The 220,923-nt window shown below is 48.3% G+C and overlaps 5 protein-coding genes and 1 non-coding gene across 8 annotated transcripts; 4 read left to right on the top strand and 2 right to left on the bottom strand.

Annotated features, from left to right (window-relative positions):
• Positions 1–21,445: 21,445 nt before the first annotated feature.
• PGD (phosphogluconate dehydrogenase) lies at positions 21,446–38,768 on the top strand. Its single transcript, XM_032301555.1, has 13 exons — positions 21,446–21,579; positions 22,209–22,284; positions 23,073–23,252; positions 25,106–25,171; positions 26,294–26,412; positions 29,329–29,398; positions 31,600–31,734; positions 33,839–34,028; positions 37,232–37,362; positions 37,540–37,673; positions 37,835–37,934; positions 38,073–38,195; positions 38,280–38,768. The coding sequence occupies exons 1-13, from the start codon at positions 21,572–21,574 to the stop codon at positions 38,397–38,399; spliced, it is 1,452 nt and encodes a 483-aa protein (XP_032157446.1). The 5' UTR covers positions 21,446–21,571; the 3' UTR covers positions 38,400–38,768.
• A 6,656-nt stretch (positions 38,769–45,424) lies between these two features.
• CENPS (centromere protein S) lies at positions 45,425–55,311 on the top strand. Its single transcript, XM_032301556.1, has 5 exons — positions 45,425–45,709; positions 48,200–48,323; positions 49,037–49,070; positions 53,366–53,432; positions 55,059–55,311. The coding sequence occupies exons 1-5, from the start codon at positions 45,440–45,442 to the stop codon at positions 55,194–55,196; spliced, it is 633 nt and encodes a 210-aa protein (XP_032157447.1). The 5' UTR covers positions 45,425–45,439; the 3' UTR covers positions 55,197–55,311.
• Positions 55,312–59,783: 4,472 nt separating this feature from the next.
• On the top strand, positions 59,784–61,598 carry LOC116566903 (cortistatin-like). The gene is made up of 2 exons (XM_032301557.1): positions 59,784–60,284; positions 61,252–61,598. The coding sequence occupies exons 1-2, from the start codon at positions 60,186–60,188 to the stop codon at positions 61,465–61,467; spliced, it is 315 nt and encodes a 104-aa protein (XP_032157448.1). The 5' UTR covers positions 59,784–60,185; the 3' UTR covers positions 61,468–61,598.
• Positions 61,599–67,320: 5,722 nt separating this feature from the next.
• On the bottom strand, positions 67,321–74,991 carry DFFA (DNA fragmentation factor subunit alpha). Its single transcript, XM_032301790.1, has 6 exons — positions 74,773–74,991; positions 72,572–72,733; positions 71,156–71,298; positions 69,179–69,368; positions 68,812–68,963; positions 67,321–68,110 (listed from the first exon to the last, which is right to left on the bottom strand). The coding sequence occupies exons 1-6, from the start codon at positions 74,894–74,896 to the stop codon at positions 67,898–67,900; spliced, it is 984 nt and encodes a 327-aa protein (XP_032157681.1). The 5' UTR covers positions 74,897–74,991; the 3' UTR covers positions 67,321–67,897.
• A 1,874-nt stretch (positions 74,992–76,865) lies between these two features.
• Positions 76,866–215,958, top strand: PEX14 (peroxisomal biogenesis factor 14). 3 transcript variants are annotated; one of them, XM_032301787.1, is made up of 9 exons: positions 76,866–76,960; positions 92,247–92,294; positions 127,514–127,598; positions 188,129–188,257; positions 204,698–204,783; positions 207,923–208,025; positions 209,171–209,268; positions 212,960–213,051; positions 214,676–215,958. In XM_032301787.1, the coding sequence occupies exons 1-9, from the start codon at positions 76,925–76,927 to the stop codon at positions 215,121–215,123; spliced, it is 1,125 nt and encodes a 374-aa protein (XP_032157678.1). In that variant the 5' UTR covers positions 76,866–76,924; the 3' UTR covers positions 215,124–215,958. The 3 variants fall into 3 exon arrangements, with proteins under 3 accessions (XP_032157678.1, XP_032157680.1, XP_032157679.1); XM_032301789.1 differs by lacking the exon at positions 188,129–188,257; XM_032301788.1 differs by lacking the exons at positions 76,866–76,960; positions 92,247–92,294; positions 127,514–127,598 and adding an exon at positions 186,292–187,012.
• On the bottom strand, positions 87,858–87,964 carry LOC116568326. The gene has a single exon (XR_004276550.1). It is a non-coding gene; the product is annotated as a U6 spliceosomal RNA (small nuclear RNA).
• Positions 215,959–220,923: the final 4,965 nt, after the last annotated feature.

Below are 220,923 nucleotides of genomic sequence, written 5' to 3'. Positions count from 1 at the left end.
TGACTTGCAAAGATGTTACTGTGGTGTGACCTACGTGTTCTTTTCTGATCATTCAGAGTGGGGTTATTTTAAAGCCAGATGCTGTTTCTTTGAAAATGCTTTCCTCCCAAGTGCTGTCCAGGCTCTGCCGAAGCCGGTCCTACGTACCTACCCGGGGTTCCCCCGTGGGTGATGTGCTCTTTCTGGTGGAGAGGGGACTCACGCGCCATGTCTGCTGAGTGTCACAAAGTTCCCGCTGGGAGCAGAGCGTGAGCAGGGACCAGTGTCCTAGTGGTCGGGGGGTGCGGGGGGGAGGCAGGACAGAAGACGGGAGGGAGAAGCAGCATTCAAGGGCGGCCACGGGGTCAGTGCCCGTGAGCGGCCACCCCATGCCCGCGCCCGGGGTGCGATAACTCAGCAGCAAACAGAACGTGCCCCAGCTTCTTGTCCCTTTGAGGAAAGACCTTTGTGTCATGAATGCGGAATGTGTAACGTCGAGTGGTCAGTGACAGAGCGAATGGCCGCTGAGTGGAAGGTGAGAAGGGCCGGGAGGGAGGCGTCCTTCTGGAGCTTGTCGTCAGGAAGTCCTGTGTTGGCGGAGGGCTTTTGAGCGACCCTTGAACGAGGGAGCGGGTGTGCATGCCAAGCCTGGGCAAGGAGGTCTCCAGGCAGAGAAGCCAAGCCCTTGGGGCAGCAGTGTCCTCTGTAGGGCCCAAAGGTAGCAGGGAGGCCCGTCTGGGGAAGGGGCAGAGCGCTAGAGCCATGGCGACCCCAAGTAGCCAAAGACCAGGTGTTTAAGGCTTAGGTAGCTCCAATGCCCTTAGCGTGAAGTAGAAGTCAGTGAAGGGTTTGGCGACGGTGAGTCACATGGTCCTATCTGTTTCCAGAAGCCCGTTCTGACCGCCGAGGGGAAAACAGCCTGTGGGGGTGTGGGTGGGGGCTCGTGGAGGAAGGGAGACAAAATAGGAAATTGTTGCCTAGTGTCCCCAGGGGAGGGCGGCAGTTGGGACACAGGTAGGAGCAGTGAAGGCGGGAGGTGGCGTCCGACCAGCATATTCTGACGTCAGAGCCCGCAGACCGCCGCGGAGCCGGGGAGGAGGACCACGAGCGATGGGTGCCTGGGCTCACGGAGCGTGGCGCCGTCGCCCTAAGATGAAGATGGGGAGAGTGCGGGGGCGGGGTCGCTCAGTGAAGGATGGGTCTGGTCACGCTCACTTGGAAACCCCGACATTTGCTCCTGACTCTGCAGCCACCGAGGAAGCTGGACTCAAGGGGAGAGCTGGAGCGTTAGGGACTTGTCCGCGTGAGGGTGACAGAGCCAGGCGGAGGCCAGGAGGCCCGGGCATGAGTCGCCGCTGGGAACCGGCGCTCGAGTCCTGAACACCGCCACCGGGACAAGTCCGGAGCGGGAGGACAGGGGCGGCGGAGGGGCGGCGGAGAGAGGGACGCCGTGAGGACGGGGCGGTGAGAACTGTGTCCAGGGCGGCTGCGGCAGGTTAAGGTCGAACCGAGCAGGACCGGGTTTTGGCAACAGGGAGGTCCAGGACGTGTGAGGGAGCCAGAGCCGACCAAGAAATAATGAGGCTCGCGGCAGATCCGAATCATCTCCTTGATTACCACGAAAGGTTCTGTTAGAGAGCGTGAGGGTTAGCGCGCTGGTGCCCCGACCCCGGCGGTCTCCCTGAGCGGGGATTCCGGCCCGAGGCCCGCATGTCTTACCGGCTTCCCAGGGGGACGCCAGCGCTGCTGTCGCGGGCCTCGTCCGTGGTGCAGACGTGGAGAGGAACGGCAGACGGTGTCCTGGCGGGGGCGGGGGCAGGCGGCTCTTCTTGGAGGGGAGGAAGTGGCCGGGCTGTCCGTGCTTTCCAAACTCGCACTGGCCGCTTCTCTCCCGGGCTTCCTGGCGGGAGCAGGAAGGTTCCGGTAACGGAGCCCACTTCACGTGGGAGGAGACGGCAGGAGTGCGTCTGCCCTAGCAAGGTCATTGGTGAGCAGAGCAGCACTGTCCCGCGTGGCGCCAAAGCAAGCCCACGGGGTAGGTTCAAGGGAAAAGGGGAGGAGAGGAGGTCGCAATAGGACGACGGTCATTCTTCCGGACATTTGTACCGTAGCGGGGAGAAAGGACAAGGACACGGAGTTTTAAAGGAGAGAGCTCTACGTACAGACTTGTGTGTGTGTGTGCGCGCACGCGTGGGTGAGTGAGCAGGAAGGCTAACCTGGCCCGGGAAGAGAGCGGGCTGGAGAGCTTTGCTGGAGCCACACCCCGGAGGCTGGGGCGGTGGCGCGCTGGGTCTCAGCCCCCCAGGGGCTCCGGGAGGCCAGGCACGGCGGGAGCACATGCAGGGCCACTAGTGGTTGCCACAGTTTCTCTCCGTGGGCGGCCTCAGCCCTGGAAGCGGGGAGGGCCCCAGGGGTTATGCCTTCCCGAACCCCAGCGGACTGCGCCCTGGCTCCGACTTGCTCTCACAGAGTGCGGTGTCTCCTGCAACCTGGCCTCATCCTGGCTCATGGACACTTGGTCCCTCGCCAGGGTCGCTCTCTGGAGAGTCGCCATGTCTCTCACAAAGCTGACACACGGGACGTCAGGAGGTCCCCGGGACCGTGCACATCGAATGCGTTACTTTTCTACCTGGTGCTGCTTACTCCACTTGCGGTCGGGTTCCCTTCCGAACTGTTGGTCTCTGCACAGCCCCTTTTAACCCAGCTTTTTGAGTACTTTACCTGCTTGCTCCTCTGGCTTTTCAAGATACGGTCTCCTGGCTTTTTTCCACAATTGCTCCTTCTAAGTAGCAAGTGAACAAGTCCTTTGCGTTCAGATGCAGGAGTTAGAGCAAGTCAGTGGCAGAGCAGGGATTTTCAGATCTGCCCCAACTAGTATGTTTGTTAACTCGGACACCTTCTTACGTAAATCTAACAAAGGATTCTGCTCTGGGAGAGTTGCGTACAAGGACTGTTTCTGTAGAATTCATAGCCGTGCTTTGATCTGGGATTTGGGGATTTAGGGCAAGGTGAAAAGTTAAGGTAAATAATAATGTGAGTTGACTTTCTTAAGCATTGTAAGCCAAGCACTTGAGGATTTACTAAAAACTAAAGGTCAGCTTGCTCTGGCTCTAACAAGCCTTGGCTTTACTCTGTTGGTCTCTGGGAGAGACTTGCCTCTGTTGCCGCCCAGCCATTGTGTGCGGGTCTCAGCCTGTACAGCATGTTGTGGCTAAACCAGCCCTGTGGTTGAGGATTTTAACTGCAAGGTGCCCTTCAGCAAAAACAATCAGGAAACTGGGGAACAACAACAAAAAAGTTTATTATTTTTACAGGACCTGGAAATTGGCTGGCACTCCTGGGGCCACCCAGCAAGGTTACAGTTAGAGCGCCCAGGCCTGGGGTTCTGCTTTTATTAGGGGAGCAGGGGATCTAGGGTTTAGCTGGGTTCACTTTTTTTTTTTTTTTTTTAAGATTTTATTTATTTATTTGTCAGAGAGGGAGAGAGAGCACAAGCAGGGGGAAAGGGAGAAGCAGATTCCCCCCCTGAGCAGGGAGCCTGACACAGGGCTGAATCCCAGGACCCTGGGATCATGACCTGAGCCAAAAGCGGACACTTAACAGACTAACCCACCTGGGCATCCCTGGGCACACTCTTTATTGGTGAATTTAAAACAAAAGAAAGAATTTAAGATGAGGAGGAATAAACAAGTGGCCCAAATGGTCAGTTAATCAAGATCTCTAAAAAACAGAGGAGCCTGGGGAATTGGGGAGCAGGGGACGGGCTTTTTATCTAGTAGCCTGGCTGAGAGCCCCATCGAAGCTTAAGTGTCAGGTACTTAGAAAAAAAAGAAAATCCAGCTGTTACGGTACTGACACCTGTCCTCTCCTAAACCAGGTTGCAGCAAGTGGCCAACAGTCCTGGGAAACAGCATTTTTTGCCAGTGGTTAGCACCTTAGCCAAGAAGCGGACAGCTCTGCCGCATGTAACATTAGTAATATAAGGAAACAAACGGGGCTGTTGGATTCGATACTTAAACGTATTTGCCTAAAGCGAGGCCTGTTCAGTAATAACTCGGGTGTGTCCAGATGTTTAGTCACATTGACTCAGCACAATTTCTCTCGCTTGCCAAATCTCAGACGAGAGCAATCAACTTGTTCCTGCTGCCTAACCCGGTGGTCGGCCTTCCTTGCAGCCGAGCCCCACGGAAAGAGGGAATTCTGGCAGCAAAGCTGAGGGTGTGCGGGCCCCGAGGCCCTCCTGAAGGGAGCCGCCGTGTCAAGTCCCACCTGTACAATTTCCAGAAGGGCTGTTTGTTCTCTAAAACTAGTCACAGGAAGGCCATTTCGATTTAGCTTTCCTTTTTTTTTTTTTTTTTTTTTAAAGATTTTATTTATTTATTTGACAGAGAGAGAACACAAGTAGGCAGAGAGGCAGGCAGAGAGAGAGGAGGAAGCAGGCTCCCTGCTGAGCAGAGAGCCCGATGCGGGACTCGATCCCAGGACCCTGAGATCATGACCTGAGCCGAAGGCAGCGGCTTAACCCACTGAGCCACCCAGGCGCCCCTTAGCTTTCCTTTTAAAGTCCACTAAAGGTCACTAATATGCAGCTAAACCCAGTGTCGCTGGGGAGACGTGTCTCTGCGAGCCTCCTGACCACAAACGGCCTGCTGCTCCCATGAGGACGGAGTACGGGGCTCTGCCTCCACCAGCTTGGCCTAAGTTCTGTTCTGCCTCTAACTGGCTAAGGAAGTCAGCTTCCCTGTACAGAGTGCCCTTGTCATATTAGATAAAGGGGCATCTTGAGGGGCGCCTGGGTGGCTCAGTTGGTTAAGCGTCTGACTCTTGATTTCAGCTCAGATCATGATCTCAGGGTCAGGAGATCGAGCCCCAGGTTGGGTTCTGCTGTGCTCAGTGAGGAGTCTCCTTCTCCTTCTCCCTCTGCACCCCCCCCCCCATGCTTTCAAAAAACATAGCAATTTGAAGTTTGCAAGGAACTTTGCTATATATTAGCTGACTTTGCTCTGCCCGCCCTCGGAAGGAGGCAGGACAGACAGGAGGTGGTCCTGCAGTCAAGGACCCCACTAACTTCTTCTTTTTTTAAATAAACTCTGCCTGGCATGCAGTTTAAACTCTAAGAATCACATCGTCTGGGGCGCCTGGGTGGCTCAGTGGGTTAAAGCCTCTACCTTCGGCTCAGGTCATGATCTCAGGATCCTGGGATCGAGCCCCGCATCGGGCTCTGTGCTCCCCAGGGAGCCTGCTTCCCTTCCTCTCTCTCTGCCTGCCTCTCTGCCTGCTTGTGATCTCTGTCTGTCAAATAAATAAATAAAATCTTTAAAAAAAAAAAAAAAAGTCACATCATCTGCCAACTGAGCCGGCCAGGACCCACAAACTTTTGTTAGCCCCTGCGGAAAAACAAGAATTGGGGGAGGAGGTTCCTGATGCCTTCGAAGTCTTCAAAGCTTCTCCGTGCACGCTGTGCTTCTGGGTGGCTCTCGTCCTGGAGGCTGTGGTGCCGAAGGCGGCCTGTCAAAGACCAATGCCAGTGGAGGCAGCCCCGGCCCAGAGTCTCGTTCATTTTGCCCCCAGATCGGTGTCTGGAAACCCCCAGACCCTGACCACGCTCTGACGGACTCAAGGTGAAGGCCCTCACAGCCGACCAAAGAACAGTGCTGTGGAGGGACTGATTAAGAAAGTCAATTCGATCTTTATTTTTTTTTTTTTTAAAGATTTTATTTATTTATTTGACAGAGAGAAATCACAAGTAGATGGAGAGGCAGGCAGAGAGAGAGAGAGAGAGGGAAGCAGACTCCCTGCTGAGCAGAGAGCCCGATGCGGGGCTCGATCCCAGGACCCTGAGATCATGACCTGAGCCAAAGGCAGCGGCTTAACCCACTGAGCCACCCAGGCGCCCTCAATTCGATCTTTAAAATGTATTTGGCTGAACTTGTATTTCACAGGTTGGGCAGCAGCAGTGATACCTGAAGCAAACTTCCAGCAGCAAGCACTTGGGGACGGAGAGGAACTGGTGTGATCCCCGTGAACTGGCAGAGTTCACTGCCTTTCTCGCTGTTTGCGAGGGCTTTTGGTGAGTTCCTCCCGGATCTAAGCTCTGCCCTTTTTGTGTTCCGGCTCCTGATCAAATCAGCTCTGCATTACAGAGCCGGTCAGTTTGAGTGGCAGAGAGTGATGCCCAGAGCCAAGCCCCTGGCCTTTCAGATCACAGGGCCCCAGATGGAGAACCTCCGCAGGTGTCCCCGGGTAGCGGCGGTGCTGCCCACGGGGCCGTCTCACGGCTGATACTGTAACATCTCTTGGTCCTGCTAATGCGTTAAGATGCACGTTTGTTTGTCTGGTTTCATAGAGATAAAGGCTTACTAGCAGGGATCAAAAAGAGGCCAAAAAGCCACAAAAATTGGTGGGCCCAGGTTGAACATTTATTTTTCTTTATTTTCTATTTTTTTTTTAAGGATATTATTTATTTGACAGACAGAGATCACAAGTAGGCAGAGAGGCAGGCAGAGAGAGAGGAAGAAGAAGCAGGCTCCCCGCTGAGCAGAGAGCCCCATATAGGGCTCCATCCCAGGACCCTGGGATCACGACCTGAGCCGAAAGCAGAGGCTTTAACCCACTGAGCCACCAGGACGCCCCGCAGGTTGAACATTTAAAGACGGTCTGAGCACTTGCCGCCTCCAGAAGACTCCCGTGAGAGGATTACACTGATCACGGAACAGGTTAGACTGACCTTAGGTCACCCACCGACCTCAAGAAAACTTCGTGCAGTGAGGTACGCCGTCCAACACACACAGTCTCGGCCTCACCACACATCCCGTTACTTATCAGCTCGGCTCCAAGAAACCCAAAGTCTTAGCTAACAGGGTCCTCAAATTCTAAAGAGTCCCACGCTCGACCTTCCAGCAGCCCACCTGCTTACTTTATGTGTAAGAACAACAGAAGCTTTTCTTAGAAGTTGTAGAACGAGCAAAAACAGCAAAATCTCTCTAGGCTTCTTTTGTGTCCTGAGGAATTTGGTTCGAGAACCGTCGGTCCGGAGGCCCCAGAACAAGGCCAGACAGAAACATGTGTTGCCCGCCATGGGCGTGGCATACGGCTGTGCACAAGTCCGTTTGCAGCCAGGGTCCTACGGAGCTGCCGCAAACCCTCAGAATTACAGCCTAAAAAAAAAATCACGCCTGAGGGGAATATTCCAATTAGAAAAGCTCAGTTAGGAAGTACCCTTGGAAGCAAAGTTTCCCAAATTAAGCCAAATGGGATTCCTGTTTTAATCGGCAAGTACAAGCCTCTAAAAGCTTTCAAAACCCCAAAGTGGTTTCATTAAGATTCACTGCGAGAGGCTAATGAAAAATCGCAGAGGTGAGAGGAGCCTAAAACAAAGCCTAGAAGCCTGATAAACCCCGGTTCCCCTCTGTGCTCCCAGTGCTCGCTCTGCTAATCCTCTGAATGGTTTCTCCACTCTGAAAGGACTGCAGAAGTGTAGACAGAATCCACCAAGCGAATGGCCTTACCCACACACCCCATCTACCTTCAAAGAAGGGCGCCACACGGGCCCCTCCAGAGTTGATGGAAGGGAGGGGTTTTCTGGTAAACCGGCAAGGGGCAGCTCTGGGAGATCCCAGAGCCAGCAGCGGGGATCCTGGAAAAACTGGCAGAAACCAGCAAAGGGTGGGAATTCTTACCGGGATCTGCTCTTCGGAATCTCTCTGCTGTGTCCGGTTGCAAGGGGAAAATTTCACGTGGTCCCTTTCCCTCCAGACCCGCTGGTCGGAGATTCTCTGCGTCCCAGAGGCTGCCGCCTTGCCCCTCTCGCTCACGCAGCTGGCCTTGGCCTTCTGCCTGCTTGGGACTTCCGGTTGTGTTTCTTTCTTTTGGTTCTCATTGGGAGTAATCCTGGATCTTGGGAAGTTACTGTCCTTCGCACCCTCTTTGTGGGCCGTCTTACACCAAAGGGGGGATTATTCAGTACTGCCAGAAATATTTAAAATTAGAACTATGGACCCAGGGGTGCCAGGGTGGCTCAGTGGGTTAAACATGAGCCTTTGGCTTAGGTCCCCGGTCCCGGGATGGAGCCCTGCCTTGGGCTCCTTGCTCTCAGCGGGGAGTCTGCTTCCCCCTCTGCCCAACTCCCCCTTGCCCTCTGCCTCTCTCAAATAAATGAATAAAATCTTAAACAACAACAACAGCAACAAAAAACTGTGTACCCAGAGGGAAAAAAACAAATTGAGATAATGTAATGGGGACAGTAGATGACCCAGGATATCACTGAAGGTACAACCCAATTGTTTGAGGAACTGAAAGCAACTATCCTTATCGTTCAAATCTTTACAGAACTAGAAATGCAGCTCTAGAAGCAATTCAAAGTTCACCTGTTCCTTTCTCAATCCCCAAATTTCCCCTAATTATCTTAAACCACTTGTAAACTATTGGCTTTAAGAAACCAAGGTCCTTCTAGAGGAACGTGCATTCTTTCTGGTCCGCAAACTTAACACATCTTATCAGAACTTTGAAATGCAAACACAGTCCACAATCACCTGAGATTGAAGGGAAAAGAGGGGGGAAAGAGGCCTTTTAATAATATAAACCACTAGGGTTCTCATGCCTAAACTCTAGCACATCTTACTCACGATCAGTTCCAAGAACAAAGACAAGTCTTGAAAATCGCCTCCGCAAATATTAGAATGACAGTGTCCCTGCATCTGCCTGGGTGTTCTTAGGTACATATGGTACAAATGTGACATTTTTCTACCTCCGGTAGTATTGCTCAAATTAATTTGTCAAAGAGCTCTATTTAGTTGGACAAGTGCTTGTCACAATGGGGCATTCTAAAATTCTCAGACGCACGGAAGCTAATCCAAATGCTTTTTCAAGTTCACATGATCTGGGAAAATATTCAGTTCCTGGTTTAATTAAAATAGACTTGTCTCTGGAGTTATCAGCATTAAAATTAAAATTTTCATTCTGCCTGAGTTTACTGAAAGTCAAAAAGGTTGATATCAGGATCTCTTGCACAAAATGTTTTTTTTGTTTCCTTTTTAAGTAGCTCGGAAGAATGATGGACTTTGATGTCTCATGAAGTTTCTATGTACCCATAAAGATCTTGTAACCTAAAATCTTAAAGTTTTGCTGAGTTAGGTTAAATGATGAATTAAGTTAAATTCATTACATATGTAGATCAATAAAGATATAATACTAAAATATTAGTTACTGAACATAGGTTTATCTACTTTGGGCTGTCTACTTAACAGAGAAACTCAGATAAATTTGGGTCGTTAGTAAATGTGGGTGGGGTTTTTTATTTTTTTAAGTTTATTTATGGGGGGGGGGCCTGGGTGGCTCAGTTGGTTAAGCAGCCACTCCTTTTTTTTCTTTCTTTTTTTTTTTTTTTAAGATTTTACTTATTTATTTGACAGAGAGAGATCACAAGTAGGCAGAGAGGCAGGCAGAGACAGAGGGGGAAACAGGCTCCCCATTGAGCAGAGAGCCTGATGCAGGGCTCGATCCCAGGACCCTGAGATCATGACCTAAGCCGAAGGCAGAGGCTTAACCCACTGAGCCACCCAGGCGCCCCTGGAGCAGCCAACTCTTGATTTTGACTCAGGTCATGATCCCAGGGTCCTGGAATCGAGCCCCGCATGAGGCTCCCTGCTCAGTGAGGAGCCTTCTTCTATCCTCTCACTCTCCCCCTACTCTCTCTCTCTCAAATAAATAAAGATTTCTTGGGGGCGCCTGGGTGGTTCAGATGGTTGAGTGCTTGCCTTCGACTCAGGTCATGATCTCCAGGTCTGGGGACTGAGCCCCATGTCTCGCTCCCAGCTCAGTGGGGAGTCTGCTTCTCCCTCTCCCTCTGCCTCTGCCCCTGCTTGTGCTCTCTCTCTCCATCTCTGTCTCTATATCTCTCTCAAATGAGTAAATAAAATCTTTAAAATATATATATGTCTTGGGTTTGTTTGTTTTACTTTTAGTCTGCTTAAGTCTTTCTGAGCTGGAACATTCCAAAGGATTTGTCCAACTAATTGGCCTTATCTGCTACATTAAATTGCATTGTCAAACAAGAAGCAAAACTTAATTTTCTTTATGCTGTATTTGTACAATGGTGGCAGATGTGCATAATGTCCATTCTGCTTCTACAATAATGGCCCCTCGTTGCCAGACTTGCCATCCTGACGTCCTGGTAACATGGCGACAGTCTGTTCCTGAATCAGAGGAGGTAAGGGGGCTGACCCGTGTCTGTAAATTACCCAAACCGTCAGGACCTCAGGCAAACCAGGACAGCACTTGGTGCTTCCCAATTTCCCAGCAAACGCCATTTTTCTTTTTCTGCAATCCCCCACCTAATATAGGGCATTTTAAATAAGAGCACTCAAATTATGGACAGACATTGGTGGAGAAGCTTCTGTATTACAGAAACAGTCTACCTGTAATGTCTACTTGTCAGGTCCATAATCCCTAATCCATAATCGACTTCGAACACCTGCCGCTGGCCTTCGGTTTCCAGTTTCCACCTAGTACGAGTTACCGATATGCCCTAGTCATTATATACCTGTTTTCCAGGTGGATTAAGGCCTTTCCCTGCCTCGTGACTATTGCCCTCTCAGTGGCAAAGAAACTGTTAAAAAAAAAATGTGTTTTTCATTTGGGTACATCTTCTATGATCTCCAACGATCAAGGCACCCACTTCACTGGGCAAATCACACGAGCCTTAATGAAAACCTTGCGAATGTTGACATTCTATCGGTGTACGACCTTCTGTCAACTACCGTTAAGCCTCCAGTGTCTCCCATGCAAGGCTGTCACCAAAGTTCAAGGGGCCTTCCCAGACCCCAGTTCAGAGGATCCTGTGGGTCCCAGTCCAGAGCCTGATGAGTGGGTGTCCTGCAAACGTGAGCCGTGCTAGACAGTCGGAAGGGACCATGGCAAGGGCTGCTGAAGGTGTTACACCTCAGGTTCACGTCCCACAGCTGAAGCAGGTGCCACCTGCCACCTGGCCTGGCACAGACGCTAGGGACCTCCGAGTCCAAGTGGCAAGGAAGGAGAGGAGCTGGTGCCAAGGCAGCGTTTCCGCCCAAGCCAAGGCATCAAGGCTTCTTAGTCTAAACACAAGAACGCGTTCCTTCTTTTCCTTTCTTTGACTCTGGTGTTGTCCGGGACAGAGAACGCTCTCCTCGCTATGTCCCAAGCCACAGCTAAGGGGAGGGGTCGAACCTCAGGATTCGCAGTGACCTTTTATTTCAGGCTATGAGAAAATCAAACTGTGCTCCTGACTTTTCGCAAGCGAAATCAGACATCTCGTTGGTCAGCTCCCTTGCCAGGAGGCTTTTGTGATTCTGGACGCACTCCTTTCCCTTCCTTTCCTGGTTAGGGATGGATGTCGGTGAGGGATCTACCATCAGGAACGTCTCCTCGGCTCTGAAAATGACGGCAAAATCTGCAGCTGAAGTTCAGGAGCTCTCCGCCAGCAAACTTGGGACTTTCTGGCCTAGACAGTTCTTTTTTTTTTTTTTTTTTAATGATTTTATTTATTTATTTGACAGAGATCACAAGTAGGCAGAGAGGCAGGCAGAGAGGGGGAAGCAGGCTCCATGCCGAGCAGAGAGCCCAATGTGGGGTTCAATCCCAGGACCCTGAGATCATGACCTGAGCTGAAGGCAGAAGCCCGACAACAGAGTCACCCAGGCGCCCCCAAAGAGGAAATGGTTAAAAAGTAACCACAGGCCTGAAATGGAGGCCCCTGGGTTAAAGCCCCAAGTCAGTAAACAAACAATACCTAATCTAACTACAGTTTTGACCCCCGTGCAAACCCACCTCCAAATGTGTAACCTTTAACATGAGAATTTCCTGGCCAGCATTAGGAATTTTACTGAGAGACTCTTCTGTTCCCATTAGGAGGCCAACCTTGCCTAAAACAATGAACTCTTCTTCTTCTTCTTCTTCTTCTTCTTCTTCTTCTTTTTTAAGATTTTATTTATTTATTTGACAGAGAGATCACAAGTAGGCAGAGAGGCAGGCATAGAGAGAGAGGAGGAAGCAGGCTCCCTGCTGAGCAGAGAGCCCGATGCGATGCGCAGCTCAATCCCAGGACCCTGGGATCATGACCTGAGCTGAAGGCAGAGGCTTTAACCCACTGAGCCACCCAGGCGCCCCTAAGACAATGAACTCTTTGTGAACAATTTCTTTTTTTTCCACTCTCTTCTCTACCTTTAAAAGCCTTTCCTTTTCTGGGTGGGGGATAAGCTAGCCCCGGTGATTGGCATTACGGAGGGCACGTGTTGTAGTGAGCACTGGGTGTTCAACGCAAATAACGAATCATGGACACTACATCAAAAACTAATGGTGTACTGTATGGTGACTAACATAATTTAAAAAAAAAAAAAAAAGCCTTTCCTTTTCTGTAACTAGGAGCTCTGCTCTACTTGCTAGACAGGATGCTGCCGATTCACAAGTCGATAAAGTAAATTAAATCTTTAAAATGGACTTGGTTGGTAGCACCGGGAGAGCTCAGTCAGCAGAAGGTGTGACTTTTGTTCTTGGAGTTTTAAGTTCAAGCCCCACATTGGGTGGGGCTATCTATCTAAATAAATAGATAGATAAATAAATAAAATGTACTTGGTTGACTTTTTGTTACTTAACAGGTCCAAAGAGGAACGTTTTTTGGTCGTGAGGGATCCATACATCAGGAAGATAGAACCATTATAACTATTATCTACATCTAACATCAGGGCACGACATATGAGGCAAAGACAAGCGAAAAGAGAAGTGGGCAACTGAAAATTCATGATAAAAAGTTTCAGCAAATTAAAAATAATAGAAATTTCCCAACATAATGAAAGACATCTATGAAAAACCTAAACTATCCTGCTTAGTGGTGAAAACCTGATGCTTTCCCCCTAAGATTGGGAACAAGGCAAATATATCTCCTCTTACCACAGCAACACAACAGTGTACCCGAGGTGCTCTCCAGTGCAAAGAACAAGGAAAATAACAAACAAATTGGACAGGAAGAATTAAAACTGTGTGCATTCACAGATAACGTGATCACAGATGACAAGGCGTTGGGACACGACAACCAACAAACAACAATTAGTTGGGTTTCTATGTACCAATAATGAACAATCCAAAACTGGTCACAGGAAAGTCCCATTCACAATGACACCAAAAGGAGTATTTGGAATTCAGTTAACAAAAGTGCAAAGCCCCTGCACTCAAACTACAAACATTGCGGAAGCAAATGAAAGAGTATCTAAATATAAGGAAACATTGTAACATGTTCATGGCTTGGAAGACTCAATATCCTTGAGGTGGCCATTCTCCCCAAATTAATTGTAGATTCAGCGCACTCCCAATAAAATCCCAGGGTGCTTCTCTGTAGAAACTGAAAATCTCATCCTACACTTGATCTTAGCCAAAAGGCCGAGAAGTGATTGAGAATCTCATTCTGAAATTTATATGAAAATGGCAAAGGACCTAGTATAGCACCCCCCCAAAAATTGACAAGTGTTGCTTGAACAGTTGGATATCCATATGGAAAAAATATGAACTTAGACCCTTCCCTTACATGTCATACAAAAATGAACTCAACATGGATCGTGGCTCTACATGCAAGAGCTAAAATTATAAGAGTTCTGGATGAGAACATAGGAGAAAATCTTTGTGACCTTGGCTTAGGCCAAGATTTTTTGGATATGGCACCGAGAACATGATCAATTGAACTATATCAAAATTATAAATCTGTACTCTTTAGAAGACACCACTGAAAAAATGAAAAGACAAGGCTCAAACTGGGAGAAAATATCTGCAAATCACGTATCTAATAAAGAATTTGTATTTAGAATATACAAAGACCATTAGAACGCAATAAGACAAACACTCCTACTTTTTAAAAGAACAAACGGGTAGAAGTAGGCTGTACTTACGGAACGGCTTCCAAAGAATAGAACATGGAAAGGAGGAAAGAAATAACTTATAAGTTAAGAAATAACTTATTGGGCGCCTGGGTGGCTCAGTGGGTTAAAGCCTCTGCCTTCGGCTCAGGTCATGATCTCAGGGTCCTGGGATTGAGCCCTGCATCGGGCTCTCTGCTCAGTGGGGAGCCTGCTTCCTCCTCTCTCTCTGCCTGCCTCTCTGCCTACTCATGATCTCTCTCTCTCTGCGTTAAATCAATAAATAAAATCTTAAAAAAAAAAAAAAAGAATTAACTTACTAGTTGGAGAGGCTGGACAGACATCGCCTCGGCTGGTGGTGAGTGGTACCAGCCCTGGGGAAAGCATGTACCTCTGACGTGATGACAAGAGAATGGCACGTTACTTCTGTGGCATTCTTCCACAAAACCCACAACCCCAGTATAACCAAGAGAAAAAAACATGAAAAAAAATCCAAATCGAAGGGCATTCTATAAAATTCTTGATCAGCATTCCTCAAAATGAAGGTTATGAGGGGCAGTTGGCGAAGTCGCTGGAGCACGTGACTTGATCTTGGGTTTGTAAGTTTGAACCCCATGTTGGGAGTAGACATTACTTAAGAATAAAATCTTAAAAAAAAAAAATGAAGGTCATTAAAAACAAGAAAAGTCCAAGAAATTGTCATAGCCCAGAGGAAATAAGACAAGATAGCTAAATGAGTCTTGGTTAGCCCCAAACAGGAAAAGTGCCTTTGCAGAAAACACTGTTCTAATGAAGTCTGGAGTTCAGTGAACAGTATTATACCAACGTTGTGCTTTCTTAGTTGTGACAAATACGCTACGGTAACGTCAAGATGTTAACCACAGGGGAAACTAGGTGAAGACTGCAAGGTTCCTGTCTGAATTTCTGCGACTTTTTAAATAAATCTAAAATTTATTAAAAACAAACAGTGAGGGCCCCTGGGTGGCTCAGTCGTTAAGTGTCTGCCTTTGGCTCAGGTTGTGAACCCAGGGTCCTGGGATCAAGCCCCACATCAGGCTCTCTGCTCCGCAGGAAGCCTGCTTCCCCCTCTCCCACTACCCCTGCTTCTGCTTTCTCTGTCTCTCTCTCTGTCAAATAAATAAATAAAATCTTAAAAAAATTTTAAAAATAAGAATAAAAACAAACAGTGAAGGGGCACCTGGGTGGCTCAGACAGTTAAGCCTCTGACTCTTGGTTTTGGCATAGGTCATGATCTCAGGGTCATGAGATCGAGACCCTCATTGGGCTCAGCAGTGGGCATGGAGACAGCTTAAGGTTCCCTCTCTCCCTCTCCCTTCCTCCTTCCTTCTCTCTCTCTAAACAAACGAAGACAAAACAAAACAGCCAAAAACAAAAACACACAAAAACAAAACAGAACAAAAAAGCAAGGAAAAATTTGAATGGCTATTTCATCAGAGACAATACATGAATAGCAAATGAGCATTTGAAAAATATGCTCATCATCCTTAGACATTAGGGAGATGCCAACTGAAGCCACAAGGAGCTGCCCCCTCACACCCACTGGGATGGCTGGAATCACTCAGACAGCACCAAGCGCTGGCGAGGATGCGGAGAATCAGAAAGGCTCCCACACTGCCCGCAGGGGTGGGGAATGGTGCGGCCACTGCAGGGGTGGGGAATGGTGCGGCCACTGCGGAAACAGCTCAGCCCCTCCTCAGAAGTTAAACTCGCACCCCTGGGGCCGTTTCTGCGGAGTGTCTACCCAAGAGAAATGAAAACATGCCCACACCACGATTTTGTATGTGAACGTTCAAAATGTCTTCATTTATTTTTATTTCTTTATTACTGATTTTTTTATTACTTTTATTTATTTACTTACTTTTTAATTAATTAATTTATTTGCATTTCCAAACGTCCATCAACAGATAGACAAATTGCGTGGCTAGATTACGCACAGCGGACTACCACTGGGCGATAAGCAGCAACGTACCGTGCATCTGTGCAGCAGCACGAACAAAGCTCAGAAGCTTTGTCTGCTTCTGCTGCGTGGAGGAAGCCAGACACAAAACATCACACCCTCCAGTCCTACGAAGTTTCTAGGACGGGCAAAACCACAGAGACCAGAGGTTGCCTGAGGCTGGTGGGTGGGAGTCGAGGCTGACTACAGACAGGCACAAGGGAACATTTTGGGGGTGACGGGGGCTGGTGAATGTCACACTACTGTGTAAATTAACTGAAAGTCATCCAACCGTACACCTCCCATCTAGGGACGGTATGGCCCATAAACTACACTTCGAAACATCTTTTTTTCTTTTTCAGCTTTATTGAGGTATGGTAGGAAATTTCAAGTCTGTCTCCTGATGATTTGATACACACACACCGAGCAAGGCTGCATCCCATCTACCCAGCGCATCGATCTCCTTATTACTTGTGTATGTGCGGGTCTTTGGGAACACATGTCAGTTCTACTCTTTCAGCAAGGGTCAACCCCACAGTGCCGTGTTACCAGGTATTGGGTCCGTGTGAACATCACATCTCAGAACTTGCTCGTCTCCCGCCTGAAAGTCCGTGTCCCTTCACCAGCCCCTCCTTTCCCGCACTCCCCGATGCATCAATACATCTTTTTTTTTTTTAAAGGATTTTTTTTGAGATTTTTAATTTATTTATCTGACAGAGATCACAGGTAGGCAGGGAGGCAGGCAGAGAGAGGAGGAAGCAGGCTCCCCACTGAGCAGAGAGCCCGATGCGGGGCTTGATCCCAGGACCCTGAGATCATGACCCGAGCTGAAGGCAGAGGCTTTAACCCATTGAGCCACCCAGGTGCCCCTTAGATCTTTTTTTTTTTTTAAAGGATAGTTCTATGAAGAAGTTGTGACATATATATATATATTTTTTACGTAAGCTCTATACCTAACACGGGGCTTGAACTCATGACCCCGAGATCAAGAGTCACAGACTTCACTGATTGAGCCCACTGGTCACCCCAGCATACAATTTTAAGCCAGCGTGCCGATAGAGTTTATCATTCAAGCCAGAACAGTTTAGAGAGTGAGAAGGATTGCTACTAAAGCTATGCAGGAAAACAGGTGTGAATGAAGAGTGTTCCAGACATCTGCATGAACTGTACCCCTTTAATGATTTTTTTAAAATTTTTTATTTTTTATTTTTTATTTTTTTTAAAGATTTTATTTATTTATTTGACAGAGAGAGATCACAAGTAGACAGAGAGGCAGGCAGAGAGAGAGAGAGAGGAGGAAGCAGACTCCCTGCTGAGCAGAGAGCCCGATGCGGGACTCGATCCCAGGACCCTGAGATCATGACCTGAGCCGAAGGCAGCGGCTTAACCCACTGAGCCACCCAGGCGCCCAAAATTTTTATTTTTTAAAGATTTTATTTATTCATTTGACAGAGATCACAAGTAGGCAGAGAGGCAGGCAGAGAGAGAGGAAGGGAAGCAGGCTCCTCGCTGAGCAGAGAGCCTGACACGGGGCTCGATCCTAGGACCCCAGGACTACGAACCAAGCTGAAGGCAGAAGCCTCAACCCACTGAGCCACCCAGGCACCCCTGTACCCCTTTAAAAAACAAAACAAAATGGTATAAACCAGACATTTGACAGCAACAGTTAGTGAGTGGCCATCCGTTGCGTGTAAGGCACAGGAAGGTGACAGAAACACACAGGACCGAGATAGACATGGTGTCTCTGCTGCTGCCCCCTACCTGGGATCCCCTAAAGGGATGCAGGGCAGAGACAATGACTATGGGGAAGAGGATAGGCTGCTTGGAATGATACACATTTAGATGAGGAAGACAGATATTGTGCGATTCAACTTCAGGGGAAGTTTTGCCGTAGCAAAAAACTCAAAACAATGGAGCATTTTATCACCAGCTGAGTTAGAACTGCTCAGAAGCCTTGCAGGGAGCTGCAAAGTTGCTTTTGTGTGTCTGTCCCCAGAAGGCTGGGAGAAGCCTGGGAGAAATGCTGTGACTGAATCCTCTTTTCCACTACAGTTTGCATCTCTTCTGTGTCCATTCCATAAAAAAAGACAGAGGCTAGCACGTCCCTGTTGTGTCATTTCACCCTAGAGCTACCCTCTGAAGTTTTGTCCTTCCTGTTTTACACATGAAACTCTTGAGACTCGATAACTGGCCCCAAATTGCATAGCTGGAAAGAAGCGGAACCGGAGCGAGCTAAGGACAGTGTGGCAGCAAGACCCACTCTTCCCTTCTCTATCAGGCAGCTTCCGGATCATCTGAGCAGCCGTCCGACGGGACTTCTGCGTGCTGTCCTACCACTGAGTCTGTCTCCGGACCCCAGGGTCCACTGAGGGGGACCCTGGAGAGCATCTAATCTGTCCCCAGAGGGGCAGTTCTGGTGTACGTCTCCGATTAAGCCAGTCTCGGCTCTCTGAACCCCAATTTCCTCCTCTCTGAAACAGGAGTTGGGCTAGATCTGTGGTTCGCAAACCACTGCTCTCAGACCCTTTTATACTCTTAAAAAGGACTGATGATACAGAGAGCTTTTGTTTCTATTCTACGAATATTTACTATTTAAGAAATCAAAATGGAGAAACTTTTGAGTAACAATTTCCCAAAACAAAAGGAAACTCAGTCATTGTTTTACAGTTGTGAAACCTGATGTCTGGTTTACTACAGTTTAAGACAGCTGGATTCTCTTACTTGCTTCTGCATTTAATCTCTTCCATATCACCTGTCTCAGAGCCTCTAGAAAACTCCATCGGACACTTGTTAAGAGAACGAAGATGAAAAAGGCAAGTCACGTCTTGCTAGCCCTAGCGAAATAGCTTTGGGCCCACTTCTCCCTGAAGAGGGTACCGGGGACCTCCACGGTCACGGACCACCCTTCAAGAACTATTGCAAAAGGCAGTCCAGAGACCATCTGGAGTGAGAATCATGGGGGTGATAAAACGCACTTCCAGACCTACCCCAGATCTGTGAAATCGGAGTTCAGATTTATCAAGCTTCTTTGCACACTGGAGTGTGGACACACTTCACTGGGAGAACTCCAAGATTCCTGCCAGCCGGGTCCACCCAAAACGACAAGGTCGCCGAAGCTGGGGTGAAGACCCAGGTCTCTCGGCCTCAGCGGTGACCCGTGGCCAGTGACGGCAGCGGCTCTGCCCTCCCTGGTTTTGCTCCGTCAGCTCCCTGTCCCTGTCCTTCCCCCTTCAGGGAGGTGTTAAAGGCAGCCAGACATCTCGCCTGTAGCTTTAAAATACATTCTGGGGCATCTGGGTGGCTCAGTCCATTAAGCGTCTGCCTTCGGCTCAGGTCATGATCTCAGGGTCCTGAGATCGAGTCCCGCATCGGGTTCTCTGCTCCGCGGGGAGCCTGCTTCCTCCTCTCTCTCTGCCTGCCTCTCTGCCTACTTGTGATCTCTCTGTGTCAAATGAATAAATAAAATCTTAAAAATAAAATAAAATAAAATAAAATACACCCTGGGCTTTATTGGTGAAAATCAAAACCAAACAACAACAGGTGTCGGCACAGGAGGTGGAGGAAAAGGAAACCTCTTGCACTGTTGGTGGGAATGCAAGCTGGTGCAGGCACTCTGGAAGACAGCATGGAGGTTCCGCAAAAAGTTAAAAATAGAGCTATCCTGTGATCCAATAATTCCACTACTGGCTATTTACCCAGAGAATAAGAAAGCACGAATTCAAGGGGCGCCTGGGTGGCTCAGTCGGTTAAGCATCCGACTCTTGATCTCAGCTCAGGTTTTGATCTCAGAGTTGTGAGTTCAAGCCCTGAGTTGGGCTCTATGCTGGGTGTGGCACCTACTTGAAAAAAAAAATGCACTAATTTGAAAAGATGTATGCACCCTTATGTTTATAGCAGCAGTATTTCCAGTAACCAAACTATGGAAGCATCCCACCGTCCGTCGATGGATGAATGGATAAAGACGATGCGGTAAATATATATAAAAGATTTCTATCGGAATCTTACTCAGCCTCAGAAAGAACGAAATCTTGCCTTTTGCAACACGGATGGAGCTAGAGAGTATCATGCTCAGTGAAGTCAGTCAGTCAGAGAAAGACAAATACCAAATGATTTCACTCACATGTGGAACTTAAGAAACAAAACAAACGAAAAACAGACAAACCAAAAACCAGACTCTTAACTGTAGAGAATAAACTAATGGTCACCAGAGGGGAGGGGGTAAGGAGATGCGTGAAACAGGTGGAAGGGATTAAGAGTAGTTATTGTGGGGTGCCTGGTGGGCTTAGCTCGTAGAGCGTGTGACTCTTCAAGCCCCTCACTGGGGGTAAAGATTACTTTAAAAAAAAAGGGTACACTTATTGCGATCAGCACTATGTAATGTATAGAATTCTTGAGTCACTACGCTGCATACCTGAGACATATTAAAATACTGCATGTTAACTATACTGGAATTTTAAAAAAATGACTAATGCTGAACCAATACGTAATTAAAATAAATTCTGGGCTTGCTTCCAAGCCCGTATTTCTGTGACCAGGAAAAGCAAGAAGGAATCAAGGAAAGGGCCTCAAGGGACAGGGACTTTTTCTTCCTCAGAAGGAAGTTCTGTTCTAATCTTGGCCCCACCTGGACATTGTACAGTGGGTCAACCACAGAGTTCATGAACACCACCCTCCACGCAGGAGAGGAGAGAAAGGAAAATTCGAACTTCAGGACGGGAAGTCCTGGCTGGTACAACTCAAGGGAAACTCAAGGAAAAGAACAAATTAACAGAATGCCTTTAGTGCAAAAAATAATACAGGAAATTTCTACATCCAAGACAGATCCTGAGATTTTAACTATTCAGAGTGAGATTCCATTGGCATTCAAAATACTGTTAACTGTGATTTAGTCTGACCTAACTTCCAACAGGAAAAAACACGATAGTGGGACACAGCTTACAGGTAAGTTATTACACTGTATCTCTTAAAACCTGTGTTACAAAGTAGCTTGTGCGGTTGCTGGGACGGAACTAGCTTTGGCCTTGAACGGGTCACAACTGGGCCACTAACTAGGCATTAACCAGCTGCGTGACTTTGGTTTCTGGTGAGCACTTACTACGTGCAAGGGTGCAAGGTACATGTTAGATGATACGAAGCGTTCACAGAAGAAAAAAATCATCAAATGTACTGGAGGCGCCAACCCGAGTGTCCTCTGCTCCGGGGTCCGGGAGGAGCCGCCCGCCGTCCCTCCGCCGGTGACCGCGAGCCGCCGGGCCCCCAGTGCCCGTCCCGGGAGCCCCCACCGCGCCCCCTGCGTCAGTCCCGGGAGTCCTCTGCTCCCGACCCGGCCCCCTCACTTGTCCCGGCGCCCCCGCTCCCTCCAGCGGTCCTCGCGCCCCGCCCACGCCCCCGTGTCCGTCCCCGGGGCCGCGCGGCCTCCTCCACCTGTCCCGCCTCCTCCGCCAGTCCCAGGCTCCCCCGCCCTGCCTGACTCCGCGTTGCCATCGATGTGCTCGGCGCTCTCCTGAGCCGGCCCCCCGGGAGTGGGCGGGTCCGTTTGCCTCAGGTGGTCTAACAGGCGCCGGGGAGGGCCAATGGCGTAGCTACAAAGCCCCGCCCCTTCCTTCCGATTGGTCGGCGCCGGAAGGCCGCGGTCAAGGCCCTGGGGGCCAGAGCAGGAGCGCGACTCAGCCTCGGTCGCGTCGCCGCGCGCTCTATCCGCTCTCCGGCTCCGTCCGCTCCTGCCGAGTCTGCCGCCGCCGCCGCCGCCGCCGCCGCCATGGCCCAGTGAGTGACGACCTGCGGGCCGCGGGGGAACTTTCCGGGGGCCGGCGTGGAGGGCGGAGCCACCCCTGACGTCGCCTTGACCGCGGGGGTCGCGGGAGCCCGGCCTCGTGGCGCGCGGAGTCCCGGACCTTCAGGGTCCCAGCCCCGTCGGGCCCAGGCCCTCTGCCTCTCGCGGCGGCGCCGGGCGGATCCCGTGTCCAGAAAGGGTCCGGCGGGGAGGGGGCCGGCATGGCCGAGGGAAGCCGGGGCCGGAGCCGGAGGGGAAGTGCCTGGACGGTCGGCGGCTGTGCCTGCGGGGCTTCTTCCCGGCGCGGGGGCGCGGGGGCGTGGGGGCCGGGGACGGCCGCAGTGAGTCATCAGCGGGTGGCCTGGGCAGAGCAGAGGTTGCACGCCCTCCTGCAGGATTAGTGGATCTCAAGAGAACTCGCCGTCCGGTGAAGTGGGGAGCGCAGGGTGGCCCGTCTGCAGTGGCCTGGGCGGTGCACGCCTGGTTCTCCAGGGTGAAGGGGGGCAGGGGAAGAGGGAAGGCAGATTGTTCATAGGAAAAGCTAGGACACTCTGGGTCTCTGCGTTGGAATGGATTAAGTGGAACTGACACGTTTTCTTTGTTCCCTTTCCTGGTCTTTTAGAGCCGACATTGCACTGATTGGACTGGCTGTCATGGGCCAGAACTTAATTTTGAACATGAATGACCACGGCTTTGTGGTAAGTCCGGAGAACACACACTTGTCTTGTGGGTTCTTGGTGTGTCTTGGTGCGCTGCTGCTGATTTCCAAGATCCTATGCAGCTGCCACTTCTGACAGATCCCCTGTTGCTGCTCAGGAGGTTTTGCCAAGGAAGGACAAGCACCAGTTCCGCTTGTGGGCGGTGGGGGGGTGGGGTCAGCTTCACCTTCTCTGAAGGAGAGTCTTGCTAAATGCATCTGTAAGGTTGCAGCCGGAATAAACCTACCCAGATCTTTCTTTTTTTTTTTTAAGATTTTATTTATTTGAGAGAGCGGGAGAGAGAAAGTACGAGGCAGGGGTGAGGGGCAGAGGGAGAGGGAGAAGCAGACTCCCTGTGGGCAGGGCTCCATCCCAGGACCCCAGGATCATGACCTGAGGGAAGGCAGACGCTTAAGTGACTGAGCCACCCAGGCGCCCCATCTTGCCCATAGCTGGAGGAGGAGAAATCCGCACTGGGTTGGTAGAGCTCTAACATCTTTGTCTAGTGAGAACTGGGGTGAGTGAAAATTTAAACAGTACAAACACTAAGCTTGTTCTGATACAAGGAGTATTGGTGACAAAAGATAACAGTTTGCAGCATCGAGTCCCTTGATTTGAATCTGAGTCCCAATCAGCTGGTGACAGACTCCTGCCTGGTTTGCCTCGGGCAGCTGACCTTTGCTTCTGTTCCTTTCTCTGCGGTAGAAGTTTCACTGCCACTTAATCTAGGGGTCTGAAGGTCTTCTGTGTCCCTGATCTCCTGAGCAGACCTTTTTTTGTCCTTCTAGGTTTGTGCTTTCAATAGGACAGTCTCCAAAGTTGATGATTTCTTGGCCAATGAGGCAAAGGGAACTAAAGTGGTCGGTGCTCACTCCTTGGAGGAGATGGTCGCAAAGCTGAAGAAGCCGAGGCGGGTCATACTGCTGGTGAAGGCTGGCCAAGCAGTGGACGATTTCATCGACAAACTGGTGAGGCCAGCTCTGCTCCCAGCTGCTGCTGGCGGGACAGCTTTTCTCCTGCAGTCCGTCAGCTGTGTCGCCACTTTTTACTTAAGAGATTTTTTTTTTTGCCTCTTTGGTGTCTGGATGTGAGCTGCTTAGTTCAGACAAAACAGTGCTTCGATGTCTCAGTGTTGGTTAACCTGATCGGCACGGATTAAGTCACCGCGTATCCTCAGGTGGTAATCATTCCATATATATGAAATTCTAGGACACCAATGGACATTTCAATTAGAATTCACTAACAGTAGGAGTAGAAGTAGTAGGGAGCTTGGTCTGTCTCTATCATCGATGGTCAAAAAATTTACTGTTTTGGTTATGGATTATACGTGCTTAGAACTGTTCACCAATAAACCGTGGTGTCCAAATTTAGAAGTAGATTTCACTTTTTTCAGCATTTGTATAAAATAACAATATGTAAATTGTTCTATAATTTAATATAAATGATGAAATCTCCTTAGGGAATCCTAGGGATATCTACATGCTGGGTACTTATTTCTGAATGATTTGGAAGAAAAAAACCTATGTGTATGGGCTGCAATGGCCTTGGGAGGACAGGAGGGTGACCCTCGGGCAGGTGCCCAAGAGAGGGCCTCTGTTGCACTTCGGCCCTGAGCCTCAGCTGTAGGGGCGCTGCTTTGTAGGGCTCATTCTGTTTCTGTAACACATCGTAGGCTGACGGGTCCTGTAGGCCCCAGGGCTAGGGGGTGGTGGGTTTCCCTGCGTGCTTCACCAGGCTGTGCCCTCGCCAAAGGGCCAATGGCCACGCATCCACTGGGATGGCAGTGGAGGGGAGGAGCCAGTGGCGACAACAGGTTCTTCCCCAGGGAATGTCCCCAACAGCGTTTGGTTAACGTACGAAGATAACTCAAATTCTCAGTGACAGCTCTGGAAAAACCGAGGCATTAGCTGTGAGAGCGTAGGGATAGACAAGGGCAAGGGATGAACCATTCCTTTCCTGCGGGAGCCCTGTTAACAGTGGGGGGGTCTCCGCAGGGAGCAGAATTTGTAACCAGTGTGTTACCACTTTAAAAAAGAATGACCTAGAAAGGAAGAATGCTGTGATAAGGAAAGGACACACCAAGCTTTTCATGTAGCAAGATGCTAAGCTGATCATGATTAGCTATACACAGAATGGACTGGAAGGCCGTAGCTTATTCTCCAGCATAAGAAAGTACAAAGTCAAGTTCACTGGATCCTTGTGCGGGGAGACGGAAGAATAACTTGTAAAGCCAGCCTCGTCGTGTCCTGTAGGAAGATGTGCTTGTCCGAGGCCTGGTCTCCTCCTGCCACCTCTAGACTGGGCTGGTCATGGAGTCACGCACCAGACCCGCTGCTTACCGGGCCCCTCCACTGCTGAGGGCAGATTCTGTAGGAAATGATGGGATCCTTTAGAACGAGTCCCTTTGCTGGGATTTGGGACTGTAAGACAGCCAGTGGCACCCAGTGGAAACACAAAATTTTTCAAGCAGGTTTTGGTTGTTGTAAAATTTTAAATCTCGTTTTTTTTCTTTTTTAATATTTTATTCATTTATTTGACACAGAGAGAGATCACAAGTAGGCAGAGCAGCAGGCAGAGAGAGAGGGGGAAGCAGGCTCCCTGCTAAGCAGGGAGCCCAATGTGGGGCTTGATCCCAGGACCCTGAGATCATGACCTGAGCCGAAGGTAGAGGCTTAACCCACTGAGACACCCAGGCGCCCCAACATGTGCTTTTAGATTGGATTTATCTGGGATAAATTCTTGTTTGTTTTAATTGGTTAAGGTACATTCTATTTTGTCTTCCATTTCTTTGGCCCACCGTAATGCTTGCGTCTGGTTACAGGTACCATTGTTGGACACTGGTGACATCATCATTGATGGAGGAAATTCTGAATACAGGGACACCACAGTAAGTATTCTTCAGTCTGAGTTCTTTCTGGTTCTGAGAACATTCTAGAAAAAGTATCAGCATTGCACACGTGCTGAAAGAGTGGACCGTCCTTCTGCAGTGCTGATCCTGGGGCTTGGTGCCGATGCTGCTGTCCTCAGCCTCGGTTTCTGCTAGGACGTACTTGAGGTCACCTCAGGCATACGTGTAACTCAGAAGGAGGGCTTCCGCGTGGATGCAGGAGGCGGACGGTTCGTGCTTAGCTCTTCCCTTCTCCGCCAGCAGCCCATGGTTGAGAACCACGGCTTTACTGGCCTCGTGTGCTGGGAGAAGACCCTGTATTGTCCTAAGTGCCAAGTGACAGGAAGTCATACTTGTATGAAGCCAACTCTTAAAAACCAAACCCGCGCCCCCCAAAGCCCACCAGCTCTTAATGGAGTCTGACGGTACTAGACCTTCCAGGAAAATGAGATTTATTTATTATTTCCCTTTGAGGGAAAGGTAGCTATTTTAAACTTCCATGGATTTTTTTTTTAATATTTTGCTTATTTATTTATTTGTCAGAGTGAGAGCACAACCAGAGGGAGTGGGAGGCAGAGGGAGAAGCAGGCCCCTTGCCGAGCAAGGAGCCTGATGTGGGACTCGATCCCAGGACCCTGGGATCATGACCTGAGCCAAAGGCAGCGCTTAACCAACTGAGCCACCCAAGTGCGCCAGATTTTTTTTTTAATTAAGTAATTTCTACACCCTCAAACTCAAAACACTGAGATCAAGAGTCACACACTTTACTGACTGAGCCAGCCAGGCTCCCTGGATTTTTTTTTTTTTTTTGTCCTGACTCCCAAACTGAGGGTATTAAATCTCTTTTTAAAATTATTTCTTTTTATTATTTGTTTATTTTTTTAAGTAGGCTCCACACCCAACATGGGGCTGGAACTCACAACCCTGAGATCAAAAGCTACATGCTCTACCACTGAGCCAGCCAGGTGCCCCAGGATAAAATTTCTGGAATGATCAGGTTATTCTTGGCTCCTGGGGTCATTTCATGTCCTGGGTGGGCTCTCCATTCCTGTGTCTACCTCCTCTCATCCACTGGGAGAAACTGTCTTATGGAAGCATAATGAAATTCTTTCTCTCATGTAGAGACGATGTCGTGCCCTCAAGGCCAAGGGAATCTTGTTTGTGGGGAGCGGAGTCAGTGGTGGAGAGGAGGGGGCCCGGTATGGCCCCTCACTTATGCCAGGAGGGGACAAGGAAGCCTGGTGAGTATCAAAGGTGCCATCCGTTTCAGCACAGGGAGCCTGAGCTGTGAGGGGAGTGAGCCGTGGGCACCTCTTGCCCCCCTGATCTCTGCGGGGCCTGAGTGGCGGAGATCCCAGGAAGAGTTCTTCCGTCTGTACATTTACTGCTTTGACTTCCTGTGTGCGAGGTTCTCTTCTGCCCTTTGATCTCTGCTGTTTCCTCCAAGACTGATACTAGAAGCTCTAAACAGGCTTACCAAGTTCAGGGGCTTTAAGGAAGCTGTTAGAATAATGTCCTGGGTACTGTGTGGACTGGGAAGTAAAGTCTGCCTCTCTAAGTGGTGCCCAGTCCTAAGATAACCACTCATTTAATAATCATGAGTGATGGAAAAATCTGATGAGGCCTGTTTTGTCCCTGGGAGAGTGAGGTGGAAGTTTTGTATCTGACTTGGGGACAAAACAAGTTTTACACTGTGCACTGTGCTGTCCGTAAGGGGAAGAGTTGGCCATGGCATCGGTGATGTAAGAGCAGGGGTGCACGAGGCGTGGGGGGTGGTGAGTGGGACAGAACCAAAATGAAAAGGTACAAGTACTAATCACACCTGACTCAGACGGAGGGAAACCTGCTGCTGATATTGCAGAGAGAGCAAGCCAGACGGAGGGAGGTGGGTGAGCAGAAGAGAAAGAAAAAAGGGATCCTTTTGAGGGAGACGTGGAAAGGTACCATTCTTTTCTGAATGAGTTTGATTTCCAGTGTGCTAGAATGATATTAGGGGTTAAAGTAAGGAGTGATCAAACCTAATTCCCAGAGGCAAAGGGTTTCCTGGGGAAGGTTATTCTTTAAATTAGCTCTCTGATGAGTTACTTGGGATTCTGTGCAGTATATGAGATCTAAAAATTTTATTTATTTATTTATTTGAGGGGGAGAGAGAGAGTGTGTCAGTGTGGGGAGAGGCAGAGGGAGGGAGAGAATCCCACGCAGACTCCCCACCCAGTGCGGAGCCCGAAGTGGGGCTCGATCCCAGGACCCTGAGATCATGACCTGAGCTGACATCAAGAGGATGCTTAACTGGGGCGCCTGGGTAGCTCAGTGGGTTAAAGCCTCTGCCTTCGGCTCAGGTCATGATCCCAGGGTCCTGGGATCGAGCCCCACATCGGGCTCTCTCCTCAGCAGGGGGCCTGCTTCTTCCTCTCTCTCTGCCTGCCTCTCTGCCTACTTGTGATCTCTGTCTCTCAAATAAATAAATAAAATCTTTTTTTTTTTTTTTAAAGATTTTATTTATTTATTTGTTAGAGAGATCACAAGCAGGCAGAGAGACAGGCAGAGAGCGAGAGGGGGAAGCAGGCCCCCTGCCGAGCAGAGAGCCCGATGCCGGACTCGATCCCAGGACTCTGGGATCATGACCTGAGCCAAAGGCAGTGGCTTAACCCACTGAGCCACCCAGGCACCCAATAAATAAAATCTTTTAAAAAAAAAAAAAAAAGAATGTTTAAGCCATTAAACCACTCAGGCGCCCCTGCAGCGTGTGAAATCTGGAAGTAGATAGCTTCCTGCTTCTCAGAAGTTTACAAACATTTTCTTTTTTTAAGATTTTATTTATTTATTTGACAGAAAGATCATAAGTAGGCAGAGAGACAGGCAGAGAGAGAGAGAGAGAGGAGGAAGCAGGCTCCCCGCTGAGCAGGGAGCCTGATGTGGGCTTCTATCCCAGGACCCTGGGATCATGACCTGAGCCGAAGGCAGAGGCTTTAACCCACTGAGCCACCCAGAAGTTTACAAACATTGATCTTGGGCTAGACATGCAGACGATACACATGAAGACACTTGCTAAGGCAGTGGTGCCTCACTCGTTCAGTGACTCCATCTCTCAGACCGTCGGGCAGTCGTAAGCATACGGAAGACTTGTTCACTGTTCGCTCAAAGTAGTAGGAACAATGGTTAATAAAGTATTTAAAAGGCGATTGTCAGGGTGCCTGGGTGGCTCAGTGGGTTGGGCCGCTGCCTTTGGCTCGGGTCGTGATCCCGGGGTCCTGGGATCGAGTCCCGCGTCGGGCTCTCTGCTCAGCGGGGAGCCTGCTTCCTTCTCTCTCTCTCTGCCTGCCTCTCTGCCTACTTGTGATCTATCTGTCAAATAAATAAATAAAATCTTTTTTAAAAAAAATAAATAAAAAATAAAAGGCGATTGTCTGGGTGGCTCAGTCAGTTGAGCATCCAACTCTGGATTTTGGCTCAGGTCACGGCCTCGGGGTGGTGAGATCGAGCCCCGGCAGAGGTAGGAGTGGCGCCGTTGCCCTAAACGCTCCGTATGAGTTCAGGGAGGTTCTAAAGCTTCACGCAAAGCTGTCGTAACTCTGATCCTGAGCATGAGCTTTGCAAGCCTGGCAGTCCTGTGTCTTTACCAGAAACTTTTTGGGAAGAAGCCTTCAGTGGTCGTAGTGAGGAGAGCATAAGCGGAAAGCCTCATGAGTTCGCGTCTCCTCTCCGGGGACAGTGGGAGGGAGGAGGAACAGCCGCTTTTTCTCTGGGTCATCACAAAGCTGCCCTGGGAATCCTTGCCCGGTTCTGCGGGTGCGGAGCCCCGCCGGGCCTGAGGCCGCGCGTCCAGACTGACGACAGGACGACAGGATGGCAGGATGACAGGCGTCTCCCCGGGAGCCTCCCTGTTGCTTGCTGTTTGAGTCCCAGCGCCCGAGAAATTTCTCCTGCTGCTCTGATGCTTCCGCTGGCCTTCCTGTCTTCCCTCACCAGCCAGTCTGCCGCCTCTGCGGGGCTTACCTCGTGGACTCGCTCATTCATTACTTTTTCCACAGTGGTGGGGGGGGGGCGCTTCCACCTCCCACCCGCAAGAAAACGATTGGGGTGGGGGGTCCTTGAGTATTTATCTGAGATCCCGGTCCCTCTTTTCAGCCCCTAAACTACACGGTTCCTTCCCACAGGCCCCACATCAAGACGATCTTCCAAGGCATCGCCGCAAAAGTAGGAACGGGGGAGCCCTGCTGTGACTGGGCAAGTTCTGGCTCCTCTTTCCAGCCGGCTGGTAACACGGGCACAGATGGGACAAAGCGCACAGAGCCAGGACCACCTGGGGGGCCACAGTTAGTTTGGGGACCAGCTTCACAGTCTTGAAGTCGCTAGCGCAGTGATGGCCGAGGACACGAGCCTCTTTTATGTGGCCTTGCCTCCTGAGTGTTTCAGAGCCTGAGGCTGGTGTTAAAAACAGCCCTGCGCCATTCATCTAGAAGTTGGATTCTTCAAGAAGGTACAGCAAGGACGAGGTGAAGCGAGACTCGTGTCATTAGCTGTGTGACTTCACGAAAATGAAGAAAGTGTCACAAAGCTGGGCTTTGCCCGCCTGCACGGAAGGAGGATTGAGGGGCTGGTGCGGGCCGCTCAGAGGTCCGGGCCACGGATGTGGAAAATCTTTCCCGTCGCCCGGGATCAGGTGTTCTGTGCTCGAACAGAGCCCGCAACGTCAGGCCTTCCGCCCGCACGAAACAGGAGGGAGGCCTGGGCTTGTTCCCATGCGCCGCCCTCCCTGCGTTTCGTGTTGCCGCCAAGATAGTTCTGTCCCAGCTGCAGACTCAGGCCGTGCCACGGGTGGGCGAAGCGCCAGGCTGAGAGACCTGACCTGTCACCCCGGCTCTCCGCCCACGGGGGGCCGTTAGCGAGTCAGGAAGGTACACGGGTCAGTGTTTTGCCCCTAAAATGTGAGGAGGGGGTGGTCTCCGAGGTCTCTAGCTCCTAGTCCGCTCTGTTTTACTTCGTGTGCGGGAGGTGAAAGGCAGAGATGGAGGAGGCCTGAGGCCGATGAGCAATGAGGGGGAGGCCCGACCGTGCCCGGGGACGGCCGCGGGAGCCCCCTGTCTGGTCTGTGCCTCTTAACCAGTGTCCCCGAGTCCGGCCCGGTCTGCTTAGGGTGGAGAGGGGCGGGGCTGGATCTGGAGGGTTGAGATGTTCTCATTAGTGTCAAGGACTAGGAAGGGAACATTCCAGCCTCGACAGTCAGTGACCGCAGTGAAAGGACAGCCGCAGTCCCTGCTTTGTAGACGCGCTTGGGACAGAATCATGACGAGAAGCCAGGACGGGCCCTGCTGGGTCTTGACCGAGTCGGGGGCTGACATTCCAGAGCCTCCAGGCTTACTCTCGGGCTGTTGGCAAAGCTGGTGCGGATTCTGAGAGCAGATGCTCCCTCGCTCACTACAGGAGCGACGGAGCGAGGGAAGACGGTGCTGGCCGCGGTCCTTGGCAGCCACAGGTGTCAGGAGCCAGAGGGGGCGGGTCAGCCGCGGAAACGCAGATGGCGGAAGTCTCCGACAGAGGGGTCAGTCGTTCGAGTCCCAGCGGGGACAGCAGAGAGCACGCGGGTCAAGCAGACCTCGGGCCACCGCACACGTGGATGCCTGTCGTGGAGATGGCTGCGCCCGACTCGGAGCTCGTCGCCACCGGATGCTTGACCCCGAAACTCCCTTTGTTCTAATGCCTGGCCCACCGTGCCTGGCCCACTGAGCGATTTTCAGATGCTTTGGTTCCCCACCCAGCTCATCTGTAGGGACAGAACGTGCCGCTGGGACTGAGACTTGTCACCACTAAAATCTGTAGTTACTTGAACTGAACTCACAGACTGGTGTTCCAACCGTATGGGTCCCGCCAGCTTTCTCATAAACCCGTATCTCGTCAGCTGAGACGCGCTGGCACGAACACATTTCGAGGCTTACCAGGTGGACGGCCAGACCGCGGATCCCGGGTCATTTTACCCCTAGGTAGCCCCGTAGCAGCAGCTACGACACAGTTACATGTTTTCTAACTTGCCGGTGGTTTAATCAGCCGACGGGCTGTAAGCCCTGGCGGTGGGAGAGTGGTAACTTCGGGAAGAGGGCATCTTTCACTCGTGGGCAGGGTGGGGAGCGAGGGCCCTGCTAGCAAGGGAGGGCGGGAGATGCAGGCTCGTGAACCGCACGTGCTTGCAGCGAGTTGGGAGGCTTGGAGAAAGCTCGAGAGAAACGAGTTCAGAGTGAGTTTGAGAACACTCGGCTGGCTGGGGCTTTTATTGGATTGTTACGTAGTGATGCTTAGTGTTAAAAACACTACAGATATTTGCTTCCAAACTGTTATTTTTTGTATGGGGAGGGAGCCTCGCCAAAGAATGTGCCGTGGGCTTTCCCGGGGTCCTGCCTCTGAAGGCCGCCTGGTGCCTGTCGCCCCGACAGGTGGGAGACGAAGGAGCCGGCCACTTCGTCAAGATGGTGCACAACGGGATCGAGTACGGGGACATGCAGCTCATCTGTGAGGCCTACCACCTGATGAGGGACGTGCTGGCCATGGAGCACGACGAGATGGCAAAGGTGAGTCCCGGGCCTGCGTCTGGGCTGCAGCGGCCCCTGCTGCTCGGGTGAGAGGGATTTGCCTGTGGAGTAAAGCCTTCCTCCGCCTCCTTCCAGGGGTCCTGCTGGTGGGAGGATGGAGTCAGCCCGGGGGCGCCTGGGAGGCTCCGTCGGTGAAGCGTCGCCTTCAGCTCAGGTCGTGATCGTAGGGTCCTGGGATCGAGCCCCGCATCGGGCTTGGGGGGAGCCTCCTGCTCCCTCTCCTCCCCGAGCATGCACTCTCTCCTACTTTCACTCTTGCAAGTAAATAAAAATGTTAAAAATCTTTTAAAAAAAAAGATGGACTCAGTCCATTTGAAGGGAAGCTGTACGATAGGATAGCGAGCCACGGAGCCAGAACTCCCCCGAGAATCTTGGCATTGATCACTAGCACCATTTAGTGGCCCTTCCTGTGTCGGGCCTGTGTGCTTTCATGGTCGTTACCTCATTTGGTCTCGCATCATCCCACGGGGGAGGTGGAATGGAAGCTTGCTTTCCTGGTCAGGCTGGGAATGGCTATTGGGCAGTTAATCAGAAATTAGTCAAAGTTGGGGAAACATAAACATCCCCCACCCCGCGGGGCGCCTGTGTGGCTCAGTGGGTTTAAAGCCTCTGCCTTCAGCTCAGGTCATGATCCCGGGGTCCTGGGATCGAGTCCTGCATCAGGCTCTCTGCTTGGCAGCGACCCTGCTCCCCCCCATCTCTCTGCCTGCTCTGCCTACTTGTGATCTGCCAAATAAATAAAATCTTTAAACCCCCCCCCCCAGCATTTTATTAGGAACCAGCTATTCAAACACACAGCAAAGTTGAAAGAATTCGGTCGTGAATATTTGTGTGCTCACCACCCACATTGTCCTTCTGCATTTTTCTTGCTTTGTCAAATGTCTGTCCCTCTTTTATCAGTTTGATCTTTTAAAAAAACATTTCAAGGGGCACCTCATTGGCTCAGTGGGTTAAGCCTCTGCCTTCGGCTCAGGTCATGATCTCAGCGTCCTGGGATCGAGCCCCGCATTGGGCTCTCTGCTCAGCAGGGAGCCTGCTTCCTCCTCTCTCTCTGCCTGCCTCTCTGCCTACTTGCGATCTCTGTTTGTCAAATAAATAAATAAAATCTTCTTTAAAAATAAAGAAAATTTAAAAATAAAAATATATTTCAAGGTTAGCACCAGTACTCTTTTCTCTGAAGACTTCAGCAGTGTCACTAGGTAAACATTTACTTTAACTGGAAATCGAGGAAGACACGTTCCTCCCGCATCCAGTCCTTTCCTCCAAGTGTGGCTCTGCTGGCCAGCGTCATAGTCCTCTTTCTCGTCGTCTAGGGTTTCCCCTTCCAGTGCCTTCGAGTGGAACATGATTTAGGGACACTTCCTTGCAAGGTGCACGCTGCAGAATCCTGCCAGAGTTTTTACAGTTTTTCCCCCTAATGTTTTTGTTTTAAAGTTTATTATTTTTTTAGTAATCTCTACACCCAAGATGGGGCTTGAACTCAGAACCCCGAGATCCAGAGCTGCAGCCTCCCCTGACTGAACCCCAGCCCGGCCGCCCCCCCTCCCAACTTTGAAACGTGTCATCCCTGCTCTGTTTTGCTGACCTGCCTTCACTCTTCTTTCTAAAACAATTTAACTTTATTTTCGTAGAAACAGGGCTTCTCTTCTTGTGTGTTCAGATGTAATGAATTTACTGAAAACAATGTATTTATGGATACGAGTGCTGTCCTATATGCCAGGAACCATTCTCGGTGTTGGGGACATAATAGCCAAACAACCAAAGCCCCTGCCCCCCGGCTGCACGGAGCTGGGACACACGACAGTCGCTCCGCGGCAGCGTGCAGCTGGCTGGCGGGAGCTTATGCAGGAGAGGAGGGGGCGTAAGGAGGTCCCGTGAGCCGGGATGGCCTCCGAGGAGGCGGCGGTGCGAGCAGACACAGCTGACTCGTGGGGAGCCGCAAACTCGACTCCGGGGAGCGGGGCTCAGCCCCGTACGCGGAGCGAGTCGTGAGCACCAGTCCTTGCAGACGAAAGCCGGGGGCCCCGGGGCTTCTGCGCGGGCCCGGTTTCTCTCACGCTGTTCCTCCCACGTCCCGCGCTAGGTGTTTGAGGAATGGAATAAGACAGAGCTCGACTCCTTCCTCATCGAGATCACGGCCAACATCCTCAAGTTCCGAGACAGCGACGGCAGACACCTGCTGCCGAAGATCAGGGACAGCGCGGGCCAGAAGGGCACGGGCAAGTGGACGGCCATCTCGGCCCTGGAGTACGGCGTTCCCGTCACCCTCATCGGTAACGTGCGCTCCCCGCCGAAGCCCCTCGTCTCTTTCGCTCTTGCTGTGCTTCTGGGATGCTGGTGTAGACCGGCCCCTAAGGACCGGCCCCCGGCCGCCTGTGTGCGGCGCTCAGCGGCGTTCAGTGCTTTCCGCTCCTCGGGCGCGAGCCTGTGCTCTAGCCTCTCCTCCTGCCAACCTTCTCTCGGTCACACGGGCTCTGAGGGGCATTTGGGAGTTCCTGGCTTTCTTATCCAGCTCGACCTTCTGGCTGGCTTTTGTCTTGGGAACTGAACTGTGGTCAGTGACCTCCATGACCTTTCTAATGGGGAAGGTCCCGGTAACGAAATTGTTCACGAATGACGTGAGATTCCGTCCTCAACATTTGTTAATATTTTGCTGTGGTTCCCCCTCCTCGACACTTTACTTATTATTTATTTATTTATTTAAAAAAGATTTTATTTATTTATTTGACAGACAGAGATCACAAGTAGAGAGTCAGGCAGAAGGAGAGGGAGAAGCAGGCTCCCCACTGAACAGAGAGCCCGATGGAGGGCTCGATCCCAGGACCCTGAGATCATGACCTGAGCCGAAGGCAGAGGCTTTAACCCACTGAGCCACCCAGGCACCCCTATTTTTTATTTTATTTAAAGGTTATTTATTTTTAAATTATCTCTACACCCAACATAGGGCCTGAACTCATCACCCCGAGGTGGAGAGTCACATGCTCTTCCTACTGAACCAGCCAGGCACCCTTCCCCCAGACATTTTAAAAATGAAATACAGCCTATACATTTCAGGTCCTTTAGGAACTCTCTTCCTTTGTTCCTTCCCCTTCGTTTGAAGAAAGGCACGATCCGGACCACTGGTGTGTGTCCTTTTCGTGGATGTTGTGTTTTAGAGCAGCGAGTTCAGACTCGAACGGGAAAATACGGGGCGACGGAAAGCAGAAACGGACAGATAGCAGATAGTAAGAGGACTCAAACAAATTGGTCCTTTAAGAATAAAACAGATACACTTCTGGCGAGATTGAAAACAGTAGAACAGGGTGCCTGGCGAGCTGAATGAAAGGCTCATCTCCGCTCCTGGCAGAATGGCTCCCCCTCTAAACACAGATTTTCCTCTCTGCTTGGCCGGTTAGAGGCTGCGTCCCCCATGGATTAGGGCTCCCCGCGGCCGGCTGTGAGCCACGCAAGAAGCAGGTCGCTTAGCCAGCTCGGTGCAGAGGGCAGCGGCCGCTCTTGAGCTAATGTGAGGGCTGCCCAGGGCAGGGGAGCGAGGGCACAGCCGCCAGGAACAGTTTCTTGGTCACCGGCACCGGTGGAAGGGCGAGGAAGGGTCAGAAACGATCCTGCTCTCGGGGGGGGGAGAGGCCCACTTCTCCCGGTCAGAGGCAGGCTAGGCTTCGTCTGTGGGTGGGCGCCCTTCGTGTTTGCTGGACCAGTGGGGAAGGAAGTCTTCGAGCTGACCCTTGGGTAACACAGGGTGTTGTGTCACCCTGGCCTCCTTGCGCCAGCCGTGTCCCACTGACACTTCCGTCCCCTGGTGCCGAGTCATCGTGTGTGTGCAAAACTGGCGAGGGCGAGCCCACCGGGCCGCCCCTTGACGCCGGCGTGTGTGCTCCGAGTTCGGGCAGTGCTGTTGGGTGTGTGGCCGGTCCCCTTCCCTCGAAAACAAAGCCCAGAGGTTTTACTTCATTTTACCTGCGGGGGACGGATTCGTATGTGTAATTGACTCTAATTGTGTAATGTGTCAGTTGAGCAAGTCGGCTTTTTGAAGGGCAAATTTTTGAGAAGTTTAAATATCTTGATATTGAAATGTTCATTCAAATGAAACAAAATTATGGTGATTGTGGATGTACTGGAAAAGAAATTTAAATAATTAAAAAATGGGGTTTTGGGAGCTCCTGGGTGGCTCAGATGGTGAAGCATCTGACTTCGTTTTAGATCATGATCCCGGGGTCCTGGGATCTAGTCCTGTGTCGGGCTCCCTGCTCGGTGCGGAGTCTGCTTCTCCCTCTGCTGCTCCCCCTGCTTGTGTGCTCTGTCTCTGTCAAAATAAATAAAATCTTAAAAAAAAAAAAAAAAGGAGTTTTTTGAGGGGCAAGTCTGCTGTTTCTCCGTGTACTGGCTGTTGCAGGCAACCCCCAGGTCAGGGTGACCCCACTGTAGTTGAGCACTGAGCGAAGTTCAAGGCTGTCTGCTGTGAACTAGTTTTTGAGGGGCAGTGAGTGCTCCTAAAGAAGAGAGTCTTTGGTGAACATTAAAAATTCCAAGCCCTCCCAAGTGAAATTGAAATTAAAAAAAAAAAATGTTTTTTAAAGATTTTATTTATCCATTTGTCAGAGAGAGAGAGAGAGGGGGAGAGAGCGAGCACAGGCAGACAGAATGGCAGGCAGAGGCAGAGGGAGAAGCAGGCTCCCTGCTGAGCAAGGAGCCTGATGTGGGACTCGATCCCAGGATGCTGGGATCATGACCTGAGCCGAAGGCAGCTGCTCAACCAACTGAGCCACCCAGGCGTCCCTGAAATTGAAATTTTACATATGGATCAGCAGAGTAATTCCGAACCAAAGTGCTTTTACTTCCTTGTTTTTTCTCTAGAACTCCTCCCGTTTACTTTTTTTAAGATTGTATCTTTAAGAAATCTCCATACCAACGTGGGACTCGAACTTATAACCCCAAGATCAAGAGTCGCAAGCTCCACCGGCTGAGCCTGCCGGGCGCTCAGAGCTCCCGTTGTGAATTGCACGTTGATCTTTGTGACTGTACTTGGGTTCATGCTGGAAGATTGATTTCTTTGGAGTTTTGATTATCAAATCAACTGTCTAGAGGTTTTTATAAGTTTAAAACTTTTTATAAGTTTGAAAATTCTTTTTTTTTTTTAATTTTGTTTATTTGACAGAGATCACAAGCAGGCGGGGGTGGGGGGAGCAGGCTCCCCGCTGAGCAGAGAGCCTGATGTGGGGCTCAATGCCAGGACCCTGAGATCATGACCTGAGCCGAAGGCAGAGGCCCAACCCACTGAGCCACCCAGGCACCCCAAGTTTGAAAATTCTTTCTGAGCCAGGTTCAATTTTGCAGCCTAAGGTTGAGACTTCAGCTCTTGGTGCGACTGGAAATCCGATCCTTGACTAATTTCCCTCCTCCTTTCTGGCGTCTGTGTCCTCTTTTCCTGCCGGCTTCACGAATGAGCTCCGGTCACGCTCTCCCCTCCGCTCTGCAGGAGAAGCGGTTTTTGCTCGATGCTTGTCATCTCTGAAGGACGAGAGGATTCAAGCCAGCAAAAAGCTGACAGGTCCCCAGAAGATCCAGTTTGAAGGTGATAAGAAAGCATTCCTGGAGGATATTCGGAAGGTGGGGCCCAGTCCCTGACCGTGGTGGCTGTGGGTGCCTTGGGCAGCAGTGGGGGCAGGAGGCCGCGGGAGGCCGCAGAGTCCAGCAGTGTCCTGTTGCCACCGTCCACGCCAGGCCCGGCCTGCTGGCGGGGAGCACGTGGCTAACTCTAGCTCACACGGGTCCATCGTCCCTTAGGCCCTCTACGCTTCCAAGATCATCTCGTACGCGCAAGGCTTCATGCTGCTGAGACAGGCGGCCACGGAATTCGGCTGGACCCTCAACTACGGCGGCATCGCCCTGATGTGGAGAGGGGGCTGCATCATCAGGAGGTGAGTGTGCGGCACAACCCGCCCCCCACCCGCCGTGCCCCAGGGCGGTGCTCTCGGCGCCCGAGCGGACAGTCTCCCCGCCGACTGCTTCCCCTGCTTCCTGCCGGGCGCTCAGTGCGCCCAGGTTAAGGCGGTGCTTTCTTCCCTCCTGCTCATTTCAGCGTCTTCCTGGGAAAGATAAAGGATGCATTTGACCGGAACCCACAACTTCAGAATCTCCTGCTCGATGACTTCTTTAAGTCAGCTGTCGAGAACTGCCAGGTAGGCCGCCCAGAGCTGGGTGCGGGGGTTTGGTTTTTCACTTCCCAGCCTCGGTGCCCGTGGAATTCTGCCACTTGGGAAGGAAGCAGGCGTCTTCCCTGTGGGCTGACCCCTCGTCTTTGGCTCATTTCTGCTCAGGGCGCGTGGCGGCGGGCAGTGAGCACCGGGGTCCAGGCGGGCATCCCGATGCCTTGCTTCACCACCGCCCTGTCCTTCTACGACGGGTACAGACACGACGTGCTGCCGGCCAACCTCATCCAGGTGAGCTGTCCCAGCCGGGGGGCGGCGCTAACTGGGCGGCGGCCCGACCCCGTTTCTCCAACCACCCGACTTCTTGTCTTCTAGGCTCAGCGGGATTACTTCGGGGCTCACACTTACGAACTCTTAGCCAAACCCGGACAGTTTATCCACACCAACTGGACGGGCCATGGGGGCAGCGTGTCGTCCTCTTCATACAATGCCTGATCAGACCAGTCGCCTGCCACGGTTCCCGGGACGGGGGGAGACATTCCAGGGGCCGCCCGACGCTGCTCACCTAGCCCTCCGCCCCACTCTCTGCTCAGACCTTTTCTAAGATAGTCTCCTAAGGGACTCCTGACAAGGTCACGTGAGTGTCCATGTGAAGTGGCCCTGGAGAAGCCCGGTGCCCTCTGCCCCGGCGTCCTGGGGCCGAGCAGGAGGCCAGCCTGTGCGCCCGTGTGCCCTAGCCCCATGCGGCCATGTCCCAGCTCGAGGCACGCGTGGGGCGGGGGGGGACGTCGCTCAGACTGGAACGTTTGCGTCACGTGGTAGGTTTCCCGCTTTTTTCCACACAATAAAAGGTAGATCTACGTGTGCCTGTTCTCCCGATCGGTGCTCTCCCCTCGGCCACTCGGAGCCGCCGGTTTCCTCCCACTGGAGCCCGTTTCCTTCCAGCCTCGTGCGCTTTCTCCTCTCCATTTTCTTTTCAACCCACTGAGCCCCCCCAGGCGCCGCATCTCCGTCTTCTTTTTAAAAAAGACTCCCAAACGATACAAGAAACACAGCAGAGTTTAGCGTCGTGGTTACCTGTGCGGGGAAGGACGAGGAGGCGACACGGGACACGAATGTTTTCTCGGGTTGGGTGCTGGTGTGTGGCTGTTCATGGAAAAGTCTTCGAGCCTTCTCTGTGTCACACTTCACGCTGAACGCGTCAGGAACTACATTTAAACGACGTGAGGGGCTCAGTGTGCCCCCCTCTTTCTGTTCGTCCCTCAGCCGGGCGCATGGGACCTGGGCATTTTTAGCGACCTGGGCCTAGTCTTCAAATTGGGCTGTTCGCTTTATCTTGTTTACTCAAGAGAAAGAACCCTGCTGGCATACTTCCTTACTGGTAGGGTTACGTGGCCTGGGGCCAGTGGAATTGCTTTATTCCAACAGCTTAACTTCAGAAGAGTTCTCTGGAACACTCTACAGCGTCCTGCGAGAAGCCTAGCATAGAGCAGAGTGCTTCCTTGTTTTGACAGCTGGCGTTACACCGGCCTCTGACCGCTTTCAGAAAAGCGCAGGGGCTCGCAGAGCTGAACCGAGAGCCCGTCCTTTTCATCAAATGCTCAGCTTTTAAAGTTCTCAGCCTGGATGTGAAGCCTTAGCTAGACATGCCCTGTCCCCCCGCCCCGCCCCCACCCTCAGATCTCAGAGGTGCTGAGTCACTGCCCATGACAGTGTTTTTTCTTTCTTAAAAGATTGTATTTATTTGTCAGCGAGAGCGCGCAGGCACATCGGAGAAGGAGCAGCAGGCAGAGGGAGAAGCAGGCTCCTTGTTCAGCAGAGAGCCCGATGCGGGGCTCGATCCCAGGACCCCAGGATCATGACCTGAGCTGAAAGCAGACGCTTACCTAAGCCTACCAGGTGCCCCGACAGGGCCTTTTTTTTTTTTTTTTTCATTTCAGCTGGCCACCGTCCGGCAAGTACGTCCTTCGTTTCTGACGTAGCGTTCAGTGATTCACTTGTCACATAGAACACCCAGTGCTCGTCACACTTGTGCCCTCGCCTCCTGACTTGGTTCTGTTTTAGGGGATGTGAACCCCTTGATGCAGCGTTCCTCACAGGTGACCTCTGACGGCCTGCGCTGAGGCAGGCAGGTGCCCCTCGGGTGGAGAGCGAGTCCTTCGAGAGAAACACTAGGGCGGGGCGGGAGGCCAAGCGTCAACAGCCTGTGACGTAGAGCTGGACCGTCCAGAAGGCTGAAATCCTACTACCGCGCGCAGCAGAACTGACCTGCTCAGCACCCAGAAGCTATGGAGCTTCAGATCCAGCCCCTCCCTGCCCCCCTGCCCCCCTTCTGCCGAACTCCGGATGCTCCCTGCCCTCAGTTTTCCCGTGTGTAAAACGGGATAATAGGGCCTGTCTGCTCACGGCTATTTTGAGGACTCGAGTAAGAAGAGGCCAGCACCTGCAGGTAGTAAGCCCCTCTGTGTGGCACTCCTATTCCCGCCTCGGGCTGCCCCGTCCCTGACGCAGCGGGGTTTCTGCCTGTTGGAAACCACATTTGCGTCCCAGCAGCCCGCGGCGAGTTCACTGCAGACCAGGCCTCGGGAGGCTCCTGGTGGGCTCTCCTGCATCTGCTGGTGGGGCGTGTAGGTCGAGACCGACATCTTCCAGGAGACCAGAGGAGGCCGGTGGTGCTTTTCCAGTTGTGGTCAACCCCCCAGCCCCGGGGGAGGGTCACGAGAAAAAGGGCAGATTCGGATTCAGCAGGATGGGGTGTGGCCCCACGCTGTGCGCGTCTGAGCTCCCTACTGCCGCCGCGGTGGCCCCGGACCCAAGAAGGGCCTGGGCGCACGGGGAGGGCGGCCAGGCCCCGGGGGTGTGTGCCCCAACTCTGCTGGCCAGGAGCGGCACCGGAGGCCTCCGACCGCCACTTCCTCATCTGCGAAGCGTGTTAAAAAACCACTTCCCCGTCTCCGGGGATGGTGATGCTGTGTGAAGTGGTTGGCACAGCACCTGGCACAGCAAGGCCATGGTGAAAGGCCGCTGCTCTCCCGGTGGGAGGCTACCGGCCTCGGCCCATGCCCTTGGTGGGGAGACTGTTCCCACCAGATCGGCTTTTGGGCTTCTTGAAGTTTATGTCCCATGACTGACTTGAAGAACAGATGGGTAAGAACTGTTAGCTCCGGTAAGCCCTACCCGGATGCCTCACTAGGGGCCCGGGCCCCCAGCCCAGCCCCGCCGCCAACTCACCACCGCGCCGCACGTTACTGACCCTCTGGGCCCGAGCGCTTTCTCAGCGGCACAGAGGCCACTGCGTAGGGTCCTGGCCCGCCGCCTTTTACCCGGCTCCTGCGGGGGGTGAGCTGGTCCGCAGTTCCCAAGCGGTGGCGGTGGCGGTGGCTGCACTGGGGTTCCGCCTTCCGCCGAGTCTGTGTCCTTCGGCCTGGCCATGCGGGGAAAAGCCGGTGGCTACTCCAGGAAAGGGCCTCTCTGGGGGCAGACATCCTAGGCCTATTTGTTTCGGGACACAGACAAGTTGGTTATAAAGAGCAACGGGTCAGACGGGAGCAGACGGGATTTCTCAGCAAAGAGACTTCAGGCAGGGGTGGGCGAGTCACACATTCCTGGAGGAAGATGTGGAGGCCCCCCCCCCTTTCAGAACAGGCAGAGAGGCCTTCGGGATAAAGGTACCATGTTAGTACACTCACATGTACGTTAGCGCGTCTGTGTTCGCTGCCTGGTAATCCTGTGTGCTGTCGCAGGTACCGGTGCGGGGTACATTACAAAGCACCCGAAGAGCAGGTAATAACCATTATCACCCTAATTCTGTGGGTCAGGAACTGGAAGGCACAGAGGGCATAGCTTGTCTTGGTCGATGGTCTCTGGGGCTCAGCACAAAGACCTGAAAGCTCGGGGCCACTCCATGGCCAGCGTCACTCCGAGGTGTCTATCCTCTTTGTTCATCTGGTGGCCGATGCTGGCTGCTGGCTGGGACCTCAGCGAGGCTGAGGAAGGTACGTGTGGCCCCACTGGGTGGCTTTGGGCTGCCTCATGGCCTGGCAGCCCCGGGCTGGACTAACGTCTTACCTGGGGGCTCGGCTCCAAAGCAGAGTGTTCCGGCGAACAAAGCGGACATGACCTCGCCTTTTTAAACCTAACGGTGGATGCCGTGTGGCATTGTTTCAGCCACATTGTGTCAGTTACAAGCAGGTCATAAGCACCCCAAATTCAACAGGTGGATGGCAGCGCGGCAAGGTTCCAGGGGAAGCATGTGGGTCGGGAGAGGGTAGCTCGATTTTTTGAGCCAGTAGCAGCCACATATGCTTCTCTGGAAAAAGGTGATTTGTTACATGGAGAAGCCAGGAGCTCTGGCCCTATTCGGGAGTTTTTCTGAGCATCTCACACCATATCGATGGCACATACAAGAATATAGTCAGAACTGTGGGCCAGGCGCTGTTTTAAGGGACTCATTTAGTACAACACCCCCCGAAGCAGGTACTGTCCCTACCCCAGTTTACAAAGGAGGCACTGGGATGTGGAGGAACTAGTCCGAGGTCACAGGCCCCTGAAGCCCTGTCGCCGGAACACGGCCGCCCCGCGCACCCCCCTCCTGCTCCTCGGGCACATTCACTCCTCCACGCAGCCCCCCACAGGCTTCCTGTCACCTCCACATGCCAGGCAGTGTCGGGGACCCCGCGTCCGTGCGGCGAGCAGACAGAAGGTCCTGAATCCTTATGACGGCCTACAGAGATCCAGTGTTCGGAATCAGCATTTACGGGGCAGTTTTGGAGGAAATAAGTGATGACTGTTAGTGAACTAAGTGTTCAGGGCACCCTGTTTAATGCAGCTGAAAAGGATCCAGGAAACCTGGAAAGGCCCGTCTGACGCAGGGCGAGGGCTCAGAAGCCAGGCGGCTGCTCGTCAGATCTGGGCTCCACCACTTCCTAGTGTGTCAGCCTCGAGCAAAGTCCTCTCACCTCTGTGACCCTGGCCCCTCACATATCAAACGGGGCCCCAGTACCCACCGTGAGGGCGCCTGGGACAGCGGAGGAGCCTGGTAAGCTCCAGAGAAGGGCAGGCTCACCCCGGCAGGACAGGCCTGCTGTCACAACATGGCACAAGGCTGACATCTAGTGGTCGTCGTCGTGGCTGGGTCTTCACCCCGCAAAATCGCTCCATCCGAATCGATCCATTTTCTGTGCCACAATGTCTCAGCACCACATCTTCTCTATCAGACTCCGAAGTGCGTGGGTCCCCCACAGACCCCGAGAATAATGTCCTTTTGCCGTGGGAAGCGACTGATTTGTTTATACATATAGATAGATGTGTGTGTGTGTGTGTGTGTTTGTGTGTGTGTGTATTTTGTAGAGAGGGCGGGGTGAGCAGAGCAGGAGGGAGAGAATCCCAAGCGGACTTCACACCTAGCGCGGAGCCGGATGCAGGTCTCAGTCTCATGATCTTAAGATCACAACCTGAGCTGAAATCAAGAAGAAGACGTCTAACCGACCGGGCCACCCAGGCGCCCGGGCAAGCAGCTGTTTTAAAATGGGGTAACATGCAAGGTACAAAGCACAGACACGGCCCAGGAAATAACCATGACTATTTCTTGAGCACTCAGGTGCAATTTGGGCCTCACAACCACTCTCTGACGTTAGTACTGGGGTCCCCACTTTATAAATGCAGGAACTGGGGCTTGGAGAGGTTCTGTGCTTCGCCCTGGGTCACAAAGCTTGCGACAGGGGCTGGACTCTGAACCTGAGGTCTGGGCCTAGGGCTGGAGCTCCCCACCTGCTCCCAGCCAACTCCACACCCCGGCCCCGGGGCCCCCTTCTTTCCTGCTGGAGACCAGAGAGTGGGAGCAGGGAGAGCAGGGTGGCTTCCGACGGGCAGAACTGGGCCTGCTAAGGCAGAGGCTGCATGTCAGGGACATCCCATGGTTGACCCTGCATGGCACTGGGGACCATCCCAGAAGACTGGACACTGGGATTCTCTCAGGGAGCAAGAGAGAAGAGGCCGGAGGCACCTGTCACCTCAGATTCAATGGAAATTGATCAGAAGGCCAATTCCTCCAAAAAGAGGTTCTCTGGTCTCAGCCATCTGCACGCTTGTAGGGCTTGGGGGGCACTTCTGTGGAAGAGGAAGACCAGGGGTGGCTGATGGGCTCACCTTTAATTGTAACACACACACACTCGTTGAGAAATGTGGAATACAGGAAAATATGAAGTGAAAATCTGAGTGCCTTTCTCTGCCTTCTCCTCAACTCACTGCTCAGAAGTCAGCTGTGTTTATCACGTGTCCTTCTGGCTCTTTTATTCCTTTCAAGTATCCCACATCTCCATACAGATGCATGTGATCTTTTTTAAAAAAAACAACAAAGTTTATTCGGGTTCATACCCGTCTGTCTGCAAGTTTTCTCTCCCTTAAGGTCATCATTCTATAAACTGACAATTAAAATACGTTAGAGCTTTGTGTTTCTAAGAACCCTTTGTAGATATTTTGAAGAATAAAATCTCTGGGTTCGGCGAATAACCGGCCCTCATAGCTGTGTGTGTCAGATCGCTGTGGGATTTGGCAGAGACGTGGACCGCTTGCAGGTGAGGAGTCAAAGGGAAATCCCTGTGGGATTCTGCCCCGCAACTTCTCCCCTGCCCCCGACTTTCTCCACACACATGGCAAGCGGGGAGGTAGCCCGTGTGTTCTCTCCATTGAGCACACCCCGAGCGCCCTGGTTTTCTTCCTTAGTTCCCGTATTTGTCGGGAAAGGCCGGCGATTTCCTCTGCACTGGGAAGGGGTTGGAAATACCCGCAGCGGCTCTCATCGCTCACGCCCCGCTGTAACCAGGAATGAACACAACCCTAAGCCTTAAGTGTGCGGAGGCCTAAGGACAGTGTCTGCTCCCTAATGACTGCAGCGACACCAGAAAAATATACAACCAGGTCAAAGGCCTTTTAAAAAACTGGGGGCCCTGGGGCGCCAGGTTGGCTCCGGAGGTGGAGCTCCGACTCCTGATTTCAGGGCACGATCTCAGATTCCACGTGGCTCTGTGTCTGCTTTCTCCCTCTCCTTCTGCCCATGTACACGCTCTCTCTCTCTCTCTCTTTAAAATAAATAAGTCATTAAAAAAAAAAAAGTTGGGGGCCCTGGAGCACCTGGCTGGCTCAGCTGGACCAGCATGAAGTCTCTGGGCGCCTAAGTTCGAGCCCTATGTTGAGCAAAGCTTACTTTTTTTCTTTTAAATTGGGGGCCCTAGGACTGCTGATGAGTGACTGAGCCTCTGCTGTGTCACCTACTCATTGACTGCGCTGCCGAACGGGACAGTCATCCAGCAGATATCTGCAGACTGACGTCCTAACGCGGCTGTTGGCGACACAGTTACGGACACGGGGTGGATTCTGCAAGGCCGGCGAAAGTTAGAGCCACACGCCTTTTACAGGGAAGGGTGCCGCCCGGCGACGCTGTCCCTGCACACACGCGTTCTTTCCGACGGCTCGACTAAGCCACCAGCCAGGGACCCAGCCGCGGGGAGCTGGTGGGGGGCGAGCGCGGCGGGGAGATGGCTTTGCGCCGCCGGGCCCCGCCCCCGGACCGCGAAGGAACGTTCCCGGAACGGCCGCCAGAGGGCGCGCGCGGCGCGACGACCTGGAGCTTCGCGCTTTGTCCCCCCGCGCGGCCCGTCGCCCGGCGCCGCGGCGGGAAATACGACGCGCTGCTCCCGGCCACCGCCTCCTTCTGCTCTCGCGCGCCTGCTGGGGTCTGCCCTGCTGTGATGGAGGAGGAGGAAGACGGAGCGGCCGAGGAGCAGCAGCGATTCTCCTACCAACAGGTACGGGAAAGTCGGGTCCCCGCCGGGCTGGGGGAGGACGGCGTCGAGCTTCCGGAGAGGGAAAGCCCCCGAAGCCTCCGCCGCGCGCTCCTGGGGGCGCGTTCCCGGGGGCGGAGAGCGCGCTCCGGCCGCCTGCGCTTGCGCCAGCTGGGCTGCCGCGGGGGTTGCTGGGAGGCGGTCTCCAGGGCAACGCGGGTTGGAGTCGGGCGGAGGGAAGCCGCCTTCTGGCTGGGACAGCCGGGTCGGCCTTCTCAAGACTCGGTGTGCGCCCCGAAAGGGGATCCCGGCGAAGCCCCCCGCGCGGGGCCCGGCTCGTCGCCGTCGGGACGTGCGCGCTCCGACCTGCAGACGCGGGGACGGCGTGCGAGCCCGATGGCCGGCCGGCTCCTTCCCGCGTGGGTCCCAGCCCCGGCCCCGCAGCCCGAGCGGCGCGCGGCTCTGCCCCCGCCCGGCCGAGCGACCGGAACCTCCTCCCAGGGCGGTTGCGGGCAGCGCCAGGAACCAGCGCCCGGCGCGGAGGCCCGAGACCGAACCGCAACGCCCTGAGGAGGTAAAAAGCAAGAACCAGGGCGGCCGCCCCGAAGAGGGTGAACTGAAGAGCCGGGAATGAGCTCAGTGCCCGGGAGCTGTTTGCGCACCGGCTGCCTTTCTCTCGGGAAGCGCACGGTTGCGGGAAAAGTTGCGGACTAGTGCACGCAGCAGCCGCGTGCCTCGAACCCGGAGTCACGCGTTGCTAGCGCTTGGCTGCATTTCCTCCTTGGCTCTTTTTTTCTGAGTCACTGGCGATTTCACTGCGGGTATCTTCACACTTTCCCGTTAAGTTTTAGTACCTTCGTACGCCTCGCCCAGTGACGGGGTGTGCATTTTCGTCCGTGACCTCCAGTACCACACTCAGGCAGTTCACTGTTGGGAAAATCCTCTTGCCCGACGTTCTGTCCGTTCGCACAGTTCCCCAGTTGTCCCGAAGCTGTTTCTCCTACTGGTCTTTTTTCTCTCATCCAGGATCCAGTCAAGGGGCATAACTTGAATTTAGTCATCCTGTCTCTGATCTTCCCTGGAACGGTTCTCCTCCACCTTCTTCGTCTTTTCCTGACGTGGACGGTTTTGAAGAGCCCACTGGTGGTAAAGGTGTCCCGGGAGATCAGCTCTGAGAGCTGGGCTGTCTTCTCCAGTTTTGTATTCTCAGACCCTAGTACAGAGCCTGGCCTCCCGTGGACAGTCGGTGCTCCCTGAAGAAATGAGTAAGGCTGCAGAGATGGGCCGAGCAGGCTGCCGCTCATTCCTCCGCTGTTCTTGGCGCTGGGTGGACAGGAGGGAACGAAACTGTCAGGGTCCTGCCCTTGAGCCATTCAGGATCTAGGGGTTCAGCCTTGAAGTGCAGTGTTGTCTGCATCACTGAAGAAGGCACTTGGCCCGGTCCAGGAACATGCAGAAGGAGGAGGGACAGAAAACTTCTGGAACATTCAGAAGGCTCCCTGTCCTGTTCCTGTAATGACACCCCCACCTGTACATAAAAAAGATGACCAGGGAGGCTTTTTATCCCTCCCAGGGTGATGGCCTCTTTGTCTTCTCCTACCATAGGCCTCAACTTACCTTTTGACATCTGAAACTAAGAAAGGTCATTGCCCTTGCTTATCTCTCTGGCCTTTCCCCGGGGGTCCTGGACCCGTGTTTCTGCAGTTCCTCCTCCTCCGGTCTCAGCTGTGAACACGTGCTAGTAGAATTTATGCTGTTGGGGTTCAACTGCCCCCCCCCCCCGGTCCAGTTCAGTTCTGTCTCTAGCATAGAGAAGGAGCACATCCAGGGGCACAGTAAGTTTGTTGACAGCAGACTGAGATCTTGGCCTGGCTTTGTTTTGCTTCTTTGCTCTTCTGCAAGGGAAAGCTCTGTTCTTGAGTATCTAAAAGGGTTGCTAAGGAACAGTGAGGGTCCTGGTAAGGAACAGGGAAGGCTAGCAAGCCAACAAATCAAAAGAAGGTAGGAGGTGTCCTCATAGGCCTTTCTCAGCATGGTCCTGAGTGTTTGTCCTTTGTCGCATGCGGGCCTGAGGCTGGCAGAGACGCAGCAGAGGGGTGGGATCCTTTCGCATTTCACTACAGTAACTCTTGTCTGGTTTTTCATTGTTTCCGAAACACCTAGCATATGCCTTTGCTCAGTAGGAAAGGGTGCGTGTTTGTGGAATATCTGGGTGAAGTCATGCAGATATTTTGCAAGTGCGAGTCTCACTTTTCTCCCCGCTGACCTGCCATTGTAATTCCTTATCTTTACTTGACCTAAATCATAACCATTAGCAAGGAAGTAATGTTTCTCCAAGTCACACTCCAGAGGGCCTCACTAATTTATTAGTACACTCGAAAAGTCACGCAGCCATTATGGAAAGTGCTGAAGGAATTAGGCTGAGCAGACCCTCTCCTCCGTCTTAATTTTCAGAGACGTGGAGAGCTCTTATCTGCAACCTCACCCATGAAGTATTTTGCTTTTTTGCTTCAGAGGCTGAAAGCAGCTGTCCACTACACTGTTGGTTGTCTCTGCGAGGAGGTCGCATCAGACAGAGAGATGCCTTTCAGCAGACAAACCATCGCAGCGATCTCGGAGCTGACCTTCCGCCAGTGCGGTATGAAGCCAGGGCCATCTTCTCTGTGGATAGAAATCCCCCAAGTAGCTTTGCCCGGGAAAAACGTGTGGCTGGTCCTACCAACAGGTGGAGAACATTACCGTTGGGTACTATTCATGAAACATTCCTTTTCTTGGCTGTAAGATTCAGATGTTTTATGAAAACATCTACTTCTGATACCTAACCACTGGGCATGAATCCTTTTATTTCTTCTGTTTTAAAGTACCTGGAACATTAGTGTAATAGACATGATATTGTAATAGACAATGTAATAGACATTACATTTTTATCTCATCGCTTTATAACATTTTTATATCGCCCATGCCATGTTCATAAGACAGCTGAGCTTATGACCTTGGTATCTGCCCAACATCCAGGGAAATGAATGTCCTCTCAAGCCTTAACTTGTAGCAAAATTTAAAGCTAAGGACTAGTTTCATGGAAGGAGAGGTGTGGCCACAATGACCACAATTATGACAAGGAGGTCATAATGAATAAAATACACAAACCAGGCTAAAGGCTCCCAAGATAGAAAAAGCCAAAACCAGTGAAAAGCTCCTGTCCAGGGATGGGGTGACCCAAAGTGCCTCCTCCCGCCGCGGAAGGGGCTCGATGCATTAGTCACTGTGTTGTGGGAGCTGAGGTTGCACTTTGCCACCTTCCGAAATAAGATTGACATGAAGATCGCTAAAGTACTTCTTTTTCTCTTTCAGAAACTTTTGCCAAAGACCTTGAAATGTTTGCAAGGTGGGTAGAGAGCTTGCGTGTCTGATGTCGTATGTGGTGACGTCCTATTCGCTCTCTCCATCTGCTGGTGCATTTCAGGAGAGCTTTCAGGTTTTGTGTGTGTGTGTGTGTGTGTGTGTGTGTGTGTGGATTTATTGGAAGCTCATCCCTCATCGTGATTCTGCAAGAATAGAACATCTGTTTTAATCACATTCATTCAGACTTGATTTGGCATTTTTGTTTTTAAAATCTCTTCTGAGTACTTTTTGTCAAAGAAGCAGAGTTGTTCAGTTCCTGGTTTAAAAGGAACAAAGAGGGGCACCGGGTGGCTCAGTGGGTTAAAGCCTCTGCCTTCGGCTCAAGTCATGATCCCAGGGTCCTGGGATCAGGCCCACATGGGGCTCTCTGCTTGGCAGGGAGCCTGCTTCCTCCTCTCTTTCTGCCTGCCTCTCCGCCTACTTGTGATCTCTGCCTGTCAAATAAATAAGTAAGTAAGTAAGTAAATAAATAAATAAATAAAAGGAACAAAGAACAGCTCGAGGGGTAGGAGCGCGCAGGGCGTGTGTGTCCCGCAGGGCGCCGTGTGCCCGGTGTGGCAGCGCCCAGCACCCAGCACCCAGCCGCCGGCACCAGCACCCACTGCGCTCAGCCTCAGGTTCGCGGCGTCTGTCACCAAAGAGACACACTCCTTGAGAAGTGGGTGACTTGCTTTTAGTGGGGAACCTTGAGCTTTTACATGTGATTTATGCTCCTCTCTTCAATTAGTATCTCAGGTAATTGAAAACAATCGCAACGAACTGCTTTTACGGAGCAGTTTGAGTGACGGGGCCGCGAAGGGCTAACGCTTTCCAATTTGCTCCCACCTCTGAGGCGGTGCCAGCCTCTCCCGCAGCCCAAGCTTTCACCTTGCTCCTCTCAGCACTTTGTTGCTGGGGTGAGTGTTTTGAATGAATTAAAGCAGTAGGGTCTCAGGGCAGGCTCTAAATCTTTCCTGTCCCTGTGTATAGGAATCCCTAAAAACCGCTCAGCATCGCCAACTTGGCCAAAAGGGGTGAGATAACATTACGGGATACTAAGAGCGCCTGCCATTTCTTCGTTGTAAATTCAGGTGGTGGCTCCTTACGCGACGCCCATTACCTCCCCCACCGTGTCCCCTGCGATTACAATGTGTCACCCCTCTTGCCACGTCTTTCCTTTTTTCGGAAAATACAAATTCTGTTTATTACGAAGGGTGGCACAGAAATGAAACATGTAAGCTCGTGATTATTTGGTTTGAATATAGAGTCGATCAGCACCAAGCTGGGTTTCTACATCTCAGCACCGCTGGCATTTTGGCCTGGCTCATTCCGGGTTGCGGTGGGGCCTGTCCTGCGCATTGGAGCGCGTTTCTGGGCCTCTCCGGCCTCTCCCTGGTAGATGCCAGCAGGAAGCCCCCAGTCACGACTTTACCTGCCTTTTCTGTGTTTGCTGTGGGAAAAGACAACAAGCGTTTTTAGATGCTTCGGTAAAAAATACTAGAAATAAGAATGGAATTGGAAATATTTAGCATTGTAATACATTGAGCTTTCAGGACTCGGTGTTTTATGATTGCATAAAGAGGTTGATTTTCTTTTGCTGGCTGCTTGGTGGGTGGGGGCAGAGGGGTGTGTGTCGCTTGGACTGTAAGCTAGGAAGGGCATCACCTAAGTCAGGGGATCTGTGTAAGGAGGCTGGCTGGTGCTGTTGCCGAAGTGGGAGAGGGAGAGGCTTACTAAGAGATGCCTCCCCTCTGTGTCCTCCAGAGCTGTTCCTGCTCCCCCTGCCCTCTGAACCCTGAGCCAACACAACTGTGGATTTTCTTTGAAGACTTGTCCTTTGTCTATTTTCATAATACTTCAGTTTGCTGTCATATAAAAAAAAAAATCCTGTTTTAAAGTTTATCACAAGGTGGGGGTAAGGGAGCTCCTGGTGGCCCAGTCCGTTAAGCATCTGCCTTTGGCTCAGGGCCTGATCCTGGGGTCCTGGGCTCAAGCCCCGCATCGGGCTCCCTGCTCAGTGGGCGCAGTCTGCTTCCCCTCTGCCTCTCCTCGCTGCTCATGCTCACTGTCTCGCTGGTTCTCTCTCAAATAAATAAATAAAATTTAAAAAAAAATTAAGTTTATCATGGAATAGAATTGATATTCCCAGAAGGTAAGCTTTGTTTATCCTGTGGCTTCGTGTTTTCCCCGAGGCCACTGTCTTCTAGAACTGTGAGTCCTGCAAGGAGTCTGAAGTGCTGTTTCAGGCAGCTGTGTATTAAAGGCTCTTTGTAAGCTGCCTGGGGAGCTAATGGGGATTTATAACATTGTTTCCATGAGGAAAGGGGTTTGAATTTGATACAGTTCACCTGTAAACTATGGAAAATCATTTCCCAATTTAAGTTGCGAATTTCCTTTACTTGGCTTTGAAATCTCCAGTCACCTGATACCGTTAACGGGTTAAAGATGTCACATTTTGAAGAAGATAGATACGAGACAGTAAATAGATTCTAGGAACATTTTGGGAATAGTCTTTAAAACCTGTGTTGCTAAAAGTGTTACATGAAAAACTGCTTTGTAATTTTCCCCCTGGGTAATTTTCTGGAGTCGGTGGTTTGATTTAGAGAGTGTCTGATGTGCGGGCCGCTCTGTTTAGGGAGGCGCTGGCATTAAAGCGGGGTGCAGAGCTGGCACATACCAAGCTGAGTAGCGGAGAGGCTCGGCCTTGTGGTTTCCCAAACACTTCCTTGCGAACAGATCAACGAACCTTACTCTGCAAACAGGTCACTCTGCTGCTTCCTCCTGCTTGTTCCTTTTGTGGCACTTTGCGAAGAGTATGAAAACCAGCAGAGTGGCCCGAGCGTGTGTCTGGGGACCACGCTGTGTCTGTGGCCCCTAACCGCCCCCTCCCCCTCCCGGTATGTCTGTGGCCTGGCCCCCTGCTCTGTGGCGGCTCTGATCTCCCCTCTGACTGTTCCCCTTCTCTGCTGGGCCTTGTGGATGGCTAATTAGAAGTTGTCTCCTGCAGTGGAATCTGTCACCACGGGCAGATGCTGTCAGTCGTGAGGCGAGGACACGGCCACCTGCACATTTAGCGGGATGTGATGGTTTAGTTGAGCCAAATTATGGAGTGTAATTTCTGTAGTTTTATCTTTAACGGAACAAATAGTCAGGAGGACTGTGTTGGCCAGTCTACCGGTCATCGAGGTTACGAAGATGCCTACTTATTCCTGTGCGCAGGTTCTACTTACTTTTGGCGGAAGTAAGAAATGGTGTAATTAGGGGCGCCTGCGTGGCTCAGGTCATGATCCTGGAGTCCTGGGATCGAGTCCCATGTCAGTGTCCCTGCTCGGCGGGGAGTCTGCTTCTCTCTCTCCCTCTGCCCCTTCCCCCTGCTCATGCTCTCTCATTCTCTCTCTCAAGTGAATAAATAAAAACCTTTGAAAAATGGTGTAATTAGAGCAATAAATTATTCACTAGAGCTTATTATCTGAAATTACCTTTTTTTTTTTTTAAAGATTTTATTTATTTTTCAGAGACAGAGGGAGAGAGCGTGAGCGAGCACAGGCAGACAGAGAGGCAGGCAGAGGCAGAGGGAGAAGCAGGCTCCCTGCTGAGCAAGGAGCCCGATGTGGGACTCGATCCCAGGACCCTGGGATCATGACCCGAGCCGAAGGCAGCTGCCTAACCAACTGAGCCACCCAGGCGTCCCTGAAATTACCTTTTAAAGCAAAGTTAAGAGGCCCGGAATGAGAATTCGAGTCCGAGTTGTGAGCAAGACACCGTCCTCAGTTGAAAGGACGTTCTTCGTTCTAGCTCGGCTGGGTCTTGCTGGGAGGTGTGGTGTGGGGGGACGTTTGCCTGAGTTGCTTCCTGTCATTCAGCCCTCGGAGAAGAGCTTCGGGGTCTTGGGATCTTTGTTCTTCTGCTTCACATCGGTTTAAGCAGAGGCGATCTTTGTGCCGTGAGGTGCGGTGCCACTTTCTCTTTCCGCTAAAGGCGTGCGCAGACGTGCCGCGTGCGCTTCCTGCGGTGTTCCGTGGGGCCGCTGTGCCCAAGCAAGTGCCCACTCGCGCCCCCGTGGCCTCGGGTGGAGGACGACGGATGGGCTGCTGCTTCCTTGGTCTCTTTATTTAATTAGTGTCTTGGCGAAGTCACTCTGCTCATTTTTATGTCATTGTTGCTTAATGAATTTAATCTAAAAAGATGAGCTACTTAGAGATCCTTGCTAGTTTGGAGTCTGACCATGAACTTTTGGGTTTCATCAAAACTCGAAGTGATACTAAACATTTGGGTGAATTGTTCCTGCCCTTTCTACAGACATGCGAAAAGAAGCACAATTAACACCGAAGATGTGAAGCTCTTAGCCAGGAGGAGTAATTCACTGGTGAGAGATGGATTTCTTTCCTCACTCCCCTTTCCCATCAGAATACATTATTCCCAATTAATCACTTCCAGCCATGAAGCGATTCCCCAGGGCACCTTGCATTAAAAACGAGAGACGGTTGAACCATTCAGACCCGCCCGCAATTTATAGTCTCTCTTTCATTATGATGGATCTTGCTAAGCCAATTTGAAATTTTCTAATCAGCACTCTCTAGATTTCATAATTTGCCTTTTTCGTAATATCTCAAAACTTTGGCCCTGTGTTTCATTCAGCGCACGGTGTCAGAGACAGGCCACAGGCTAGAGCGTGTGGGAGAGTTGTGCTGCGTCGCCCACAGCTCTGATGGCCGGGTATGGAGGAAGGGTCCGCACAGCCAGAATGGGCAGAAAACTGAGCAGGTTTCTATCTCTCCAGAGAAATCTAGACGTCGTCTTGGCCACACCCTCATTTTCCAGCTGATGCTGTGATCATCCCTGGCCAGTGGCCGCGACCCGGGCCAGACCCAGGGCAGCCGAGGTTTTCTGACTTTGTCTAATCCTGGCAGTGAGGATCCGTTCCCTTCCCCGTCATGAGAGCGCCGCCAGGGCAAACCTTTGTCTCTCCTCTGCTTCCATCTGCAGTGCCCAGAATAGGGCCTGGCATACAGCAGGAGCTCAATCAGTAGTTGCGTAACAGTTGACCAGGGGGCTTTTGTAGGTATTATTTTACATGTATTATTTAAACCTCATAACCACCCCCTGAGGACTTTTCATAACATAATTTATTAGCCCGATTTTGTGGAGTTCCAGAACCTTGCAGAGCTAAACCCGGAGCTCTCGGGTGGGTAGCCGAACCCAGACGGTCTAGCCCAGAATCTGGTGCTGCTTCCATTGGGCTCTTTTTTCTAATACCCTCTCTCCAAAGTAGAAGTCAAGGTTAAGGATGATGTGATTTCTAAGGAAAACAGCTAAGGTGGCAGGCGGTGCTGTGTGTCCTCAGGGAAGATACTTCACTCTCTCCAGCCGTTCTGTGCGGGTCACGGCTGGTAGCTGGCCAGCTTCGGTGAGCCGGGTCTGCCTTTTGCAAAGGAATGGGCAGTGCCAGTCATCTTAGAATATTAGCTGGGAAGTTACCTGTGTGTTGGACATATGTTTACTTCCAAATACTGTTTCTATTTTGGGCTTTTAATTTTTTTTTTCATGACAGAGTTGTGGAGTTGGTAAAATTTACACAGTTTCGTAAAATTCTCCCCGATGGCCGGGACTGGAGTATTTCCCTCCAGCTGCTCCGCGATGCTAGCTGGATGCGCTGAGGGCGTGTGGATGGTCCTGGGGCTTGGCAGTATACGTAGGCCAGGCATGCCTTCTGCTCGCCCCACATTTTAATTCTTCCGGGCACTCGAGGAGCTCCTGCCTGTTGGGTAGCAGCGTGGGCAGCTGTCGCTTAATGTCTGGAGTTGACTGCTGCTTCCAGAAACAAATTGGAAGTTCTGTTTCACTCTGAGGAATGTAACCCAGGGTTTTCCACCCGAATTCTTTGGATAGGGGTGGTTAGGAGGGGTGAGACTCCCTTCCCCTCTCCTAGGCTTATACAGTGGCTTCACAACCAGCCAAAATGTAATTCTTTAATTTTTTTTTTTTTTGGCAGCTAAAATACATCACAGAGAAAAACGAAGAGCTCACTCAGTTTAACACAGAACAAAAAACAAAGAAGAAGAAGAAGCTAGAGGATGACAACACAAAATCAGTGGGTGCGGCCGCAGCTGCCGGCAAGGACGATTCTTGACCCTGTGGCCACCGGCAGACACGGCCTCCAGCAGGGGGTGCAGCAGGGAGCAGCGCTGCCACAAAGGGATTTTCGAAGGGATCAGTAGAGATTAAAATAAAAGGCTAAGAGGCTTTCTGGGCTGGCTCTCTGAGTCATTGGCTGCAAAAGCTAGTGTCCAAGTGGGAGACGCTCGAGCGGAAGGCTCCGTGTGTCCCCCCCGTGCCAGCACAGGGGCCCAAGTGGTCACTGGCGTCGTCCATCAAGTGGTGGCCACAGTGCCATGTGCTCGACTTTTTCAAGCAAACATCTTCTTTATTCTTTATTCAAACTTATCCTTAAAGCTGTTTTGTTAGTTCCGTCGCTCGCCGGTGTGGTATTTAAGCCTGCATCACGTGTGACCAGGAGGTAAATGGGACTTTCACAGGTGCACGTTTGGAAAATGTCCATTTTTAAAGGTGATTTTTCTCCAGAAACAGCTTATGCCACTTTTCTCTGGCCATCTTGTAGTTTAACTGTGGTTCTATGGGGCGAAGACTTTGCTTGAGAGGAAAACCTCCATTCGCCAACACTTCTATGTGTGGCGCTCTGGTTCGGTCTGTGAGGGCCGGAGCTTGCAGTCTTGCTGTCTCCTCTGCGGGGTGTCAGGGGCGCCCAGGGCATGCCCGTGCCTGCTGGGGCAGGAGGGATAAGGAATGGGACTGCATTCGGGAGCCTTCTCTGGGCTAGGCTTCCCCGGGGCTCCGCATAGCACCTCCGTGCTCCCTCACAGCCTTACGGGGTGGGTCTGATTCTCCCCACTTTACTGATGTGCACACTGAGGCTTGAAGAGGTGGGCGCGCTGCCCAGGTCTGCTGACTGGTCGAGACAGTATTCACCCTGGGGGGTGCTCACGCCCAAGGAGGGGGCGAGAGAACAGGACAGGTGTTCTGGATAGAACAGATACAGATCAGCAAAAGACACCCCACAACAGTTGGCTCTCGAGGGGACACATAAGCTGTGGGCACAGGAGGGCCCCGAACACAATCTTCACAGTCACACTGTGTCAAGTGTCACACCGGGTGAGAGAAGGGAATCCTAAAGCTTCTGTCCTGAACGTCCTGCTCCCGCCGAGATCCGGATGGCGCAGCTTCCTTGCCGGGTTGGCTCTGTACGTCCGCATCAGGCGACGCGGGCAGCCTGACGCGGCCAGACACGGCAGACTTGCCGCAGGGCCACAGACAGGGATGGACCTCCGGGTCTCGCGACTCCAGTGGCGGTGTGACTCCCTGTAGCCCTGTCTTCTCATCCGCGAGATAGGGCGTGCGTGACAGAGGGAATGAGGAGGGCCGCTGTTGGGGGTCTCGTTTTGATGGCTTCCATAGCTCTCTGAACTCCGCATCCACGGGACTGGAAGTGGAGAACTCTGGGTGCCATGGGGGTCCCGTGTCTGGTTACAGGGCGGGGGGGAGCGGATGGCGGGGGGGACCCTGGCCCTGGCCTGGGTACGTCGGTGAAGTTTTCTAGCCAGGTCGGAAATTCGACTTGATGTTCATGTTATCTTTTGGTGTATTTGCACATTTATGTATGATGATGTTTTTGAAGATTTCATTTATTTGAGAGAGAGAGAGAGAGAGAGCGCGCGCGCACATAAGGGGAGGGGAGGGGAGGAGAGGGAGGGGCAAACTCCCCGAGGAGCTGGGAGCCCGATGTGGGGCTCGATCCCAGCACACCCCAGATCATGACCTGAGCTGAAGGGAGATGCTTCACCCACTGAGTCCCCCTCATGTCCTGTTTATACTTCAGATGAGAAGGCTTACAACGCGTTTTTCATGGCTTGTAGCACAGGAGGGGTCAGGCTCTGCGAGGAAGAGCCGACTCCCTTTCCTGGGTTCTCTGAAGCGGCCTCCCCCCTGCCCCCATATGCTCCACGTGGGGTTTCGCTCACTCTGGAATGTCCATAGTGATCATTCTGTGTGATTCCGTCTTTGGGGACAGATGGCAGAATGGACTTATGGAGGGCCCTGCCTCTGCGGGCTGGCTTCCTCAGAGTCCTAGAAGCTCCCCTAAACTTGAACCTATTAACCCTTTACCAGGCGATGAACCAGATAAGGAAGTGGGTGTCTTTGGAAGGAATGTGTCCTGGTCACATAGATGGGGGCAACTTCCGTTTATAATACTTGCTGTCTTCTTGTTAGACCAGTTTTCTTGAAGCACTTGAAATAAAGGGCCGCTGGTGACGTGTTATTACTGAAATTCAGCGGAGTCCGGGAACTGAAAGCCTCCCTTTCTGCACACAGCGGCAGCTGGAATGCGCCGGGAGAGGTCTGCGCGGGCTCAAGCACAGCCGAGGCTTTAAAACCTGTAAGGTCCAGGGGCTCCTGGGTGGCTCAGTGGTTTAAGCCTCTGCCTTCAGCTCAGATCATGATCCCAGGATCTTGGGATGGAGCCCCGCATCAGGATCTCTGCTCAGTGGGGAGCCTGCTTCCTCCTCTCTCTCTGCCTACTTGTGATCTGTCAAATAAATAAATAAAATCTTTAAATAAAAAATAATAAAACCTGTAAGGCACAGAAAACCTCCACTGGGACATGTTTCTTCCTTTACTGAACTGTGGAATTTCTTTTTTTTTTTTTTAATTTATTTATTTGACAGATAGAGATCACAAGTAGGCAGAGAGGCAGGCAGAGAGAGAGGAGGAAGCAGGCTCCCCGCTGAGCAGAGAGCCCGATGCGGGGCTCGATCCCAGGACTCTGGCATCATGACCTGAGCCGAAAGAAGAGGCTTTAACCCACTGAGCCACCCAGGCGCCCCTGAACTGTGGAATTTCTAAAGAGCCCCTCGGGGTCCTTTAGTCCAGGTTCCCCACCACCTGGGAACTCCGGCAACATTCTCCAGGGACAAGAGCCCTTCTGGTGACAGGACGCTCGCTCTTAGGTTTCTTCTGTACTTAAGAGAAAAATTCCACCCTCAAACTTTCTCGGTTCCATTTGGACCTTTAGAAGGAGCACTCTTGTTTAAAATAATTCAGGACTGAGCTCCTTCTAATCAGAAGTTCCCTTTTGACATCTTTCCAGGAACATGTTCTTGCCTAAAACCTTAGGTTATCAGCTTCCGGAGGGCAGGCTCTGGGCCGGAGAGGTGAGGTTGGGCGCCTTGTGCAGTGTGGGGCTCGCGGCAGGCACCCAGGATACCCGGACCCCGGCGTGTAAGATGTGCTGGTGGAGTAAGTGGGAGCGCTTGGGTTGCTCGGCTCTTGTCGGGGGGGGGGGACTCCCACGTGGAGAAGGATGGAGGATGTCGTCCTCTTAGCGCTGCCCGATGTCCGTGCCTCTTGTGGGCTCCGCGTGGGCTGGGGTCTTCACAGGCGGGACAGTTGTTGGTCCTCACAACAGCTCTCTGAGGAGGTAAGAAGGTACTGTCTTTTTGTAGCCCCATTTTACAGATAAGGCAACAGGCCACAGAGAGGCCAGGAGCCAAACCTTCAGCCCTCTCCTCGAAGGACCAAGACCGGTGGCCGCTGGCTTAAAGGCAGCCCGTAATGAGAGGGCACGTGGCCTTCCTCCCCCCGTGGCACCCACCCTCCCCGGCACACTCCCATCGCGCTGGAGCCGTGCTTCCGTTCGTGGGCTGTGGGTGCTACCCCCTGGCTAGGCTCTCCCGGCCCCTCTGGCGTGGGCGGCGTGGGTCCTGCGCAGTTCTGTGGATGCGTGCCAGGTGCTCAGAGTGTCCAAGAAGTCCGTCCAGTAAATTCGGCAAGAGGAAGCAGGCTGAGCTGCTGTGAATTTCTCATCTGTAAAATCTCTCCATCTGGGGGACACCCGGCAGCCTTAGTCAGTAGAGGAAGGGATCCTTGATCTCACGGTCATGAGTTCAAGTCCCATGCTGGGCATGGAATCTATTGAATTAAAAAAAATCTCAATTTTTAATACCATTTGTGGGAATTTTCTTAGGCAAAAAAACCACATTATTTTCGTATGGAAAGAAAGGACCAAGCAGCCTGTGGTGATGACCCACGACTCCTTGGGCCACGCCCATTTGGCCTAGAGTTGCCACAAGCCCCTGCAGAGCTGGGCTTGAAGATGGAAATTTCCCGGGGGGCAGGGGTGTGAACCAGGACTCTGGAAAACTGAGAGGGTCCGTCCGTCTTCACTTTTGGAGAGAGCCGTCCCCTCGGTGGCTTCACTCTTCCACTTGGAACCTGGCTGTGGCTGCTGGCCCGTGTGGCAGGTCTGTGGCCAGTGACTCAGTTTACCAGCTGTCTCAGTTGGATGAAGACAGTCTGTGCATTTGCCTGTGGAATTCTCAAACCGGGGCCAGGGAAGGGGAAGTCCCCGCAGGCGGCGCAGAGGAGGACTCCATGCTCTGGCCTTCCCGGGAGAGCCGGTCAAGTGCAGGGCATCGAGTCGGAAGTAGCAGGTCCCTCCGGGGCAGGCCCCCGCACTCCGGCACCTGCTGCCCTCGCGTCTGGGTTTGCAGCCTCCCTGCCTGCGGTTGGGGACAACCGCCGGGTGCTCCGAGCACCTCCCTGCACCCCCGCAGGCCCCCTCCTCTCGTCGGCCCACGGCGGATCCTGTCACACCTCACGTGGGCGGAATTTCGGCTCCTCGGCTCCTCAGCCGCGGCTGATTTTCTATTGTGTGAAATCACTTGGCTTTGTGCTCCCGCTTCCTGCCGCCGGCGCGCGTGGTCGCGAGGAAGCGGGGCCGCGGGGGGCCAGCGCACGTGTCCCGCCAAGTCAGCAGCTCCGCTCCCAACTGGCGCCACCGTCGGCGGCTTTAATGAAGGGGTTAACTCTGTTCCAAAAGTGCTTTTATGGACTGATGGCTTCGGCAGGTGCGTCACTGCCTGAGTGTGAGGGAAGCGGGGGCACAGGCTTTTGACAGGCACAGAGACCCGAAACACAGCTGCAGGTGGAGCTTAATTAAAATGCCCCCCCCCCCCGCACCCCACCCCTCCACGAGACCCAAGTGCACAAAACACCAACTTCAGGGCTGCCCAAGAGGAGCGGCCCCAGAGCTTCAGCCCTCAGAATGCCGCCACCTCTCTGCTTGCTGCTGCTGCTGCTGTCGGGGGCCACAGCCCCGGCGGCCCTGCCCCTGGTAGGTGGCCTCAAGGGACACGACGACCAGGTGAGAAGCGCGACGGGCAGGTGAGCCCGCTTTCTGGGCGGCTCGTTCCTTGGCCTCCTTGGATCGCCCCCGTCTCCAGGGCCGAGTGTGTGTAGGACAGTCAGCAGGCAGGGCTGACCCTTGCCGTGTGCCCTTCAGCTGTCCCCGGGGCCCGGGATGTCCCCTCTTAGACCACGGGTTCTCGTTTACCTTCGGAGGTCCCAGCAACCTGCAGAGAGCTCAGACACTCAAGGGGACCCTCCCTGCCGGGCCATCTCCGTCGCGTCATCTTTGAAACGGCCCGCATTATTCACACATGCTTCTAGAATCTTAATTTATAGGTATGGGACTCTTCTCACTGGCTCAGATTCATTGACATCATTACAGTTTCTGTTGTGAGAATTCGTGACTTTGTAAGGTGATTTATTTTTCTCTCTTTTTTCCCCCCCATTTTGAAAAAGTTCCAAGAAAGAGTACATAAAGTTGGCCATTAAAAATGGATTTTTCTCTAAAATTACCAGATGAGTTTCAGACAAGTCATTTATCATCAGGTTACTCCTAGAAGCTTTCTAAGGAATTTGAAAGAGGGGAATATCACGTCTCAATCTGATCTGTCTCAAAGAGTAATTTGTGGACATCCAGGAGTCAGACCGGGCTTGGTGGCGGTCTTGGCGGCGGGGAAAATGATAGATTTCCTGACCTCTTCTAATGAAGGACCTCGGCCAAGATTATGGGCCAAACAAGCCATTTGTTTTCTTTGAAAATTCTTAACTTTTCCTTCTCTAATTAGAACTATTTCATTAAAGTGTTCTCTTGAGTTCTTCATCCTTTATTTTTTAACTTTCTCATCCTTTAAATGGAAATGTGATTTATTCTTTTGAAACATCTTTTTTTTTTTTTAAAGGAAGGAATTATGGATCTTTTAATGCTGGCTGAACCAGATGGTTGATTATTTTTCTTTCCTTTGTTCTCTGCTTCTTTTTAAAAGCATCTGCTGGAAGGGATGGAAATGAAGAAAAACAGCCTCTTGACTTTCCTGTCTGGGTGGTACCAGTGGGTGTCCCAGGCGGGTGCAGCTCCCTTCACAGGAGGGGGAGTCGGGGAGGCGGCCAAGCGACAGGAGGTCCCACCCCCTCAGTGGTCACTGCGGGAGAAGACACCCTGCAAGGATTTCTTCTGGAAGACCTTCTCCTCCTGCAAATAAAACTCCACCCCCGATCGCTCACGCAAAGGAGTGTAACGAACCATCTGAATAAAATGTATTAACAGCTGTGATCTTTCTTCTACTTCCCGAGTAGTATGAAAAGTTTTATTTATTTATTTATATCTTAAAATATTTTATTTTTAGGGGCACCTGGGTGGCTCAGTGGGTTAAAACCTCTGCCTTCGGCTCAGGTCATGATCTCAGGGTCCTGGGATCGAGCCCCGCATCGGGCTCCCTGCTTGGCGGGGAGCCTGCTTTCCTCTCTCTCTCTGTGCCTGCCTCTCTGCCTACTTGTGATCTCTGTCAAAAAAATAAAAATCTTTAAAAAATGTATTTTATTTTTAGTAATTGCCACACCCAACGTTAGGCTTGAACTCAGAACTCCCAAGATCAAGAGTCCTGTGCTCCACTGACTGATCCAGGAGGGCGCTCCCCAAAGTGAACATTTTGATAAAGATTTTCATGTTTTCTGCTGTAGGGGACCCACTGGGCTTTCTTTCCACCTTCGTTATGTGCTTGGAAGGTCTTCCTTTTTCTCCCTTCCTTTGATTTAAAACAGCTAAAGGTGACATATTTAGGAATCCAGAATGACATCTTACTCAGTTTGTTTTCATAGAAATTGTCTAATTTTAAAAAATATTTCCCTCATATTACAGGCAAATTTTTAACATTGTGCTCCAAGGGCAAAATAATTACTTCTTGTGTTTCGGCAAAAACCAATTTAAAAACAAATGTCATGCTCTCAAGCATGATCTCCTGTTCACATACTTAGAAGAAGAGTTCCATTCAAACCTGCTCTGATAAAATACCCACACTGGTTTTCATTAGCAACTTAATTTTAATTTGTTACAGTTCTTTCATGGATCAGAGCTTCTACATTTGCGTCTTGAAGAATGAAGTCTGTTTGTTCCAAGGCCTTATTTCAAACCAAATACACAGCAGGGCTGCTGTCTGGCCTGATTGCCTCAACTTCTAATTCCAGACTATCAGGATCACAGGGTCCAGGCTTTGCTCCGTGACAGATGCATACATGTATTTTTTTTTTAATATATTTATTTATGTAAGACAGAGCGGACACACAAGCGGGAGGAGCGGCAGGCAGAGGGAGAAGCACAGAGCAGGGAGCTCGATGCGAGACTTGATCCCAGGACCCCGGGATCATGACCTGAGCCGAAGGCAGACGCTTCACCGACTGAGCCCCCCAGATTCATATATGTATTGATATCGTTACATGCATAATTGTGATATTTTCCCGATCCTCAGTAATTTCCACAGAAGGGACAATGAGTGATGGCTACACAGGAGGGGGGTTTCTTTTTCTGTGATATGAGGCCGAGCAGCTGTCAAACCGCACGCGGACTGGGATTTGGGGCTGGTCCAGTGAAATGATGGGTGAACAAGTCAGTTTCTAAACCCCCAATCAGGTCTTTATTCTCCCCATAGCCCCAACGTCCTTGCTTGATTCTGTGTATCGTTTATGGCTCTTGAATGACAGACTCTAACGGAAACTTCCAGGATGATGGTATTTAGATGCTAAACTTTGAAGCTACGTGGAGTTACGGGAAGTTTCTGGGGGTCTGACATGAGGAAGCTTGGCAAAGGCTGGCTGGAGGAGCATCGTCATCGTCTTTTCTCTGGACACCAGGGGAGCAGGCGTGGAGAAGGACTGCTGACCGTTCCGTTCTGTTTTCTGCGGCGCTGAGCTCGTGTTCATAATTAGGAGCTGAGTAAAGTATAATGTGTTCGAGGAGCCTTAATAGCACCCGCACTTCCAAACACAGCAGCTTTAAAAGACCGGTAATTGGGTCAGTGCCCTGGTGCAGGATGCCGGCCTGAAGGGCCAGCTAACCTTCAGAACTTGGTCTTTTAAGATTTTTCTAGAAGAAATAGCCTGCTCATTGTTTTTCAGTTTCAACTGGGGTCATACGTACAGAGTCCTTAGGATTGGGGACTTTTAACTTTGAACTAAGTAATATCTGAAGGATAATGAGGCTATGTTAATGAGACTGGCAGGACATCTGTCAAGTCTAAGCTTACCTTATTTGGTTCCGGGGCTTAATAAAACGTTAACTGGCCGCAACTGCATGGTAGGCTAGATTCATATGCTCGTGATGAATACATTAGGGTGAAGTGGGTATATTAGGGCAACTTTCTACCATCAGGTTTCGCGTAGACTTTTCTCGAAGTATACCTTTGTGTAGCTCCACACGGACAAGTATGTAGATGTGGTCGTCGGCACCTGGACAGCTTGTAATTCGTTCTTGCGTGCTTCTTTTTTTAAAAACTTGTTATTTGAGAGAGAGAAGGGGTTAAGGGCAGAGGGGGAGAGAGAGAATCTCAAGCAGACTCCATGCTGTGGGCAGAGCCCAATGCGGGGCTCGATCCCACGACCCTGAGATCATATCATGGGCTGAAATCAAGAGTCATACGTTCAACTGACGAAGCCACCCAGGCGCCCCTCTTGCATTTATTTCTAATATTTGGCACCAGAATGGATCCTTAACTGCTGAGAAAGAATTCAGTGTGACACGAACACTCGACAGAAATCCTTCCTAGTAGCCCTACTTCAGGACTGATGGCAAACCATGCTAGGCTTTAGGAAACTCAGACCAATAGGCTCATGGGAGACACTTAAAAAACTTGATGTAGTAGCACCTGCTGAAGGGATCACCCACACCCTAATACCAGCTTCTTCAGTAGCGCTATGGGTTCCATTTTTAAAAAGTTTATTTCAATAACCTCTACAGCTAGTGTGGGGCTCAAACTCTTGAGATCAAGAGTCGCACCTTCTGCCAACTGAGCCAGCCGGGAGCCTCTGGGTTCCATTTTGAACAAATCAGAAGAGGAAGAGTTAGGTAGGTTTTAAAAAGAAGGAAAATTTCAGTTTCTAGATGAGAAAGGAAGAGGCAACGGGCAGCTGGGCTACCATTTCTAGCTTGTCGTAACACTAATAAAAGTAACACTGATTTATCTTTTCCACTTATAATTAGTTAAGGGATCAAAAATACAGTGCTTGTCTTGTTAAAATAATGGTAAACTGGAGGAAAAGCTACATTTTGGTGATAGTTCTTAGACAACTGTTGGGAAATGCTGAGGAAAATCCACTATCTGTCCATTAACCTGTTGGTTCATTTCCTCGTAATTGCAAAGTGTGCTCTTTTTTTTTTTTTTTAAAGATTTTATTTATTTATTTGACACACACAGAGAGAGAAATCACAAGCAGACAGAGAGGCAGGCAGAGAGAGGGGGAAGAAGGCTCCCTGCCGAGCAGAGAGCCTGATATAGGACTCAATCCCAGGACCCTGAGATCATGACCTGAGCCGAAGGCAGAGACTTAACCCACCGAGCCACCCGGGCGCCCAAGTGTGCTCTTCTTAAAAAAAAGATTTTATTTTTGAGTAATCCCTACAACCTGCATGGGGCTTGAACTCACAACCCTGAGGTCCAGAGTAACATGTTCTATACTGACAGAGCCAGCTGGGCACCCCTACAAAGTGTGTTCTGATTTAGTTTGAGCAAACAGTGAACTCTGAGGTTCTGCAATCCGAAAATTCAGTGCATTTCCTGGGAATGAGTCTATCCCCGTCATTGGAAGCCTTCCAGTGGGACGGAGGACCCCACCGTCAGAGGACTCACGCAGTGGCTGGATGTTGAGAAATACCACTTATAAAGTCCTTAAAAACTTCACGTAATGCAAGACACAGCAAGTGGGCGCCTGGGTGACTCAGACCCTTAAGCATCTGCCTTCAGCTCAGGTCGTGATCCCAGAGTCCTGGGATCGAGTCCCATATCGGGTTTCCTGATCAGTGGGGAGCCTGCGTCTCCCTCTGCTCCTCCCCACACTCGCGCTTGCTCGCTCTCTCTCTCTCACACAAAAATAAATGGATAAAATCTTTAAAAAAAGAAAAAAAGAAAAAAAGACACAGCAAGATATTTTAAGGCAAAACCCTACAAATATAATAGAATGGAGGAAAAACCCTGAAGCGCCCCCCCCAAAAAAGAACAAAAGAAAAAATTGAGTGGATGGCTAAGAAATAAAAGAGCTAAACAATCTGGTTAGTAAAGGCACATTAATCATTTTTGTAATTAATGAAGGTTTTCTTTTCCCAGACTGCTATTATTTTATCCCTTTCTCTCTGGAAAATGAAAAACCCATTAGTTTTTTTTCCCTTTTGCTTTTCCCCAGAAATTAAAGGTTGGTAAGTGGTAATTAGCACAGCTCCTGTCAAAGCCAATTGCCTAATGGGGACCGACATTTGACTTGAGCTGAAAGAATGGAATACGGCTAATGCAGAGTTCAGTAGTCCCGGCTGCTTCCTCTGACGTTCTTTTCTCCCACCGTAGGAACAGGCTGCCCCGCTCGCTCTCTCCTATTTTTAGACATATTGCTGGCTGCTACGTTTCTATTTTAGAAGGCCTGGAGGCACAGCAGCGCAGGGAAGGTGAATGGCACTGTGGGCAGTAGAATGTGTTTGCGGCTGCAAGCTCTACGCATTTTGGGCCCGAGTTTGCAGACTAAGGTCTTTGCTGTATGGATCCATAGCTGGGGGCCCCCTCACGCAGCTCTGTCTTTGCTCCTGCCCCACCCCTGGGGGGAATAAGGGAACCTGCTCTCCAGCCTGAGCAAGGCACTGGGCTCCTCCTCAGACACTGCTTCATTTAACCCTTTCAACAGTGGGCTTGGTTCCCGCCAAGCCTACAGTACTTTCCCCATTATTCTACGCAGCCAAGAGGGTTGGTGGATTGGTTTCTAGCATAGCATACCAGCCCCGACACCCAGGCCAGCCAACGAGAGCTTTCCTGTGGATCGGACACACATCACTAAAGACAGTATTTTTTAACTCAGCGGGGCAAAGGTGGAGATGATGTTAGGACTGGTGAGTAGAGGTACCACTGTTCCTGGAATCCAGGCTCCCTTTACCGCTGGGCTCACTGTACAGTGCTCGCAGGGCTGTTTACTTGGCTTACACCATCAGCACTGTGCCCGCGATCAGAAATCTTTCGGCAGTTATGCTGTAGGCACAGGAGGACTTTTCCAGTTCGAGCTGACTCCCACTTCTTAGGTTGGTGTAACAAAACCAGTGATCTGGATGCAGAAGGAAGAGTGTGTGGACCCAAGAGAAAACACCTGAAAGTGGGAAGATCACTGGGAACCCGGTGGCTCAGTCATTATCAGTCATGATCCTGGGGTCCTGGGATCGAGCCCCGCATCGGGCTCCCTGATTGGCAGGGGGTCTGCTTCTCCCTCTGCCTCTGCTCTTCTCCCCAGTTTGTGCGTGTGCTTTCTCTAATAAATAAATAAAATCTTTAAAAAAAAAAAAAAAAAAGCGGGAAGAGTACTGGAATTCGAACGAGAATCCTGACCCTCCAATTAGCCTTCTGACATGGGGCCCGTCTCTGTGCTGCACTGAGCACAGCTTTGCTCATGGGTGTGAGACGGGGAGCCGCACCCTGGCAGCTCACTCAGTTTTGTGAGGCTCCAGGATGGTCAGTGCTGGCACACAGCAGACAGCAATGTACTAGAAGAATCCCCCACTGGCATTAGTGCCCCTCCAGGGGCATCCTGAAAGTGTGTGGGGATGTTTTCAGTTGTCTCGGGGCCTGCAGACTGCCACTGGCATTGAGCGGGCAGAGGGAGGCGGGCGATGCCAGTTCTGCCCGCCTGTGCAGGATGATTCTGGATAACGAAGAATCGGCCCATAGCATGCGTGAATTTGAATGTCATGCTGGACATTCATCTGGATGGAAATCTGTTCCAAGTCAGAGTACAAAACCCAAAGACCAAGTTTGTACAGAAACAGGAAGTACACAAACCAGAAGGCTCTGCTTTGCACCCAGAGAGACTCACAGTCGTATCACATGGAGATCGATTTAATGACCTTTCATCCCCCCTGCTGATGAAACATATCAGAAGACTGGAAACAGTCTCACAGTGGTAACAGATATAATTTCACAATTAGAAATGGCAAATTGCACTCACCATATGTCCCTGTGGTCTGCAAACTTAATACGTGTCTTTACACAAACCAAAAAACTCATTAACTTGAGACGCGAGTTTGTGGCCATACATCAACTCCGTTCTGTCACCTTCTCGACTATCATTTGTGTTTAGAATTCTGCAGTTCTGGCTTGAGAACAAGGACAGTGCGTCTGGAATTTCTTTTTACTGTCCTTGACAGTTTCTTTCAAACAGAAAACGTAAGAAGCTCTCATCAGAAGGGGCGGGGTTCTGTGGACACGGCCTCGTCATTAGAAGGTGGAAGGGCTCTTCGGGAAGGGAAGGCCGCCGGTCCTCCGGCCTGCTGCGGGAGAACACCCCGGAAGCGGGGGTGGGGGGGTGGGGCGGCCACCAGTAAGGCACCAGCTCGGGGAAACAGGCTGAAGGTATTTCTCGCGAATAAAAACAAGGTCGCAGGTTCTCCAGCGGCGGCTACGCGGGCTCTTGTTTAGCTCGCTTGGGCTCCGGCGGTTCTCCGGGCGGCGAGCTCTTCCTCGTGGACATGCTCCGGAGAGAACGCAGGCTCTGCACCTGCTGGAGCCGCCGGCTGAGCTCCTGGTGACAGGCCTGCTGCACCGTCTCCGTCTTCTTTACGTCCCAGCTCAAGGCAACGGCCAGCGCTCTGGGGTCTTCCTTGGTGACCAACTGCGGCAAGAACAAGAGCCACTGAGAACCATGACCTCTGCTCGCAGGCTCCCGGGAGCTTCTTTAGGGGAACAAGACCAGGCCACACCAGCCTGGGCTATGTCCTGGCGCGGAAATGGCAGCGTTTTCGTTTGCATTTGGCCTCCACAGGCCTTTTCTTACCCTCCAACACCGCCAGGAAAGGATCTCTGGAAAGGCAAGTCCTCCACTTACAGGAACTGTAGCCCAGCGCGAGTCAATAGGCTTCCTCCCTCCCAGCGACACTGGGGAGGTGCGTGGGACAGGGGCGAGGATGAAGGACGAGAAGTGGCATCGGCTTCCGGTTCCATGGCTGCGGAGCCAGCACAAGAGGACCCCCGCAGGTGTGCCTTTCACTACATCCCGCGTGCGCCTCACCGCCCACGGACTGTCCTCCGGGGCCGACAGAACCAGACACCTGAGCCCTGCCATTCCTCCCTGTCAACGTTTGCTCACTCCATAGCCCGCTGTGCCCCAGAGAATAATGTTTGACGATCTGAGGGAGTGCACCCCGTTTTGCTCAAGCCGTGTGATATAGATTAAATGAGATGCTTTGCAAACGGGCAGCTGTGAGTCAGGGTCTGCAGAGGTGGAAAGCGCCCTCGCACGCGCCTCTGCAGGGCAACACTGCACCCCCGGGGGGAGTGGCTCGGTGCAGCTCAGGGTCCCTGGTTCTCGCCCACCTCCAAATCCCGGCTAGACAGACTCAGCTCTGGGGCCGGCTTCTCCTTCAGCGCGGTAAGGACCTGGCCGGTAAGGGTGACTCCGGATGAGCTCTCACGGTTAGTGCCCGCATCGACTGCATCCATGTCATCACTGAAGCTGGCGCTGGACTCTGCAAAGCAGACGCGACGGAGACGGCACACGGTGTGAGTGCACCGCTGCACACCCAGCAATCAGGCAGGACGGAAGCAAGTCATTTCATTTCAGGACACCAGCAGCTGCGGCTGCTCGCCTGTCTGACCCTCTTATAAACCCCGGTTCTCTCCCCAGGAAAGGCTCTCTAGGCCTTCGGCCCTCAGGGGGACTCCCCTGGCCAGTGGTTCCTACCTTGTTGCTTTGACAAGATGCTGCCCTCCTTCTCCAAAGCCTGGAGGTAGAGCTCCAAGAGCTGCTTGGACTGACGGGCTTCCTCCCTCTGGTCAAGCACCTGCTGGAGGGTGTTCTGAAGCCCCTGCACCGTGATGCAACTTTGGCAGAGTTCCTGAGCCAGGTCTGAACACGGAACATCAATGAGCACCTAATGAGCAAAACAGACTTTAAGAAACCTACAAATAGGGGCACCTGGGTGGCTCAGTGGGTTAAGCCGCTGCCTTCGGCTCGGGTCATGATCTCAGGGTCCTGGGATCGAGTCCCACATCGGGCTCTCTGCTCAGCAGGGAGCCTGCTTCCCTCTCTCTCTCTGCCTGCCTCTCCATCTACTTGTGATTTCTCTCTGTCAAATAAATACATAAAATCTTAAAAAAAAAAAAAAGAGTAAATATGCTTCCACTTGTGTAATATAGGGGAGGAGAAAATATACTTGTATTTACTAGTATATAAAATAGCCCTAGAATGGGAATCTGAGAGATTGGTTATCTCTGGGAAGGGAAATGTAGTGGCTGGGGCAGGAGTAAGATTTTTCACGTACACCCCTCCCCCCCCAGCACCTCCTCCCACACCCCTCCCCCACCAGGCCAGGCAAACAGCTTTACTGAGATATAATTCACACACCTCACAATTCATCCACAGGACGGGCATACCTAGGTGGGTTTAGTACCCTCACAGAGCTGTGCAGTCATCGCCGCGATCCAGTTCAGAACATTTTCACCACCCCGAAAAGAACTGTACCTACTAGCAATTACTCGGTTTCTTCTCCAAGTTCCCCCAACCGCAGCCCCAGGCAGTCCACTCGCCTACCTTCTATCTCTATGGATTTGGCTATTGCGGCCCCTTCATAGAAATGCAACTATAAATCTGTAGTCTTACACATCTGGCTTCTCTCACTTAGCACAGTATTTTGAAGGCTTGTCCATGTCACAGCGCGTGTTAATCCGACATTCCTCTAAGGGCTGAATGACACGCCACTGTGCGGCTCGGCCACATTGGACTCAGCCGTTCATCAGTGCCTGGCATGTTTCGAATGCTTTCACTTCTGGGCTACCAGGATAGCTTTCCATACCCCTCGGATTTTGAGCCATGTGACTGTATTCATAGTATTTATTCAAATATATAAGCTTCTAAGTTTAAAAATTACCAAAGCCACTCCTTGAAGGGGCCTCCCCGACCTCCCCATCTAGACCGCTAGCCCTGCTGCTCTCGGCACACTGCCCCACCCGCTACCCCTCTAAGATGCTTCCCTCCATCAGAATTCTGGGTCTGGCTTGTTCACCACTGCACCCCTAGACAGGACCCTGCCAGGTACAGGGCAGGGGCTCAAGAAATATTTTTTGGAATTAACACATACTATTTTTATCCCAGTTTTACTGGACAGGAAATATAGGCAAAGAGGCTAAGTTACTGGCTCAAAGCCGTAGTGAAGGAGCTGAGATTTCACTTGGTTCCTCTCAACTCCATACTCTGGCGCTACGTCCTTAACTCCCCGCCCCGCTCCGTGAGCCTAAATAGGTCTAGTGGGGCCTGGACATCTGAATTTTCTTTTTTCTTTTTTAAGATTTTATTTATTTATTTTGAGAGAGATGGAGAGTGAGAGAGCAGGGGAGGGGCAGAGGGAGAGAGAATCTCAAGCAGATTTCGTGCTGAACACAGAGCCTGATGCGGGGCTCCATTTCACCACTGTGAGATCGTGACCTGAGCCAAAATCAAGAGTCGGACACTTAACTGACTGTACCCCCCCAGGCACCCCTGAGCTTCTGTATTTTCTACTCTAGGTGCGAGAATTAGAAAATGAAGAGTCTTGGTTGTCACCAAAGTAGCGTTTGAGAATTAAGAAATAATGAAATTATTCTGGCAAGATGCATGGAAACTAAGGGGCTGGGGGCAGCGGAGGCCGGGTGAGTGTGGCTGCGGGCTGTGGAGGGGGCTTACCTGGAGGTCTTCCTCGGACAGGAGGATGATGCTGGACAGGTCCTCCTTCAGCTGCCTGGCCACATGCTTCCACTTCAGCCCTGCCCCGCTGTCTGTTTCATCCACGTCAAAGGACTCTTGGGAAATCCATGCTGTGCCTCCATCTGACATGGGGGGAAGCCAGTCACAGAGAGACCCGAGGTGCTATGTTCACCTCCTCCTCCAACACACAGGCCTCGAGGATACTGTACGTGCTTCCCTGACCATTTAGGATAATTTCAGTGGTGAAGAAGAGCCTTTCCTCAGGGGTTCAGAGGAAAGCCAATCCTCATCTAGGACCTCTATTTTCCCTTCTTTCCCACCTTCAATTTTTTCCTGTTTGAAACTGCTCTGTATCCTTCTTACGGAAAGAAGCCACTTTAAACCTGATGCACGATCATGCACACCCAGGACCCTGCCACACTTCCCTTTAGGTGGGCTGTATTTCTGCGTGCACCCCGTTTCTGTACACAAAAACGTTCATTGTCCGCAGCACTTTCTCCTGTGCTTGGGGTTAGTCTCATCCTTGACCGGAGCAGCTGTAGCCACTGTCTGCTGTCCCTGGGGCTGAGTAAAAAGGCGACTGGCAGAGCCACTGCTGGAGGGTGACTTCCTCAATTTAGCGGCATGGTGGCTTTCTCCAATGGGGACATTTCTTAGCCTTTGATCCTTGCTCATCAATATTAGTCCCCTTTGTATCTCCAGTGATGATGATGGTGTAACACTTACTGAGAGCTTTCTGTGGGTCAGGCAAGATCTACAGGTTTTTTATCAGTGGTTCTCAACTGGGAGTGACTTTGCCTCCCCCCTGGGAAGACATTTGACAACGTCTGAAGGCATTTTTGGTTGTCACAAATGGGGTAAAGAGATACTGCTGGCATCTAGCCGGCAAAGGCCAAGGTTGCTGCTCATATCCTGCAATGGACAGAACAGTCCCCACAACAAAGAATTCTCCAGCACAAAATGTCAATAGTATTGTTGAGAAAGCCTGGTTTGGTATATACTATGTTCTATCAGCCCTACCACACCTAGGAGAGAGAGGTACTACAATTATTACCTCAGTAAGGTGCTAAGAAGTTAGGGAACTTGCTCAAGGTCACATGGCTAGCAAATAGTACTCTGGAGTGAATCTGGACTGCTTGACTCTGCCTGGATCTCCCTGCCATGCCGCATTTTAGTTACTGTTGGTCTTTAAGTTATTTGAGAACCGGGCCCACGTCTCATTCATCTTTACTCCAAGACTCTGCACCACGCCATGGCAGGCAGAAGGGGCTCAGTAAATGTTAGCTGCGTAAATGCTGAACCAGACAAGCGGCAACTAGGCGTCTGTGCAGTAGAATGAATCACGGTGGATGCTGTATTGCTTAGATGACTTCATATGTGGCCAGGGTTTCTTACCTGAATTGCTGTATGCCCACTTCTCATTATTGGCCAACGCTACAAACTTGGTATTGGAAGGTAAACACAGGAAGTAATCGTCATCATCCACGATGGTGCCGTCCTCTGCCAGAACCAGGGTGACTGGAGCCAGGGACTTATCAATGGCCAGAATGTCACAGGCTAAGAGGAATAAAAAATTTGGCAATTGACAAAGTATCCATAAGGAAATTATATCTGTCCCTGTACTCTCACTAATATATGCTCCCAGAGCATAGCAGAATTCCTGGTAGTTAACGTAACTACAACAACAACTAAAACTACTGGCAAATATACCACTTACTACATGCCTGGTACTAAGTGCTTCTCGTATACAGTATTCTCCTAAAAATCCTCTAAGTATGGATGATTGTTATTCCCATTTTACAGATGTCAAACCCAAGGCTCAGGGAGGTTAAGTAACTTGTCCAAAGTCACACAGTAAGTATCAGAGCTAAGATTTAAACCCCACAGACTGACTCTTGTAGCTTCTCTACCTTCACGTTAGAAGGCCCTCATACAACTTTACTTGAAAGGCAGTTTTGGTTTGAAAAACAAAGCAAAGTCTGATTTGATTCCATGGGAACGGGCAGTCTTTCATTCATTTACGTGGTGGTCATCTTAAATTCTCCTGTGTCAAAAGTCAAAAGAAAGAAAGAAAAGAGAGAAAGGAAAGAAAAGAAGGAAAAGGAAAGAAAAAAAGAAAAGAACAGAAAAAAAGGGGGTGCCTGGGTGGCTCAGTGGGTTAAGCCTCTGCCTTTGGCTCAGGTCATGATCCCAGGGTCCTGGGATCGAGCCCCGCATCGGGCTCTCTGCTCAGCAGGGAGCCTGCTTCCCCCTCTCTCTCTGCCTGCCTTTCTGCCTGCCTCTCTGCCTACTTGTGATCTCTCTGTCAAATAAATAAATAAAATCTTAAAAAAAAAAAAGAAAAAAGGAAATGCTTTGTGTCCTTTGAAGCATTGATCTCTGCATCCTTTCTAACCTACAGGAAGGCACAAGAGAAGCAGAAGTTTGTATCAGTAGCGTCTCATCTTTATTGTCACAGGGCAAGAGGCTTGTCCAGGGAAGTCTGCACCTCCCATTTGGTGATGACAAAGTCTAAAATGCGACTGGGATGAGAGTGAGAAGTAAAGTAGCCACGAGCGACATATATGGTTGGGCAGTGCTGTCCAGCACCCGAACAGAACCGCAAGTCTTGCAAAGGCTGAGCTCCAGAGAACACAAACACTTAACACAAGCTTCTGTGCCCAGCGCATCCAGCTAATGCACTCAAGGGGAACTAAAACGTAAGCACCCTAATGTCCGGAAAAATAAGTTCACGTTGGTATGGCAAAAGCCATCTCACTAAAGCATCTATAACGCTTTGGCTGCTCCTGGGTCTCTGAAAGATTCCTGTCTGGTATCTTTCGGGTCTTGGTGACTCTGAGAAAAAGCACTGAACACTGACATCCCCTTTGACTACATTCCTGGGGACCGCTCGGCTCACACCTTTAACCAGTACAACTTCTGTGGATAAACAATCCATTGCTACCGGCTCATAATACTTGTAAGTCATGTAAATGCATCATCTGCTTTGAGAGTCCCAAGGATCCTGTGAAGCAGGGCTGGAAATATTAGACCCATTTTGCGGATGAGAAAACTGAGGGTCGCGGGCTGCTTAAGTACAAGGTCAAGCGGCTAGTCAGTGTGGGGCCGGGACTCAGAACTCTGGTCATTCACAGCACCTGCCCCTTGCCTGGAACTCCAGAATGGTCTGCAGCATTTCCCTCTTGGCCACACAAGTGCCTGCCAGAACTGACGGTGCAAAGGCGCTCCCACCCTGCCCGGGGGCTCAGCTGGGGGCGCCAGGATCACCGCAGGGAGCCCGGGAGGCAGGAATACACCCCGGGCTGGGTCTGGTCCGAGATCTGAGTGATTTTAGGCAATGCACCCAAGTCCAGTCGGTCTTAATTTGCATATTGCTTCCCGTCTACCTTCCCACCATGAGGAGTCTCACACGAGATAATCGCTTTGAAATTTGTCAATCGCTGTGCCCACGTCGGTTATTTCCGTCCCAAGTCGCTCCAGCTGACCCGGCTTCGCCCCTGCCAGACATCCTCACCCGGGCCGGCTCCCCGCAGCCACAGCCCCCGCCCCGGCCTCGACCCCGGCCCCCACAGCCTCCGCCCGCGTCCCGCGCCCACCCTTGCTCCTCAGCTCCTCGAGACAGGAGGCCGCCACGCCATGCTGCTCTCGGCTGTGGTTGCGGCGCAGCAGACAAGGCTTCAGAGCCCGGGTCTCAGTCTCGGCTTCCCCGACCACCTCCATTCTCTTCAGGGTGGGACCTGACTGACTCGGGGAAGTCAGGGAGGTTCCGCGCGGCGCCCTCCTCCCTCCCGCGGCGTGCCGGGAGATGTAGTTCTCTTTGCGGCAAATCACGCGTACCACCAAGGCACGCCGGGAGATGTAGTTTTAGTTGCGGCTAATCACGTACGGCTTCGGGGGCGTGCCGGGAGCTGTAGTCTCTTGGTTCGAAGCCTACTTCGTTATGTGGCTCAGTTCGGCCCAGGGGAGTGTTTTTGTACTTTATATTTAGGATTTTCAGTACCGGGATCAAAATGAGGTCAACAGGGATTTATTTTGCATTATGAAAGACACGCATATATACTCCCTTGTGTTTTTAGAGCACTCTTGTTTACATATATAGATGCCTAATGTTAATATTTAAATGGAACAATCTGTCATTGTACTGTATTAGTTTGTTTTCCCTCTCCAAACTGAAAAGATCTGTAAGATGTCCCAACTTTCAGGATAATCTGAAGGAAGTCAGTTTAAAAATTGATGACTGTAGTTTTCAGTCCTGCTGAAAATGTAACAGAGAAGCATAAGATACATTTCCACCAGTTCGATTCCCTGCTTTAGCTGTGCAAATTGGGTTGAGATCCCGGAACAAAATGCTTACACAACTAGATTAAACATTAAGGTCTCAAAGAAAGCAGAGGGGATGGGACGCCTGGGTGGCTCAGTTGGTTGGACGACTGCCTTCGGCTCAGGTCATGATCCTGGAGTCCCGGGATCGAGTCCCGCATCGGACTCCCAGCTCCATGGGGAGTCTGCTTCTCCCTCTGACCTTCTCCTCGCTCATGCTCTCTCTCACTGTCTCTCTCTCAAGTAAATAAATAAAATCTTAAAAAAAAAAAAAAAAAAAAGAAAGCAGAGGGGAAAGGGAAAATGTAAACCACATCACAGTTTGAGATTGTCCAGATGCTGCTTGGCAATAAATTCATCTTCATTCTAATACTGCTACTTACCCACTCTGAAAAATTAAACATTAAAATAATAATAAAAAAATTAGGGGCATCTGGGAGGCTCAGTGGGTTAAGCCTCTGCCTTTGGCTCAGGTCATGATCTCAGGGTCCTGGGATGGAGCCCTGCAGGGGAGGGGGGGGGCTCTGCTCAGCAGGGAGCCTGCTCCCCCCCTTGCCTACTTGTGATCTCTCTCTCAGACAAATAAATAAATAAAATCTTAAAAAAAAAAGTTTCCTCCTTTAAAAGTGGGGGCATATTATGTAAACAAGAAATAACCCATATTCATTGAGTCTCTTTCATATTTTGTTTATAAGAAAATAAGATATCTCCTAAGAAAAGAGTAGGCATTTAAAACAGCTTTTGGTAGGGGGAATTGTTACTTGAGGCAACCGTTTTGAACACTCCATAATCAATCACAAAACACAACTGCAATACGAACTGAGTTCTAATACATGCAATCTTTTCGTGTAATTTTATAGTTAGCTTAAAACCTAACTACTATAAAGTAAGAATGTGGAAGCTTCTCTTTTCCAAAAAAGCTCCATTCAGCGTTCTCCTAATAGATCTGCAAACCTTTATCAGACCTATCTCCAAGATGCTGTAGTTGTGTGTGCAGGAGCTGAGTCTTGGATCTTTTTATTTCTAGCGGTTACCAAAGTGCCTGGCAAATAGTAGGCATTCAACAAACGGTACTGAACTGAGCCTAAATTAATTAATTTCCAAGTTTCTTCCCATTCATTCATTTATTAAAGACTTTGTGAGTCCCTACCTGTACCCAAGGCATCGTGGGGATGGGCAGAGATTTAATTCAATGAGAATAATACACATATAAAAATGCAAAAAGGACGGACTTAGGATCTTCCTGGCCAGCGGAGACCTAGTGGCAATAGCTTGAGGTGACCCAGCCGTGGGAGTTCACTCTCCTCCCTACGTGCCTGCCATCGACCAGCTCAGTTCCGGCTACTTCGGTCTGGGCGTGTGTGCGAGAGCGAGGGCGCTTGGGAGAAGCCTCGCCCAGCGGCGATAGATTAGTTAGGCCTCAGAAAGATGGCGTCCTCGGAGCAGGCAGAGCAGCCGAGCCAGGTAAGGGGAGTGGGACTGCCCTGCCGTAGTGGCGGGGACCCTGGCTGGAGGGGGCGCTCGGCGTGCGGCTGGCAGCCGAGTGGGGGCCCAGAGCCTCCGCAGCGAGTGGCCCCGACCTCTTGCCCCCTCCTGGGCCCCGCCCCTCCTCAGGTCCTAGCCGTCCGGCCCCTCCCCCGGTGACCCCTCTTAGACCACATTCCCGAGCCCGGGCTCGGGGGCACCGCGGGCCCCCACTTCCAGCCTGAGGGCCCCTCAGGCCCCACTTGCGCTTGGCCGGGACGGTGGCAGGACGCTTGAGAAGCCTCCAGCCCTGAGCCGTAAGGGCCCCTGCTTGAGAAGATAGGGGTGAGAGGCTCGATCGTTCTCGGTTGTCCGCTCCCAGGAGGGCCCAGACTCCGTCAGGGGTCCCACTTTCCCACAGCCTCAGCCTCGCTGAAGTGGCGCCACTGCCAGCCTCTCTGTCACCTTTGCGCGTTCCCTGCCAAATTGGAGGGTCGGAAATGTACTTGGACCCTCGCAGTGCGTTGGTAGGAAAGGGACTCACTTGTAAACAACAGACGCCACCAGGCTTTTGGTTGAGGATCCGTCCTTGCTTCCCAGAGTTTGGTTTTCTCCGCCAAAGGACTCCGTTCTAGCTTTTCAGACACCGATTCAGCTAACTCCCATTCCATTTAGGGGACCTTGAGGGCCGGTGCTCTTGCCTGTACGTCTGCTGTCGGAAAGCAGTGGATGATAAGGCCTAGGAAAGGATTTGAAATTCAGAGGTGGAGTGGGCTGGAGTAGACATGGATGGGGTAAGCGGTACCGAGCATTTACTGAGGGTGTGCTGTCATGCTGGGGACAAATTAACGTTTATGGTTGTTTAGTGCTCATTATGACCTTTATGAAAATCAGGCTGTTAACTGCCATTTCACAGAAGTGGATGCTTAAGGTCTGTAACATGCCCTAAATCATGTGTCTGATTGGCTCTGGATTTAAACCCAGATGTGTGACTCCACTAGTTACCACACATGCTTACATTTAGTTAGGATTAGACAGAGGAAGAAGAAAATGGTTCCAGTCTGGACTTCATCATTCACCTCCCACCTCCTTGAAGCCCCTGTAGACTTTTCATAGGTTACTGGTATTTTCCTTCCTTGGGAGAAGAACACTCCTTAAAGTTTCTTACTGTTATATTCTTCATGATAAGTCTATTACAGGAATAGCACTTAAGAGGAGCTGTGTGTTCCCCAGACCAGCTTCTGTTAGCAGAGTGCCTGATTCAGAAAGATGTCTGGATTGTAAATTATGGGAAATAACTAAGACTGATTCTGGCCTTCTCACTGTCAGAAATTCTGGAGTGTAGGAGTGTCTCAGAGGAGGGGGCCTTCTTTCTTGCCTTCTACCTCATTGCTTGCTCAAATGCTGAGGCTTCTCAGAATCTAGGCCTTTCTGAACTGTTCTATGTTAGGAATGTTCACAGGCTGAGATTAAAGGGGTCTTCAGTCCTGATTCTTCTAGGACTTTTAATTTGCCAGTGCTGTGAAGGCTACTAAAACGCTTGCCACTTGGAACCATTGTAGTGCCCAAGGATTCCTTTGGTTCTGGAAATTGTCCTCTCTGTATGTGTAGAAGGGATCTAAGGTCCTTTCAGAGGGTTTGGCCAGCACTTGTTTGGTTTTCAGCTCTGCTGCTCCTTTGCCCTCCTTTCCAAAGCTGGTAGAGATGGGATTGCATCAGAATACGCTGGCAGTCTCGGGAGAATTTGAGGTCCTCATGCCAAATTCTGTCACTGTCTAACAATAAGCTGCAAGTGCACACTTATGAAATGAACGAACTCTTTTCAGCAGTTGCTTGTCATTTTATTTTCAAGTCCTGATCTACTTGGCTTCCCATTCCTCCAGTCAAAGTGGAATGGAATTGAAGGGACTATTTGGATGATTCCCTGCAAACCTGGTCTGTAAGAAGGAACACATTTTGCCTTTGGGGCTGAGTCAGTATTTGTTTCATAGAAGGTCTGTGGGTGAGCTTTGTGGCCTCAGTCGCTCATTTTGAAAGCTACAGGGTGATAACCAACCCTTTCTTCCTTTGAGAGACAGTGTAGAGCAGTGGTGTGGGCTCCAAAGCCATCCCTATCGGCTTAGAATCCTAGCCCCACTACTTAACAGCTGTGTGATCTTGGGCAAGGTACTTCTTTGGCTTTAGTTTCTCCATCTGCACAATAGGAATAACACCAGTGCCTATCTCAAAGGATTTCTCTGAGAATAAATAAACTCACTTGATCAATTAATTAATTAATCAAAATATTTATTTATTTATTTATAAGATTTTATTTATTTATTTGACAGACAGAGATCACAAGTAGGCAGAGAGACAGGCAAAGGGAAGCAGGCTCCCCCCTGAGCAGAGAGCCTGACGCGGGGGCTCTATCCTAGGACCCCAGGATCATGACCTGAGCTGAAGGCAGAGGCTTTAGCCCTCTGAGCCACCCAGGAGCCCCTATTTAAAAAGATTTATTGATTTTTTAATTTTTATTTAAAAAAAAATTTTTTTTTTAAATTTATTTTTTAATTTATTTGACACACAGAGAGAGCACAAGTAGGCAGAGAGGCAGGCAGAGAGAGAGGGGGAAGCAGGCTCCCTGCCGAGCAGAGAGCCCGATGCAGTACTCGATCCCAGGACCCTGAGATCATGACCTGAGCTGAAGGCAGCGGTTTTACCCACTGAGCCACCCAGGCGCCCCAAAAGATTTATTTATTTGAAAGAGAGAATGCACACGTGTGCGTCAGCAGGTGAGGGGCAGAGGGAGAGGGAGACAGAGTCTCAAGTAGACTTCCCACTGAGTGTGGAGCCCGATGGGGATTTGATCCCACAACCCTGAGATCATGACCTGAGCTGAAACCAAGAGTTAGACACTTAACCAATTGAGCCACCTAGGTGCTTCTAAATTAACTTAATTTTAGAACAGTGCTTGACATAGTGTGTTATCTGTTATTATAGCATTCATTAAACTCTGGATTTTCACTTACAAATGAGAAATCTTTTTTCAAGTCTTATAATGTTTTTTTGGGGGCATGATTTTTCACAGATTGCCTGTCAGCCCACTGAAGTTCTTCTTTTATTTGTTTTGTAATTTCCTTCCAATTTAAAGGAATATCCTGAATGTTGGTGTTTATTCCAGTTGTCCTTTGTGACTTTTAGAAATCAGTAACATACTTGCTTTTTTTCATAATGGTGGTCTTTTTAGTTTTTCTTCAGGATGGTGTGTTGGAGTTGGAATTCAGGTTTATTGCTTCCTACCCTTGTTGTTTTCTTCACGTTACTCTGGTGTGCATGGTTGATCTTACAAGAGGCCCTTCTAGTCTGTATGTGGTGTGGCCCATAGGAACAGGAGCGGTTATCCTTGTTTCTGTACTTCCCCGCCAGTTGTCTTCAATGAAGAGCAGAAGCATGGTTCAGTTTGATTGTTTAGTGGGTTACTGACTATTGAGTCTATTACAGAGCATAGATTTCAAATCTGTCGAGATTCCCTGGATGTAGTATATTCGGGACTGAGAAAACCCAGAAGCAGGGAAGGGAGAAGAACACAGTGAGGACAGTAGGGAGTAGAAGAGCATGACTTTGTATCCTGACAGACTTTGAACTCGCACTCATGCGTATCTGACCTGCCACTCCACCTCTCTGACCCTGTTTTCCCCTTTGTAAAATAGCGATTACCCTGCAGGGTTGTTCTGAGGGTCAGCTGAAATCATGGACGTAAAGAGCATCTGCTTCAGTCAGTGTTCAGTCTGCTTTGGTTCCCTTCTCCGAGAATCTATGGGTAGTTTTAGAAATCTGCTGAACTCTTGAATCACAGGAGTTCAAACGAGATACTTTCCCCCTCACCTTTTTTCTATTTTGAAAAATTTCCAACCTCTAGAAATGTTGAAAAAATTATACAGAGAACTCTTGTAAAACTCCTATGAAAACTTCAAGATACACTGTTTACATTTTGCTGAATTTGCTTTATTTCTGTCTCTTTACATATTTTTTTTTGAAGATTTGAGGGTGAGTTACGGACATCATGGTATTCCATCCTAGAATACCTCACCTTGTCATAAGAGTGAGGTTATTCTCTTATATAACCGTGATACCATTATCACACAAGAAATTCAGTATTGAGGGGCGCCTGGGTGGCTCAGTGGGTTAAAGCCTCTGCCTTCGGCTCAGGTCGTGATCCCAGGGTCATGGGATCGAGCCCGGCATCGGGCTCTCTGCTCAGCGGGGAGCCTGCTTCCTCTTCTCTTTCTGCCTATCTCTCTGCCTACTTGTGATCTCGGTCAAATAAATAAATAAAATCTTAAAAAAGAAAAGAAACTTAATATTGATAAAATCTTATTTACTAATACAGTGCACATTCAGATTGTCCCAATTAAGAAAAATCCAAATCCAATCAAGAAATAGGGATTGCATTGATTTTTCTCTTTCATATGCTTTAATCTAGAATGATTCCTTAGTTTTTAAATTTTTTCTTTTTCTTTTCTTTTTTTAACATATACTCAGAAAGTGTACAAATTATGAGTCCGGCCTAGTGAATTCTAACAGTGAAAATACTTGTGTAACCAGTACTTACAGTAAGAAATCAAACATTACCAGGACTTCAGAAGCCCCTCTGGTGTCCCTCCTGTCCAACCCCCTAAAAGTTGCCCCCATCGTGACTTAAAATTCATACATTAATTTAATAGCTTATTAAGTGACAAAGTCCTTATGGCCAAAAACTTTACTGTGGTATTCTAAGAGGTGTCTTGTGGTCAGTTTAATGAGTTTTGACAAATGTATATACCTGTGTAACCACCACCATGGTCAAGAGCAAAATAATTCCAGTTTTCCTAAGTGTCCCCTTATGCTTTGTCCCAGTAAATCCTAGCCTTTGGCCTCAGGAAATCTGAACTACTTTCTGTCATATTGATTATATTTGTCTTTCCTAGAATTACATATGAATGAATTCATAGTGTATGTGTTCTTTTGTGTCTCACTTCTTTTGCTCAGAGTAATGTCTGTGAAGCCTACATTGTTGAATCAGTAATTCATTATTTTTTTTTTTAAAGATTTTATTTATTTGTCAGAGAGAGGGAGAGCGAGTGAGCACAGACAGACAGAATGGCAGGCAGAGGCAGAGGGAGAAGCAGGCTCCCTGCCGAGCAAGGAGCCCCATGTGGGACTTGATCCCAGGACACCGGGATCATGACCTGAGCCGAAGGCAGTGCTCAACCAACTGAGCCACCCAGGCACCCCAGTAATTCATTATTTTTTTATTAGTATGTAATATTCTCTTGTATAGACATACCACAATTTGTTGATCTGTTAGCCAGTTTATGGACATTTGGATTCTGTTAATTATCTATTTCTGCATAACAGCATTACAGCAAATTTATATAAATTACCAAAAAGAGCACACATTTTTTTTGTTTCATTTTTTGACACAGTTTAGCTGAGTCTGACAAGATAAGAAATCAAGGTGTCTGCTGGGGCTGTGATCTCATCTGGGTCTTGGCTGGGGAAGGATCTGCTTCCTAGCTCGTGTGGCTGTTGGCAGCATTTAGTTCCTTACGGCCTGTGGACTGAGGACCTCAGTGAGCCAGAGGCTACCAACATGTTTTTTGCCACAGGGGTCTTCCAAACATGGTCTCTTGGCTTCTTCAAAGCCAGAGGAAGAGAGTCTCTTAGCAAAATGGACATTATAGTCTTACATAGTGTAACCACATACATGTAATTATGTTCATCCTGTCATGTTTGCCATGTCCTGTTGGCCAAAAGCAAGTCACAGGTCCTGCCCGCTCTCAGTGGGACCACACAGGGGCAGAATACTAGGAAGTGGGGGTCCTGGGAATTACCTTTGAGTCTGTTCCCCCACATGATTGGTTCTAGTGGGGCTGCTCTGAATACTCATGTATTCTGAGGAGATATATTTTCATCTTTTTTGGTAAAAACTTAGGAGTAGAATTGCTGGGTCATGTGGTAAGTATATATTTAGTCTTATAATAAACTGCTCAAGTGATTTTACACAGTTGTACTTTTTATTCTCACCAGTAGTATAACAAACATTCTACTGTCCTACATCCATACCCACACTTGGTATTGTGTCTTTTTAATTTTAGCCATTCTACTGAGTATGTATTCAGTGGTATTTCCTTGTGGTTTTTTTGTGATGACTAATAACGTTAGGATCTTTTCATGTGCGTATTGGTAGAGACTGGGGTTCACCCCCCCCCATATGGATATAACTTATTCCAGTATCATTTCTTGAACAGGTTACCCTTCCTCCATTGAATTATCTTGCCACCTTTGTCAAAAATTAAAAAATTAGGGGCACCTGGGTGGCTCAGTCGGTTAGGTGTCTGCCTTCGGCTCATGTTGTGATCCTGGATCTAGTCCTGGGATTGAGCCCTACATCGGGCTTCCTGCTCAGCAGAGAGTCTGCCTCTCCCTCTGCCCCTCACCCCACTCGTGCTCTCTCTCTCAAATAAATAAATAAATAAATCTTTTTTAAAAATTTCAAAATTGTATATACGTAAGTCAGTTTCTGAGCTCTGTTTTGTTTATTTCTATGTCTCTCCTAATGCAAATGAAATGCTGTCTTGATTGCTGTAGATTTATAGTAGATCTTAAAATCAGGTAATGTAATGTCTTTTGACTGATTTTTCAGAATTGTGTTAGCTTTGGTCCATGGCATTTCCATACAAATTTTCATTTCATTTCTTATTATTTTTTAAGATTTTATTTATTCATTTGAGAGAAAGAAAGCATGAGCAGGGGGAGGGGCAGAAGAAGAGGGAGAAGCAAACCTCTGCTGAGCAGGGTGCCCGACACAGGGTTCAATCCCAGGACCCCAAGATCATGACCTGAGATGAAGACAGACGCTTAACTGACTGAGCCACCCAGGCACCCCTTCATACAAATTTAGAATCACTTTATCAATTCTTTTTTTTTTTAAGATTATATTTATTTATTTGATAGAGATCACAAGTAGGCAGAGAGGCAGGCAGTGAGAAAGGAGGAAGCAGACTTCCGGTGGTGCAGAAAGCCTGACTCGGGGCTCGATCCCAGGACTCTGGGATCATGACCCAAGCCGAAGGCAGAGGCTTTAACCCACTGAGCCACCCAGGTGCCCCCACTTTATCAATTCTTTCAGAAAAGCTTGTTGGAACTTTTGTTGGGATTGTGTAGAATCTATAGATCAGTTTGGGGGGAGAATTGACATCTTGGCCATATTGATCTTTTTTTTTTTTTTTTTAAAGATTTTATTTATTTATTTGACAGACAGATCACAAGTAGAGAAGCAGGCAAAGAGAGAGGAGGAAGCAGGCTCCCAACTGAGCAGAGAGCCCAATGTGGGGCTTGATCCCAGGACCCTGGGATCATGACCTGAGCCAAAGGCAGAGGCTTTAACCCACTGAGCCACCCAGTCACCCCGTCGATATTGATCTTTTAATTCATTAACATGATACAATACATGTCTCATTTAGGTTGTCTTTTATTTTTCTCAGTAGTGTTTTGTAGCTTTAAGTTTGTGGGTCATGTACACATTTTATTAAATTTCATATTTTGGCATGCTGTTTATGGTTGTCATGTTAAAATTTCATTTTTAATTGTTGAATGCTAGTATATAGAAATAAAATAAAATTGTATCATTATTTACAATAGTCATACTATGGAAACAGCCCAAATGTCCATTGATAGATACATGAATAAAGAAAGTGTGAGGGGCACCTGGGTGGCTCAGTGGGTTAAGCCTCTGCCTTCGGCCCAGGTCATAATCCCAGGGTCCTGGGATCGAGCCCCGCGTCAGGCTCTCTGCTCAGCGGGGAGCCTGCTTCCCTTCCTCTCTCTCTACCTGCCTCTCTGCCTACGTATGATTTCTGTCTGTCAAATAAATAGATAAAATCTTAAAAAAAAAAAAAGAAAGTGTGATATATATTTATTTATATGTACATATATGAATATATATAATGGAATTTTTTTTTAAGATTTTATTTATTTACTTGAGAGTGATAGAGCAAGCACTAGGGGCAGAGGGACAAGCAGACTCCTCGCTGAGCAGGGAGCTGGATGTGGGGCTCCATCCCAGGACCCTGGGACCGTGACCTGATCAAAGTGTTGAAGGCAGACACTTAACTGACTGAGCCACCCAGGTGCCCCTATATAATGGAATATTAATTCAACTATAAAAAAAGAATGAAATCTTGCCATTTGCAACAACGTAGGTTGAGCTAGAGAGTGAAATAAGTGAAATAAGTCAGAGAAAGACAAATATCATATAATTTCACTCATATGTGGAATTTAAGAAATAAACGAGCAGAGGGAAAAAAATAAGAGAGACAAACCGAGAAACAGACTCTTAGCTGTAGAGAACAGCCTGATGGTTGCCAGAGGGGAGATGGGTGGGGGGATGGGTGAAGTAGGTGATGGGGATTAAAGAGTGCGCTCATCATGATTAAAAAAATAATAATAAAATTGGGGCGCCTGGGTGACTCAGTGGGTTAAAGCCTCTGCCTTCGGCTCAGGTCATGATCTCAGGGTCCTGGGATCGAGCCCCGCATCGGGCTCTCTGCTCCACAGGGAGCCTGCTTCCTCCTCTCTCTCTCTGCCTGCCTCTCTGCCTGCTTGTGATCTCTGTCTGTCAAATAAATAAATAAAATCTTTAAAAAAAATAATAAAATAAATAAAATTGAGTTTGTATATTGGTCTCGTATCTGTAACCTTGTTACACTCACTTAAAATTCTAATAGCTTTTTTGGTAGATTGTGTGATTTCTCTGTAGATGATCCTCTCATCTGCAAATGAAGATAGCTTTACTTACTGCTTTCCAATTTATATGCTCTCTAGGACTTCTTATACAGTGTTAAGAGGAGTATTGAGAATAGATAGTCTTTTTTTTTTTTTTTAAGATTTTATTTATTTATTTATTTGCCAGAGAGAGAGGGAGAGATCACAAGTAGGCAGAGAGGCAGGCAGAGAGAGGGGGGAAGCAGGCTCCCCACTGACCAGAGAGCCCCATGCGGGGCTCTATTCCAGGACCCTGAGATCATAACCTGAGCCGAAGGCAGAGGCTTTAACCAACTGAGCCACCCAGGTGCCCCAAGAATAGATATTCTTGCATTATTCTTTATCTTAGAAAATTCAGTCTTTACATTTAAATATGACATTAGCTGTAAGTTTTTTTTAAGGTGCCCTTTATCAAATGGAGGAGATTTAATTTCTTTCAACTTTTTGATTTGTTGAGTGTTTTTGAAAAAACTATGTGTTTTGACTGTTGTCATGTGCTCTTTTGCTATCTGTTGTTCCTATTGTTTTCTTTATTAATATGATGCTTCATGTTGATCGGTTTTCAAATGTTAAACCAACTTACTGTTTGTGGAATAAATCCTACGTGGTTATGATTTGTTATCCATTTTATATATTGCTGGATTTGGTTTGTTCGTATTTTGTTAAGGGTTTCGTCATTTATTTATTTATTTATTTATTTATTTAAAGATTTTATTTATTTATTTGACAGAGAGAAATCACAAGTAGACGGAGAGGCAGGCAGAGAGAGAGAGAGGGAAGCAGGCTCCCTGCTGAGCAGAGAGCCCGATGCGGGACTCGATCCCAGGACCCTGAGATCATGACCTGAGCCGAAGGCAGCGGCTTGACCCACTGAGCCACCCAGGCGCCCCTTGTCATTTATGTTTAAGAGAGGTATTGATTTGTAGTTTTCTTTTGTGTGTGTGAAATCTTTGTCTAGTTTTGGTATTAAGGTAATGTTGCCCTCATAGAATGAATTGGGAAATTTTACTGTTTTTTTCTTTCTTTTTTCTAAAATAGTTTGTGTAAGGATGCCTGGGTGGCTCAGTTGGTTGGTTCACTGCCTTTGGCTCAGGTCATGATCCCAGGGTCCTGGGATCGAGTCCCACATTGGGCTCCTTGCTCAGCAGGGAGCCTGCTTCTCTCTCTGCCTCTGCCTGCGTTTGCTCTCTCTCTCTCTCTCTGACAAATAAATAAATAAATAAATCTTAAAAAAAAAAAAAAAGTTTGTATAAGATTGGTTGTATTTTTTCCTTAAATGTTTACTAGAATTCACCACTGAAGCCACCTGGACCTAGAATTTTTTTGTTAAGTTTCATTACATATTAATTTCTATTTTATTTTATTATTTTAAAAAATATTTTATTTATTTATTTGACAGAGAAAGAGAGAGATCACAAGTAGGCAGAGAGGCAGGCAGTGGTGGGGAGGGGGAAGCAGGCCCCCTGCTGAGCAGAGAGCCCAATGCAGGGCTCAGTCCCAGGATCCTGAGATCATGACCTGAGCCAAAGGCAGAGGCTTTGACCCACTGAGCCACCCATGAACCCCTATTTATTTATTTTTAATGATTTTATTTATTTTGAGAGCGAGAGAGCATGCAAATAGGGGGAGGGCAGAGGGAGAGGGAGAAAGAATTTCGGGCAGACCCTTTAAAAGTCATGATCCTGGAGTCCTGGAATCGAGTTCCGTATCAGGCTCTTTCCTCAGCAGGGTGTCTGCTTCTCCCTCTGACTTTTTCCCCCTCTCCTGATGGCTCCCTCTCATTCTCTCTCTCTCAAATAAATAAAATCTTAAAAAAAAAACCCTAGAAATCGATAATAGAAAAAAAAATCTGGAAAGATCCCAAATGTTTGGAAATTAAACAACAGATTTCTAAATTATGGGGGAAAGAAGAAATCATAGGGAAGTAAAATATTCTGAGCTGAACAAAAATGAAAACAATATAATTTAAATTTGTGGAATGCAACCAAAGCAGTGCTGGGAAGGAAATAACATTTTGAGTACCATACTAACTTTAGAAAATATGCTAGAGAAATAAGAGCAAATGAAACCCAAAATAGAAGGAAAGAAATAAATGAGAAGTTCTACACGTTGCAAAAAACATGGAATGCTTTCAGATTTGCATGTCATCTTTGTGCAGTGGCCATGCTAATCTTCTCTGTGTTGTTCCAATTTTAGTATATGTGCTGCTGAAGCAAGCACGTACTTTATTTTGTATTTATTTTTGAAATATATTTTCACTGGATATAGAATTCTAGGTTGACAGGTTTCCCCTCAGAGGCATTTTAAAGATACAGTGCTATTATATTTTTTATTTGGGTTGCATATCTTCTGATTAAAGTCTGAATTCATTCTTGGTCTTGATTAATATTTGTAGGTAATGGTTTTCTTTGTTTTCTGGCTGCTTGTAAGATTTCTCCCTTTTCATGGGTTTTTAGCAGTTTGATTGTATAGTGCTTTAGAATGCTATGTGTTTGCTTTGCTTAGGATTTGTTGAGCTTCTTGGATTTTGGAGTTTGTAGTTTTCATCAAACTTGAAGAATTTTCATCCATTATTTCTTCAAGTATTTTTTGTTCTTTTTCTTTTTTTCTCTGCCCTTCATTTTGGTCAGTTTCTGTTGCTGTGTCTTTAAGTTCACTTACCTTTTTTTCTGCAGTATCTAATCTGTCATTCCCATTTGGTGAAATTTTTATTTTAGATATTATATTTTCATCTCTTGAAGTTCTACTTTTGTTTTATGCAATGTATTTCTCTCCTTACTATGATCCTGTTTTCCTTTGAGTTTTCTTTTTATTGAGGCATAATTGACATATGTCATATTAGTTTCAGGCATGCAACATAATGATTCAGGTATGTATTTTTAGAATTGCATTAAGTTCTTGAATAAAGTTATGACACCTGTCTTAATGTTGTCTGTGAATGATTTCTTCTAATTTTTCTTATTATTATGGATCATACTTCCCTGACTTTTATCTTTGAGATTATTATTATTTTTTAAAGATTTTATTTATTCATTTGACAGAGATCGCAAGTAGGCAGAGAGATGGGTAGAGAGAGAGGAGGAAGCTGACTCCCTGCTGAGCAGAGAGCCTGATGTGGGGCTTGATCCCAGGACCCTGAGATCATGACTGGAGCCGAAGGCAGAGGCTTAACCCACTGAGCCACCTGGGCACCCCCATCTTTGAGATTATTGATTGGGTGCTGGATGCTGTGAATTTTTACATTGTTGAGGGTCTGGATTTTGTGGTCTTATCTTGAAGAGTGTTGAGATTTGTTCTGGTGGGTAGTTGGGTTACTTTTGGTTCATTTTGATCCCATAAAGTCCCGTTTTTAAGCTTTGTTAGGGTGGACCTAGGATGGCCTTTACCCTAGGGGTAGTCTGTCCTTCCCCTACCAGGCTGTGGTCCTTCCAGGTCTCTACTGAGTGCTCTGACCGAACGGTGAGGACACCCCGTTCTGGTGCTCATGGCTCACGAGGGCCTTTGAGGGCTCCTGGGGCCATTCACCTCACGGCTTCTTCATTGCTGTTTCTCAGCCTGTGGAGTTTCACTCTGTGCTTGCACACATGTTGCTGTGCACACATTTACTCAGGGAGCTTCTGTGAAGGTTTCTGGAGCTCTCTTTTGGCATAGCCCTCTCCTCTCTGCAGCTCTGTCTTACAACTCTGAGCTGCCTTAGCCTCCCTGAACCCTAATCTCTGTTTCCTCAACTCCGCAAGAGACTGCCGTGCTCTGCTGGGATTCCCCCCGCCCCGCCGACCCCATTCCCCTTCTTCGTCTGAAGCATGCCTCTTGGCAGAAAACCAGAGTGACCGTAGGGTCATATCATTTGTTTCTGTTCTGTCAGGACTCAGTACTATCCAGTGTCTACAAACAGTGGTGTCCTGTATTTTGTTTAGTTTTCTAATTGTTAACAGTGGGAGGTTAAATCTGGTCCCATACCCCATCACAGACAGAGCAGAAGTCTGTCGGTTGATTTTGAGCGGAGAAGCGAGAGCATATACCTTCTATCCGCTCATCTCGCCCTGAACGCGAGGTGCTGGTGTTTTTCCCATTATTCCCACAGGTGGGGAGACTGAGGTTCGGGGAGGTAGAGCAGTAGCCCCACCGTCACTCACTTACTGCCGCCAAAGTTCATGCACTTGCCTCTGTGCCAGCGCCTCTCAAGAAATAATTGTTGAATTGAACCTTATTCTTCTCTGCAAAGAACTATAGGCCAGACTGGCATAGGACGTACTCAGAGTTACCCAGCCTCAGGGCAGACCTGGGACAGGATGTTCAGCCAGGTGCTCTGACCTGAGCTGTGTGTGCCATCGGTCTTTGTCGTGCTTCAAGGTCAGCACTTGGGCACACCTTCTGGCTGGGGGAGGTTGGCGCCTGGGCATCAGGAGAGAGAGCACTTTTGTGCCTGTCAAACCGGGAGCATCTCTCTACCACTGGGTTTTTTTTTTGTCTGTTCGTTTTTTTAAAACAGTCTTACGCCGGGCGCCTGGGTGGCTCAGTGGGTTAAAGCCTCTGCCTTCGGCTCAGGTCATGATCCCAGGGTCCTGGGATCGAGCCCCGCATCGGGCTCTCTGCTCAGTGGGGAGCCTGCTTCCTCCTCTCTCTCCCTGCCTCTCTGCCTACTTGTGATCTCTGTCTGTCAAATAAATAAAATCTTAAAACAAAAACAAAAAAACCCAGTCTTATGCTTTTGCTCTTGTGGCCACACTGGGAGGGTTTTCTGTGTTAGAGCCGTTGTCGTAGTGGTTTGCTGGGGTGGGCGGGGGCGAGATCTGATTATTACCGTTTTGAAATTATAGTCTCTGTGCAATGTGGAAAATGAATTAGAAGAAGCCAGCCAACATGGATGTGGGTGAACGGTTGCGAAGGCTCTTGGCAACGGTCCAGGGAGGAGATTTTGGAAGCTTTGACCAAAGTGATGGCAGTAGAAGTGGTGAGAAGTGGACAGACTGATTGCATGGATATTTAGGAAGGAGTGTTGGCAGGACTTGATAATGTGTTAGCTCTGGTGAGTGGGAGAGGAAGAGCTGTCCAGAATGGTCCTTTGGCCCCGGGTTTGTGTATTTTGCTGGAAGACTGTGCCATTCTCGCAGACAGGGGACACTGGAAGAGGACGTGTGGCAGAGGGAGAGGATCAGGAACCTAAGGAGGAACTTGTTGAATCCAGAGGAGGCCGGAAGGCGGCTGAATGGAGAACTCGGAGGGGGTCAGGGCTAGAGGTCTAAATGCGGGGAGGTTATTCCTGACCACAGGGAGCCTTAGGAGGGAGCCAGCAGGGTGGGGGAGGGGAGGCAGGGAACAGGAGCTCAGATTCCCTGAGACTTTCCACTTGGTTTCATGCGGGCTGACCTCGTCCTGGGACTTGGGATGAGGGGAGAGAGTCCTTCTTCCAGCAGAGTCCTTGTCATTGTGCTACGTGCCAGCCATTCGGGGGCAGCGGGGAGCAAGGAGATCTTTGGGGACCTTCTGTGGACTGGACTCTTTCCTCTCCCACCTTCCCCCCCACCCCAGCAGGAGGCCTGGCACTTGCCATCTGAGTGAGGTGGGAGGAGTATGGAGGCCGGAGGCTGGCTCCGGAGACCCACAGATGAGCTGCACTTGTCTGGATATTATCTGTAGATAATTGGAAATTGGCTTGAACATCAGTAACAGTAAACTAATCAGAACTCCCTCAAACTGCTTGTTCTAGTCTTTTGGAGATTTGTGAGTTTCCTCTGAGTCTGTCTGTCTCTGTCTCTTCCTTTCTCTAAATTTGGCCAGATCGTCAGCCAAAGGTTGGAGGCAAATGGGAGATTGAGTGAGAGGAGAAGGTGGCAGACTGCGGCCGGTGAGTGGGCCGCATGCTCCCTGCCGGCCGGTTGGTCTTTAGGTCTGTCACTAGCTTATTTACCCAGCAGGTTCCAGCTTCCTTACTGCTGGGGGTTGGGGTCCTCAGTGATAGGTGATAGTAGGAGCCATCGTTCCTCGTTTCTTTGCTTCCTGACTCCAAGTAGATGCCCAGAGAAAATCCAGATTGTGGGTACCTGGGGCCCCCTTGTGGCTGAATCTTGTTCTCCACGTCGTCTCTGCTTTTCCTGGTCATTCGGTGGGAAGATGGCAAAAGGGAAGTTTCCCTCTCACATGAAGCCTTTCCCCTGGACTTTGCTTTTCCTATGGCTCTTGTGATGGTCCGCAGCCCTCGCTGCTCACCTGCTGATCTTGGGCCCTCCTAAGCCAAACCTAGCCTTCTCCTTGAGGCGCTGTGGCAGTGAACCCCGAAGAAGTCTCTTCACGTTCACCAGCACATTCAGACTCCGTGGGTGGGCCGCTTCTTACAGGCAGCCCACCATGGAGCCCTCTACAGTCTGAGAGCTGGTGAGAAGTAGGAGGAACAGGTGCTGGTGTGTGGCTTGAGAACGGCCTATCTTTTGCGTATCTTTGGTTTTTGGATGTCCATTGGGTGGCACTGTGATCTTATTTTTGTTTCTGTTTTTCTTTGCAGCCAAGCTCTACTCCAGGAAGTGAAAATGTGGTGCCTCGAGAGCCTCTGGTAAGTACCCAAGATGTATAGTATCGTTTCTAGTCATGAAAATACTGTGTGAGTGTGGAGAAACCCTAAGACCCGGTAGTTTTGCCTCCTCGTTGTCTCCTCAGAAGTAAGTGCTGTGTGGAGGCGAACTTAGTGACCTTTGACTTATGTCTTACTGTCTGGCATGTAGGGGTTAGTGGGCTGCCTCCTTGGGAAAGCCTGGTCTTTTCTGGAACGGAAAGCATCCACCGCAGGGCGTGGTGCACCACTTCGTTTGTTCCTGATCAGTAGTGATCAGTGGGATGCCCGAACCTTCTGGAGGTGGGGTTGGGACCAAGTTGCTACTTGATTGTCTGAAATAGCCATTTTGCCCTTCAGGGTGAGGGCACGGTGCGGTGGCCTTTGAGGAACAGGTAAGGCAGGGAGTTCTGTTTTTGCCTGGTGGGTCATTTGTGATGCTCGCTACCAACAGTAAATGCTTCTAGTACTGACAGGGCAGTGGCCTCCTGAGTACTGAATGAAGGTAACCCTTCTTCACGAAGTGCTTGTGCTTTGATGTTCTGAGCCCCAGTCCCTGCCAGCAACCCCCCCCCCCCCCCCCCCCCCCGCCATTTTCATCCTGGCTTGCATTTCAGGGCCCGCCGCAAATCCTGTTTGTTGGGTAGCAAGACCTGTTCTGCACTAACCAGATAAGTTTTATGGCGGGCCAGCTTTTAGAGCTTTGTCTTTGTTTGGATGGTGATAGCAAGCTCAGGGATGCACCGCCCAGCTTTGGTTTCCCAGGCCTGGTTTTCTTGCCTCTCCTCCAGCAGTAGTGGGAGGAGGTGATGTGAGGCCTTTAGCTGGCGTGAATAGGCCTGAATTCTAGCCTGCACTCAGGCTTTCCAAGGCAGAAGGGGAGTTGGATTTGGCGGAGGCTGAAAGACCAGGGTGACGCAAGCCCTGCTGGGGCTGTTTCAGGGAAGTGTGGTTGTCTTCTGTGACACCGGCTGTTACCAAGCGTTACCCAGTCCGGCTTCCTTCCCACCACACCCCACAGTGCCTTCGGTTCACTCTTGGTATTGCCTGGGTTTGTCCTGGTGATCAGGGAGGTGGGAAAGCCAAAGACTTCAGAAGGGCTTCCCCTTGCCAGGCCCTTAGCTAGGAAGCTGGAGTGTTCTCCTGGGGCCTGTCAGTGCCCCGCAGGCTGGAGTTGTGGTTGGTTTTGGATTAAAGTCCAAATTGAACGCTGTAGTCCTCTGCAGCCCTACCTCCTTGGTCTCCTTTTACATTTTTATCTACTGACCTGACTACTAACCCCCGGCAAAGCTGGCTGGTCCTTCTTTTGCAGCATGATTGGGTCAACACTTGGGGGTTCTTTCTAGCAGCGAGTGCTAAGCAGTGGCAGCCTTGCTGATTTCTGGGCATTTGGAGCCCTTCGCCCGGCTCGTGTTTCTGGATGCTGTTCTTTTTCCTGCTCTACTCTTCATCTGCTTGGTGTTTGGTTGGATTTTCATTTCTTTCTTTTCTGGGAGGCCCCGAGCAGTCTTCAAACCCTAGTAGCCTGTGATTGTCCAGAGTTCAGACTTATTCTCTCCAGGCCAACTCTACAATTACCTTATATTTAATTAATATTTTTTTCCCCTCTTTACGTACTTGCTGCATAATTGCTCAGAGGAAAGAAAACACATAGCAGCAATTTATATATATATAAAAAAACAATAATTAAAAAAAAAAAAAACCCGAAATAAACTCCCATCTCATTTGGGCTGATCCTATGAGTTGGGTAATTAGGGCCCTATTAGAAGGTAGACCCTTTCTCCTCCCCCCCCTTTTTTTTAATTAATTTTTTTATATTAAACTCCCACAGTCTCTCAGTCATGCCCTTATTGCTTTTGGCCAACCATTCGCAGCAGCCTGATTAAATGAGGGCACCAGCCGAGCTGTATGGTCTTGTGTGAGCTACTTCTGCCTCTCGAGAGCGGTGGTGGGAGGGTGCCAGGCAGTGGGGCCGGCCAAGGACTAGCGAGGACTCATGGCGCGTAGGGGTACAGGACTTTGAGCTGGCAGTAGGCTGGATGAGAGTCACAGGGTGCCGGCGAAGGGATGGGGTGCTATCCCCCACCCACAGAAAGCCCACAGCCCTCTGTCTGAGTCTGCCTTCCCTAGGGGAGGTTTCTCAGGTGTGTGCGTTACCCGTCTCTCGGATGCTCAGGAGGAACAGACAATTGAAGAATAAAATTAAGCCTTCTTCTTAAGTAATTTATGCACTTTATTGGGGAAGAAAAGGCATTTGTACACATGAAACAATTAGTAGACAGCACAAGACCATATATAATTTTAGCAAACAGTACAAAATCGCATATAATTTGGTGCGGAATTGCCTGGCTGGGAGTAGAAGAGCCCTCATTATTCGGGAAGGAAGAGTTCTGCCCGGGGTATACTTAGGGATGTTTTTTGGTGAAACTTGAAGTGAGGTCTTGAGGAGTAGGATTTTCCCGTGTTGGGGGAACACCCTGTTAAGTTGCTTTTGGTTTTGTTTTTAACTGAGAGCATATTTTCCATAAAATTCTTCCGTGGAAGCTGCCTGTTCCCTACACTGAAAGGGCTGAGCATGGGGTACTGAAGGCATCTCCTCTTACTCTTGGTCTCCAGAACTAGATGATGACTTTGGAGTAAATTTTCCCTTTATTGGGGAAGGGAGTTGTGACCGAAGAGGCTCCGAGGAGTGGTCAGTACAACGCAGATGGCAAGGACAGGTGATATTCTGGGGTTCACACTAGTTTTTTGCTTTAGCTGCTGGAGAAGGAGGGCCTGGTTTTCATTTCTGCCCTCTCCGGCCCTGTCCGACCAAGCTGTGATTGTGGTTGTGAGGAGTATTGCCTTGTAGTCTCTGAAGGACGCGCTGATGTTTTTCGCCACCCCCATGTCCGGGTGACACCCACACAGTGACTGCATGTTACCTTCCCGTGCCCCTCAGTCCTCCTCCCTGCCATGAAAAAACCACCCCAGCAACCCCGGCCCTATGAGTGAGATAGTTGCCCTATAATGTCGTAATGCCCTCGGGGGTGGAGACTGGTGAACAGACAGGTCTTGATAAATTCTGTAAACTCCCAGTTGAAATACCCTTACTATTGACGATAAAACTCTGCCCAAGTTAAAATGGCTGATCGCTGTTTCTTCTTCATACTTTCTTCCCTGAGCTTTGCCTCCTGGGGCAAGGAGCTTTGGCAGTCCTCCAGAGTATTGACTTCCAGCTCCCCCCACCCCACAGCCAGTTGTAAACCTTCCATAAATTCTCTCAGACCCAAGTTTTCTCGTCCCCTGTGGTGGGCATGTGCTTGGGCCTTGGGTCAGGTCCTGCACGGCTCTTGCAGGATCAAGCCCCACGTGGCTCACGGGTCTTTAAATCGGTGGACGGTTGTTGGCACGGAGTAATTGGGGTTCTGTCTTGCTGGGGTTCAGAAACCAGGTGACTTTTTTTTTTTTTTTTTAAAGATTTTATTTGTTTATTTGACAGAGAGAGAGAGAGAGTATGTGCAAGCTAGGGGAGTGGCAGGGAGAGGGAGAAGCAGGCTCCCCGTTGAGCAGAGAGCCCGACATGGAGCTCGATCTCAGCACGTTGTGGGATCATGACCTGAGCTGAAGGCAGATGCTTAACTTACTGAGCCACCTAAGCGCCCCAGAAACTAGGGTTAAGTAACCGTCTTTTAGTCATCTGAGTTTAGGTTATTATTTGAAGTGAGCAATCAATAAAGTTTCATGTGTACCCTGCTCACTGGTTTCAACACAAGCTCCTCAATACCCAGCGGTCCTGGAAGCCACCTGTTTTATACGATGCTTAAAAGAGCATTTTGGCTTTTTGCTCCTTGACACCAAGTTCTTCTAATGGATGTGTCTTCTGCCATTCTTTCTTCCTCTGACTTATGGGTATAGTTTTTTGGTTCTGTTTTGGTTTTTGTCCTTACCCTGCATCCCTCCACCCCAATACTCCCAAACTATGATGAATTTATTTTTATAAAATATGATGGTCATTTCTACTTTATCACCTTCCCTAGGCTTAATTCTTTTTAGTAGGGTGAATTATTATTGAAAATAAGGATGCCCTGTGCTCGCAGAGCCAGGCCATGTCTCAGCTTCGCCCTCTAAGTACAGAATATCCTGTAGCCTCTGGTTTCTCCTTGAGGCTGATGGAAACTTGCCCGGGGGTCCTACATCATGGATCCGATCTCAGTCCTTCTCGGGGAACTCATCTACCTTATGCCTGGGACTCCGGAGATTTTCTGTTTGGTTTTTGAAGTCAGTTAATCAGAGGCCAGTAATCAAAAGGCCATTAATCATTAATATCTTGCTGAATTAGGGAGTTTGTGAACTCTTCTTTAAGAATACCTATGGCTAGTTGCCTATCTCCTAGAGACCTTGAGAGTGTATTCCTGGCACTCACCCTGTATTTGTATCTTTTGTGGCTAGAGTACTTTGGTCGTACCTCCTTGTGGGCTCACCAGGGATAGGTGCTTCTCGTGTCTTGTTCCCACCAAAAATCTCTGAAGGATGACATCTACATGCTCAACACATTTCTTCGTGTACACTCATGTGCCCATGTGTGTATGTACGTGTGTGTATGTAGGACGTATAATGGATATATTTCATAAACGCCAAAGCAGTTGGCAGAGAAATAAAATGGATTTTTAAAAAATATATTTTATTTTTAAGTAATCTCTGTACCTGATGTGGGGCTTGAACTCAAAACCCCGAGATCAAGGGTAGCATGCTCTACCGACTGAGCCAGCCAGATGGCCCAAATTCATTTTAATACTGTGTTCATGAAGATATATTCATAAGCTCAGGGGTAATGAAACTGGCCCATTTAGAGATTTCAGAAAATTGCCATTTTCTTTAGGAAAAACAAATCAATATGGCAGATCTAAAGTATTAAGCATCATTATTGTGAGGATCCATCGTGGTTGAGTCCTGTGCTGAGTTACGTTTACTCAAGTGAGCTGTAATTTCCACTCAGGGTCATCTGTCTGGGTCCACGTGAGTGAGGCCGACATCATAGGGCTAATCCTAAATCCGCTCTACTTATTTCTTTTTGAAAAGTGAATCATCTACAGATGTTAGTACTTAAACCATTACTAGCAGCACATGGGGGGTGCGTGAGCCCCTCACAACTGCTGCTGAGAAACTTGGGACTGAAATCAGGAGCAGACAACTGAAGGGTGGGGATGGCAGGACACCCCTCTGACGACACGCCTTTGTCGTGGGAGCAGGCCTGAGGCCTGGTGCCTTTCAGATAGGGAAGGTGGTTGGCTCTCCTTTCCCACTCTTAATAGATGGTGGAAATCCTTCAGTGATGAAAATGCTTATTTTGACACTGACACCCTTTGTGGGGAGGGTGCCAGAGGGTTCCACAGGCCATGGGGAGAGGAAGCTGATGAGAGTCCTCGGTGTTGGACAAACTTGAGAAAAGCCTCATTCTGGCTCTGGGCGGATTGTCTGTAATCTCTAGGCCACTTACTGATTTTGAAATTACTGTCTCTCCCTACTTCATCCTTCCCGTTCTAGAGGAGGTTTATTGAATAGATTAGGTGGAGGCCCTTCAAGTTCTTTCCTCTTTCAGGTGAATGAAGAGGTGGTTTTCTTCAGTTTTAAGGTATCCTTGTACAAATCATTATTAGATGAATCGAAACTCTTAGGAGTAATAATTAGGGAAATGGAATTTGAAATAGTTACTCAGCTTTGTTTATACTTTGGGTTCCTGGCTTTCATGGAAGTACCTGCCGTTGTGAGAGTTCTGCAGTCAGAGGCCCTGTCTGGTGACCAACCCAGCCAGTGTCCTGGGGACTCAGGAGCCGAGCATCCCTGTGCCTTTTGCAGAGTCACACAGAGACTGGGCGAATTCAGCCCATAGTCTTGTCACCTGCATCACTGGTCCAGAAGGACAGGCTGCAGTCACCTGCTGTCTCCTGGAGATGGTCTCAGAGATCTTCAGATGTTCTTGGTCATTGCTGAAGAGGGGGTAAAGGAAGCTCTTACTTGGGCAGAGGGACAGTCAAAGGTTTTGCTTCTGCTGCAGATCGATCATTATCTTATTTGAAAGACTTTCCACTTAGAAGCATTTTTTTTTTTTAAGTGCCACCTAAAGGATGGGTGTTCCATACGCCAACTCCGTAAATCTCTCACGAGCCCCTGCTTTGAGGACCGCCGAATGTCATGTACTGAGGACTGCCAGGTGCCCTGGCTTTTCCAGGATAATTTCAGTTGAAATATCTTCACGCATCCTCCAACCATGCAGACCAATTTGGGTTTGAGAAATGCGGTCCTGTAGTTCAGAACCACTTCTGCGCTCTGAGAAGCCACGGGAAGATGAAGTAGTGCTTTGCAGGAGGGCGCGTTCGCCGCCCTGCCTTCTCCCCTGCCAGCTCTCCTTTCCTTTATGGTCTGTAGTTATCACCGAGATTTATGCTTGTTGCTCCACAAATCTTCTCCCTGCCATTATGAGTTTGTCTCAACAGCCTAGAGATGGGGCTGACACTGAGTGATTCTTGAGGTAAATCTACCCGGGGGCACTCTGTGACGCTCAGAGTCACCCAAGAGCTAACTCATAGCCCCCAGTGGGTCGGATAAATTGCCCTTGTCGGGAAAAAGACGTGCCGCCACCTTTGTGAGCTCTTGCCTTAGCAGTGTCCCTGGTGGCACGGGGGCCTGTTTGTGCTTACTGAGTGTGGGGGGTGGCGCGCTGGGTCCCAGTCACACCCTTCACCCAGCAGTGTCTGTCAACAGGCCTTTCTCTGTCTCTCTGCTTCTCTCCCCCTCCCTGTCTCTCTCTCTCTCTCTCTCAGTCCCCTGTGGCCGCAGTGGGCCGCAGCAACAGGATCTCTGGGGGGACAGGCCAGCTTTCGGCAGCCTGGTGGGGAGGAGCTGCTGACAGGAGTGGCGGGCACCCTGATGGTTTGTACAAATGGCTTAGTTTGTCCACATTTCTCTGCAGATGGATTTTGGTGGAAAAGGGGGAAAAGTAGACCGCACGTCTTAAACATCGTTTCTGCCCTTTCCTTATGCTTTGTCTTTGCAGCATCCTTTTGGCTTCTGTGTGCTTTCAAGACTTATTTCAAACCTCTTGTCATGTGAAGCTCCAGCTCAGTAAATATGTATTTTTTAAAGTATCAAGAGCTCACATGAGACAGCTCCTTGAGGCGATGGACCTGCTGTTTGGCACCAGGAGGCGCCGCTCCAGGAGGCCTGGGGGGCTCCGAACGGGCGGCTCCTGGCCGGTCCCATCTGCCCCTGCTCTGCAGACCACGAGGTCCTCAGCTCGCCCTGAACCTGTGCGTGCCCATCGTATTTGTTAGCGAATGAGGCAGTTTTGTTAAATATGCTGTAAAGACACGAAATACAGAAGTGCACAGAGGGAACTACAAATACGGGGTGTTTTGTAAACACGAACGTGAAAAGAAGGTTCTGGGGAAGCTAAGCCGAATGCTTTGGTCCATGTGAATTTACCAAAAGAGAATAACTTCTCAAGTGTGAGCAAGATGACAGTTAAACTGGGGGAAGATCATAAAAATCTAGAAGTATCCAGTACTTTGATTTGCCTTACTGGTGTCTTTAAGTTCTCACTTTGCTTTAGAAATTGCGAGGGGTGTGTCATGGGTGGGGTTAATGTAAGAAAGATGTCTGGGAACTTCAGTCTGTGGGCCCACACTCAAAGAAAAGGGCTTGGCTCCACATCAAAAGATTAGCAAATGACTGTACGTTTATAGGTTTTGAGTTAATGTAAAATGTTTAAGGTATGTGGAGTAGGCTCCATTTTTAATGATTCCCGGCTTTAACCGATTTTTCGATTAACTGACCAATTACCAGCTCTGATGCCCTAGGTCAGGAGGGGTCTCCTGTGCATTTTTGCTGGGCTTGGTGCTGGTCTCTTCATTTTTGTTAGTTTGCTTCACCCTAACAAGCAGGAGAGAACCGAACTACTCTTTTCCTCAGTTTACAGCGAGGAAACCAGCCCAGGGCAGTCCAGTTCCTACAGCTTGCAAGGGGCGGGACTGGGAATGACACCCCCCCCCCCCCCCCCCAGTGCAGGTGGGGACAGCCGGGCTCTCTCATCTGGGTCACAGGCAGGGACAGCGTGCTGACCTCGGTCTGCCTCCAGCCAGGGTGCGGGAGGGGCCTTGGCTCTGTTCAGGGGCTGCCTGGTGAGTCTGGGCCGCCTCTGAAGCTGCTGCCTTCATGCGTGTTCCCGGGTTGGAGTCTTCCTTTCGCATCTTTGCTGTTGAACAGGCACCTATTAATTTATCAGAGGTGATGTGGGCCTCCTCGTGCTGGAGGAGGCGTCTGTGCCCATGAACCTCACTAATGACAGGTTAAGGGATCGAGGCGAGATAATAGGGTCTTTGCAGCCTTGCCTCTCGAGCAAAGTGCTGTGTCCCTGCTAGCTTCTAGGGGGCAGCAGCTGCTCACTGTTTTACGTCCTGCGGGCGGAGGAAAGGTTCCACAATCGAGCCCTTTGCCTTCCACTCGAGCTCCGAGCTCCACAGTGGTGCCCGGGCTGTGCAGGTCTCTGGGAGTCGCCTGAACCCGCATGAGTAAAGAATTCGCTGGATCCAGGGCACTCCATCCCTGCTTTCTCTGCCCCCCTCAGGTGGATCCTTTATCTGCGTCCCCATCAACACCCATAAATCCCTCACTGTCACAGTGAACAGCAGAGTTCACTTGCTTTGAAGATAAGAGACGTAGAGACGTCGGTTAAGAGGGTAAAAATCTCTTTGTCAGATCTTACTTGTTGCCATTGATAACCCACTCTAGTAACGTGTAGATGTTTTGAAATTTTCCCCTGTGGGCACGTGTCTTTTCTCTGTTGGGAACAAGACTGTCACATGCTTGATTACCTGTTCTTCCTCTGGGCGCATCCCCGGCCTCCCTCCCCTTCTCTCCCCCACCCCAGCCGGGGTTTACAGAGGCGTGTGTGTTTTCGCTAAATGACTCACTTTCATGAGCACATCCAAGGGGAGACTTTGGATTTGCCGGTTTTTTGAGACGTTGGGGCCCAAGCGTGCACATGGCTAACTTGTGCCTTGGGTTGAAGTGAGTGACAAGCACCCGCCCTCCCGCTCGGGGCCCTGGCTCTCAGGGTCATCCAGGCCTGTGGCTCAGGCGAGAGGCGAGAGGGGGCCGGCTGGGTTGCAGGCAGAGCCAGATGCTTGCAGTACACACCGAGAAGCAAATTGGCCACGACATTTCGGCCCTGGGAGGTTTATTTAGGATTAGCTAAGAATTCTCAGCCCTGACTCCACTGTGGGAGGAGCTGGTGACTGACGGCCGCTTTCGGGGCTCTGCCTGCTTGCGGGGCTTTCATCTGAGGCCCCCAGAGCGCGGGGGAAGGGTGGGGGTTTCCATGCCGGCTCCCAGAGTGGCTTTCCTCAAAGACAAAGGCCTGCCTCTTCACCTCACCTCTCCAGCTCGCTCTGTTGTCTCTCTGAAAAATGGCAGTTAATAGAACCTGCTAATGAACAGAAGAAATAACTAGAAATAGTGGCAAGTCATTTGACAGTGAAGTGGTTTATAACTTCTGTTTATCAAATGATTATAATTATTATTATTGTTATCCCTATTGGATTTTTGAAGAACTCAGCCTGGTCTCCAGAGCCCCATTGATACCGCCTTTTCTTATTTTCTTCGTCATGTCTAGAAAATAACTTTATTCCAGTGAAATCCAGATCTGTAGTCCTCCCCACCCCTCGCCGCCCCCGCCCCAGGCCCCCACGCCCTGGCTCCGTCTCTCCCCTCTCTGCTTATCTTCTGTAGCCTCAGCGGGCTCCATCAGGTGGGGTATCCCCCACTGACCAGCCTGGCAGAGCTAATACTGGCTGCAGGAACACTGCGGTGTTTGTTTTTGCCGTTCCTGGATTTGGTTTAATGTACAATTGATTTTTTTAATGTATTTAATCATTTTTTTCTTACCTCATAAGGATTAACCTGCACAAACCTCATTTTATCCTAAGTGTGGCTTTGGGAGGAAGGGAGAAGAAAATTGAGTTTCTCTAGCTTATTTTTATTCTTTCACTTTTTATTTTCCGAATGGCTTTTCCTGCTGAAGCAGCTCCGTAAAATACAATGTATTTTAGTGGCCATTACTTACTCATTACTAACTGGTCTCTCCTGCTTCCCTTTGTCTGTGAACTAAATACAGGGGGCCTAAAGATAATTGGTAGCTCTATCACAGACTCGCCAATTATAGATCAACAGGGAAGACAGCCCCGTGATGGTTTGTGGTTGCCACTGGCTGCCCACCTAGCAAATGTGAGTTATCCCTTCGTATCTGCCACTGGGCGGGGCTTGACGGCAACAGGCCTTTCCTAATTTTGTACCTTGGCTTTCCTAATTGCTGCACATGGTTTCCCTGATTTACAGATGTCAGCTTCACTTCATTTCTCCCTGCGAGTGGTTCTCACGTCCGTCTTGGTCTTCTTATTAGTTCCTGCATCTTTGTTATGTCTGTGAAGTATTAACATAGGTTTTGTTTCTGTTTTTCTTTGCGGTTCCCTGTGGGCCTAGAATGGTGAGGCAGCAGGCTGCAGATAAAAGATGCTCTTGAAATTAGTGCTTTTCTGTAGTTTGGTCTGCTGAATCCAAGTAAAGGCAAGTCTTTGTGGGTGCCCAGTTTCGTCCCCTTTTCAAGTGTTTATCTGATTTGTATGAGAGGAGGCCCAGGAGGGGAGAAGAGTTGCACCTCACTGTTGGTTACCGAGCTCTGGTGGAAGGCCGTCAGGTACAGACATGGCATGGGGGTCCCCACGTCGCGCGGCCGAATTTCCAAGCAGAATGCATATTTCATTCGTTTGTCTCCTGGGTATTTGGCACCTAGGCATCATGCTGACGCCTCTGTGGGATGGGAAAACATCCTTATAGCTCTGCTCTGGGCAGGAAGTAGGTGCTCAGTACATTTCTGTGGAATGTGTGTGTGTGTGTGTGTGTGTTTGTGTGTACGTGTGCAAGTGTGCATAGACTCACTTCGGTTGGTGGTGATGCGCCCAGGAGCCAGAGAGCACAGCTGCTGCCTGGCTCCGATGGGATCTCAGGGTGCGAGGCTCCCACTGGTGCCTACATACGCGGGTGTGTAGTGTATCATTGCCACGTAAGCAACATAAAGCGGGCATTTTATGACAGGGAACATCAGAGGAAACATTAGAGCTGAGACCTTTATAGCCTTTCCATTATTATGGTTTAAATCTTGACAGTCTTTATTCGCAGTGACACTGGGACCAGCAAAGACTGTGCCTCACTCCTACCGCCCTGTCCTTTCTCCACATCCTGTTCCGTCGCTGTGATAGGCATCGCGAGTGTGCCGGCAGCAGGGCCGCTCTGCAGTTTGTCTAGAAACAGCCCCTTTTGACTCAGAAGTTGGAAACCAGATGACTCACCGATCTGTTTGTTTTATTGTAACTGTCATTTCGTAAAATGCCCTGAAAGCTTTAAACTGTAAATGCCAAAGTGGGCTTTTCGTCTTCTTTTTCGGTTTGTTTCCTCTTGGGTTATCTCTCATCTTTTCTCTCCTGCCTCTCCTTCCTCCTTCCCTTTCATACTTGGTTTCTCTTTCATTACTCTCTCTCTCTCTCCCCTCCTCCCTGCCTTCCCTCTCCGCCTTTTGAGGGCTGTCAAGGCCTCCGCAGTCGAGGCAGTCTGCTAACATCATGCTGCTCTCTCTCCCGCCACCTCTTTGAGAGTCTACACCCTCCAGTTTTTGTGCGGTGCTTAGACTTAGATACAAACATCTGCGCACGTCAAAGTTTATGACGTCCTCGTTGGTGGCGGCTCGAGAAGCTGAGTGTCATGTCAGATCATAACAGCTACTCACCTGTCGTGAATCTACGTTTTGCACAGTGGGTACATCCTGGCTCTGCCCACATACCCATCTCCGCCCTTCTGGGTGCCACAATCATGGTGAGAGCACAGGATTTCCTACGACTGACTGGAGGACCAGCTACCAGTCTCCCTCAGCAAAGTGCTGATTTCCGTGAGAGGCCTTGAGCGAGCATGCCAGCCGTTTTTGCTGCACGATGTCATTTAACTGGAATTCCTGAAGTCAAGGGCACCTGCTGAGTCCTATAGCTTAGGTGGGATGTTGGGATCTAAATTTTTAAGGACCTGAGCTCTCAAACCAGGACTTGCAGGATCTTTTTTCCAGCAGTTTCTGACACCGTGGCACTTGGCTGAGTCACCTGATTGATGACATGAACATCACTGGGTGTTAAACACCTGGCCAGGGAAACGGGGACCCTCAGTGGATTCCCCCAAAGGATGGCAGACAGATTGTGGAATTTTAATGAAGGTGGGGTGGGTCCCCGAGGTTCATCTGCTTTGGAGCATAGCAGAATCCCAGCATTAACTTCAGGATTGTTGGTTGGAGGCCTGCACTGGTGTCAGTGGTTCTGTTCTGTGTTGGTCAGATCCATAAATCCAACTGAGCTAATTTTAGAAGGAGCTAGTTAGAATGAAAAGGAGCAAAAACTTCAAATGTGCAGGAACTTCTCTTAATCGGATACTCCTTATTGTTTTTCTTCTTCTTTTAAAGGCTTTTGGTCTGTTTTGGCCTTCAGAGTAAGCCATCCTCTGAAGTCTGTTATAATTAAACTTCTTTCCTATATGTGTCCAAGGAAGGAGAGTATTTCCCAAGTTGTGAATCAGGGTGGGGGAAATGGGCCATCGTTATAATATTTAATAGATTGATGGCTGTGAATTTTAAAAATGAGTTCTGTGTATCTGTCTGCTGGGTGGCATTCAACATAGAGGCTCTGTTTCTCACCCACTTGGCTGGATGTCTGATTCCAACACGACCGCCATCTCTGCTGCTGGAAAACAGAAAACCACAGGCTGTTAACTTAATACTCTTCTCTTCTGGGGCTAAGGTGGGAGTAGGGGGTAGTGGGCGGTTAGGAATGGGGCGGGGGTGGGGGGCACGGGCTTCACATCAAGATACTCTCATTCTCCACTGGAGACAGATGTTCCCCTGTTGCAGCTGACCTTTGAGCAAGGATTCCAGAGTTTCTGGCCATTTTAATTAAACCTCAACGAGAGGTGCCTGGAAAGCCTGTGTATGACCCGGACATTTACTCCTCGGGACCAGGAGCAGCCTGCCAAGTGTCTGTTGCAGGCTCCCCCCACCTTCCCTGCATATGGATGATTTCTCCCTTCCTGGGCAGGGCCTGCTGGAGAAGCAGAAGGATCATTTAGTGCTCATGGCTTCTCTGCTGAGCTATCCAGCAGGGGTGCCAATTCTTCCATTTAGCTGACTATTATATAGCCCTTAAAAGGGAAGGGTTTATTTTAGCTGGCTGCTATATTGATTGCTACAGGGACGTTTCTATTTTCACTGGCTGCTATATTGACTGGGAAAGGGAAAGGGGCCGTATTGCCGGGAGCTGTCATATTGACTGTTACAGAAAAGATCTGTATTTAAGCAGTACCAGTGCACTGGGATCTCCCAGGCAGGATATTAATGCTAATTCATCCGCTCACCCCCTGCTGCGAGTGTTATTTGTTTAAATCTGTAGATTCCCACAGCGCGTTTATATCCTCACTAGAGTGAGCTCTGCTCCCTGTAATTATTTAACATTATATGCTGATATAAATTGTAACAGTTAAAGAATGGTAATGAGTAGCCAAAAAGAAAAGAAGAAAAAAGAAAAGACGGAAACCGGGAAAAAAAAGAAAGGGAGAAGATATATTAAAAACACATATGATGTATATGTATTAGAGGTGTGTACATGTACACGTATGACATTAGAAACAGAGTCAGGTCCTAAAACAGCAGCGTACAACTTGTGGCATCCTTTCTCCCACTTCAAGTTGACTTGTACAGGGCGGCAGAGTCCCTGCCTTGTGCATTGGTTATGTGTGTGCGTGCACACGTGTGCTCACATCCCCCATCAGAAAGAGACTGCACTGATGTGTGTTCTCTGCAGTTTGCACACATGTGTATTACCACACGCGGTGTGTATATGTACTCTGTGTAACGGCAGGAAATTTATCCATTAACAATTCAGTTTCTTTAAAGATTTTTATTTATTTTTTTGATAGAGATCACAAGTAGGAAGAGAGGCAGGCAGAGAGGAAAGGAAGCAGGCTCCTTGCTGAGCAGAGAGCTAGGGACCCTGGGATCATGACCTGAACCGAAGGCAGAGGCTTTAACCCACTGAGCCACCCAGGTGCTCCAGCAATTCAGTTTCTTGATGACTACCTGATATCTGAGTTTCTTTGGAGCTTCTGCGTTTGGGCAGGAACTCTGGACCTGAGACCCATCTCTGGGAGAGCCACAGGGAATGCTCAGTTGGGATTGAACCAACAGGCCATTGGGTGTCACTGTCGTTCTGTTGGCTGTAGTTGAAAGAGGGCTTTCCTGCTGGGGAAACTGGATCTCAAGCGAAGTTCTGCTCAAGTTGGAGGTGTTGTCTTTGAGTTGTTTGTCTGCCTTCTGAGACGCCCTCCCCACCCCCATTGTAGAAAGTTGTTTTTTTTGCTTGTTTTTGCTGTGTTAAGCCCTGACATTTATATTGTTCTTGAAAACTGTGTGCAGATGGCCAGTTTGGCTATCACCTGGAGCACGCAGGATGAGGACTTCCCCTGAATAGAAAACTTCCGCCTTCATAGAAAGAGCCCGCTCAACAGCATTCTGGAAACCCTTATTGAACGAGGAGAGGGGGTTTGGGTAAGAGCTTGAAAACAGAGGAAGAGAAATCTCCTAGCATCGTCTAAATTCGGTGAGTGCCTGTAGCTCCTCCGCTGCCTGTCCTGGCCTCGTGGAGGTGGGAAGTGTGCTGAGCGCCAGCCAAGCTGCCGCCTGGTCTCCGAGGAGCGGACGTGCTCCTCCAGCTGCTCCGGCAAGCGTGGAGCCGTGCCAGGCTTCACCACAATTCATACTGTGTCAGTTTAATAAATGCACTACTTAAATTATGAAATTACAAAAGAAAAAAGAGAATGCACTTATTCAGACTCTTAATACATTAAAAATAAGGCATTAAAACTCTTGACTTTTTTTTTTCTTCCAGAATCAATAATGAACAGGAAGGGTTGTAGACATTAACAGTCATGGACATTCAAACTCTTATACATAAATTATCTCAGAAAAATGCACATAAGACTTGAATAATGTAAATACATTAATGCATTTAATAATTTAAACATTAAAGCACAAGCAGGAATTTGAGGCAGAGGCTGTTCTGAGGTAAGGGATTGGTCCTAGAACGCGTGTGTCCTAGGATCGATGGGTGATTTCCCCTAGAGACATCCTGGGAAGAGAGTGCCTGGCTTGCTGGTGTGAGTTCCCATGCCAAGAATCCCTGGGCATTTCTGATCTCAGCTGCCTCCCAGCCCTGCATTTTCATATGTCCCGACCTTCATCCTCAATTCCGTGTTCTCACTAGTTCTGTGCTTCTAATTGTTTGTGTGAAAATCAAATGCTTCCACTTCAAAAACCAGTGAACTCTGAGAGTGTCTTGGTTGGAAAACCAAGCCAAATTAAAAAAAATCCTTCACCCAGCTCTGGCTGCTTGTGTCTGGGAATACAGAAGTGCTTGTTCTTATCATCTGGCGGCGCGCTCAGCCCGGACCTCCCCCGCAGCCCCGCAGTCAGTGGGGCCGGGTTGTAGTGCACTGATGGATTTGGAGACAAGATCTGATGGGAGTGCAGCAGTGATGGATGGTGTCGGCAGCTGGGTGTTGGGCATGAAGGCCACAGGTCGCCCTGCCAGGAAACAAGACAGGTGCCATGCTGTTAGACTCACTGGTTGGTGACTGCTTGTTCCTCACTTCGATTTGAGGGTTTAACCACCGGAGACACTGATGTTACTGTTTTGTTCCCCTGTCTTCCAAAATCATATTCACAACAGCAGAAACGCTGGAAAGTTAAAGCCCCCTTTTTCTGGCAGAATACACAATGACTGGATTCAGTCTTTGGCATCTGCACTGTAGAGTGCCCTAGGAAAAACTCGGAAGCCAAGTGTTCATTTGTTCGGCCCGCTGCTGTTTCCCGGTAGCTCCCCAGCATCGTTTGAGAGCCCGAATCACATGCGAAACTGGCAGAACCACAGCAAGTGCGTTCCCGGGCACAGAGTCTGAGAACTTTTTCTCCACCTGTGGAGGAGGTGTGTTTACTGGGTCAGTGACGCAGGTTTGCTCCCCTGGGTTTGCCTTGGGCCTGAGGGACCCTTGAGAAGTGGTTATCAGATGGTAGTGACCAGACAGAACCTGTTTTCGTGATTGCCAGATCCGTTAGGGATTCTAACCTGGATCTCCGATCGCCTACCTGAAACTTGACCTGGGGTCATCTTGATTTGACCTAGGCCTTGTCTGTTCTGGCATCTGTGGCTTTGTTTGCAACCATTTCCAGGCTCTCTTGCAGCCAAAGGCAGCCTGCTCTCCAGTGACCAGTGATCGTGGTTACAAGCCAGCTCGTAACCATTCTCAGGACCAGCAGTAGGCTGTCCTGGTGTGGGGACTGTACAAACAGTGTTGGGCTGTGCTGCCCAGACAGTCAGAAGGAAAACCAGTTTTGTTTTTTTTTTAAAAGAGTTTATTTATTTATTTGACAGAGATCACAAGTAGGCAGAGAAGCGGGCGGGGGCGCAGTGAAGCAGGCTCCCTGCTGAGCAGAGAGCCCAATGTGGACTCGGTCCCAGGACCCTGAGGTCATGACCTGAGCCTAAGGCAGAGACTTTAACCCACTGAGCCACCCAGGCGCCCCAGGAAAACCAGTTCTTTAAAAACTGGTAATCAGGTGTTGGTTTTGAAGGGAGAAGAGTCAGGAATGGGTGAGGAACGCCTGGGAAGACATCTTGAGGTCATTTTGTCACCCTTGTGACGTACACAGGTTCTTCTCCATACCTTGTGAACAGAGTCTTCAGGTCATGAGCCTTCCCCACCTGTTTTGCCTTAAAGAGGCATGGCCTTCCTGGCCAGCTGCTTCTCAGCTTCGGGATGAGATGTCGATCCCAGGTCTGTTTTGTTTATTTCTTTTCAGAGTTTTCAAATCCCAGGCCTGGTCCCTCTGTTGCTTGTGGACTGGAGACTGGACTCGTGAATAGTGGCTGCCTTTCCTGCCGGCACTCCCCTCTTCATCCTGGCGCAGGGAAGAAAGTGAAATCGGGGAGCGCTCGGATCAGGGGGAATCTAATTCTCTCTGGGTTAAATCTAATCTAATTCTCCCTGGTCACACCCAGGGAGGCTTCTTCTCTTCCCTTAAGTTCCAAGAAATGTTTTATGGCCTTAACCGCATAATATGCTTGTGCCAGATTGGGATGTGTAGCAGAGGTGATGGGGGGAGGGGAGGGGACACCACCTCACTCTCTTGTTGGAGGTGCATAGTGCTGGCTGCCGGCAGGCGGAGTGAGCAGATAGCGCTGATTGGGGGTCAGTTCACCCCTGTGATATATCCCTTATGCAGATTTCCTTTGAAGAGTGAGGAGTCAGGTTCATTAATTAAAGGAGCCTGGCTCGAGCGCCCTGTAATTATAGGTGCTAGAAATCTGAATTTTAAGAGGTCTGTGCAGCTGCATTTTGAAAAATGTTAGGGAGGCACCGAGAAGTACAGGCTGTGGGCAAGAATGTGGCTGAACCAGATTTGGGAGGTTCAGGTTTTGGCAGAATTCCCCTTTAAATTCATATTTACTCTGTCTTTTTTTTTTTTCTTTTATTTTAAATGGGAAGCTGAAGCTCTGATTTTTATTTATTTATTATTGTTACTGTGATTATTTTGGGGGATGAAATTTACACCCTGTGACAGGCTGGTATTGTCAGAGTATGGAGGCAAAAAGTATAAATTAGATGCTTTGTTTTTAAGGAAGCAAAGGGTATCTTTGGATTCTAGGGATGCAGTGTTTGAAAAAATTAAGTAACTTCTTTCTTGAAACGAGTGAGGGAGAAGGGAATAGGAAGTTATTTTGAATTCGATATAGGGAGAGCACTCCCAGGCATGTGTGGGACTCTAGAATCTCTGCGTCTCCTTCTCTTCCCCAGAACAGTGTCCCCTCTGCCGTAAATCACTTTTTGATGTGAACCCAGAGGTATAAACAGAAAACTTCAGACCTTTGTGGGAAGTCCTGACCTGTCCCTTTTCTTTCTCATTTCCTTAATTATTTGTAGGTTGACCTTTTGCTTTGGGTGGTTTCTCTCTCTCTCTCTCTCTCTCTCTCTCTCTCCTTTTTTTATTTTTTTATTTTTCTGTTTGATTTATAAGGTCTCTTCTTACTTCTTGTTAAAAGCCTTTATTTTGGACCGTGACTGTTTGCATCTCTATTAATTAACACAGCTAATTTGGAATATGGATAGGAGGGGGGAAATGAAGATATGTAGGGGTCCCTCACTCACTTCCCCCAAGAAGGAAAGAGGAGGCAGGCGGTGAGTGGGGTCTCACTAGACACCTGTGCGGCCAAACACACGGCTGAGACACACTAACCTGAGGCCTCTGTGAGCCTCCTTTGTCCTTATTGGCCGTCTTTTTGGGGGTCTTGCAAACGTTATCCCATTTCACAGTATGGACGCTCTGCCTCTCCTTTGGGAATTACAAGAGGCTGAGGAAATATTTTTAATGAATAAATACACACAGATATAAATAAATAAATAAATAATATATATATATATATATATATAAATATATAAATGTTAAAAGATAACCTTCTGTACTCTTTTCTTCCATTCGCTTATGTGCATATACTGGGAAATCTAGTGAACCCATAAACTGTGGAGTAGAACAAAAGTCTTGAAGGCTGTCATTTGCTGCATTTACAATATGCAGATTGCAATTCCAATTAGATTGAAACCTCTATTTAGCAGAGTGGTTTTGTGAAATAAATAACTTTTGAAGAAGGCCTACTACATATAATAAATACCTATTTTTCCTTCACTCGCTGGCATCGAGCTTCCTGCCTTCCACACACTTGCCCTGAAGTGCTGATTCAGAAGCAGGCGGCATCTTTGGGCTCTTTACAGAAGAAATGCTTCTCCCTTGCTTTCCTGGCACAGGGATTTCATCCTTGATTTACAGGGCTCAGCTTGTTAGCGCCGGCAAAGGGGAGATGGTGTGAAGGTCATTATGTCCGTTTTGTCCTCTCGGGGAGAGAATGAGGGTGTGTGTGTCTCCCTGTGTGCGTGCGGTGGTAGTGGTGGGGTTCCGGTGCCCCCCGTTCTGTCCAAATGAGCCAAAACACAGCCAAAACTCTTGTTTCTCTTTCCCATCCTCTCTACTACATGTCGTCCAACAGGGGGTGAGTGATTTTGAAAGCCTAATTCAGAATTTCAGGAAGAGTAGCGCACCACCTAGTAGAGAGCCTCCTCGTGGTGCCCCCCCCCCAATCCTCCTCCCCTTCTCAGCCCAGGCGTGACAAACTGGCGGGTAATGAACAGATCAGGTCCTCCTATTAGGCAAGTCCCAGGGCTGGAAGCTGCTCTCGCTCTGTGCGGGTCCTTTAGTAGCTCTGCGTTGTGGGTGGTGGTGCTCTAAGTGGCCCTAGTAGAGGGCAGTGAGTGCTTTGGGGAAAAGCGAACAGAACGCTCTTTGGAAGAGAGAGTGCTTAAAAGGGAGAGAGGGGGCAGTAGGTGCCCAGCTTGAAAGCACCTGGTGAAAATACTTGGACTTGCACGGTTGCGGTCCTGAACACCGCTGCCTGTCTCAGCACCGGTCCTCTGGGTTATAATAGGATGCCTGATTACAAAGAACATTTTGAAGGCCACTTAGTCCCAGATCGGGCTGTGCATTAGGCGGCTAATCCTTTGCCGTAACGCTGGACTAGAATCGCAAAATTGGAAGTAAGCCGTGTGTTGTGTTCCAGCTTTGGTGGTAAATGATTGTTACAGGTGCTGCCCTGTGTGGCTTTTTCTCAGCTCCCCAACTTCTCTTTCCCCAGTGGAAAGAAAAATTCGTTGTGAGAGTGTCTTCTTCTACCTACTAGTGACTTTTAAACATGACTTTTCTACTTACCTTATGTGGCTGCTTTTCTCATCTTTGTGATTTGAAATATTGACATGTAGATTAATATAGTAACGTGCAGGAGGCTACACATAGGCTCAGGTCCTCGGGCCTGGCATGTTGGAGCAGAAAGAAATACCTAATTGCATCAAAACCACTCTAAGTTCATATATGTGGAACCCATCAAGCTGAAAGCATCCAGACAGCATCTGCTGTTATCAAATCACTCGCGAATTCAGCTAATTAAAATAGAGCTTCATTTTTCTGAACCATTGTTTGGCAGGAATTCGAAACGGGTCTAACCCAATTTCTGCGTGTTTATGAGCCTTTATTATATCAGAGGTACTTTTCTGTAAATGTACAGGGCAGCGTTAAATGAATTGACCCGCGCTGTATTGCTGTAGACGCACTGTGGACTTGCTAATGATCTCTCCTCCAGCTTTCTGGTTTCCAGACAGACTCCGGAAAGCTTCATGCCCTCCTTTTATCCTCTGCTCCTCCTCCTCCTCTTCTTCTTCTTCTTTTTTTTTTTTTTTTTAAATTTTTAGTTTTTAGCTTTTACTTTTGAATGTCTTGCTTTTTTTTTTTTTTTTTTTTAAACAGGACTCACTTTTCCTATTTGCTCCCTCAATGTTTGCTTTTTCCATTTCTCCGGTTTTCTTTCTTCCTCCCTTCCTGTTCTTCCTGGGCTTCCAGGGGATGGGGTTTGCCCGCTCGTGATTTCTCGCTGTTCCCTATTCCTTCTTCCCCCTCCCTTGCCTCTCCTCCAGTCTCTTGCCTCTGACATTCTCTTCATCGCCTTTCCTGGAACCTTCTTTCTCCTTTTTCACCCCCTCCCATTTTTCGCAATAAAACGTTCTTACACCTTTGTCTCCACACGCAGATGCAGATTAGGGCAGTAAGTCGGTGCCTCTGGAGGTAGAGGCATTGGCTGGTGGGAGGTGACGTCAGCCTGTTTTGTTTCTCTGAATTTGCTTGCATGCTTTATTTTCGGTTTTTAAAAGATTTTTCAAACCACATCTACTCTAGTTTATAGTCTAATAATCTTACTTTGAAGATCAAAAGTGTGGTATAAATGCTAACTTATTTTTCCACGTGACACTTTGGCGCGTCTCTCGGCAGCCTTAGTTCCATTTTACAGATGAGGAAGTAGAAACAGGAAAGGTAAGCACCTCTTGGAAAGTTACCAAAGAAGTTGGTGACTGAGTTAGAATTAGAACCAGGTCAAGTTTGGCTCTGCTTCAATGACGATCCCTCCTTATCAGAGCTTACTCTTTGCCCTTTAAGAATCCTTTGTCAGAAAGGGCGAGAGGACGCTGCTCTGCCTTTTTGCCCTTCTCTTCGTGTGCTTCCTTTTAGCCTTATGAAGTTTTTTACATTTATAGTCTCTAGACGTTAAATGAATTTCTAGGTAATGCCTGGGAAAGGAGGAGGCCAAACCATTTACGGGCTGGTAAAAACCCGTCCCTTACAGCAGAGCGCTCACTTTTTGCTTCCAGCAGCTTCCCGTAAGTGGGTCCACGTCACGCGCGCTGGCCCCAGTGATCAGAGCATTGTAGGAAGCATTGCCGTATTTGATTGAATTTAGCCATTCGGGAGTGACGTGTATATGAAGTCGTCTCTTGCATTACTGTGGCCTTTATTATTGCTAATGCATTCTGACATTACAGGTGTAGCCTTGGCCCTCCCACAAAGGGCAAGGCTGCTCTTACCAGGCTTAAGAGCAGAATTCATGAAGCTGTTATACAGTGAAACTGGTGTTCACATTTAGTTAATAAGCAGAGTAAGGGAGATGCTTTTATGGAAAAGATAGCCAAGTGACAGAGGCCTTTCCTAATTTCTCATCCAGCATTGTTTCAAAAACTAGATCTGTTATTGTTTTCCTACAGAGAACTGGGGCCGAATGGATAGAAGGCTCAGGAAAGTAGATTTCAGCTCTGTTTAAGGAAGGACTCCTGAGGGGCACCTGGCCTTCGTAGTCAGGAGAGGATGGGACTGTTGGTCTCAGGGGTGTGAGTCTGAGCCCCGCATTGGATGTAGAGATTACTTAAAAAAAAAAAAAAGACTCCTGAAAATGAATTGACAGCCTCTTGAGAGTGTGTTCTCTTGTTTCTCTTATTTTATCTGTAAGCATTGAAGTGGAAGCCCATGATCATTTGTCTAGGTTGTTGAAGAGAGGGGAGTCTTAGGTCATATGAGGGACCAGATGGCCTAAGATCCCTTTTGACCCCTTTCCTTCTCCTGGATTGTAACAGCAAAAGCCTCATCTCCGCTTTGTTGTACCTGGTTTTGTAAGTGCCTGGTGTGCTGTGTGGAACCGGTGGGTGCTCACCACGAGTCATTATTTAGTCTTGGGCTTCCTGCTTCTTAATCCGACTTGAATAAAAACTGTTCTTGTTTAGTCCAGGAAAACCACCATCTCTTGCTCCCTCCTGGATGAGTCATTTTGGACAGGCACAGGGAGATGGCCATCTGGATCCAAACAAAACACTTTGAAACTTTGGGCTGGGAATGACATAAAATGGGTTATATACTTTCTTACTTTATTAGGCAGAGGATCTGGAATGTAATTTAGTCCTCATGACTCAGTATTGCCATTGTAGATATAAATGTTTATATTGTGTTACAAGTGTAGCTCTGCTTTCAAAAACTGTTAGACTGTGGACATGTTGTATGACTCCACCTATGCCGAATGACCCCCCAACTAATAAACTTTTTGAGTTTTTTATTTGCTTTCTATAGATGTTTCTCTCTTGACATTTGTTGCTAGGCTTCTTCCACGGTCTGGTCTTTGTCCCCTAAATATATCTCTGTTAGCTGGCTTGTTTCTCTTTTCTCATTTACAGTATTAAAACTGCAAATGGCTATCAGATAACTAAGCCTGTATGTAAATTAAGTTGTAAGTAAGTGGTGTGAGTAAAGCTTTGCTAGGTCCAAAATACGTGGAATCTGTCATTTCTTTTTTGACAGTGGCGATTTTCCCTCCTTTTCCTTCTCTCCTTCCTCTTCTCTGTTGGTTTTCTTGCCCCCCCCCCTTTTTTTTGATTTGGGTGAGATTAAAGAGCTGAGCTCCAGAAGGGTTGAGTCTTATCCTTGACCCTCCTTGACCGAGCCCGTATCCCAGGGTGAGGTATCACAACAGACCTGCCGCCTCTGGGAGTCAGCTGAGAAGTGATAGAGTGGATGGCAGAAGGGTCCAGAAGGTGTCTGCATAAGCTCTCGTTTTACGGAAATGAAGGAATGAATCTACGGCCGGAGTGGGACTTGAGGGGCCGGGTCTGTGGACATGTTAGTGTTAGGGCTGGACTCTGTGTGCAGGTGTCTTGAGACCCAGCCTGCTTTCTCTCCTGCCATCCTGCCAGGTTCCGTTCCTTACCAATTTTGAGCAGAATGTGGGTGAATGAGGAAATACAGGGTTTGTGCAAGGTAAAGTCATGGAGAAAACCTCTCTGCTGGCTAGGAGCAAGTTCAGATGAAAGTACATAAAACCAAAAATGGTTTCTGTTTGTTGCACTGTTTGGCTGTGTTTGCACTCAAGGCTGATATCGATATTGTAGGAGAAGCTTTAATCCTTTCATTCAAATTTACAAGAAATGCTGTTTCCTTTTAGTTAAAAAAAAAAAAAAAAAAAAGTCCAAGAGAGCATTTGATTTGAGGAACCAAAAGTCTAGAAAATGTATCCGGGAGTCCTCGTCAATTTGGGGCATAATGAAATATAAAAAATACTCAATAAAAGCTCCTTTATTACTTTAACTGTTTAAATGTGGAGTTTTTAGCCATCAGGTTAATGTTTTGGTATCATTTTTTTATTTGATTGTGAGCACTTTTCCAGGTAGCTCTGCCACTCGGGCGCTAATCAGATTCCCACAGATGAATGGTGCTAGCTGCAGCCTGACATCACCGCAGTTTTGCTTCGACATTATTTTATTTGGTTTTCCTGTAAAAGTTAATAACTCTGTGTCCATGTGTTTAAACAGACAGGAAGAGGGAGAGAAAGGACAATGAGCAGAGAACGGTGAGCGAGGTCTCAGGAAGCTTCTGCCAGACTGAGGAAATGTAGGGATTTTTGTGATTTCAGAGTATCTCACCCTCCTGGTGGGGCGTGGAGAATCAAAGAAGGTTGCAGAACAAGATGGTAATTCATAATCCTTCAGATAACAAAACGTGAACTTCTCTGTTTCCCAGACAGAGCTGGAAGGAATTGGAAAGGAGCTGCTGTTGATTGAGAGGGGGAGGAGCAAGGTGCTCAACAGAACTGATTTGCTTAATGGTGAAAATTGTTTAAATGTTGCGTTAATTGTAAGTAAATGAGGTACTCATTTTAGATGACCAAGATTGGTAAGAACATCAGATGTCGGGTGTAGAGAGCCTCCGTTTGATCTGTCCATCAGAGGTGGGAGGTCTCTAATGAGGGCCTCGTGGCCAAGGTGGCTCTGGTGTCTAGTAGGCTTCTCTTGAATCTTTTATCTTTAAAGGTATATATTTTTTTTATTGGTAGCATTGTTAATAATAGGAAGTTCACGATGTTTAGTGAAAGATAACAGAATGGTTCAAGGCCATGATAATTACCATTTGATTGTTCCTGTGAGCCATGGATTTCCTAGCTGAGCTAAAAGTTTTTAAATTGGGGCTTATCAGAGGAGGCAACTGGAGTGATAGTGTTTGATTCACTCTCTTTTCTGAGTGGCCTGTGGGTACAGATCTGACAGTGGGGGTAAGAAAGTTCCACAGCCCGTGTTTCAGTGCTTCGGGAAGACCTAAGAAGAGCGATGCCTCTTTCCCCATCTGTGTCCGAGGCATAGCTTGACTTGCTTCTCTATTCTGTACTTGTGGCATCGACAAGTTCCTCCTAAAGTCAGCTACAGCAGCGTGACCTACATCAGATATCCCTTTCTTAGAAGATAGAAGCTGGCCACCAAGTTTCTTATCTCTCATGGATGACAGATAGCCAGAGTCAGTTCAACCAATGTGGCCCATCTCTGTGGACGGCCTATTCCTGTCTGCTCTCTGGGGCTCGTGTGCTTGGGGAGGAGGGTGCTTTTCCTTTGAGAGGAGCTGATTTCATTTCACTCGTTTCTAGAAACTGTTTCTAATCCCTATCATCTTACTACAAATTTGAAGATTTTTGAGTCTGCCAGTATAAGGAATCGTACTTTTGGATCTCACACTTTTGTTTTTTTCCTCTTAGGCTATAAAAGAACCTAAACTAATGGCAGAAACTAGGACTTGGTCTTCTGTTAGTACAGATGTTAACTGTTTACTTACCTGGGCTCTCTAGCGGATGTAAGGGTGATTTAAAGGCTTTCTGCGTTTGTCATTCTATATTTATTTATTTATTGGTATGCAAAATATTTTACATTTAAAAAAAGATTTATTTGTTTATTAGAGAGAGAGCAAACATGAGCAGGAGGGGCAGGGGGAGAGGGAGGGAACTCTGAAGCAGACTCTGTGCTTGGGGTTCGATCTCATGACCCTGAGATCATAACCTGAGCCAAAAACCAAGAGTTAGAGGCTTAACTGACTGTACCACCTGGGCAGCCTGTATACAAGATATTTCAAATAACACACTATCCTGTTAAGTAATATCCAGTCTCAAGGCCAAGGCAATTGCACGTGAGTTAGAATGGAGGCCAGGCGGCCCAGCTGAAAATTCCTCTTTATTTTCTTTCTTTTTTCTTTTTTTGTTTTGGAGGAGTACAAATTAATTCAGTAGGTTAAGAAGGGAATGCTCCATGCAAAGAGGGCGGATCAAGTACAAAAGCAAAAAATTACAGCCTAATGTCACAGTGTGGAAAGAGCTAGACCTTGTCTCTCCTTTTGTGTGTGGCATTGCTCTAAAGAAGAGCTAGAGGCATACTTGCTTCTGTTACGAAAACAGTTTTCTCTCTTCTTTTACCGCTGTCCGTCGTCTCTCTGCTTATTTGCTCAGTCCCAATACACGTGTATAGTGGTACCAGGACTGTTGACTTGCACTCCCTGGGAAACAACTGTGTTAACCACACGTCCGTGCTTACGTATGGTTCCTTTAGTCCTCAGACTACGGTCTGCACTTGTTTCCTGAGGTACCTTCGTCATTTTCCCCGCATGCCCTTCAATGACCTTATGTCCTACACCTGAAACACAGATTCTTTTTTGTTTTTTATTTTGTTTAATTTTTAAAAAGATTCTATTTATTTATTTGACAGAGATCACAAGTAGGCAGAGAGGCAGGCAGAGAGAGAGGGGGAAGCAGGCTCCCTGCAGAGCAGAGAGCCTGATGCGGGGCTCGATCCCAGGACCCTGAGATCATGACCTGAGCCGAAGGCAGAGGCTTAACCCACTGAACCACCTACGTACCCCCCCAGATGCTTTTTTTAAAATAATTTTTTACCCCCTTCACCCGTTTCTTCTATCCTTCAGCCCCTGTCTCTGGCAACTGCTAATCTGTTCTCCCTATCTATGAGCTTGTGGTGGTGGTGGTGTTGCTGTTGTTTTAAAATTTTATTTATTTATTTGAGCAGTGGGAAGGGACAGAAGGAGAGGGTGAGGAAATCCCAAGCAGACTCCCTGCCGAGTGTGGAGCCCAACAGGGGGCTCCCTCCTGCCACCTTGAGACCCTGACCTAAGCTGAAACCGAAGCTTAACTGACTAAGCTACTTAGGCATCCCTTATTTGTTTGTTTGTTTGTTTTTATTCCACATATAACAGAGATTATATGGTATTTGTCTTTGTCTGACTTCAGTTGGCATAATACCCTTGAAGTTCTTCCAGGTTGTCACAGATGGCAAGATTTTGTTCTTTTCTTTTATGGCTGTATAATACTCCTCCATGCGTGTGTGCACTTGTGTGTGTGGGGGGGGGGCAGGGAGAGAGAAGGAGAAAGAGAGAAAGGGAGAACACACATAATAATTTCTTTATCCATTCACCCATTGGACACTTAGGTTGTCTCCATAGCTTGGCTATTGTAAATAATGCCATTTGTCATTTTAAACTCTTTTCTTGCTGTCTTTGCATTCAAACTGTTTCTAGGCTATGTCTGTTTCTATTGTATTCAAATCTATTTTTTAATATTATATCTTTCTAGTTTTTTAGTAGCATGCCTGGTAGGAGTATCTTTTAGGGATGCCTCGAAGGTTTTAGTGTTGTGCTGTATGTGGGGTGACTGTAGACAGAATTTCTTGGTCCAGAGCTTTTCTTCCACGGAATCCAGGAGCCCATCTCATTGCCCTCTGAGCCCAAGGTGCTAAGCCAACCTAAAGGGGCCCTGTCCTACACGGCCTGATGGTCATCCGTTCGGTGTCCAGCCTCTACCATCTCTGTCTATGCCATAACCTTTGTCCCCTTTCTAGTCGTCCCACATCTCGATAACGCATGACTGGAGAGAGCTTTGCCAATCTCCGTGTGGCCCCGACTTCAAAAGTAGGGGGACGTGAGGCACATCTGAGAAGTAGTGGCGTTGGGGAGCCATAACCTTCAGAAAGCAGAAAATTCAGCCTGCAGTGGAGAGGCACAGGGAAGCAGAAGCAGTGGTATCATTAGGAAGGTCCTGGGGACTGAGTGCTACATATTTTTAGTGTTGGAGTCACCGGCCACCGTCACTGAGTGAGCTCACAGTTCTCCTAGGGAGCATCTTGGACACTGAGTCATTACATTCCTTTGGAGTGATTCAACTCAACAGCTTGACACCTTCATTAATTTTACAACACGAAGCCTGGGTGCTCTCTGCTTCCTCTTTAGCAGTGCAGGAAATTAGAGGAACATAGAAAATGCAGAACCGAGGGAAACTGGCAGAAGGAGCAGTCAAGGAGCTGTTGAAAGACACCGTGTTAAGGAATTGAACTCCTTGCCTTTTCTTGGTATCTCTTGGGACCGAGCACCCAACTCTTGCCACACATCTCTGGCACATAAACCTTTTATTTCTGTTCCTGGCACGCCGGCTGGACCTCCGACTTGCAGCCAGCTCGTTGGCCTTCTGCGCTGAGGTCACTGCTACCGTGATCCGTGTATAATGGCATTTTCCTCCTCTTTTCAGTATGGAGGCTATTACAGTTTCTTCTCTAAGCAGGACTTCAAACAATTTGCTGCCAGTTGGATTTCAAAGCCAAGGAAAAGGCAAATGTCATCCTTTTTTCCTCCCCTCTTTGGGTAACTGCTTTGTTGGTCGCATCAAAAATTAGAGGGGCTGCTATCTAAATTCAGGTGGGGAATGCATGGGGACAAGGCATTTAAATTTGCTTTTCTTTCTCCCTGAAGGAGAAAATTCTTTTCCTTCTCAACCTTTCCTAAAAAGGAACTTTGATCTTCTCAACCCAGAAGCAAGGGTTTTCATTTCCTCCCGGGCAAGCGTGTGCACTCCGGCCCTGTGTGCGGCAGGCATGGTGACAGGCGAGCTGGCGGCACAGCTCCTGCCTCTCAGCTCTGCCGCCAGCTTCCCGTGGGCTGCAGGCTGGCACCGGAGTACCCTCCAGAGTCAACCTCGCGCCCTGAAATCACTGTCACTTGATAGTAAACCAGGCACGTTGGATTGAGATGCTTTTTATTTCCACACACATTTCTGGAAGAACTAGTTTAATCAAATAACAAAACAATGACATGGTGACAGGCAGTTCATGCAATATTTTTAACTCGGGCCAAGAAGAAAAATGTAAATGCAGAGGTATTTCACTTTGAAAGGTAGTTTTGGTGCACACAACGTTGCCACTTTTCATAAAGGCTTTTACTACATATATCAGTGTGTTTTAAGAGAGACTAGGGTCAATAATGCGTGCTTTGGAATTCCCTAAATACAGATTTACACAGCAGACCTTAAAAATATTATGTTCTATCATGTCAACTCTCATGCACTCCTACCAGATACATTTTATTTCCTTAATGTGAAAAACAAAGGGACAGAGGAAAGTAAAACAAAGGAAATTAGGGCCCACAAGCTTAATTAGTATAGGGTTGGAACCCAAATCAACAATGGGAAGGACACAGTGACAAAAACCAGGAAATTCCAAGTTGAAAGAGAAGCTCCTTCCTTTAACTCCTTGAGTGCTGGGGTGCTTGCTAGCGTACTCCTTGCCCAGGTGCAGGAGGCTGGCTCTAGTACAACGCACTGTCTTTAGCTTTGAACTTCCTGGCTTTTGTTGACTTCCCCCTCTCCTTTCCCCCCTTGATGTAAATGAAACATACCTCTGTGTGTGTGTGTGTGTGTGTGTGTGTGTGTGTGTTAACTGTAGATAAATGGGCTAGAAGTACCTCTTGATTTTGTAACCCTTAGAGAAGGAGAAAGAGTGAAAAAAAAAATTCCTGTCACTGTCATCTGTTCATTTTTAATGAGCAATTTTAAAAAATTGAAAATAAAAGAGGAAAATGAATAGGTGTTGAACCAGCCCGTGATATGTAAATGCCAACTAGTAATTACCTAAAACCTCAATTTTCATTCTGTTTCATCTTGCAAAACATTTCATTTTCCCTGAGTGAAAACACTTCACTGGGGCTGTGCGAGTCAGCGGGGCGGCTGCCCCTGGCCTGCGCGGCCGCCGGCTCCGGCTAGGGGGCACTTTGGCTCTGCGCTTGGGCTGCCCGAGCGGCGCGTCCACCTCAAGGTTATTCCCCTCTTGCCATTCCAGTGGTTTTGCTCCGTGCGTTCCGTGGCGCCCCTCCCCCCGCTCCCACTAGTCTGGTTTGGGGAGCCTTGTTCCTCCTTGTCCTTGCACAGACGGGATCGTATTGAATTTTGGCTGACCGAGCCTTCCTATGCATATTAACTTTCCCCTCACCTGCCTGCGAGCCCCTCGGCTTCCGAGGGGCACCTCACACTCTTCAGAGCGGCTTTCTGCCAGGCCCCCTTCCTCCCTGTGGGATTTCAAACGCAGCAGTCTCAGTTTTTATGTTTACTGCTGCTGCTTTTTCTTCTTTCTTTTCATTTGGGCGACTGGGGGGAGGATGGGGGGGGCCCCCCCGCCCCCGGTTCTGAGCTCATACTCATTTGCTCCCGTTTCGTACTTAGAACAAGGGTTCTGATGTTTCTTTTGCGGGCTCATAGATTTCCTTTCATTCTGGTCTAGGATCTGACCCCTGGTGGGTGTATTCGCGCAGCGTCTCGCTGTGTGGCTCATGGATGCCCCGGCTCCTAGGGCTGTTACCCTTCTCAGCCCCTTCCCTAGCTAGAAGGAGAGCAAGGAGGCTTGAAAGAGCCTGAGATGGGCGGCTGCAGATTAGAGAAGATTCTGGATGCCGAGAGCCAGAATTATGTTGTCCTAGGACCCTGGATCTCAGAGTGCTTTGCCTGGAATCTCAAGGAACACGGCCTCTTTAGTGAGATATATAGCTTCATAATTAGCCCGTTGCATTTTTTCACGAGTGCTAGCATCAGCGTTCTACGATGTGTTTCTCTGATTAACAGCTGCTTTGCAACTATTTCCTTGTGCCACCGATGACCATATTTGTCAAGGAACTCCTGACAGAGTACTGATTTCTTACTAAAATGCAGCATTTCTGTTTGAAGAGGGTGCTCTCATTCTCAGTACTACCCAGCTTTTAAAGTCAGTCCTTGTTAAAACTCCAGTTGGCTTTGGTCTAACGCTTGTTAACAGGATTCTGGGTATCTATCTACTTTAGAGCTCGAGCATAGGAACCTTTCACAGGCAATTTAATCTTCTGAGCAGCGCACGTGCGGCCGCGCAGCCTCGGGAGTGGGGTTTCCGGGCCACATATCGGTCATTTCTTTTGCCCTCTGGTTGTGATCTCTCTGGGTTAAAAAGGACTTGGCTTTGGTTGTTGATGTCATTAATTTTTGAATATTTTTAATATTTTAAAATGGCTAATGAAGGCTCACAGTTTAGGAGATAGATGTGTATGTAGCACACAGGAGTGCTGGAGTTGGTGGCATTCCAAATAAGTGTCACTGGAGACAATGCATCCGGTTTACATGTCAGGTGCAAAGTGCTCAGGCTTCCTCACACCCCAGGCTCGTTATTAGGCAAGCTCTGTTCTCCCGTCCCCTGGTACAGAAAATAAAGTGTGTGCATGAAGATCACAGTGTGCAGGTCTTTTGTAGGAGAGTGGGGAACACAGGGAAAGCACCTCTCCAGCGAGGACTTCCAGAACCTCGATTCTTCTCACCAGGGATTACTTACCCTACACAGTGCATTTAACAGCACATAGTTCATTGTAGATAGCCGCCGAGTATACCGTATTCCATTGATTTACAGTGACAAATCCTAGGCTCTCAAAGAAGGATCTCACTATTGGCCAATCATCTGGGGTCCATAGGGACCTTCAGCCCCAAGTCCCATCTTCCTCCTGGATGCAGCGATCCCTCTGGCACGCCCAATGTGGAGGTGGGCAGTCACTTTAGTGACAAACAGGGAAAATGACTAAATCTCACCAAGACTGAGGAGTTGGTGGTGCCAGGGTGGTTTTTATTTTGCTTTTTGGGGCAGGGAGGCAGAAGATAGGGTCACAGGAATAGGAGTGGCAAGAAACTTTGCTTCTGTTTTCTTCTGAGTTCATCACCTATATTTTTATGACTCCAGCTCCTGGTAATTCAAGGTGCATTCATTAGGAACTCTCGGTGCAAGAGGAGGGGAAAGGAACGCCGATTCCACGTTTCTCGTGGGCTCAACAGCAAGTGGCTTCCCACAGCGGCATCAGGTGCTTTGCACCAGAATTTTCCCTGGCTTGCTGTACTCCCACAACATGTGCAATAAAGTTCCTGTCTCCGTTTTACATCTTTGACATTGAGGCGGAAGATTTGGCCTGAATTTATGTAATTTAGTTGGGCACAAATATAACCCATGAATAGTCACATTCATCTTCTAATTAGAAAATCAAACGATAATACAGGACAGGCTGCAGGCACCCCATCACGGCGGCCAACAAAAGCATGCTGTGTGTGTGGGGCTCTGCAGAGGAAGAGTCAGTTGAGTTGCTTCATGAAGTTAATGAAAAGTGTCCAACAATGGGTGAATGAAAGATGCAGCGAGGGGTGCTGGCAGTTATTAGTGTGCTAAAATCTTTGCATTGTGGGTAAAGATTTGGGGGAAATCTTGGGCCATCTGTAGATGAATCAGCGGGCATATAAAATTCCAGATTGGACAGGCCTTTCCCCCCTTTTGTGGCGCCAGGGCCTCGGGCGGTGGGGTGGGGTCGGGGGACGGCAGGAGTAAAGAGTAGCCAAAGAGATAATTAGTGAAGGCGGAGCGAGGTTTTCCCGTGTTCACACTTACACGGAGCTGCTTCCCTGGGTATCTTTCTTATTCAGCACGTTATGTTGAGGCTGTTAGTTTGGATGCTTTATATTTTTGCATCTGGCATAGCGATACCGCCGCTGTTAAATATGTGATTTGCCTGTCGCCTGCATTTTCAGACAAAGATCAAGAGGAACATAAACAAGCCCCAAATATACTTTATGTAGGTGTTTGGCAGTATGATTTTATATGGCTTGAAATTAGTGAATGGAAACTTTAAAAGAAATTGTTCATATTTTTGCAAGTTTGAAGTGTGCCGGGACTTTGTCAAATTCCCGTTAAAATAAATACGTCAATTTCATCTCCCTTCCGAATTCATTTATCTTGCTTTTTTAAAAGGTGTTTTCTACTTTACCTGATGTTTAAATTGGATTCGCTCGTTTATGCTGTTCTTTGCTATATCCCCCACGTTTTTCTTAAATGAATTACTAATGACAGAGCACTCCATCATTCCCTCTCTACAGCCACTTTAAGGAAAGCATGGTGATCTAAACCTTTTAACCTATTAAAGATGATTTTTCCCAATTGAATCAGACCCACCACAGGTGTAATAACTAATCATTTAAACTACACCTGCTATTATGTATTTTTAAGCCATTATGCGTGTTGGATAGATGATAATTCATGTTTATTGCATTGTCCGATGGATCCGTTTTGCCTACACTAGGCTGATTAATGTATTTAAAGAAATAAGAGATGCAATTTTTAAAAAAAAATTGATGGAATGCGCCAAGCACTGCATTGAGTGCACCATTAAACCCATCAGAACTTTGCTCTCTGACCAGAAATGCATATACCAAGGACTATATTAAAAAAGCAAGGTGAAACCTGTGCATTTTAGTGGTGGGATTCTGTTTTCTTTCTCTGTCATGGAAAATTTTGGAAGGATGAAGGAAAGGTCGATGCTTCTATGGGTGAATGAGAGGAGCCGTGCCGTTCATATCTGCTGCTTGAGGCCCGCTCATCCTCGTCCCCCCGACAGCTGGTGCACACGCCAGCGCGCGCGCTCTCTGCCGCATGATACCGGTGCCGTGATTGTCTTGTGTGTCGAGGTGTGTTTTTCCTCCAGAGGAAGAACAGTCATCCCCGAGCCATGTGAACCAGGCCAATGGCCACTGACCCCGTGGGGCCTGTGACTGTGTAGCTGTCCACTCCTTCCTGGACGTGGGCGTGTCTTCCTCTTTCTCTCACCTTCCCCTTCCCCACGTCCTCTTCCCACTGCTCCTCTTCCCACTTCTGCCTCCCCGTCTGGTCCAGCTCCTCTGCTTTCTCCGCCTGTGCCATGGCCACCTTCTCCCCTGCCGCTCCGTCCCCCTCCCCTCTTCCGTTTTCCTCTTCTTTCTCTCCCTTCTCCCACCGATTCATTAAAATGCATCCATTTTGTTGATGTCTATCAGATTTTTCTTAGATTTGGTACCACCCGGGGGGGGTGCGTGCGGAGTTGGGTGTCTAGAATCTGGAGCGTCGGTTCCTCTCTGGTCCAGAGCTGGCTGGCTACCACCGCAGCTCATGATGGGCGCTAAGAGGTTCTCAGTGCTGGACGGATTATAGCCTGTCTCCAGGAACATGAATGTATCTTATCGCCGCCAGGCCTGCATCTGAAGGTCTGGGACACCTGAATTCATCCTTCAGGGTGAATGTCTCGGGCAGCCTCCAATAGAGGGATTACAGGGGAAGGTACATAAGGGAATTGACCTGGCTCCCCCCCCCCCCCCCCCCCCCCATTTATCCTCGTATCTTTTGTTACCAGAGAGGTCTGGCTGCTCTCAGGATTAAATTCATATAAAATATGAGGGGAATACTTGTGAGTTGTCGTCCTTTGATAGTCACAGTACTTTGTGTTGAGTCTCTGGATAGCTGCCACCCTGAGTCTGAAGGATCTTAGAAAAGTTCCTTATATTTGGTCCCTTACAAATGTTTTCTTTCAACAGCTTGGGAGTGCACGCCGCGGTCTGTTGACTCTACCTGTAACGCGAGACTGTATTATTCTTTTGGTGTTGATGAGATGAATAATGCCAGTCATTTAAAATGGCCCCTTTCCTCTGTGGGGCAGGTTGTCGTGTCCCACCCATTGCAGTAGTGCCTGGGATGGAGCGCACACAAGTGACGTGCAAAATACACGCATCCTGTGGGCCGGGTGGTGCGAAGGCTAATACCTTCAGTGGTTTTCCCTCCACCCCTTCCTTGGCTTATTTGCAGATATGAAGATTTCATTAAATAATATCATTACCAGAGATGGGGGAGCATCTGTCAGTCTGTCAGCTTTTAGTCATGAAACCCCAAACTTTGTCCTTTGAAGTCTCTTCAGTATAGAGCTCCGTTGCATAAGAGGGACCAGTGTGAATGGCCGTGTGCGTCGTCTCTTATGTAATCCTTCCCAGCTGGTCTGTGCTCAGCACTTTGCCAGGCTCTGTGGAGGCAGCTTGGTCTCTTCTCCTCCGATGCTTGCAGTGTAGTTGGGGAGGCAGCCTGAACATTAGAAGACAGTATAATTATGTCTTCAATTATATGGTACACACTACGAGCATTAAAGAATTCAAGAGAAGAGGGAGATCAGAGATGGCTTGCTTACTTAGGGAAGGCTTCGAGGAGTTAGCACAGGCTATAAAAGGGCCGTGCTGGTGTGCGTGCGTGTGTGCGTGCGTGTGTGTGTGTGTACATGTGTATGTGTGTGTGTGTGTGTGTGTGTGTGATGTTTAAACTGGTAGAGGCGAGAAGAGAGACCTTTCAGAACAAGGGCATAGCGCGAGCGCAAGGATCGTAACATGGCTGAGCATCTCCAAGAGAGGGCTACCTGCCGAGGAGCAGGAGCATTCAGCTTGAACAGGGAGAAAAGGAAAAGATTATGGCAGGTCTTAAAAGCTAGGCTGAGGGGATTAGGTTTGATAGAAACAGATACAGGAAGCCAGTGGGAACTGACATAGTCTCTTATTTAGGTAGATTTTAAATGTGAGAAACAACTGATTATATATTTGACCACAGAGGTGTGCTTATTTCTGTGGACTTAGGATAAACTGGTGGGATTTTTAATCTTGAAATTCAGACTATTGAAGTTTACTTTTCTCTCTCTTTTATCTCCCCACCAGATTGCCACAGCAGTGAAGTTTCTACAGAATTCCCGGGTCCGCCAGAGCCCACTTGCAACCAGGAGAGCATTCCTTAAGAAGAAAGGTACAGGTTCCCCATGGCCATGCAGCGTGGCCTGCAGAAAGGGACTGGGGACGGGACAGATGGAAGCCCTGGTGTTGCTGGAGGGACCTTCCGTCGCTGTCCCGTTGGTGTGGGGGTGAGGGGAGCCCCCTCAGTGGGAATGCAGGCTTTTCTCCTTAGAGAGGAGCAGAGAGGTGATACTGTCCGAATGACCCAGCACCAGATGTAAGGCCAACAGCTTAGCCCAGGACAGCCCGGCGTGGGCAGCAAGAAGAGGCCCACTGGATAAGACCGGAGGACTTCTGCTTCTGGTCCGTTCCTCTGCTAATACGACCCTGGCTACACAGTGACTAGCTTTAGGTTAGGAGGTCAGCTGCCTCAGTAAAGAATCAGGAAGAAAGAAATTGAAGGACGAGGGAAATGAGATGACTAAACAAGGTCAGGTTAAGGTCGAGCTTGGGGTCAGTCTGATTTACGGATTGAAGTGGTGAATTACTGGTTTCATGGTATTTCTGTAAGCAGGGATTAAATGGGTCTTGACAAATTCAATATTGTCCAAAGCAGAAAGAATCTCTTCTGGCTCTGTTGCAATTTAGGATTTTTTCTTGTTCTGTAAAATACAAAGCAAACCCCACAACAAACAAAAAAAGGAATGTGACTTTTTTACTCTTTGAACATCTGATTTTCTAGAAAGCTGGAAGGTTATGTAGAGGCGCTTATACACTATGGTGGGGGGAGCCTTTTCTTCCTCCTCCTCCTCCTCCTCCCCCTCCCCCTGCCCAGCCCCGGCAAACAAAACTCTTTTTCCTTCAGGGGCTGGAATGTCAGCTTCAGAATTCGAGGTTGTGAGCTTTAAGTCAGCTGTGGCTGGAATAGAAGATGGAGTGGTTTGGTGGCGTTTCCTTGGTCTGCCCCATGGCGTCCCACTGCAGAGATGCTCGCAGGACCATGTCCCAGGCCTGCACCCTTGGGGTCGGGGCAGAATGAGCCTGAAGCTCTCCACTTGCGGGCATCTGTTCGGAGGTAGCCTTAGGGCTGGCCTCTGCGACCCAGTTGGTGAGGGGCGCTGTGCATTTGCAGGCGGCATCGCTCTCGCCCCCCATCAGTGGGAGGTTATTACAATTTGGAGTGCGTTGGCCGGCCTCTCTACTCCGCAACCATCATGCCATAAAAGAGTTTTTCCTTGAAATATGTGTACCTATGGGGAGTAATTAATCATAAAAGCTTGGGGATTTCAGCTCTCTCATCAAAGCATCGAAGCCGGGGAAAGCTGAGCCTAAAAGCTGTGCTGATTACCCGGGGTAACCTGAGACAAAATCTATGGTTGCCGAGAGATCCTCTGCCCTAGTATATTGTGCGGTATTATAACTGCCTGATCTTCTCTCCCACTGACAATGACCAGTTATTCCTCATTTTCTCTCAAACGCAGCTGGGTTAGAATTTCATTTGCAGAAGGTATTTAGAGCAATTTAGAGACAAATGTCTCTGGTGTTTGCTCGGCACTTCCCCACCGCAGGCTTTGCTGAGCAGTTTTAGTATCGGGAGCTCCATCTAATCTGTTTAATTTTAATAAATCCCTGACTGGGAGAGGGAGAGGGAAAAAAGGAGAGAGAGAGAAACTCTGGACCAAATAATACTTCTTTTGAGTTAGTTGGCTGATAATTACTGTGGAGAGGAAACTGTTTTGTGCAATTATTATTTGTTGCTCCTTTAAAAATAACACAAAACGAAACTGATCGATTAGTTAACCCATTGAAGAGTGTTTGCCCTACACATGCCCCATTCTGGGCCCCGGGGACTCGGCAGAGAAGAGGGCAGACAGCAACCCTGCCCTTGCCGGGCTAACATTCTAAGGGGAAGGCAGACATTTAACCAATGAGAAAACGAGATCCATAGTATGTAGAGTGGCAGGTGCCACGGAGAAAGACAATGCTGGGCGCACAGGGCTGAGGAGCACCAGCACCCGGTGGTGGGGAGGGGGGAGCTTCGGCTTGCACACCTGGACACGGCCACCGAAGCACACCTCTCCGAGAGGAAGATGAGTACTGGCCAGTGTGCATGGGTGCAGTTCCTCCTCGACCCCTGATGTGGGTGAGAGCTTTTAGAATTTCAGGCAGCAGGAACCCGGAGAGGCCTCCTACCCTTCTTCCTCTAAAGAGAGCCACAGGAGTCTACCCTGCGCCTCCATCCAGAATCACTGGCCGTAATCACCCATCTCCATTATCCTGTAAAATGCTGCTTCAATCAGTAATTATCTGTTTCCGAGTTGAGTCCCAGTAGGGTTAGTTCTGGCAGGACCTTTTCTGGGCAGAGGATTCCAAGATTTGATTGGAGTCTGGGGAAGAAGCGCCCCTACGTGGATTTACACTTCACTTTTTAAATTTCCAACTCTTCGGTGGGTCAGGTGTGCATGGTCCGTGGCTGGTGCTGACGGGGTGAGGGAGGAGGGGCTTTTGGAGAGGAGCCAGCATCTCCCCTGTCCCTAACAGTGCTTGGGAAGGAAAGAGAACTGGCTGGCTGGTGTGTAGGGGCGGGGAGAGTGTCCTGAGGGGAGGGACCAAGGTTCTGGCATCCTCCCCACGGCTCCCCGCAGGGCTCGTTGCAGGGGTGGGTTTGGAGCACTGGCTTTGGGCGAGCTCACAGCTACTGTAGTCTTGGCTTTTCCTAGCAAATGTCACTTCAGGGAATTGCAGTGGAGCACTGCCTTGAATTATAATCTTGACTTTCTTTTTTTTAATAAACATCTCTTTCCTGAAAAGGCAAATCCAATTTTGTTTTTCTTTTAATATTATTTAATATTTAATATAGAAATTGAGGTCCCTGTAGTGCATGTCAGTTCAGTGGAAAATGAGGGTTACTTTAGGCACATCAGCTGAGTTTGTTTTAATGTGAAGCCTCAGCCCGGAGCAGGGCTGCCGCCTGCCCCTGTCACTGACAGGTTACATGTTGTGCTTTCTGATTCGGGGTGCTAGGGGCACCGGGGGCAGGCTAGTGGGGAGTGGATGGAATAGGCAGGCAAGAGCATTGGTTTGCAAAGGTCTTCTGTGTTTGTGGCTTTTTGGTTTTGTTTTGTTTTTGTGTTTTGAGTTCTCTCTTAGATGCTTTAAAGTCTGAATATGGAGTCATTAATGAGAAACATGAAGTTATTGGAATCATTTATCATTTTCCTTGAAGTTTGTACTGCCATTTTGTGTAATTTACAACATTTCTTTCTTTTATCGGGAATTTTTTGGATGGAAGAGAAAAGCAGCTGTTCACCTTCGGAGTATTAGAATAAACGTTTTTGTTTTCCTTCCAAGCACTGGATTTTGCAGGCGGCACCTCAGCCACACAGGCAGCCGTGCATGAGCGTCACAGGACTGTGCGTGGGGTTTATGCCCTCCTGGAGCTGGACCACGTACGGACGCTGTTCTCACCAGGCAGGCATCATGTCTGGGCTTTAAGTGGGCTGCAGTTCAGGAGGTTAGAGCAGCTTATAAACAGCCATAGAATCGGTCCAGAAAGTTGAAGGCTTGGACAGTGTTGTCAATAGGCTTACGTTGATTTGACACCCTGTCCGACCACAAAGTGTAGGAGGCAGGCTACACGTCAGCAGGCTGAGTGTAAGGTGGGTAACAGTGATGCCTGTTCGTTGTGGGGGGCACGAGGGGAATAGGTGGGGTGGGGGGGGAGGTAGTGCTGCCGTAGCTTACTCCTAATATATCTGTTGGCAGAGCAGGCTCCTAGAAAAACGAGCATCATTCACTTCTGTGTAATCCTTTATAATGGGGCCTGGGTGGTGTTGGGTGAGACTTGAGACTTGAGATACACTTTCTCAAGTGTGTAAGTAAAGGGCTGTGTTCTTGCTCATCTCATAAATAGTCCAGGGGGAAAGGAAAACTAAACAAAAGAGACACACCACCATCCTTTCTCATTCTAAAAGGTGAAACAAGATCTTATCTTTCTTCTGTTCCTGGAAGCGGAACCCCTAATAGCAAAGCCGCCTCCTTGCTGGAAATGAACTTGAGGAAGAAACCTGATGGTCTCAACCTTGGTAGTGGGGTAGAGGTGAAGGGCTGATCTCGATGGAGTATTTCAAGGGGGAGTAAATTCTTACACAGATTTCAATTTAACTCTCTTTTATTACTTTTCTTTTTTATCATTTACGTCCATTTCATGAGGTAGTTTGCATGTCCTTGAATGGAATCTCGTTACCATGAAAGCTTTTTTAGCATTGATTTCATAACAGTCTTAATTTAATAGCTCCGTCATTACTGAGAAGCTCTGGGAGTGGGGCCCTGGCTTTCCAGGTCACTGACCTTTTAATTACAAACCTTGTTCTGATGGCCAGGTTATCGACTGGACAGCTCCCAGCTTGTGCCCCCAGGATGAGAACGAAAATAACTGTTTCCTCCCCCATCTCCAGGAAAAAAAAAATTGTAACCTCATGTGTTTCTAAAATTAATTTTCTCCTTCAGCTTTACTTTGTAATTAATTCTTTAATGTGTCTTAGTGAAGCCAGAAGTATTTTTATAACGCTGTTTTTTCTAGAGCTTGGGTCCAGCAGAGAGCTTGAGGGGGCAGGGAAGGAGGACCCCCTGCTTGGCTGTGGCCCATTTCCTCACCCTCAGAAACTTCTGTGGCTGAGCTGGAAGGCAGGGTATTGGCTCTGTGAGGGATTTTCTGGCCCTTCTGATTCTTTCTTAATGAGATGTGGATTGTGGCATCGAGACTCAGATCCATTCCTACATTTGCTGGAGTAATTGTGTCTGTTCTGTCATGGACATTTTATTTTATTTCTCTGTTTTTTTTTTTTTTTTTTTAAGTAATCTCTACCCCCAATGTGGGGCTTGAACCCACGACCCCAAAGTCAAGAGTCATATGCTCCACCGACTGAGCCTGCTGGATGCCCCTAACATGGACATTTTAAAAAGATGCTCCCCTTCTGGGCAAAGACGGGGGATTAGGTGATTTTTCTCATTGTCTTACCTCTCTGTTAGTCAGAGATGACTGGAAGAAACAGAAGACCCGACCTCGAGAGCTCTGCTCAGTGATGAGGTTGAGCTGAATTAGATGATCCAGGTTCTCTCTCACTGATGATGAAGAGGGAAAGAAAGAGGAGAGGATGGTGGCTGGTGAGTAGGGTGGCCACTGGCTCTGGTTTGCCCCACACTGTCGTGGCTTTAACACTGGAACTCCTGTGTCCCGGAATTCCTGTGTTTCTTAGGCCTGGGCACACGGGTCACCCCACCCCGGCAGGGCAAACCTTACCCCAGAGCGTGAGTGACCCAGAGAGACAAACTGGGTGTGTTTTAGGAAGCTGGAGGAAGAAGCTCACCAGCAGTCAGTCTCCGAGAGTCCTGCCTGCAGTCCAGTGGCATTTCCTCAGACACTGCCTGCTGTCACTCCCCTGGAGCCCTGCTCGGTGTGGGTCCCGTGCAGAGAGCCTCTGGGGCTGGGGCCGTGCCCTGCAGGCGAGTGAGGAGCTGCCGGTGCCCGAGCAGACAGGGCTGTGTACGGCAGCCTCGGGCTTGTTCCTGAGGATGATTGAGCACCTCCATCCATCTGTTGTGAACGGACCGTCTTCCTTCCCTGCCAGTCTTGCATCTGCAAATCCGTCGCCTGCTGTTCTGGACCAGCCTATCCATCACACTGACTGGTGTTCCCCCCATCAATTTTCCTGCTCCCCTTGTTATCCAAACTTGTCTTAAACTCCAGAGATTTTTTTTCAGCATCCAGGATGAGAGCTGCAGCAGTTAGACCAGTGGAAGGCTGTAGAAATGGGGACGCCATGGCTTCCCCGTTCAGAGAGGGAGCTGGTAGCACTTGTTCCCCCAAGAGTCACGTGGTTCCTACACTTCAACCTACCACGGGGGACCACGGCCCAGAGGAGCTTTGGTAGCAGGGGGCAGTGGGCAAAGCGCTTTTGGATTTACCCAGTTGCTTTGAGGTTTTTCCTGAAAATGAAGAATTATTCCTCTTTTCTTAACCTTGTGTGCCTGCAACAAGACCACAAGGAAAAGCAAAGTGACGTTATCATGTATGGTAGCAGTGGTTTTGGAGTTTTGTTTTCTTTTGGAAAGGCAAGCTACGTACGTGGCTTCAGATATTAAAACCATAAGGAAAGATATGCAGTAAAAAGTTAGTCTTCCTTTTGTCTCTTTTTCCTGTCCCCCTCATTCTCTTTTCCAGAGGACGCTTCTGTTTATTCACAGTTTCTTCTGTATCATTCCCAAGGTCATCTATCCATATAAAAGCACGTTAATATTTATTACTCCTCTCAGAGAAGCACAAACACTTTAAATACAGTAGTAGCATATTTTGCACTTCACCTTTACACTTGACATTACATTTGGGCATTCATTCCACATCCGCACCTACGGATCGGACTCATTCTTCTCAGTGGCTGCGTAGTACTCCAGGATGAGTGTGTATCAGACGTTTTTCTAACCATTCCCAAATTAGTGGACATTTAGATTGGTTCCTGCCTTCTGCGAACGCCCCAGCGAATATTCTCGTGTTGACGTTGTTGACCCCGTGTCAGTTGGCACGATGCTAAAGTAGAAGCGCTTTGCATACGTGAGTAGGCCAGGGTATATTTTTCTTGCTTAAGGTTTTGTGAGACTTTGAATAGAAAGAATACAGAAAGAATATAAAACTGTTTTCTAATATAAATGGGACTATAGGTAGAAAGAATTTAATAAGAGAGAAAAGTCTGCGTAGCAAATTGTCGTTAACCCTTAGCACAGATTTGGATTCTGAGAGGACGTTCTGGTCATTGGTTACAGGAAAAAAGTTTTCTAAAAGAATCTTTTTTCAGCCCCTTTTTGAAGGGATGTGGGCTCAGAAATTTACTTTTTGATGCAAAAAGGCATTCAAATAAATGGAAAGCTTCAGAAACTTGGCTGCCACCTGTTCCAAATGGAACACACGGCTTAGTGTTCTTTTGTCGTTATTGGACGTTTTACGGGTCTTTGGCCATTGGTTAGGTCATTGGTCTTTATTCAGTACCTGTTGTGTGCAGAGTGTTACCAGGTTAGGCACTTCCTCAGAGAAGAATGAAGCACCTGTCTTTGACAGTGTAAGAGGCTCCTTAGAAGGAGGCGGGGACGGGGGTGGAGTGCCTCTGAACAGTGTCTACACGGAACCACAAAGGGCGCCAGAGTCTCAGTGAGAAGGCAGCCCTGTCTGACCAGGACAGACCGGCGTGTAAAGCTCGCTGGGCTGTGAGTCCCTCGAGGGCAGAGACTGTCTCACTCATCCCAGCTTCCTCCATTGCCAGCGGAGTCAGCCCCAGTGTGAGGCTAAGGCTAAGGAGGGAGGGCCTGGGCAAACTAGGCATAGAAGGTGCTTACCAGGACGAGTTGCAGAGGAGGTTCGTTTTTTCTTGACTTGACAGCTGCACACAACTGTTCGTCTCCGGCGCACACGTAAGGCGGTTTCAGGACTGCTAGCCTGTTCACCGTCACCAACTGGAGTATGGTGTTTGTATGCAGTTCTTTTTTTGTTTTTTTTTTTAAGATTTTATTTATTCATTTGACAGATCACAAGTAGGCAGAGAGAGGGGGGGAGGCAGGTTCCCTGCTGAGCAGAAAGCCCGATGCAGGGCTCGATCCCAGGACCCTGGGATCATGACCTGAGCCGAAGGCAGAGGCTTTTAACCCACTGAGCCACCCAGGTGCCCCCATATGCAGTTCTTTTTGTCTTTAGCCTTGTAGTGTCCAGTGAAAATGCTCTTTTCTAGTTACTTAGGTCAGCAGAGTTCCTTCTTAACTGTCTTAACATGGACAACCCAGGAGGCAGTGGGTGTAGATGGTCAAAAGAGTGGGGAAGGTTGTGTTAGGGAGCGAGGCTCATGCGGAGGCTTATGTGCTGTTAGCTGTTAGCTGGGTTGGCCCCTGAACTCGGCAGAGAAGAGAATTGAGGTTGGTGAGATGGGCAACAAGGTAGGAGCCAGCCTTAGGTCTCAATATTATAAATCACGGTTGACAGCAATATTTGAACCGGTTGAAACTCTGGCTTGGTGCTATCGAGGAAGTTAACTCTGGGCTCTGCATTTATGCTGAATAGGCCTGGCGATAGTAGAACCCAGGGAGAAGGCACTGCCACGTCTCTTGTCAAGTATGGAGGATCTGGATGGGGAAGGTGGCAGCAAAGATGGAAGAATGCCAGCACAGGGGCCCCCCCGGGGGGCTCAGTCAGTTAAGCCTCTGCCTTCGGCTCAGGTCATGATCTCAGGGTCCTGGGATCAAGCCCCGGCTTGGCCTCCCTGCTCAGTGGGGAGCCTGCTTCTCCCTCTGCTGCTACCCCCTGCCCCCGCTGTCTTCTTGTGCTCTCTCTCTCACTCTCAATGAAATACAATCTTTAAAAAAAAAAAAAAGCCAGCATATTTATGTAAAGAATTTTAAGGTTTACAAAACACAGATTAATTTCTTCTTCACTGTGGTCTTTTAGTCGGCAAGTTAGTAAACATTTGTTGAATGAATGAATACATGATTTAATGAGTCTCCCATTTTACAGATGAGGACACGGAGGCTCAGAAAGATTAGGTAGTGCAAATACGTGGCAGAAGTAGAGGTAGGACCAAGACTTCTGACTAGAATTCTTTGAACTCTGCCCCATTATTTCTGGGAAGAAAGGACAGAGCTACAGACATTATAGGAAAAAGAGTAAGCCATGCTCAGTAGTAGTAGTAGTAGTAAACCATCACTGTAGTCAAGATAGTGAACACCCTGGTCACAACCAGATGTTTCCTCCTGCCTTCCTTCTGCCACCCACCCCACCCCCCACTCTGGTTCCCACGTAAGCTCCGGTCTGCTTCCTTTCACATAGATTACTTCGCCTTTTCCAGAATTTTATATAAATGGGATTGTAACTGTGTATACGTTTTGGTCTGGCGCTTTTCACACAGCATAATTACTCTGAGGTTGACTAGGTTGTTATGTGTATTAGCAATTTGTTCCTTTTTATTGCTGAATAGTATTCCATTGCTTGGATAGAATACGACTTGTTTATCCATTCACCTGTTGATGATTATTTGCGTTTCTGGTTTTTAGCTAATAAAAATAAAGCTGCTTTGAATATTTGTGTATAAGTCTTTGTAGGGACATATGATTCTTTTTCTCTAGAGCAGGTACTCAGGGGTAGAGTGTCTGGATCCTATGGCAGGTGTATGTTTAACTCTTGAACAAATTTCCAAACGGTTTTCAAAAGTGGTTGTGCCATTGTTTTTCTCCCCAGTCGGGTATGAGTGTGTAGGTTTGGAGCCTGGAGAAGAGGAAGATGCAGGTGTCATATTTATAATGTCTTTTCAGTGGTAAAACCACGTGGCTTTGGAAGCATTGTTAAAAGAGACTAAATAATAGGTATGTTTGGAGTACTCCAGCGTGGGAGGTAAGAGTGCACAGACTGGGTTGAAATGCTAATGTCACCACTTTCTAGCTGTGTGGCCCTGGATAAAATACTTACCCTCACTGTGCTGTGGTTTGTCTGTCTGTAAAATGGGGTTAATGGTAGCATTTACTACAAAAGGTTCTTGTAAGGATTAAATGAAAATGAGGTGAAAAGCACTTAGCAGAGTGCCTGGTGCTGAAAATCAGGGCTTAGTTGACAATGACCATGATATGACAGAGTATATCCTGTTACAAGGCAAACTCTTAATGGGGTACCGTCAGTTTGCTGTCATGTTATGTTTTGTTTTTTTTTTTTAATTTGTTTATTTGACAGACAGAACTCACAATATGCAAAGAGTCAGGCAGTGTGGGGGAGGAAAGTGGGCTCGGCTCCCTGCTGAGCAGAGAGCCTGATGCGGGGCTCGATCCCAGAACCCTGGGATCATGACCTGAGCCAAAGGCAGATGCTTAACCCACTGAGCCATCCAGGCACCCCACTGTCATGTTATGTTAAAAAGACAACTGTGTTGGTATCATAAAAATCCACCTCATGAGAACCTCTAGGAATTTTGAGCAGAGAGGGATTTAATACAGGCAGTTAGAAGCTTGCTCCCTATAGAAAGGGCCGGAGAGTGGAATCAAAGCCAGGCCTCCAGGAATGACTTGCCGGGGGTGGGTGCCACTCCGCCCCCTGTTCCAGTCAGGAAAGTGGGGAATCGGGAGGCTGCCACCAGAACGTTCAAGTTCAAGAGCACACCCTTGTAGCTGTGACTCAGGGATCGGGAAGTTGCCGTTGCCACCACTGCAGTGTGTTCTACATCTGTAGAAACAGTGACAGGACATTAGGGTGTGAACTTGGCTTCTGCCTCTGTAAAATTGCCCCAACCCCCGTGAAGCGAGGGCTAGAGATTGGGCACTACGATAGGGAACCTAGGTATTTCCAGTATCTGACTTGCCGATTGGCCCATGTTCGCCATAGTCAGAAGCAGCAGGTATAGGTCTTTGACCTTGGTTCTACTTTTCAGATCACCTGCGAGTGCTCCTAACTCCTATCCAGAACCCTTGCTGCCAAGGAGTCTGGGGAGGGTAGCCTTTAGCATCCGGCGTCTCTAACAGAGAGGAAGGCACACTTGGAAGAAGTGGGAATGGACGCCGAGTGCCGTCGGAGGAGCCCGTAGAAAAAAAAGATTCACACATAAAACATATTTGCCCTCAAACAGCTTCTAAGCGCCTCTTGATCACAAGCCTCTTTCTTACTGAAGGCTTAACTGGGGATTTTCCAAGCCATTTAGATAAACGGTCCACAAAATGAGGGAGGCATTCGTTGGGCTCTGTGGCTCAGTGGGTTGAAGCCTCTGCCGTCGGCTCGGGTCATGATCCCAGGGGCCTGGGATCAAGCTCCGCATCAGGCTCTCTGCTCCGCGGGGAGCCTGCTTCCTCCTCTCTCTCTGCCTGCTTCTCTGCCTACTTGTGATCTCTGTCTGTCAAATAAAAAAAAAAAAAAAAGTTCCGCCGAGAGAGTTCACTGTTTCAGTCTTCAAGCAGGTGGCGGTGGTATAGTTGTCGATCTGAAGTACTTCATTCAACAAAGAGCAAGTTGTGTGTATGGAGGATTTTGTGTTTAGTCACCTGTTTTGAGAAGAGCTGGCCCGTTCGTTGTTGACAGAAGCCGTGTGGTGATGTGTCTTCGGTTTGTCTGAGAGATAAATATTGACGTGTTCTTTATCCCCCTGGCTTTCTTTTTTTTTTTTTTTTTATAATTTTTTATTTTATTTATTTGACAGAGAGAAACTAGGCAGAGAGGCAGACAGAGAGGAGGAAGCAGGCTCCCTGCGGAGCAGAGAGCCCGATGCGGGGCTCGATCCCAGGACCCTGGGATCACAACCTGAGCCAAAGGCAGAGGCTTTAACCCACTGAGCCACCCAGGCGCCCCTCCCCCTGGCTTTCTGAGCTGGTTGTAAGAGTACTTGTCAGTCCTTCCTGGCTCACTTAGGGATGGGGTTGTAATGAGATTCAGCTGCTAAGGGTGGGCAAGCGAGTTTTCACCAAAGGGACTCCATGGTACGTGGGTTTGTCCGGGAAATGTGGGACGTTTAACCTAAGGTCTGACATGAGGCAATCTCTGCTTTACAGTGTTTTATGTTGACTGGACTATAGTTAGAAAGATTTTCAACTAACTTTGAATAGTATTCATTCATGTACCAGTACATTATTATATTAACATTTGTGAGCCTCTCCTGCTGTGTATGTGTGCATGTGTTAAGAGTATCTGTGTTGGGGCGCCTGGGTGGCGCCAGTGGGTTAAAGCCTCTGCCTTCCGCTCGGGTCATGGTCCCAGGGTCCTGGGATCGAGCCCCACATCAGGCTCTCTGCTCAGCAGGGAGCCTACTTCCCTTCTCTCTCTCTGCCTGCTTCTCTGCCTACTTGTGATCTCTGTCAAATAAATAAATAAAATCTTAAAAAAAAAAGATTAAAAAAAAAGAGTATCTGTGTTTGCGAAGTATGAGTTCGAGTGTTTTTATTTATTTATTTATTTATAAAAAGATTTTATTTATTTATTTGACAGACAGAGATCACAAGTAGGCTGAGAGGCAGGCAGAGAGAGAGGGGGAAGCAGGCTTCCCACCGAGGCGAGAGCCTGACTAGGGCTGGATCCCAGGACCCTGGGGTCATGACCTGAGCCGAAAGCAGAGGCTTAAACCCACTGAGCCACCGAGGCACCCCTAGTGTGCTTTTATTTTAAATTTACTTTTCGTTGTAGACTTGCTAGGTTGGTCAGTCGACAACTCTATCTTCTTTCCATTTGGGATAGTGAGTAGAGGTCGCTTCTAACGGTCCCGAGGCAGCAGTGTGGTGGGGCAAGCAGGTTCCTGCTTCCATTGAACAATTCGACTACTTTTTCCCTTCCAACTTTCCACAGGCCTGCATCTGGTTTCGAAACCAGCCTGGTAGGCCCTAGTCTTCGCAGATGTCGCTGCTTTCATCAGACAGAAGACTTGTGAGCACTCCAGTCTCTTACTGTTAATTATTCTTTTTAGTTTGAAAGCCCTTTCGAGCAATCTTTCTGTAATTAGATTGTCGAGGAGATTGTAGTAAGACAGTGGTCTTTAAGTTTTGTGTAGATTTTCAGTTTGTTAAATGATTGCAAAGGCTTTCATTCATAAAGTTGAAGTTTACTTTATCATGGCATTTCAGGGGAAAAAATGATGACCGTCTGTGATAAATTAAATATCACAACCACACAAATGTCATCTTTTCAACAAAACCTAAAAGTGCAGAGGAACGGGGCTCTCGTCCACTCTGGTTTGGGCTTCAAGCTGGATCTATACTCTCAGCCGACAGGAAAAATATTTTACCACTGACAGGGGTAAACCTGTGAAGCTGAAGAACAAAGCCATACCCTCTTCTGCTTTGCGAGTCACAAACAGAATTGTCAATTAAATTATTCTAATTGCAAAATTTGGGGTCTTGGCCGAAAGAACACAGGTTGAGTTTGAAGAAGAGGCTGTTAGAAAAATCGGTTTAACTTACAAACGGAGCTAATTTGTATAGAATGTAATTGAAAGAGAATAAATATGGAGATTCATGATGACCTCTTTTGAGTCCATTTCTGATATTTACTTACAGTTTTTTTCAGTCAGAGCCTCTCCGTGAAGCAGTCCTGAAAAGAGCAGACTAAGTACTAAAATAGCACAGAAAATAGTGCCGTCGTGTGCAAGACCTGAATGTCTGATTTTGAAAGATTTTTACCCTTCATTCATGCATTCATCCGACAAGTATTTATTGAGCCTGTTTTTTTACAAGGCATTTTGCTGGCCCTAGGACCAAGAATATCAGGGTTGATAAAATGCAGTATTTTGGGGTGGAGACAGATGTGTGAAATGTGCAGAATTGTCACAGTGAAGCAAAGGTGCTCTCATAGAAGGTATTGGGAGGGTGGGGGCAGGAGTGTTTGCATCGGGAGGGTGGCTGAAACCGGGCTACAGAGAACGAGTGTGGGCCGAGCAACAGCCGTCTCAAAGACTCCAAGGCAGAAAAGGAGCCTGATGTGACCCAAGAACGCATAGTAGTCATCAGCAAAAAGAAGAGTGACATCTTACCAGCTTCCGTCTGGAGAAGCCATTGAAAAGAAAAGTTCCATTGGAGTTTCATATCCGTCAGTCTGTAATGTTTCGTATCACCAATGACCAAATTCAACCCTGTTCGCCAGGCATTCCTCGCGTGTGGTCTGCTGAGCACTGTGCTGAGTGCATGCAGTGGGGACACAAAAACCCGCGTCATTGTAGAACTTGGTGCTGAGTCCGTAGAAACTACTAGGGATGCAATTACAGTGACTTATAAGCAAGCCCGAGGTGATTTGATCCGGCCTGTATGATCACTGCTAGCCTATATAGATTGCTTTACATTTTAAAAAGTGTTCTCACATACGTTTACTCATTTAATCTTCATGCTAACCTGAATTAGTTCCTCAAAAAAAGTGCCCGTGAGTGTGAAGGCTTTGGGCAGCCCGCCGAAGCTGAGGAACAGGTGTCTGCTATCACTGAGCGGTTGAGTTTCAGTGCACCGTCTGCTCATGCGGACTGGGGCGCGCTCCTTGAAGAGTTCTGTTATTAGCAAGGAAAGCCGGAGTGACCACAGAGGTGGTTTATTTCCTGCGTGCCTTTTCACATACCTTTCTGTGATCAGGAATAGGAGTTGAATGTAATTTTAGTTTTATTTCGTGGGATTTTCTCGCTGCCTTCTGCGAGGGTTCTTGCCTAGAGAGCTTATTCTTGCGTTCGAGGAGAGGAAGGTTCGGGTTTGAGAGGATGGCTGCATTCAGAAATACTGTTGACTTTGTTGTTCTGTGTGGAGGCTTTTATCAGGACAGTAAAGGGTAAACAGGGTGATCTCTGCTCTAGCGGAGAGGTCGAATGGTTGCATCACACAATCTTCTAGAGCATCTTGCAGCAAATACATGGGTTATATTAAAAATTGCAATCATATCATTTTTTATAGTAAATTGCTGACCTTATGCAGTAGAATCAGCTTTATTGAATTTCGCCAAAAATGCGTTTATAATTCTGCCGTACACACATGATATTCATGTCCTTGCTGTCCATGTGGAAATGTCCCTCTTTATGATGTTAAACAAATTAAATCGACTTTCTCCTGAGCCGCTGTGCCTCACCTTTAAGATCCACTCTCAGGAGCTGAACCTCCACGGAGCAGAGCTCACCTCCGTCAGCACGGATGTCATCACGTTACCCGGAACACCGGAGTCTGGTGCCCTAGGAAGCCTGGCCCCAGTGACACAGACCTGGCTTTGAGATTATTTTGAGGTGGTTCCAGGGCCGTTAATGTGTATCGCGCGTACAGCTGAACGCTAACAAGGCCTTACCATAATTGCTCTGTTTGGTTTGAGGAAATGGTAGGTATTTGTTTAAAAGCATCTCATGATGAGCTGAGAGTAGTTCACACAGTCTGGTTGGTTCTCAGCTACTCGTTGGTGAATATTCATCGCAGAAGTTTAATCCTGGATCAGTTCTTTAATTCTCCGTAGCTCTGCTTCCTTTCCTGCCAGGGACGGGTCCAGGATGCAAACTAGTTTTCAGGTCAGTCTGACAACAAACATGGTCAGGAAGTTATAAAGCATTTTCAGGTCAAACAAGCATTTTTAAATTTTCTGGTTCTTAGAATCATAGCTCTGAGTTTGTTTCTCCTTTATATGGACTGTTAGGTAGGTATATGTCTATATATGTCTTTTTTACGAATTGCTGGTTCCCAGTTTCATACACAGAGACAGTATGATTCAGTAGGAAACCCATCCATCCATTCTCTAATTTAGTAAATACCCGTTTTCTCTGTGGCCAACATTTGTGCTAAGCGCCGAAAATATAAAAATAAGATTTAATATTCGTGGTCTACTGAGGTTCCATGATGTGTAAACACGCGTCGTATGCGTGGTAACAGATTACAGGGCTCTAATAGGTATATGTGGAGGGGCCCAGAGGAGGGGGTGACCAGTTCTTTGGTGGGGCAGGAGGATTAGAGTGGAAGGGTTAGAAAAGGCATCATTATAGGGGAAGTTAACCTTATAGGTCTCCCCAAGAGGATTAGTTGTCTTTAGGGTTTGGGGAGCAGTGGCTGACTTTAATCTCTGCAGGGATATCATTTTCTCTGACAGTAGGAATGGCCTGGAGATTCAGGAAACAGGCTGGAAAGTTGGAGAGGTAGAAAGGGGTCAGACCTTAGGTATAGTAACTTGGGGTTTGGATTTTATTACGTGGACGGTGGGGAAGCACTGAAGGTTTTATGTTGAGTAATGTTGTGCTGTTTGTGTTTGAGAAAGCTCTCTCTGGAGGCCGGGTAGGCAGTTGGGAGTTTGGTGCAGTAATTCAGGTGAGAAATGATGGATGGACAAGGGCGGTTGTTCTGCGGTTGGAGAGGATGGGTTGGGGACGGTAGGGAAGAAGAATCTGCAGGCATTGGTGGCCGAGTGATGGAAGGAGTGCAGGCGTGAGAGGCGTCTGCGCTCACTGTCAAGGTTTTGGCCTGGGGACCTGGGTGGAGGAGAACAGATAGAGGGGAGAGAGCACCGGTCCGGGAGTCAGACAGCATGAGGTCCAGAGAGGGTCCCCGTGTGATGAGTGCTTACACCGGTGGCTGCACTACAGTGTGTCACCGTCAACACCAGTGGCATGGTGTGGGTCTCCTGGCTTTCATATTACTTCCACGTGGTGACTGTCAGATGTTCTCTCTGTGCAGACGCTGATGAGTGGTCTCACTGACATTGGAAGCTCTCTGAAGCTAGAGAAGATGGCATTTGTGAAGCAAGTGGTATTTTATCTGGAAATGGCTTCTCTCTCTCTCTCTCTTTTTTTTTTAGATTTTTAAAATTTATTTGACAGACAGATCACAAGTAGGCAGAGAGGCAGGCAGAGAGAGAGGGGGAAGCAGGCTCCCCGCTGAGCAGAGAACCCAATGTGGGGCTCAATCCCAGGACCCTGAGAACATGACCCGAACCGGAGGCAGAGGCTTAACCCACTGAGCTGCCCCTGGGCTTAACCCACCTAGGCACTCCTGGAAATGGCTTCTCCATGAGAAGGCTGTCACTGCTTCCTGGTGAAGCCTGCCTCTCCTTTCCAAGAAGAGGGTCCCACTTCCAAGAAGAGGATCAGGATCATGGTGGGCTGCCACTGGAAACACTTCTTCCAGAAAGCTCCTCTCTCCCCCGCCATCTGTCCTGTTTGGCTGTTTATTTTATTTATTTATTTGATCCTTTTATATTTGTATGTATTTCCACTAACCTACTCATGATGGCCAGTAGGCTCTGCTGAGGTCTCCACGAGTGTCAAGGCCTCCCTGCACAGTGTACGACCTGATGGTGACAGCGACCTGACCCTGCATGTGCCGTGGTTTTCTGGTAGCAGACGGCCTTCTCGGTACCTTAACTCTTATGAATCTATGAGTCAGAGGGGTAGAAAGCATGTGGAGCTCAGACAGAAAGCCCGAGGCAGCAGCTCCAGCAGGAGTGAGAGCGAAAGAGACCCAGTTAGTGTTGTTAGAGGTGGATGACTCCCTGGGAGGTCGCCCAGCTCACTCAGTGCGGGTGCCCTGGAGGGGGAGTGGGGAAGAGCATTTTCCTTTCTCATCTCCTCTGGTGCTGGTCCAGCTCCACCCCAGGGGCAGACTCTCAGCCGCAGACTGCCCTGTGGCTCCCTTCCGACCCATGCCTCGGGCAGAGTACACTTGTTTTGGTGGTGGGTTATGATCTGCAGTTTTATTTATTTATTTATATTTAAAAAGAATTATTTATTTATATGTTTATTTGACACAGAGAGAGCACAAGTAGGCAGAGAGGCAGGCAGAGGGAGAGGGAGAAGCAGGTTCCCTGCTGAGCAGAGGGCCCGATATGGGGCTCGATCCCAGGAACCTGGGATCATGACCTGAGCCGACGGCAGCCACTTAACCAACTGAACCAGCTGTGATCTGCAGTTTTAGAAATCATGTAGGTTGCACACCTTTTTCAAAAAAACATACGTGAGAGCAAGTTTCTTCCCTGTAGAGATCTTGCTCAGTTGGCTTTTGTCCAGCCTTTTCATGGAAAACAGCCTCCATATTTGTATTGGGGCAGCTTTAAAGCTGGACGTCTCCAGAATTCACCCCTCTGGTCCCCGCATTAGAGTCATCTGCAGGACGGCTCCCTGTCCCCATGCGTTCCCCCTACCCCAGCCCGGTCAGGTCTCTCACTGACCATTTGTGTCTGGGATGGTCATTGTCGTAGTCTGCTTTGATGGCTTTTGCCTCTTCTGGTTTTTTTTAGATTAAGATTTTAAAACATTATATTGAAAAGAAATTGTTAGTGCATGGTTTGGATGTGTGGTATTGGCATCCTTTGCCCTCTGGTAACTTTTCAAGACATTGACCTAAAGAGCCTTTCTCCTTCCTCTTTCCCTGCGCACATGGTGGCGGGGCGGGGGGGTGGTGGGGAAAACTATGGAGAAAAACATGTTAAAGATGACTTCCAGTGTAAAACGAGAGGGAAAAATCAATGTTTAAGGAAACCCAAAAAAAGCACCTCTCATTATAGTAATTAAATGGCAGCATTTAACCTATCAGAATGTTCTGCATGTGTGAGAGACAAGCCGGGGAGCTGTGGGTTTGAAATTACAGCTCTAATCCTCAGGGAAGAGAATAGTTAAATAATTTGTTTTTGAGGTGCAAGAGCAGAGCCGGGGAGGTTGTGAGTGTGCGTGTGCGTGTGTGTGCGCGCGCATGTGCCCCTGTGAGGGTGAGGGGCCGCGCTGCCTGTGTTTACCGAGAATACCCTGGAGATCAGTATTTATCAGCACCTGTGTGCTGTCAAGAAGAACACAAGCTGCTGTTGCCCGTTCATTAGGTTTCCAGAAGAGTCCAGGTCTCACCTGTGGCCAGGCGTTGCATCATAACCGTAGGACTTGCTTCACGCCTGCCCTCTGGGACACACAGGAATAGATTGGAGAGGAGGCCGGGTGAGACAGAAAGAGAGACAGGAATTAGGGAAGGAAGGAAGCGGAATAATTTTAAAGAATGTGCATGGCACAGACTGTCAGGACAAAGCATTCCGACTGACAGGGCTGGCACTCGCAGGCCAGGCCGGACATTCAGTGAGCGCGGGGCCAGAGGGAGAGGGGCCGCCCTCTCCGTACGGCCTCCTCTGCCAGTGTTTCCGGCTGCTGGCAGGGCTTGTCCTACGCCGTGATGCAGCGCTGGGGTCTCTGTGCATGACGGGGATTAGCCGTGGGTCCGATCTGCCCTGTCAGTGGCGTGACCTTTGTCTCTCCGTGCCCCTGGCTGCACTTCGTGCTACTGTTAACGCTCTGGCCTCTGCAAGCTGCTCTGTTTCTCCTGGGTTAGTCCCCGAGATTGGCAGCTGCAGTCAGAATTCCACAGGATAGGCGGACACATAGCAAAGGGGAGCCGTGCACATCTGTCCCCGTGCCCCTCATTAGGGCATGAGCTCTTCGGTGACTTGGGGTGGGGGTGCCGAGATGCTGTGTTCCTTTTAGGCTCGCAGTCCCTGCCGGTCTCTATGAGAGTACGAAGGGTTTCTATTATACTAATAAGGAGCCCTGGGGACTCTGGTTACAGTGTGATAATCGTCCCCTTGGAGGGCCCGAGGCAGTCTGTGTGCGCTGACCTCATCCTGGGGGAGAGCTGATGAAACTCGGGCGGCCGCGCTGCCTGCGGTGGAGGAGGAGGGGACAGGGTTGCCGGGTTCTTCTTCTCCTGCTTCATTATTATCACTCTTGCTTGTCTTTGGGGCATTTCATCAAAACTTATTCAGTTTTGCATAAGAACTTTCAAGAGCTGATGAACCTAATGGAAAATTTTCTGTAGTAACTCAGTACAGCAACTCCCTTCACAAATACTAGCTAATTAATCCTCAGAGCACCCTGGGGACCGTGGAGGGATCATAAGGGCAGTGACATTTTTAAATTTCCATTTTATAGGCTGAGAGACTGAGGCACCTGGAAGAATCTGTGACTTGGGTCCAAGGTAGGGGGGTGTGCCACAGATCAAGAAGCTGAGCTTAGAGCTTCTCTGCCTTTTGGCTTCTGTTGGAACTGCTGGGTCCCACCTTAGAGGCACTGAGAAAACCACCTGGATTTTGCTTCTCCTCCCAGCCTTGCCCTGATCCCCACGTGACGCTGTGTCTGGGACCCAAGTTTGTGTTCACGACTACAGATCCCTGCCATTCGTTGTCATTGCTGCCTGGTATCTGCGGAGAGTCTGTGCCGTCGCTGGCTTTAGCCGGTCCCCTAGGTGGACATCTAGGTGATTTCTGCTTGTTGCCACTATAGCAACCCTTCTTTAATATCCTTGAGAAATAGGCATTTTCTTCCTTTTGTGATTACCTTTTTAGAGTAAAGACCTTAGAGTGGAACTCTGGGGTAGGGAGATGGGCTTGTCTCGTCTCCTTGCACATTGCTGGCCTGTGTTTTGACAGCCTGTGCTGGCTCCCATGTCGGCAGCTGCCCCTGGTGCGCGTGAGCCGCGCATGAGCTCCGTGAACTCAGCTGTGTCGTCATCACTGAGTCTTCTTCCGGGCAAGTGTAGAAGCCGCTGCCCAGGTACACACACACCTCAACAGCATAGAAATACTCACCTGTTTCTCTTCTTTTATGCATTTAGTTTTCTTGTATAGAATTTGATTTGTTGTTAGTAGAGCCATAGGAGAGAGAACTTTCTTCCTAGTGACCAACTCGATTGTTCCAGCACCATTTGCCCCCGCTCATGTCACATCACTGTTCTCATATAGGAAACTCTTAAGTATGCTGATGTGCGGTCAAGGATGATCTGTTCTTGTTCTCGGATATATGTATTGCTTGTTGTATCTTGATTGTTGTAGACTTGTTACTTTTTTTTTTTTTAGATTTTATTTATTTATTTGACAGAAATCACAAGTAGGCAGAGAGAGGGAGAAGCAGGCTCCCCGCTGAGCAGAGAGCCTGATGTGGGGCTCGATCCTAGGACCCTGAGATCATGACCTGAGCCGAAGGCAGAGGCTTAACCGGCTGAGCCACCCAGGCACCCCTTGTTACATTTTTTTATCCACGTAGTGTAAGTTGTACTCTCCCTTTGTACTTTGGAAGAATATTCCTGGCTTTTCTGGCCCTTGTGTACTACTTTTTTTTTTTTTTTAAGATTTTAAAAAATTTATTTGACACAGAGAGAGGGCACAAGCAGGGTAGGCGGTAGGTGAAGGGAGGGGGAGAAGCAGGCCCCCCGCCGAGCAAAGAGCCTGACGTGGGACTCAACCCCAGCACCCTGGGATCACGACCTGAGCTGAAGGCAGAGGCTTAACCGACTGAGTCCCCTAGGCGCCCCTTGGCCCTTGTGTACTTCTAAGCTCATGTTCAAGGCACTGCTTCAGGTTTCCTCCCCTCCTCCTTGATCCCACCCCTCCCCCTGCCAATCAAAAATAAAAATCCTTTTGGAATTTGGAATTACATCCAATGTAGAAATTGCTTTGGGGAGAATTGGCATCTTAGCGATACACAGTTTTCCACTCATGAAGGTGGTGTATCTTTCAAGTAAACTACGGTCCTTGCTGATGAAGTTTGACACTGTTCCTTTTTTTTTTTTTTAATAATTTTTAAAATTTGTTTTATAAACATATAATGTATTATTAGCCCCAGGGGTAGAGGTCTGTGAATCGCCAGGTTTACATACTTCCCAGCACTCACCATAGCACATACCCTCCCCAATGTCTATAACCCCCCCACCCTCCCCGCCCCGCCCCCCACCGCAACCCTCAGTTTGTTTTGTGAGATTAAAAGTCTTTTATGGTTTGTCTCCCTCCCGATCCCATCTTGTTTCATTTATTCTTTTCCTGCCCCCCAAACCCCCCACGTTGCATCTCCACTTCCTTATATCAGGGAGAAGTTTGACACTGTTCTTGCATTAACACTTACAGGGCCTTAATTTTTTTATATTTTCTAATCTTTGCCAATATTTAGGAAAGGTATGGATTTTTATGCTTTAAAAATGATCTTACTGTATTCTTTTTAGTAGTCCTAATTGTTCTTACTGGTTTTCTTAGTAACACATTATGTGGAAATAGCATTTTCTCTTTCCAGTGTTATATGACTTTGTTCTTATTTTGACTGGGCCCCCCAGAACAGGATTAACCAAATACATGTGCTCAGGGAAGTGAAATGTGTCTCTTCAAAGCATCAGTTTAGAAACGAAAGGCATAGGAATATGAAAGAAATAATAACAATCCCTAGACTTTTAACCTATGCTACCCAATATGTATTCTTCGACCAAAAATGCTTGACATGCTCGTAACAACTTGGTATTAGACATTATTTCCATTTTTTTCAGGCGGAAAAGCTGAAAGACAGTGGACATGATTTCCAAAGTCACTTGGCCAGTAGATCAGTGACTAGACTCCAGAAGTGTTGCTCTCTGTGTGAAACAGAGCCACCGCCTCGGAGAGAGAGGCGGAAGGGCTGGGGGCCAGTAGAGCGGCGGCCCTTGCCAGCACCACCACAGCCCTTCCTACAAACACTGTAAAGTCTGGGGCAAAAGGGCAAGTTTTTGACTTAAAGAGTACGTAAGAGGAGAATACCATGGGCCATCAAAGGTGACCTCTCCTGTCTCAAGGAGGTGTGCGCTAATGGCACCTTCTGTATCCTCAGGCTGCTGCTACCCTCACCCTGAGACAGATTATGGCAGTGGATGGAACATTGGATTAATGTGGGGCTGGATAACTGCAGGGTGGGGCACTGGGGCTGCCGTTGTCACCAGATCTTGTCTGTCTGTGCACTGTCACCGGATGGTAAGATTTGAATTCTGCTTTTAGCTGTCTCTTCCCTGCACAGAAACTTGGGGTAGCTCTTCGTCGTTGTCTTCTTCTTTTTTTTTTTTTTTTTAAGATTTACTCATTGAGAGAGTGAGCGAGCGTGCATGTGGGCGCACCAGTGGGAGGGGCAGAGGGTGAGGGAGAGAGAGTGAATCCCTAGCAGACTCCCCACTGAGCACCAAGCCCGACTCGGGGTTCAATCGCTACAATCCCCAAATCACAACCTGAGTAGATACCAAGAGTCAGAGGCCCAGTCAACTTCACACCCAAGCACCCCTATAGTTCTTCATTTCTTATAGGATCAGATCCTGCCTTTGCATACTCTTTCCGACCTGGGCTTCTCCCCCCCCCCCATCTTTTTATTTTGAATAAAATTTATTTCAGAACTACTGAAGAATTGAATGGTGTACTCAACATCCAGATACCTCAGATACCTCTTATCCAGTCTCTCAGTTGTTAACATTTTGCCACACTTGCTTTCTCTCTTTCTCACTCTTTCTACACACACACACACACACACACACACACACACACACACACTTATTTTTCCTGTTTTAAAAGTAAGTTTTAGGTACCATGGCACTTCAACCCCAGTTACGTCAGCATGTCTCCCCAAATAGGGCATTCTCTCATGTGACCATAGCACCTTGTCACACCTAGGAGATTAACACTAATTCCATAAAATGGTCTCATGTGTAGCCCATACGTATATTTTCCCAGTCCCCAAATTTCTTCTGTACCCTGTAGTCTGGAGCTCATGTAGGGGATTTTACTGCTGTGTCTCTTCATCAGGAACTGTCCTCTTGCCCTTTCTTGTTTTACTTGTCATTGACTATTTCGAGAAGGTCAGTCAGCTCAGTTTTATAGCATATCATACATACTGGATTTGTCTCATTGTTTCCCCTTGATAAGGTTGAAATTAAACATTTTCGGCAAGGATACTTGATAAGCAATATCATGTCTTTATTATTGTATCACATCAGAAGGTGAGAAATGTCAGATTCTTGCTAATGGCGGCGTTAACGTCGATCACTTGGTTTGTCAGGTAGCTACCAGATTTCGCCACTGTAAAATTCTCCTTTGTAACGAGTAAGACATCTGAGACATGCTTCTTTGAGGGCATGTTCTCTTAGTGCTCAAGAACCTGTCATTCGGTGGTTTTAGCGACCACTGGAGATCCTTGCTTGAATCAGCTGTTTCTTTGGGATTTTAAAAATAGTAATTTCCTAATTTTATTGTTTTATATACATTCATTGCGTAGTATTTTTCTATAAAGAAGAACTTCCTCACCTTCCCTTTTCTGGCTCTCTCTCTCTTGCTCTCACTTTCCTTTGAGTATCACCGTATACTCTTTAGTTCAGAGTATTATAGTTCATTATTATCATATTTCATTTTAATGCTCACATTGTTCCAAGTTAGATCAGTGGGTGCCTCGTTCAGGTTAGCTCCTGGGTCCTTTGCTTTCTGGCACAAATGTCTCAGTTGCACCTTTTACTGTCTGTGACCTAAGCCAGGCATCAGACATTTTCCTCAAGTGTTGTTTAGTAGGAACGTTACTTAGAAGCTGGGACCTGGACACTGGTTTTAAACACACACACACACACACACACACACACACACGGTTTTCTTTTTTTCACATGATAACTTATGTGTATATGTATACATGCAATTCAAACAATATTATAAGATTTTCCTTTTGTCTCTTATTTTGCATTTATATATTTTCTTATAGTGAAAAACTGGATTTTTCAGAAGTTTTGTACAGTTATCATTTATTGTTTCTCATAAAGAAAAATGGTTTTTAAGTTACAAACGAATATTATCATCAATATTTCTCTCACTGAGGAGCTTAAGAAAGTTTTGAGCTATCTTTGCAGCTTTTTCTGTCTTTAGAGTAGATTAGAAGTTTTCTGAGTTTTAGGTCTGTGGAGCTCTGTGGTCCCCCACAACCCTTTCAGGGAGTCAGGTCAGAATGATTGTCAAAGCCAGCAGTAAGACATTATTTGCCTCTTCATCATGTTGACGTTGGCAGTGACCCTGCAGAAGCAAGGCTGGGTAAACCTGCTGGCCTCTCGCTGTAGTTTCTACTGCTGTGCACAGGCGGTTTAAAAGAATGCCATTTCACTGAAGACCGTCCTTGATGAAAGAGTGAAAATGATTAATTTCATTAAATCTTGCCAATTGAGTATGCATCTTTGTAATATTCATGTGACGAAATAGGAAATAGGCATTAAATACTCCTGCATTCGTAGCAGAGTGGGTGCCTGAGGAGAAGTTCTCGTATGCTCGTTTGAGTTATGAGCTGAACTAGCTGCTTTTTTTCTTGGATATCAGTTTTACTTGAGGGAGTGACAGAGACGCTGTGATCAAGTCAGACTTCGGTGTTTGGAAGACACAGTCTCAAAAATGAAGAATAAAATGAGCCGGTTGTTTTGTGGGAAGCATACTGACAGTATTTGTTGTCAGTAATAAAAGTTGAACTTTCAAATGAAATTAGAATTTTGGAAAAACATGTGTCCACCACCGTGAACTAGGCAGTTTCCCCACAGTTAATGAATTCTGAGGAGATCATGGTGATCTGATGAGTGTGCTGTTTTGATAGTATATAAAAAGTATGTTGGGGCACCTGGGTGGCTCAGTGGGTTAAAGCCTTTGCCTTCAGTTCAAGTCGTGATCCCAGGGTCCTGGGACGGAGCCCCACATCGGGCTCTCTGCTCAGCAGGGAGCTGCTTCCCCCTCTTTCTCTCTGCCTGCCTCTCTGCCTTCTTGTGATCTCTGTCTGTCAAATAAATAAATAAAATCTTCAAAGTGCAAGATAGACCATTAGATTTTAATGAAACAGGATATGGAAGTTTATTGATAGAATTTCAGATACCACATTGCAGTGAATCCTTAAGAAACTGGCACTTGTGGGGATGCCTGGGTGGCTCAGTTGGTTAAGCATCTTGACTTCAGCTCAGGTCATAATCTAGAGGTCCTGAGATCGAGCCCCATGTTGGGCTCCCTGCTCAGAGGGCAGTCTGCTTCTCCCTCTGCCTCTGCCCCGACTCTGTCCCTGACGCATGCTCACGCTCTCTCTCTCAAATACAAAATAAAGAAGTAAATAAAAGACTCCTCTCTTTTTGCGCTATATATTTGTACTAGTCTGTATTTTCTTCTTTTGCTTCAGCCAAACCAACGTATCACAGCAGATACGAGAATCCTGTTGTCTTCCATTAAGCCAGACATAAAAGAGATTTGCAGAAAAGTTAAAGTGTGCTACCCTTCTCAGTAATTATTTTTTGTTCTGGAAACTAGTTCTTTTTTTTAAGATTACTTATTTGAGAGAGTGCGTGCATTTGTGTGTGCAAGTGGGTGGAGTGGCGGAGGAGGAGAGTCTTCAAGCCGAGCCCCTGCTGAGGGGCGGACGGGCTCAGTCTCAGGGCGCAGGAGACCATGACCTGAGCTGAAACCAAGGCTCGGACGGTTAACTGACTGAGCCACCCAGGAGCCCCTACTTACGTTGTTTTGTTTTGTTTTTTAATAAGGATATTATTCATATTAATATGTAGGAAGTTTATTACTATTATTTTTAGCTGAATTATTTTTAAATTTCTTAGTTTTGATTTTTTTAAAGATTTTTTTTTTAAGATTATTTATTTATTTATTTGACAGACAAAGAGAAGCAGGCCTCTCCGCCAAGCAGAGAGCCCGAGGGCAGGCTCGATCCCAGCACCCTGGGATCATGACCTGAGCCAAAGGCAGAGGCTTAACCCACTGAGCCGCCCATGTGCCCCAAGACTTTTTAATTAATCTCTGCACCCAGCCCCGGTCCCGAACTCACAACCCGGGGATCAAGAGTCACATGCTCTTCCGACTGAGTCAGCCAAGCACCCCTTCAGTTTTGATTTTTTAATTGAGGAATAATTGACATACAATATTATATTAGTTTCAGGTGTCCAACGTAGTGACTCAGTATTTATATACATTATGAAATGGTTGCCAGGATAAGGCTGGTTACCATCTGTCACCATACAAAGTGGTTACAGTGTTATGGACTATCTTCCCTTTGCTGTACATTGTATCCCCGTGTCTTACTTACTTTGTAACTAGAAGGTTGTGCATCTTAATCCCCTTCACCGATTTTGGTCACCTCCCTCCCCCTTCCCTCTGGCAGCCATCAGTTCTCAATGAGTCTATTTCTGCTTTATTTGTTTAGATTTATGTAGAAGTGAAATCATGCAGTATTTGTCTTTGGTATTTCACGTAGCCTAACGTCCTCTAGGCTCATCCATGTTATCATAAGTGGCAAGATTTCATTCATGTTTTTAATGGCTGAGTAATATTCTGTTGTTTATATATCAGATTTTCTTTATCCGTTCATCAGTTGGAAGACCCCTTAGCTTGCTTCAGATCTTGGCTGTTGCAGACAGTGCTGTGATGAACATAGGAGTGTGTATATATCTCTTTGAATTAGAGTTTTCAATTTCTTTGAATAAGCACCTAGAAGTGGAATTGCTAGATTGTAGGATAGTTTTATTTTAATGTTTTGAGCAAACTCCATACTGTTTACCGTTGTGTTTGCACTAATTTACATTCCTACCAACAGTGTAGGGGGGTTCCGTTTTCTCTGTATCTTTGCCAACACTTGTTCTTTCTTGTCTTTTTGATAACAGCCCTTCTGACAGGCGTGAGGTGATACTTCATTTTGGTTTTAATGTGCATTTCCCTGATGGTTAGTGATGTTGACCATCTTTTTTATGTGCCTGTTGGCCATCTGTATGTCTTGTTTGGAAAAATCTCTGTTTTTAGGTCATCTGCCTATTTTTTAATTGGATTGTTTGTGGGCTTTTTTTTTTTTTTAAGATTTTATTTATTTATTTGACACAGAGAGAGAGAGATCACAAATAGAGAGGCAGGCAGAGAGAGAGGGGGAAGCAGGCTCCCTGCTGAACAGAAAGCCGGGTGTGGGGCTCGATTCCAGGACCCTGAAATCATGACCTGAGCTGAAGGCAGAGGCTTAACCCACTGAGCCACCCAGGTGCCCCTGTTGATGTTTTTGATATTGAGTTATATATATGCTTTATACGTTATAGATGTTAACCACTTATGGGTCTATTATCTATCTGCAAATATCTTCTCCCATTTAGGAGGTTGTCTTTTTGTTTCATTGATGGTTTCCTTGGCTGTGTAAAATCTTCTTAGTTTAATGTAGTGTCAGTTGTTTATTTCTGCTTTTGTTGTCTTTCTCTGAGGAGACAGATCTAGAATATTACTAAGACCAATGTCAAATAATTTACTGCCTTTTTCTTCTGGGAGCATTACGGTTTCAGGTCTTAATTAAAGTCTTTAATCCATTTTGAATTTGTTTTTGTATGTGGTATAAGAAAGTGGTCCAGTTTTATCTTTTTATATGTAGCTGTCCAATTTTCTCAGTACCATTTATTGAAGAGACTACCTTTCCCCGATTGTATATTCTTGTCTAATGTATTGCAGATTAATTGGCCATATATAGTGGGCTTATTTCTGGGGTCTTCGTTCCATTAATCTTTGTGTCTGTTTTTGTGCTAGTTCCATACTGTTTTGATTATTGTAGCTTTGTAGTATAGTTTGAAATCTGGGACATGATATATCCTCCAGCTTGTTCCTTCTCAAGATCACTTTAGCTAGTCAGGACATTTTGTGATTCCATACAAATTTTAGGATTATTTGTTCTAGTTCTGTGAAAAATACCACTGGTGTTTTGATAGGGATTGCATTAAATCTGTAGATTGCTTTAGGTACTGTGGAAATTTTAACAGTATTTTTTTTTTAAAGGTTTTTGTTTATTTGAGAGAGAGAAGGTGAGAGAGAGGGAGAGTACAAGTGGGGTAAGGGGCAGAGGGAGAGGCTGAGCAGGGAGCAGGGAGCCTGATGAGGGGCTCAGTCCTAGGACCCTGAGATCACCACCTGAGCTGAAGGCAGATGCTTAACTGTTGGAGCCGCCCAGACACCCCTTAACGAGATTAATTCTTTCAATCCATGAACATGGTTATCTTTCTATTTATTTGTGTTGTCTTCAAATTCTTTAATCAGTGTCATAGTTTTCAGAGTATGGGTCTTTCACCTTCTTGGTTTAATTCCTAGATATTTTATTCTTTTGGATGTAATTATAAGTGGGATTGTTTTCTTAGTTTCTTGTTCTGGTAGTTATTGGTGTGTAGAAACACAACAGATTTCTCTATGTTGATATTGTATCCTGCAACTTTACTGAATTCATTTATTCTGATAGTTTCTGGGTGGAGGCTTTAGGGTTTTCTATATATACTATCATGTCATCGGCAAACAATGATAGTTCTACTTTTCCCTTACCAAGTTGGATGCTGTTTATTTCTTTCCCCTGCTTAATTGCTGTGGTTAGGACTTCCAATTCTGTATTGACTAAAAGTAGCAAGCGTGGACATCCTTGTCTTGTTCTTGATCTTAGAGGAAAAACTTTTAACTTTTCACCGATTGAGTATGATATTAGTTGTGGGTATTTGTAATATATGGCTTTTATTATGTTGAGGTACATTCTCTCTCTACCTACTTTGTTGAGAGTTTTTATCATAAGTGGATATTGAATTTGTCAAGTGCTTTTTCTTCATCTGCTGAGATGATGATTTGATTTTTTTTTTTGAAGAGTATACATTTTTTTTTAAAGATTTTATTTATTCATTTGACACAGAGAGATCACAAGTAGGCAGAGAGGCAGGCAGAGAGAGAGAGAGAGGAGGAAGCAGGCTCCCCGCGGAGCAGAGAACCCGATGCGGGACTCGATCCCAGGACCCTGAGATCATGACCTGAGCCGAAGGCAGCGGCTTAACCCACTGAGCCACCCAGGCGCCCGATGATTTGATTTTTTAAGAACATTTATTTTAGAGAGAGCGAGAGCATGAGGGGAGTGGCAGAGGGAGAGAGAGGGACTCTCCAGCAGACTTTGCACTGCGCAGGGAGCCTGACGCAGGGCTCGATCTCGTGACCCTGAGATCATGACTTGAGCTGAAATCAGAGTCAGACACTTAACTGACTGCGCCACCCAGAAGTCCCAGATGATCTGATTTTTATCCTTTGTTATGTTGACGTGGTGTGTCATCTTGATTGATTTTTGGATATCGAACCATCTTTGCATCCTTGGATTAAATTTCACATGATCGTGGTTTATGATCCTCTTAACATGTTGCTCAATGTAGTTTCGCAGATTTTTGCATCTTTGTTCACCAGGAATATTGTCTTGTGTGGGTTTTGTTTTGTTTTTGTTTTTGTTTTGTTTTGTAGTGTCTTTGGTTTAGGTATCAGGGTACTGCTGATCTCAAAATGAGCATGGAAGCATACCTTCCTCTTGAGTTTTTTGGAACAGTTTGAGAATGATAAATATTAACTCTTAAAATGTTTGATATTTACCCATGAAGCCATCTGGTCATGGACTTTTGTTTGTTGGGAGTTTTTTGATTATAGATGCAGTTTCATTACTAGTAATCAGCTGTTCATATTTTCTCTATCTTCCTGATTCAGTCTTGGAAGATTGTATATTTCTAGGAAATATTTCTTCTAGATTGTCCAGTTTGTTGACGTATAATTGTTTGTAGTAGTCTTCTTTATTCTTTGTATTTCTGTGGTATTGGTAACTTCTCTTTCATTTCTGATTTTATTTATTTGGACTCTCTTTTCTTGAAGAGTATTGCTAAAGAGTTATCAGTTATCTTTTCAAAGAACCAACTCTTAGTTTCATTAGTCTTTTTTTTTTTTTTAAAGATTTTATTTATTTATCTGACAGAGATCACAGGTAGGCAGAGAGGCAGGCAGAGAGAGAGAGAAGAGGAAGCAGGCTCCCCACTGAGCAGAGAGCCCGATGTGGGGCTTGATCCCAGAACCCCAGGATCATGATCTGAGCCGAAGGCAGAGGCTTTAACCCACTGAGCCAACCAGGCACCTCTAGTCTTTTTTTTTTTTTCTTAAGTTTTTGTTTCATTTATTTCTTCTCTGATCTGTATTATTTTCTTCTTCCATCTACCTACTTTGGACTTAGTTTGTTCTTTTTTTAAGTTTCTGTAGGTGTAAGGTAGATTGTTTATTTGAGATTTTTCTTGTTTCTTGAGGTAGGCCTCTATTGCTGTAACCTTTCCTCTTAGAACTGCTTTTGCTGCATCCCATAGAGTTTGGAATATTGCGTTTTCATTTTTTATTTATCTCAAGGTAATCTTTCATTTTTTTAAATTTCTTCGTTGACCCATTGATTGTTTAATAGCACATTGTTAATTCTCCACGTTTGTGTGCTTTTTTTTCCCCCCAGTTCTTTCCTTGTAACTGAAATTGTGGGCAGAAAAGATGTTTGCTATGATTTCAGTCTTAAATTTATTGAGACTTACTTTGTAGCCTAACATGTGATCTGTCCTAGAGAATGTTCCATGTGCACTTGAGAAGAATGTGTATTTTGTAGTTTTGGACGGAATGTTCTATATCTGTCTGTCTATCTATTAAGTCCATCTGGTCTAACGTATTGTTCAAGGCCAGTGTTTCCTTATTAATTTCCTGTCTGGATGATATAGCCACTGACATAATGGGGTGTTAAAGTTCCATATTGTTGTGTTGCTGTCAGTTTCTCCCTTTGCATCTGTTAGTATTTGTTCCATATATTTAGGTATTCTGATTTTGATTTCTAATATGGTTAAGTATCAATGCATATGATCTTTACTAACAGAAGGTGTTTGAAATCCTTAATAATTTCTAAGAGTGTGAAGGGGTCAGGAGATCAAAATGTTTGAGAACCACTGCCCTTGAGATTGCAGTGCACATCTTTATTCACTAAAGTCTCATGTCAATGAGGATCTGTACTGTTTCCCAGCGTGCTTGCTCCTTAGAACACTTCACTTCTCTTTATTCTCTTCCTGCCTTTTGTGTTATTTTTGTAGTTTAGTACAACATAGATTTCAAACCCTATAATATGTATTATATATATATATAATAAACATTAATCAACATTATAATGTATAATAAACATTATTGTTGTTATTATATACAGTCTATATTTATTTGTATTTGGTTTTACTTTGTTCTTCATACCTTCCTGCATTTCTGCCATCTGTCTAGGATCATTTTCCTCTGTCTGAAGAACTCCTTGAATGTTTCATTTAGTGCAGGTCTGCTAGTGACGAATCCTCTGATTTTATCTGTTTGAAAATGACTTCATTTCTCTTCATTTTTTAAAAGGCTTTTTGATTTTGAAATGATTCTTTTAATAGCTAATATATTTTTTAAAGATTTTATTTATTAGAGAGAGAGAGAGTGCACAAGTGGGTGAAGGGGCAGAGGGAGAGAATCTCAAGCAGACTCCGTGCTGAGTGTGGGCTCATCATGGGGCTTGATCTCATGACCCTGAGATCATGACCCGAGCCTAAACCAAGAGTTGGTCACTCAACTGATTGAGCCACCCAGTCACCCCTCCTTAATCATATTTTTAAATAAATTGTAATAGTCGCACAATGAATTCCCATATACCTTTCACCCAGATTCCTTAAATGTTAACATTTACTTCACCGTATATACTTTCTCCCCACTTCCTTTCCCTTCCCTTCTCCCTTCCTGTAGACACATGTGCACATGCATCAAAATCAGGAAAATAGTTTGATAAAGTTCAATCATGTAATCAATGCACCTAGTTCAGTTGTGAACTAATATATATATATATTATATATATATAAATATAAATATATATATTATATATATAAATATATATAAATATAATATATATTATATATCTATATAATAATATATAATAATATATATAATATATATAATATATAATATATATAATATATAATATATATAATATATAATATAAATATATAATATATATATTTATATATATTTTTATATATATATATTTACATTTCTTTTTTGCAACAAAGGACATTATTAGGACAACTGACTCTATTTTATATATATATTATTTTATATATATAAATATAAATATATATATTTATATTTATATATATAACTATATATTTATATTTTTAATATATATTTTATTAAAATTATTAAAAATATTTATTAAAATTATATATTTATATTTTATAATATATATTATTAATATATATTTATATATTAATATTATATATTTATATATATTTATATATATATAAATATATATATTTATATTTATATATATAATAATATATATATAAAATAGAGTCAGTTGTCCTAATAATGTCCTTTGTTGCAAAAAAGAAATGTAAATATATATATAAATATATATATATTTATATATATATAAAATAATATAATTATTTTTATATTTATTATTATTATAATGTCTTTCCAGGTCTGCCATCCAGTCCATGATCTTGAGTTGCTTATGACTGCTATTATCTCATTAGCCTCCTCTAACTTGGAACACAAAAGGCTTTGTCTTTTGTGACCTTGAAATTTTTGTAGGATAAGAGGACAGTTTTGCACTCTGTACCTCAGTTTGCATCTCTGCTCTTTCCTGAGGACTGGATTTAGTTCCTGTACTTTGCGTGGGAATACCGTGGCCGTGGTACTGTGTTGTTCTCAGGGCGTTGTGTAAGGAGGTATATGACACTGGTGTGTCCCACTGTTGGTGGTTTCACTTTGGTTTGTTGGCTGAGGTGGTGCCTCCCAGGTTTCTCCACTAGAGAGTTAAGATTTTTTCCCTTTTGTAATTAATAAGTATCTTTTGAGGAGATACTTTGAGATTTTGTAAATATCCTATTTTTAATCAACTTTCATCCATTCTTTTTACCATTAATGATTCTTAATCAGTTATTGTGGGGGTTGCTGAATCCTCCTATCGGCTCCCTTGGATAAATTATTATGAGGATTGCTGAATGGTGATTTTCTGATCCTTTCTTTTGAAATATGTTCTTGCTGATACAGAATTCTAGATTGGCAGCGGTTTTCTTTCAGCACTTTGAAGATGTTATTTCATTATTTTCTGGCTTCCATTGTCATTTATCAGTCTTATTATTGCTTCTTTGAAGGTAATACGTCTTTTTCTTCTTTAGTTGCTTTTAAGATTTTTCTTTTTCTTTTTAAAGCAGTTTTACTGTGATTTGCCTAAGGTGTTTTCTTTATAGTTATCCTGCTTGAGTTTTATAGAGCCTTTGAATATGTGCCTTGATTGCTTTTTGTTAGCTTTATAAAATTATTGACCATTATATCTTTAAATATGGCTTCTGCTTTGCTCTTATTTAGTTCTCTTTCTTGGACGTCAATTAAGATTATGTAAGAGCGTTTTTTCCATGTTCCATATGTTCCTATGTCTTTTATGCTCTGTTCTATGTTCTCCATCCATTTCCTCTTCTTTCTCTTTACCGACCTATCTTCTAGTTAACTAATCCTCTCTTCTGCTGCGTCCAGTCTGCTGGTAAACTATCTATTGAGTTCTTAATTTCAGTAAGTGCATTTTATAACTGTAGAGTTTCCATTTGATTCCTTTGCATCTACTCTGATTGTCTCTTTGTGTACCAGTGTCACATTATCTTAGAATACGTTTAATTAGGGTTAATCTTCCCTCTTGTCTTTTCAATTACTCAGAATTTATTTTTTTGGCCTTTTTTTTTTTAAGATTTTATTTATTTATTTATTTGACACAGAGAGAGAGAGAGAGAGAGAGAGATGGTGAGAGGGACTACAAGCAGGGGGAATGGGGGAGAGGGAGAAGCAGGCTTACTGCTGAGCAGGGAGCCCATTGCAGGGCTTGATCCCAGGATACTGGGATCATGACCTGAGCTGAAGGCATATGCTTAATGACTGAGCCACCCAGGTGCCCTTTTTGGTTATTCTTATTACTTCCTGTATAATTTTCAAAATTAGCTTGCTTGGTTAGAAAAAAGACATAAGACTGTTAATGTTTTAAATATTGGAATCATATTAAATTTATAGCTTAGTTTAGGCCAGATGAAATCTTTATAATATTGACACTTCCTGTATAAGAGTAAGGTAACCCCTTCCACGTATTCAAGATTTCTTTAATATCCCTTAATATCTTTATATAGATCTTGCCCATTTACTTCTTTTTTTAAATTTTTTTTAAAAAAGATTTTATTTATTTATTTGACAGACAGAGATCACAAGTAGGCAGAGAGGCAGGCAGAGAGAGAGGAAGGGAAGCAGGCTCCCTGCTGAGCAGAGAGCCCGGTGTGGGGCTGGATCCCAGGACCCTGGGACCATGATCTGAGCCGAAGGCAGAGGCTTTAACCCACTGAGCCACCCAGGCGCCCCAAGATCTTGCCCATTTACTTCTAAATTTATGTTCTGGTATTTTTCTTTTGTTTCTGCTTAAGTGGTATCTGTTGTTTCATTATGTCCTCCATCCAGCCTTTAATACATTTATTTTATTTTTTTTTTAAGATTTTATTTATTTATTGGAGAGAGAGAGCATGACTAGGGGAAGGGGCAGGAGAGAGAGAGAGAGAGAATCTCAAGCTGACTCCCTGCTGAGTGCAGAGCCCAGCACAGGGCTCAGTCTCACGACCCAGAAATCAGGACCTGAGCTGAAATCGAAGAGTCGGACACTTAACCGACTGAGCCACCCAGGTGCCCCCAGCCTTTCAATTTAAAGGTGATTTTCTTGTACAGTTGGCCCTTGAGCAATGTGGGGTTTCGGGGTACCACCCCATCCATTCTGTGCAGTTGCAGATCTGTGTATAACTTTTGACTCCCCCAACACTTCACAGCTAATCAAGTGTTGATTGGAAGCCATACTGAAAATAGTTGATAATTACATATTTTGTATGTTATATATATTATATAATGTATTCTTATAATAAAGTAAACGAGAAAAACCAAAATGTTATAATGGAAGTCATACGGAAGAGAAATTTCACTTATAGTATAGGATAGAAAATCCGCATGTTAGTGCACCTGCTCAGTTCAAAGCCATGTTGTTCAGGGTCAGCTGGACTGATTTTGAATGCAAACATGTGTCTGTATGGTTTATAAAAGGTGTTTTTCTTCCTCTTTTTTCAGTTGACTCCTATTAGTTTTCCTGGCGTATCAGTTTTCTAGGTACTATTGGGAAATCACATTTTCACCTGTTCCTTTACAGTATTTCTGTCTCTTCTCTTCTTATCCAGTGGCATCATCTAATACCTTCAGAAAAGTAAATACGATGCTTTGTGAACATCTTTGTCCTCTTCTTGGCTCTAAATGAAATGCGTTTATGTTTCCCTGTTAAACACGATGTCCGCTTCAGAGAGTGACGCTAACCCACATATATACAAGTACTCCTGCGTCTGTCTGTCTCCCTGTCCTCACCTTCCCATCATGTTAAGGAAATATTTATTAAGAGTTTTTACTGTTCTTGGAGTGGGGCAGGTTGCTTAGTGTTCTATATATTTATCAATAAGGAATCCTCCGAATTTCTGCTGGAGCTGTAAAATTCCCCTCAGTATCATCAAAAACATCATGCGACTAATTTTTTTCTTGGTGCCATTTGCTCGCTTGCTCTAGTCTGAACTTTTTGCTCTCTAGGCCTGCTGTGTAGCTGTCACCCTTCTGCCGTTATTCTGGATAGTCCCTTTATCTCTCTCTTCTGATTGGTTTCCTCTTGTCCGGTTTCCTTATGTTCTTTCTTGGAATTGCTTTTTCGGTTTGGTGGAACAAATCTTTCCAAAGCTTCCTAAGGAGCATGTGGGAAGAGGGGAGTAAACATTTTTAGACCTAGCATTTCTGAAAATGTTCTTAATTTTACCTTCATGTTTCACGTTTAAGTTGGCTGGGTTTAGAGATTTAATTTGGAAATATGTTGCATCAGAATTTTGAGGGTACCTGCTGTTGTCCTCGAACCTTCCAGCGTTGCCGCTGAGAAGTCTGAAGCCATTCAGATTCCTGATCCTTTCTTTGAGAGCTGTTGGTTTCCCTCTGAAAGTTTACTTCTTTTTTTTTTTTTTTTTCTTTCTATTTGAAGATTTTATTTGTGAGAGAGAGAGGAGAGCTCCCAAGTTGCGGGGAGGGCCCGAGGAAGAGGGAGGAGCAAACTCCCTGCCGACCTGTGGGGCTTGATCCCCTCGGGTTCGTGACCTGAGCCAAGAGCAGATGCTCAACCAGCTGAGCCACCCAGGTGCCCCTGAGGGTTTACTTCTTATCTTTAGTCTACAGATTCTGAATTTCACTGAAATTTTCCCTGTGCATTAGGGAGGTTCCCCGCCCCGCATTCAGTGTTCATCCTTTGCTGACCTTTAATTAGAAAACTCATATCCTTTAGCTTTGTGGAATGTTCCTAAACTATTTCTTCAATAATTTTCTCTCCTTTGTGTTCTGTGTTTTGTTTTACAGAAATTCCTGTTGGACTTTAGATGTCCTGGGCTGACTCTCAAATATTTTCAAAAAATTTCTTTCCTGTTTTCCATCCTTTTGGGGGGTTTGCCCTGCTTTGTGGCTAGTTCCTTCCAATATCTTCTAGTAATTTTATCTTCCAGTATTACTCTTGAAAAAAGGTGGGGGTTTTTTGTTGGTTTGTTGTTTTGCTCAGATCTTTAAATATCTTCTTTTTCTCTTAGTGTTCTCTTTTTCTGACATTCTGTTCTTGTTTCTTGGCTGCAACATCTGTTTTTTTCCTCTGAGAATATTTTTTTTTTTCCTGTTGCCTAAGTAATTTGTTTCCTCTGAATTCTTTTTTATTGTTTTCGGGGCTCTGATTTTCTTTTTTTGAGATTTTGTTTAAATGTCTGGTGATCCTTTACTGTCTAATATTTAGACAGAGGCTGTAAAAAAATTATTTGAACTATTTGGAATACTTTGGGCATGAGTGCTTTTTATCTTGTTAATGTAGAATGAGTTAAAATCACAATCAGAGCTGTGTGTTCAAGCTGCCACATCCAGCCAGAAGTCTCCTCTAAAGGGGATTTCAAGCGCTATTTTGACTCTACAGAATTTTCATTGTGTAAATAACTAAAATTTCTGGCTAAAATGTGATTTCATTTTATGTTCAGTGTATTAACAGTAATTGCCTCTGGATGGTATTATGTAGGTGATTTTTCTCATTTGGCTTCTTTCAGCTTTTCTCTGTTAAAATAGTTGTTTTCAGTTTTGGAATATTACTTTCATAATCAGAAAAATAGCAAAAGGACCGAGTTTTCTTCCTGTTCCTTCCCTTAAACACCATCATTCTATAGGATATTTGGGAAAATTGAAGCAAAAAATGGAGTTTAATTAATTAAGTGCAATCAGGTGGCTAGATACTGGACACAAGTTAGAGATTTTTATTCAATTGTTTCCTCAAATAAAAAATTTTCTGAAATTAAGGGCTGAGAGACCTGACTTGTTAAACTGCTCAGTAGATTCCATGAGGATAGAAATGATATCTTTCTTGTTTACTGATTTGTCTTCAGCTCCAATATAGTGTCTGATTTAGTAGGCTCTCTATAATACATTTTTTTAAAGATTTTTAATTTGTTTATTGAGAGAGAGAGAGAGAGAGAGATAGAGCATGAGGGGAGAGGGTGTGTGGAAGAAGCAGGCTTCCCAGCTGAGCAGGGAGCCTGACACGGGGCTTGATCCCAGAACCCTGGGATCATGACCTGAGCCAAAGGCAGCTTCTTTTTTTTTTTTTTTTTTTTTTAAATTTTTTATTTTTTATAAACATATAATATATTTTTATCCCCAGGGGTACAGGTCTGTGAATCGCCCGGTTTACACACTTCACAGCACTCACCAAAGCACATACCCTCCCCAATGTCCATAATCCCACTCCCCTTCTCCCAAACCCCTCCCCCCAGCAACCCTCAGTTTGTTTTGTGAGATTAAGAGTCACTTATGGTTTGTCTCCCTCCTAGTCCCATCTTGTTTCATTTATTCTTCTCCTACCCCCTTAAGCCCCCATGTTGCATCCCCACTTCCTCATACAAAGGCAGCTTCTTAAGTGCTGAGCCACCCAGGAGCCCCATCTATAGTACCTGCTGATAAATAGGTAAGTTAACAGAACATGCCATTGCTCCAAAAAATGGTTTTGGAATAATCAGATACTTATGTGAAAAAGTCAGCTTTGATTCTTACCTCACAACAAACATAAACAATAAAGGTAAATCTGTGAAGTTTCTAGAAAAACACAGCAGAGTATCTTCATAATCTTTGAGTGAACAAAAATTTCTAATTTAGCCACAAAACCTACTACCATAAAAAGAAAAAAAAAAGCTATATCAAAAGTAAAAACTTTTATCTATGAAACAGTAACAGTGAGAGCAAAAGGACAAACCATACATCTGGGAAAATATATTCATGATCTATGTATTCGATAGAGGTCTTGTATCTAGAATGTATAAAGAACTCCTACAGAGCAATAAGAAAAAGTCAAATAACCTGGTTTTCAAAAGTGTTCAGAAGGGGCACCTGGGTGGCACAGTTGGTTAAGTGTCTGACTCTTGATTTTGGCTTAGATCATGATCTCAGGGTTGTGAGATGGAGCTCTGAGTCAGCCTCCCTGCTCAGCATGGTGTAGCTGTCTCTCTCCCTCTCCATTGTCCCTCCCCCTGCTCATGCTCATTTGTCTTCTCTCTCTCAAATAAATAAAATTTTTAAAAAAATGTTCAGAAGATTTGAACAGATGTTTTATTAAAGAACATTTCCAAATGATTGATGAGCTTATAAAAAAGATGCCCAACATCATAACTTACAGGAGTAATATAATTCAAAAGTGCAGCAAGTCAGCACCATATGCCCATCGGAATGATTAAAATTTAAAAAACTGAGAATACCAAGTGTCGACATGAATGTGGAACAGCTGTAACCCTCATACTTTGTTGGTGGGCGTGCAGCCACTTGGAAGAAAACTGTCATTTTCCACTAAAGTTAGGTATATCCTTGTTCTGTGACCTAGCAATTCCAGGTACTGAGTACAGACCCAAAAGATATGAGTATATATAATCATGAAAAGACATGTGCATGAGCATATATATCCGTTTTTACTTCTATTCAAAATAGCCTAAACCTGGAGGGAAGTGTCCATCAGCGGAATAAAGGATAATTTGTGGTTTAGACACATAATAGAATATTACACAGAAAGAATCAATTACTGCTTTGTGCAGCCAAAAGGATGAATCTTAAAGCATTTTGTCAAGGAAGTCAGATGTAAAAGAACAGATACCATTTATATGAAGTTCCAGAACAGGGAAGACTACTATTAAGGATCAGAGTAATAGTGTTGCCTTGAGGAGGGTGTGGATGGAAAGGGCTGCCTTACTGCATACTGAGAAGTGTCTGGGTTGCCATCCGAGTGGTGGTTACACAGTAAATGCATATGGACAGATTCTCCACTCTGTGTACATAAGAATAACTGGTATATTATCTCTCAATTTTGTAAAAAAATATTTTACCCATTTTTTTTGGGCAGAGAGACAGCAAGAGAGGAAACAAGCAGGGGGAGTGGGAGAGGGAGGACAGGCTTCCCTCCCAGCGGGGAGCCTGATGCGGGGCTCTATCCCAGGACCCTGGGATCATGACCGGAGAGCCGAAGGCAGACACTTAATGACTGAGCTGCTCAGGCGTCCCTTATTTCTCAATTTTAAAAAACAGGGCTCATTCTTATATTAGACTAGAGGAAAATAGGATTTAGAACTTTCAAATCACATTCAGAGGGAAGAAAATTATCAGATCAACAAAGATCGGGAAAGGAAAAACAAAAACTAAAACTAGAGGCAACGAACACAATAAATATTTGTGGGATTAAAACAATCCCCTATTAAATAACAGATCCCAGACCCACTACAACCTGAGGGAAAAAGCAAAGGCCAGTTTTATGCTGTTTATGGGAGAAACACTTTGAAATGAAACAGCATAGGAAAATTGAAAACAAGGAATGGGCCGGATGTAGTGAGCAAATGCAATCCCAAAGAAGCAGAATTGGCAGTATTTATATTTGGCAGATTAGAAATTCCAGGTTAGAAAATATTAAAAAGAATGGTCAATTTATACCATTACAAAGTTCACTCCAGCCAGAAGACATAATAATCATGAAACTTTATGCACTTGAGAACATTTAATAAAACTATATAGAGCAGAAGCTTTTAGAAATACCAGAAGGGGCAGCTGGGTGCCTCAGTTGTAAGCATCTGTCTTCGGCTCGGGTCATGATCCCAAGGTCCTAGGATAGAGCGCCACATTGGGCTCCCTGCTCAGTGGGAAGCCTGCTTCTCCCTCTCCCACTCCCCCTGCTTGTGTTCCCTCTCTTGCTGTGTCTCTATTAAATAAATAAACAAAATATTATAAAAAAAAAAAAAACAACAACCAGAAATACAAGAATTTAAAATTGCATGGTTGAAGATATTAACATACTTCAGAATTTAATATACCAAAGTCACAAAATAAATAGGAATGTGAAATAATTGGATAACAATGAATAAACTTACATATAAATATGTAGAATTTTGTACCCACCAAATGGAATATTCAGTTTTTCAGCATGTATGTACATCTGTAAAAAGGTAAATTGACTGCAAAGAAAAATCTCAAAGTCCAAAGGCAGAAATCATTTAACACCCCCTTCTCTGCCCAAAAGACAATAAAAGTAAGACTTACAGTAAGAAGACCCATAAGAAAATTTGGCCACTGGAAAACTTATAACATTTTTCTACAGAATTCCTTTCATCTATTTTGTTTGGATTTTTCTGACATTCTTCTTTTAGCTTCTTGAGATGAGTACTTTATTTTCTTTCTTAATTTTTATTTTTAGGAATTAGGAAAAAAAATCCAGAAATATCTAATACTCCCTCAAAATAGATTCCTGAAATGAGGAAGTATTGACTCACAGGAAATGATTTTTTTTTTTTTTTAAAGACTGGATACATAGCAATAGTTTTCCACATACTATTACCAATTCCTTCACCAGGGTCTAAGAGTATCTGTCTTAGTGTACTAAATATGTCTCGTCCCTAAAAAACAACAAAACAGGAACAAGATCACTTTCTCAGATTACTTTCATTTGCATTTATTTGATTAGTAACACAGTTGAACTTTTATAATATGTTTATTTCTTCTCAGAAATGTTCATTCAATCCTTTATTTTCTACTGGGATATTAGTGCTTTACTTATTGATTTTTAAATGCCCTTTATATATTAAGAATATTAATTCTTTGTCATGTTTGCAAACATTTTCCCCATTGTTCCTTGCCTTTTATGTTTTTTAATATATAAAAGTGATTATTTTCGCATAATCAAATCTATCAATCTTCTAATAACTTCTCTATTATTTTTATGAAAGAGATTCCTTTCCCATAATTATTAAATAATAATAATTATAGTAACAACAACAGCAACAGCTAACATTTATTGAGGGGTGATTATGTGTCAGGCAATGGGCTAAGTGACTTTATTTAATCATAAGAGCCCTGTGAGGTGGGTATTTTTTTTATTATCTTGTTGTATTTGAGAAAGAAACTAATGAGAGGTTCAGTAGTTTATCCACAAATATCAAACCAGCAACAAGTTAAATATTCACATGCATTTTATTTCAGTATATGGTTTAAGTTTTATACTTAACTCTTTGATTCCTGAATTTAATGAAGTGATATGAAGTGACATTCTTCAAAAATCAGTTTTCCCAAAAATGTTCTTCAGATAGTTTTTCCCCATTTGTTTGTTTTGCTTCCTTTATCATATATTAAATTTTAGTATATAACAAGGTCTCTTTCAAAGATACCTGTTGTATTTATTGGCCTATACACTCTTACACAGGTGCCACAATGTTTTAATTTCTGTATCTTTATCATTAGTATTAATATATATAAGAACAGAATTCACTACATCATTTTTCTCCTCTAGAAACATTCTGGGGGCACCTTAGTAGTTTATTTGGTTAAGTGTTTGATTTTAGCTCAGATCATGATCTCAGGATTGTGGGATCAAGCCCAGTGTCGGGCTTCGTGCTCAGCAGGGAGGCTGCTCGACATTTTTCTCTTTTCTACTCCCCCTTCCCTGCTTGTGTATGTGTACACTCTTTCCCTCTAAGACATAAATAAATCCTAAAAAAAAAACCCAAAAAACCCAAAACATTCTGAGTTAGAGTTCTGGCTTTCAGTCATAACCAAGTAGCTTGTATCAGAATAACATTCCCACCAATAACAGATAAAAATTCTGGACAAAATATTTTGAAAATGTTATTTGAAGGAAAAAAAAGCAACCAAATGCAATCAGAAATTGGGAGTGAATTTGATTCTTGAGAGAAGGAATCACTTTGGGTGAGAGCCAACTCTGTATGCCTTATCCTTGAGGGATTCTGTCCATTAAGTTTTAGCAAGTAGAAGTTAAACAGAAAGCTGCTACCATGTTGGTTTGAGGAATTGGGGGATAGATTTCAAAGATGCCAGATTGGCTATAACTCAGAAATGGAAATTACAGGACGAAGAACTTTGGAGGGAGTAACCCCAGCCTGCATAGAAATACCCTTCAAATTGTAGGCTAACTCCTGAACTGCCCATGCACAGGACAGGTGTCCCAGGTTCCAGGCTGATTTCAGCAGCTACCTACTGTAGGAAAGGCAGCATTTAGAGCTTGAGTCTTATCAAGTTAGAGGGTCTTCATAAACCCTTTGGGCTTTCATTTGAATCTGCAGAAGGAGCACCCAGTAGGAGGAAACAGGTAGAAAATGCCTACGACTATGGCATATTCCCTAGGATTACGGATTAAGCACAAAAAAGAAATAGGTATAAAATGGTCTGCCCCAGATTAAGATGATCTCCCAGTAATTTGACTGCCTACTGGGATAACACTCAGGTCTTTAGAAGGAGACAGCAGGATCCAGAGCCTCTCTACAGCTTACCATCCACAATGTCCAGAATAAAATAAAGACTTTCTAGACATGCGAAGATGAGCAAACAGGAACCTGCGACTCTTACTTGAAGTGAGAATCAATAGAAATAGACTCACAGATGCACACACAAAAACACTTTAAAATAGCTGGAAAATACATTGAGTATATGTGAAAAATACGGGTGAAAGGATGAAGAGGTGGGGAGTTGCTGTGTAGATACGGAAGCTGTAAGGAAGAACCAGGGGAAATCTTAGAATTAAAAAAGATAATACTTGTCACTGAGATTTCACTGGATGGGACTAATAGCCAGCTGGGCACAAGAGAAGAAAGGATCAGTGATCTTAAAGACAGGTCAGTAGAAGTCATTTAGACTAGAGTACGGAGAGGGAGAAAAGATTGAAAAAATAGGACCAGACCTTCACTGATCATGTTGGCTAATACTCGGGTAATCACAACCTCCAAATCTGAGAAGAGTGAGGCTGAAAAATACTTGAAGGAGTGTCAGGGCTCCTGGGTGGCTCAATGGGTTAAAGCCTCTGCCTTCGGCTCAGGTAATGATCCCAGGGTCCTGGAATTGAGCCCCGCGTCGGGCTCTCTGCTTGGCAGGGAGCCTGCTTTCCCCTCTCTCTATCTGCCTCTCTGCCTACTTGTGATCTCTGTCTGTCAAATAAATAAATAAAATCTTTTTAAAAATATTTGAAGAAATGTTGGCTGAAAAACTTCCACTTTTGGTTAAAACATGCACACACAGAACAACCAGGAAACATAGCCAACCTCAAGCAGGATAAATACAGAGAAAATTACATATGTTATGTTATAGTGAAGCTGCTGGATACTAAAGACAAGAAAAAAGAATAGTGATCAGAATGATGCAGTCAGAGTTACAGTCAGAAGTTAGGTAGTCCATTAGACAGTGGAATAACGTCTTCTAAAAACTGAAAAAAAAGACCATCAACCTAGAATTCTGTACACAGCAAAAATATCTGTTAATATGAAGACAGAATAATGGTATTTCTAGTAAAAGCTAAGAGAGATTGTTGCTAGCAGACATGCATTATAATAAGTATCAGTGGAAGATCTTCGTACTGAAGAGAAACTAATACCAAGAGGAGATTTGGATCCTCAGACAGAATAAGGAGCATAGGGAATGTGAAATTTGTGGGTGAATACAAAATACTATTTTTTTTTTCTTAAGAAAAAAGTTGTCTAAAGCAAGAAGATACTTTTGGATTTATAGCACATACATGTATGTGTATATGTGATGAACATTAGAACAACAGCACAGAAGGCACAAGGAGGTGTAAATAAAATTGATTCCTAATAAAATGTGTTAATATGTACAATATGGCACATATAATTATATGTATCATATTAAGGCCCTTAATATGTAAAGTGGTAGAACATTAATTCAGAGTAGACCCTGATGAGTTATGGAAACATACTGAAATCCCTAGAGGAGGTAGTTTAAACGCATTTCCAAGAAGTAGAGGAGACAGAATGAACTCTCAAACATTCCTTATTCTTATACATCCTTTTTTTTTTTTTAAGATTAGTTATTTATTTGAGAGAGAGAGAGGGAGGGAGAGAAAGCACAGAGTGAAAGGGAGAAGCAGACTCCCCGCTGAGCAGGGAATCCCGACATGGGGCTCGAGCGCAGGAGCCTGAGATCATGACCCGAGCTGAAGGCAGCCGCTTAACCGACTGAGCCACCCAGGCCTCCCTTACTTGTACATTCTTATGTGCTTACGCAAGATAACCTTTTGGAACTTTGGAAAATATTTAAAATAATTGGAATTTTTATTGATCAAATCTTTCAAATTAGTTTGAAAAGACTATTCCATTTATTTCAGTATTTTTATTTGTTTCTTTCTTTGAGGGACGGATAGGTAGGAAGGGAGAGAGGGAAAAAGGGAGCAAGAGGATCTCAGGCAGGCTCCACACTGAGCCACCCAGGTGCCCCATCAACATTCTTACTTCTCTTGCAAGGTTTTCTTTATATAGATCTAACATACTTTAAGATTACTCAGTAATTTTATATTTCTTGTAGCTATTGTGAAAGGAATTGATCATCATTTTAATTTTTAATTACTTGTTGCTGGTATGTAGGAATGCTCTTGATTTTTTAAAAGTATATATTATAAATCAGCTATGTCATTAAACTTTTTTATTGAATTGATTTTTTTTGGATATGTAATCCTGTTGTCTACAAGTGATTATTTTGTGATCTTCTTTCCAGTTCTTAAATATTTTAATTTTATATCCTGCCTTATCACATGGGGTAGAACTTCAGAAATAAGGTTACATGCCTATTATGGCAGTGGTAATGAGTTTTATATACATAACTTTATTTTAAAGAGAGAAAAAAAGAGATTGTCCCCACATGTTATAAGTATATCTTTCAGTTATTAGTGATCTGCAGTCCATTAAATACCAGTAGGCTTTATTCATGTTTACTGACACACTGAACAACTGTTCAGTGACTGCCCTTGACAGGTTGATCCATATGTTAAGCTTTGGGGATACAGCAGTGAGTAAGACAGTAAAAGTCAAAGTTCAACAATGTTAGACTCCTTAGAAAGCCATCCAAGACAAAAGGAAGGTTACAAAGCTACCTATGTTTGACAACCAGAGGAATACTGTATAGATGGCAGTCACTGCAGACATGTGATCTGGCAGGGGGGTGACCAGAGGAGACTCCGGTGGTGGAAGAGAGAACCCAGGACAAGGGACAAGACTGGAGGATTGGAAGGAGTGTGCGGTGCGTGGAGCATCAGGGGAGAGGACTGAAGAGTACAAGGCCTGTCCGACTGGGGAACAAACTAGTTTGCCATAGTGCAGGGTGAATACACAGTTTTACATTCACCTCTGGGACTCCTTGGAGGTTCTAAGAGATGTTTCAAGGGCAAAGAGGGGTCAAGAAAGTTGGACTCTGGGTTTGCTCCATGTGCCAGCTGGCTTTCCCCAAACCTGAGCAGCTGTTTTGCATATTGGGCTTCCATTGATATATTTCTTCTGCACAGTTTCGTTGAACACCTGCGTAAGTGCCCATAGAATCTAGGCAGTATTCTAGGTCCTGCGAATATAGCAGTGAATGAAATAGGCCCCATCTCTGCCTTCAGGGAGCTTCCATTCTAGTGGTGGGAAGGAAAGGAGACCGTTAGGGGAAGAAAATGTAACCGTAATGTAAGGGGAGTAAGAGCAATAGAGAGTTCTTAGAAGGTTATGATTTTAAATGGAATGGTCTGGAAAGTCTCCACCAAGGTGACATTTAAGCAAAAACTTGAAGAAAAGGAGGAAGCAAGCCATGCAGATTTCTGGGCAGAAAGAGTTCCTGGAAAAGGGAACCAACTGTACGAAAGCCTGAAGTGGGAGCTTGCCTGGCAAATTCTAGGAACAGAAAGGAGGCCACAGTGTGGGCAAGGTGGGTCACAGTGAGAGCTGAAGACACAGCATTGGTAGGAGGTGAGGTTGTTTAGAGCAGCACTGATCCACAGGAAGACTTTGGTTTTACTTTTTTAATAAAATGGAGACCATCATAGGGTTTAAGCAGAGGACTTAAATGGTCTGACTTAAGCTTTTACAGGATCACCTTGGCTGCCACCGTAAGAGTACGTAGTTGGAGAACAATAATGGAAACTGAGAGAGCAGTCACATCCCTGGCTGTTACGTGGTGGTAAATCCAGGAGAATATCCTGATTTGTCGGATCTGAAGTCTGAAAGAGAAGCAGAAGTTAAGGATGACTCTGAGGGTTTTGGCCTTGTGACTAGAAGGATGGAGTCACCATTAATCTTGGTGGGGCAAGATGAGGAGCTAGGTGGATTTGAGGTTTCTGTCAGGCATACAGGTGAAGCCACAGGTGGGCAGACAAATTAATGTGAATAGAGTTCAGAGGGGAGGTCTGAACTGCAGATAAAAACTCAACAGTGTTAACTTCTTGATTTTGATAGTTGTACTATGGTTATATATGAGTACTGACTCCCTGCCCCAGAGTCAGGAAATTAATACTGAAATACGTACGGAGGGAGGGGGCATCCTGTCTGTAACATAGTCTTAAACAGTTCAGGGAAAAAAAAAAAACAGGTAGATAGATCGATAGAGAATAATAAAGCAGATTTAACATTTAAAGAACCCAGGGGGAAAATATATGAGATTTCTTTGTACTATACTTGCACCTCTCCTGTAAGCCTGAAATTATTTCACAGTAGAACACTTTTTAAAAGTGAGGGAAAATACAGATATTCCAGATAAACAAAACTGAGGGAATTCATTGCCAGCACACCTGCACTGAAAGGAACACTAATGGGGTTTTCAGACAGAAGGAAAGTGATCGTACCTGAAGACGCAGAGATGCAGGCAGGCAAGGGAAGGGACAAATAGAAATGGATATTGGCTGTATAAAATAACACAGTGTCTTTCTTGTGGGGTTTAAGACGCATGTATAAATGTGATGCGTGACGGTAACACAGGTGGAAGGATGGATGAAAGCGTTGGAATTGCTGACAAAATGGTAACATTTCTCATTTATATGAAACGATAGTAAGTCAGGGGTGTATAGTGGCATCTAGGGCATCAGTTTCAGACACTTTGAGCCTCGGACCCTGTTCACTCTTAAGAATCCAGGATCCCCCATTAGGCAAATGCAACAGTGGTTATCATTGCAGATGCACAGTCCACCAAAGGATGCTGAAATTAGAGGGGAAAGTTTGAGAGTCTCTCCTCTAAGCTATAAAAGGAAGGTTTGTAACACTGTAGTGAAGAAATCCATCAAAAATCACCTTGTCTACAAGCCGATGGAAGGGAAAGCTGAGTTAAAAAGTTGGCAAAAAGAGAAAGGAGCACATTAAACAGATCAAAAGGAAAACAAATTGTGAGATGAAAGAGATAAACCCCCAAATTTCAGTATTCATCTTAGATGTAAATAGACTAACTACTCCCATAAAAGCAAAGTTTGTCAAGATTAGATTAAAAAAAAAAGCTAACCCCCATCAGTGCTGCTTACATCAAACATACCTTTAATGAAAAGACACATAGGATTAATAGTAAAATGATGGGAAAAGATACTACGTAAACACTAACCAAAGAAACCAGGTACTAATATCAGACAAGATAGACTTCAAAGTGGAGTGAGAGGTAAGGAGATTTCAGAATGATCAATCACCAGGAAGATTTGACATTTCTAAGTATGTGTGTACCAAATAACATTAACAATAACTCGATTATACAGAAAGCAAAAAATGGACAGAACTGAAAGGAGAACTAGACAAATCTGCTGTCACAATGGAAAGTTTTAAAACCTCAGTCTTACTAACTGATAGTGCACACAGGCAGCAGTCAAGTTTCTAACAACACAGTTGATCAACTTACCGTATTTATGCATCTGTATATAAATGGCGCGTATCCATACATACATGTACATGGCACTGTACCCAGTGAAGACAGTAAGTATGCGGAAAGACAGTTCAACCTCATTAGTCATCAGAGAAATGCAGATTCAATTCAGAATGATATAATCACTTCACGCCCACCAGAATGGCCAAAATGGAAAAACCCTGAACTTTGGTGTTGGGAGGAACAGCTAGAACTCTCCCGCACTCCTGATGTGAGTGGAAATTGGTGTGACCACTTTGGAAACTTGACACTGTCTGTTTGGCTGAGAATACGCACACCCCACGTGATCGAGCCGTTCCCCTCCGAAGTCTGTGTGTAAAAACGTGGTCAGCAGCATGGCTGTGGAGCAGGCAGATACGTTGTCCTGTACGGCAGTCAGAGGGAGTGAACCAGGCGATCACACAGGCATCATGTTGAAAAAATGCTTTTGGAATTGTTCCACTTATATGTAGTTCAAAAATGGGCACATTTCATCCGTGAGGGTAGAAGTTCAGTGGTGACAGGGAGGACACATGAGAGCTGCTCCCAGGGGCTGTTGTTTTATTATTATAATTTTTTAATCTGGGTGGTGGCTACATGGAGGTTTTCACTGTGTGAAAATACATCAAGCTGTCTGCTTAAAATGTGTGCTCCTCTCTCTGTATATGGAAAGCCAACAGAAGTTTACTTAAAACCACAATGAGGCTATTCTTTTACCTTTCAGGATGACAAAGGAAAAGCTTGATAGCATCATGCAGGCAAAGTCTGGGAAACACACGCAGGCCGGTGGGAAGTAAATGGAAACCACTCTCAGGAGGGTCCGTCAATGTTTATCAAAATTAGAGCTGCGCATATCAGAGTCTACTTCCAGGGACAACTTGCACATGTACAAGTGGTACATGTAAGGACTTGTTTTGGGGCTTTGTAGTATATGTACAATAGGCGGCAAGTTAATAAATCATGGTATAGCCACAAAATGGATTGCCTTATAGTCAGTAAGTAGAATGAGAGAGCACTACAGATGCTAGTAAGAAATGCTCCCTAAGATGTATTAATTACAAATAGCAACTTGTAGAATAGTGTTTACACCATGTTATTATTTGTGCCAAAAATATGCATGTGCATATATACGCTAACATATAAAATGTACATTATATGGATATGGAAAAGCACTTTCATATTCACAAACTATCTCTAAAAGACACCTAAGAAACGAGTAGCAGTGGTTGTCTCTGGGAAGATCTAACGGCGTGGCCAGCTGGCAGGAGTGGGAAGGCGACAGCTTTCCACTATATTCCCTTTTGTATCTTCAGAATGCAGAATTGTACTGTGGAAATATACCTGTTGAATATTTCTAAAACAATTATTAAAAATCCATTAGGTGGTGTTTCGCAGGATACTGCTGTGTCGCTTCTTAGTAAGTCTGGTACGGCCACATTTTCCTTCCCATTGAAGCAAATCTTTGGTTTAACACCAGACGACACGGTTGGCTTTGTATATGGGTGCCAAGATGTATGGGGAAAACGTTCCCGCTGTCAGGATGCTCCGACTGTGGGGCGTGTGGGAATGAGTTGATGAGCAGACAGCAAATTCGTTCGTCCTGTGCCATGCCTGCTTGCAAACACAACACTCCTTGAATGGAACGGTGGGCCCTCTCTGCGGCTTGTAGTGTCATTCCCTTCTCTCTTCTGAACATGTATAAGTTGGTTTCAGATTAAGTTAAAAATGATGCAACTCTCCTGCTTCCTTTTGTTCTTTTTTTAAATGTAATTAAGATCAAGCTATGAATATAACATCTGCTTTTTATGTCTTAATGTATCAAAAGTATTTTCCCATGCCATCAGAAATTGTTCATGAGAAAGTGCACAGTTGAATAATATCACATTACTGAAATGTGTCCTAATTTGTCTAATCAGCCCTCTTTGGACATTTATGTTGTTTAAATGTTTTGCTTTTCTTAAAAAGAAGGCGAGGAACCGTCTTTGCACAGTAGTTTTATACCACATTATTTTATTATTTCCTAGAAGCAAAATTGTTGAATCAAAGGTTTATGAACATTTTTATTTTTATTTTTAAGATTTTATTTATTTGAAGGGGGGAGGGACAAAGGCAGAGGGAGAGAGAGAATCTCAAGCAGATGTCATACTGAGCACAGAACCCAGCACGGGGCTTGATCTCAAGACTCTGAGATCATGACCTGAGCTGAAACCAAGAGTCGGATGCTCAACCCACTGAGCCACCCAGGTGCCCCTGAACATTTTTAATACTGTTGAGATAAAGTGCTGACTTATCTTCTAGAAGCTTCTCGGTTTGCACTTCCACAGCAGACTTCTCAGTTGGCACTTCCTTTGCCAGCTTTGGGGTATTCTCATGCCAAAAAGTCATTTTTATTTTGAAGAAATCCAATCTTAATAACTTTACCAACACATCTGAATGATACGCCCGGAGTGAGGGCAGGATGTCAGTGTCTGCTTTCAACATGAATAGAGGTTTGGAATACTTCCCCTGTGTTGTCTGGAGTCCTGCGGATTCCTGAGCATCCCCACCCGCGGGCACTGGGACCTGAGCTAGACCGCTTACTGTCCCTGTAGCTCAGCTTCCTTACCTGTAAACTGGGAGCCAAAGGGGCTACCCCTGCCACCCCTCACTGCATGGGCTACACGCTGCACAGGCCCACGAGAGGCCATGGGCACAGGGACATGGGACCCTGCTCCTGTTTGGGATTCAAACAGTTAAAAATACAAAAACTCCTTAAATTATTCTTTGACACGTGGGCTTAATAAATTTTGGTTGTTATTTCTAGGAGAGTGGCAATGTGGATGAATTTTACTTTTCGTATTTTTATTTTCTGTGTGTTCTGCAGTTGATGTGCTATTTTTACTGTCAATAGATACGTCTATGTATTACAGATCTTATGTTTATATATTATACAATATTACATGTTTTATATTATAAATAGAAGACAGACAAAATATTCTTTCAGCATAAGAAATTGAGGCGGGAGGAGGTCTAAAGGAGGCTGCCATTTAACAGGTAGGGAAGATGAGGTCTCGGTTCTCACACTGCCTCGCAAAATAAGCACTCAAATATTTATGCATTTGGTTGAATACTAAATATTTATCTCTGCGCTAGTAATGTTGACTATAGCAACCAATACCAAAGTCATTTGTGCTACACAAATAGGTGGTGACAAAATAATTTATGTACTGTACTGGCCTATTAGGACATAGAATGTTTTAATGTGTTAATATCAGATTAACATGAGGACTTTTAAAAGAGTTTGATAGCTGCATAGTAATTTAAAACTTTAGGAAGTAAGTTGAATGCCAAATAGTAAGCCTTTTCATCATATATTTAAGATTCAAGATGTTAAAGAAAATCCCAAATGAACATTGAACCGTCACGGCATTCAGCTGAGTGACTGTGTCGTCTTGGTACACTGAGCTCTTGTGCCACTGTTCTCCGTAAGGAACAAAAATCTCCACCTTGATTTGCGTCCCATAGTAAGTTGTTTCCCAAATCAGTAACATATGAAACAGCTTATGGCTGTCCCTACCATCTCAAAGCAAATGTTTGTTTTGTTGCAGTGATGGAAACATTTCCATTGGTGAAGCAAATATTTAGAGCTGAAAGAAACATTTGGGCAGCCAGGATGTGTCAAAATAGAACAGATGCCTGCCTTTTAAAAACACACATTAAAAATAAAGAAGAAAGAAAGCAAGTTACCTTGTACTTGGCTGCTGTGGTTACAGCCACAATGGGTTAAGCAAGAAATTAGAAAATGTGGATATCGTTCTGATCTGTTTCTGGGCTCGTCCCTATACCTTTTTCTATCTTGGTTTTTCTCTTCCAGGAAATGGGGATAAATAACCATTTTAAGTGATCTTGCTCCGGATTCAGGGTTTTGGTTTTTTTTTTTCTCCCCTTCTAGATATTTTTTTGTTCTTGAAAAGTAATTTATCCTTTTGGGGCGCTGGGGTGGCTCAGTGGGCTAAAGCCTCTGCCTTCGGCTCAGGTCATTGGTCTCAGGGTCCTCAGGTCATGATCTCGGGCTCCCTGCTCAGCGGTGATCCTGCTTCCCCCTCTCTCTCTCTCTGCCTACTTGTGATCTCTGTCAAATAAATAAAATCTTTAAAAAGAAAATAATTTATACTTTTTTTTTTTTTAAAGATTTTATTTATTTATTTGACAGAGAGAAATCACAAGTAGATGGAGAGGCAGGCAGAGAGAGAGAGAGGAAAGCAGGCTCTCTGCTGAGCAGAGAGCCCGATGCGGGACTCGATCCCAGGACTCTGAGATCATGACCTGAGCCGAAGGCAGCGGCTTAACCCACTGAGCCACCCAGGCGCCCAATAATTTATACTTTTGAATTGGAAATATATTCACATGGAATACAGTTCCTAAGGATAGGCAGTGTAAAGTCTGCCTTCAGCCTCTGTCCCCAGCTAAGTCCCTTCTCTGTCTGTAACCAGAGTTACCGCTGTCCTCTCTCTCTATTTTATGCCCGCAGTGACTAACTAGATTTGTTTTTATGTGTGTAGATACAAATATTTATTTTTTTAATGCAGAAGTTCTATATACCTTTTACCTTGTTTTCTCCCTATGGTCATATATATTATTTTTGTTTTTCTTTTTGAGGCGATTGATTTTAAGAGTTTGCTTATCAAAAATGTTCTAGTTGTGTCAGATAGTAGAGGGGAGCAGGCATGTCAGGCTGCTCCTACTTAACACCCCCCCCCCATAAAAAGAACTCAGTGTGGAAAATCTGGTTCTGCCTCTGGGCTCACCAGGGGCTGTAGGTGAGTCACTGTCCCTCTCTATATCATTTTCTCTTGATTTTTAACAGAAGAAGAAGGAAAGGAAAAGAATAGGTCGAGCAGATGAGCTTCAGCTTTTCTGCCAGATCTGAATTTCTTGCTTGGATGTCAAAGGTGGAAAAAAAAATTTTTTTTTTTTTAAATGTACTTCTTTGCCTCTTCTAAAACAGGAGCAGGATTCAAGTGTAGTTAAAAGTGCTTATTTAAAAAAAAAAATTTTTTTTAAAAAGTGCTTATTAATTTGGGTTTTCTGCCTATGCACAAACATAGGCTTACCTGCCCTTGGCATTCAAATAGCTATGATTCCCGATTATCACACCCTACGGTCTTTAAAGACACAGTTCCTTCCCCAGGACTTGTTCAGTGCACGTGGCAGGGCTGACTTAGCCTGTTGCCAAGGACCTGCTGGCGTAGATACTGCCGTCCACAGCCGGCAACAATATTTGCCGTGCTATTAATCCTTTGGAATTGATGATCACATAACAAAATCAACTCCTCTTTGTTTTTGTTTTTAATTTAGAGGAGAGGGATTAAAAGAAAAAAAAAAAACCTTCAGACTATAGATCTAAAAATAGACATTGTGGATGCTGATTGGAAACCCTCCCAGTCTTTCATACGAGAGATCTCAATTTGTGTTACACCAAGGGGCAGCTCACTTCTGTCTTGTTCACCAGTTATACTACTCCCCAGAGAAGCTCAATAAATTTTATAGGGAAGTTTCCTCCTTAGGCGGAAGGAGCTAAGCTCGGTGACTGGTGTGGCTGAAGTAATTTAGGGCTCCGAGGGAGTACGTCTGGCTGTGGAATAAGGTATCCGAAGTAAATGTACAAAACTTGTGATCCTGGCCATTGATGCTGCTGAGCACCGGGTCCCGTGGCCCCAGCCTGTCTGATTTGGAGTGAAATTGATCCCTGAAACTTGCATTTAATTCACGGCTCAGACAGTCCTGCAGTCTTCACTAGTGGAGGCTGCAAAGCCTGCCTGCTGGTGTGCTGGCGTTTTCACCACCAACTGTTTGAAACATCCAAACTTGGACTTGGCTGAGTTTTTACATCTCTCGTCTGCCTCTCTGAGACACAGAGGGATCCTCTTCCTCTGACATCAGGGGAGCAGACTGCCTTCCCTTTCAGACTTACAGTGGAGCGGGGCTTCCCGGTTCCTCAGTCTCAAAGCTAACAGTGCAATACATTTTGCACTGGCTTTTTACTCAGTGATTTATACTAGGAGACGTGCTGGGTGATATCCAGTGTCCTTTTGTCTTTGTGTTTATTTTTCTTGCACATTTAATGTATTTAAAGGTATATTGTCTTTATGGTTCACTGGGATAAGGATGGGGTTGGTGCAAGTTTTAATGAGAGGTCCCCCGGCTCCCTGTGTTGAGATGAGAATTATATTCATGGTTGGGTATCTTTCTTTCTTTCCTTAGGTGGCAGGAGGCAGTGTTTTGCTGCTTTTTCAAATAGCATTTCTACCTAACGATTTTTAGAAGGGTACTGTGAGGACATTCAATTTCAGGGCATCACCAGCAACTTTTCTCCTGTTGTTTGAACTTTCCTCGTTTAAGGAGACAGGAAAGTCTCATATCTTGTGTCTGCATTTACGTATTAGTGTCAGGATGGTGGAGACCGGCCCTGCCATCAGGTCAATTTTTATAAAAACTCTTTCATTCGTGAGGTAATGATATTTGGAACTAGTTTTCTCAAAAACTGTTTTAGCCGCTTGGGCATAGTTAATCAGTAGGGGAGAAAGCACTTGGCTTATTTGCTTAATATTTTAACCAAGTGAATTAGACAGGTTGGGGGGCTGGGGGAGGGGATAAGAAAGTGGGTGGGGGAGGCCCCATAAACAAGGTGATATATAATATTTTTTTTGTTCTCCTTTTAAATAAATACCGATCAGCTTTATGTTCAGAGACAATAGGAGCCGTTGGCTTAAATTTGCAGTTTACTGTATTTATGGCTGTAATATCAAGGTGCTGCCGTCGTAATTTCATGCCCCAATGAGAAGAGCAAGGTCGAAGCAAATGCTTCCATCGGCATCTGCTAACACACTGACTCATAAACAAGGCCCGGCTGGATCAGGTGGCACGGAATAATACAGGCTAATGAAATACAGCACAGCTTTCCATTACTGTTAGTTTTTACAGTGTCGTCATTACGTGTAATTTATGTTTAAAAAATTCAATTTTATACAAGGCACTGGGAAATAGGGGTCTACAGGTCATCCAACGACTTTTAGAGGCTCTGAGAGTCCTTATTGTACTCTACTGTTCCAACAAAATGTTAATAAAATAAAATAAAAATACTTTTTCCCCTCCCCCCCAAGCCTTTTCTGAGAGAGTTGATTTTTCTTTTAATTTGGGGAGTATTTTTAGCCAGCTGTCTTCTCTGCCTCATCTCCTCTCAGAGTGCACATGGGGAGATAACTAGTCGTGTTCTCAGAGAGGTGACCCCCGCACGGTCTCCGCGCGTCCCAGATGAATCACCCAAGTCCTATACATGGGCGGACTGTGACAGGGGAGGAGGATGGCCCCAGTGGCCAGCCCGCAGCTGCTGCCCTTTGCTGCCGGCCCTCTGGCCCTCTTCCCTAATCCCAGCCAGACTTGACATTTTTATTATAAAACTCAGGTCTGGCTGGAAGGTGCTGTCGGGTGTTCATTACCTTGCTTATTTCCAAACTATTCCCAGCCCCGCTGTCCCGGTCGTTGTTTGAACTACAAGATGCAGAGAATGCTGCTGTCTGCTGTCACCTGTCTCTCTGCTTCACCTGCAATGGGCCAGGCCCCGTGGCAGTGCTCTGCGGTCACTGGGGACAGCACCGAGGTGACTTATTCTGAGAAGCCCATGCACTGCGCGTCCTGCAGGGAAAAGCTCTTCCCGGTGCCCAGTTTTGTCTGAGTCCGTGGGAAAGGACCTGCAGCCTTGTGCTCTGAGCCAGCAGGCTGCAGCTCACTAAGTCAACCCGTTTGGTTTTGTTTGCATTTGAACCGAAACCTCTAGAAAAAGAAAACAAATCTGCGTATTTTCTAGGGGATACAAATAAGCAGGTGTGGTAGCCCCAAGGCACTTCAGTTGCCCGCAGCAGTAACAAGGGGCTTTATTAATCAATAGCTTGTAGCTTGCTCGCTCTGCTCTTTGAAAAGAATCCCACCGTGGAGAAAGCGTTGGAGAAGAAATCTTTGGCCAGCTCCTGCACAGGGGCAGCAGCCGTCTCCTTGTAAAGGGCACTGGTTATGGAAGTAGATTCCAGACAACCGAGAACAAGGAATCCACCCTGATGGCTGGTGTCTGGGACCTTCGTTTGCACGATGTGCACTGAGAGCTCTCAGTTTTCCCAGTCAGGCAGCTGTGGTCTTTTTTTCTTTCCTTTTTTTTTTATTTTAAAGATTTTACTTATTTGAGAGAGAGAGAGAGAGAGAGAGAGAGAGAGAGAATGAGCAGTGGTAGGGGCAGAGGGAGAAGCAGATGCCCCTGCTGAGAGAGAGCCGGACGTGTGGCTCGATCCCAGGACCCTGGGATCATGACTTGAGCCGAAGGCAGACGCTTCACCGACTGAGCCACCCAGGCACCCCCAGACATCTGCGGTCTTAAAGGTGAAATGACACTGCCTCTCAGAGGCAGGCGTCCTGGCCTTCTCACTTTGGACAGGTGCCCTCACTCCTTTCTCCTCCTGTTGGCTAAAGCTAGTGAGTGGACAGAATACCTGAGCGGGACTTTTAGTTTGATTCTCTGTCAATGATACGTTTTAACTGTCACAGACCAGGGCTGGTAGCTCTTGGAATTGGCAAGTGGCAGAGGTTGACGTTACTGAAAGCGTCTGAATGCAAAGTGCTAGTGATACCACGTAATGCAAGCTGATACTCCAGCTGAAAGAAAATCTTGCTTTACTTTTATCGAAATTGGCTGATTCTTCCAAAGGTGGCAGCTGAAGGAAGACTTGAGGGCAGGAGGTTTTCCTGCCCTGGGACGGCGACACCCTTGGCCCCCATCTCTGCTCTGCTCAGCCCTTGCACGGTCCCTCTGCGGTTAGATTTTTCCTTGCAGATAGCAATCAACTGGAAGGAAGTGTGTGTGTCTAATTTGCATGAGATTATTTAAAACAACAACAAAAAAAAGGTCTGCATTAGTCAGGGTGATGGTAAACAACGCAGAGATGCCTTTTATAATATAGCCTGTGCCTCAGCCTTCACAGCCAAATATAATTCACTTCCAATTGGCGGTTTCCTTTATTATTCCTTTTAACCTTTAGGATTCTGCAAGGTCTCCATCTAAGCTCTCTGTCGCTTGTCTCACGAGGGCGGGCGGGGACCTGGATGTCCTGTGTGTGGGACCTGAAGCTGTCCCTCTTCCTGAAGGCAGGGTCGGTTCAGCACCAGGAGCCCATGACTGCATAGTTAACTGCTGTGTTCTGAAGGAGATGACACCCCTTCCAGCCGAGTCTCCGTGAGTCCCATATGAGTCCCCTGAGTTGAGAGAGTCCTGAACCTAAGCCTGAACCTTGCTGGCCAGTGCCCCCGACCTGGGGATACTCCGAGGAAGGGGGCTCTGAGGGAAGCATGGGCACCCGTCTGGGAGAGGCCTCCGGATTTCCTGGGAGTTAGACTATTGGAACGATGCGGGGACACTACGCTTGTCGTTCCGGAGTTGTACAAAAAGTTGTCCCAGTGTCATTTGCAGATAGGATGCAGGCATTCTGTTCCTGTGCTGTTTTGGTCTCTAGGCTCCCAGTGCCATTCGTCAGCCCTCACCTGGAGATGGGGGTGCCAGGTGGGGCTCAGAGAGACCCTCTAGTGCTTCTCTCAACCTCTCACAAGCTTGAAGACTTAAGACATGGTCTCAGAAGCTGCCGTTTGTTGTTTCTGTGCTAGAGGGGCAGTCACCAGGCCCCAGAGAGAGAGCCGTGGAGCCGCGGGTTGTCAAGCTGGCAGCACTGTGCCCTGCCTCGTGGGTTCTGAGGCATGTTTTCCCCCTCCTTGGGCTTAGTTGTTCTTTATCTGTTAAATGAACGCAGTGGCTAGGATCATGGTCCAGCTCTGAAATTATATTATTCAGTGAGATCATGAAAATGCTTTTTTCTTTTTTTTTTTTACAAGAAGAAAAGTGATTCATTTTATGTAACTAAATCAAAATCCTGACTCTCCGGAGGACTGGGGATATCAGAATTCCAGCCAATGTAAATTTAGAGCATCAAATGATAAGGTCTCTGAAAAACAAGAGCTTGGAAGGAAGTGCTGATGCCCTTTAAACCGCGGCCTCACTAGTGGGCTCGGCCGCAATAATGCAAGGAACATGTTTTATTAGGAAAATAGGCTTTGTAAGAGCTGTAGGCCAGAGGGCAGAGCAACGGGCAGGGAGCGCTGTCCCTTTAACCAGCTCCGCAGCACAGCCCGTGACTTACTGTATATTTCCCCAGCGTTAACCGTTATCGTACTTGTTTATATTTGAAAGAGCCAAAAGGGAAAATGAGAAAGCAACTGAATGCTCCTTTTGGGAAAATTATCCTCATTTGCAGCCAGCGGCTGACAAGGCACACGAACCACCAGGTTTATGAAATCCCGGGGTGTACCGGTGACCACCCGTCCCCGCCCATGCCGCAGGCGTGCCTGCTTCTCCTGCGGCTGATGATGAACTCGTTAAAACCGGGTCTTTGCTCCCAGAACTCTGAAGGGGGTTCCCCTTCCCCTTTGGAAGTTGAGGGCCGGGCCTCCAAGCTGGATGGAACCTGAGAGACACAAGCTCGGGGTTCCTGCCCGTCTGTCCTGCCCCCATTTCTCTCCGGAGGCCTTTGGGGCAAGCCGGGGATTTGGTAGGAGGAGTGGCCCAGTACAGCCCTGCATACTTTTGTACTTGAAGGTACTGGGCGCCTTCGTCTGCCCGGGCAATGCGTGGAGAGCTGTTGCGGGGAGGAGGGCCAGCAGCACTCTGGCTTCCCAGAGGGGCGGCTTCCCAGAGGGGCGGCCTTGCCCACCACGGGCTGGCTCCCCTGGGGGGGGGGAGGGGCGGGGCCGCGGTTTCAAAGGGGGCACAGTCCTCAACTGCTCAGCGCAGGGAGGGGCAGGGCCCGCAGTCAGAGTAGTTCAGGCCTTGTCGCCCACCTGAGAAGCGGCAGAGGCGCTCAGCCTGCCACACGCCAGTGTGGTGTGGGCAGCGTTGGGCTTCGGAGCATTAATGTGTCCCATCTGTCAGCCGCTTGGCACAAAGTGTGCGGCGCCGAAGCTGGAAGATGCCAGTCCTCCGTGTACTTCCTCTCCCCCCGGGGCGGATCCACTGTGCTGTGGGCTGCCAGGTGGGGAGAAGCTCTCGGCCCTCGTGTAAAGGCTCTGTGTGGCAGCCGCCCTGGATCCTGGGATTCCTGGAATCCCCGGCCAGAGGGGTGTCTGCAGACTTAGCGATACGTCCCCACTGCTGCTCTCGCGCTCGGTGGCCCCAGCACTCTTGTACCCGCTGTACCCACTTCTGGGACCGGCCTTGCGGGCAAGTCTTTCTCACACCTGTGCGCCACAGCTGTTCCTGCTCCTCGGTGGGTGGGCTCGCTCGTCCTCTTCCCACAGGGCCAGCGTCCCCAGTCGGCCGCAGCCGTGTGCCCCCTGGAAGTGGGGTCTCGTCCGGCCCACCCCGGCCTGTTACTCTCCCATGGGCAGATCCTTGCCACACGCGGCGGCCACTGCAGATGGCGCCCTGCCGTTCCCGGCTGTCCTGAGCACAGCGCGCTGGTGTCGGGAGGATTAAGACAAAGAGAAGCGGAAAAGCTAGCCAAGGGCGGTACAGGCAGCCTGTGCTAGGCTAGAGCAATAACCATCTGAAAGTTTGGGCCTGGCCTTGTTTTGATCTGTTTTCTTGTTTTATTTTCTTCTTTACATTCTATATCCCATTCATACTAATCACAGTCAGTCCTGATTTTTCTTTTTATTTCTGCATTTGTCATAAAATAAAGCAAATTATTCCCGTCTTCGGAAACGATCGAGACTAATTAGTCGTCTCACCCAATAATTAGTTTTTTGTTTCCCTGTCTGTTTTCATGCATTATTGTTAGTTTTTCCCCCTCTTTTTTTAACACCATTACAGATTAAAATGAGTCACATTTGCAGTTGATGGTATCTGTTTTCGGGGGAAGAATGGAGAATTGCAGTACGGAGCGACTTCAAAAGCAGCAATAAACTCAAGGATAAATTAAGGAAATTGAATGAGCCACATTTGGAAGCAGTGTGGAGGCTAATATTCTGTCGCTTAAGGTTAAATTGCAACTGAGAGAGGTTCCGGAGAATCCGAAATCGGAGAGGAAACTTACCAGGATGCTAGGCACTCTGTGGCTCTCAGGATCTTTTCTCAATGAAGATTTTGTTGCGTCCAGGGACAGTGGCAAAAGGTATTCACCTGCAATTATGTCCTCTTCTCCCCCCAGGGCTGACAGATGAAGAGATTGATTTGGCTTTCCAGCAGTCAGGCACGGCTGCCGATGAGCCTCCGTCCTTGGGCCCGGCCACACAGGTGGTTCCTGTCCAGCCCCCTCACCTCATTTCTCAGCCGTACAGTAAGTCATCCGCTCAGTCTCCTGCTTTGACCTTGACTGGGGTTCAGGATTCTGGCCAAAGAGCAGTGCTTCCCAGCTCCCAGACTCAGAAAGCCAGAGGGGGTTTAACCGGGACTGGTAGACTAGCTCTTGGGTTTTTCCAAAGGAATGTGCCACACCCAAATCCTCTCCTAGACAAACTTTTAAGTATGTGACAAAGATTTAAGAAGAGACGAGGGACCAGAATAAATGAGCATATTGTGTTGTTTCAAGTATTTTGGTTACAAGTAAGAGTCTATAAAAGTATTTCTTGGTTCTGTTTCTGTTTTCTTACATCATGCTTTGCGTGTCACTCCTTCATCAAGTACATGAACGTCTGATTCATGAACCCGTTCTCGTTTGCTCACTGAAATGACTCCTCTCCTAATTTTACTTTTTAAAGTTAATATTAGTAGATTTGGGGTGGTTCCTTCCTTCCTCCCTTCTCCTGGCTGTACCGTGTATATTTGTGCGGTGACAGTCTCTTAGAGAATTACAAATTAAGTGTAAAGGTCCTTTTTGAGTTAGCTTTTAATTATTACATGAGAACATACCCAGGTTGTTTTTAGGTGAAGCTCTTTGAGGAATAATGCTTCTTCAAACTAGTAATAAATGTACAATCTCCAAAATACGGCTAGAACCCCTTCTTTAAGTCACTTATGAGAAGTCAAAAAAGATTAAAATTCACTTCAGAGTGGTGGAAAATAGCTCAAGTTTCATGTCTTTAACATAACTCAGCCTTGGATCTGTTGTCTTTCAAAATGCCTTTTCTGTAATTGTCTTCATTTTAATTGTCTATCTCGGAAGTTTTATTTTTTCAAAACTTGTTAATTTAAAACAGTGTTAGATGTCAGATTTTGGGAGGCATAACAAAATGCCTTCCAAGCCAGGCTCGTTTGGACCCCAGCACGTGGTCTGGCCCCTTACTTTGCCGTCCTTCTGGGCTCAGGCAGTGCAGGGGGCCGGGTGGTGGGTTATGGTGTCACAGATCTCAGTTAGACATCTCCTTTTGCTTTCTGGATAAGGCTGAATGGGCGAGGTCAGGGAACACGAATTCAAGGTCACTTCATCCTTAGGCACCTTTTCTCACAGACTACTGGCATCCTCTGACCTCTGAGACCCAAGAAATGGTGCTCAGCGGTAAGCCTTGCACTAGAGCTACTGAGTCAGGAGCGACCACTTGTCGGCCTGGGACTCACGTCTCCTTCCTGGCCAGCATTCTTTCGCATCTATTGTGTTTGTTTTGGGTCACTAAACATACTCTCCATGTTTCCTTCTATCCAAAGACTAGGTCTCCACACATTTTCTTTAGTTGTGTCCCTGGGCCCAGCCATTTAATGGGATTTGTTGAGGACAGACAGTGGCAGCTGGGGTGCAGAATTTTCTAAGACGCACATCTGTTCTATTCCAGCTGTTTCCTCCATGGCTTAAAACCAAACAGGTCTCTCGGCTACTTGGAAACTTCTTGCTCAGAACAAATTGTTCTGGTTGGTCACAGAGTTGGCCTAAAACCTCATGCGCACGTCTACTTTTGGTAGGCACAAGGGGTTAAACTGTTGGTCTTTCTGAAAGAGAAGAAGGGGGGGGTGGAGGGGGACAGTGCCGTCATCTAGATTCTTCTGTCCAGGTCTCTCTGAGAAGAAGCATTACACGTTTAGGTATTTAGGTAGGAGTATTTTTAAGAGTCTCCCAGCCCTAAAAATAAAATACATCTTCTTAGAGACAGACTCCTTCCTGCTTTGACGCTAGTATAAAAACAATGGTAATGGCAATTTTAAATTCCTGAAGTTTCTGCTTGTCATTGTCGAGCTTTGTTCCTCTTGTACTGTTACACCGCTCCTTCCAGCTCCGGGGGTGACTCTACCTCTTCACTTCTGTACTTTTGCCAAGAGGTGTCAAAACTGCTCAAAAGGAAAAAAAAAAAAAAAGCTTGATTTTGATTAATATAGAGAAACAAGACTTTGCCTGACTGATAATAAAACTGATAAATGACATTTGAATTACTTGTAGCGGTAATTTATTACATAAAATATCTTTTATTTGACATGCGATTAGTTGCTGGAAGCATCACTCAATCTGACTAGTTTAAACATGCTCTAAAATGAACCCCAGTAAAAACCAGGGCTGTCTGCTGCCGGCGTTATGAAATATACTAATCCTGGAGTGAGGAAAAAATCTGACTTTAAATATTTAAATGATTAATTGGGTTTATATATTTTTTTTACCTTTCTAACCCCCTTAATTACAAGCAAACTCAGGGGAGTTTCTGAACTAGGTGTGCAATCTGTATGCTTATCACCGAGGCATTGTCTGCGTCCTGGGAGGGATTTATGGCCTCCGCTCATGTGTATTCCTGCCCATTTCACATCCAGAGCCCTTTCTTTACATGTCTTGGCTCTTTAAGGGCAGATACTCCATCTCTGAACCTTAGCCTAGAAAATGGGATTCTCTGGGCTCAGCCCCCGATGCTCACGTCTTGGGGAGGGGTAAGCTTTTTCAAGACCGCCCCGGGGAGCCCGGTGCTCTTGGATGATCTCCTCTGGATCCACTGGCCCTTCTTCTTTGGTGGCAGATGTCCCACCCTGTACCTCTTTTGGTGTCTCTGCTCTTTGGTGAATGTGGTTGACCTTGAGCTGGTGGTAAATGCCTGTGTCAGCAAAGGGAACTTGGACACCTGCCGTAAAGGCACCAGGTCAGTCCGCCCGTGTTTGCTAAGCATCTACTGTGTGTCATCAGAGATACAAAACATGATCCTTAAAAATCTTACAGGCTCTCTGGGAGAGAAAAGATGAACTCTTAAGAAAAGGATAATAATCAAAGACATTGTGATTTAATGCCAAAATTAATTATGCAGACAAGAAATTCCGTAAGAATACAGAAAAGAGAAAAATTAATGTGGGCTAGAGAAGTCAGAGAAGTCTTTGTGAAAGCAGTAGGAGGTTGACATTGAGGGGAAGCTTCATGTCACCTGGTGTGAGAATAAACCAGTGTTGTCAGGGCTCAGAGGAAAGTCAGGCAGAGCTCTGGGAAAGTCAGACTGGGATTCGAGAGGAAATCTGATGTTCTCTGCTTCTCGTTTTGCTTTCTTTTTGTCCAGCTTTGTTTTTTTTTTTTTTTTTTAAAGATTTTATTTATTTATTTGACAGAGAGATTACAAGTAGGCAGAGAGGCAGGCAGAGAGAGAGAGGAGGAAGCAGGCTCCCCGCTGAGCAGAGAGCCCGATGCGGGACTCGATCCCAGGACCCTGAGATCATGACCCCAGCCGAAGGCAGTGGCTCAACCCACTGAGCCACCCAGGTGCCCCTCTTTTTGTCCAGCTTTGAATCAGGAATCGGTACGTGTGTATATCCACAGCGCCTACCCAGTCCTGCACGTAAAGTTCTGATAAGTGCTTGATTGATTTGCTGCAAGCTGATTTTTCTTCTTTCCTCCCAAAGAAACAAGAAGCAAGGTAGCTTTGGGCTTTAGGCAGGGCCATTGTAAATTTTGTAGGATAATATTTTTTTTTCTTAGGCTTAAATATCTTCCCTCACTGTCTTTGTTAACCAGCTTAGGTCTTTCAAAGAGTGACCTGTGTAGCTTCAATTAGGATGTACGTGTGTGAGGTTATTGAAAGGCTTTGACATTTGATTAGAAATCTCAAGAGTGTGGGTTCTTTCTCACTGTGCTTCTTCATAGCCCTGTTTAGCACCTATACTTACCTTGAATATCTTCATTCACTGAGCAAGCATTTATTATTTTATTCCTGCTCTGGGCCAGGCACTGTGCTAGACCCCTGCGGTGAAGTGATTAATAAGACTTAGTTGCTTTCTCTAGTTTTTCTTGTTGAGCAGAAAAGGCAGTTAAGCAAAGAGCGGTGCCTGCGAAGTAGGTCCAGGTGAAGCCAGTGGTGCAGATGAGGCCAAGGGGCACCTCAGACCTTGGGAGAGGCTTAACTGGGTGGGCGGAGGGGGACATGGTCAGTTCATTGACCAGCCAAGACAGGTAAGAGCAACCAGGCTAAGGCAAAGGCATATGGACCGTCAGAAGTACATTGATTTTTTTTTTTTTTTTTACATCAAAATGTGTCACCTAATCATTCTTGAGGCTGTATTACCTGTCTGACCATATTATTCTTAGACTAATATGAAAATGACTGGTATCATCTGAGAGAACGCTGCGTGGAGAGTTCGGGAAGGTGTTCTGGGAGTGTGTGAGGGGCTGTCCAGATGCTCTGCCGGAGCGCCTTCCCCTCTTTGCCCGGCCAGCTCGTTGCTGTCTCTCAGGGTCGGGGGCAGCCGCCAGCTCCTCCAGGGACGCTCTCAGATGCCTCTGTTCCAGCAGGACGGAGGTTCCCTTTGGCCTGCGCTCAGTCCCCTGTTTCCTGCCATACTACCCTTAAGTGTGTATTCACTTGTCTTTTATGTCGGAGTTCCTGGAATTAGAGGCTTTTTTTCTTTTTTCAAGATCTGTAGCCCAACACTCAGCCTCAGCCCTGAAAGTGCTTGTTGAATGGGTGGGTGGTAGTGGAGATGCGCGTGGGAATCGACAGGCTGTTCCTGTAATACCGCCAGCGGGGCTGGGGGGCTTCCCAGGCAGCCAGCGAGTGGGGCCTCCCGTGTGCTAGGCCATGCGGGCTGCGGGCGCGGAGGACGGGCCTTGCCTTCGGGAGGCCGCCGTTTGACCATTTAGAGGAAAGCCCAGTGCTTGCGGGAGCCCAGCGAGGACTAACCCGTGCCGTCTTGCTGGGCGCGACGGGGACAGCTTTCGGGATTTACGAGGGCACGTCTCGCTTTTGACGTACATAGGAGGCTTTGGCTTGTGTATTGAAGGAAGTATTTCTCTAATTTCTAGGAGAGGATATTTTTTCTTTTGTCCATGTGATTGGTTTAATAAGTGGCTTAGCATTTCAAGAGCGAGTACCCTGTGTGTTCTGTGCTTTGTGGTTCCCCCATTGCGGTGCCATGCGGGTGCCGCAGAAGTGCTATTTGGAGACACTGAGGAGGGCAAGTGTCGCAGGAAAGAACCAAGTAAAGAAGCCAAGCCTTAGGGTTCTTAGGCCGCTGAAAGCGTCTCTGGTGCTGGTGGTAGGTAGGATTGTATCTTTGCCCCCAGTGCAGCCTGTGTTCGTTTTCCAAGTTTCAGCAACAAATAACAGGAAACCCAAGACAAGAGTGGCCTTAAACTAGATGGAAGACTATTCCTCAGTTCTGTGAACGTGCTCTGCACCCCGACACCTGGCCGGCAGCCGGCCTGTGCTCCGGTGGGACAGCTCCAGCCCCAGCTGTCCCTTCTGCCGTCCAGCCGGCACGGGGAGGGACAGGAGGGAGAAGGGCCGACCTTCTAAGGACACACGGCCACACCCTCTGCCCAAGAGGCTGAGAAGTGCAGTCCTTGTCCTGGTGGGCACGTTCCCAGCTTTTCCTATCCCGCAGAAGGTTTGAGTTAGAAAACGCACTGCCTGCAGGATGGTGGTTTCCCTTGGGTGGAGAGGAGCACGTGGCTAGTTTCAGCGGTATTTGAAAAGCTTTAGCTGGTAGAGTAGGTGGGTTTAGGATTGCTAATTCATCATGTTTCATAACGTATATAAATGTTATAGTCCTTTGTAGGTATCAGAAATTGCTGGGGGGGGCACTTTAAAAAGTTGAATGTGGGGGCGCCTGGGTGGCTCAGTGGGTTAAGCCTCTGCCCTTGGCTCAGGTCATGATCCCAGGGTCCTGAGATCGAGCCTCACATCGGGCTCTGGTTAGTGGGGAGCCTGCTTCCCTCCCTCTCTCTGCCTGCCTCTCTGCCTACTTGTGATCTCCCTCTCTAATAAATAAATAAAATCTTTAAAAAAAAAAAAAAAGCTGAATGTGAATTCTCAGGTGTTGCTTCTCCCCTTGGTGTCAGCTGCCCGCCGAGCAGAGGGAGGACCCGGAGTCCACGCTGCCGGCTGCTGTTCGCAGTCCCTGCTGGCTCCCTGTACCTCTTCTCTTTGTTTTAAAAATTCTAACCCTTTTTTTTTTTTCTTAATCAGTTTTATTGAGGTATAATTTACCTAAAATAAAACACATGTATTTTATTTGTATGATTCTGAGCTTCGACAGGTGGACACTCCCATGTGGGCATCACCACATTGTCGAACATTGGCGGTACCCCAGAACATTCCCTTGTGCCCTGTTCCCGGCCAGCCTGATTCTGGGGCAACCCTTGGTCTGCCATCCGTTGCTTCTCACTAGACTTTTCTTTGCTGGGGTTTTTTATACATGGAATCATACAGTATGTACTCTCTCTGGTCTGGTCTTTCACTCAGCATAATGTTTTTGAGCTTTATTCAAGTCACTGTGCAAAGCGGTACTTGTTATTTACCGCTTGTACATAACTACTTGTTACTATTGAGCAGTATTCTGTGGTGGGCATGGGCCATGTTTGTCCGTTCACCGGCGGACAGCCTGTGGGGCTGTGGGCTGTCTCCAGTTCTGAGCTATGATGCTCAAAGCTCTTGCGAATGTTCGTGTGCAAGTCTGTATGTTTTTATGTCTCCTGGGTGAATGCCCCTGAGTGGAGTTGCTGGCTCATACGTTAAGTGAATGTCTGTCTCCATAAGAGACTGCCAGACTTGGGGCGCCGGGGTGGCTCAGTGGGTTAAGCCTCTGCCTTTGGCTCAGGTCATGATCTCATGTTCCTGGGATCAAGTCCCGCATCGGGCTCTCTGCTCAGCAGAGAGACTGCTTCTCCCCCGCCACCTGCTCCTGCCTGCCTCTCTGCCTACCTGTGATCGCTGTCAAATAAATAAATAAAATCTTTAAAAAACAAACAAACAAAAACTGCCAAACTTGTTTTCAAAGTGGTAACACCATTTCCCATCCGCATCAGCAACGTGTGAAAGATGTGGTCGCCTCGTAGCCTCGCTCTTGGATGTTTTCCGTCTTGTCTAACGCCAGCAATTTTCACAAGTATACAGCGGTATCTCATAGTGCTTTGAGTTTACGTTTCCGGGATGGCTAATCACGTTGAGCGTCTCTTTACGTGCTCACCGTGCATTTGCATAACTTCTTCGGTGAAGCGGCTGTTCCCATTTTTTGCCAATTTTTAATCATCTTCTTGAGTTGGAAGAGTTCTTCCCATCTTCTGGATTCATGTGCTTTGTTGGATGTCTGTCAGGATTTCCTCGTGGCCCATGGCTACCTTTTTCTTTTTGACATTGTCTTTTGGAAAAGGTTTAAAAACTGATGATGTCCGTTTATCTTTGGGTTTTTGTTTTGTTTTGTTTTGTTGTTGTTGTTTTCATTTTTGTTTTTACAGCTTACGGTTTTGGTGTCTTATCTGTGATAACTTTACTTCCCCCAACGTTGGAGAGGTTTAAAAAAATTTTTTTTAAATTTTTTTGTTTTTTAAATTTTTATTTTTTTAATTACTTTTCAGTGTTCTAAAATTCATTGTTTATGCACCACACCCAGTGCTCCATGCAATACGGGCCCTCCACAATACCCACCACCAGGCTGACCCAACTTCCTACCCCCCACCCCTCCAAAACCCTCAGTTTGTTTCTCAGAGTCCACAGTCTCTCATGGTTCATCTCCCCCTCCAATTTCCCCCAACTCCCTTCTCCTCTCCATCTCCCCATGTCCTCCGTGTTATTTCTTATGCTCCACAAATAAGTGAAACCATATGATAATAAAAATTTTTTACACGAAGCTACCGAAGTGCATTTTACATATCGTAACACTCACCCGTCTCAAAGGTGCAGTTCCTGACTTTCCGTGTCTTACTGAGTGGCACACTCGTAATCAGTGTGAGCACTTTCCTTCCCAGATGAGATCCTCTGTGTCTGTTTACTGAGACTCTCACCACCCACCCCAGGCAGGCACTAATCTGTCGCTGTAAATTTACCTTTCTTGGACATTTCTGGTAAATGGAATCATCCTATATGTGGTCCCCCGTGCCTGCCTCCTTGCAGTGAGCGCTTTTGTGGCTTCTCCGCGGGCTGGCATCCAGCAGCACTTCCTTTGTATTGCTTTTCTCGGCACCCGTTGTATGGGCAGACCGTCTCGAGTCTAGCAGCTCACCGGCTGACCCACAGTTAGGTTACCTTCAGTTTTGGCCAACCTGAACCACACCGCTGAGAGCACTTGTGTGCAAGTCCGATGTGGGTGTATGTTTTCAGTCCTCTTGTGTAGACCTCTGGGAGTTAAGTTGCTAGGTCATATGGCAGTTTTGTATTTCTGGATTTTTCTTAATTTTTCTTTCTAGTCAGCTTTCTTGAAGTATGATTTTTTAAAAAAAAGATTTTATTTATTTATTTGACAGACAGAGATCATAAGTAGGCAGAGAGGCAGGCAGAGAGAGAGGGGGAAGCAGGCTCCCTGCTGAGCAGAGAGCCCGATGTGGGGCTCGATCCCAGGACCCTGAGATCATGACCCAAGCCGAAGGCAGAGGCTTAACCCACTGAGTCACCAGGTGCCCCTGAAGTATGATTTATACACAAGAAGATTAATCAGTTTTAGGGGTGCCTGGGTGGCTCAGTTAAGCATCTGCCTTTGGCTCAGGTCATCATCTTGAGGTCCTGGGATCAAGCCCCTTACTGGCCTCCCTGCTCCGCGGGGAGCCTGCTCCTCCCTCTCCCCCGCCCCTCCCCTGCATGTGTGTGTGCATGCTTTCTCTCCCTCTCGCAAATAAATAAATAATCTTAAAAAAAAAAATCAATTTTAAGTGTATAGCTTGGTGAATTCACAAGTTGTAACTCATTTAACTCATGTTACCAACACTACAATTACAATATAGTAAATTCCCATGACCCCAGGAAGTGTCTTTGTGCCCCCTGCCCCGCACCAGTCTTCTCCCCAACATCAGGTTCTTTCGAACCAGCAGTCTACTTTGGATCATGCAATTTCAGTTTTCCAGAGATGTTCACGTAAATCGCATCATATAGCAGGTAGTCTTCTGTGTCTAGTTTCTTTACCCCAAGGTAATTCTTTGAGACTGATCCTTTGAGATATATAGTCTGATCAGATCACACACACACACACACACACACACACACACACGTTTCTGTGACATATACCCCCCCATTCCTTTAAAATATAAAAACCATTCTGAACTCACAACTGGATAGAAGTAGGCCAAGGTGGGGCTTAGCCAAGTGGGCAGTTTGCTAACTCCTATTACTTCGCTCTTTGGATATACCACAATTTGTCCATCGACCATTGATAGTTCTTTGGGTTTCTAGTTTGGGGCTCTTATGAGTAATGAATGCTGCCGTGAACATTCACGTGCAAGTGCAAGCATGCTTCCTTCTCTCTCAGTTTCACACCTGGGAGTAGATTGCCTTAGCCACACGTTAGGTGGATGTTTGACTTTGTAAGAAATTATAAGACTAGTTTGCAGAGTGGTTACACCATTTTACACTCCCTTCAACAATGCAGGAGAATTTAAGTTGCTCTGCATCCTTGTCTACACTTGGTATTCTCAGGTTTTAAGTTTAGCCATCCTAGAAATATGTGTGTAATAGAACCTCATTGTACTTTTAATTTGTATCTCTCTAATGACTCCTAGTGATATTTTCATGTGCTTATTGGCCATGCATAGGTCTCTCATGGATCATCTCTTCCAATCTTGCACTTTCTTCCAGATCATGTCGTTTTATTGTCGAGTTGTATGGATGTAGCCCTTTATCAAGTACACGTTTTGCAGATAGTCCCCCCACCCCCAGTCTGTGATGTACCTTTTTGTTTTCTTGGCAGTGTCTTTTGAAAAGCCCTGATTCAAGCTTTTGATCATGTCCATTTTATTCTTTTTTTCCCCTTTTATGGCTCATTCTTTTTGTTTTTTAAGATGTCTTTGCCCACCCCAAAGATTTTCTTCTCTGGTTTCTTACAGCAGCTTTAGAATTTTTGCTTTTTGGCCTCAGTGTGTGATCTGTTTTGAGTTCATGCTTACGTATGACACAAGGGGAGGGTCGCGGTTCAGTTTCCTCCCTCCGTGGCTCTCCACTTGTCCCGGCACAGGTGTTACACAGATTATTCTTTCCCCGTAGAATTACGTGGACCTCTTCGTCAGAAGAATCCTGGACTAGATACGCCTGGGCCTATTCCTGGGCTCTTCTGAATTCTTACAGTTTAATTAGAGCTCATATATTTTAATCTGTGAGTGAGGATATAGATATGACTGTCAGTGTCCTTCCTGCCTGAAGATGACACTAGCGATAGCGTAGTGGCCCATGGGAAGTGGGAAGATTGTCTTTCACAGGATGTTCACGTGAAGACAGGTCTTGGATTTTCAGAGGTGACTGCTGTGGGGCTACTGTGGTGTCTTTGCCTCACAGCTGTCCAGGTGCTTCTGTTCAGAGCTGTTGTGTTTCTAGCTCCTGCTCTCCAGTTGGTGTGTCCTTCCGGCTGCCGCCGGCCATGCTCTGCCGTGGGCCTCAGTGAGCCCCCCACACGGTGGCCAGCCCCCCGCAGCTCCACCCGTTACAACTGTCCCGCGGGTCGCCGGCCTCCGTGTGTGTCGCCAGCCCCGCCCCTCCGTGCCGTAACAAGGCCAGGTTTGGCAGACTGGCTTGATGCCAGGACCTTGCTGTAGAGGAGCCTGTCTTATTTAATTTTCAGGGTGGCTTGTTGGGATGATTTGAGCAGCTAGATGCGGCACCGTGTGGCATCACAGCCCCAGCCTTGGGGAGTGTGGAGGGGACCTTGCCCTGCGCTCAGGCTGTTGGCCTCCCCGAGGACTTGACAGTTTCTCCGCGTGGTCAGAAGCTCCGCGTGCTCCTCCGCCACAGCAGGACGATCCTGGGCCGTCTCCAGCTCTTCTCTGCTGATGACCCGTTAGCGGATGCAGCATTTCCATGGCATCATTGAGTCCAGGTGCATGACCAGGTGGCTTCAAGTTCAACATTGCTGTGGTGTGTGTGGGATTGCCAGCCCCACACGTGCTACCCGATGTTTGTCCTTGCCTACTAGGTGAGAATTTCTTGGTCCGCGGAGGTTTAACTAAAGGAATGGAGTCATGTTGGTTTACATGTGTTCACGGAATGGTTAGGGAGTCCCAGGGATGCGTCTCTCCTGCCCCCGATGGGGCCGCCGTACACTGTGGAATCGCTTTTGGGCAGCCGGACCTCCGCGGAGAGTGTCCAAGCTCCCACTAACTGACAGAGTCCTTGGGAGGTCAGAGAAGCCGTTGAGGTTCGAAGAACCCCACGCTCTTCTCCCTGCGCGTTTGTCCTCGGACCTCGTTGCTGCCCGAGACAGCGGAGCAGGGCCAGCAATGCACGTGTGGGGAGACACCTGCTGCCAGTGATGGGGTCTTGGTAAAATACTGGGCCATTCAGCTCGTGAGCTGGTCGCGCCTGTTGTGGGAGTGCTGGGGACAGTTTGAACCTGAGCGACAGTAAACATATCATTGTTCCTCTGTTCTTCCAACGTAGCAGCGCTCTGCCACCTTCAGTCAAATGGCCTGTGCTTGACGAGAAGAGGAGAATGTCCTTGGGAGCCGTCGGGTTGGTGGTGTGGAACCAGGATCTCTGATCTCGGGCTTCGTGTCGGCTTTGTACGCAGACAGGACTCTGCTTCCAGATTGGAGGCTCTGAAGCTTTTAAAAAGCTCATTCCTTCCACTCCCCTTTCTTCTGAGTGAGAGCGGAAAAGTGACCAGCCCCATTTTCTGCCCTGGACTATAAAATTCTGGACGTTCGAGGAGCGCCTGCTCTCCGTGCTCCTGGGGGGGTCTGCACCCGCTTTGGGGAAGATGGGCCCCAGGGTCGGTGGCAGACGGGACTCCAGATGGTCATGGCTGGGGCTCTGAGCCAGTTTGGGATTGCGCCGAACGCTTTCCCGCGAGCCCCCGTCCGTTACCCTTTGAAAGGCGCGCGGCAGGTCAGAGTTCCCTCCGTCTTAGTTTCTCTCCTTTTTCATTTCACCACAAGACAGAATTGTATCACACATCTCCAAAACGAGTAAAATGGCATTTCAGCTTCTTGTCTTTATAGACTCTCTGAACTTTAGGAAAGATCATTCTGGTCCCTTTTCATTAATAATGAAAACCAAGGGGCAATAAAATGTTCTTAACGCGAGCATGTCAGGAATGAGGTGCGGTGCGGCGGGTGAAGGGTGCGGCCGGCAGGGCGCCACAGGTGTTGCTTGGTGCTGAGGAGGTCAGCGCTCTGGGGAGGCCGCTGCAGCTGTCGCCGGGGCTCTGGTTCTCGAACCCGTGAACTGCCAGTACCTGTTCAGCCGTCCAGCCCCTGCGCACGGGACGAGAGGCTGCGCTTCTCAAGACAGCGTACATTTGTGGCAAGAAGGACCCAGGCAGACTTCGGCTTTGTTAGTTTCTTGCCCGGTTGCTGCTGTTCTCTTGCAAGGTTTTGACGGGGGATTTGAGAAGTCGGTGGTGAATACAGAATTCTGGACACGTGCCTGTCTTGAAGGTGCTCTCTCTGATGACTTTGACAGCAGGGATGGATGTTCTGCGCATGGATGAGAGCCCTCCTGGCCAGCGACTCTCTCCAAGAGTGATAAGGTTACTCTGTCTCCACTTTTTCCTCCTAAAAATGAGCTCGTGCTGGGTGTTGGGTGTTGTATCAGGGCACTCAGAGCAGAGTGGACTTGGAATGAGACAAACGAGAAGGTTGCCCGGAACTCAGAGCCTCCTGGCTCCTCCAGGTCAGGGTGAAAGGTCCATCCATGGTCTCAGTGGTCTCAGAGCTTACGATTTCATGAGTCGCAGCTTCGCCACATAGACGCTTGCTGCCTGGGGGTGTTCCCACAGCAGAGCCGCAGAGTTCCTTCCTTTCTTTCTTGTTAAGAGAGGGGGTCGGGGGAGGGACAGAGGGAGAGGGAGAGAGAGAGAATCCCAAGTTTCACACCCAGCACGGAGCCCGGGACGGGGCTCCATCCCAGGACCCTGAGGTCATGACCTGAGCCGAAATCAAGAGTCGGACATTTAATCGACTGAGACTGAGCCACCCAGACGCCCCGGTGGAGCTCCTTTCTGGAGACAGTTTCTGTGACCCTGCGTGTCACTACACAACCCTGGGAGGGAGCGGGGATGTCCTGGCTTGCCATAACCCACATCCCAGAGCCCATGCGAGAGTGGACGGATGCATTTATATAAACATGGGTACGCTACACACCAGGAGACACCATAAGCAGAGTCAAAAGAAAAATATACTGGGAAGGATTTTTGCAATTTTTTAAAAGGATTTTATTTATTTATTTGAGAGAGAGAGAGTGCGCGCGCAAGCCGGGGGAACAGCAGGCAGAGGGAGAAGCAGACTCCCCGCTGAGCAGGGAGCCCAATGCGGGACTCAGTTCTAGGACCCTGGGATCATGACCTGAGCCGAAGGCAGATGCTTAACCGACTGAGCCCCCCAGGTGTCCCGGACCTTTACAACTTCTGTCAGAGATGGGGGGCTTATTTTCCAGGCTCTTCCATCACTGTCACCTCTGCCTCCTGAAAGCCACATTCAGCTGTATAAGAAGTTTCTATAAATTGATGAGGACATTGCTAAAGACATTGAGTAGGGGAATAGGGATCATACACAATAGGCCAAAAAGGACAGGTGCTGCAGGGATGCTGGGTCCTTCCTCACAGCGAGGTGCGTGCAAACGAAAACGGGCTTGAAGTCGTCTCTTCTGGTTTAGTACGGGCAGCAGTCCGGTGTGATGAGCCCATGGTGTTGGCGGCCGTGAGGGGTAGGCACTCTACCTAGAGTGCGAGTGGACCGGCTCAGCTCCCAGGGGGGACGATTTAACAATCTCTTTCTGGGGCGCCTGGGTGGCTCAGTGGGTTGAAGCCTCTGCCTTCGGCTCAGGTCATGGTCTCAGGGTCCTGGGATCAAGCCCCTCATCGGGCTCTCTGCTCTGCAGGGAGCCTGCTTCCTCCTCTCTCTCTGCCTGTTTCTCTGCCTACTTGTGATCTCTGTTGAATAAATAAATAAAATCTCTAAAAAAAAATTAAAAAAAATCTCTTTCAGAATTTGCACATCGCACGTACCTCCAACCCAGGCTCCTAGGAATTCATGTGTACAGGTGTCCTCATACATACATGTGAGATGATGTGTACACGGCCCTTGTGGGCAGCATTTTGTGACATAGTAGAGGCTGGAAATCAGTGGGGAATGGCTTCAATGGAGTATTACGCAGCTCTGGGCAACAAAGCAGGACGAGAAGGAAAATAGGGCATATCTGTGTTGTCTTCTGTGTGCGTAAGAAGTCTCGGGCCAGACAGGGAGCTGCTCACGGGGACTCGTGGTGGTGGAGGGAACCAGCTGGCAGTAGGGTGACAGGTGCTTTGTGCCATTTAGACCACATGTATCCATGAGCCACTCAAAAGTTGCCAAACAAGAAAGGGCGCTGGGGGCTGAGGGCGAGGCCACCTGGTGATTACAGCGTGTGCGCAAGACTCCAGGGCTGGGCCACCTTGGGAGGCTGGTTTGGGGTCCACAGGCCCTGCTGGCGGTGAGGGGAACTGGCCAAGGAGAGCCTCCTCCAGGCCCCTGCATCACAGTCCCATCTGCCTCCTGAAACCCCATTCAGCAGCTCCGGGAAGAGGGAGGGTCTCCCTCGCCCCTTGGAGGTCTTTGCTCCTTGGGCCCCCTGCCACTGAGCCTGGAGAAGGTCCCTCTCCTCTTCCCCTTTGTCCAGAGATGCCAGGATATGACGAGTACCTGGCGAGCTTGCGGGCGCTGGGGGAGGTGAAGGCTGAGACACACAGTGTCTGTCCCCGCAGGTGCCCACGGCGCTCTGCTCCGGGAGCCGCGCTGCACTTTTCAGGAAGTTGTGGACAGCTGCTGCCCTTCTCTCTTCACTTTTTTGCTCCCAAATGTGCGTCCAGACCCTAGCTTCCTTGTCATAACAGCAGACCCCGGGTGCACGCCCTCCGGAGAACTTGCCGTGGGCACTGTGGTCTGATTCTGCAGACCCGATTGGCGTCCTGCCCCACTGATCATTCTGGAAATGGTGTGCGGTGCCTTCGTGGCCGATCTCTTGAGAGGAGGCAGAGCGTCCGGAGAGATTGTGGACATGCAAGCCCTTTGTGAACCGTCCCTGGGAAAGATCATGAGGTAGAAACCTCCGCTCTCCTCCTGTGGGATTGGAATTCCGTTCAGGAGTCGGGGGAGCCCCTGAGATGGTGTTCTAGAGCCCCAGGCTAGGGGCCTGCTCCTGCAGGGGGACTGGCTGTCCGTGTCTGGTTCCCGCCCAACAGCAGCCTCTGTTCTCCTGAGCCTCTTGTCCTCTCCCGGTTGGTCTCACCTTTTGTAGCCCCTGGCAGGAGCCTGTTCCCACCTCTGCGTCCCTCCCCGCCCAACTTCTATTGGCCCTCGTAGGACCCGGCGTTGTTTTCCCGGAATGTACGCTGCCTGTGCCGCTCCCAGATTCAGAGCCTTCAGTGACCCCACTGCCTGTGACCGATGATGATCGGGTGGCCCGACCCCGCTCTCCACCTGGCTGCTGGGTGTCCCACCTCTTTCCCCCACCACCCCCTCCACCACTCCCTCTCGGTTGCCTCCGCTCGGTTCTCGCCCGTCTCCCCTCGTGGGTAGGCCCACTTGCTCACTTGGACCACACCAGCTGCCTTCTCTCCTTTGAGCCCAGTCAACCCCGCCTTGGCACTTGCTTGCCCCCTTCCTCGAGCTCTGTCCCTGGGACCCCACATGTTTCAGCGTCTGCCTCCTCTAAGACCCTGCCACCCCCGGCTCCCCTCTCTGGCCCTCCCCCCCGACATGGCCTCATTGGGCCTTCTTTTTGTTGTTGTTTAAAATTCTATTTATTTAAGTAATATTTCCACCCAGTGTGGGGCTCGAACTCAGGACCCCGAAATCAAGACTTGTATGGGCCTGCCAGGCCCCCCTCCGCACTGAACCTTCCTGGTCACTCTCTGGAGTCACTTTGTTCCGTCATTCGTCAGCTGCCTTCTGCACAGTTCAGGGTGGCGCAGGCCAGGGCACCGGGGTCTCGTCACCCCACGGCCCTGGGCCTGCAGCACTGTCGGGCACACAGCCGACGCTTCGTGAAGTCTCAAACACACAGATGGTTCTGTTTCTTCCTTGTCCCTCCCCTCTTCTGAGGTGGCTCTTAGCTCATCCCTGTCTGCACTGGGGCGTGGGAATGCGTATTGATGCACACCCAAGTGTGTTTGTGTCAGCCTCTCAGGACCCTTTGTTCCCGGAGAGTGGAGACCATGGCCTAGGTCTGTAGATCACTCTGCCACCTGATTGCCGCCCCGGGACTTGGCTCCCGGCTACCCACCTCCACCCAGCAGATGTGCGGTTGAGGCGGGTTGTTCCGAGAGCCTGGACCGAAGAAGGGGACGCGGCCAGGCCGCTGTTCCCACTGGCACATGCTGCGTCCTACAGTTGCGTGTCGCAGTTGCTGGTCCTTCGAGATTAAGAGATGGTGCCCGTGCCCTCCCCTGCCCGGGAAGGATGCGTGCACTTCTCCTGATGCACCTTTTCCCCCAACCTCAGGCCCCGTCGGGTCCCGATGGAGAGACTACGGTGCCTTGGCTGTCATCACGGCAGGCATCGCGTTCGGCTTTCACCAGCTCTACAAGGTACGTCCGCCTTTCCCTGTGCCCCCCACCCCAGCCTTCAGCCCCACTCCCCCCCGCCCCCGGCCCGAGGTTGATCTGTGTCGAGGTGCCCAGCCCTGGAGCGCGATGGCAGGAGAGCAGCTGTCCCGGGGCGGAGTACGCATGAGCACGTTTTCTGTGGGAGGCATCTGGTTCAGTCTCCGACCCTGCCACCACCTGGGCGGGTGCCTTGACGACTTCAGACCCTGCTCATCTGCTACTCTGGGCATCTCTCCTCAGAGTCCCCACTGTGCAGAGTGACCGTGGGGCCCGTCCATCAGCAGGCTGTGTCGGGTACTTAGAACAGTGCCCAGCATACGCTGAGCAGTCGGAACATTTTTCTTTTTTAAAGATTTTATTTATTTATTTGACAGACAGAGATCACAAGTAGGCAGAGAGGCAGGCAGAGAAAAAGGAAGGGAAGCAGGCTCCCCACTGAACAGAGAGCCCGATGTGGGGCTCGATCCCAGGATCCTGGGATCATGACCTGAGCCGAAGGCAGAGGCTTTAACCCACTGAGCCACCCAGGTGCCCCATTTGGAACATTTTTAAGAGACAGAATGACAAGGTTGTTGAGAGCAGGGGCACTGGAGCCCAGTGGCTGTGTTGCATCCCGGCTCTGCCACTTAGCTGGAGCTCAGTGGTCCCATATGTAAAATGGGGACAGTTGTATCTACCTCACAAGGCTGTGGTGAAGCTCCTTTGGAATGTCTATGTGCCTGGCACACGGGAACCACTCTCTATGCTGTTTTCAGGTCTTAGTTATGGGCTCTGGTTTTGTCTTCTACGTATTGTGTTGGCATCCATGTAAATCTAGGATTTTCCCCCCAAACTTCATAGTCAGCCCTCAGAATCCCAGTCTTGGTTGCTTCCAACAGAACCGCATGCATGAAATGAACACGTACTTCTTGATATCAAATACTAACCAGATACGAACTACCAGAGACTAACTTTGACTAGAAGCAGGCAGGTCTTTTCTGGAGGATGCAGAGCCAGGGTAGGCCCTGGAGATAAAAGGCAAAACAGTGGCCAGAGGACTTGCTCTCTGCTGTTCCTGGAGAGAAGGCCTCTTTCCTCCCGATGCCGCCTGCGGCTCCCGCCCTTAGAAGCGGAATGGACGCCCGGCCTCACCGTTGTCACTTTCAGCACGTGAGACGTGTTTCAACTCCGGGATTTTTAATTTTTGACTTCTGCAAAAGCTAGTGACAGGGTTGTTGCAGAGTATACTTTTTTCAGCGGAACGTCTATTCTTGGAATTGGAAATTTCCATGTCAAAAATCCAGAAGCAAAATGTTAGAGGTCCTGGGACTTCTCCACTTGACCCAATGCCCTTCCCTTACCCTGTGTGCTGGAAGCCTATTTCCAGTCACTGTGTAGTCACTAAGAAGAGTAAAATTCTAAGCCACAATTCTCAAAATAATGTCCCGGCTCTACTCAGCGGTACGTAATGATCACATGGCTGCCCTCGGACAGCCTGTGTTCTGCTGGAAGCAGCGTAGTTCCTGTTGCAGCGAAGAAAACATACTCAGTTTTTCCCGTGAAGTTCTGATCTTTATTCTTTGCCTTAAAAAATGCAAGAGACATTGAAAGACCAGTGGCCGTGGTGATGAGAATTTTTTTCGTTTCTTTAAATTAAAAAAAAAAAAGGTAAGAGGCCTCACCTTGTTTTGTGACCATGTAACCATGCAGGCTAGGGGAGCGTGTGCTCTCTCCTTTGGCTTTTTTGATCTCAGAGGTTTTCGCGTGTTACATGTGTGAGAATCCCTGACTTATCCTCGGGAAACTCTCAGCCTGGAAAGTAAGGCTGCATTTGGTGAGTTTCCGCTCAGTTGTGGGTAATAACTCACATAGTGGTTGAAAAGCACTTTGCGAAATAGAAAATGCTTCAGTGTGTTTGCTAAATAATGATCTTCACTCCGGAGTCGCTCCTGAAGGGAGTCTCCGCAGACACCTCGTGAGAGAGCGCTCCTTGTCCTTCCCTAGGACGGAACCCTTAATGGAGAAGTCGCTGCCTTTTTCCCCATCTGGGCCCCAAATGGAGTAGGAAGCCAAGTGCTTTGGTCCCACCTGCCAGTTACCCCACCTGCCGGCCCCTGCTGCCTCCAGTGCCTGCTCGCCCCTCCCCCGTTAAAGCCAGAGACTTGAGCTCTTGCTTCCGAAACAAGAGGCATCAAATACAGAGCTTCTGGGGTGTGATGCCCGTGTTCTGTCACCCAGCCCTCCCAGCGGCCGCCCTGCTACCGACCTTCCACCCCTTCCCACCTCAAAGCGGACAGCCAGTTACCCGTGACGCCCCACTTGCCTTCTTCCTGAATGTTCCAAGACCCGCATCCTCGCCTGGGCTTCCCAAATTCTGGGCCGCCTTGTTTGGTTGCCCTGTGGCATCTGCTGCCTTCTCCCCAGGGTCAGTTTCTTCAGGTTCTGCCCCTTCCTGTGCCTTCTGGCCTTGTGTCTGGAAGAATTTGACCGCGTCTGACTCTTCCCGAAGGACGCTGGTTCCGAGGGTTCTGAGGACTCAAGGCTTAGTTTAGAAATAACTGAGTTGTGACGTCCTTCACTGGCCTCAGAATACCGTGTATTGTTCCCTCGGAAAAGGACCAAAGGCCCCGAAATCTGCTGTAGATTTTCATCTAGTTTCTTGAATAATTTTTTGTTTGTTTTATTTTGCTCATTTGTCTCTGAATGGTGGATCATTCACGTGGGTCAAAATGTTTAAAGGGTCAGAAAAGTGTGCAGTCGAAAGCGTCCCTCCCGCTGTTGCCCAGAGGCCACCAGGGGTGTCACTGTCTTGTATCACCTTCTACATTTTTATCTTACAGCTTTCAAAGCAGAATCTTAAATATTTTTTGTTACAGAAATATACGTAGCATCATGGAGGTAATTAAATAAAAGGGCCCAAAATAGACTGACTTGACTTTAACTTGTCCCTACTTCCTGGTCCTCGTCCTTATGCAGAATCTTAATCAGCCTCGTAACTTTCAAGCGTCTCATTTACGGTGTTTGCGTCGGGTTTCCGAGGCCCAGGGGTGGCAGAGAGAAGTGGGTGGGCAGAATTTGCGAGGTGGCTGGAGAATGACCCCCCGCACGCGCCCGCTGCTCATGCCTGCCCTGCTCCTTCTAGAGATACCTGCTCCCTCTCATCATGGGTGGCCGAGAGGACAGGAAGCACCTGGAAAGGATGGAGGCAAGTCTCTCGGAGCTGAGTGGCAGCGTGGCACAGACAGGTAAAGATTAATGACTCCATCAAGTCGCCCCTCCGAGCCTCGGCGAGCAGCCCCTTCTCTGCCCCGCCCCTCCCCCTCCGTCTCCACTTTATGTGGTGACTTCATTTATCTGCTCTGAGAATCTGTTCACATTTGCAAATGAAGCCGCCGTCATTTCGGTTTAATTTGAAATTGCTTGTTTACTGTCGGCGCGGCCTCAATTAATTATGTTTTTACGGAAAGGCTCCCAACCTCAGAATATTAATAAGGGGAATAAAATGACAGCCTTTCTAAGGGCTGTAAAGTTCATTTTTAATTTCTGCTTCTGTGAGGTTTTCAGGGGGGTTTTCGGCGGTTTTTCCCCCTTCCCTCTAAGAATCCAGCGCAGGGTCAAGAAAGGCTGTAATTACTGCGGCTCCGAGGACCCCAGCCACCTCCTCTGTCATCGACTCCACGGGGCTGGCGTTCATTACCCGGTGCCCCAGCGATGGCCCAGATTAGCTGGGACCTGTCGCACCAGAGGTGGCTTTTCCTCTTTATAAACTTGTTTACTAGGTGGAGGCTCTGAAACTAAAAACTCCCGCAAGTTCTAGTGCCACTGTCCCAGGCAGGAGGAGCCTGTCCCCGCCAGAGTGCGTTCGCAGAGCCCTCAGAAACGCTGTGGTGTGTCGGCCCCGGGGGCCCATGGCTCCTACGGGGTGTGCTGACACCGTGATCGGGGGTGGTGCGGGGCACCTGCAGCCTCGGGACTGGAGGTGGAGGGCAGGGCTGTAGCCTTGAACCGCTCCCAGGGTCGCGGACCTGAGATGCGTTTCTGCCAGCACGGGAGAGTCCGCAGGTCCCACCAGGACGCGGTGAGGGGCTGTGGTGAGGGGGCACGGAAGTCGGCAGAGCCGAGCACATCATACGCACGTGTAATTGGAGGGGAGAGGTTTCGGACGGATATACTGTTGACCACGGACAAGTGCACAATGGGAAGATGGAGTGGGGATGCTAGAGGTTAGCTACGGGGCAGGTAGCTGGCCCAGAGCGCAGATAAATTACATGCACTGCGGGGTGGGGGTGGGGGTGTCTGCGGATCAGTGAGATGCGGCAGCTCTAGGTGTGTGGACAAGAAGAATCCGTGTGTATCATTTAACAGAGATGCGACTGCTTTCTCCTCCCAGTGACTCAGTTACAGATGACTTTAGCGTCCGTCCAGGAGCTGCTGATTCAGCAGCAGCAGAAGGTCCAGGAGCTCGCCCATGAACTGGCTGCAGCCAAGGTACTCGTCCCTGACCCTCTCCGGATCCAGGTCTGCCCTGCTCGGGGCTCAGACCAGGGCTTTTGTGCCCGGTTCACTGCATTCCATGGGGGCCGACTCTTGTCTTCTCTCCTGCCCGGACCAGGGGCCCACACTGTCCTCTGCAGAGAATGGAGGCAGTCACTCTCTTTGTGTCCCTTCCTAGCAGGAGCGGAGAGAAGCAGCTCTTTGCCTGCGGCCCTCCTGCGGGAGCCCACACCCAAGCTCTGGACATGGTTGGGGTGGACACAGGATAGGTGTCCACAAGCATGTTAGGTCACAGGGAAGTAGGGGAAGTGTGCCAGGCGCCAGGTGACGTCTGCTACAATGGGCGGATTCTCTGCACCCAGCTCTCTTGAGTCCCATGAAATCAGGTGACCCCCAAAGGCGCACCAGCTGGGGTCGCCCAGGGCAGTTTTCCATGCCTCACTGCCCACATCTGAGTAGTCTCGGCAGAATGAGAGCCTAGGATCAGACTGCCTGGGTTGAAATCTGCGTCTGCCACGGGCTAGCTGTGTGAGCACAGGCAAGTTCCTTAACCTTCCTGAGTCTTCATTTCCTCACCTGTAAATTGAATCTGTAATGGCACCACCTTCATTGTCTGTGCCCACAGCAAGGCCTGGCTCCTGTCGGCAGCCAGCCTGGGTCTGTGGGTGCGTGATGGGTCATTCCTGGGGCACTGTCTTGGACAGATCCAGTCCAAGAGACACTGGTCCAGGGGCTCCAGGACATCCTCTGTGCTCCCCACTCCCTCCTCTTCCCCATGCTGCTTTCTGGCTGCTTCCACGCACAGCCCATACAGTCAAGGGACCTCCTCTGAGTGGCTCTCCCAGAAGCCCCGCCCAGTGCAGAGCCACATGGGAGCCCGCACTCAAATCTTTTGCATTTGCGAAATCAAGTGAAACAGGAATCTTTCCATTTCTGATGGAATCTGGGGTGCTTCCTTTGAAGAGGGTCCCCAAGAATCCCCTTCAAGTGCGTTGCCTGCACTTCCTCCTCAGATGGCTGTGGTTGCCCGTGGCCACCTCTAGCCACAGTGGTGCTCCCCGTGGGCGGGCAGCCCGTAAAGCAGCCGGGAAGGCTGGGGTATGGCCCCCACCCTGCTCTCTATTATCTTTGGGAGCGGTGGCCTGCCAGTGGCCAGAAGCCATTCCGGAAATTGGCAAACTGTTTGCAGACCTTAAGCATTAAGATTAAGACCACATGTTGCATTTTAAGGGGGTTGGGGGCAAGATGGTGCTTGGAGGCTGAGAGCCGGCTCTCTGAGTTTCTCGTGCTTGCTTCTCTGACGGTGCCCCCCGCGCCCTGCCCGTCCCCAGCCCCCTTTCATCCACTCTTGTACTGAAGCGGGGCTCACTGGTGTGGTGTCTGAACCAAACGTGTGAAGACTTCGGTTACCCCATAAACCAGCGACTCAGAGCTGTGTTTTCTCAGCTGTAATGTAAGTTTTTATATCTGGCTTCCAAACTCCTACTGCAGCACTGTAAAAAATTAAAAAGAAGAGCGTTAAGTAATTAAAAAACCTACATAAAACTGAAGGCTGAGAGTTTTCTACAACTGTTTTTTAAAGAGACTGGCTAAAAAGCCCCAGATGTCAGATTTTATTTCTAAATCCTGGCATCTGGCACCATATGCGTTTGGAAATTTGAGTCCTTTGTAGGCCGGTGAGTGGAAATTGCTCCCTTGTTAATGGGCTGCTATGGCTTTCAAGGTCTCCGAGAAGCCAGAACGGTGGCTCCTGGGTCTGCGCCGTCTGGTGGTCTGGAGTAAGGACCCCAAGGGGATGTGTGTGCGGGCGACTGGTGTTTGCGGGGGGTTGCGTGCGCTCCCTCCCAGACCTCCAGCCCCTCTGCAGGGCTTCTCCTGTAGAGGAGTGCTTGCCCGAGCAGGGGCCCTACCCCAGGTCAGAGCCCCCCCCCGGCTGGTGGGAACAGCCGGGGTCCCTCCTTTCTCCCAGTCTGGGCCTCCCTACATTCTCCTGAACTTACAGTTCCGGTTTCTGGGTCAGGCCAGGGTAGAGGCATCAGGGAAGCTGGGTCCTGCACGACTCATTCCCCCCACCTCCAGGCTGGCGGGTGCGGCCCCCACACCTGGGCCCATCACACCGGGAAGCGCCCGTAAACACTTCATGGGCCACGTGGCCACCGGCAACCGCCATCTGGGGGACCACTGTTTGGACTTTCCTCTTCTCCTCGAACCCAACAAGATTTGCCAAAGAAAAATCTTTGTGTGGTTCTCTGAAGTTTATTTGGAAAATGGTCAAGGATGGCGTTTGTCCGAGGGGTTGTGGCGGTTTCTCCCGCGGGCCCTCTTCAGGGAGGGATTTGGTGTTAGGTCCTGGGACAGCTTCTTTCTCTGCTGAGCCTTCAGGATCATCCCAAAGTGGTAGCTGCGGACGGGTGGTGTGGCCCGCGCGTTTTGGAGCTCTGCAGATAGCAGGGTACAGCCTGGGGGCCTGACCTTGCTGCGGCAGGAACCACGGGCTGCCCAGTGGCGTGGGAAGCTGCTTCCGAGGAGAAGCCTGCCTTCTGGCCTGCTTGGGGCTGGAGCTGGGGGCCAGCCGGGCAGGTGCTCAGTGGTCTCCCCGGCCCTCCAGCATGGGCAGCAGCTCAGGGATACTGCGGGTCTGGTTCCAGATCTCCACAGTAAAGCCAGTGTTGCAATGAAGTGAGTCAAATTACTTTTTTGGTTTCCCAGTGCGTATGAAAGTTATGTTTACACTATAGTCTGTTAAGGGTGTAATAGCATTATACCCCCAAAACGTGCATACCTTTTAATTTAAAAATACTTTATTGCTAAAAATTGCTAACTGTCAGCTGAGCTTTCAGGGAGTTATATGCACTGATCATAGAGCACTATAGCAAACACAACAATAATGAAAAAGTTTGAAATACTGCGAGAATTGCCGAAACGTGACACAGACACACAAAGTGAGCAGATGGTGTTGGGAAAATGGTGCCGACAGACTTGCTCGACGCAGGGCTGCCCGCAAACCTTCACTTGGTAAAGACGCCCCCAGTACCTGCGGAGCACCGCGGAATGAGGTGGGCTGTCCAGCGTGGGTCGTGGCGGCCGCTGGTCTCGGCCCCGGGGTTCCCTCCTGTGTGTGCTGGGATTGTCTCACACAATCCCAGGGAGGGCAGCTCCGGGGGAGCAGTCCGTGTGGAGCTCGAATGCACTTAGTTGATTAGTTTAGTTTTAATGGGACATTTCAAACACGGGCGGAAATGGCTGCAGAGCGGACAGCGGGCTGTTGGCACACCGTGGGGCATGGTCTCGCAGCCCCCAGCTCGCTTGGTGGCACACACCAGACGGGGGATCACTTTCTCTTGCAGACAGTTCCGTCTGCTGCTCTTGGGGATAAGGGCCCTTGCGTGGCGGTTGTTTGACACAGTCCGAATACCATTGTTACAGATCTAAGTACGCGTCACAACTGCCGGCATCGTCAGATGCCCAGACAGAGGGTGCCATCCCTGGAACAGAGAGACCCAGGGGCAGAACCTTCCCGAGGGGTCTCCAGTCTGTGTCCAGGACATAGCAGGCCCTGGGTGTCGCACCCTCGCCCTGGGTCCTCTAGAAGCGGCAGCCCCTCCTGCCACCCTGGCCTCTGAGCCCCGTGGGGCGGAGGGGAGGTGCCTCTCTGATACTTGTTCTCCCGTGTTTTGACTTTCAGGCCACCACATCTACCAACTGGATCCTGGAGTCTCAGAATATCAATGAGCTCAAGTCGGAAATTAACTCGTTGAAAGGGCTGCTTTTAAATCGGTAGGAGGAGAGCGGGCGTGGGCTCGGGCCGGCGCTCCAGGGGCCCTGCCAACTGTCGTGGGAGGGGCGCGTCTCCCCGAGGGACCCTGTGCATCCGGCGCCTGATGGAGCTGGGCGACTCAGGCATTGAGTTTGGGAATCTTCGGAGCTTCTGCCTTCCCTCCCTGGGAGGCCCCCTCCCTCCCCACTCCACCGGGGACAGTGTGCAGTGCCCCCGAGTTCTCGAGCACAGCAGTTCCTCGGCCCTGTCAAGACCCGCTCAGGGATACTTGGAACCAAAATGCAGGACCTGGGACAAAGAACATCCCCATCCTGAAGCAGGGCCTCCAGGCAGAGACACCACCTCCTCCTCTGTCCTGAGCCCCAGCACGGGCCGCTCGGGGACTGTTTGGCCCCAGAGAAGTTTTTCGCCAAAGTCCAGGGAGTCCTTGGTTGGAAGGATTCTAGATTCGAGGCAGGGACAGAATCAGTGCAAGCCACCCCCTCCCCAGCTCCTTTGGTCTCCTTCTGCTGTCCTTCTGCGGTGCTGGCACCTTCCATGAACCCCCACAGGGGAGGCTGTGTGACCAGTGCTGCCCTGAGTGGAGGGTGACCCACTTATCCTGTTTTTAAAACCACAAGCCCTGTGTCCCAGGAGCCACTCCGTCCTGGGATAGGTACTGGGACAGTGGGTCACCTCACCTGAGGGGCAGTGAGGGGCTTCAGGTGGCCTTTCCTGCATTCTCAGTTCTCCGGGGCTTCGTGGGGACTCCGTGAGGGGGTCCAAAGGCACCAGGTGGCCCTTCACTTGGGGTCAAAGGTGGGGGCTGCAGGGTCTTGTGGCCCCAACTGGGGGATCCGGTCGTCCAAGGCACCTACTTCTAGGCCCTCTCGAAGGGAAGGAAAGCGGCCCTAAGAGAGGTGTGTCAGGAGGAGAAGTCCTTTGTTTCTGAACCTCAGAGATACGAGCCTTGGAGGTCGCCAAGTGGACGTGACCTTCCGGTCCCTCGTGGCATTGGCTTTGGGCCGGCCGGCTGTGGGCGCAGGGCGCAGGGTGGGGAAGCGGGAGCAGAGAAGCTACTTCCCTGTCCAGTGTGGAGCTCAGGGGTTTTCTGGCAAAGTGCACCACTGTTACCCTTCTGGTTGGGAGGTTTCTGACCCCACGGCCGGTCTTCCCACTTCCGGCCAGGCCATGGACAAGGTAGATGGAGTCGAGGCCGTGTGGCTTGGGTTCCCAACTCTCTGGCTCAGTCTCAGTGCCCTGCTGGCTCCCGGTCCTCACCGCCCCTGCTCCAGGGCCGAGGGGCCAGGGGGGAGCGGGCTTCGGTGGGGGCAGCCCCTGGGGCCAGGTGGCTAGTCCCTGCCAGGGAAGGTGGGCCCAGTCCCAGCAGGGAGGGCCCGAGAGGGACGGAGAGCAGGGCCGCAGCGGCACAGGCCTCCGCTGGCTTCCACCGCCGCTGCTCCCGCCTCCGGCCGGCCAAGAGGCCTTCTTTTGGGGAAGCCGGCAGGCAGGGAGGTGAGGGGCTGAGTCCATCCTGTGCCTTGCTCGGCGGCCCGGGGGGAGCGCTGTGCCAGGGGGTGGGGCCTGGGGCTCTACTCAGGGCCCCAGAGTCCCAGACCAACCCTGCTTCTCGTCCCCTGTCAGGAGGCAGTTCCCGCCGTCGCCCTCAGCTCCGAAGATCCCGTCTTGGCAGATCCCGGTCAAGACCCCGTCACCCTCCAGCCCCGCGGCTGCCAACCACCACAGCAGCAGTGACATCTCGCCCGTCAGCAACGAGTCCACGTCGTCCTCGCCCGTGAAGGAGGGCCACAGCCCCGAGGGCTCCACGGCCACCTACCACCTGCTGGGCGCCCAGGAGGAGGGCCAGGGCGTGGTGGACGTCAAGGGCCAGGTGCGGATGGAGGTGCAGGGCGAGGAGGAGGAGAGGGAGGACGAGGAGGACGAGGAGGACGAGGACGCGAGCCGCGTGGACGAGGAGCACTGCCTCGGGGTGCAGAGGGAGGACCGCCGGGGCGGGGACGGGCAGATCAACGAGCAGGTGGAGAAGCTGCGCCGGCCGGAGGGCGCCAGCAACGAGAACGAGCGGGACTAGGCCCCGGGCTGGTCCCCCGCCAGAGGGACGCCGGGGCCTGGCTCCTTCTCTGGCTCTGGGAGGGCGGCCTCGACCCGTGTCCGGGCACCGCCGTTGCAGCCTCCGTGGGGCCCGAGCCCTGTGCGTGGGGTCGCATTTCCGTGCGGCCAGCTGCCCCTCACCCGAATGCCAGCCCCAGCCCGCCACTTCCTCGGCTCGGCCCCGGCCCCACGGGCCTGTGACCTCGGCTCATGCCCGGCGGGGGCTGCCGAGTGCTCTGGGCTCCGCCGCCCTGCGCCCCGGCTCCCAGACGGAGGTCTCGGCCACGGCGGATCTGCGGGCCTCTCAGCTGACCGAACCCGTGCATGACCAGAGGTAGCTGAGTTACCGGGCTCCGGGTCCCCGTGGGGGCAGGGCTGCCCTGGGGTGTCTGCTGTCCTGCCGCGGCTCCTTGATCTGCCTCACGAGGGGCAGGGGGCCGTCCTGTCACGTCTCCGGAAGCCACAGCCCCGTGCTCTTCTCTCTCGGCTGGGCCCCCCCCGCCGGGGCCCCCCACAGCCAGGTCTCGTCCAGGTGATGCTGCCCCACGCACTGCCCCGGCTCCCCCGTGCCCCGTCATCCTTCCAGACGAATGAAATCATTCTGCACTTCCGCCGTCCTCGCTTGCTGCGTCGTGGCCCAGCTGACCCCGTGGCGGGACGTGCTTTGCTCTTCCACGTAGGAGCCGGGCGCCAGGGCCTCCCTGTCTGCCCTTCCCACCCAGAAACACATGTTCATTTGTGTGATCAGGTAGAGGTTTCAGAATACAAGATGCTACTGTATATAATTGTAATAAATACGAGTTGTCACTATTTAATTCCCGGCTCCCTGTCTGTCGTGGTATACCCTGTGCCCGGTGGCCGGGCTCCCCTGGGGCTGTGCCAGGTGTGCCCTGGGGTTGGGGGGGTGCGGCTGGGGGCCAGGCCTGGGCAGCCCTGCCCTCGGGGCCAACGGGTGGCGGTCCCCTTCCCGAGGCGGGTTTTGTGAGCTGCGCGCTGCCTGCTGAAGTGTGGTCCTCGGGGCCGAAGGGCGACATCCTGATGCAGGAGGAGAAGGGACCTCACGTTACTGTATATAGACCTGGTGTGGAGTGTGAGGAGCTCCCCTTCCTTAAATGGACGCGTGTGCTCCCAGGAGAGCGCGTGTCTCGCTCGGTCTTCCTCCCCCGGCTCCTGCTCCCCCTCCCGGAATCCGTCAACCCTCACACAGCGCTCAGCTGCGCCCGGAAAAACAGCGCGACCTGCCTTCCGAGGAGCCCCCACCCGTGCTGTGGCCGCGCGTGGGGACGGAGGGGACGGCCACCTCTAGGTGCCTGTGTAGATACAGAGTGAGGACAGACACAGCGCAGGACGCGTGGCCGTGGGGGCGGAGCCCCGCCGTGCGCTCTGTCCCCGCTGTGGGCGCGCCCCGCGGGCCTGCTGACCACCCGCTTGTGCCGCTGCCCGCTGCCCGGCCTCGCGCCCGCCGGTGGCTTCAGGCAAGGAGCGGCCGCGGATCGACGGGTGACAGACTCGGCGCTGGGGCTGTTCTGGCTCAGAAAACATTTCTTCTCCTGCCTACGCACCTTTTGGGGGCTCAGAGCCCAGTGCCCTCCCCGCCGCTGCAGACTCATTCCTGGCTCCGTGGCCCGGGTCACCATGCAGGGTCCCGAGACGGTGATTCAGCTCTTCCCGCCCCTCCTGACCGTCCTGCCCTCTGGCTGGCTCTCAGGTGTCACCTTTGATGCCATAATCTCCCGCAACATCCCTGCGGTCCCTTGTCCCCACCACGTGCTCCCTAGGGCCCAGCAGACCCCGCAGTGAGAGGCCCCCTGCCGCCTCGGCTGCCCCCGAAGCAGCCGGGCTTCTCAAGTCTGCGGGGGCCACAGCATCCTGTCTGGGGCGGGGACTCCCCCGTGTTGGGGAGCCGGGTGGGGGGACCTGAGACAAACGAGCAGAGGGTGGAAGCCTGGGCCCAGCCCTCAGCCTCTGCGGGATGTGGCCGGAGACTGAGCTGCCTGCTGTCGGACCCCTGGGCCACTGCCTCTCCTCAGGGAATGGAAACCCCAGGTCCTTGGTGGGGTGGGTGCTTTAGGGGTTCCCCCATTCAGCGCTTCAGCTTGGAGACCACTTGTCACCGTCTCTAACTTGCTCTTGAGCTTCCCAGAGGTCCCCCCTGCAGTGGCCCCAGATGGGGAGAGCAGAGGGCAGGGAGCCTGGGGAGGGGCTGGCCGGAGCTGTCGGGGTGGGTGTGCCGGGCAGCGGCCCCCCGAGACGGGGCGACCCGAGGCCTCATCGTCCCCAGCCAGGGGCAGTGGGGTTCATTTGGGTGGGCAGGGCCCTGGGGCTCACGTGTGGGGGATGGGGAAGGAAAACTGGACCTGGAGGCCTTTTGCCCTGCGGGTCCTGAGCTCCAGTGTCAGCTTTTGAGGACAGAGAGTCTGGCGAGATTTCAGGGAGGGAAAAAACCCCTCCCCAAAACGGCGTGAGCGCTGCCTAATAAAGGCAGCCACGGACAGAGGGAAAACAGCCCTTTGAAAAAAAAGCCTTTCATTAGAAAAATAATGCATTTCATCCAAATAAGGTAAAAATATTTGGAATGGGGCAGAAGTGAGCAGCAGGCAGCGCCCATCAGGCCTTTCTGGAAGGGGGAAGATTATTAAACTCAATGACAATGTAGTTTTGTAAAGTGTCTTTTAGGAAGGAACCAGCCTCAGCTCTGGGAGGCTGCGGGGCCGCTGTCCCGGCCCCCGAGGCCTCCGCCACCGACCCCCCCCCGACTCCCAGGCTCTGGCCCCGCCGTGGCCGAAGCCCACCCAGGCCAGCCCGGCCTCGTGCCGGCCCTGCTCCGGGAGGCTGCTCCCCCACCTGCCCACCCGGCCTTCTGCGTTCCGGGGCCCCGTCCCCTGGGGCTGGGAAGGAGAGCTTTCTGGGGGCGGGAAGGGGCTGCGTTTGGAGTGTTGGGTGTTTGTCCTACGGTGGAAGCACAGCGCAGAGGTTTAAGCAGTCCCGTCGGTACAGAAAGGAGTAGAGGGCACGGGTCTCCCCTCCTCTCCTGCTTGGTGTGCGGCTGTGCCTGCGGGCCTCCCCCCTGTATTTTAGTAAAGACCCGAGTGGTCCTGTGACTTGCTTGTCATGTGTCTTTGGGGGCTCACACCAAGCGGGAGTGGAGGGCTTCTCTAGAAGCTTCCTCTTCCACCCTTGCCCTTTGCCCAGCCAGGAGCGCTGAGGTTGATTCTTGGGTTCTGGGTTCTTGGGTCTGGTCCCAGAACCGCCCTCTCCTCTGGTGACTGCCCCAGCCCTGCCCCTGCCCTCCTCCTGTCTCAGCCCTGCCCCAGCTCTACCCCTGCCCCAGCTCTACCCCTGCCCCAGAGCCCAAGGAGGAGGAAGGGCAGGCAGGAGACGTTTTCTGACAACCTGACCTCAGGAGTTTACTTAATCCTTAGTATCTCTTCCTCTGTTTGTTTAAGACAGTTTCTGCCAAGGCACCCAGGGAAGAGGGTCGAGGGCTCCAGGCAGCAGAAACGAAGGTGCTGGTGAGACCCTGCAGGTGCAGCTGCGGCCTGGGGTGCTCACCTGGGGGGGGAACCCCAGTCCTGCAACTCGGCCTTGCACAGCTGTCTCCCATCCTGGGCTCAGCCGCCCCTGCTGGGGAGGGGGTGGGGGGGCGGCCACCGGGGAGACACCCTCTGGGTGTGGTGCTGGGATGCGACGGACTCCCCCATCCGTGGGACGGCCTGAGCTGGGGGGTGCTCTCCGCAGCCCCCGGGGCCCCCAGCCCCCGGCTCCCCGACCGCCCTCCAGCATCGTGCGTGCCTTTCACCTGGATTATGAACAAATCTTAGTAGTTCCTGAGCACTTTAAAGTTCAGGCTTTTCTAGAAGAAGAGATAAGATTTTACTCTTTCGTAAGGGGAATGCCTGAAGCCCTTCCTTGCTCCCTGGCAAGTCCTGGAAGGACCTTCTTCGTGTGGCAGCCACATTTTTAAATCCCCCGCAAACTCACAGTGTCTGGCCTCTGCCTCCCCCAGCCAGCGGCCCCGGGAGAGTGGTTTCCAGCATTTAGCAGTTCCGGGGATGCCCGAGAGGGGCTCTGGCCGGGGCTGAGCGGGTTCTTGGGTGGGGAGAAAGCTTTGGACTTCCCGAGGCCACCAGGCCACGTGTCTCCCCCGAGTGGCAGGGGTGCGGGGCTCACAGCAGCAGCAGCTGGGGCGCGCTGCCCCAGGCGCCGTCTGCCTCCCGTGCTGGCTGCGGGCCTCCTGGAAGCCGCTTCCTGTCTGGCCGGAGAAGGTGGGGCAGCTCCTCCCAGCGAGGGTGGCACGGGCCTGGCCCCACAAGGTCCCCAGGGCTCCAGCCCGTCTGAAGGGCCCTGCTGTCCACCCTGCTTCCAGGAAGCCTGACCTGGGCCGCGGGGCGGCCATACTTCTTCGGCCACACGTTGTGCCCTGGTCCTGGGCCAAGAGTGCCTGAGGGGCCAGGACCACCTCACGGGGGCTGGCGAGCAGGCCACCTTTGCCCGGGTCGACTGGGCATGCTGGCGACGGGGCCCAGGGAGGGGGCCGGCCCGTCGCTGGGTCCGGGTGGGGATGGGGCAAGGAGGCTCGTGAATGCCGGGCCCGACTCCCGTGGACGGATGACTCAGCTGCGGGTGGCACCCAAGCCGGGCCAGGTCTGTGGGAGGTGGGCAGGCCGCTGAGCTCAGCGTGAGCCTGTGTGGCTGGTTCTGGCTCTTTCCGAGAGGTTACAAAACTCTTCAGTTTGCCCCAGTTTGGGTGTAGGAGCATCACAGCACCGCAGCTCATGAAATCCAAGAATGAAGACGTGTTTTACTGCGCTTCCTACTGGGTCCGACGGCGGCGGGCGGGGAGGGGGGGCGGGGGGTGGGGAGCGGGGCGCTGCTGCAGGTGCAAGCTCCTCCCTCCTGGGGGTGGAGGACCATGGCACCGGCTCCTGGTGGGAGATGTGGCCACTTCTCTCTGCCCTCATCTGGGGGCCGTGCCTGGGACTCGGGGCAGGGAGCTGGCCTGGTGCAGCCTCCTGATGGTTCCCAGGTCCTTGTCCCCTGTAGGGTGTATGGAGGGGCACCTCGAGACCCAGCGCCCGCCTCCTTGGGCCGGGTACAAGGCCCTCCTGATCTAGCCCCGTGGGCCTCGTGCCTGCCTTGTCCTGAGTCAAGCTTGGAAGCCGGACCCGCCGGCACCTCGCTGGGCCGCCCTCTTGTCCACTGTGTGTGGGTCTGCCGAGATCTGTCTGGGCCAGGAAGGCCTGGGGGGAACTGGGGAGGGAGCGTTTGTGTTTGTGGGGGGGTGGGGGTGGGGGGGCATCTGCTCTGAGTCGCTCCTTCCTTCCCTGGGCCCCAGGAGTCCCCGAGAAGCAGCTGATGCGGGAGCCCCCACGAGCTGGCCCTCCAAGGCCCTCCCCCAGCCCCCTGCTGCGGCACCCAGGGGCAGCCCTGCGGCCTCGCCACCCACTCACCAGCTGAGGTCCGGGCTTGGCTCCGTGCCACCCCTTGGGCCCCATGGGAGGGCCGCTCGGCCCACCAGGGCCTGTGAAGCTCCAATAATGGTTTTAATTTGTTGAACTTGTGTTTTATCCCATAAATTAGTCACTGTTTTATTTAACAGAATCAAGATATCCACAAACAATAGGCGAGTTCCAACTTGAACATTTTAATAAGACAGAAAAAAGTATATATTTTCGCGTCTGTTACAAACATATTTATGTAAATAGCCTGTGGGCTGCGTTCCAGGAAGAAAGAAGAAAAGGAAGGACCTTCTGTGCTGGGGCTGGGCTGGAAAGGAGCCT

The sequence above is a fragment of the Mustela erminea genome, chromosome 10, assembly GCF_009829155.1.
Source record: "Mustela erminea isolate mMusErm1 chromosome 10, mMusErm1.Pri, whole genome shotgun sequence".
Lineage (NCBI taxonomy): Eukaryota > Metazoa > Chordata > Mammalia > Carnivora > Mustelidae > Mustela > Mustela erminea.
The sequence above is the reverse complement of the archived record's forward strand: the minus strand, read 5'-3'. Positions and strand labels throughout refer to the sequence as shown.

Bases quoted from the DNA above. Each gene is read 5' to 3' on its own strand.
- LOC116566903 (XM_032301557.1), top strand. From the start codon at position 60,186: ATGCCGCCACCTCTCTGCTTGCTGCTGCTGCTGCTGTCGGGGGCCACA. The intron at 60,285-61,251 runs GTGAGAAGCGCG...TCTTTTTAAAAG, and splicing joins TCAAGGGACACGACGACCAG to CATCTGCTGGAAGGGATGGA.
- PGD (XM_032301555.1), top strand. The intron at 22,285-23,072 runs GTAAGTCCGGAG...TTGTCCTTCTAG, and splicing joins TGAATGACCACGGCTTTGTG to GTTTGTGCTTTCAATAGGAC. The intron at 31,735-33,838 runs GTGAGTCCCGGG...GTCCCGCGCTAG, and splicing joins AGCACGACGAGATGGCAAAG to GTGTTTGAGGAATGGAATAA.
- PEX14 (XM_032301787.1), top strand. From the start codon at position 76,925: ATGGCGTCCTCGGAGCAGGCAGAGCAGCCGAGCCAG. The intron at 76,961-92,246 runs GTAAGGGGAGTG...TTTTCTTTGCAG, and splicing joins AGGCAGAGCAGCCGAGCCAG to CCAAGCTCTACTCCAGGAAG. The intron at 204,784-207,922 runs GTACGTCCGCCT...TGCTCCTTCTAG, and splicing joins GCTTTCACCAGCTCTACAAG to AGATACCTGCTCCCTCTCAT.
- DFFA (XM_032301790.1), bottom strand. From the start codon at position 74,896: ATGGAGGTGGTCGGGGAAGCCGAGACTGAGACCCGGGCTCTGAAGCCT. The intron at 69,369-71,155 runs GTAAGCCCCCTC...TTTGCTCATTAG, and splicing joins TGTCCGAGGAAGACCTCCAG to GTGCTCATTGATGTTCCGTG. The intron at 68,964-69,178 runs GTAGGAACCACT...TCTGCTTTGCAG, and splicing joins CATCTTGTCAAAGCAACAAG to AGTCCAGCGCCAGCTTCAGT.
- CENPS (XM_032301556.1), top strand. From the start codon at position 45,440: ATGGCTTTGCGCCGCCGGGCCCCGCCCCCGGACCGCGAAGGAACGTTC. The intron at 48,324-49,036 runs GTATGAAGCCAG...TTTCTCTTTCAG, and splicing joins GCTGACCTTCCGCCAGTGCG to AAACTTTTGCCAAAGACCTT. The intron at 49,071-53,365 runs GTGGGTAGAGAG...CCCTTTCTACAG, and splicing joins GACCTTGAAATGTTTGCAAG to ACATGCGAAAAGAAGCACAA.